Below are 241,480 nucleotides of genomic sequence, written 5' to 3' on the forward strand. Positions count from 1 at the left end.
GGACGTCCGTCTTGTCACACAACAACATCCCGGTTTGCCTATGCTTACACCCTTACTCACCCTCACCATTACCATCACCCTACCACCACCACCACCTCCACCTCCCCTTGCCATCCATCTCCACACTGTCTCCTTCCCTGCTCATTGCTACTGTATGACACTGAAAGATGATCTGCAGAGAATACAGCGCGGTTATTTGCTAATTCTGTCAAAGAAGCAAGCCAATTTAACTTTTGTAAAGAATCATATTTACTTATTTATTATGGTGAGTGCATAACACATTTTCACCTTGGCAGGATATAGAAAATTTCTGACCTCAAAATGTAAAGATTTGATTCACTTTCACTGAATTTTTTAGCCATGCTAGCTGTGTGGTTCTACATGTGGCAATGTTGGTCCGCCGGTCAGTCCACCACTTTGGTCAGATGATGTATCCTAATGCCTTTGGTGGTCCCCTGGCTTTTCCACTAGCGCCACCATGATGTTGACATTTGTACTTAAGAGTGAAATATCTCAACAAATAACGGATGGATTGCCATGAAATTTGCTCATTTGCAAACGTTAGCATGCTAAAAACGCAAAACTAAGAACTAGCATGCTGATGTTAGCATTTAGCTCAAAGCACCGCTGTGTCTAAGTACAGTGTACACAGAGCTGCAAGCATGGCTGTTAACTCTTAGTTCTTCAGAGTTGATGTCATGTAGAATGAGCTTGAGTCCCAAGTGCACGAACAGAAATTCCTCTTCTCATTGCATGGCCTGTACTTCTTAGTCTGCTTCTTGAATAGTAAAAGGCTGAAACTCAGATTAATGAAAAAGCCCAGCGAAGCATCTTAGTTTCATCCAGGCAGTGGATAGAGAACTACGTAATAACCCTGCAGTTAACCAGACAGTTAGCTGCTGTTGCATGGAAGAGTCATAAAGTGTTCTTTTACAGCAAACCTATAACCGCTGCAGACATAAAGGCAATCACGGCTGAGCAATGAGCATGAACTGAATTGCTTGTTTAATGATAACCTGGTAAAGTCTAGCTTCTGCTGCAGTAAAGCCCCTTCCTGATAATTAACCCTGGTCTGCACGCTTTTCTATCTATGTTTGAGGCATGAGAGAGCACACCGTGGCTCCCACTGAAGCCCGGGGCCACTGGCTTTATGAGGACTGTAAATCAAAGTGGCACAGATGTGTAATTTTTTAGCAAGTCACAAAGTTTTTTATTTATTTATTGGAGAACTGTGGGGATGAATTCTTTAGGTGGTGTACCTGCTGCTGGTGAGTTACAATGACTAAAATATAAACTTCTCTGTCCATCACTAATGGCGCTGATGATATAATTCCCCTTGTTATTAAGGGTGGCATCCCAGCTGCTGTGTGAAATCACAATTAGCAATATGTATTACCTCCAATATGATAATCTCATGAAATATCAGCCTTCTAATGACCATATTTATATCACAGAGGGTATGCAGTTAATTCGTAAACTGTAAAAATGAACTCCCCTGATACCGGGAATGGGCATGAAAACACAGATCTGATGAAAATAATATAAAGAAATGAGCTTTTACTGTCAAACTGTCAGCAGGGCCATTAACTGTGTTTTTATACAGGGGAATAGAAAAAAAATAGGTTTGTACATGGGTGTGGACATGATTGGATTATGTATGACCCTTTACAATGCTGATCTCCCTGATGCACATCCTGGATCTAAAGGTCATCTGGAAGCGGCTCATAAAAGCCTGTGAAGAAACCATGAGTCTGTGATCCCGGGCTGAGCCTCGTACCCCACCTACAGAGGGAGAAGATACAATTGGCTCATCATAAAGCTGTCAAGCGCCCAGTTATCCGCATTGGTGAACACAGTCACATTTCACTGCCACAAACACGCGCTTGGCTTTAATACATCCAACATGCTCTGGAGGAAATACAGCAGCCTAACCAGGGACCAACTTTTCTTTTTGCCTTGAGACAGCGGCAAGAATGTTTTTGCTATAAACGTGTGTAATTGTGTCTTTCAACAGAAGGCTTTCTTTGAATAGATGATAAGAAGCATGTACTTGCTGTTGGAATTGTTTTTTTTCTCTTTCATCCTACATATCTGTTCATTGAGTAATAAAGATCATGTTCAGCATCTGTTGCAAAAATGTCTTGTCATGAAATGTTGGATTTTAGTGGAGTCATAAAATGAAAAAGAGCTTTTTCTCAGTTGGATTGTTTTCAGTGCAATTTCAATGTAAATCCTTTTTAAAAAGTTGATTTGCATTGTAAACACTTGAAATAATCCACTCAGTTATGACTGTCTTTCTTATGTTTTGAGAAAAAAATGTTTGTAGACTCATTACTGGAGAACTTGAAATGCTAAGATGGATATTTTTGCTCCATAGGATGCTCAGTCAAGCTTTGTTTCTTTGCAACGCTTCAGTGGGGTTTGGAAAATCCCTGTTACATAAACAGTGCATAATGGCACACACAGACACAAAATCTGCCAGTACAATATATAATCTATAGTCTTTGATGTTTTTAAAAACTAAGATGAGAAAATCAACCATAGACAAAAATACCCTGGGTATTATGAGTGCTGTATTTCTAGAGGAACGGAAATTAGCTGAGGTGTGGGATTTTGATTAATATTCTCAGTCACTAATGACTCAGCACCAGAGCGCTATTGGTTGATAAAAGTTAGATAACTGTGAGAGGCATTATCTGGATATTTGGAGAAACATTCAATCATTATGATTTGATCTAGCAGCGTCTTCCCTTTTTATGACACTAATTTATCTAGCAGTGAAAGTATGAAAGTAATAGTTTGACAAAAGTGAGACAAAATGTGAAGCCATGGCCTGGAGTTAATTAGCTTAGTTTAGCACAAAGACTGGATGCAAGGGGAAACAGCTAGTCTGGCTCTCTCCAAGGTAAAAGAAAAATGTGCTTGCACATCTGTGATCAAATCTTTATTTTATTGACATTCGTTAACGACATGCAGTCCCCAAAAAACAACAATAAAGGTTTATGTGTTTAAGTCCTTCAGACCAGTTGAGATTCAGATAATCTTGCTAAGTTGTATCGCTTTCCATATTTCTTCACACGCTAACGCGATCCATATTATTATCTGGTGTACCGCCTTATTATGTCAAAGTGTTGATTTAGCCTGCAAGAAAGGATGTAACGGTACACAGCAAATGTGGAGTGATTTCTTTATACTAGCCAATACTTGCGCCACATGTTGCCCCTTTAAAAGGTGTTATTTGATATATTATACAGAAAGTGCTTTTGACATCCATTTACACTTTTCCCCCCTCTGCCACTTCATGTGAAGGGTAATCTCCACAGACAGCTGTTCAAATCACACAAATCTCCCACTGTTTATATGTTGTGAATGGTATCTATTTTGATTGATTGAACAAGGCTTCCAGTGTTGCTATGAGCTTTCTGTTTAATAGTTGCCAGATTTCCCCCGCTCGCTACAATGGGCAGGGAAATCAATGAATCAATAAATAAAAACAACAGTTTTTTTCCTGAATATTCCTACTGAAAACATGTATGTCCAGTTAATTTGTGCCTAGAGAAGACAGTTTGTCTTCCTGCTGTCCTTCCAGCTCATCAAGAGCTGCTGCTGACAGGGCATCTGGACGCTTCAGTGGCACCTATGCATTGTTCATGTCTCACTTTTGATGGTGATTAACACCACTTATCCACGCTCACTGAGAAAAAAGAAATGAGAAGATTGCTGCCATATCTGGACAGTAAATATAAAGCTGCAGCCAGTAAGCTTAGCATAAAAACAGTTTAAAAATCTATCAAACAAATTAGTCAAATATAACAAAATCCTAAGTGTAAAAAGTTGTGGTTTTATTGTGGGTATATGTGTCAGACTATTTCTTGGCTGGGAGCAGTGACTACCTGAGGTCTCATTTTACACTTGCACTGATTAAACAATCAAAGAAAGATATAATGTGTTAATTAGTGAGCTTTAGAGGTAGGCAGATTCTGATACTATACCTTTGAACAAGGCCAAGCTATCTGTCCACTAGCTAAGCATCACATTTACTGTACAGAATCAACAGTGGGAACATTCATCTCATGGTCAAACCCTCTGCAAGAGAGAACAAAAAAAATCCCAAAATGTCACACCATTCTATTAAAGAAGCAGATCACTAACAGGCTAAATTCAAGATCAATGTTGAAAGAGAACAATAGCACACTTTTTCCAGTAGGATGTGGATTGCATTACAATAGAGGTTGGCACACAAAGTGGACCTGGTCCAGTTATCTCTCTACATTTTTGGGATTTACACATTTTATTAAAATAGTGTCCCTCGTATATTTCTGGAACCTATTAAAAGCTAACTTTATATGTAACTTTACAGACCTGTTTTAAAGTGGGCTTCAGTCCATCAGTCTGTCTCCAACTTGACTTAAAGTCACACATCTGACTCAATTTATCATGTTTCATTGTGCAGCTTTGAGCTCATGCTGTTATCCATCCTGGTTACTTACACTAGGGATGATTGATTGCCACGCTCATAGACCTCGTGTAAGGACTTCCAGTAAAACCATTTCAAAGATTTTGAAGGATTACATGACTGGAAACATGCGTATCATGCAGGGTATGTACAGTAATAATAATAATGGAGCAAGCCAATCAAACTGCCATTGCTCAGACAGTTGCTGCTCCACACAGGCAGTGTGCTTCCTGCAACCAGCAAGAACCTATGTTAATTTAAAATAAGATGAATGACGCTCTGATTCCTTATGTATCACAAAGTTTACCACATTTATTTTCATGAAAAGTCACGCTTATACATACAGATTGAGTCAATGGGCGTTGTGGGCGTTGGATCCTGTAATGGCATGCTAAAATCAGAGTAATCAGTCCTTTTCATTCACTTATTAATGGAAGCTCCCACCAACTTCCAGTCACGTCTACCTCTCTCTGCTGCCCTACATTCTGTACTCTAACAGCTGCTGTATGTCTGCACTCTGGCAATCAAAAGTGTGTATGGTCTTGAGAAGCTTTGATTTGAGCCCTGTTATTATTCGTCACCTTGTTTCACTTTTAAGATGCACTCGCGTGACTCAAGATGTAGAAATCCCATCACAAAACTCATTAATGTTCCTTTGTTTTTAATAGATACATCGAGCAATGGTCAGATCTACTGACAGACCTCTTATATGAAGACTACCTGCTTCTGTGTGCATGTTCCAATCTTCCTGTTTAAAAAAATACACGTAGCTGAGGTAGAAAATTTCAATTCAATTTATTTAAAATGTTTTAATTAAACTGAGCCAGTCTTAACTGTAAGCTTTATCAAAGAGGAAAGTACCTGCTCTTAAATGTGGAGATGATGTCTGCCTCCCGAACACAAACTGGAACCTGGTTCCACAGCAGAGGAGCTTGATAGCTGAAGGTTCTGGCTCGCATTATACTTTTTGGAGACTCTAAGAACCACAGGTAAGAAGCTAAAACAGAAGAAATATGATCTCTTTTCCTGGTTCTTACCAGTACACATGCCACCGCAGCATTCTGGATCAGCTAGAGAGTCTTAAAGGATAATTTCTGTACTGGGCTCTATTTTCACATATTTTGGTGTCAAAGTTATAAGTAGGTAGAAAAAGTTTCCTTTGGGGCAAATTCCACAAAAAGTGCTTCTTTGTGCAACCGACAGGCTCAGACTTTTATATGAGGTGTCTAACAACATCATGGAAAGGAGCCACAGGAGTGACTCCCGGTGGCACCCTTTGTTTTTAACAATAAACTATGTGCAAGAAGAAAAGTAGCCCAACAATTTGTCTTTGGTTTTCTGTTTTAAATATTTTACGTTTAGGAGGACCCAAAAAACACAATTTTTAAATAAAGACTTGCACTGACAGAATGAATCTTCAATTATTTGCTGTACAGCCAACACATCGGAGCTGACCCCTAAGGTGAGACCCTGTGGGTTTTCTATTTCTTCAAGGGTCATTTTACAACACAAAGTTGTATAACAACATTTACAGTTGTAGTCCCTTTATGCTACATACAGTGAGGAAAATAAGTATTTGAACACCCTGCTGTTTTGCAAGTTCTCCCACTTAGAAATCATGGAGGGCTCTGAAATTGTCATCATAGGTGCATGTCCACTGTGAGAGACATAATCTAAAAAAAATAAATAAATCCTGAAGTCACAATGTATGATTTTTTAACTATTTATTTGTATGATACAGCTGCAAATAAGTATTTGAACACCTGAGAAAATCAGTGTTAATATTTGGTACAGTAGCCTTTGTTTGCAATTACAGAGGTCAAACGTTTAGTTTTTCACCAGGTTTGCACACACTGCAGGAGGGATTTTGGCCCACTCCTCCACACAGATCTACTCTAGATCAGTCAGGTTTCTGGGCTGTCGCTGAGAAACACGACGTTTGAGCTCCCTCCAAAGATTCTCTATTGGGTTTAGGTCTGGAGACTGGCTAGGCCACGCCAGAACCTTGACATGCTTCTTACAGAGCCACTCCTTGGTTATCCTGGCTGTGTGCTTCGGGTCATTGTCATGTTGGAAGACCCAGCCTCGACCCATCTTCAATGCTCTAACTGAGGGAAGGAGGTTGTTCCCCAAAATCTCGCAATCCATGGCCCCGGTCATCCTCTCCTTAATACAGTGCAGTCGCCCTGTCCCATGTGCAGAAAAACACCCCCAAAGCATGATGCTACCACCCCCATGCTTCACAGTAGGGATGGTGTTCTTGGGATGGTACTCATCATTCTTCTTCCTCCAAACACGGTTAGTGGAATTATGACCAAAAAGTTCTATTTTGGTCTCATCTGACCACATGACTTTCTCCCATGACTCCTCTGGATCATCCAAATGGTCATTGGCAAACTGAAGACGGGCCTGGACATGTGCTGGTTTAAGCAGGGGAACCTTCCGTGCCATGCGTGATTTCAAACCATGACGTCTTAGTGTATTACCAACAGTAACCTTGGAAACGGTGGTCCCAGCTCTTTTCAGCTCATTGACCAGCTCCTCCCGTGTAGTTCTGGGCTGATTTCTCACCTTTCTTAGGATCATTGAGACCCCACGAGGTGAGATCTTGCATGGAGCCCCAGTCCGAGGGAGATTGACAGTCATGTTTAGCTTCTTCCATTTTCTAATGATTGCTCCAACAGTGGACCTTTTTTCACCAAGCTGCTTGGCAATTTCCCCGTAGCCCTTTCCAGCCTTGTGGAGGTGTACAATTTTGTCTCTAGTGTCTTTGGACAGCTCTTTGGTCTTGGCCATGTTAGTAGTTGGATTCTTACTGATTGTATGGGGTGGACAGGTGTCTTTATGCAGCTAACGACCTCAAACAGGTGCACCTAATTTAGGACAATAAATGGAGTGGAGGTGGACATTTTGAAGGCAGACTAACAGGTCTTTGAGAGTCAGAATTCTAGCTGATAGACAGGTGTTCAAATACTTATTTGCAGTTGTATCATACAAATAAATAGTTAAAAAATCATACATTGTGATTTCTGGATTTTTTTTTTAGATTATGTCTCTCACAGTGGACATGCACCTACGATGACAATTTCAGAGCCCTCCATGATTTCTAAGTGGGAGAACTTGCAAAATAGCAGGGTGTTCAAATACTTATTTTCCTCACTGTATGTGTCACTTGTGTCACAGAAAGACAACATTCATCAGAAGTGGCGCTCACCTTTGAGTTCCTATTGTTTTTCAAAAACTCTCAATACTGCATTGCATCCTTTTATGGATTATCTGTTGCCGTTTTTGTAGGTTGTGCTTTTTATTCTTCCAGCCATTGAGCAGTTATCACTGCTCATGACAATTACCCAGGTGTCATAGTGTTTATTCCCAGCCTGCTGCAGTTGCTGCTTCCTCCAATTACACCCATAAAAATGTGTTCACCTGGCCTCGCACTAGACCGGCAAAACATCATCATTTTGTCTTTATGGGCTGTTGACATTTTGATTGAACAAAGGCCACACTTGTTTTAGATCATATCTTAAACCATAAGTCATTTTAGGACCCTCTGGTCCACATTAAATCACCTTTGTGGATCATAAATCAACAAAACTCAGCTGCAAAATTGACATTTATTTACATTCAAATGTGGACTTAAACCACTACTATGGTCAGTGTGACTGTGCAAATGCAAAAAATCACCCTGGAGGAAAATACAGCTCTCCTTTTATTGCGGTCCTTTAAGGCCATGCATCATCAGGTGTTTCTGGAAGGGAATGCAGCGAGCGCCATAGCAGACGTGACAGAGTTTTGTGCTTTTATTACACTTTATGGCCGAGATTGATCTCGCTGTTTCTGTGTAATCAACATCCCACCTGAAGACCCATTACTTCGACTGAATGACAACAGACGGCAGACTCCCATTGTATTTATCTCTGTTGAAAAGACAGTCGAGAATGAAACGCCATGCATTTACCTGACAGAAATGAGTCTTTTTTTCTGTCTCCTGCATCTAAAATTGCAGCCTGATGACTTGTGCTATCTGTACACTTCAATGATTGTCTCAGTGTAATAATAATAAAATAAAAAAAAAGAGGTTCTTCGCAGGTAGCAACACAATTGCTACACGTTTCAACCTTGATGGAAGATGGAACGAGGCTTAATGGTTCTGGTATGGCGAGCCCATTACCTGAGTAGCATGTCCTGTCGGGAGTCTCCTAATGCCTTACACATCAAATCCAGGAAAGGAGAGGCTGCAAAGTGCTTCATCTGGACTAGGATTTAGTGATTATGTTCAGGGAATACAGGATACAGAAAATATTTCATGCATGTCATCCTCTTTAGGAAGCCAAAAAGAACACTAAATCCAGTTGTGTTACTTAGAAACATTTTTATTTAATGAAAGTATCTTTTCTCTGAGGGGTCAAGTAGGAAATAGACTTTACATATACTTTACATGTCAGTTGTTTGACTGAAACCCGTGATTTAAAATAAAAACAAAACAAAACAAAAAAACACCCCACCATCTACACAAACAAAACGGGATGACGGTCACTGTAAAAAGGAATATCTTGATGTTTTGGTGGTTGTAGTGGTTAAGGGTATCATTTACTGGGCAGATATTCAAACAGACAGCTGCTCTCCTTAATTTCTATAGGCTAGATGTGGAGGAAGGAACATATTTCACTGTTTGAAACTCTTTTCAATGACACAAAAACAGACTCAGTGCTGTGGCCTCCACTCTAGATAACGCGGCAGACATGAACGGTGAATATAAGTAACATTGGTACAACATAATATGCGCCATTAGAGGCAACTGAGCGTGATGGTGGTTCGGAACTGTTTGCTCTCCACAGAAATGCTGTAAAGTTTGATGTTAGTAAAGTGCACACAGCACAGTCATATTCACCACCCAGGTTGCTTTAAAGCAAAGGCCACAAAAGGGAAGAGGTGCTGGGGAGCTGCTCTCTCTGCTCACTGCTGGGTTTAGACAAACAAACATTTAGTTCAGGGGTGTGTGTGTGTGTGTGGGGGGGGGTCATTTGGGTAAATTTGAGACTTGCCTCATGCAGGTTTAAAGGGTCTGTTCACCAAAATGACCAAAAAAAAAAAAAGAAGCACTTACCTCCTGTGGTATCTAGTCATGCAGATATTTTGTCTCCATACTTTCTACTGATGAATTTAGTTTCTAAACCTCTGAGCAGTGTTTTAATTGGATCTGTTAGTCAAATTATCTCACCAGTACACACACATTTACCAAAGCAGCTGTTTTCGGTCTAAACGCCTAAAATCCTAAGTGGCTCGAAACACAAGACAGTGTGTTTATTAGCATCTAACCGAGATCGCAATCTTTCTCGAACCTTAACCAAAGTGCTGCTGTCGCCACAGACAGGACTCAGGATGCAAAAACCCGGTCACTGTTCTCATAGTCCTGCACTCTGTATGCCCGCCATCTCTCCTGACGTCCAACTGTGACTCCGGTGTCGTAAATAAATGCAGTGCTTGATTTACTCATATACACATTGCCTCTGACCATTATCCAGGGAGCGATTACAGCATTCACTGTCAGCACATCATCATTTAGAAATTATATATATACACGGGACTTTCTGGGACGGGGTGGGGATTTAGACTAAAGGCTGGGAAACATGATCCATTAAAAGCACTATTGTTTTCATGTTAGACAACTTGTGAAAATGCTACAATACTCAATAATATGCTGTACTTAACAGACAATAGAGTGAGTGCATGTTATATCTAAAAACATTACATTATATAAAATAATTTCCCTATTATTTGAACCTATAAAAGGCCATTGTTCTGGGGTGGAGGCAGAAGCCTGGGCAGAAAAAAATGCATAGTTATGTAACAATAAAAGTAAATCTTTGTTATGTGGGAAAACTTGGGCGTAACAGGGTAAAAGCTCCAGTGTATATAAGCAGAGGCTGAGTGAGAGAGTCTGTCCTTCTGAACTGCACAATATCAATAGTAGAATTCGGTTGACACGGGGAAGGTGAGCTTACACTTAATGAAACACATGAAAGTGAACATAAACTGGGAGTTAAGTTGGATGCGTTTGAGGGTGATGGTGCACCAAGGGGCTGGTTATTAGAGAGACTGGGAAGCATTATGTTATCAAAAGTACAAACACCATTAAAAGGAAGAAAGGACTCGACATTCAAATGTCTAGATCTGCTGGTTGCATTTATGACCCTAAAAAACCCAAAAACTGTTGAGGCCAAAAGAACAATAAAACTGGAAGTCCAGAGTAAAATATTTAGCTGCACGCCGTGGCAAACCTACTCTAAACTCTTTGGCATATACGACCAGCAGAATTTCCAGTTTGCAGTTTCATTTATCTTTTTCTGATCAATATAAAAATTGAAATAGAAAAAAGTCAGAACAAAAAGAGTATCAAATTTCATGTCTCCTACAATTTGTTTTTGTAAAATAAAATGTTAACATCAAAGTGTTTTATGCCAAAAAGGCCATATATCAATGCTACAAAAAAAGCTAAGCCTTTATTTACACAGCAACAAGCCATTTCTGTACAGGACATTCATTTTTATTACAGCACACACTCATGGCTCATACACCCAAAACACACACCGACTCCAAAGCAGAAAAATAGGATTTTTAGGTACCACTTATAGGGGCGACTGGGGCTGATTCTTTAGTTGTTGCCCTTTTCCGGTGACTGAGTCCCTTCATTTTCCATGTCACATAAAGTCATTGAGCTCTGCCTCCAAGGCAGCGGCCATCTCGTCCGCCTCTGAGCTGCTGCCGCCTTCTTCCCCATTGGAATCTTTAGAAGACTCGTCGGCAGATTCCTCCACCTCCTCCTTATTCTGGTCACCGTCCTCCTCCTTGGCTTCATCATGCTTACGTTTGTGGCCCCTAGAGAAATAAAAGATGATTTTGACAGAGAACTGTAAACCGTCAACCTGTGGGACTTCTCTGCTCCGCTGCTGCTGATTTACATCATCAACAAGAATATCTTATTTCTTCTTATTTAAAACAGAAGACAAAATGCTGCATGTGGTTTTTGCTTTGTTACAAAATAGAACCAAACCAGAGACTACATTCCTTTACTTGATCAGTTACTTCAAAGAATTAGGGAAGTGATGAGACACTCGGCTCACGAGACGAGCCACGTTATTGGGTTCACGAGATTGAGCTAAGACGGGAACACTATTTTTAAGAAATCTTCAGTGCTGAATTAAATGAAAGTATTGAGCATTCAATACTTAATTTCTTAATAATTTTTTCTGTACCAATTTATGGTGGAAATGTTTTTATTTATATAAAGGGAAACAAAATTTAGGAGACATTAGAGCTGAACGATTTTGAAAAAAAAAAAAAAAAAAAAAAAAAAATCTAATTGCATTTTTTCCAGATATTGCGATTACGATTAGCCAGTCCATTTTTGACGGAACTTGCATTGTCAAGCAGCACAGAGCAGAATAACCGGGCAGGAAGTCAGACACAGAATACCGGACATGAAGTATGTTCCGCTTTATTTGGTTAAGTTTAGGTAACAAAACTATCACAAAAGTAACAAAGCAGCACAGTGATGAGGGAATCAGAGCAACTGGGGAGCCAGGTATACGGAAATGGAGGAGGCATGATTACAGACAGAGGGGGGAGAGGGGTAAAGATGGTTAGAAAGTGCAAAGAGGACGAGATAAGAAGGGTAACGCCTTTGGGAAAACAAAGTGGATTGGGGAGAAAAAAACCCACAATTACAAACAAAATGAAAACGCTGTGTCTCCAAATTAACCAACTAATTACAAAATCAAATATAACCTTCCAATAAAAAAAGACCCTGTGTAATAAAAGTGCCACAGGCATCTTGGATGGCTAATTTGTTGCACGTGGGGCATCGTTTCTTTGACACCAGTGGCAGTACGATAGCGAGACCCCCAAAAAATAGTTTACCTTGACAAATACGGTGACAAAGCTCTCAAAGGTTAAAACGTTAAAGGAATAGTAAACATTTTGGGAAATACGGATATTTGTTTTCTTTCAGAGAGTGGCATCAAAAAAGGTTTAGACCACTCTCATGTCTGTGTGTTCAGCATGGAGCCACTGGCAGGACGCGGTTAGCCTAGCTTAGCATAAAGACTAGAGGCAGGGAGAAAAAGACAGCCAGGTTCTCCCCAGAAGAAAAAAAATAATAAACACCTACCAACACCTCTAAAGCTGTGGTGATGAAAACATTTATCTATTTTAGTCTTGTTTACTGGAAACACATTTTAATACAAGGTGTGAACAGAAAGAGGATTCCAAAATAGTCAAGGAAAAGAAAAAAGGAAAGCACATGTTCCTAAGTGGCTAAAGAATTCTATGATGTGGCTGTAAACATCGCTCCTTCCACTCCACACCAGCTATGACATCCTATGCACAGTGGCTTATTAGCATGATGCTAATGAGGTGCGTAGGGGTTTGTACGGTTATTGTGGAAAACTGACACTGTGCTGAGAGGGCCCCCCCCCTCATTAGACCACACCGCTTTCAGACAGCCTCGCTAACCTCCCACAACCGCAGGGCCCTGCTTGTGTGTTCATTAAAGGTCAGATGTCGGCTAAAATCAGCGGAAAGGCTCTGTGACATGACTGCTATAGAGGACCCCTGCAGACTGCGTGGTGTGTGTGTGTGTGTGTGGTGGGGGGGAAAGTTGACATGAAGTTTCGGGGCTCAGTGGTCAGAGGGTAATGTGAGGGTGAGCGATAATGGCGAGAGATGAGATGGGCGAAGAATGATTATTTATCTGGCAACAATGTGAGAAAGTTAGGCAATCCCTACTGTCACACCATCAGCGATAATGTTTCTGCCACCTGGGCTGGTTGGTGACACTGAGTCACTGCAGTAAAAACTTGGCGTGTGTGATATTACACCCGTACCCCTCTCCCATTTCCAAATATTAACAGTTGAGACAGCGGGGGGGTGGAAAGGGATGAGTTCCTCCGTTGTTTTCTGCTTCGCATCATTACATCCAATCTAAATCCCTGTCTATTAATCTAACCCCCCCCGCAGACACACACGCTGCAGACAATCCCACCACGTTCACTCATGTCAGCTCCAAAACAGGCTTCAGATGTAATTTGCTTTTATTAGATTTTTGCTGGTTTCACATGCTATTAAACTGCACTGCCACAAAGATAGCGTCCTGCAGTCAACAACTTCACTTACATTTTAACAAACACACTACAGATGGAGGAATCTTTAACGAACAGCCTTGTCCTCACTTATGCTTGATTTATACTCCTTCGTCGGGTCTACGCGTGTAACCATGTATTTATACTTACGCCGGTGTCTCCGTTTTTTCTATAATTAACACTAGTCGGCGGTAGCGCTACAGCGTCCGCTGTGTTGACTTTTGCCGGCCGAGAAGGCTACCTTCCGGTTTAGCGCTCCGCTAACGTGAATGGGGGTAAAATTGTAAACGTGGGGCTGTTAGAGACTTTTCAAATGTTAACGACCGAATGGATCACATTCTGATAGTGAAACGAGTCATTTCGCTCGGGTTGTGATGGTCAAATATATTGATCCACCGTGCTACAGTCGCTGGTTTGGCCGCTAGTAAAATTTTCTCCAAAGCACGGGGCACTTCCTGTCGGCTTGGAGGCATTGCGAGGCTACCCAGCTGCCTTTTCACAGTTCTTACGGCCCGCGTCGCCTCGACGTGTAGTTACGTTTTTGAGGAGGTGCACGTCCAGCTACGGTGTAGGGTACGTGGCTATGCCGTCAATTCGACGCAGTATAAATTACACTTTAAAGGGAATGTGTGTATTTTTTTTAAGGGGTTGTAACCTCACATGAAATTTAACCATTCACCGGCTTTCTTGGTTATCTCTGTATGCCGCTTCCTCTGTGAAGAAATCAGTTTGGATTTTTCGCAAAATCCATTGGTTCCAGACAAAAACTCCTAAGAATAAAATACAATAGAAAGGTTTTATGTGCTGAAGCCCGTCAGGCCAAATGAGAATCACATCAAGGTTGGGCGAAAACATTGTCAACATCAGAAAGGTGTTTGAGTCATGGAGAGAGCTCCGCTTTGTTTTGGAAAGAAAAACTGATCCAGAGTTGGCTTTCATCCTATTGGACAGGTAAACTAACATTACTGCTAAAGTGGGGCAACAATGTCATTTATAATATTCAGTCTAGCTCACTAACCATTTTCGTTATCATCCAATAAATTTAAGCTATGCTGACATTGCTGAGCCTCTCCATTTAAAGATACACAATGATGACGTATCGTGTCGGCTAAATGCAGTCACTGTAGCGTCATCATGGGACGAGCATGGATTTGTTTAATGTCAAGCTGATAAAACTATTTCTGTAATGCTGCAGTGGGAGTTTTCCGTGAGTGTCCATCATCATGTGTGACGCCATCTCTCGTAATGTCTCTATTTTGGCCGATGCAGAGTCTGAGACTCGCTAATAGGTTCTGGCACACGCTTGGAAGCATAGTGGTTGCAATCTGAAACCTCAATGCTAGAGGCCACTGAAAACTACATATTTATCATTTAAAAAATTACATTTTCATTAGTGACGCAAACAACTCGTTAACGACAGTAAAACACGTTAACTGTAAGTACGCGGAATAAAACTTTTTTGTAAAATGCCAATTTATCAATACATCTGTTCAACAAGTAGAAACATGTAGAAAGCGGTATTTTAATCTGTTCTGTCTTCTATGTTTTATACAAGCACAGCTGACGGTAGCTTGGCAGTTAGCCAAATGTTACAAACTAACTGTTCAGCTTAGTTTGCCATGAGAGAGACGACAGGAGGAAGGACTGAAGCCATATTGCAATAGAGCGGTCTTCTTCTGAAACAGTGAAAAACAGCCAAACCTTTGATGACATGTTTGTTTGGCTCTAGCTGCCTGCACCGCGTCTGCGTGGCTCTATCCAGGCGCAGCAATATCAGCTACGCATGTTAAAGCATTAATTGATTCTTATCGGCTAAATTATAAACCAAAACTTTATTTTCTGATATGATTCTGACAATGAAAATATGCCCAATATCGGCCGATAATTTATTGGATCGAAAATTATTATGCATCCATAATTTTGATTTAGGTTTTAAATAGTAATGGTTATGGCTTTCTGCATAAACTTGATGCTTGAAGCTGATGTCACACGGGTGTTTGCAGCTATATGGCCATCAAAGTATATTTTTGGCTTCAATAAGAAAGCAATGTTTTGCAGAATTACTTTGTTAATTGATTTCTGCATAACAGTTTTTCAGATATTTCAGTCAGTCAGACTGACTGACACTGCCATCCCTAGAACCAGCATAGCTAAAAATGGTTTATAAAGTAACAACACATGAACACATTATTGATCTGATGAAAATCCTATTTGAATGTTCTCATAAAGTCTGTATGCATGAAGCTCTGAGTGTTCAGGCACTTTTTCTTATGCAAACATATAATCAACATCATAACTGCACCGGAACTTTAAGTAGTCATTACCATCTCACCTTCATAAAGGCCTGAGGGGATTGTGGGTGTGATGAATTTGCCCTTCATGGCAGTCAGTGTAGGCCAATACTTGACTCTCGCATAAAAAGAATGCAGTCCTATTGTTTTAAGTGGCTCCCCTGGAAAAGTCGAGGGCTGAGCCAAATACCTAAGGTGGGCCACAAACTAAGTGGGGATGGATGTACTGTAGGGATCTTTCCACAGGTATGAGAGTTTACCATCTTGAAAGGCAAAATATGTGAAAGATAAGCCTTCCAGAAGCAGGTTTGCTCATTCATTTAAAGTTCCCCTGTTATTTTCTTTCATATCTTTGACACAGCTTGAGTGCTGGGATAATAGGATCTTATGAAATACATTTATTTAAATGTCCTCATTACTGGAGCACTTATTGGCGGTGAAGGACAATCTCCTTTCTAGTTGTATTTTTCAGTGACAGAGATTATATAATACAGAAACAGTGGCTGAATGAACTGAGCCAAGAGGGAGGCTGGCCTTAATCCCTGAGAGAGCACTTTAAGTCAAACTGCTGTCAACGACACAAGTTGCACGGAGAGCCCGACCTGTCAGGTAGTAATCATCAGGTGGAGATCTAGTTCTTTATACAACTATCAGGACCTTGATTTGAGTCAACAGATTTATTGGTGAGTTCTCGCATTTCAAGCTCCCTCCAGATGGTTTGCAAAATTAAACCTATGCATGGAACTTAAAAAAACTAAAGAAATGACACAAATATCAGTTCTGAAAGTGCAAAAGGTAATAATGTGTCTCTTATTACAGACACAGATGCAGAGGCCATTACTTTGACATGTGATTATCTCTGTGTACTATGGGAGAATGATTGCATTAAGGGTGTCATGAGGACATGCTACAGAGTGCCTGCTGGTGAACAAACAGCCTGCAGCTACAGACGCCTCAACACATCATTAGAGATACATCAGAGATGAGATCAGAAATGACTAATTAAGCCAGGAAAATCTGACCCAAGTCGAGATACAATTTTTTACAAGACGGCGTATTTAGCATTCTAAAGGGCTACATTCAGGAAAGACTTTACAGATCGGGTCAGACTACAGTTTAATGTTGAGATGCAGAGTAACTTTCACCACCGATAAAGAAGTAAGCTGTAACTGAAGTCCAAGGCTGAGAACTCTACCCAAGACATCCCAATTTAGGGTTACTAAGGAAGGAGGCAGAGAAAAGTAAAGATAGGAGGAAGCCCTGTTAAAAGCAGCGACTTCAAATGCCTATGACAATTCTGCTTCCAGCAAGAAGGAAGGAGGGGTTGAGGGAAAGAGAGAGTGAGAAGGCAAATGGAGGAAACTGAGTGTGAAAGAGGAGGAAACAGAGCACAGAAAGGTAATGAACTAAATAATGAGCTAAACTTTTTGGACTCGCAAAGCTTCCTGCGGTGTAGCAGGGTCAACATCCACAGGTCTCATCCCAAGAGATCTTACTTAAACCAAGACCTGTATAACTGTCCATGACTCCGATCAATGTAGTATCCTTCCGCACTCCATCATTTCCCATCCATAATGGTCAATTAGTTACAGTAGCAGCTACTGTCTTTGCAGTAGCCAACTTGAAATTGTTGTGGGACCAATCTTAATGACTTAATGCTTTGAAAAAGTAGCCTAAAAAGGGCAGAAAGGACACTGCAATGCTGGACATCACTTTCTGTATAATCCCAGCCCCCCCCCCCCCCCCCCCCCCCCCCCCCCAAAATCCCATATCATTTACAGCAGATGTTTAGATTCATATTCTCCCATCCCTTGTGCACTCAACAGCTCCATATGCAGTGAGCTGATAAGCAGTGGAGTTAAACATTTTACACAGACATCATCTTTCCCTGCCCCCCATTATCTTACTTTGAAAAATGACGAACAGGAACGGGGGACGTGTCGCTTATGCTTAAAAAATAAAATAATGCGACTTTCAACAGTGTTGCAAAGAAATGAGAAACAGAAATGGATGGCAACGACAAGCACTCAACACAGTGACTAAGTTGTTTTTTTGAGGCCACATGCTTTTATGTCCCACTTGTGACAAATACATGTTGACAAACAGTTTAGGCAGGACACTCATAATGATGCTCAGTGTGCAGAACTGTAGTTAACTGATCTTTTACACAGCTCTGGCTATGTGAAAAAGCTGGTTAACTGTTGCTTCGCCTCACCTCGAGTCAACACCTGCCTTCAGTGGGGGAGAAGTAAGACACACTGTATGTCTAGTAGAGCCCGACCGATATTTTGATAGTGAAGATTTTTAAAATCTGATATATCGGCAAATATTCTTTCTCTTTTTTTCTCAAAATTAAAAAAAGATTTGTTGTGTAGTTATTAAACCTCACCAATATAGCATGACATAACACAGCTTAAAAATAATGTTAATTATTGTTATTAATAGTACTTTGAACAAAAGTACAGCTAATTACAGTGTTTTGTGGCTTTCCACAAAGAAATTATATATATATATATATATATATATATATATATATATATATATATATATGCACACCAATTCATCAGTCGGGCTCTAATGTCCAGCTACTTAAAGGATAAGGTCAGAAATGTTAATGAAGGTCCTAAGCCAAACACAAATCAAACCGTTTGAAGTTAACATGTTTGGGTTCGAAGCCCTGTGTGGTTCCCCAAAATAAAGGATCACATATTTTGGCCACATGGTGGCTAGAACTTTTTAGACTACAAATTACTTCCTGCTTTTGTGCAATGTGTGTTGCAGTGATTTGTAATATGGTTGTTGTACACTACTAGATTCACTGTCCCCCAGACTAAAGCTTGATTTATTTATTTTCCTGCAGAGGGTCTACGTGCGTAGCTATGCTGTAGGCTACACACGTAGCCATGCATTTATAGTTGTGTGCCGGTCTCTCAGTCATTCTGCAATTACACCCCCAAACGCTAGTTGGCGGTAGCGCGACAGCGTCCACTGTGTTGACTTCTGCCGGCCGCTAAATATTCTAGCGGGAATGGGGGTAAAATTATATACCATGCTGCTGGTATAGCCTTTTCAAATGTTACCGACCGAATGGATCACATTCTGATAGTGAAATGAATCATTTCGCTTGGGTTGTGACGGTCAAATATATTGATCCCCCGTGTCACCGCTGGTTTGGCTGCTAGTAAAAGTTACTTCAAAGTACGGGGCACTTCCTGTCTGCTCGGAGGCATTGCGAGGCTACCCAGCCGACCAATCACAGTGCTTATGGTCCGCGTCGCCTTGACATGTAGTTACATTTTTGAGGTGATGCACGTCAGGCGACAGTGTAAGTGACTGCGTAGGCTATGGGGCTACGCAGAAGCTATGTCGTTTCGACGCAGAAGAATAAATTACACTTAAAGCTTGTCATTGTGTGTATGTTACTAGAGACTTGTCTGCATTGTGGCCTTGACATAAATACTGAATGTGAATGTAAAATTGATGTATAAAACTGTTAACAGTTTAAATATTAACACACAACAACCTTTAACATAAAATAAAGGTCATCAGACCATTGACTATACACACAGGGAAAACCTGTTACTGCTAACAGTAACATCCCAGAGCACTGAGTGTGACAAAGGTGTGATGCAACGTGTCAACTGTGTGATTCACTGCCAGTGTCATTTATATCCCCCCAGTCACCCATGTCTGCATCAAACCACCCCCATCTCCGGCTCAGCCACAGGCAGCAGATTCAGATTAAAGCCTCTAGGCATCCTTTCATATAAGTTATTTCTTTTCTTTGTCTGCTTACTGGCAGCACCAGTTTTGACAAGGCTGTAGGGATCTTTCCACAGGACCTCGAGACGGATTTGGACTCTGAGCTCTGCAGCGGGTTCAAAGCGTGCAATAAAGTATCCGCTTCCTTACTTTTTATAGGTTGGCAAGGTGGGACATTGGTTAAAGACATCATCCCATAAAGGATAGGCCCTAGGTTTGATCGTGACAGTGAATGCACTAACAACCATAAGATGTCCAACTGTCCTTGAGAAGGTACAGAAAAACTCTTAAAAGGGAAACTGTTTTGATTTAGAATGCTGAGGACTGGGATAGTTGTGACATTTAAGGGAAGTTCTCTTTGGATCAGTTCCAAAGCTGCTTTATTCATTTAAAAGCTCACAGCGTCTCTGCTCATAAAATATTTGGGATATTTTTTGCTTTGGGGTTTTCTGTCTCTACACTCTACCAGAGCTATGCAAACAACCCTGCCGCCTGCTTTACCGCTCACATCTCACAAATATTAAAGCCCACTCAAGCGAACTGACAATGACAGGGGACACATGCAAGCTAGGCTGAAGAATGATATTCAAAATAGTAGAGTTAAAAATGTAATGCCTCTATCCAAAGCTCAGACGATGTTTTGCATGAGCTGGGATAGAAACTCTAACCCAGGCAGTGTGAATGTCACACAAAATAATGAATGTGTCATCAGTAAAAACAGCACACTTCACTAGATTCAAATGTTCTTTCATTGGTGTTCATATGTTCAGTCCAGCCACTTGGAAAAGTGCAAAGTAATAGTTAATCTATCTAGAATCAGAATCAGCTTTATTGGCAAGTAGTGTTTTACACGTATGAGGAATTTGTTTTGGTGATAAGATGCTACATGCAGACAAACTAAAATTAATGTAAAAATATATAAATATGGAATAAACAGATGCAAGTTATAAAACCAAATAAAAAAATACAGGGAGGTGTCAAGAATTAAATCACCAAAACAATGTTGTCCGTTTGGAATATATTGTCTAACTGGAATGTTAAAATTGGCATCCAAACCATTCAGCACTGTACTTCAAAAAAGTTGGGGGACAATCAGCAGCAGAGCTTAAGATATCCTGCCTTTTGGAAAGCTTGGAGAGTCCACCTCATTTCCCACAGCCTGTTCGAACCATTTCAGTCTGGTTTCCGTTCACAACACAGCACAGTCACAGCAATCCTCAAAGTCACAAACAACCTTCTCCTCTCCTCAGACTCTGGTAATCTCAACATTCTCATCCTCCTGGACCTTCTTGCAGCTTTTGAAACCATCAACCACACCATTCACTCCCGCCTTGAGTCCTCCCTCAAAATCACTGGTACCGCCCTCTCCTGGCTCACTACAACAGACAACAGTTCAACAACATCAACAACTGCACCTTCTCTAGTGCCCCCCTGTCCCAAAGCGTCCCCCAGGGTACGTTGTTTGGTCCTCTCCTGGTCATCCTGTATATCCTTCCTTGGTAACCTCATTTGCTGTCATGGTCTCCACTTCCACTGCTATGCCGATGATGTCCAGCTCTACATCTCCACTAAATCCATCACTACTACAACTCACTCCACTCGGACCAACTGCTTCACTGAAATAAAATCATGGGTGCAAGCCAACTTTCTAAAACTCAACTGTGACAATTCAGACTTTATCATCATCGGTCCCAAATTACTCACCAAAAACACTCACAACTTCTGTCTCATTATTAACAACACCACTCTGTCTCCCTCCCTACACATCAGCAAACTTTGAGTCATTTTCGACAGCAACCTCTGCTTTGAACACCACTTCAACCAAATCACCAGAACTGCCCTTTTCCACCTGAAAAAGTTTGTCTCCATCCATCACTGTCCTCCTCTGCTGCTGAAACTCTCATTCACTACTTCATCACATCCAGAATTCCCTACTGCAGTAGCATTTTATATGGCACATCATCCAAAGTCCTAAATTAAACTAGAGCACATCCAGAACTCTGCTGCTTGTCTGCTACACCTGGCAGTAATGCAAAATCATGATTAGTAAGTGTCAGAAACTGTACTGACAGAGTTGATGAGGAAGTCATTTCGACAAACCATCCGTTTCCTTGTTTCCAGTCTGTATGCTGAGCTGCCCCAAATTGTCGATTTTTCTACAATTATTCTAAGAATGCTATGTGGGGAAACATACTGAAACAGAGCTAATCAGATTGCATTTGATTATACTGCATCAACATGTGTAGCTTACTCCCTGAAAAAAAAAATCCCAAAAATATTACTATGCATTACGGCATTTTAAGATGACAAAGACCCTTTGTTCCAAACCAGAGCATGAGCCAAAAATGTAGCTTTAAAATACAGAAGAAAAAAATAGTATACTTCTTGTCTCGTTAAGGTTTCCCTTGAGTTTATACAGTGGGGTAATTATTTATGATGTTGACTTACAACTTTAATAGTGAAATTTGCTCCACTCTGTCTGAAGCAGGATACCTGCTAAGGCACAAAGCTAGGCTGGATGTTGTTTGATTGGACATGAAACAAAATCTTAACTAAGAGTTGAAGTAGGAAGTGATGTGGAGATGCCAAAAGGAAGGATCTTGAATAAGGTTTACATTACTGTGACATTACATAAAGTGAGGTGTATACACTGTACATTGAACATTGGCAACTAAGATATCGGCGTTCAAAAATAATAAACATAAAATAATGGTTGTAAAAATGTTAATTTCACCATTAAGGTTTTACAACAAGACGGCAGAACAGCTTTAAAACCACGACTACTTTGATACTCCCACCTTGGCACCATCCAGATTCTCCTCATCAGTCCATGCAGTGGGTGGAGAGCACTAAGCAGTGACTGAGCTTAAAGCACTTCTTACCAAGCTGACTGATTGCACCACAGTGACAAGGTGGCTCTTAATGAGGTGCTCTTCGCTTTACACCTTCACTGTTGGCAGCCATCTACTGATCAAAATTATAGTCATCTATTTCTCAATTCACATTCAGGGGCTCAATCAGTGGTGGTTAAAGCGCGGAAGCATATGTGTTTTGATGAAGTTGTGAAAACAACTTTAAGGGTTAGATTTTAACTTTGGAGGAGATATCAACGTCGGCAAAAATGATCAAGGTCATGTCCATATATCGTACAATAAGTCGATAATGTAATTATCGTGACAGGCCTACAGTCCACATTTTCTCACAAAATAACCTTTCAACTGAATATGGTCACATTTTTATGATAGAAAATGGTCCTATAAAACCAGCACACAACTACTTTGGAAACTGGAGAGTGATGGCACTCTTAACCTGGTATAATGAATATATAACATTTATGGAAAGTCCTCACAAGCAGAGTGAAAGCTATGGAGAAAAACACACAGTATAAACTTTCCTGTGTGAGGAAAAATAGCTTATCCATGTTTGTCTGGGTGGTTATAAACAATGGCTATTAACAGGCCAGCCTTCCCATGAGATGCATCTCTTTTCTTCATAGTGAGATCAATCCAAACAGAGCATAAATAGCAAAACTGCTTGCATCACCAGCTTAGAGCCACGAGCCAGGAGGAAAAAACTGGGTCAGATTACTTGCAGTTTTAGTTTTTCCTACTTCCTCCTCTTTTCATATATATGAAAAGCCTGAGTAAGCATCCCTATTCCTCACAGCCTGTGCTCTCTCTCGCACTGCTGAGCTGTATTTATCGGGGACAGGGAGCACGGGGATCACTGTGAGAAACACATACTGTTGGATTCAGTGTGCTCACAAGGGGCAGCCGGGCAAAGCAGACTGCTGTCAATGTCTTTCAAACCTGTTACATCCTTAATCCTCCTTTCCTGCATGTGGCGTCTTTCAGAGCATTTTTGGGATTCAGCAGTCAGGCTTCATTATCGGACTAACAGGACAGCTGGAAATCACCAGGCAGAATGTCCCGTGGGCCAGACTGATGGACTGATTGAGTCCATGAGGCGAGACAAGGCTTTCAAGTTATCCCTCACAACACATTCACATTGTGTTGTACAACTGTACTTATGAGTACCTTGACAACTTTAGTTTTGTGGCTCCATGACGCTGAGTAAACAAGTATAGATGAAAACCACTGTCAAATACTGACTTATGGTCGAACTATGAAATGTGGCACTAATATGGTCAACTATGTTAATAGCCTGTCACTTATTGCTGTGTTTCATGTGACTAACATCTCTGGGATCTGTTGGGAAAACATAATGGCGGAGCATAAGGAACAATGTCTCACGCAGAAAAGCAGCCTGGGACTATGTTCAGCTTTAATTTGAGCAGTTTACCCAGAAGCCAATCTCTCTCTTTTTGCAGGAATTCCCTGATCACTCTCAGTTACATGCATTTACACCTCCATGCTGCTGCCCAGTAGCTGCCCAGCCACAGTCTTATCTATATTTGCCTTATTGTAAAGCACTTTGTAACTGTGAAGTTTATCATTATTATCTCTTATATTATCTGCTGGCCGCAGGAGAAGCTCCACTGGAGCAGTTGGGGATTAAGAGTCTTGCTCAAGGGCATCTGAGTGGAAATAATGAAGGAAGGGCAAGTGCTGCTCTTGCACTTTTGTGACTCAGGAATATCCATAAATTCTGTAGAGTCCTCTGGGGATGTATGTATGTTTCATCTTTTCATAACACAGATGTGTTTTCTCCTCCTACTATTGATGTTACATGTTAAAGAGCCCGCAAATTGTGAATATCTGAACCTTAGTCTTCACCTGTCAACAATTATGACAAAAACAATTTGACCCCTTCGCTACTAACAAAACAGCACTAACGATACAATTGATTTTGGCTTCCAACAATCATAAAAACCAGTTAATCGAATTAAAACGATTATTGTGCGCACGCTGTTTCGCAATGACACTCATTTTGTCTTGTGTTATAAATCCAGTCTGTCAGTTGTTTTCCAACTACTGGAAAAGTGAAGGTGGTTAACCCTAGCTTACTTCTCTTCAGACTGTGATCTGGAACTGAGCAGGATGTTTGATGGCTGCTAGTTCAAGTTCGTTTGTTGACAAGACACAAACATGTAACTATACTTAAAGGAAAAAAGGAAACAGATATATTTAGGCAGCCTGAACATGATTTGGCTGGAGCATTAAAGTGCGTAGTTCAACCCCCATCTAACTCTATACTAATAACAGGAGCATCAGAAATGAAAATAGCAGCAGCAGAGGTCAGTCATAAAGCTGTAATAATGTAATAATGCTATGTAATGTTAGCTACATTTATATCAAGTAACATTAAATAACTGCATTTCATTACTACCTACTTAGTTGGATTGTTACAAATACTTTGCTATAATTTAATTACCAAGTAGTCACACACTGAGAAAAATCGCATCGTAGCCCTCATAATCATAATGCCTAGAAATTCCCACCCTTGAGGTGATGCATTGTGATGCATCGAGATATCTAATCGAATCATTGACATGATAATTGTAATCAAATCGTGAGACCAGTGAAGACGCACACCCCTACTTAAAGCCCAGACTCACTCTTATCCAGGCTATGATGTTTACTTCTCAAGATCAAGATGACAGGGTAATAACTGCTACAACTTGCTAGTCACCATTATTAGCTTAAGCAATAAGCCTATGGCATTTTACACTACAGAAATTAGCCTAGCGGCAAGCGGACTTCTCCTCTACTCATAGCTTTACAATTTACATATTATTTATGCTTGTACTAAACCGGGTGTGTTCAATGTTGCATCATCTGACCCGTGATTGTAAAACTTATAGTGACCATGGGCCTCATGACAGAAACTTCTGAGATAAATCTCAGTTTAGGATGACATTTAGGATTTTTGGTATTACTGAAACATTTCCTAAAAGCATTTAGGAAAACATCCTATCTGATCTTAGGATAGGAATTTAGCTATTATAGAAGCGTCCTAACTGAAGAATTTCTCAAATTAGGATGGTATAGACCTTGTTCTTAATTTCAAAATAACTTGTCAAAAATGTCAGAACCACTGTTGTTACATCTGTATGGCAATTACAGTGAAGATGGGGAACAACATGAACACCGAAATACTATGATTGAAAGGCTACTCAAACCGTGTGATGAAAGCCAGTTAGGACATTTTTCAATAATGAGGCCCCAGGTTACATTGCTGTCCCCATCTCTCTCCTCTGCTCTCTGTCAGGTATGTATGTCTGACGACAGACATACAAAGCTTTGTTTCCAAACCTCAATAGAAGCTTCAAATGTAAAGAACTAATGATATTTAATACAGCCCTAGACACAAACTCAACAGGATTACTGAAACGTGGCCATTAAAGATATGTACTGAGCAGGACATTATACTTTTCATAAGATGATTATGTTAACTAAGATGTGTAATGTGTAATCACAATTGCTAAATTATCTAGAACACTTTTGTACGGCAATTTTATTGCCAACATATATAGAGATAGAGATATATCTGTGATAAGTTGCTGGATGAAATAGGACACTCAGATTTACTGGCAGGGCTTTAAAAGGTAAAAATATATGTATTTGCAAGAGTTGTAGGTTTCTACCACTCAGCACCCGACATTCCCATACAATCCTGCAACAATAAATGTCTAGGGTAACCACTGTGCACACTCGCACTCCTTACCTCCTTAACTAATCTGACAGCTGACCTTATAGAGACTTCAACAAACTGTAACTCACCTTTCCAGCAGCAGTTGGTCTGAATACAAACTCTGGACAGCATGAAACAGAGGCTTTGTTCACTGAAACAACTGTGCTGGCTACAGCTGCCAAAGACTGTTTGTACCTGACAAATCCCATAATAACAGAGGCTGGTCCAACAGATGCAGCTCTGACTGCATGTCACACAGGAAAAAAAAAACATGGAGACAATGCAGCCAGCTGCTTTTAGATGTTATTGCAGATGGAAAAACAGTTTTAAGTGAGAAGCTAAATTCAATTAGGCTGTTTGTTTCACCCTCAACCTGAATGTCAGACACCTGCATAAATTCCAGCTGTAATGGTAGACGTTTATTTAACGTGCAGCAAGTGCCAGCGAGCCCTGCAGCAGAGGACAGACATGAAAGCTCTGCCTTCACAGAGAAGAAAAGAGAAGAAAAGAAAAGAAAAGCAGCTCTGGTACAACAACTAAACTATGTCTACCTACGAGTTGAAGACTACAGCTTTCATAAATGCAAATAGAATAATTTGAGCTCATACTGGAGAGACACAGCACCACTACAGCAGTCTTCAGGGTATCAGCCGATCCTTAAAAACAATTACCCACAACAGGGCCCTTGGGCGCAGACGTTCTAATTGGAAAGCTCATGGAATCTAACTTACAATACAGACATGGAGATAACAGCCTTATTCATTTACAACCCCATCATCATCTTCTTCAGTAGAAAATGAGTACCAAACACAAGATACTCTAAAGTAAACTAACATCACAATGAAGCTCTCAGTGTTTAATAGCATTTCCTTTACATTTAACCATGTTAACAAGGTTTGTGTGCGCCGCAGTAATCTGTAAACAGTAATCTAAAAGAACCAACAGTGTTCAGCATTAAACTATATTTAACGAAGAAATGTTCACCGCAGCATCAAGCATACAATCCCTGACTGACACATGAAAAACAAAAATAAATGTAGTGACTTTTAACATGTATGTATGACTTGTAATGCAAAACTGTTTCTCAGTGTTGCCAGTACAAAAGGTAAATCCCGTACAGTTCACAGAGGAATAGTTTATGTCACAGCAAAGTTACCATGGACAACAATTAGGCAAAAATAAATAAATAAAAGTATTGAAAAGTATTTGGAAAAACAATGCAATCACAACTCCAACGCACAAGTAAATGAAACTACGTCCCATTGTGTTTTTTTCCTACTTTGACACAAACCTCAGCTGCAATCTGGAGTCTGAAGATGTATGTTGAAGACAATGGAGGGACACAATAAAGTCTGCACTTTTGAACCTCTGTTTTGAAAAGTAAAAAAACTCTGCTTGCAAACCATGATGAAATTTGTTAATCAATTACAAAAAATATAAATATATCATGCTTTCCTTAATAATGGCAGTCTGACTACTGTATTATTCATGCACTAACACCTCTTAAAATCCCATTTGGTTGTCTTGGTACAGTAGATAACATGAGTGGGTCAATGTTTTGTTTGTTCTTATGCACGCTTACAAGGACACACGAGCATGTGGTACACATTCCTGCCAACGTTTTTACACTATTCAGCGGATGGACAGGTGGCAGTAATATGCCAAGAAAAGTAGCTCTCTGTCCTCGGAGAGAGCAGAGAGGGAGGGTGGAAGTACGTTTTTTTTTCTCTCTGGCCCTGATTGGTGCCTGCCTTCAGCAACCTCCATCAAAATAATAGGGAAGCCCGTATTTAGCTTAAGAAGCAAAACCCAGGGAAAAAAGAGCTAAGATTATGACAACTACATATCTACACAAGATAAAATTGTGAATTAAGACATTTGGTACTGTCTTTGGTCTGCCTTCTTCACGAATGATGAGTGTATGCTGTGTACAGGCCAAAACACATTCAGCAGCCACAGAAAAGATGCATATCAGCCAATGTGCATTTAGCTCCAACGATAGGTGACAGAAGTGCTCACTGTTTATCAGCATGCACTGTCAATTTAAATAGAGCAGTCATTGTTGGAAGAAGTTCTAACTGCCCTTTTGAAAATCGCATCTCTTACTCATTTGTCACAAAACACAAGAGACTAGATGTGTGGCTCATTGCACATTTTATTCAAAGGCTTTTGTAAATCAACTCAGTATGAAAAAAGTAATACTGTGCCAAGGCGGCAAATAATCGGAATATTCAGAACATTGGACTTCTTTTTAGCTTTTATACTGTAGATAGATAATTGGTGTTACACTGCTTATAAAGCCCACAAATAACCTGAGCAAGACAGGAATAATTAAGACTAGCAATAATTACATAACAGGCCCTGTGAAGGAATTGAGATTTCACACTGAATGATTAAAAGCAGTTGAACAAGGACAGCCATTCCATGAGAACATGTAGTCCATATACAAGGCTTTCTGTTAATCCCTAGTACACGGGCAGGGTGCCAGACCAGATAGCCAGCTCCACACAGAACTATTATAGCCTGGAGAATGAGTATAAAAAAGTACTGGGGTGGGAGAAAAGAGCAAGACAGAGAGTGAGAGGGAAAAAAAGCGAGAGAGTCCAATTCACTGAACGCCAGGATGGGCTATATTTTTATTTTTCTCCTTTCATCTCGGTCAAAGCACGCACTGAACAAAAGGCAGCAAATGCTGATGAGACCAACCAGCCCGACCACGTTGTTTCTGTTCTGCTGTTTGAAGAGGAGGAAGATAAGCAGTGGGATTTAAATAATCAGGTTCTACAGGATTTTCTCCCAACGCAACTGCAGAGCGTTTTAAGATCAAGATGAAGTTTCTTTTCCCATTAATCAATTTAATTTGATGAGATCATCATAAATATATGCTCTCGCCCAAGTCCATTTCTGAATGTTTACTTAAAAATGAAGTGGAGTGAAAAAATGTAAATACTGCATATCATGTTATGTAACCATGCCATTACCAAGCAAGGCTGAGGTGTTTTCAGAAGGTAGAGCAGCTTTAAAAACACCATGAATGCATCAGCAGCAATCACGGTGTGTGTGCTTATGTCTGTATGTGTGTCTCACTTGTGTAGTCAACAGTCCTTTGTCAAATAGACTCTCAAACATTAAATCTTGCACCGAATGCGGACAGCTCATTTAATCTTATTTTTCTAAGTACCACTTATGTACAGGCCACAACAAAATCAGCTGAAGACGTATTGGCTAAGCGGTGAGGGGGCAGTTGCATTGCAATTTGATGAGGTGATGAATGTCAAGTGTGGTAATTTACTGTAGCTGCACAAACTGTTTATTGAGAAAAGTTGGCACTGGAGAACTTCCACCGTGTGAAAGCATCTATTATTTAATTAGGGAGATTAGAGTTCTGGTGGGTGGTCAGGGTTCACCGCAAACAAACAAGCTGACAGTTTACAGTCAGTGAGATACTAGGAGTGCACTTCAGTGATAAAGGTTTTCATTGTGTACTGATTGCTTCGATATGTTATATGTAAGTGTAGTTTGTGAAGTATAATATGATTTATATACATACTGTCTAACAACAGTTCTATCATCTACACAGAAACATGTTTCCACTAACTTGACTTAAAGTCAACCATCATTTCAGATGTCCCAAATTGACTTCTGATTAACATTTAGTTCCATTTAGCATAATTCCATGGAACTGCAATAAAAGAAATGGAGACAAAACTGCCCCGTAGGACTGATGGCACTACGGCAATAGCTCTGTCATTAAAAGTTGGAAAAGGCTTTGAAGTTGCCAGTCTAACACAGCCCATTATACTGATTATATCTTATTGTGAATATACTGTATATTGGCCCTGCTCGAGACACAACACACACAAAAAAGGAATCAACTGCTTTTGTAACATTAAAATGTCTTGGGTGTTATATGTATGGTCTGTTGCAACCGTACATCACATTGAAACAATTCATTATACGGTATTGCCTGTGTAAAATCTAGAACTGTAGTTCTCTTTCAAACATTTGCTTCAACTATGAGCCAGCAAGCTAACACCTTAGTCACCAGCACGGACACTGTCCATCAGTTACTTTGCTAATTTTTCACCATAGAGCAGGATATGACAACGGTATCTACACTGCTTTACCACTGGGGCAGGATAGCCACTGGGCTATCTTTTCAATCACGGACACTCATGTTATGACAGAACAGGGGTCAAGTTTTGAGACTGTAGCTGATGTACATGTCCATTTCAACCTACCTGAGATAGTTGTAAATTTACTATTTGTCCAGAAATCACAAGACATCCACAGAATAAAAATCCAAACTGTCCTGTAAACAGAAAGCTCTGTCCAGTTAGATTTGTTAAATCTTTTGCCTCTTTTTTTCCATGAGGTTCTTTTGCATAAAGCATCACAGAATGATGAGGCTAGCAGACATGAGCATGCTGCATCCAGCTTACTGACACAACATTTGATGATTTCTGGAAATGATGATGATAAACCTTTTCAAAGAGTTCTAGGTGCCACATGAAGTGGCCAGTTTCAGACGAGACAATGTTGTCATCAGTCCAAAGATTCACCAAGGTGGAGGTGTGTAGTCTGAATGTCCTGAGCTGTCAGAGTATGTAAACGTGAAAATCTGCACTTTATCAAAGAAAGAAAGTAAAGTAAGTAAAGTAAATTAGTGTCAGCGTGCATATGGGGAGGCAAAAGGTTTTCGGTTTGTCTTGGGGGCTATTAATTTGCTTTTAGCTCATGACCATCAGAAAGAGAGAGGGCCCAACATCAGAAAACAAACCATGAACAGATTCACCTTGATAGCGTGATACAAAGGACAAATAACTGATTTCTGCAGTAATCTGTGTGGATTTTCTTGACGCTCCTGACAAACTGCCCAATGTTACAAGCAATTTTACTCTAATGAATCTTGCGTGCCAAAGACAACAGGCTGTACTTGCTGCTGGAAATAGAACCTTCCCAGGATATTTAGTAATGGTGACAGCGTGAGAGAGCTGACAAATTAATGGTTATTCCAGTTAGCACATACAGAACAGAAAAATTCATCAAGGTGTGCTGCATAATACAACCTGTAACATATCCTTGCCATCCCACGTGTGCACCATGGTACACCAGTTGCAATGAGATATGGACTCTTCTTATACAACTTAAAGAGCTGTAGGAGGCTTGAGTGTGACCACCAATCACACTTTTAGAAGAGCCTATAACTGTGTCCAGACAAGATCAACATCTGTACTGCCTCAAATGGGTTTCTGCAGTGTTCATCAAATTAAATTTAACACGTTTTAGGAGCTTTTTAATTCCATCCAGAGTACAATGTAATACCCTTTTCACAGTCATACCAGACATTATGACAGAAAATCCACAGGGGCACTAAGGCAATACAGTTATGAAGTACACATAGGGCTGTACATACAGATTATTTTCAAGTCGATTAATCTAACGATTATTTTTTCAATTAGTCGATTAATCTAATAACTAATTTTGTTTATTCATTAAAATACCAATTTATCCAAAATAAATATCAAAAATATGTCTAATCAATAAATCTACATTTTATTCAATCATCCTGATAAAGCACATTAGAATAATGACAATAGCAGCAAATCTTAAAATGAATAAAATTTCCACGTCACTGATGTGTTGTGATAATAACAATAACAGACATTAATTAGGCTACTTTACTTAAAACTTTCTGACATGGATTCATTTCAATATTAAGTAATGATTCAATATCACGATGCATCATCTCAAGGGTGGGATTTTCTACGCACCTCATTACGATTATGAGGGCTACGATGCGGTTGTAAAAGAATGGGATAAAGATATATTTTCCACACTGTGTGACTACTCGGTACTTGTAAGTATTTGTGACAATCCAAACAAGTAGGTAGTAATGAAATGCAGATATTTAATGTTACTTCATATAAATTTAGCTAACACTGCATAGCATTATTTTATTATTATTTATTTTTATTATTAGTATAGATTCAGATGGGGGGTTGGACTGTCTAGTGTAGTTAAGTTCGTGTTTGTGTCTTGTCTTGTAAGTTGATTATTGTGATCTTGTATTGAGCACACTGGGCCTTGAGAAACGGCATTTCGTTCATTTGTGTACTCAAGACATCTATGGGTAACCCCTTATATAAGGACACTGATGTGAAAGCTTTGGTAATTCATCCAAACCTAATATAACAACGTATAACAAAATCAGCACAAACAGTACATATAGTAGCACTGCTCAAAATCTATGTAAGTGCCAGAGGCCAAATACATCCTATATTATGCTGTATTCCCTTCAGTTTAATAACGGTGACCCATTAAGTTGAACCCATTTTTAAAATTTGCCTCAGGCACTGAGAAAAAGTGGACATGCACCATTATGTGAAACATTTCCCAAGGGCGTCCCTTACTCGTAAATACCATGTTACTTAAGAACACCCTTCATGTCTACTTGGAGAAGTGCAAGCTGACAAAGCACACACTGTAAAAAGACATTTACAGGAGTGGCTGGTGCATACTGTAAGGTCACTCAGAACTGTGGTCTCTGCAGAAAACTTTCCCTTTTCTTAGCTTTTCTTTTTCTTTTATGAAGCTGAAACTCTGATTCAGATTCAAGAGAGAATGAAATATTAATATTGAGTGTAAAACAATAACCATTCAATTACAACCCAATAAGGGGAGATAGAGGGTAGTAAAATAATATGCAGTTGTCAGCTGTGTCACATTACTGTTTAAATTCTTAAAGACTTATTTCATTATATGGGTTATCAGTGAATGTGCATTTCATACTAGGTCTGAATGTGCCAAGTGGACATTCAAATATTGTTGGAATTTCCCACCAGGGCTGTCGCAATATCCACTAAATTGAAATACCGCGGAGGGTGGCAAGCACTGCAACAACCACAATGTTCATACTTTAAGGAGTGTTAAATTAATAAATTAGCGCTTTAAAAGTCCCACAACTGTAACGAGTTCTGCAAGGCAAGGACTATACTTTCCGTGTCCGCGGGTACGCGAGGGTCCGCGTGATGGAAAAATCGTCAGAGGGGGTACGCATGGGGTCGGACGTCTGCATGCCTCCCATTTTTTGCGGCCGGTCTGCATGGCGACCTTTTTATATACAGTCTATGGTGGTGACTAGCGCTACCAGGGCAACAACCGAGCTACTGCACATGTATGGAACGTGTCTGCCAAACTGACTGCAGAAGGTAGTATAAACAGAAGTAGTCCGCGTCTGCGGGGTCTGCATCTGTCCGTGTCCGCTCCCGAGTATATTCGAGGCTTAATGGTTCAAGGACGGATCGCCATAGGCTGTACACAGACACAGACGCTTTTAGTATCCTATTTGGCACTAAATTACTTCTTTGATGAAAAATGCGATAATACTTCACCGCGACAGTCCTATTTCCCAGTTACACTTAATATCATTGTTTAAGTGTATCACCTTAAAAATGAATTGTGTGGTCAGAGATGTAAAGCTATGTGATGCTATCGTTAGCATAAACGGCTGCAGTGCAGAGCTGTCAGAAGTGACTTACCAGCAGTTTTGTTATTAGTGTGGCTGTTTGTGTTAAATATAATGGCATTTTTGAATGTAATGATTATTTTTAAATGAGAAGTGGTAATACTGGTAAGAAAATTAGATCATTAATACATTAGTTGGTAAACTTGCTGGTACCAGGTACCCAAATGTGAGTTTGCTGCTGTTCTTAGTTTTATAACACTGTAATTGGTACATCTTGGGTATTTGACATGTAAGACAGAGTGAGCAGTTTGAAGATAAAAAATGTGATGGGCATTGTTCACATTTTTCGAACATTTTACAGAATGTACTATTATTAAAAACAAATCTACTACCCCATCAGCATTTAGTGGTTAATATCACTTAATCAAAAGACATTTGAGATTAAAGGTTGGTACCCCACAGTCTTGTAAGTATTTAAATGTGTTTTTATGTTGTGTTATGTTGCTTTTACATTTTGTCGTGAAGCCTTTTATGTTTTATGTAAAGCACTTGCCTTGTAGTTGAAATGAGCTACAGGCTACAAATAAACTTGTCTTGCGTTACGAACATATCATTTATAATACTGTGTAGACCAACAATACAGGTCAGGAGTTAATTCATACAAAATAATAGCAATTTTAGCTTCCAACCAAAAGGAATTGTTTGTAGCTTTAATTCAAAACTTTATTAATGATTGGGTCAATTTCAATACAGAAGGATTTCAGAGAATATTTTAGGCCAAATTATCTTTATAAATCCCAAAGGGGAATCTGAGGCATTGCAGCAGTAAAAAATAGAGAATGAGAGTATTATTGCAATCTTGGTTGTAGTATGGAGGAGGGGGCTCGTCCAACAGCCTGCAGATCTTCGACTCTGCTGTTAATGATTTCATAAAATCATCCACAATAAAAGCCTCTTCTCAACATCTGCTTATCCATAGCCTTGGCCCCACTGGAATAACTGGCCAACAGCCCTTCTAGGCTTTCCCAAAAACTTTACATGAGGAGGATGGTAAACAGCAAGGGGGTTGAGTTGGCAATCAGGACTATTAATCTTTAAAATGTAAGTAGAGCATCATCAGTTTTTATCCTTCACCGGAGTCAAAAATCAATTCAAAAGCTTTTTACTACAGTTCAGCTATCAGTGGCTACCAGCGAGAGGGCAGAGAGGTAGGGAAGCGTGTGGAAAAAAAATTGCATGAGCTTCTTGGTAGTTTCCTCTCTGAGCGTTTTGCTGCTCTGTGTTTCCTTCATGTTTAAATCGACTTTCACACTGTTGCACATCTTTGATATCACACTGTGGTTGCAGTCAAAAAGAGGATCTGACTTCATGCTCTGCCGCCCTGCTGTAAATCTATCCTTTGATTAACGAGAGGGCACAATTTAAACACTGGCTTCTCTTTAGGAAGACCAGTTCTCAGCCTTAGCTGAGAGACTTCTGTCTATGGATAAGCACTGTCCTATATTACCTACCTGAATGCTGCTTTAATATATGGAGCTAATTTATTGCCAAAAAATGTTATGGTTTGCAAATACAAAACATAGCTTCTCATATCTTGTAAACAAATGGGAGAGATGTGGCAAGTCAACATGAAGGTTATATTTGCCAGAATATATCCGAGCATTGCAAATGTTAGCATGTAGCAGAGTACTGTTTTGAGTGTACTGTGTTTTTCTTCCTCCTTTCGGGAGTAAGAATATTTTAGTTTAGTTTGACACAACTTGCATATAGTGTGTCTCTTGTCCTGGTCCTTTCCCCCTTCAACTTCATTTAAGCCAAATTGCTTCCACATGCTCGCTTTTAATGCAGAGGGCGCAGGTCGGATTTCTCGCTCAGGCATCTTGTGGATTTCTTTGCCACAGACTGTCCGTCCAGGTGATGCACCTCCACACTGCAGAATTCTGCCTTTTGCGTTCAATCAACATTACGTTATCAATTAACCTTTAGAAAATCGATTTTTGACATTTGTGAATTGATTCAGAATCGCACCATCTGCGTCTCAATGCATCTAAGAATCAATCCCCCCCGCCCCAACCCCTACTACCTACCTGAGACTAAGCTAAATCAAGTGGGTGGTACCATACTGATCCCGGTCACACACATGCTTGTTTTTTTTTTTGTTTTTTTTAAACTATTAACATTAAATCAAATTCAACATAAAAGATAATGTGTTTACACAGTTAACAAACAGCTACATGTCAAATCAAATATAACATCAGCCACTGTTTACATTTATAGTTCACAGGTCCTCTTAGAGTGTAGCTCAGGTAAATTCCTGTTTAAGCTTTTTTTGAGACCGAGAACAAAAAAACTTTTTTCACACTTGTACACACTTTTATAAGAGCCTATCACTCATTATTCATTATTTAGTTTATTATAATTCCTAATTTAAAGTATTCATTTTTCTCAGTGTATGTGTGCAGTCATGTTTGCAGATGTAGGTATTGTAATGAACTAATATCATGTATCAAAAAGTTTATTCATTTCCATTTCAGTAATGTCAGTAAACGCACACTGGCTTTGTAGTCACTGTACATGTGCTGACCAGGACTAGAAAGGCAGCACACATTACACCGATTTTAAAGTCTCTGCACTAGCTACCCGTCTGTTTCTGAATTGATTTTAAGATCCTTTTTATTGGTTTACCTCTTACCTATCTTGGTCCTACCTATTTATCAGATTTGCTTTTGGCCTGTAAATCCTCACAAACCCTCAGGTCTTCTAGTAAGTGTTTTAGTGATCGCTGTAGCCTAAAATGCCTGATTTTGCGGCAGATTTTCTTTTATTTTGAGATGAAATTGTGTGAGTAAGTGAAAATTGATTTTTTTTTTTACTTTAGAATTATAGTTGAATCATTAAACAGTCCCTACAGGATTATGTGGCCCTATCCCTGCATATTTAAACCAACTTACCTTGATTATTTCATCGTTGTAACTGACTGGGATGCAGCAGCCTGTGTTACAGATTTGTCTCGTCTGACGTCCTCCATGTGTTTCTGCTACTCTCCGCGTATGTTTTGAGGTGGAAAAGTTTGTTCATAGATGATTTCGACCACAATACTGCACATTAACAGTTTACCACAGCCTTAGTAAAATTTTAGTAAAGACCGGGATCAATAGTGGAAGATTCGATGGGCGGAGCCTGATTCGACTGTCAATCTCATAGTCGAAGCTTCGCATTGAAACAAGGATCATGCCATTTTGGCGATATGGGGGTGCTCAACGTCTGATTTTACATAGAACTACCAGTTTTCTCCCAATAAGTTAATATACAGCCTATTACAATACACATTTCAACGTTTATTCCTGTAAATAAACATGTAAAAAGAATAAACCTTTCAATAAATGTTTTTAAAAGTGCGTAAATAAATCCACAATTGTAACCCTAACCCTGGGTCTTCTGTGCGCATGTGTAGGCGTAGCGTGTGTGTGTGCAGTGGCGGAAGTGGAACACTTGCTGAAGAGACCGAGCCCCAGCTTCACCGGTGTTATGCTGAATTGTCCGACCTCGCGGGACTTTTGGATAATTTATCACCGTTGATGAACCACACAAAGAATATTTTATCGTTTTTAAATAGCCGGCTACTTCAAATAGACCCGCGATGAACCTTGACGTGCATGCAAAACTCACACAAGACCGGTGAATGACAGGCGCACAGGCGCGCATGCGCACCAGAGAGCGAGCGAGCGAGCAAGAGAGAAAAGGGTCTTCAGTGTAAATTGAATGAATAGAGGACTGCAGCTCTGCAGCAGCTTCTCAAGATTAAAGCGGAGCTACCGTGTACATATGAAAAATTCTATATTGACTAAGAATCATATTTTCATTTAATCTCAGTAAGAATTAATTATTAAATGCCTTTTCTCTAATAAGAAAGTGCTGGTGTAAACATACCGAAGGACATGGCAAGGCTCCACTTTTCCCAAACTGACACAATATAGGTCCGTCTATCCACAAATGTTGTAAAAGCAGCTTCACAAATAAGAAATACAGCACGTTTGATCATGCATGAAGTGCAGAAAACAGGAAATGAGGTAACCTCGGATTCAAAAGACATCCAGCAAAGACGAAACACAATTTGAGTTTCATACTTTTCTCTCTGACAACTGAATGGAAAACTTTACAACCCATTTGCCTCCGCCATCACCTCCACTCTGGCGATGTTATAACAACATGCTCACTCAAGCTGACACGTTTCACACTTATATTTTCTCTGAAAAAAATACACTCCAGAGATACACAGTGCAGGAAAGATGAGTGATGGAGCATCTGAGTGAATGTGTTTCACCTAGAGAGGAGACAGGAAATTAAAAGTGAGGAGAACTGATAACAGAAAATGTGTTTGAGCAGTGAATGGGTCTAATTGCTGTAAAAGTCATGACAGAGACTGTGTGATGTAATATGTCACAACAAAAAGAGAAAGTAATGGATGGGAAAAGTTAATGGTGAGAGATGAAAAGACAGTAATTATACTAAAGGGTACTGAGAGAGTGCCGACCTCCACCAAGGCCAATAGCCTGGTCAGCCAAAACTATTAGAATGACAGTATGTCAAAATATGGCTGTGCCTAGCTGAAGCCTCATCACCTTGGCCGAGCATTTAGTATGTACTTCGTGCAGGTTGGAAAATAAAGAATTCTGCATTAATCCTGAAAAATTACAGCCCTGATTGCGAATTTCCAACATCACTGCTGCATCTGTTTCTACAGTGACGTTTGAGGTGGCGGTTATGTTTTATTGTAGGTTTAGTCGCGGCACCCCATTCACTTTACTTACGAGATTAAACAAAAAAAGCAAAAAATTGGAGTATCACTTGGATCTGCCGACTCTGGCAGCCACTACAAGTGTCAGTCTGTCGACACATTCAGTTGTGATAATGTTGGTGGTTAGAGTGTAGAGTTGAAGTTAATCCCTGAGCCATGCATCACATGGCACCAAAGGTTTCACTCACTAATCCTCAACTGAAAGCCTCTGTTTGCCGTTTGGCTTCAGTTCCACAATCAATCAGCAGTATGCAATCTCAGAACTTCCCCCTAATAAACGGAGTATAGTGCTCCCCAACCCCTCGTAACGGGACAAATTGGGGCAACTACATTAAAGCTATTGTAGTAAATACAAAGGCGTACATAATCAACAAGTGATCAGTGATCTAGTGTTGGGACATTGACTTCTGGGGCGCTGCACCTGTGGCAACCTGCAACAGCAGTCTCATTTGTTTGAATGAGGCTGCTGTTGAATGTTTGATTGTTTTATTTGTCGTTCCGAGTCTGGTGTTTGGGATTAAGTTGGTCCTGCCGTCTGTGACATTGTCATTTGACTACCATGGATGTTGCGAGCTCAAAATGAGATTTGGCCTGTGATGGGACGCACTGCTCCCATTCTTGGCTGCTTTTTCTGATGGTTCTGGTGACGAGTGACAATGGCAACAGTGATGTTAGCGCTAACTGTGTGCTGTCCTATGTGTGTATGTCTATATTGTATGAATTCCATTACTATTTATTTTTGATTGCTGTTGTAAGCCAAATTGCCCATTCGGGACATTAACGCCTGTTGTTGCAATGGCTTGCTCTGGCTCAAACCCCGAATATGATTTGAGGATGATGGTTTATAAGTTGTGCAGTGAAAGCCATTAAACATTCTGTGTAGGTATAAAACATTTCCCCAGTGCATTGTAAGAAGTACATTCCCCTCTTTTCCCATTGTGCTGCTTCTTGATAAAAACAAATTTTATATTGCAAAATGAACTGCCTGGTAATCAACACAATCCATGAAGTGTACATAATATGCAACTGAGATCGGCTTCATTGGTGTAATGGATAATAATGGAATCTGAGCACACTGCATTAGTGAGCTGTTATCCATAACAGAATACTTAGGACGATTTAAAACTAGAGTTACTTTTTTCTTCCTGTCCAAGACACTGGACCCCAAATCTGCCACTGAATCCCCAATTGTTCACAATGAACATACAGCACAAGCAAAAAATATGTAGAATGCTTTGGGTAAAAAACTGTGCCTGCCAATGAAAGAACATAATGCAACTGCATCATGGCTTCAAATGGAAATATGTTAGCGTACCAGTGTGTCCAAGAAAACAAGGATTTTAAAAGGCAAAAAGAAACAAGACACAAGCTGAGTTTGAGGAGGGAAAATGCTTAAAACAAATAAAAAAAATCTGATCCAGCTTTCATTACATGCCTACATGAAGCATTCAGTGCTGCAGTTCCTACCAGGGAGGAATATCGATTATTCATATTACTTTAAGACTAACTTAATTTAAGAAGCCTCCTATTTGAAGGCTGATATTTTACAACCCAAGACTTCCACTGCCTGATCTACGAGACATATGATAAGAGATAAAAAACAATTATGTCTGCAATGTAAAAACATTTTAAAGGCAAAAATCAAACCACTTCCGCCTGACAAGTGCAACTTCAAATGTGACTGCGCTACCTCAACCAGCAGTGTTTCCCATTAACTAACGAGACCATGGTGGCCGACCATAGTTTCAAAATGAACCGAAAATATTTTTACACATCTCATAATAACATTTCAGACTCTAACGTTGTGTTTTGTGGGCGCTGCTGTAAGCTCGCACGCTCAGACACTTTGGCCTCCGACTTTTGAGGAAACTGTGAAGTCTTCATGTTAGGCGATACGAGAACCACATACAACATTATTTATCAAATTGGGTCGGACTCTGGTCGGACTTACTGAATTTAATGGGAGGATACGCATGTGAAAACGCCCGGTTTTCAAAATTAAAGTGTCCAAACAGTATGGAAATAAGATTAATTGTATTATATTCACAGAAACATATTACATGTTTCCAATAAAAGTAAAAAAAAAACAACAACAGAATGTCAGGGAAATTACTTATTCTATTTTCTATTCTTTGATTTAGGGTTTTTGGAAAAACATTAAATAAATTACAAAGTTCTTCATAGATGGCCTTTCATTTGCACCAAATTAATGCATTTAACTTTAAAATGAAAAAAAAATTTATTTTGGGGGGGAGATGGCAAAAAGAGGGACTGATGCACCTGAGGGTGAAGGACAAGCAAGTAATGCTGAAAATGTTTATCAGCCAGCAGCAGCTAATGTTACGGGGGGGAAGGAGGTAAAAATCATACATCTGCCTCGTGCGGTGGCAATAAAAGTGTCTATGTTCATCTTTTCTCTCCATGCCCTTATAAATGCATAATCTGTAAGTTCTGTGTATTAAATGTTATTGTGATCGAGTTATTTTTCAAAATAAAATGCTATTAAATAGGCTATATGTCTGGTTATTATTTCATTAAAATTAAATGAAATTAAAATGACGAATAATAGATTATGACATGATTTTTACCACCCTGTCTGTCACAATGACAACAAGAAAGTGTAACGCAACCTCTGCCCTGATGTATCTACTCAAGATGCATCCACACATGACCCACAAACATTAGGATTAGGACGTCATTAGGAGACTTTCATGTGAAATATGGTTAGAGATGGGGCCCCCAAACAGGCTCAGGAAACAAAAAGAAAGAACCTTGATTCCAAAAACAAAAAAGGAAAGTATCTATTAAACCTTTTGACTTTTTGATATGCAGCTTAATGCTTCTTGAACAACTACAAGATAAAGAACAGAGTGGTTCTAAAGCCAACTAGTAGGGTATAGGTTTCAAGAGTTCTTAAAGCACCATACTTTCTCAGTAGTGCCAAAAACCTAATATAACACTTAGAAATAAAAGTGTAGGTCAGCATCAGATTGCACAAATAATTAAATCTTTGACTGTTCAGCTTCCCCATCGCTCTCCCATGCTCTGTGAGAAATACATCAAGGACAAAAATGCCTTGATGGAGACAATAAGGCAGAAAATTGATTCACCAAAATAAAGGACTTTTAATTGGCAAACTAACAAACCAAAATAAAAGTCCAGCAGACTTGGAATCAGCCCAATGCAGATTTTTGCTAAAGAACAAAAAACTGTCCGGAAAAATGACTAAACCTTTTCACGATGTGCAGGTCAATAAATTATCCGTTTGTTGAGGTTCTTGAGCTAATTATTGTGATTTGCCTCAAACAGTGGTTACCAACACTGGTCCCTGGGTCCCACAACCCTAACCTGGCACTGTGGATGTACAGTAAATTCATCCATGCTTAGTAGGATGCATCTCAACTTGGGAAAAAGAAACATTATAAATAAGCAGGACATCATTATTCGCATGCAGTTAGTTGCCTAAATTCTTCCTAAATTTAGATACAATAAATCGTGTGAATGTGGATATGGGTGCATTTCAAGAGCTACCTTTAGTGTTTGTAAATAGATTACAGTGGAAAGCTTGAAGAGAACAGAAATAAGAGCAATGTTTTCTCTTTTTTTCTTTCGACAGAAACAAGTAAGGCAGGAGCAGATCCTGAATGAACAAAACAGAAACATTCACATCACTACCGTATCTTAGCAACAGATGTATGTCTATTTTGTGCCAAATACAAGAAAGTGGTGAAGCCAGGGACAGAGACTGACAGAACGGCAACTATTAAGCCAGCTCGCGAAGGAGAGGAGGTCCCGCAGAGTCACGTCTAAATCAGGAAGCCGCTATACAACGTCTTCTATAAATCTTAAATTGCCTCTAATGGCCTACTGGGTAACAATACAGTCACATTCTTTTCTCTGTCAGACAGGAGAATTACATTAACACAGTCTGGCAGACAGTTAGAGGAGGATGTCAGACTTTCTTTTTTTTCCTTCTTTATATAACTGTGGTACAGGGCTTATAACCTGTGTTAACCCAGAATTATACACTGTACTTCCAACTGTGAGAAAATTCAAGGTAGGCTCTCACTAGTTAGATATACAGTATTAAACTTCTCATCTTTGACATTTGATGAAAATTTTGATGTAGTAGTGACGATAACTGTTTGGAAATTTACAAAACGTGTAAATAGCTATATGTGACATAGATTATGCTGCAAGCACAGATTGAGATATTTTAATTTCTGGTTTTGTGACATTTTATTAAAAAACATTTTGTTGTTGTTTTTTGCTGGTGTTAAAGGGGCATCCATCAATTTTACACATTCAGTTTGTAATGAGCAATTCCTCTCTAGACCAATAGAGTAGCCTTGGTGGTGTGGGGTTTGAAAGAAGTGGGCATATAGGAAATGGGGGTATTAAGAAAGACCCATAACCCATATAGGAGACAAAATGCAGGACATCTTGGCATGTGCTACTTCGATTTTGACCATTCTATTTTAACTCTGTATCTAATGAATAAATTGTTTATATTCTATATATTATTTTTAATTTGAGAAAATTCCTTTTAGCAAACATCGTGGTTCAAAACACATTGTATAATTGTACAACATAGCTTGCAAGCATGTCTTTCCTGCTTTTAAATCTTTAACTTTTATGTTGCAGTTCTTTTATTTATACGGGGTTCCCAAAGAAAAACGCGGGTTAGAGAAAAGTCAAGGTAGTGGACAGAAGTGGCCGGTTGCAAATGATGTGCTTTATTGGTCAATTAGTGCATGTTGCTGATTTAAACCCATTTCTTAAGAGTCAGAACTTCAACTGATTCGGAAATTCAGAAGAACAATTTCTTGGTTATTTTTACAAGTCACATCTGAAAGAAAATAGAGAGGGAAGTACAAACCAGTAAGGCAAGGTCGGTGCAGAGGAGTGCAGCATTCAAGCATGTTAAATGTAATCTTAACCTGTAAGTACAACACACAACCAGAAAGCGCTGTCAGGGCATCGTCGTGGTTTAAGATAGAGTCATGACCAGGTAAGTTGTGATATTACTTGACTATGTCACTACTAGCTTTCTGTGGAAGGACCCCAATTACCTACCTGCCAATTTGAGTCCACAATTCTGTCTTCCTTGCACTCTTCCCTGTTGTGTTTCCAGCTGTCTAATCATGTGACTCTCCTCTGCAACACTGCCCTGACTGGACATCTAAATATGCAGCGGTATTTCAGGCTTGACTCATTAGCAGCAACCAAAGGAGTCAGACCAGGTGACAGACAGACTGACATGTCCAAAAGAGGGAAGAAAATCATCAAGCTGCTGCCTGCTGAGGGCCTGGGTAGTCATGGATACTGAGGCACAACCAAGACCACACACCCCAAACAAGTTATGTCCTTTTTTAAGCTCTGACAATCAGAGCAGTGAGGCTCACAGACAGGAAACGCAAGTCTAGAAAAAATGCTTCAGTGGTCCAACATTAGGACTATTATCTGAAGAAGTCAGACGGCAGGCTGCAATTTTTTTGTCTGCCCAATTGAAGTGTGATGGCTCTTATTCTCCATCTGTCCAGTAAAACTTCGGAAGTTACAGTTGAAAATATCTTTTTATTTTTTAAAGCTGATTTTTGGACATGTCAAACTCAGGTGTAACTAATAAAACTCAAGAATCACAACACTGAGAGAGCATCGACGGGGAAGAAACTGGAGATGCTGGTCAAATCCACAATATAAAGAAGCCTGTCTTGCTCTTGAATTCACTTTCAGTGTAGCAAGGGAGCCTTGTGTCTTTATGAGGAAAGATTTTGGTAGCTTAAGGAAAGATTGACTTTTTTTTTACACCAGAAACTAATGAGAAATGGATATAAAAAAACAGAACATGCAGTTGCATGCAACATATTCCTAATGTTATTTCAACTTGACTGCTTTTCTCCAGCGTTGCTACTGGTTGGCAAAACTAATTCAGTTAAAAAGGCTGTGAAAGTTTATCACCTTCCAAAGCTGAGCAATGTGAGTGTGTGTCACCTGTTCAGGGGTGGAAATTAACTTTTTGGCTCACCCGCCAATGGGACTGGCCAAACATATTTTTTACTGGCCCAAAAAAATAACTTGCCTTTTTATGTCACGTAAACAGTACTTTTAACGGAGATAATAAGGTATTCTGTCGAATATAATCTTAAAGACGACACCAGACGACACCAAATTTGAAGCAAAATAAATGTATTGCTATAAAATGTACTTAAGACATAACAGTAAATTGTTTTATAAACTTACAAGATGCTTATTTATCATTCAACTTAAATCTCATCACTGCTCACTCTTAATCATGCTTTATCATTCAACTTAAACCTCCTCGTAAATTTATTTTATTTTATGCTCTGCTTCAGTCTCATTCTTCCCGGGGGAAACGGGAGGGTTGACAGGTATGCACGTTATAGTGGTAACTAGCTAGCTAAATGCTAAAAACACTCCAGGTACCCCGAGCACGACTTGATGGCTCCCGACTTAAATTGCCCACCCCCTTACATATGTACGCCAATCAGACACAGAAATTAACATAAACAACCACTAATGAACGCCCCTAATCCGTCTGTTACATGATTTTAGATCCCTTGGTACAGTGGGGACAAATTTAAGTGCGACACACGACAAAAACCAACGCTGCCTTCCAAGATTTGGCCGCCAAACGCAAGATTTGGCGCTTGGCGGGTGTTAATTTCTACCCCTGCACCTGTTCAATTAATTTCTGTGATCTCTCTCTCTCTTTCTATGTACCCATATACCTGATGAAGGCTGAACAGACAGGTAAATTAAATATACCAGCGGTAAGCAAAACACTGTGTGGCAGTATATCATTATACTAAATAAGAGGACATTTAAAAAAAATAAAAACATTTTACAGATGACCAACCCACTCTGTTTACTACAGATACAACACAACTGCATCTTGGCGATGCAGACAACGCTAAACTGAGAGCACTGATAAGGATCTGTCCTCTATAGGGCCACAACAGTAGCTTTATAGAGGACAAAGCCTGACAAATAAGGATTCTAAACATGCAAAAAACAATTATTTAAGTATGAAACTCACACTGTATTAGAGAGATACATTACTGAACATTTCACATTACATGCCAAGGATGTACAAAAGACAACAAAATAATCTATCAGGAGAGATTGAATCTAACAGCGCGGCTCAACTCAGGCCTGTCGTTCAGCAATAAGAGACTCTCATATGTTCACAACTATTCGACCGCCTGCTGTCTGTTTGAAATTTGTCTCCATGGCGACGAACCAGACCGTCTGGCTTCGGCACGGCTGCACAGATGAATTGGTATGTTATGATAATAGTCATTGGAGAAGTAAGACCTGAAAATACACAGTGCATCTGCAAGGACTGTGAATGGATTTAGATTCTTGCCAACTGCAATTGAAGTTAAGGATCCTTCTCACCCGGAGGTGTTTCTGCAAGATGTAGTGGATCAACAGTGAAAGAAGAGAGTGCCAAGACTGAGGACAGGATAGGACTGATAAAGAAAACATGCAATGGTAAATATTTCCGCTAGAGAGAGATAGAGAGTTATACGATATCCATGTACCACATTTTACCTTTGAAGGGCTGCTGAAGATAGATAGAAGATAGAAAGGTGGATTATTGAATGTTAAGGTTTTCTTCCAGCATGTGGGTCAGAAATCTACTCGCATCAAGTCCAAAAAATAGTTTTATTCATTAGTGGGTATCAAATAACAACAAGACTAAATTTGATTGCCATGATTAATTAATTTAGAAATAATAAAGAGTGAGAACAACACAGTGTCAGAAAAGCGAAGCAGCAAACATTTGCATATAAAAAATAGTAGGACAAATGGGTATTGATAGGATTTTATCAATACTACTACTCATCAATACTCCTTATCGGTTTGGTTCTTTGTCGATACTCTTATTGGTTGTCTTTCATTACTAAATAAATGCTTTTTTAAAAAAAAAAAGAACATTTAAAATATTCAGAACAGGATCAGCATTGAATATTTTAAATATAGCTAAATGTTTTTCTAAAGCAGCAACAGTTAAGTTAAAAACAGCAAAGTCGTTATACAAACTCAATATCTCCCTGGAAACAAATCTGAAACACTGAGTGAAGTTTAGAAAGAATGAAGAACTCAGACATCAGTCAGTATCAGTCCTTCCTCCTGTCCACCTCCTCTTCCCTCTGCTGCTGTGATTCACTGCCTCCAGGTATTGCCGGCAGAGAGAGGAGCACACGGTTTTTCTCTGCAGCGGAGTTTACAGGAATGTGCCAGATTTTAAGATACGTGGCAAACTAAGCTGAACAGTTAGGCTGCACGTTTTTAGCTTGATTGTAATTCTCCATTAGCGGAGCTAGCACGCTGTGTGTGTAAAATAGCGGCGGAGGATGAGAGACTGCAGACAGAACAGATTAAAATATTGCTTTCTACATGCCAATGCTTGCTGAACAGGTATATTGATAAATTATTGGCTTTTTACTTACAAAAATGTTATTGCGCATACAGTAACGAGTGTAGTTGACGCCAACTTGAGTCATCTCCACTGTGGCTTTCCTGATCTGCTGTCCACTGACTTTACTCTGTGTGTGTGTGTGTGTGTGTGTGTGTGTGTGTGTGTGTGTGTGTGTGTGTGTGTGTGTGTGTGTGTGTGTGTGTGTGTGTGTGTGTGTGTGTGTGTGTGTGTGCGCGCGTGGAGAAGCTCAGCCCCGACACAGAGCACAGGGGAAAGGCAGCAGCGTGATAATAAATTACAACAAAGAGATTCTTTCCTGACTGGGAAGTCAGTTTCTAGATTTAATCGCCTGATGTGGACAATCCTTTTGGTTGAACCCTGTTTTGCTTTCTGTTCTGTGTCTCACCTTGGCACACTACTGGGCAGACTGGTCTCACTGGATGGTGTCTGGATCCTCTGCTCCATGCTCAGCGCCTGAGGCCCGGGCCCTCCTCCTGCTATCTGTCCAGGCTGCTCCTCCTCCTCTTCATCCTCCACCTCCTCATTGCCTGGCTTCTCCTTCCCTCTGCCCTCACTTTCGTTGTCGCTCTCCTCGCCTAAGATGTCGTCCACCTATTTTAAACAGAAATTTAAAAAAAAAAGGAGCTTTTGAGATATCGTTTTAAGTTTCGGACAGGGCAAGGTCACCGCATTTTTACCAACAAAGTATATCACGCACCAAAACAATCGGCCAGTTCCACTCTCTACTTTCAGTTTTGCTTGTAGTTTACGTCAACATTTTTTAGCATGCATTCACATATGGCAAATTTATCCCAGTCACTGAACCCCAACTAGCTTTGGACTTTCATTATTTTCTATAAGACATCCACTAAATCAAAGCCAAACTATAATGGAAAAAACCTGAACTGTACTATATATATATATATATATATATATATATATATATATATATATATATATATATATATATATATATATATATATATATATATATATAATATATATATATATATATATATATATATATATATATATATATATATATATATATATATATATATTACCTACAAGTAAAAGTTACGTTCTAAAATTTGCCTTAAGCTACTTCCGTTATAGACAAACTATACCTTTACGTAGAAACTGAAATGTTCTGTTTAATGAATAATGTCTGCTTAAAGTGTAATGCAGAGGAGCCATGTGTATAAGCCCGTTCCCTTGATGCACAGCAGATTCCAATTATCTGTCTAATTATTTCTGGGAAGTGGTTTTCCTTCTAGAAATAATTGGGTTTTATGCTATACTGTAATCCTGGAAGGTGATTAAACTTGAGGACAATAGTTTAAGAGTGTCATTTAAGCAACTACAGACCGAAAATAAATCTAATTATATATTCAGTAATATGCTTAATAGGACTGAGTTAAATGGCAAAATTTATACCACTATCGTGTCTTTATGGTAAATATGAAGCTACAGCCAGCAGCTGGCTAGCTTAGCACAAGCCTAGCGGATTTGTTACCTTTGGACCAAGCTGGCTAGCTGTTTCCCCGTTTGCAGTATTTATGCTAAGATAAGTTAACTGGCTGCTGGCGATTGTTTTGTGTTTACTGTACAGAAATGAGAGTGGTATCAATCTCCTGAACCAACTCTCAGCAAGAAAGGCAATAAGTGTTTTTGCTAGTGTTCTTTTAAATTTGGATATTAAAGATTAGTCACAATCAGGCAGCAGATTTTGGAGGCCAATGCTAAAAACTTTTAAAAACCTTTACTTACAATAATTCTTTGTTCTACATTAATGTAACATACGTCTATTATAGCAATTTCTTATTACGCCCAGAAGACATATATGTCCACACTAATATAAGTGATCACCTAAATTCAGCCAAGCTGGTTAATCAGTCAAGCTCCAAAAGTAACTTTTGCCAATTTTGTTTTTTTTGCCAATTAATGCCACAATGCAGTATGTAGGTAGATATGTCCAAAACAGCAAGACCACAAACTACAGGCTGAAAAAATAAAATAACTAGAATAAATGATGAGTCACAAAGGAAGTCTTTGTTGCAGAGCTAGGGTAATAGATAATGCAATAAACAGGGGTTGATTGATTTTGCCCACCCCCTGCAGATGAAATAATGTTTGAGGTACGGTAAAACTCATCACCTCATGCGGAAACAATCCAGAGCCAAATATAACAAGACCACCAAGCTCATCAATCTTATATTACTTGAGCAGCTCATCATTTATAATGTCCCAAGGTTACTGATCATTTAGTGCAGGTTAGCCAATTGCCAGCCATCAGGTCAGTGAAAATCTGAGGTTTATATTGCCACAGCAAATATGCGGCCTATGGTCCACAGGCTAATTAGCAGCATGTAGCTGAGGGAAAACTGGGATTAATGGAGGGAGACATTCTCTTGGGTCCATAGGCAGGATTATTACTGACATCGTGCCAGGCTCATTAAAGCTGTGTTGTTGGTTATTTGGACAGCCATGGAGTGCCTTGGTAAAGGTAGAAGGTAACAGTGCCTGAGGCTCGTCTGGAAATTAAAAAAGGAAAACCTCTGAACATGTCAGTGTTGGTTGTCCTCATCTTACATTTTCTGAATCAAATTTTGAATGACAATGACCCTGCAGGGCACCAACAATTTACAGAGTAAGATACAGATAAGACCGCAAAAAAGGGTTTTGTTTGTTACCTACCTGTCAGCAACAAACAATTTAAGATTTCATCATCTTAACAGAGATGATTTTTTCGCACTAAAATGTTTCTCTTCTCGTGGCATTTTCTCCATCACCATCTCCCTGAGCGCTAACAGAGAACACTATATTCGACCTCGCCTTTATGGCAGTTGCTAAGGATTAAAAGGGATTGTATGTTTCTGTCAGTACAGTGAAAATATAAAGAGAGATGGACATAGACAAATAAAAGGGGGACATAAGTTTGCTTTCTGACAGCAGATTGGACTACAGGAGAAGTGTTTATTGAAAGACCGTAACAATGCTCAACAGATATTAAAAAAATGGGCCCTATTTTCACATATGTTGGTGTAGAAACAACAAGCACGTACAAAAAGTTTTGGAATCCATGCAGAAGAAGGCTTCAGCTTGCAGCCATAGTGGCAACATATTCTTTCGGGCAATTACGCCTGTCAAAATTACATCCAGAAAAAGTGGGTTTTTTTGGCCACATACAGGCTCAGACTGTTATAACAGGTGTCTGACAGCATCATGGAAAGTGACACCTTTGTTTTTAACAAGAAACTGACTCAAGGACAATTCTCGCTCTGAAATCTCGTAAGAGGTGAGATGTTGCAGGAAACGCCGGTGTTAACGACGAAGAAGGTTATTTCTGTGCAAAGACTTTATTTCCTAATGTTACTCTAACAACAATTTCCTCAACGCTTACTCACCTTTCCACCGTCGTCTCCCTGCAACATGAAGCTTAGACACGGTTGATACATACATACCGCAATGCCCAGAAGTGAGGAGTACAGAACAATAGTTTCAGTTGTTAAGAATACTCTCCGACAGAACGTCTGAGCAAACAGGGCTTTGTGGAAGGCAGGAAGTGATTTTCATTTCTTCCACACCTTTTCCCAGGCAGCACTGACAGATACCACTGAGGCACTGTACTGCACTGTACAGTATAAAGCTTCTGATCACAACCTTTTAAAAGCCAATCTACAGTTCACTATGTCAGGAAGGGTCTTACAACCTTAGCAGAAATAGAAGTATTTACAATCCCCACAGACAGTGTGGCAACCTTCCCTCAGCATCCTTTTCCTGGATGTAATCAAAGGCTAAGTAAAAAACCCACCATGACACCTTTCAAAGCACAGCACGGCACCCCCTCAAAGCTAGTTTAGAGTCAGGCTATTGCTCTGATTATTGCAAGCGGCAAATAGAGTTTAGTACCAGTGTGACTCCAGGGCAGAGAATTTATGTTTGGTTAAATGCTTCAGTTGTTACACTATTGTGTTAAACACCGTTTCTAACTGCCCCAACTACCCTGTGGATGAGATGTAGAGGACAGAAAAGCACATGTGAAATCATTGTTTGATCATGTGCTAAAAGAAAATTTATATAATGGGGCCGACATGAATTGACACATCAAAACACACCTTAAAATCCCAGGGAAAGCAGATTAGCCGTTTCCTGTCCAGCAAAGCTTTCACTTCTGAAATCTAGACATAGATATTTTAACTGCAGAATCAAATCTGGCCTGAGGTGGGACTCACACTGAAAGATTCATGTGCAGCAAAAGAAGCAGACAGTCATTCATTTTAAATGAAAGCCAGCAATTAGGAATAGCTGTTACTGTGGGAGCTGTGAACTGCTGTTGGCCAGAGCAATGAGTTTCAACTAGATCAGAGGCCAACTTCTCTGAAGCTCTGAAGTTCGTTCTGTAACATCTTACTTTGTACTCAATAACTGTTCAACCTTGACAGGTTGGAACCTAAAATATATTATTGATGTTTGTAATTCGATCCGATTTTTGCCATTGAAAATAGCATTAAAAAAGGTCTCTTTCTATCAGTGTCTTACTTTAAGAACAAGAGTATGGGGTTAGGGCTGTAACTAATGATTATTTTATCATGGTTTTATTAATTAGGGCTGTCCCCGACTAAGGATTTACACAGTTGAATCAGAATCGTCATGACCCTTTTCTCTCTCGCCTGTCTTTCACCGGTCTTGTGCAGAGTTTTGCGTGCATTACTGCTGCCGTCAACTGCATGCACGTCACGGTTCCTCGCAGGTCTATTTCAAGTAGCCGGCTATTTAAAAACAATAATAATCTTTATGTGGTGATGAATTATCCGAAGGTCTCGCGAGGTGCGAACAACTCGGCACAACACCGTGAAGCTGAGGATCTGTCTCTTCAGCAAGTGTTCCTCCACTGCCACTGCGCACATACACGCTATGCTTACACATGCTCACTGACGACCCAGGGTTAGGGTTACAATTTTGGATTTATTCACGCTCTTTAAAAACATTTATTGAAAGTTTCATTCTTTTTACAAATTTATGTACAGCATTAAATGTTGAAATGTATATTGTAATAGGTTGTGTATTAAGTTATTGGGAGAAAAGTGGTAATTCTATGTAAAATCAGACGTTGAGCACCCCCATATCGCCAAAATGGCATGATCCTTGTTTAGCTGCAAAGCTTAGACTGTGAGATTGACAATCCAATCTGGCTCTGTCCATCGAAGCATCTTCGACTAATCGGGGTCAGCCCTACAATTAATTTACTGAATATTTTCTTGACTCATTGTTTGTACTATATCATATCAGGAAATAGGGAAAATGCCCAAAACAATTTCTTAGAGTTGAAGACGATGTCTTTAGGTTTCCATTTTTGTTGTTTGTGTTCGGTCGGGAGATGCAGTTACTTTAACGGTAAGAAAATGTAAATTGGTTGATACATTAGAAGACGGGGACACAGCAAATATTTTACAAGCACGGGCCAGATAAAGCAAGGCCCCAGGTTTAGTATAAGTGTAAATAATATGTATTGTTAACCTATGAGAAGAGGTAAAGTCCGCTAGTTGCTAGGCTAATTTCTGCAGAATAAAATGCCATAGGCTTAAGCTAATAATGGTGACCAGCACTTTGTAGCAGTTTTAACTCAGGTTGGCTTGAGCTGAACTACACATGCAACAGTCTGGCTGAGAGGGAGTTTGGCCTTTTATGGAGGGGCGAGGCACGCCGCTGTAAAAGGAAAGGGTGCACTGGATTTACAACACAAAACAAAACGAGTGTCATTGCAAAACAGCGTGTGGCACAATAATCGTTTTATCTTGATTACCTTGTTTTTACAATCAAAATCAAAACCGCGATTAAAATTCGATTAATTGCACAGCCCTGTGTGTGTGTTGTTTACCAACTACTGGAAAAGTTGAGCGTTGTAGGCACATTGCCTGCCCACATAGAGGGTGTACGCTACAATACATCGGCTCAAAACAGCTTCCCTGTATCAGTTGATCTGTATTTTTGACGGTACTGATTTCTAAATAGCCTTGTATACCATAATACTGCCTAAGCCTATATGTTACATTAAGGAAATGGCGCAAGAATAATGTTGGTGGGCAACCATCAAAAAGGGTGGGGTGACAAAAATAAGACTTCAATTTTACTAGATTAACCTAACTTGGAAGAGACAACAGTATATCCGCAAGTAAAAATCAGCAGCAGAATAGGTGAAGCAGTGAACTCACAACAAGACCTGACACATTTCCATGCTGTCAGTCAATCAGTGCTAATCAACCCTTTGCTAAGCCACGCCCCGAACACACAGCTGGCCAATCACAGCACAGTATAGGACTCGCTATAACTGAGGTCCGACACTTTGATGTCTGCGCTCCATTGACTCGTATGTCGTTTACTAGCTTTTTTTGCCATATTTTTCCAAGATACTGTTCCTGGGCCACTTGTAATAAATACAATCTCTAACCAGAGAGGTTGAAAGAAGAAGTACGATTTATTCCCTTTTCAAAATCTAAAACAAATCCAGAAAAATGTCAGCTGTGAATTGTTCCAAATGTAATGTTAGCTAACGCTAGCTAACTTACTACTGAATGTAACGTAATAAAGCCCTACTGTTCTGCTTTGTAATGATTGTAATAGTGAACAGAGACCTACCCAGCTGTACAGGAACAGTGTTGTCCTCTTTCTCAATAGTCAGGTGATATGGTATATATATATGGTGGTTCACTTCTACTTTGTGAGCTTTAGCTTCTATCATTATTTTTTTCATGTCAGTTTGACAGCCTGAATACAACCTTCAAATGCACAATGCAACTGCAAAACTGTCTGCTTCTTTCTGAGCGTTTTTTTTTTACCAGAAATTAGACAATATTTCTCCAGGCAGTGCAGTAATAAACAGTGGCAGTGCCGTGCTAAAAGTACGACAGTTTGTCAGACTTAGTAACAGTAACTAAGGAGGGCATGGCTAAGCAAAGGGTCAATTGTCCTGAGTTATTGTACAAGGAGCTCATGTCTTCACCAGGCTGAGGACTGCACAGGGAGAAATGTACGCAGCCAATTCCCACTGAAGGGGATTCATACAATCTTTATTCCCATGCCAAAATGACTGACTGTTAAAGGTAGTCAGAGGTAGTAATATGGCAGGTTGACGGTTGATTGTTGAAGAGCGTTGACAGGTCATTTGATGTGGGCGCAGAAGAGAATAAGGGCTTTGCATGTATAGAGGAAAGCTTACCTAAGGCCCAGGGGAAAAGGAAATGAATAAATATAAGAGGAGAGATAGACATGGTGCATTTCTAGTAAATCAAAAGGAAAGTTAAGTAAGAAGTAAAAAGATGGTGAGACCGGTGAAGCAGGAGCACAAAGAAGGCTCCAAAGCCCCCCTGCTTATAACTGTATTCACCCGTGTAGTTCAACCAAGGTCGAATGCCATGCAGCTATTGAGTCAAAGGTATATGTAATAATTGCAACAAGAATTCACATCTTAACTCCTCCTCTGCTACATGAAAGAAGCACTCAAAAACAACACGCTTTCCAGAGCAAGAATTCTCCAGCGGCTCTGCAAACAGAAGATACTGGCTTCTTTTGACTACACTGCAGCTGAGGTTAGTCAGGGGTAGTTACATAAGGCTGAACGGAAAACATTACTTTGGAATGGAACAGCCTCAAACATTAAATACTTCAGAGATCATTCAGAGACTTCAGATTTCAAAGGGCTTTATATCAATGATGTACTTTCCTGAATCTGTACGGTTCCAAAAAAAATCTCCTGACAAAATGACACCGGTAGAATGCATGTACTATGTGGTTGCCATATACGGTGCTGAGTTACTCACATTATGAGTTGCTGTGATAAAAGTCACGCAAAGTAGATCAACTTGAGATTTAAATTGTTTTACTATGATTTTCAGTGGGATTTTGATGATGTAGTGGCTTGTCTGGGAGCAGTCAATTGCTGGTCGTGTCTGCATGGCTGTTGACCGTGCCTGACCCTTTAACTGTGAAACTCAATGAAATGCGTGCACATTTTCAGGACCATGGACAGCACCACACACTGATTTTTACGAGGATTTCACCTTTACTCTGGCATTTTGGGCTACTAATTGTTTTCAGCTCTGTCCAAACCCACTGTTGCAAGTGTTCTGGTTCCACACATTGATGGAAAATAAACATCTGACACCCTTGATCAAATGAAACAACACAGTCACATCATAACCTCTACTATAAGGCCTATAAAAAGCATCAGCTGCCATGTTTAATCTCAGTGGACTCCACGCCACACCGATGCAATTATCGCCCTAGCATTTCTACTATTCACAGCCTTCGCATCTTATCAGAGCTTGATCTTTTGTGTTGGTACTGTCTCTGAAATGTCATGTTGACAAGCAGCGCTAGTATCAGGCCAGGTCAGTGCGGTCAGCCGAAAAGGAGCCTTACGCTCGAGTAAACCGGGGACTTCAATTAAATGAAGCCTTTAAATCAACAGAAATGTCTTCATCAGCGAAGTCAAATCCCTCGAACCATGTGTTATATTGTGTTGAAGCTCTCTTGGGACTGCTGCAACTCTTCATGCTAAAGTAGACAATAAAGCAATAAAGGCTTTTGTATGCTGCACTTTGGATTTCTTGACTCTTTAGGTACATATTAGCCATGGCAGGGTACAACACCAGCCAAATAAAAAAAAAAAAAAATCTATCCTAGGGCCCTGCCTGGCTGGCTGGAAAAACATTATCATGTCTGATTGTGAGTTCATAAGATTTCAGGCGAAACTATGACAAGGATTCCCTAATAAGCCTTTATAATCTACAGACTCACGCAAAACCTTGTCCTCCTCAGTAAATCCTAAGGATTATATCTCTCCAAGGATGGGGGAGATCAATACCTGCAGGTGGAGGGAGAGCTGAGATCACAGTGACTGATGACTGTGTTAAATCTCCTATGATCCCAGGCTTAATGATCCTTGTCTCTAAGGGCCCACATGGCGTCACACATGTCAAACCAACACCGACCCGTGTCCAAACCTTCACCTTTTACCTCACTTCTGCGTGGCCTAATAATCATTCACTTCTCATCTCATTCCCATGTACCGTAAACTCATCAGAATTTCATTTCATTGTCAATTTCTACGGCAAGAATCCACTGTCCTACAAAAATAAAGTCAGTTCAAATGTTAATTCCAGCATCCAGCTGATTTCATGGTTACACTCGGCTCTCTTAACTCCTAAAAATGTTTGTTTAAATGACCCATTTACAAACTGAAATGGTGCAAGACCTCAGTACTGGATTTGCTGTGTACACCACAAAAAATAACAATCAAATTGTTATGTATTTACATATTTAAAGAGCCTGACACAGACTATATTAAACACATAAGAACTGACTGATGTATATGACAGCATTCCATTTAGGTGAGCTATATCCAAGGCTGTGGTATTGTGAATACTGGCTCTTTGGCATGGCTTACTGAGACACTTCATGGAACTAAACCCATCATTAACAACATTTCCATCACCAGTGCGTTTCCTGCTGTGACCTCAAAATGTCTGCCGTGAAAAAGGGGTTTTGCTGTAAAGTCTACTCCACCTCCAGAGGACCGGTCACTGTCAGTCTCCACAGCAGATGTGAGGAGAGTCCTGCTGTGAGTGAATATGAGTAAATCAGCTGGGCCTGATAACATCCCTGGCCGTGTACTAAAAACCTGTGCCAATTAGCATTTTCAACATCTCACTGTCTCAGGAGAGGGTTCCCACCTGCTTCAAGACAGCCACTGTCATTCCTGTACCTAAAAAGTCGGCAATGTCTAGTCTGAACGACTATTACCCTGTGGCACTCACCCCCATTCTGATGAAGTGCTTTGAGAAACTGGTTCTTCAGCACATAAAGAACAACATCCCAGCCAGCCTGGACCCTCACCAGTTTGCTTTCAGAACCAACAGATCTACAGAGGATGCCATCTCCAGTGCCACGACTCCACACGAATCCACTCAGACCTCACACACCTTGAGAACAACAACACCTACATCAGAATGCTGTTTGTGGATTTCAGGTCAGCATTCAACACGATCTCCCCGATGAAACTGATCAGTAAACTCAGCACTCTGGGTTTAAATACAACACTCTGCAACGGGATATTCGACTTCCTCATAAACAGACCCCAGTCAGCTCTAGTGCTCAACACCGGAGCCCCCCCAGCGCTGTGTGCTCAGCCCCCTCCTGTTCACGCTGTACACCCACAACTGCCTCCCCCGACATGGAGAGAACTCTGTTGTGAAGTTTGTGGATGACACCACCATCATGGGCCGGATTTCAAACAATGATGAGACTTCATATCAGGAGGAAACTGATAATCTTGCAGAGTGGTGCACAGAGAACAACCTACTGCTCAACGTCAGCAAAACGAAGGAGCTGATTGTTGATTTTAGGAAAAAGGTTTCTGGTTCCTGGGAATCAGCATCACAGAGAACCTGACATGGTCGTCTCACATCTGCACGCTGGTGAACAAAGCTCAGAAACAACTATATTTCTTGACAAAGTTTAAGAAGGCCAAATTCCCACACCAAGTTCTTGTCGGCTTTTACAGAGGAGCAATAGAAAGCATCCTGACTGGAAACATCACAAACTGGCATGGGATGTGCACGGCCCAGGACTGGAGGGCTCTGCAGTGGGTGATTAAAACTGCTCAGACGATCATTGGTACCCATCTCCCGAGCATCATTGATATCGGTGAGGTGAGGTGTCTATGCAGAGCCCAAAGGATACTAAAGGACAGTACCCACCCGGGCCACAGCCTGTTCACCCTGCTGCCTTCTGGGAATAGAGAGTTTTCAGCTGACTTTTAAACTCAAATTCATCCTCAGCAGTGATCTAATGCTAATTTAATATAGTTAATTTCTGTTTACCATTTTCATAATAACTTCTTTATTAATGTATATTGTCTGCTACGTAGCAGAAGGGAGTTAAAAACTAAATTTCCCTCTACAATGTGTTGCATTGTGACAAAATCAATCTACCTACCTACCTACCTACGTTCCTTTTATCAGAACAATTCTTGCCATTATTCAAAATGCTTTCTCTATTAATGAACGCAAATGCAGAGAAAATGTAAACGTTTTTTACTACTTTGTGCGAGGGTATGCACTTCCAATCCCATTGGCTATAATCTCCACAGTCTGAAGCTATCAGCTGTTTTAAGTTAATTGTCTTGCTTTGCCTGCCTGTATAGTGGAGTCTCAACGTCTCCCTGAAGATGGGGCACAGTTGTCAGATTTCTTCAATGTAACCTCTGTACAGCTGAGGTATGGTTAAGAATTGGCCACTAAAACAGGTTAAGTCCACTGAAGGTATGGTTAAATATTAAATATGCCAGTTTGACCCATTGCATGCCATGATGTGCTGACCAAATAACCATGACAGCAAAACATCTGAGTAATTATGTGCTGAAGTACTTTGGATTAAACACCATAGAAGGTAAAATGGACAAAGGTGAGGCTGTGTGGTAACTGATAGAGATTTGATTTAATATCTAACAAAAGTATTGGTATGATAGTCCATATGGTGCATTGCAGTGTTAATGAAAGTTAAGTGAATCACAAAGAATCCAGCCAGTCCCATCCATCACACAGCCACCAGGGGAACGGCAGTTTAAAGAAAGGTCACCCAGTCGGTACATTGCTGTGATTCTGGGCAACTCTGCACATGTTGCTCCACGTAAACTGACACATACCACCATGTAACTACTGGTGACATTTAAATGTGAGGCTGTCTACCTGACTCAGATGTGTACCTTGCTCCAGCCAATTAAGACTGGTTCTTTTCCTTTGCCCTGTAGATTTAGTGTTTAAGAACGTCACAGGCTGCCCTTTAGCTAAAGCAGTCCGAGGAGGATGACATTTGAAATACAGTGTACCTACAGAGGACCCTTCCTTCGAGTCAATTTCTTTACTCTTCTACAGTACAAAAGATGTTGCACAAGGATTTAGTTATGTTTGCAAAAGGTATACGGTTCTACTTCCAAATTATAATAGCATGACAGAAATTCCTGAGCCTTGGTAGTGGTCTCTCTCAAATCAGTTCTATTTTCACACAGACTTCTCCACTCATCTTTATTTAAATATTCACTGGATATATGGATGTACATAAAACTTAACCTGTTTGGGCCTGCTGCTGTAAAATGCTACGGTCAGCCCCAAAGATTTGTGGCACATTTTGAAGTAGTTTCAACTTGATTTGTTTGGTATACTGTGAGCATGAATATTTAGTGATTATTAAAATGTTTCATCGCAGTTCCGTCCTCAGTTTGAGTGCATTTAAAATTGTTGTCTTGGACACTATTTGTCCACGGGTATTTTATTTGATCACATTTTAGACGCTTTAAGCAGTACATGAATGCTGTGTTTTTGTTTTCTTGCAAATTAAGTAGAAAACTGAGTTAAATGTTGGCTAGCATAGCTATAAGCTACTAGCATTAGTTGCCATGTGACTAAGCATTTTCCATCTCTAGCAGTTATGGCTTTACATAGATGTTGGTGTAATTGTTAGTTTAAGTGTTTTCAGAGCAGTTTTGCAGCTGTAAAAGTTGTAAAAGTCTCTCTTTGACTGTGGCACTTGCTTATGTGGATGCATGCCATGTTTTGGCCTAGGGAAGAGGGAAATAGACAGAGCATGGGCCGGGCGAGATAACTGTCCATAATTTGGTCCGTTTCTGGTCTCAGATTTGTCAGTATCAGTTGAGGTCATTCAGGTCAGGTCTTAAATGCGGGAGTTCATTCAGGTAGGTTCTTTCAGGGCCATGCATAATTCTAGTAACAATTGATACATTAAAAATGAGGGCCTGAAATTATGCCTGACATTTTCATTTTGAATATATTACAACATTGAAAGTATTTTTAAGCTTAAAAAAAAAAAAAAATGGCCTGAATCAGTAGAGGGGTCAGTGCCTTTTATACAACCAGATGGAACAAAAAACGATGAAGTCTTCTCCGCTCACCAGTGAACTTAACTCAGCTTTATGCTCAAGCATTCTAAATGTCACATTTACAAAATAATCATGGCTTTTTGGGAACAATGCCCGGTGTGAGCATTGAACACCTCATTATCCAACTCGATCTTTAACAATGATAGTGCTACATTAGCAAGATATTGGCATTTAAATAGGATTGTAAATTAATGTTAGGTCCATGCTGCCATAACAATTTCTTTGCACAATGGTGCTGATCAACAAAAACACAAAAGCACAGTTCTTTGCAACTAAAAGGGAAGGCCTCTGTGGTTGTAATATGAGATACATGAAAATCTAGTAGCTTTGGCAACCTCCTCCTATCCTGAGAGTGATGACAGAAGAAAACAGATCAAATCAGGTCTCTGTAAGGGTTCACAGAAGATGAATAATGACCACATTAGCGGCATCTAGTCATCATGACTTGGCACATCTTCGTTAGAGGCCAACCCTTACACAGTTAGGAAACCTCCATTATTTCAAATGTGGGGGGAAAAAATCCATTTGAGATCCATTACTCCTAGGGTTGTTCATCAATGAGTAGCTTGAGCAGCTCTTGCACTAACACATAAAATGTATCCATATGGTCAACAATGAATAAGAGCCGTCCATTTCCAAAGTCAAAACATATTGTTAACCTTTTCAAATATCACTTTGTCCTTTTAAAATGCCCATATTCTCCTTTAAAAGGGGTCAGAAAAAAAAACCTTTTTCAGGCTTTTTGTATGAAGTCATACAAAAGGCCTGACCCAACCACTGACATAATGTACTATTTCCAGATTAATAATAGAAACACAATTTCCAGTTTGCTTCCTGCAGCTGAAAATGTGTCCTGCTTTTGCCATAGCTGCTGCACATGAGCTGAACTTAGGATGATCTCCCATCGAGAAAGAGAGGATCATTTGGTTACCAAATAAGTTGAACTCTTTTGTGTCATTTATCAAAAAGAAATGCATGTTAAAAATATATTTTTAAAGAAAAAGCTCTGTCCAATAGCACAGTTATTCACCACTGTATGGAAGCTGGTCCTGGAAGCTACTGTACTGAAGTGGAGATTAACATTTGTGGCTCTGTCCTGCTCTTTTATTCAATGTTCAAATCTGCTGAACTTTGACCCGAACAGCGCTGACCTTTGTGGGCGCAGCCAATTGCTATTGACCACCAGATTATTTCCAGTACTGTACAATAGCAAATTGTCGGCATATCTGGATCAAGATGCAGCTACCAGGTTTGTTTCAAAACCATTGTTTGAGTCTCTGAAAAGTAGCGATCTACTGCGAGCAACATTAGACATTTTGTTACAGCATTAAGAAGTTAAAATTATTGTTTTAAGACGAGTAAGCTGGAAACATGGATAAAACATCAAATGGAGGCCTCACTTTAAACCAACTCATAAAGCTAAAGTTGGCTTAATTGACACTTTGCTAAGCCACGCCCCCCTTAGTTACTGTTGCTTGGTCCATTTTTTTAAAACCTGTCCTGCCCAGCAGCCTGGTATAGAGTATGAGGAGCTGGAAACCATATTGTGCTTGGGGAGGAGAAAAACAACAAACAAAAGAAAACAACAAACAAAAAAAACAAAGAGACAATCAGCTGAAGAGCAGCTATGAACAGCTGACATAAGAAAACAACAGAGAGGCAAATGAAAACGCGAAACAGTCAAACAAAATAAATAAACTAAATAAAAAAATATGGGAGAAAAAAAGTCGACTCCCAGACGCACCGCGACACGAACACGGAAGACTCCGACCAACAAAGCCCCGCCCCACCCGGTCATCCAAATGGCAATCGACAACGCAATACAGACAAAAAAGGCAAAACTCGTGGAAGAGCAGGGCTCAGACTGACCGCATGTCATGGTTTGTGAAGGGTAGTATGGCGGAGTAAAGATGAGGTACGTAGTAACTAAGGTGCCGTTAAAATTGGAGGGTAGTTGCGACGCGGGCACTCCACAACTAGCAGGTAGTGGAGCCTCCCAACATGCCCCTCTCACACCCCAAGCACTCTGTGTCTAATGTGTAATTAAAATTGAGGGGTGGGCCAGCGGGGGAGGAAGAAGGGCGAGGCCGCAATAAAGCAGCCCCACCCACCAAACGCCCTGTAGCCTGCCTGCCCGCCCAGAGTCCTACGTGTGAATGTAGTGAGACATGATGGAAGGGGGTAAGGTGAAAGAGGTCATAGAGAGGCTAGAATGGTCCTCCCCTCTATTCACTATTACAATAATTAAAAAGCCAAGGCATTAGGGCCATATAACATTACATTCAGTAATGTTAGTAAGTTAAAGTTTGGTAGTGTTATCTAACTAACATTACATTAGGAACAATCCACAGCCTACATTTCTGGATTTGTTTTAGGTTTTGGAAAAGGAATAAATCCTGCTACTCCTTTCACCCTCTCTGAGTAGTGATTGTAATTATTACAAGTGCCTATCGAACAGCGTTTGACCATAAAGGCTGGAAACAAAGCCTTTTGCATACGAGTCAATGAAGCGCAGCCATGAAAGTGTCAGACCTCACTTAGAGCGAGTCTTCCCAGTCCACCTATTACTGCGCTGTAATTGGCCTTAGCGAACAGTCAGTTCTCAATATTTTAAGCCAATATGTGTAGAATCACAAAATTGTGAGATTGCGCCCTACAGTGGTCAAACCAAATCAGAGACCGTGGCGTACAGCATGCTCACCTACCCCCAAAGATGCCAGCTTGAGTATCAGACAATTATCATTCTTTATTTTTATAAGTTAGCATGATTACAAAATAGATCGTGTCTTAACTTCATCCTCAAACAACAAATGGATTTTATCACACAGCATCTTGAAAGATAAGAGATTTGGATATAAAGAAATGTTGAAATGTTAAATAGCTGTTGGCTTGGGTAATACTGTAGGTCAGCAATGTTTAGATGATATGGGATGCATCTTTTTCAAACACATAAGTTTGAGAGAAAAATGAAAAATAAGCCTATTTCCAAGAATGCATGGCACAGCAGTTCTCACACTGAGCTGTCGCCTGCAGCTACAGAGTTACTTAAGTTCAAAAATCAATTGAGTTAATAACTGACAGCGGACTATTTTGTATCCAAGTAACAGGAGTCGGTTAGTCATTGCAGCATGACCATTCACAATGACAGCCAGATCATTCAATAAAATTTAACTAGCCCCAACAAAGTCTAATTTCCTTTCAGGATTTATAACTTGGGTTCTATCAAAAGGTTTAGGAAGAGAAAGCGACAAAGCCACTTTGTTATTTACCCTTACACATTACAATGTGTTTCTGATTTGTGCAGGATTATGATGTCTATAATATATAGTAAATCAGACTCAAAATCACATACAGTACTTAATATATACAGTACAGAATATTGCATACTTTGCTTTTAGGTAATTTTAAGGGGAAAATAAAAGAACTTTAGTGGCAACAAATACAGCTTTCCCTGGAGATATCCCCATTATATGAAAAAGAGACAAAATAATTGGCACTGGCTAACACGTGACCTCAACTCTACCATAACTGGTCACATGTCATGACCCACGTGAACAAGCCACAAAGCCCTTTCTTCGGAATAATCACATGCTGAGAGGCTCTAGACAGATCTCCAGGATCCACTTTGCACATTTCCCCCTGCTGAAGCATTAGCAGAATTCAGACCATTAAAGTGTATTATCCAGGCAGGAGCTCCCAGACATTAGTAATCACTTCAACCTGCCTTGCAATGGAGGCAAAAAATATCAAAGGCAGAAAGTAGACAGACATGATAGCATATGTCATGTTTTTAATCAGAATAGAGGTCTCAATGTACATTATTTCTGTCATTAACATTTGACAAAACCAGTCTATTAGACTGCATCACTAATTGTACTAAATTGCAATTTCAAATTTATACCTGTACACCCTCTCATATTCGCAAGACAAAGCAGGGAGATCTGATCTATAGAAACCAAGCCCTACTAACATATCCATGTGTGTACTGACAAATGAAAGCATTAACCGTGTGGCAAACTGCACTCAGGCACAGGATGGAAGCAGACCTGAAACATCACCACAAAAACCTCAGGAGAAAACCTTTACCGCCTCACCGCACAAATATCCATAACACTGATCTTATAAAGATGTTGCTGTACAGCACATGACTGCAAACCTTGGTCAACAACACGATGCAACTGCTTATCAATTAAAGCCTTAAAAAAGGTAGTAGTAATGGTTCCCCCCTTCCTTACCTCTTTGTCCATGCTGTCTAGATCCTCCTTGCAAAGTGTGTACAGAGGCATAGATTCTGACATGCTCGGCTGTCGTTTCCGACGAGACGGCCCTGGCTGCTCGTTGTCTTGGCTGGGCCCTGCCACACCGTCCTGCTGACCCTTTGAAGTTCCCCTGAGGTACAAAAAAAAAAAATAATAAAAAACCATACAACACTTCGACTTAGAAAACTTTCCAAACTGTCCTCAGAGAGGCAATTTGGGGTGCAGCAGAACAACAACATATCGACACAACACAAGAAAACAAACACATCAACGAACAGAAGCTACAATAATCTAAGATCGTCTAGCCGTCATGATGAAATGACAAATAAATGTCGTACTAGTCCAACGGGCATTTAAAGTGCATGTCAATAACTGAGCTTTAAACTGCTGTCTCAGTGTATTCCACATGCTCTAGACTCTCCTTGTCTACCGTCTCTTATGTAATTGGGTTACTGCCATCAATATAAATGAGCTTTTTGCACGGTTGGTTTTAATCTAGGGGTATCTATATCGCTGACCAGAAGGGAGTGGCTGGAACTCCACTGAAAGTGGATGGGATGTATCCCTACAGACCATGTCAGCCTTTTCAGGAACAGGGTATGGCGATATAGACATTTTTGGAATGTCCATACCAACATGCAATACAATAACATGGGGTGCTCTGAATCTGAAAAACAAATTAAGAATTTTGTTGTTAACAGTTTTCTGAGGAAGTAAATGGGCTGTTGTCCCTTCTTAAAAACAGCATCAGCACATTGGTCCCAGGAGAGTTTGTGATCTATACTAAGACCAAGGTACTCTAGATAATCTGTCACCACCTCAATCTCCTCTCCTCTGATCCTGGATAAAGTGAGTGGTGGAGCATCACATCTAAAATCTAAAATCAGTTCTTTCTCTGATATGTTAAGACTTAAATGTGAGGCTTCACACCAATCGAAAAGTCTTTCAGAGCTAGCTGTTCGACAAATTTAATTATATGGTGTCCAGGGTATCTGCTATGACAACAATTGGTTTATAAAATATATAGAAAGGGTGACAGCACACTGCTCCATGGCGTGCCAATAGAGTTAAAGCGCACATCTGACAAGAGATCTTCCCATGGGGAAGTCCAAAATCCATGTGATTGTTGTTGGGTCCAGTCCACGCTGTACTTTCAGCCTATCCGCCAGGATTACTGGATTAATTGTATTGATCCTGGCTGATCGACTGAAAGTACATTATGTCCGAAATCACATGAGGGCCATTTTGTGCCAAGCATATCAATTAATACATTTACCTGATTAAACAGACAGCTCTGTCATTAAGTGAGTCAATAAAGACACATCTGAAAATTAATACTTCCTAACATACTCTTACAAAGAACTTTATAATGACTCGTTTTCTGTTTTGTTTTTCATAACAAAAAAAAGCCTGGGTGGGAAATTAACTTTTTAAAATGTGAACATCTACCAGCCACTGACAGACAGATGCTCACATTCACAAGCCATTCAATAGTAAATCATTATTTTCTGTCTGAAATCTACCAGCCACTGTCATTAATTTGCCAGCATTTGGCTGGTGCCAATTTCACACCCTGTAGTCAGCTGTAATGTTTGCTTTGAAATACATTCTTCTGTTAACAGTAAATCTTCACAGGAATTGCATTCATTTGCAAACACTGTACATAATAGGCAAATCTTTCACAAAAAAGACAATTTGCGGATGTAGAGTAATGGGGCAAAAGAGGTTGAGACTGGAAACCAACGATGACAAGTGCAATGGTTTCTTCTCTATAATAAGGGCACATTAGATGTAAATCTCATGCAAGTGGGAAGAGGAACTTTTCTTACTTCCACTTGGCAGTGCTTAATTGAACAGATCTTCTTTGATGATTAAATCCAAGCTGTGCATGCAACTTCCAGAAAACTCCACAGTGTCTCTAATCTGTGATTTATATGGGCCAATTTTATGCTTGTGATTATTAATTAGGAGTATCATCAAAGACTTATTCAATTTACAACATTTTTAATCATGGTGATGGTCCAGTAAAGAGATGCATAATGTTAGCTTTATGCTTAGGCTTTAAGCCTCTCTGTGGCTCACCAATGACAAACAAATGCACACAGAGAGGACACCCTCCTTATTAGCATCTGGGACTGACAGAAGAATGACAAATGGAGCGGAAGATCAGAGGTGACTTTGAGGGACAGTGAAGCTTCAAACTGTAGGTGGAAATTAAACAAGGACATGCCTGGAAAATCAAATATTTCTATGTCTGTATGAGTATAAAACATTTCTGTTGGAACCCACATGCACGGCAGAAGTCTATACATGCGGCCTGCGTGGAACACAAAAATCCCGTAACAATCAGGAAAAGCGCCCAAAACTGTCTGTCTGTTTGTAGGTATTGGCCAAGTCCCACGGAGGTACAGAAAAATCACCATGATGTCAATAAATCCTATAAAGGGCGGCGATAAGGAGGTGTTTCCCTTTTTAAGCTCTGAACTTTGTTTTTCCACTATGTGTTGGACTAATTCGCTGGTTGGGGGAAAAATACGCGTTGAAGGTTGTGTTAGGCAGTTCAATGCACTGTTGCCCGCCTACGATGAGGTCGTACACTACATCAGCTCGATATAGCATCTCCATATAAGTTTCATAGAAAGAGGAGCATCTGTATTTTTGATGGTACTGAAAGTCACACAGTCAGAAATTCTAAAAACCCTGGTAAACTGTAATAATAATTATTATATAATAATATTATTTGTAGAGCACTTTTCAAAAACAAGTTACAAAGTGCTTTAACATGTGTAAAGACAATAATACCAAACAATACATGATAAAAGCAAGAAAACATTGAAAAGACTAAAATACATCTTTAAGATAAATATAAAATAAGTAAAATACAATAAAAGGGATAAAATAAAGTCAAATAAGATCGGGAAAGGCTCTCCTATAAAAGTATGTTTTAAGAAGGGACTTAAAAGAGTTCACTGACTCAGCCGACCTGATTTCCTCGGGCAGGCTGTTCCAGAGCCTCGGGGCCCTGACAGCAAACGCTCTGTCCCCTTTAGTTTTCAGTCGAGACTCTGGAACAGACAACAGACCTCTGCCCGAGGATCTCAACTGTAATACCGTGAAACCGCCCTAGACTTTTAGCATATTTCTGATGGTTTTGCAAACAGTGCAACAGTAAACACAAAAAAAGTGCCTTATCTTCAATATCAAGATGAAGCATAATATTATAATTAAATTAACTTACACACAATATCTAGTTTTATATCACTGCATCTAGATTTTATCATAATATTGCACTGCTCATTATGTTCTCACCTGACACAAGACTGGTCTCTGTGATCAGAGAGCATTAAAGACCCTGACGCCTGGGGGTAAGGTAGCGGCCGTGACAGCTGAGGCCCCCTGCGGATCAGCTTCCCTGTGACGGGGTCGTAGGTCCGAACCTCAGGGGCTGGAGGTGGAGGCCTGTACTGGATGGCAGCTGGGTTGAAAATAGGCTTCTGCAGGGAGCCCACATGATCAGGGATCGCCGCTGGACTGTTGCTCCTTCAACAGACAAGAAAAAGATCTCCGGTTTGGAATCATCTTTAGAAAAGAGTTATTGCAAAGACTGCAGTCAATATGTTAGCAATATCTGTAGGTGGCCTGGAAGAACATTGCTCCTTCACCTTGGCGTCTTGGAATAGTCCTCCTTTAGCGGGTAGAGCTGCTCCTCCACCCTCTCCCAGCGCTCCAGACAGCTCCACAGCCAGTCGGGGTTGACAACATGGAGGTGGTTGCAGCCTTGTGCCTGACGAACCTTCTCGGTGCCTGGGCGACAGGAATGAAGGGGGACAAGGTCAAATGGAGGATAGCTTTTGACCTGACAATTAAAAGCTGCTAGCAAAAACACACACATACACACACACACACACACACACACACACACACTCTCTCTCTCTGGGTCTTCTGAATAAGTCAGATCAATCATCTGACTTTCCTGGAAGAGAAAATAAAAAGTCATTGATTGGTTAATAATATTAGATAAAAAGGAAAGATGTCTTTCTGAGTCACCGTCCTTTTACTCACCAACTCAATAGTTTTCTTAGAAATCCAAAAAGCCATGTTTCGTTTGGTTAAATCCAGACAGAGTAGTGTTTCTGCTTGAATAAGCCTTATTGATGTTTGAAACATGAAAGTCTAGCAGCTCATTAACCTCAAGGATATTTAAACCACGCGTGGCTAACAATCACATGCTTGTTCACATGTTGACTAGAACTGTTTGTGCACATTTTCCTGTTCAGTTGGTGTACAGTATCCAGCATCTGCTTTGTGTTGTTGTTGTGCTGCTTGCCATGAACTGGAAAACTGATCAGAGGGAGGTTCTTTAAAGTATTTTTCATTAACTTGGACAGCAAAGCTAATTAAATGAGCTGGAAAACAAGAAACATTTTTCAGTTTACCCTTGATGCATGTTCACTGAGACACAGAGGATCGTGGCTCAGAGCATACAGCCATGCTAGCACCTCGGTGAGGCTGTATTTAGTAGGGCCCTATAAAATAAAATATAAAAGTTTAGTTTTTTGTCCGTGGTTTGTTTTGTTTTTTCTGAATTTTTTTATTATTATTATTTATTTTTTTTACAATTAAAGCAGATCTTGTCACCAGAAAGAGTGTGTAATCATGGTGGATGAATAAAATTATAACAATTCAATAAGAAAATATTGCATATTGAATCAATGAATGTGATGTATAATGCCAATATGCATGTAGAAATATTTAAATGCATGTACAATTATTACAATTCACAATAAATGCATTACAATAGTAAGTTATGAAAATCCTATAATACTAATTAATAGGTGTCAATTTACAATGATTGCATTGTTGCAGTACATTTATTGTGAATGTCTCCTTCCAAACAGGTTTTACTCTACAGCTACTACTCTCACGTGGGCAACGCTCCTCCTTGTTTACAAAGCTTGACCGGACTTTAACTTTATTTTTTCTGAAGGTATATCTGACTCCGCCCACACAGCCACAGAATTGACAATTCAAAATCCAATGGCAATCCGTCTAGTTTTTAAGATATTGGATCAAAGTGTTTGACCGACAGACGGACATTACCATCCATAGAGCCAAATATGTTAAAACAATTTTTTTAAAAGTGCTTTATCATAAAAAAAATAAAGAACACCTTTTCTATCATCAGTCTACCTGTGAATGAAGCTTCAAGACCTCCTGCTTTTAAAAGCGCAAAAGTTAAAAAGCCTTATTATATCTGTAACCACTCACTGAATGAACAGCCTGTGAAAGATGATAGTAAAGAAAACATATAAAAAGGTATGTATTTTTGTGAAATGCACAAGATGAATAGCTGTTACATGTGCTTACAACACAATGGGCCTATCCAGCAGCTCTTTCCAGACTGAGTGGCCTTCTGCTCGTGTAGCCCTTACACCATCTTTGGCTGATTTTTCTCTCCTGATGAGTGATTGCCAAGTGCTGCTCTCTGCTTTGGCAGGTTCCCAAGGCAACAGTGCCACTTCCTGTGCTTGTTTTCAGAAGGTAAACTGGATTGGTAGCTATACGGGAGAGAATTCACTTTTGGTGCCCTTCAGCTAAAACTGTATTTTCTGAGCAAGGTACACGCTGCTTTGACATTTAAGCAGAAGAGTCCTTTGTTGTATCGTTTGTCTCTCATGAACTACCAGAAAATGGACGAAGGTGTGACACACGTCTCTGCCGACTGCAGGAACACTTCATGACAGTAATGTGATACGGGTGCTTAGTAAACTACTGGCCTGATAGACACTCAAAGCAAAACATTATTTTCAACTTCAGCATAATTTAAGCCTTACAAGTGCAAAACTAGCCTCCATATGAAAACACACACACACACACACACACACACACACACACACACACACACAGCCTCCAGCAGCATGGGTTTCTAATGTCAGAATACAGTGAACTGTGTTTCTGTCAGTCAAGCAGGCCTAATTACAGGGAATGAGTCACTAGTGCGCAGGAGAACTCCAAAGGAGGTTACGGAGTACAGGAGGTCCAGATCCACAATTGGTTGGTCGGACAGGAACCCGAAAACAATGTGATCCCAGATTTACACACAGACACTGCAGACTGTGTTCAGTAAGGTATAATCCTTAAGCTTGCATATGTTATGTACTGGTCATTTTGAAGCTCACACTTAACGATGAACTTCATACTGCTTATATTGTCTTTGTTGTTTCACTGTTTCATTTTTATTTATTTGACCGATTTTCATTTTAGTTTATATATTTGTTATTAGCTAGTTGGTTGTTAGATTTGTTCCGGAGAGGCATGAAAGAATTTCAGGACATACTGTACTGTGTATGATTGTGTGACAAAAACTTTTTTTTTTGTCACATCTTGCTATAATATTTTTTCTGTAATATGCCTGCATGTATTTTTTATCTCACTGATTTCAGCCTCGCTGATTATTGTTCGCTCTCTTCATATATCGGATCAGAGCTGTAATAAGTTACTGCTAATGCAAACAAAACATTTCCTACTGCTGCTTCAGAGGTGCTAGGAATTTAACCAATGTCTCCACAGCGGGGTACACCCTTGTTGCCATATGTTAACCGGAGCTCATTATACTGGCACACGGCCTCCTGGAATGGCTGACCTCGCTGATACATTAATTGTAATGCCATTTATGACATTTACAGTACTGCCAATTATCTCTGCTCAGCCAAAGTTTCACAAGATTCACAAAATTCACAAATCTGCCAACATTTCAGTAAGCCCGGCATTTAAACAAGCCTTGCATGACCCTTCTTAAATTCTAGCCTCATTTGCAAACCATGGCTTGCATCAGTTACGAAAGGTTCCAGCACATGACCACTAAAAACTACCTCAACCGTCATCAGCAAAAGGCAGATCAGAAAAAGAACTAAAGTATTTCACTTTCAGTCCTCAAAATCCAAGGCTCTAAATTAAAAACTATTTTTGAGAATTATGCAACTTTAGACAGAACAATTAATTGTCAAATTTGACACTGCTACGCTAAGGCTACAGTTGTATGCTTGGTCAACAGCATACATACATTTCTACATACCAGCTCTTGCTGCGATGAGGTGTGTTGTCCGACTCGGATCTTGGGAATTAAGAACCAGATTCTTCCCAATTTTGGCCCCCAGTGCTTTAGCATGGTAGTGCTCACGGGTCCTCTCCATGGGGTAGTTGGTCGGGTACAGGCCACTGAAAACTAACGTCGTGCCCTCCAGTGTTTTGCTTTTCAGCTCTGGGACAATTTTGCGGATGTCCGGCGTTTCAGAGGCCTCCTTCCTCAGGTAGGCCTCGTAACGTGCGTAGTACTCTGCGTGGATCCTTTCCAGCACTTCCTCCAGGTAGATCAGGTGATCGTCCTGGTCGTTATCAGCTTCTTCTTCCTCGTCCTCGTCCTCCATGCTCTGGTCCAGCAGCTCCTCCCCCATGGTGACCCCGGATTGCTCGCTATTCTGGGACTCTGTTTCTGGCTCTCTCCTATCGGAGCAGCCATTTCCCAGCTCGGGGTCCGGGGGAAGAACTCCTGAAGGTTCTGTTGTATCCGAGCTGGTTTCCCCTTCCCTTGCCCCATCACCATCACCAAGCTCTTGTGTGACTCCTCCCTGACCAGATTTCTTTGCCTGACAAGACTTGCCTTCACTTTCGCTCTCTGATGAGGGAGGCTTTTCTGTAATAGAGTCACTGTCACTGTCACTGGAAAGGTCAAAGTCTAAGTTATTGGACTCGTGGTGCGGCGCTGAGGAGTTTGCGCTGTCCTGTGCCTCTCGTGTGACCAGTGTCCTGTTGCTATCACCTTCCTTAACATTTGTTCTGTCACCGACCTGAGTTTCCCTCGACCCCACCCCAGACTCTGCCTCAGTCTCTGACCCTTTACCTTGCCCTGATTCGTCCTCTGCAACCTCCGCGGGGTGAGTCCGTTCATTTGTTGGTACTCCCTGAGAAGACTGAGGTGTTGTGGACTCTTCCTTTCCAGAAATGTTGTTGTTGTCTTTTCCTGCCCTTTTCCTGGGGCCGTTATTTTGCTCATCGGCACCAAGTGTCCCCGCTGGTTCTGTGCTCTCTGCTGGTCGACTTGACGGGCCTCCTGATGGAACAGGACAAGGCAATCACACAATATTCAAGGATACATGCATCAAAAGGTGTCAATCAGGTCAATTTAGATCAGATTTTCCCATCCTGACAACCAAAAAGCAAAGTGTTATCAAAACAACAACAATTATGAAATAAATATGAGTGAACATGAGCAAATTCTGGAAAACATGAAGCTGAAAATTATTTAAGAAAGTATTCAAACTCAACTCTTTATTATAAAATGTTATTTTATCCTTATTTGCATAATACCAGAGGTTTTATAGGATTACATGATTTATTTCAAAGTGCCCTCTATCAAAAGTCTTGATTAGGGCTGAAACGATTCATTGATTAAATCGATTAATTTGATTACTAAAATGCATTGACGCAAAATTCTTTGCATTGCTTACGCTGTGTCAACACGACGGGATTATGATGGCGCTGTTTGCAAATTGGAGGGATTATTTCAAGCTAAAGAAAAGAACAACTCTGTAATGTCACAGCCTGTCCACCGTAAAACAAAACTTATGTCGCCTAAAGTTACCGCAACAGCACGACGGCATCTGGTCTGAAAGCACCCGGTGTTCTGCCAGCGGACCACAGACAAGGCATCAGTAACAGCAACTTTAGCATTTAACTGAAATAATGATTGATTGTTGAGTTGAAGGCTAGCCAAAGTAAGCCGCAGTCCTTAGCTGAAAATGCGTTTGTTGTTCTCCTGGTTGGGCCGTGAGTTTGGGTTGTAGCGTCATACTCGTGAGTTAACTGGGTGTCGGGGAGCTGCACCTTTGTATAACTTGTACAGCACTCGGGTGAGGTTTGTGTTGGTAAAGCAGTTGTCTGGTTGTTGGTCTGTTGATCTGATGTTAGCTGTATGACACACTATGAATTTCCGAATTGGCCATGAATTTCTGCTGCCGCCAATCAAAAGTACTACTTAAATGATGAATCAATGAAATAATCTGTAGAAGCTTCGAGTACTAAAATGATCGTTAGCTGCAGCCCTAGTCTTTATTATTACCAGAAGTCTTTTTTAAATTTTTATTAATTATTATTATCATCATCATCATCATCATTAATATTAATGCCTATGGTGTTTGCATGGTCAAAAGTTTCTGTGCTTCCTCACAACATCTGCGGAACCAAAGAATGATTCCTATTTATTCCTATTTATTCCTATTTAGTTAGCATCAAAGGGAAGAGATCACCAATTGCTGATTCATTTATATATTTCACACAATTTATTCATATGATTATTTGTTTCATTATGTCTTTTTTATTTATGTATTTTTTGATTTGACAATTGGAACTGGAAACTTGCAAAGATGATGTTTAGTAATAATACTTTTAGGTAAAAGGTGGAGGACATTAAAGACAATGCATGTAACTTTTCTTTTTACACTCCTTTTGTGTATTCATTTAGATGTTTGACTTCTCCGATAACCTTTTACTACATTCTGTCATTTTCGGGGTTTAAACAAACTAATCTTCACCAGCTCTGACCATTAGTTGTCACATAAAACACATTTTCAAAATACAATGACACATTCAGGTAACATTCAGAACCCACATTTCAAAAACCCTTTCCACCATGCAAACTACTTAGCAGTAAGCATTCTTGAAGGTGTGTGACCCTGTGATTATAAACCTCTTAGCGATAACCTTCCCAACATTCCACGCTGGTAAATTCTACCCGGGGGATAACCCAGATTTTATCTCAGAAATGGCTGCTCTGGCTGTCCGCGTTGGCAAAGACCTCTTGGTGTAGAATCACAGTCCTCTGGATAGACTGAGTCACTCCAGCGCAAGTGACTATTTGAGCGTGAAATAATATTGTCATGTGATGACCTGTCAACAACACAGAACAACCCACAAGACAGTTATACTGACACAGTCAAACAAACAGGAATGATGTTTTTTGGAGGCAAAGCATCCTGTCGCTTTTGAATTAAACAGAAAGATGTCACTTCTGCTAACATACCCCTCCATCAGTGATTGCTTGTTCAAAGAAACGCACTGTATCACTTGGAACCACTGGGCTGAATGGACAGGAAAGGGGCAGCTAAATAATCTGAGGCGGCATGGCACGCTAGAGCAGGCGCAGGCCAGTGAACAAGTCTTCAGAATACAAATGCAGTAAATTAAACTGTGGGCAAAACTTTTAACAAGTGTTTAGTACAAGGTCAAAAACACTGGGACTTTCATTGGTTGCAGTATCTCAATATCAGGACTGGCTGACAACCTACAGGACAGCGACTCTGTGTATATACTGATAGAGTGTATGATATTTAACCTCACAATGATTCAGATGCTGTTAGTTAAGGATGATGGCATGCCAAATACTTTCCACCCTCTGTAGTCAAAAATAAACTGGCGTGTTTTAAAGTGTACTTAATTCTGCTTTGATCAATATTTTGATATTAATGTGTAATATGACAGTGATCGCTTGCAGTGATAAACCCACTAAGAGTAATCACCAGACCCCGCAGTTCCCTTCAGCTCTACGAAGCATTTTAAGGCCTTTCAGCTCATCGTTTTGTTTTTTACGGCCCTAAAATTTGCTTTTTTTAAATCACTCACTCAGGTATTATATTTCAATATAGTGTTAAAAGATTCTTGTGCTCCCCCAAAAGGCAGTTTTAAGTTAAGCTAGAGTCCAGTTTGGGGTTGGGTTTAACAAGTATAGGCCTTTTCCAATGGGCATGTTAATAAACTGGTACATTCATTTAGAATTGCAATCAAACATCTGCGTCATAAGGCGCTTTCACACTGCCCAATTTCCTGGGATTATTACGCCAACATGCCGGCTGGCTGCGCTGTGCGAAAGGTACCGAGCCGAAGAGGGGGGTCCGATTTGATCCGCCTCTGAGCCGGGAACGTTGGTAGTAACAGTGCTGGAACAATGTCTGTGTGAAAAGCCGCAGCCGGCATGCCGGAACAGGAGTGACGTTTCAACGCTGTTGTGTTACAAGTCGTGATCTTTTTTAACAGTCTAATGAAGCAAATCCACCATTTCGCACAGCTTGATTACATACAAAGTCAATGCAAAAATGGGAAAAGGAATTCGTTCCGGGCGGTGTCGAAAGACATTCGCTGGTTTGCTCGATTTAAAATTTTTCAACTTGAGCGAGAAATTCGCATGACGCTATGTTGTGAAACCCCATCAGCGGTGAGCTTCAGAGTGCTGTTTGGAGAGAACCACGCAGAGCAGGGGGTTGATTTATCTTCACTTGAGCTTCAGCTAGCTTCTGTGCATTTCCGGTTCCACTGCTGTTGTTAGTGTTGGTGAGCACCCAGAGCTCTGCTGGACTACTACTTCATATTTTAATTTTATTTTTTAAAAACGGACAAAACTGGACATTGCTTGGAGAAAGAAAAGAGGATTTTTAACTACCTGGTGAGTTCAGAAAATATGTCTGTAACTTTCTTCCAGCTATCGTTGTACTTTACTGTGAACAAGTTAGCATAGCCCTAATCAATCCGAATGTTATTCAGAAAACAAACGAAAAAAGTTGTTGTCCTGCTGACAGACCTGACAAAGCATGAATTCTATAATATGTTTTAAAAATTAGCATCATGTTGTAGTTGTTTCGGCATGAGTTTGATCAGTTTATTGCAATTAAATCACAGTAAAATGTTTACTTTGGGTTCATTCAGCTGTAGTAATCGCGGTTTGTGTTTATTTAGTTATCGCAATGTGTGTGAACGCTTGGCAGTTGTTTAGCGATAAAACCCCTGCGAGGATTAAATTCACCACAATATTTCGTTCAGTATGAATGAGCGAATGCGGCATATTGGCTGGACATTCTTTCCACGTTTATTGCGGAATCTTTGTGTGAAAGCGGCTATTGCGAGATAAACCCGCAACTGTGTGTGCTTTTACAAAGCTTTCCTGCTTTCCGGGTTACCTCGACCGAATCCGCTTACGCCATGTCTGCCTGAGCTCATCCGGTCAATTTTCAAAATAAAATAACCTGTGCGGATTTCTGATCGTAAAAACAACAATAAACACACTGTTAAAACAGATAAAAAAGAAACCATTTAACTACGTAGCCTACTCAATCATAGCAGAAGCACAAAAGCAAGCACTGATAAACAAATCAACAAAATCGGGCAGGCAAAACGCTCTTATTCTGAAATGCTCCCTGTGGATATGGAGCCTGAAGATGACAGAACAAAACGCGGTCAGAGAGAGCTGTTTTCACACAGACATCGTTCCGCCTCGGTTACTACTAACATTCCCAACATTCTTTCCTTATTTATTGCGGGATCTCTGTGTGAAAGCGGCTACAGGTGTCAGGTTACAAAAAATTAATCCTCACCTGCCAGCCAATCTCACAACTGACGAGATATTTGAAAACAATATTTCTGTAGGTTTCTATTTACACACACACACACACTGTACATGAGACAATAACCGAGGCCCTGTCAGGATCTGGCTGTGCCATCCCCTCAGATCCCAGTGTGTTCGGTTTTTCCCTTCATTGTGTTTCTTGTCTGTCACCTGTCTGTCTTCCCTGTGTCTGTATATATCCTATCATCAGGTAGGCCTACCTACAGACCACAAAAAAAACTAAGTTCACCACAGTGTGTTACAAAAAGCGCTATTTCAAAACCCACTGTTCAACCACCAATTAATGCGTCCTTATCTCAGTTCAAATCTCTTATGAGTCCACCTCTCATCAAAAATTACTCAGTTTGAGATTCTATTCAAAAGTTGGCCAACAAAAATAAAGCAAAGTGACGCCGATCGCCCCAATACGTTTAACTTACTACACGTGTCTTTCTGTTGTGCATTTTTCCAGTCTGTCAAAGCGGCGGATTTCACCCACCAACACCACCAAGTTACCAGCGGGTGGCGGCTGCTACTTTCATTCACTGTGTGACCCTAAAGTTTCTGTAGTGTCAGCTTCTGCCAAGCTTAAGGTCATTGTACAACAACAAGTCAAGATACGGCAGTCCTTAAACAACGGCTCTGCTCAGATCGTCTGCATATGGCACGTTTTTTGCTTTGTTCGCCTGACATGTTTGTTTTTTTTGACTCCTGTGTTTTTTTTCTCACTTTTGCCTCAGGTCGTGAAGTGAGGAGCTTCACTCAGCATTCTCTGGGGTTTTTTGCCGCCTGCCCATGGAGACCGCCAGCGTGGATTTCGTCACTGCATATTTTTGAAACTGTCAAATAAACTCGCTGTGGTTTTCTTTGTCATCTGACTCGGTGTCTGCACTTGAATCCCCAGTCAACCCTCCTTAACAGGCCCAGTGTTTCCCCACATATACTGTAGACTTTACTTGGGTGGGCTGCCCTGGAATATTTAGCGGCCCATTTTAGCATTATCCAGAGAAACCTGTTGAGAACGAGTACGAGAATCTCGGGTGGAAAAATCCAAACGAGTTCTGCATCTTTTCACCAACTTTATAAAACATACTGCTGATGGAGAAAGTCAGCAGAGGAGCCACTTACAGGTAGCGGCGGGGCAAGCCCGTGTGTTTGCAGTAAGAGACCAGAGAGGTGTAGCTGTGTGTAAATGTGGGGAAAAGTGAAGTATAGGGAAACGCAAGGTGAACAGATTCAAGTAGTGAGTAAACAAGAACACCTCAGCAATTTAAACTTCTAAAACTGCATTTTACTGTTTGCACAGACTTCAATTAACAATCAAGTGTCAAAGCTGAGTGTCAGTGAGATACAGTAAATTATGTGGCTCTATTTCCAACGAAGTAAAGTACTGTGTAGAATTCAGAACCTATCACAGCAGCACAAGATCAGTGAATCCATTGGACTGACTCACTTGTTAACTTCAGCAAAAAAGTGTCTCTCATGGGGGAAAGAGCACTGGAAGCTACTCACTGGACAGCGCATTCTTGGTCGTCCAACTGACCCTCAATGTTACATTTACTGTCAGCAGCTTTGTGGATATGTTGGTCTTTCTAAGGGTGCATTGTGTTCTCAAAAATGTGCAGGCACCGTACCTTTCCTTGCCATCTGAGCTTCCCGTGATCCAGGGGGAGCGTTGATGTCCCCTGTGCCCTGGAAGTAGATGTATTTCTTCACAGTGATGAGGTTAGGCGCAAACTTCCACACGTCCTCTCGGTCATCGATAATGCAGACCATGGAGTCACCACACGGGAAAAGATTCCTGTCAGGAAAGTCATGCACAAGACACTGACAAAAACTGCAGAGCTTTCTGACAGATGTCCAGACTTCTCCAGATAAACAGTGCGAGCCTTTGGCCCTGCTGATGTTTTAGTGACAGATGTGTTTTGCCATGAATCACAATAAGGGGCAATTACAATTTCTTACATCACCCGTCCAATTTTGTTTTGTATTTGCATGGAGATGTCACAGTCAACCACTGACAATACAGACCGACTGCCCATGGTACAAACGTCTACAGAAGCAAATACACTGTCCCATGATCACCTTGAAAGAAACTCAAATTAACTTACTGTAAGTTTAATCTACAAAAAGGTAATTGTCTCCATTTGCTTTAAAACAAAACAGAGTAAAATGATGCCTAGAAAGAGTGGACGGGACCAGGTTCACCACAGATTAAACTGACTGATTCAGCTGTCACCTTTAGCAGAAGGCAATTCCCACCTAAGATTCCCCGTCTTGGAGAAAGGGTCGATGCATTCATCTCTCGAAAGGATCCGATGAGAGAAAAGCTTCTTTTCGGGATCCAGAAAGCCTACAAGAAGGAAGATAAAACATGCATATTCTAATGCCTCTTCAGCTGTGTCTGAAACCATAAACTTCCTCTCCAAGGCCACGCAGCAGGTATTTCACTTTTGTTGAAAACTTACAAGGTTTAAGTTGACACCATTTCTATGACACAGGAATAAATAAATAAAAGTAAAATAGTTTTTTTTTTATGGTTTTAAGACATTTTCACCGCCTTTTCTCCAGTATTTTCTCATAGAATCAAGTAGTAGTATGACAATATCTATCGTTTATATAATTGTGTCGCAAATTCCACACGTTACCGTAATATTTTGTTGAGGTAACGGTGCTTTGCACCGGGGTGAAGTTAGTTTTACATTGGAAATCGATATCAAATGTCCAATGGAAAACTAATATCCAACTTGAAACTAACTTCACCGCGGTCCGCTCTTCCACACCACGGAAGAAATTTGCATTAAAAATAATGGACGAGCCACACAACACTATCCAGCAGTGGCAGCCATGTGTGCCTCAGTCAGGTAGCGTTAAATGACTTGCCCATGGACATATAGTGATGGCCAAACGAAGCGTTCTGAAGCATTATTCAGTACTCAAAGGTTCATTTATAAAGTGCAAGACACCGCCATCTGCTGGTGAAGGCAATGTAAAGCAACAAAAAGCTGACAACCACAAAATTCTAATATGTTAATGCAGAACCCAGAAGAAAATTTATTGCACTCATAGGTTGCTCTTTTACAGCAGGAGCTGCACAAAACTGCAATTTCAGCTTTAATTTTAGTGTTGTAGCTACCACCTGTTTCTCATATTTTCACCCTAAAATTCACAAGGAGAAATAGGTCAGTGAGACAAAGCAATTAGCAGCAGGAATCATAATTGAGACTCGATGGCAACACCTTTCTCGGTCTCATTACTGGCAATTTTTTTCTCTTAATAAAAAAAAGAGCTGCTCTGAAAAAGTATTCCATATTGAACGTACTTAGGTATCGAAATTCGGTATGACCCAGAATACTAGGACATCACTACGGACATACAGCTTACTTTATAGTTCACCAAGACATGCTGCTGTTATGATGTTAGCTGTAGCAGCAGGATAGCTGAGAGGGTCGCTGTCTGGAGCTGCTGTCTGGGACCGTCTCGTCCTCTCATGTTAGCTTTGCAGCTGCAAGTAGCGTCAGTTTGCTAATCCAAAACCTAGCTCACATTAGTTACATTACTTGCTGTGTTGTTCACTCTATCATGGTATTTGTCATGGTGTTGGATTTCTCTTTTTCTATATATCGTTGTTGGAAAATGAAATGACTTTTATCGGGATATCGATTTTTTGGTCATATCGCACAGTTCTAGAATCAAGTGTTGAAAACCTCAGGCTTTCTTACTACATCTGAAAAGATATATATGGTTTGGTGAAACCTTGGGTAGATATAGAGACCTACCCTACCCATTAACATGGCAAGACCACATACCAGGCCAGCGTCTCCTTTAACCACAACAGAAGCTGTAATAGCTGGAGCAGGGCTCTGAAACATGCTGACCCCCCTGCATAAGGGCCAGTAGTAAAATCCAATTCACAATGCATTAAACATTCATCATACGGAGGCAGAACTGGGCCGGGGCTGCTTCAATTATATACAGTACAATGAAAGATTGCAGCCTGAATACCAAAAAGACAGCACATAAACACACTCCCTATATTTCAATTTAATCCAGCCTTGGATCACAAAATTCTTTTCATTTAGGAGGAAACCAACAGCATCAGCCAACCGCTGCTAGAAGGGGGCTGGAAATGGAAGAATTGTCTAGTGAACCTGCAAATTCGGCAGGTAAAATATTGATGCAAAAACTTAGCTGGCTTAACATGAATTTTACAACGTTGCACCCCTGCTGCTCGCAAATGACACACAGAGACGTTAGATTCACACCAGTGAACCAACATAACATCAGCTGGAACACAAAAGACAAGCTGACGCTTCCCTCTTATGGACACAAACAGGCAGTACAGGTAGATGTTCAAGAGTTTCCCTACACTGTCAAACCCTAGCTACTTTACTGTTGCATTTTAATATTAATGGAACTATATGGATTCATGTAGTCGGTGCCTATGATGTAGGGAAAGAGTGATGAAATGTAAAACCCATTACCAGCAATGGTGTGCGCATAAAGGCGGCTACCAAATGTGAAGACATGTAATTCATAGAGTTTGGCAATTTTCTCCAGGAATTCCTTGCAGTGTGGGCGTAGTCGTGTGTGGAGCATAGGCTCTCCTCGCCCCAGCTGGAAGTGGAAAATGCCCTGGAGGAAATAACAAGTGTTAACTATGACACAATCTGTACAAAACAACACCAACACCAACACAGATTTAGGCCTTAACATCATCTTTTAAAGTAAAATTTTGAAGAAGAACTTCTCTTAAATACTAGGAAAACAGTCAGAAGCTCATTCAACTCATTTCTTCGGGCTTTGGTGACAGACAGTGAATGTAAACCTAATATGTTTGTTTGCAAGGAACCTCCACATATTCCAGGCCTAGTGTGTGTAATGTGGCATTTATTCTTTATGCATGAAATCAGGTTTCAGGTGAGGACAGTAGAGAAAAGCGATAAGTCGGAGTAATACCTTATTGGACATTCGCTGGCAGTGCTGTTCAGTGGTGTGGATCAGCGTCTGGTCCAGGTCCACCATCAGAACCAGCTTTTTGTTCCGGTACAGTCTCAGCTGGTCTTCCCTGCCTAGCTGTTCTGCTTGCTGTTGGACAGAATGAAGATGTTGTTGGAATGACCTCAGTGCTTTTTTCAGGTTCAATTATTTATTAATACATTATTTACTACGAGGATTTCACATATGGGATTAAGTTTACATCTTTTGATTCTTTTAATCTTTGTGATTAACTATTTCCCCCTATGTGTGCACGTGTTTGTGTATCCTTGGTAGTGAAGTTGTAATTAATTTGATTGAATTTAACTAGTCCAGGAATGCAATTTTGTATATTGGTCAGATGTATTGACCCTGATTTTTGAGGGGAGAAAGATACTGACCAACCATCACCAAAATACAGTACAGTATTTGATCATATATTCACTGCATAATCTAAACTGGTTGTCTGTGGAAACCTAGACCTATGCATGACTATGATATTATCATTATGTGTTCAAATGCTTTTAAATAATTTTTTTCCACCACTAAATACTATTTAACATTTTTTTTGCATGAAAATTTGCACAAAACTAGTCCATGGATAATATCTTTCAAGGATTGGAGGCACTGTGCTTCCAAGTGCAACACACACACACACACACACACACACACGTCTTATAATGGAATGAATGAAGTATATCTGCTCTATTAGCCCCGGTCTTCCACGTATCTCCATCATATGACTCACCTCTGAGCTGACCATCAGCTCGGGGACACTGTGCACCATGGAGACGGTTGCTGTGGAGATGGGAGTTTGCTGGTTCCCATTCGTGCCCTGCAGCCTGGGGGGGGGGGGGGGGGGGGGAGGGAGTGGGAGTCATGCATTTTGTGTCTGTGTATCACGTAGGTATGACCAAATTCAGGTACGACTGAGAAGAAAAGCGGCTTTTCTCAAACATGCAAATTCAAATGTGTGAGACTTTGCAGCGGATTTGATTTGTGCAAACGTTTGCCGTGAGCACAGAAAATACTCCAGTTAGCAAGGGATTCGGCTGATTGTTGGCAGTACTAAGCTCCTCCTGACTCACTTTTTTGATCTGTAAATACATGTTATCATACGGCATGCAAAATTATTCCCTGCGGTTGGATATTTCACATCATGTTTCTCACTTCCCATGTGCCTTTTAAAAAATACCTTTCCTAACAGCCAGGCTTTTACATCATAACAATAATATACACATTATATAAAATAATAAATACACTGGTAATATGTTTCTTTAAATCAATGAAATCTGCAATAAATTGAGCATGTCTTGGATTCTAAGTGACAGCTGTAAATTTGACATCATAATAAAACTGACATCAGGGAGATTGCAGAGTGTGAGCACTTGATTTATGACCCGAGTTGTACTCAGCTGGCTCTGTATGATCTCTGGTGCCACCTGATGGTATTAAATAATACAGAATCCACCACAACTACTTTGTAAGCTTGCTTAGTAATTCAGTATGTGAGTTTTCAAGGCAGGTATATGACATCTTTAAAAAGGTCAATTTTTAATCAGTTCTACCTACGCGTACCTACTATGTTTTGGGTGTTTTGCAATCAGCTCAGTGCACCCTGAGAGCCAACGTGTGAGCAAAGGTGTCAAACATATCATGTCAAGAATGAAGAGGAAAATAAAAACATAAATTTTTCCATTTATGTGTAAAAGAACGTTTGCATTTCCTTACTGAGTCAGGTCCTGACCACATTCAGCACATAAACCCTTCATTACTATTGGATGGCTGCATTCTTCGATTCTGACGATGACACCCCTGAAAAAAATTGGAAAAGAAACGTTAGTGTGAATACTTACTTTTGGGCAAAGCAGTAACAGTGCATCCATCTTTTAGCAGGATTCTCATTAAAAGGACATTTGCGTTGTGGCATGCAACACCTTGGTGTAAACTAAGTTTCTTGGATGTTAAATGTTATAATAGAGAACAAATAGCTTTGCACAATACACACAGCTGCTTTGCTCTGTTTTTATGACAATTGTTGTTTCCCTGATGTAAATAATCTCCTTCTGCAGACCAAAGTATATATATATGTATGTATATATATATATATATATATATATATATATATATATATATATATATATAGTAAGTATATTTAAATGCAGTCACGTTTCACACATGGTCCAGGTTGACATTATTTCAGATGGGGTACTTTACTGTCACAGCAAGCATTATGGATTTTCAAAGTCAGGAGTAGGAGGAGCACCTAAAGGAAGCACGAGCCCTTCCTCTCTCACAGAGGTGATGGCAAAGTATTTAAACTTCTTATTGCGAGCTGTAAAAGCTGATCAATGATACCAGATTAGTGTTTAAACATTCTGATTTTAAATGAGCGCAAAGTAACGTTATACCAATTATTTTGTATAACGTCACTCCACAGAACAAGTCGGACAATATAAAGACTAAATGCAAAAAAAAAAAAAAAAAAAAATTGAACTTTAGCGCTAATTAAAATACATGCAGTGGGCGGGTAATAAGAGTGTAGGCAATGTTTCGTAAGCAGGCAGAACATCGGCAGGTTAAAATTCACAGGGGGGTGGGGGGCAGCCTCGGACCAGTCGGCTAACTGTAACCTGTCAACCTGCAGGGCTTGTTCACGCTTCGTGCGCGCGAGATACGGCTGCGTCAATTCACACAAAACGAGACACCACTTCACGTGGTTTTGCCTTCAAAATAAAAGCGTAAAAAACGGTTTGCCTATAAGCAAGATTGCAAGTACATCACTGTGAAAATTCACCAAGTCATATAATGGTTGCTAAAAATACTGCTTACAGTTGTTTATCATTTACATAATAACTAAAACGACTGAAAACGCCCAGAAACAGATCATCTAAAAGAATACACTTTTATTTTGAAGGTTTTAGACAGCGCTCTGCTTGTTTATTTTGACTGACTTGACAGTGGTGCGATCAGACGCTGTGAGTGTTGCTTTGAGTGCTGCTAGCAAACAAGCTAACGTAACTTCGCACCTACGTATAGCTGTGTTAGCTCGTTAGCTAGCTAACGTTCCACTGCGGGTGAAGTCAGTAGCTGGCAAAGCGGTACCAAAACTACAGCTTGACACGTTGCCTGTAGACTTTCCAGGCATGTGGCAGGTCGGCAAACATTAGCTAGCTACAACAAGCAGAGTGGCTCACCCGGGAGGTATGACTTGTCCAAGTTGACAGCATAGCTCCTTGACTACTCCAGCACGGTCCGATTTCACCTTCTTCTCTGGCAGCCTGGCACCCTCTGCCCCCTTCTCCTGAGGTATGGGAGCACACAGTGCTAGCACGGAGTCCACGTTAACAAGAGTCCCGGGTTTGACTTTCCACTCCAGAAGCCGTAGAGGGAGAGCCCCGGTCGGCCAAAAGATATCTGCCACCTGCATCACGGGGCCCTCCGCCGCTGCACCGCCGCCGCCGCCACCACCACCGCCTGAATCTGCTGGAGGATCCTCCATCTGCCCTGCACTCCCCAAAAATCCTTTAGTTTTCAGAAACAGTCCACTTAAAACGTGTCCGCTAGACCTCGCAATGTCCCGTGTATCATTAAAACGTATAAACCATTAGCATCAAGGAGAATTAAAACAAATGTGCCGCTGACTTGAACCCAGTGGCTTCCACAGTCAGCTATGTTCGCTCTTCCCGCCCGTAAACAGGAAAGCGCAACACTGCAGCGACACGGGTCGCCACAGCATCCGGTACACCCAGAGCAGACCACGCAGCCTGCTCCATGAAAACACACATGTACCACGTAGGTTTCACAATAAAATCTCTGATAAAATACTAGCGACATATAGTTTATAGAAACATTTAAGAAATACAGCGTTACTATGTACGTTATTTAATTATCCCATTGACTTTGTACAGTGCTTGTTGTTGTAGATGTTACCTTCGTCTGTTCTGCTTAGTATGATACACTAAAAGTGAGCACTTCTACGACCTTTCTTTTGAAGGCCCAACCCAAGTTTCCGGGTTTGTTGTAACCAAATTAGGCTGGTTTGATTTTGCTTATAATTCTGTACACTGACAGTATGTATTTCATTTTTTTTTTTTTTATAAACGCGATTCAAACTTAGTATGTCGCACCCCGTATTAAACCTCATATGACCTCACGCCCGACCTTAACCGCCACAGTGCGCATGGACGGTGTCCTCTCCATCACAGAAATACTATGTGGTGTCTGATAATAATGTCAGATACTATGCACTGCATATTGATCACCTCCAATTGATGAGGAGAAAGCGATCTGCACTGGCAAGTCCTACGAAGACTACATCATATAAACATAAATCCCAACAATATGTACAATAACAAAAGTCTACTCAAGTTGTCCAAGGCCCCTCCTTGTTTTTTCTTTGACCCAACTTTCCATAAAGCTTGAGAGGGGACCACAGAGACTTAGCTGATGTAAGCTGATGTAACAGAGAAATAATAGGCTACTCCACCTCTGTGGCACCATCGGCGCAGGTTTCTTGCCTAGTGCATCATTTAACCTAGTATTTTACGCATTGGCCCTGCGATTTACAATCTACTGCCTATGCTATTGAAGTGAATTTAGGTGGATTAGTATCCGCCAAACTGAAGCAAGTTTAGAAAATATCTGTTCCTATTAAAAAATTACTGATTCTCAAGGTCATATTTTGTTTTATTATTACTTGTGAACTATGTGATAGGCAAGAGTCAATAATTAACTTTATAGGTTGAAGTTGGGGTGTGAAAGGGGGAGGAGAAATGGGTGACAAGTAAATACAATAACAGGACAAGGGTATGCGTCGCACCACACCGTATAATCAATGACGTATCATTTCGGCACCTCCTACCAGAGAGTGCACCATCAAGATACACCTCTGCCCAGTCCGCATGTCCACCGACTGATACAAGACTTCAACTTAACATCTTCTGCTGTGTTGTCAGCAAAAACCTGTACCTTCTAACCTGGGCAGAGACGTTTATTGATCAGTGAAAGTATAGGAGTAAGTAATAAAATAGGAGTCAGATGACTTGCTCTTCCTCGCAACACTGAAAATGATATAATTTACAATTTAAATTGCAATAATTTACAATGTACCAGTCAGAGCTCCTGGTCTGGCATTTATGTATCATATAAAGGCAGAATAATGAAATAGAAGTGTTAATTGACATTACATTAAGTGATTTTGTTGACATTCATTCCAGTCTCCATATCTTCGACTGTCTGACACAGTACAAATACATACCCACAAAATAAAGCTCTCAGTGACCACCGTAGCTAAAGCATTTTGTCTAATGAACAGGATTTCAATAAAGTAGATCTTATCCAGAGCTCTTTAAAGGGCTCTGATCTTACCTAGCTTATTTAAACGATAGCGGAAGTAGACGGGAGTGCACCCTCTCGCGCCTCCGTGCGTACTCCTCGGCCAAACCAATAGTAGGCATGCTGCTCGGTAGCTGCCGATAGAGGAAGGAGGTGGTGCCAGTGGTCGGATATATTAACAGGGAAGACACTTTGGACCTCACTCATCGCTGTGAGCAGAGCTGTTTCGTTACTCCAGTAAACATGACAGGGGGGACCAACAGAGTGGTAAATAAACGATATTTCTAATCGTTTATTTATTTATTTTTTTTTACCTCAGTTTGATAGTAGCGTTAGCTAAAATTAGCTAGTTGGCCAACAGCTAGGCTATGTTCTGTAATTAGCTGGTCATCGTTAGCACCAGATATCAAAGGACTGATGTGAGGTGTTCAATAGTTGAAGCTGTATATTTATGTAAGTGTGAAAGACCAGCTGGACATGTGAGTGTTATTTGATATTTAATAAGAATATATTTTTCAAGGTTGCTAAGCTGTATTTCACTCATTCATATTCCATTAACGTTACCTTCACTGTTGGCAGCTGTAAATGAATTTTAAACAGGTGACAAAATGTGTCAAACAGCTGCTAAGTATTCCTCTTCATTCAGTGTTGTGTCATTCAGTGTTGTGATGGGAAACACTCTTCAGACTTGTTCTGCACAGTGTGTGACAGTGAGTTTGTGTGATATTTCAGTGTTCAGGTCCCTGACATCACAGCTATCTGTACATCAGTTTGTCAACACTGGAGACATTTTGTCCCTCAGAGGCAGACCGCAAAGAAAAACAGAAAAAGTATCCCGCCTGGTGTTATTGGCCTTGATCTCTAGACCCCCACCATCACACACACACGCTCACACACAAACAAACACTTTCTCCTGCTGTTACTCAACACACTATTGAGGCCTGTCTTGAGAATCAAACTTCATATAAGTCTGATCCTCAGTAATATCTGCCTCTGCAGGACTGACAGCCTGGCTTACAGTTGTTATAGGTGGCTATCAACTCAGTCAGTCAGTTTTATCAAACTCTAATTAAAAAGTAAAGGCATTCTTTCGGGATTCCAGTGGGATTACCGTGGGATTGGAGTCAATTACATTTACACTATTTATCACAGAACTGGGCCAACACAGGGAGAAAAGCTAATGGGAGCGGGCACGATGGAAATCATATGTCAGTTTTTTAAAATATAAATATGAAGTATTTTTGTGGGAGACAGGAGGGGATTTTCTCTCTTTTCATGGATACAATGCTGTTGTCACTTGACTCTGTAGGCTTTTCCTTTGTGTTTTTCTCATAGCTGCACTGTTACATCGGTCATCACTGTTTATTTACTATTATTTATGCTCAAGTAGCTACACTATATTGCCAAAAATTTTAGGACACCCCTCTGAATCATTGAATTCAGGTTTTCCAATCACGTTCATGGCCACAGGTGTATAAAATCAAGCACCTAGGCTTGCAGACTGCTTCTAAAAACATTTGTGAAAGAATGGGTCGCGCTCAGGAGCTCAGTGAATTCAAGCATCATACCGTGGAGACGTGTTCTCTGGAGTGACGAATCAAAAAGTGAAAGTGACGACTGGAGCTGAAGCACGACGACACCTCTCGTATTTGAATAGTTTTAGGCTCATATATGAGCAGTGAAAGTTCAAGAAGCCTGCATGTTATGATTAAATCTATAATTATAATCTATAATGTAATGTAGATGTAATTGTGCAAGATGTTACAGTAAAATAATTGATAGTGGTGTAATTTATCCACATTTCATGTGAGTCTCAATGTGATGTGATATTCATTAAATTATTTTACTTTTATTCTCAGGTGGAACTGTTATGTCTTTCTAGTGTACATAAATATTTATCAATTAATCTCTCTCCATATCTCACTCATGTGCCATCACACGGCAAAACTTTAAAAACTGTCAAACTGAGCGAAGCGCTTTCTGAAGCACCAGTGACATTTAAAGCTCCGGAGCTGTGGCATCATCCACCTGTCTCTACTGGAAATGCAACAATTGTTAAAGCTTGCAGGCTTTTTAAATGATTGGATTTAGTATGGTGAACAGGATGTTGTTCTTCACATGGAACTGCATGTCACCAGGACCGAAAGAGCCAGAGTCCACTTGCTGTCCACAGGCTCCTGGTTAACAGTCAGACAGTGTTTAGCAAAAATAGGAGGGAAACCTTTTAGATGAAATCTAGGTAAAAGATGTTTGCTTCAGCTGTGATGTCAGATGAGGTTCTCATACAGTGCCTTTGTTTCCTCTTCAGTTAAGGTTGTGTCTGCATCACATGGCTCTGTTAAGAAGATACCCGCATCCCGGCTCATCACTCCAAACAACCAGACCCTTCAGTTCACTCAGGTACCGAATACCGGCTAGGCCACAATCACTACTTCTGTTCGTGATGATGTGGTTGTCTTGATGAATGGGACTGTTTCCAGGGAAGGTAAGCGCAGAGGCCTGCTATGGAAGACACTTGTTGGCATCTCTGTCGGTACTCCGTTGGCAGTGGGTGTCCAGTATGCTGTGTCCAAACCAAGAGAGAGGAGGAAGATGAGGATTGTGATTGAAGGATTTGTTCGCTTCTTCAGGTTTGTCTTAAACTAGTTATCCACATATTTAAAAGTGAGACTGTAGCTTTTGCACAAGGATTACAGTCACACCATATTCAACGTCATAAACTGTTCAGGTGAAAGTTAATGGTGAATTCAGTGACATTGTGAGAAGGATTACAATTAAATTGCAGTCAGCACTCAGTCTCTATGAACTGTCACTGGGGTAACAGCGCTGAGCTTTTCCTGAGACCTGAGACTTTTGTCTTGTTGCCAGTGGCATTGCAAATGCATAAAAGCCTCCTTAAATTGCACAGCTCGTTGTCTGTGTGGTGGGGACTGTGAAGAATAGGTTCAACAAATCAATCAATCAAACAAAGTGTTGATTACTAACTATATACCTCTGGATACTGAGGTATATAGTTAGTTTTCGGGATGGGCAGTGTGGGTGCGGGGCAGGGCTGTGCTCCGGTTTGTTCTGGGTTTGTGCCTGGAGTTCTCGGCCCTTGATGGATGGGTGGGTTGTTGGTGGCATGCAGCTGAGCTAGTTGATTTTGCCTCGTTGCTGGTTTGGCTGGTGTTGCATGGCGGCTGGGGGGCGCGCTGGGCATGGGCCTTAGTTTTTTCCGGCGGTTGGGGGGACGGTGGACTTTTATTGGCGGGTGCACGGTGACCTGTGCGGCGCGTTTGCTGCCGGGCTGGGACTTGCTGCTGGTGTCTCTCTCCGCTGGCTTTCGCTGTCGTGTTGTTCCGTTTGCTCTCTCTCATTTGCCCGACCTCGCACGCGGGATTCGCGGGGGGCTGCTGGGCATGGGTGTCGCCGTGCTCGCGCAGTGTGCGCGTTGGGCTCGTCACTTGTGCATTGGTGTTGATGACTGCGTGGCATTTGGGCATTGTGGTTGTTTGCTGCGCGGCGGTGGGGTGCTGGATGGGGGAGGCCACTGGTCTATGTTGTGTCTGCGACGCGGTCGGTCCGGGCGCTGCTCTTCCTCTTTTGCGTTCCGTCGGCATTACGTTGTCAACTGGCATTTGGGTCGGGGTCTTCTGCGTTTGCATCGCGGTGCATCTGGGAGTCTTTGTTTTTTTTTTTGATTTGATTTATTCTTTTTCTTTCTTCCACCCCTATTGGCTACTGGGGTTCTTGCCTGCCTGTTACAGTCGTGGCGTCCCACTCTCTCTAACAACTACATTCTTTAACAGGCTTATGCGCACACACATGTACACACACACACATACAGACACATTCACCCACACGCACACAGACACACACAGACACAAACAAACTTAGGTTGTCCCTGGTAGAATTATTCCTGATGCCTTTCTTTCAGTTACTTATTTAAATTAATTATTATTCCAGCTCTCGTGGCTGTGTTGTGTTGCTTATTTAGTGTGTGTGACTGTTTCTTGTTTTCATTGTTCTCTTAGTTGTCTTAATATGTCATTAATATGTCAGCTGTTTATTGCTGCTGTTCGGCTGGTTGTCTTTTACTATTATTATTATTATTTTTGTTTTCTTTGTTTGTGTTTGTTTGTTGTTGTTTTTCTCCTCCCCAAGCCCCCTCTCTGTTCTCTTGCAGGTTTCGTTTATTTCTGCAATTGGTGTTTCCCACAGCTTTTCCCTGTTGTCCCCACCCTCCATCCCCCTTTCCCCCTTCTCTTGCAGGTGTTGTCCTTTCTCTGTGCTGTCTGTTTGTGCCCCCCCATCCCCGTGTCTGCCCCCCTGTCCGGCCCGGTGACAAATCAATACATAATTAAATAAATAATAAAACAGACAAAGGAGTATTTTAATACTCTCTTGTTAAAGTAAAATCTGTCTGGCACAATATGGTATCCAGGTCATTATACTCTATACCAGGCTGCTGGGCAGGACAGGTTTAAAAAAAAAAAAAAAATCAAACAAAGTGTTTCTGAAATAAACAAGTAAATCTTTGTGTTTTACATTCTTTTTAAGCTAAGTTATTAAGGTCGTTGAATATTAACAGTCATTGTGTGTCATGTATTGTCAGGGTTAATGAAAAAAAAGCTTTTAAAACTACATGCATGCAACAGATGTGATATTATTAGTCTAACCTAGGTTCTCTCATACCTTCTCACAACGTCACTGAATTCACTATTAACTATTCATCTGAACCGTTTATGATGTTTTATATGCTATAAACATAGGGGTAGACAGCACCTTCTCTGTTTTATCATTTTATATTTTTGGTTCAGGAGAAATGATGCAAAATACATAATTCGGTTATGGCGGACAGTAAAATGGCTGCCACGTTTTTGCAAATCTCTATCTCTGAAAATGTTCAGGGCCCCAAACTGTAAAGGTGTACCACGTTTCATGCTTTTATATCAATGTGAACAAATCACCTCAAATTTGGCGCTATCATCTGGACTATATATTATTGAAATACTTTTGCTATTTAATTCAAATGATTAAAAGTAAATGTGCCAATAATTATTATAAACTAAAAAACAAACTGTTTATTACAATATTACCATATTACAATAACTTGCTTTATTTCAGATTAAGAATCAGACTTAAGTTATGCTCACAAATACAGGGACTTTGACTCCATGTGCGGCTTTTCATTTTTGTGTCAGAGCTTTTCATTTATCGATTGCTGTCGGGAAGTAAAAAGAATTCCAATAATATAGCAAAAAATGCTTCTCAAATAATTCAGTGCACTCCTATTTAACCTCACTCGTTTGGGGTAAAGCTGTACAAAAGACCGTCTCTCACTGAAATGAAGTCCCAGCAGACAAGCAGGGACAACGTATATCACTGCCCTCTCAGGCGATAATGAGACGAATCGCTGGGATTTTAAAAGAACATGATTCGTCCATCCATCATTAAAGGGTCGAAACCGACTGATAACATTATGAATCGCTCACATTCCTGTTTGTGTCGTGTTACAAGTCAAATCCAAACCCTTTGAAGTCTCTGCGAGCCTCTTATCTGTTTGTCCTCAGATCCGTCTCTGTGGGAATCTTTATCTCTGTGGATTACTGGTGGACCACCAATGTGGCTCTTCGCAGCCTGGATGAGGTAAGTTCCATGTAATGAAAATAGGTTGTTTGGCTGTAGCCGTCACTGTCCTGAATGTGATTGCTGGTCTGTTTTTGACTTACCATGGAGGAAAGATGTGTTTAGGCACCTTAAATATGGCATGGAAACCCCTGTGACTTTGTTTGTGTTTATCTAGAGGGGGAAAAAAGGGCCACGCTCTGCGCATATTGAACTCAAAATCAGTCAAAGTTGAAACGATGGTCAATTGGTAGATTAGTTAATCTGCAGAAAATGTATAGACCATAATTTCAACAATCTTTAAGTATGTTATCTAGCAGAAATGTGAGGATTTGCTGCTGTTCTCTGTTTTATATAATTGCAAATTCAATATCTTTGGGTGTTTTGGAGTGTTGTCAGACAAATCAAGCACTTTGAAGATGTCCCTTTGGCCTCTGGGAAAGCTGATAAAATGCAAACATTACCCCAGCTTTTGTCAGAATTTTACCAGTGTGAGATACCGCACTTTACAGAACACATGAAATCTTAGACAAATTCTCTATAAAATAGTTTGCAATAATTAGGACAAATGTTGATTGGTGTCTGCGGCCTAGGGGTGACATAGGCACATTTTCTTTCCACCTCTGATGTACACTATCGGAAATAAGGTCAAAAATGCATCAAATGGTGGCGGTTACACATGTATTGTTGCTTGCGATTTCCTGTCCCTGTGGGTGTTAACTACTGCGTGAACAATCATGTGTTACTGCTGTCCTCCCCTGCTAGAGCAGCCCATCCTACTTGGCCAAGGTGTCAGCCTGCCACCAGAGGGCAGCAGAGCGCATGGTGGAAGGAGCCGTGAGGAATGGAGGATTATACATCAAACTTGGCCAAGGTCTGTGTTCCTTCAACCACCTCCTGCCCCCCGAGTACATCCGCACCCTGCAAATACTGGAAGACAAGGCCTTGAACAGGAGGTACAAAGAGGTGAGAACTGCCGCACTAACAAGGCACATGGCTCAGTGAAAGAGGAAAATCTCAGGACTGTGTTTGTCTCTGCGGCAGGTGGATGCTCTCTTCCAAGAAGACTTTAATAAAACACCAGAGCAACTTTTTAAAACGTTTGACTATGAACCCATAGCTGCTGCCAGCCTGGCCCAGGTTCACAAAGCAGAACTGTTAGATGGGACTCCAGTCGCTGTGAAGGTGAGCGCCGATTCTGAGACCGCATTTTATTGCCGTTCTGTGCCCGCTTTTTGGCATGGGTTAGTTTCAGCTACAGGTCTCCCAGAAAGTAAAATGTTATATTGAATAGATTTCACAAAGTGGACTGTGCAGAATCAGACCACTCAAGTCCAGGTTTCAAGTTTTTAGTCACACCAGCATGACCGACCAACCATGGAAATGTTGCACTATTTTTCACTTTCAGCAGGGGAGAAATATCTTCTGCAAGCTACATTGGGGAAAAATCCATTCATGAATCCCTTTTGTTAATATTTTTATTTGGGGGGTAGATCAAAATGTTCATCTTAATCCTCAAAAGCGTGTTTTTTCTTCAATCCTGGTCCCTACAGGTGCAGTACATTGACCTCAGGGATCGGTTTGATGGTGATATCAGAACACTGGAGATCCTGCTGGATATTATTAAGTTCATGCACCCCAGCTTTGGATTCAGATGGGTTCTTAAGGTCAGAAAACAGTTGTATTTTTTGGTTAACCTGCAGTTTATGTCTGGGGGGACGATGTTCAGTCTGTTATTGATTTTATTCTGCTTTCTGCAGGACTTGAAGGGTACTTTGGCACAAGAGCTGGACTTTGAGAACGAAGCCAGGAATTCTGAGAGGTGCGCTGAGGAGCTGAAACACTTCCCTTTTGTTGTTGTACCCAAAGTCTTCTGGGAGCAAACTAGTAAGGTGAGGTTATTATTAATGACACTGAATAACTGGACGACCACACTTTCCTTTGCTAAAGCATTTTCATTTTTTCTCTCCATTTGAAAGAGAGTGTTGACAGCAGAGTTTTGCAATGGCTGCAAAATCAACAATGTGGAAGAAATTAAAAGACAAGGATTAAGTTTGAAAGATGTGAGTTAATGCACTCTACACAACAGAGGATATGATAGGGAGAATTGTCATGGAGATGCCACCTAAATTACTTCAAATAATTGCTTTTCAGACTGCAGATAAACTGATCCGAACATTTGCTGAGCAAATATTCTACACCGGTTTCATCCATGCTGACCCTCATCCCGGAAATGGTGGGTACATCGGTGTATGCTATGTTACAGATTAAAAGAGAATATCATTATTAGTGTTCAGCTTCAGTGACTAGATCATTTGCATTTGTATTTTCTCTCACTCTCTATTCGCAACCAGTATTAACTACAACATCACCAGGTACTTCCCACCCCTCCCTTTCCCTGTTTGAACTATAGAGGCATGTATAGGACACAAAGTCTTACTTGTATTTTAGAAACGAGTAAGTTTGGCTTAATATCAGTTTATTGCTAGCTAAACGTGGCTCTAGGGTTAGCGATATCTGTCGGCCTGTCCACCACATTGAACCAGACTGAAAAATCAGCTGTTGGATGGATTGCTACAAACTTTTGTACAGACATTCACGTTTCCTAAAATCTAAGACCTTGCCACCACAGCCAATCAGACTGGCAAATGTTAGCGTGCTAAATAAGATGGTGAACATGGTAACTATTTCACTGGCTAAACATCATGTTAGCATACTGCATTTGGCTGAAAGCACTGCTGTGCCCAAGCCCAGCCTATCATCCAGTAAACTCTTAGTGTAAATAAATAACACTAATAATAATCACTGTTCTATCCAGGTGTCTTTTTTCCATCGTGCACGCTGGGTTGTACAGGAAAATGTATTCAGGTACTGAGTAATGGTACCAGTAGCAGTTAATTTGTGGGAGGAGGCAGTCAACTTTGAGCTATGGTTATGATCATTTTTTGGACTATTTTATAATATGCTTTACAAAACATATGTATAAATACATAAAAGGTTTTAAAAGGTATTTTGCAAGTCTAAATTTCTCTGTGTTGGCAGTTCTAGTGAGACGAGGTCCCGATAACAAGGCAGAGTTGGTACTGTTGGACCACGGCTTGTACGAATACCTCAGTCAACGGTGAGATTTGGCTGAGTCTGTTTAGTAAAAACCTCAATTTTGGCACAATTTTGCCATCACTTCTAACTGCGACCTTTTACCTTAGTGACAGAGTGGCCCTTTGTAAACTGTGGAGGTCCATAATCCTGAGAGACCAAGCAGCAATGGAGAAGTACTCCAATGCACTTGGTGTCAAAGGTGAGGACACGTACCCTTATTTTTGAATATAGAATACAAATAAATGCTGTATTCCCCCTGAGCTGTATGATATATTTGTTTGGGTATTAAAATTGTCCCCTCATGAGAAGGATTTGACAGGAACAAACTAAATTATGTTACATTGTCCATAATGTGTCAAACAGGTCCACCTTGCTGCTGAGTAAGAAAACCAAAATGAAATGTCTTATCTAATTTGCTCTGCAGAGTACTTCCTCTTCTGCGAGATGCTGCTGCAGCGACCCATCAACATGCGAGAGCTGGGTCTGTCCAACATCCTGAGCCGAGAGGAGACAACCTACATGCGTGAAATGGCCAGCCAGCGCTTCGACAGCATCATGCAGGTGCTCAAGTCGATGCCCCGGCCCATGCTGCTCGTCTTCCGGAACATCAACACGGTCCGAAGCATCAACATCACTCTGGGAGCACCCGTGGACCGCTACTTTGTCATGGCCAAGAGGTTAGTGCAGCCGCTGGTTACTCTGTGCTCACTGTTAGGTGAGCGAGATGAAGTTAATGGCAAATAAACATGTCATGTAACTCCTAATATGTAAATCGATACGTTTAATACAATACTGGCCACTTGCCTGGTTACATGTTGAGAGTTTTAACTAAAAAAGGCTTCACACATTTAAGCTACAACACACTCCTGAACTGTTGAATAGGTTGCTTGTTCCAGGATGTTCCATTAAAAGGACAGTTGGGACAGTGAAGTTTACTAAGTAAATAAATATTGTCATCATCATATCTCCTCCAGATGTTCTTCTTATCAGGCAGCGTGGAGAAGGGTGTGGGTAAGGACATTTCTGAAATCCCAGAAATAGACTGAAAGCTCACTAGTTTTCCAGTATTTGCTCTGGAAACTTTGTATCGGACTGTCGAACAGCCAAACCACTCTCACCTCCTTCACTTGCATTTGCTTTGCTCAGCAAATGAAGGCCAGTCCCACAAGTGAGCACTGCAAAACATTTCAGCTACAATGTGGATACCTTGTTGTTAAAATTATGCGGCTGGGAAATAAAATAATAATTATTACGATATAATTTTCTCAATAATAATAATAATTATAATAAGTGTTCAATAAATGTTCAATTAAAATTTGATTTATTTGAATCACAAACAAATTAGCTCTCACTTTTTCTAATATGATATTTATTTTGTTGAGGAAAAGGGACTGAAAAAAGATTTTACTTAAATTTTACTCGCGCATATTTGTTGAAAAAAGATTTCAACATCACTGTTTTGAATGTCCGACTTCAGATTTGTGAAGTGATCCAGTGTTTGGCATCAAGTGTTTGTTCTGACCATAAAGTTTAAAACCCCAATTAACCGTTTGTTTCTTCAACATTCACTCAGGAGCAATAATCAGTCTTGAAAAACTTAAAAGAAATAATGATTTGACATTTATCGTGATAATTATCGGTATTACATATTTTAATAGTGATAACATTTTTGGCCATATTGTCCATCCCTAGCTGAACGTCACAAGCATCTTTAAAATATCAGTTTCATATAGATGATGTCCCTCTTGCTTTTTAGTGCGGTGCGAGGCTGGGGGAAGATTCAGGCTGAGAGGACAGGGATTCTGGCCCGGCTCTGGGTCCTCCGCTGGGTGAGGACAACATGGGAGAGTCTCAAGTTTGAACTGGCTTTGAGGTAAAGACTCATTTAGTTTGCACCAATAATGCAACTTGCGTTTTGTGATCGGAGCCACAAAATATTTAATGATACCACTCCCTTTACAGATGGGAGATGAAGGTAATGAGTCTGATGCGTTCCACCCTGAGCCTGCTGTCGTACTTCGGTGTCATATCTCTGGACGCAGACATGTACGAGTACCTGAGATAGTACACAGACGTCAACACCGTGAAGGAACGGAGAATAAGGACCTATGCCAAGCATAAGTTCATGCAACCCAACAGCAGGGAGCCTTTCACTACTGTAGCAGCTCCACAAGCTACTAGTAATGGTGCTGCTCAAGTGTGCTCATTGTTTCCACACCAAATCATCCTGAACTCTGGTGTCAGAAGTAACTGCGGAATGCAAAGCACCAGACTTACTCCAGAATAGACTCCCAGAACCTAACAGGCTATTTTAATGCTTTTAAATTCATTATTACATAGATTTTTGGCTATTTACATATTTAAATTTAAGATTAGTGTAATTTTAGTACAGCAAATTGTTTTGAAATCCAAATGTAAAGATATTTTAAGCTGCAGTTTATTTAAAAAAACTGGCAACATTACTCAGTTATTCTATCAGCAGCCGCGGCGTCCTGGCCAAGCAACAACATATATCATTGTCTCCCTCATTGTCCTGAAACATTTCATTGTAAAACTGCTGCTTTAATGACAGGTGATTAAATACAGGTACATTAAATACAGTACATTTTTATATTTTTGTTCGGTTTTACTTAGAGAACTATGCGGTTTGGTGATTTTGGTCCCACTTTTGGTCCTGAGTTCAACAATGACTTACACTGCTTATAGGTCAAAAGAGAAGTCCAGTGTGACCAAACCAAATGTTTTTCAATTATTTTAGCAATATGAATAAATTATTCTACCTCCTTTTTCAAGGCATTCGTGTCTTTATTGCAAAAAGGTCAATAAACACACACAAGGCTTGTGTAAATTACTTTTACTCATTTTTTTTAATACAAAATATCCCTAAGAAAAGATGGCTGCCTGCTTTTTTTTGGTCTAACATAAGAAAAACAAATCAGGTCTAAACAAAGATGGCCATAACAAAACATTTTCTTCATTCAATATAAAACCGCATTCATTGGACAAGACGTGGGAATGTGGCTCTCAGAAATGAGCTGTTACTCTGTCGATCTCCAGAAGGTCATCCAGGATCTAGGCATGAAAGGAGGATAAAATGAGAATAAGAAAATTAAAAGCTACATCCTTGTTTCTGTTCGTGTACTTACGATGTCCTGAGTAGTACCAATCTTCTTGGCCAGCTCGCTACGCTCCATTGTACTGAGGTACAAGTACTTATTGAGGAGTTCTCCGTCCAGGATGTTTCTCACAGCGTTCTGCAGGCTTCGTCTGTTACTGTGCAGCATTCTGGACGCAAAGTACAAAAGGGTCAGCTATATCAAGTCATCAAACCTAAATCTGTCACTTAATTGTTGTACCCCTCCTATGTAAATGAAAATACAAGAAGATAGGCAGGTAGATACAAACCTGAAGGCCTTTGGATTTAGACCAGCGTGATGAGGAAGCATGACGTTAAGAGCATTTTGCAACATCAGCAGCCGGCGGTAAGTCTTCTCCTGCATGGGGAGGAGCAGGCCAACTCCTCCGTCTAGGGTTGCTGTGGGAACACAGATTAAAAACTTGTTACTAATGGTAACAATGGCCGCTATTTTGTTTTTCCCCATTTGGTCCTGGGAAGGAATTTGGCCGCTCAGAGACCCTGTAGATGTTCTGTGGATGAATACAGTTGCAAGTATTCATCTGTTACTATCTGAGTTGTGTCTCTGGAACCACGTTAAATTTTTAAGAACCTTTTTCTCTAATTCTGAATTTTCCTGAATCTTTTTGGGATTTCATATTTGTCCAAATACAGTGATATACAAACAGTGATTTTATAGTAGTCTGCTCATAGTGGGAGCACTCTAAAGATACTGTTCAGGCCAAAACATATGAGAAGCAAGAGATTTGTGAGATTTGAACAATGTTTGAAGATGTTGCCCTGGTAACGACTTGTCAATCATAGATAATCTCATACTCTGCTTTATGGTTATCCAACGAAGGTTGAGGTCAAGGGCAACTGGAATTGGTTGAAGATACTAGAAGACGTTTTGTCCCTCATCCAAGAGACTTCAAGAACTGGTCTATTTTCCTCTAAATGGGACCGTAATTTACTAAATAAACATCATATTGTATTGAAGAATACATGAAACTAGCACTTGAGACCATAAACTACATCAGGAAAGTGTTTACTGAGGTAATAAATCAGCTGAGAAATGGGGTCATTTTAACATTATTTCTAATGGAGCCAGACTTCTTTTTGCAACCAGAAGAGTCGCCCTCTGCTGGCTGTTTGAAAGAATGCAGGTTTAAGGAACTTCCGCATTGGCTTCTAGTCTCAGACCGGTTTTGTAGGTCAGCGGTACTCAAAGTGAAGAAGAATCCCCAGGGGTCCTTGAGAGGGTTCCAGGGGGTCCCCAGCAAAAAGAGGAATCATTTATTTTCACTATAATTCCATCCATTAGTAACACAATGACAGAATGTATGACTATTTTGATCATGAGTTTCATATATTTTCTGTAATAAAACATCTAAAAACCCAATATCCTATCAGATGGTCGATCCTGACACAAAATCTTCCTTGACGTGAAAAAGTTTGAGAACCACTGTTGTAGGTAAAAGTTACAGCCGTTGTGTGTTGAGTCTACTGAACTCAGACCACAGACGGAAGAATATTTGTAGAGCCAAATGGTCTCAATCTGCCCAAACCGGCAACACTGGCGTGTGTTTGTTTGAAATATGATCCTCCAACAACTCCAAAAAATCTCATTCATTTTTCCTCGTGTGTGTGAATGCATTGTTTTTTTGTCTTTAGGTGTCCTGTCCAAACACTTTACTGACATGAGAGAAAGAATGTTCACTTTCAACTATAGACAAGACTACTATTTTCTACGTCCCAAGGTCACTAGATTCTAATAAAGCTGCTAGCTGTGACGTGAGCCAGGAGTCCTGGCAGCTTACCAAACCACGTGATGTGCTTGTTGTCCCAGGTCAGAGCCTTTTTGCTGCCGGTGTCCAGGGATCCTCTGCACGGCATCCGCCAGAAAGTGTTAATGTGAGCGCCGGCGTTGAAGTCGGCTCGCCTCAGCAAGCGCATTCCTCCAAAGCTCTCTTTAGCTGCAAACACAGACCACTCATTATATGGCTGGATGTGCATTTGGTACGGAGTAACATTACATTTGAATACACCGTTCCAACAATATCACATACCTTCAGGTAAATACATATATACACAGAGGTTCTTGTCTCGATCTGACACTAAAAGGAAAAGAAAAGAAAGGTTAATGAGAACAAGAGGGCCTTTTTGGGGCAAATTTAATTGAATTTAAATCCAAAGAGCATTACAAACATTACCCAAGAATCCAAGCTGGTTGTTATCCACCATGAATTCGATGCTGTACACCTCCAGGGGCTTAGCATCCTGTTGCCAAAACAATAAGAAATCTGTTAAATCCCAACAAAGGCCTCAACACTCCCTGAATTATCTCCAGCTGCCAGAGCTGCGCTCTTCAAGATCAACATGACGGAATCCAAACACGCTATCAACACTCATCTTCAATAAACACTACAGCCCAAAGGTTGTAGTTAAATACAGCACTTGGGCCTGAAGGAAATGTTCCCATCAACAATCAGTCCCTTCTATAATTACGATAGCGTAAATTGCTAAAAACTAAATGAGACAGAACAGCCTCAGCGGTGTTCCTTCCTCACCCTGCTGACGAGTGACAGCGTCTTGCTCTCCTCCTGGTAGCGCAGCAGCGAGACGCTCTTCATCAGATCGGCAGCCAAGATGAAATTCTTGATGCTGAACATCTGGTGGATGTAGAGCTGAGTGTCGATGAAGGCCATGCCTGTCAGGTCGTTGTCCTTCAGCACCCACAGGAAGATCTGCAGGAGGGCGGAGGAAGTAGCACTCGTTGTTTTTGCATATTTACAGGACATTAACTTTTTGTCAAATCTATAGAAGGTGTCTCTTCGTATCAATGTACTGAATGAATTTTAATGTTTAGGTTCATTTCAGTTCTAGCATCTTTTTTTCTAAGCTCCATCTGTGTGAATTCCCAGAGTTGAGATGCGAGTGTGGCTGAGACCTTCTGTCCGATGGCGGACACCAGGTATCCGTGGCAGTGACACAGAGCTGTCACCGGCCCCTTCTGTTCCTTCTCGTACAGCACTTTGAACTTGTTCTTGGTGAGGGGCTGGCCTGGCTCTGGCACCACTTCAATCACATCCAGGAGCAGAATCTGAACGCAGGAATCATTTCATCATCATTTCTTCTTTTCATCGTTTTGAACAAATTAAGAATGCGCCGTACTGCTGTGTGCTGCTCACCCGGCCCCTGCAGGTGACCTCCTCCCCCTGCATCAAGCAGGTCCCTGCTGCGATGTAGCCCTTCAGTCCGGACACTGTCTCCTGACTCCTCAGTGCCACCGTCTTCATGCAGGTCACGTGTTCCCACTCCTCCAGGTCGATCCTTGAGGAGACAGAGACGGGTCAGAGAGAAGTCAGGGTACGTTCACACACCATTTCGGCTTTTTACCACCATACTTTGGTGCTCCTCAGATTATGCATTACGAGTTTTTTTTAAGAACCACTGGAAAAGTAAATTTTTCCTCTATAAGATGGGGCACTGAAAGAGTGAATTGTGATATATGGAGAGACAAATTGATGATCTTTGCTTGATTCAAAGCTTGAATATCACATTTACAGGTACTGCGTGAGGCTGCAAAATGCTCTGACTCTGTTGTTTCATGTTGAACATAAAGAATGTTAGCCCTAGTTTATCAGCATTCAGGCCATTAGAGAATACTGTAAAGCTTTATAATTTTTTCCCCCACACGCAGACAAAGATTAGGCTATATTAAGTAGTACTAGTTCCAGTGGTTTCTGTGTAGTATTGGTTTCGACTCGTGGGTATGTATATATAACTCCAGTAGTGCTGTAAAGTGCAACAGTTAAAATGTATTAGGAAAAAAAAAAGATTGATATAATCATTCCCAAAATTCACAACATGGTTTCATCTAACAAAATATTCTGCTTCAGTCCATTTGGGCAGTCTTGCAGCATAAATGACATTGATATGACGAGTTATATTCATTGAAGACAGTTGATTTAATAAAAAAAAAAAAGACTCATTTAATCCGACTTTATTCTAATTGAGGATTTTGTTTGAGGCCTTATTTATTTTTAGGGTGATGGAAGGACTATTGTTTTTTAATCTGGCTCTTGATGGGTTTTTTTGGAGGAATTATCAAAAAGCTTCATATTACATCTCTGTAAAAAGCAAGTTAGCCTAGCACTGAACCATCTCTCCACATGTTAATAACAAAGCTAAATGTGTTTTGACAGTAAGGACAGTGATAAATACTGTCACACAATCAGTGCCCCACCATATAATGCTGAACCACTACAAGCCAGACTTATTTATGTGCTTCATCTCTGCAAAGAACGGCACTCACAGTGGTAAGTAATGATAATGTAGAGCAACTAAATGACCCAGGACTTGGATAAATGACCTGACTTTTCAAACTGACCCTCACTGAAATGAGGGAAAGCAGCCATGTGAGACTAAACTAATTGTTTACAACTTGGATTAATGACCCACTATTTTTAATTAAATCCCTCAATTCTCTGGAAGCAGCACAAAGCCTCCATTGCAACAAGCTGCTGCAGAGAAAACAAGAAAACAAAACAGCCACGAGTTTGTGTGGCCCTCTATTTCATAGATACTCTGTGTCTATTAAAAAAGGCTTTCTTATTGATTTTGCAAACAGTATTCTTGTTTTTCAAAAAGGTACGATAAATAGAGAAAACAGCTTTTACCGTGTGTTGGGAATGGTCTCCCAGCTGACCGGAGAGATGAGCTGGATGGAGAACTTCTCCTGCTGAGGATTGATGTAACGTTCATCTGCAGGGTGACGGAGGAGAAACAGTGATATATCCACACATTTTTGTTAAGGAGGAAAATAAACAGCCAGATAGGATACACACTGGTGCAAAGCTGATCTTTAGTGAATGTATTTTCATAATATAGTAAAGTACCAGACATGCCTCTCAACAAGTCAGATGTAACGCAAGAACATCATGTGTCTGATGATTGAAAGTGTGTGAAAAGTAGTTAACACGTTAGCACATAAGTCTAAACAGTGGTAGACAATGGTTGGTGGAAATAATGCTTAAAATAGTTAACTAAAAGTACTTCACAAACTGTTGAAATAGCTAGCTAAAAGTGATTTTTTTTTAATAGTTAAAAATAGCTAAAAGAAACAGAAATGGTTGAAATAACAGCTAAATGTAATGTGTTGAAAGAGTTAGCTTAACATAATTAGTAAACTGTTGAAATAGCTAGCTAAAAGTGATTCATACACATAAAATAGCTAAAAGGAAGGTTGAAATAACTAAAATAAATTCATGAATAGATGAACGACTTATCTAAAAGACACAAGCTGTTGAAATAGTAGCTTAAAAGTGATTAATAAATGGTTAAAAACATCTAAAAAGAAATGGACAAAGGGGTGAAATAATAGCTCAATGTATTTTCTGAATAGCGTAAAGAGATAGGTAAACATAATTAGTAAACGGTTGAATTAGCTAGCTTAAAGTAATTCATAAACACAAACGGTTGAAATAATAACTAAAAATGATTTATAAATAGACTAAAGACTTATCTTAAGTAGTTGAAATAGTGGTAAAATGATTCAGAAATAGTTGAAAAATAGCTAACCCTAACCCAAATTATAGAAGTAACAACGCAAACATGACATTGAGGATTCAATTGTATGAAAAAATATTGTAAACATTATTGTATAAGCAAGTGTTAAAATTCATCTGGAACATGGCAGGTGGTGATGAAGGACAGAACAAGACACACATTAGATTATAAGGTTGGGACCCAGTGATGTAAAACACTAGGCGTGTGTGTACATATCTGACCTCGCTCTATGGTTTCGTACTCCTTCTCCTCTCCTGTCATCCTGGGGATGCGTGTGCAGGGCTCTTTCACACTGGTGCACACAGCATACACCTAAGAGGGGGAAAAGCCAAAATCACACAGAAAAACTTTACATCAAAGGCTAATCCCTTTCAAAGTCACCCTCATTGATTTTTTTCCCTCTCACAGTAAGAAAACTTTAAGGCCAGAGGGCTTTCATCTCGAACTTTTCAAAGCGGCTCGATCGATACGCTTTTATTTTGCATCGCACCTCCTCTTGCTTTGGCAGGGAACGCGTTTCAGCCTCAATTTGTGTCACGTCGCTGCTCTGCTGCCTCTGGTGCTGTGTGGGCTGACTGAGGGGAGCCTTACCTTGGATTCGACGTGGTAGGAGACGTAGTGGACGGTGCATCTCAGTGGGATTTTTCGGACTGGCCAAGGGGCGTCGTAGGACAGATAGGTGGGCAGGACACTGATCCTCAGCTCGCCCTGTGGGAAAACACACACACACACACACATACACGCACTGAAAACTGTACAAGGGACTAGAAATCAGACCAAAAGAAACATTTTAAGCATTAAAAGCAGGTTTGCATGAACAAAATGAGTGAACAGTGATGACAATAAAATCTTTACAATCACAATGACAACCATATATTAGTTATAATACCATTTTTGCCTTGTTTGAGTGGCTGTCAAAAGCTTTAGATAATAGAGTCGCAAAGTGGGAGGAGCCATTTCCAGTGCCCCTGGTTCTGGAAGTCCCATTCATTTTAGGTGACTGAAGGTTGTGGCTTAAATGAATGCATTGGTGGATGTATTCAGACACCATTGTGCTACACTACTGTGTAGTGTTTTGAATTTGCTAACACTATTTGGGCCTCTGACTGGCCATTTCTTCAAAGCGATGTCATCTTACTGTCAACAATTGAAACCAAAGTTCTGAACATGAACCCACTTACTTGTTACTTTATCTGGGAGACTTCTGTCTTTGAGGAACATTGAGGATATGATAATAAAAAAAATCCGGACTGAGGAAAAAAAACAACGAATCCTCCCACTTCACCACTTTATTTCATCTTTTTGCACCGTTTGGAGTTCAGTTTATATGGATTTATAATTTTATGTAATAAAAGACTAAAAGAATAATAAGAATAACTTGTGTGGAATCTCATCCAAATTCTTCTTTAACAAATCTAAGTTGTGTTTCTGTTTCATTTCAGTGGGGAGCTGACCGACAAATACCTGTTTGTTAAAGTAGAGGAAACCTTTGGGGCAGTTGATGTTATGGAAGGGTGAGAAAGACTCGATGGGGCCATCGATGCTCATGGGGTGCAGCCTCATGGCTCCACGCGAAGTGACCAGCATCCAGTGAGGAGACGGACCACAGATAAACACCTGTGACGACAAGGAAACGTGGAAAGTGATTTGGCTGATCAAAGAGTCTGTGGTTGGATGTAAAAAAATGCTGGTGCTGCAATATGAAGTTCTAAAATCAGTTTCCTAAAATGGTTTGCTTACCCCGGAGTACCCAGAGATGTCCTCAAAGTATCTGAATCTGGCAATCCGGCTTTTCACAGCTGAACTCTCCTCCATGGCACCGCTCTCTGCCTTCTTATCTTTCTTGAGCTTTGACTTCTTTTCTCTGAAGTTAATGTTGTGGGGCACCTGCGCAGATTAAAGGCACACAGTAAGGATTTCCCTTCAAATCAGATTCGACTCGATTTAGTCCGTCTTTATGGGCGTTTTCTCTTACTTTTTTGAAGCGCACTTTCAGGTTGTTTTGTGGCTGCTGCTGATCATACGGGAACGCTTCATAGATCAAAAGCTCCTGCTCCACGTGGACCTAGAAAACAAAAACACCTGTTGTCATTTAAGTTAACACACATATCAATGAACTCAGCATGGAGGGCCTGGAGTGTGAAAACTCACCAGTATATATGGTCTGCTGTGGTTGTAGCCAAGTGAAACCAAAGCCACCTCTTTGACTAGTGGGATATCTCCTTGACGCGTTACTTCTTCTTTTTTACCCTCCCCCTGTGCTGCTGATTGGCCAGAAGAGCTGTCCACCAGCACTCTCTGACCAACTGGGAAGTTCTTCACCAGGAACACCAATCGCCAGTCTGGCAGCTGGTAAATCTGTAAGAAAAAAACAAAACAAGGACTGTGAAAAAAGGAAGCACAGGTTTCTATCATATATATCCTTGTGATGCCGGATATAGCGCATACCTCCATAACACCATTCTCCCTGATGATCATGCACCAGTGGCTGGGTTCTGCTTTGCCCGAGCTTCCCTCACTTCCAAAAGGCGCCGGTCCCCCAGAGCTGCGGCCGATATCCTCCTTTGATGTCGCCGCACTGGCGTTTGAGTCTCCATACAGCATTTCCTCCTCATCATCCACTGCGTTACTGCGCACGCACACACACACGGATTAAACATCAATCAGTCCATAAACAAATGGGTCGACTGCTTGTCTGGTAGGGGCTGGAATCACCAGAGGCCTCACGATACGATATTATCACGATATTTATGTTGCGATTCAATTTTATTGCGATTTTAAATATATTGAGATATATTGCAATTTATTACCTTTTTCCAACTTCCAATTAGGTCCCTAAAGTCAAACTTTGTCAACATCTGTTTATCTAAAAAGATACATTTCTCTGTTTGTTCATATCACCTTTTCAGTCCTCTATATGGTCCTGTTAAGTTTTCTAGTGGACTAAAAGAGCAATAGATTTTATTATTCTCCCATCTGCAATTTATATAATAAACTATCAATACTTGGCGTCCGTGTATCGATACAGTATTGCCATGGCAAATATCACAATACTATGCTGTATCGATTTTTTCCCCCACCCCTATTGTCTGGAGGTGCTGCTCTTACCTGAGGTCCTGGATGACAGTCTCGGCTTCAGACTGGCTCCTGATGATGGTGTCCTCCTTGACAGAGCAGCTCACTTTGTTCTCTGTGGTGAACATTCCACTTACGTCTCGGTACGCGCACAGTGCGATCACGCGCGATTGCTATTGAATGAGAGGCGGTTTTAAACAAGTTCACTGTCGTTACCATCTGAGTGAATTGTGTCTAGTTTCTAAATGAGGAAGTGTCATGGTGCTGCGCGTTTGCATGTTGCCATTTATTGAAGCACGGGACTGGAGAGTGACACTGCTGGGCACTCTAGCCCAAGAGCTTCGAACAAAAAGCCTCTAAAAGGACCGATGAGCATGATATACTCACAGCGGGGATCTGTGGTTTCTGCAGGGCCAGCCGGTGTGTCTTCCCCATGTATGAGTCTGTCTTCAGCACGAACATTGTGACCACTCCCTCCGCAGTCATGATCACCACGTATGGGTCCGCCACAGAGCAATGCACTATGGGGGAGCCCAGGTCCACAGGGATGAAGTGGAGCTGCGTCACTGAAAGCAGCATTGAGAGAGAACATGTCAGTGAAACAGGTTGGCATTGTGTTTAATACCTTCAGTTTGCCTTAATTAAACATGCACTCTCCTTTACCCCTACTGCTGTTTGCTACTGCAGCAACCACGTGGAAAAATCTAATTCAGTCAGGCCAACTTTCATCAAAGAAACTGATATTTGCTCTGCAGTAAGTTATGTTTGATGGTATGGCTCTGTTCTGGGACATCCCTGCCCTTCCACAAGCCAGCAGGGAGAACAGCAGCAGATCACTTTATAAATCGGTTTCACTGTTTTTTAACTTTTATCCTATTTTACCTCCTTCAAGCAGCCGAATACCCATGGGGGAGACTTGGATGATGTACTTGTTGTCGCCGATGTTTCCTGCAAACACAGTGGGTCCCTGGGTAGCAAAACCACTGGTGTCCAGCTCCATGATCTCCTGACCTGTCTGAAGGATCTACACAAACACAGCCGAGTCGCATTAGATAATATCCAAATAATATAACGGATAGGTTTTGTTCCTTTAACAACATGTGTATTGTTTATTTTACCATGGTTGAATCCTCTCTGCTCAGAATGAGAAAGCCGTGCTTCTTCATATCGTCCTCCAGCGAAGGCTCCGTCTTCTCCTCCTCCTCTTTCTCCATCTCCTCCCTTTCCTTTTCTCCCTCTTCACCATCCTCGCCGGTCTCCGTCTCCGCCCCGTCCTCTGAACCGTCGCTTTTTACAGCCTGGGAAAAGGAGCGGGAAACATCTTGCCGTGACAAAACAGGCGCCACACCATAAACATTCGATGAGAGTGAAAACCCCAAGCTGTTGTGCAGAAACACACAGTACCTTTTTGTCCTCCTTGACTTCACTTGAGATGACTGTCCACATGTCGTGGCAACCTGGCAACTCAAATGTAGTGACTACTTGGGGTCGGATGCTTCTCTGATGGAAACAATTCAAAGTAAGCAAGTAAAGGTCAGAGACACTATTAGTATACATTTATAGGCTCTCCAGATTATATATATATATATATATATATATATATATATATATATATACACACACACACACACACACACACATCTCACAACATGATGGTCTTACAAATCACAAAAGTATGAAACAGCTGGGAGCGTAGCAGCTTGTATCTGGGGTGTTTACAGGCTACTCCGTCGATCTCTGAGGCAGCCCTGGTAGACCCAGACTTCACTTTAGCGCCATCACTGGACCTGCGGCAGACGGCCCTCACGACCACAGGTTTTAGGATGGCGCGGTAACATTTATCAGGCATGCACCTCACCAGGTACGCATGCATTAAAATGACACATAACATCAGCGGGGGGATTTACCTGGAGTACAGACAGCGCACCATTCTTGCCGTAGCCGGAGCACACCACAACCTCCAGGTCAGGCTCAGGGTTGCTCTGGAACTGTGGGTGAGATGGAAACACAGATAAGTGATAGGTGACATCTACAGAAACAAATCTACAGAGACGAAATGTTTTAATGCGTGTACCTCTTCAGACAAGAAGGCAGGTTCCCCCATGGAGGCGTTTGCACAAGGTCCAATGTTGAGTATGCTATCACACACCTGTATGAAAACACATAAAAGGCCCCCCTCAGTCACTTTCCACAAAACATCTGCATTTACATAAAAGGCAGTTAAGCTTTTAGTATTTTTCTTCTTTTACCTCAAAGGAATAGGTGGCCAGCTGGGTGCCAGACTGGGCCTCACTTCCGTACACTTCTATCTCATCCACCTCATCTGACAAAACAAAGAGGGTTGATTGAAAACACTGATTGGCAGATCACACACACACGCACACGCACACACACACACACACACACACACACACACACACGTTTCATGTTTCGTTTCATGTTTCACGTTTCACATGTCAAAACTAATATTTGAACATACCCGTCCAGTTGGTGGAAGACTCTACTCTCTTCTTCTTGCTTGGTGGTTCTTCCTGGAATTCATTGGCAATGATTTTGTTTACATTTTGAGGACAAGCTGCCAAATAAAACGAGAATCCTTCCAAGTGCAGAGCGCTGTCTACGTTTACTTTAGGAAGACTGACAAGCATATAATCGAAACAAATTGCTGGAGCTACATAGAGTGAGTGAAAATAAAGACGGCGTTTCGGTGGTGCTTCACAACACAAGGCTATATTGAAATTCCCATTTTATGCGTTCACAAACTCACCTGTTTTTCTTTCTCCTTCTCTTTCTCCTTGTCTTTGTCCTGTTTTTCTTTGCCCTCCTCTGGTGGCGTCTCCTGAAGCTTCTCGGTGTACTTCAGCAGCAGAGAGTTTCCCAGGCGGGAGCCCAGGAAAACGTAGCCAGGCTCCATGGTCACCATCTGAAGGTGGAAAGCCCAGAGTGTGAGGTGCCAGATTACCTATTCTAAATCCTCTCAAAGCTGACAGATTTAGTAAATATTCAGTATTTACTTGATACCCTTAAAGGTCAAACGGATATAAGAAGCTACCTCTGGGTTTTGGGTGAAGTCTGATGATTTATTTCCTGAGGTTTGAACGCCCTGCTAATGCAGCAGCTTTGATCTTAAGGTCCTGGTATTAGCTTTCAAAATCTGTGTCAGTCAAACCCTTTTCCCTCCAGCCTTTTGTGTTTGTCCACAAAAACACAGAGAGCATTTGTTGAAGATAGAGACTTCCTGTCTCTTCACACCACTGATGCCCACGGCCAGAACTTACACAGGTTGTCAGGACGCTGGCGGCAGCTTTGTCAAAGTGGAAAGCCCGGACGCTTCTCATGCCATCAGTTATGAGGGTCAACACATAACTGCAAGACAACAACAGACAGTGAAGAATCATAAACTGCCTCCATTGGTCGTGTCCATTCCGGTGGTAATTACAATGACTTACATTTCTCCTCCTTTCAAAGAGATGACCATCTTGTCATAGGCAATAAAGTCAGACTGGGAGCAGTCTAATGTGATCTTCACTTCATCCTGGACACCTGGGCAAACAAAAACACGTTATATATCAAATAGTATGTAGAGCAAATCAAAGATATGTTTTCAGATGATATTGCTTACGCAGAGGGAAGGCTGTGGTCCCAGCTGTCAGAGAATTGAGGGAGACTCCATATGGTGGAACGCTCTGGTTCAGATACAGCAACGAATTGACAGCAAACACCACCACACCACCTGAAACGATTTGATATGTGATTAAAGAAGCTCCGACAGCAAACACCTTAACAACACATGGTGCAAATTCACATCTGACACTCCCAACAGACATGATCTTTATGGTGAACCGGAAAACCACACCGATCATCAGTAGTGACATTTCACGGAGCTCACCGATTGGCTTGGGAACAGCCATGACCTGCGTACAGTCAAAAGGCAGGTTACTGAGAGACCAGATGACGGGATGAACCTTCTGCATTATGTTGAGGGAGATGGCAACGATGCTACAAGTGTCCTGACGCACAGCGACGCGTCTGGCAGGAGGACCAGAAAGCGGAAGTTAGCAAAAGCAGACATTCATTCAAATCTGGCACACTCAGAAACAAGATGTAAAAAAAAGCCCTGGTCATATTTATTAAACAAAGGTGGCACTTGCAATAACCTTAATTTACACTTGGCCAGCATTGCTACTGGTTGGATAAAACCAAAACAGTGATTGTCATAATAATGTAGTGGACTGACCCAGGCCATGTCTGGTTGGGCTCAAACAGGATGAGCAACGTGGGCTCATAGTAGCCATGGAGGAACTTCATGTCGATGATGTTGAGCAGCTTCTCGTCCAGCTCCCGGACATCAATGATGTAGCTGGGTAGGAAGCTGGATTTAGGTCTGTAGATGAGACACAGTGATAGGCCGCAATTAGAGAATTACATGGACACGTGTGTAGTAATCATAAAAACGAATTTGATTCATCTATGGAGTGTCAACTGCGGGATAAAAGTGGAGATTTTAATCAAATGGCAGCTGATCCCATTTTTTTTGTTCTTTTAACCATAAATATACATGTGTGGAAACTTCAATATCAACAGTTACAATTAAAATGGGTGGAAGGTGGGTGGAATTCCCACATTTGGTACCAACAAAGCCAAGATTAGGTTTTAGCCCCCCTGGGGAATCGACATGTAAGCATTTATGGCGCTCTGAGGGTTTTGGGATAAGACATTAAGGAGCAGAATGTAAAGTGGACTGCAGGCGTACCCTTCTCCAACGCCACCCTCCTGTTCATCAGTTAGAGTGTCCTTCCTGAACGGCAAGACCACAAGCTGGGTGCCATAAACGAGCATTACGGCACAGCGATTCTCTGGGTCTACACGGACAATGGGAATATGTACATTCTGTACAAAACCATCCTGAAAATGTAGAAAGAGTGAAAATTAGTTTCAATTTCTTAGCGTGTGCATGTCAACATTTACTCCAACTTAGACAGCGTTTTCACATATTTACTGTGTACATGTTTTACATACTCTGAGCTCTGGCTCCTCAAAGTAATGAAGAGACAGCGTCTTGAGGTCGTGTGTCCCGGGGTCATACTCCACTACAGACAACTGGTAAGAGAGCAAACACACCCACAGGTCAGTTGGAAACTTTGTTTTGCGGCAGTTCAAAATTCGGTTAAGCAGTGCACAGCTTAGACAATGGATACCTTGGCGTCTTTGAAACTGAGAAGGAGTGCATCTTTGCTGGCTCCCACAAGCTGCACACTGGCCATGGACATAACATTGCCAAAGAGAGAAAAGGATGCCACCTGCTCCAGTTTCTCCTTACGAGATTTGGAATCTGTACGAGGAAAAAGTGAAGTCCCATTTAAGTTTATATCATTAAATAACGGTAAAATGTGTACTTTGTTTATGGCGCCTAAACATACCTGAGGATTTGTCAGCCTTTGATGTACTCTGAAATAAAGACATACATGTTACACACATCAAAAAAAGCCTTTTATGCTTGTATTTAAAAACATGACACAATTAGATTAAAAAGTGGAGACATAGTAACCTCCACATCGTGGATAATCCTGTAGACAAACAGCTGAGATGTTCCAGCAACGACCAAATTCTTCTCCTTGCTGGATATAAAGTTGCAGTAGACAGAGAACTCCACTGCAGTGGGGGTGTGTGCTTGTCTGTACACAGCATACATCTTGAAATGGTGCACTGAGCATCTGAAAAGTGACAACATTCAGGCCAAGATCTCTTAACATCACTTTGAGAGCCACTGTTTAAAGAAGATTCATACACTAACATGGACTCTCCAGGTCTTCCTCAAAAGTACACTGGAGTGGCTCGTGGCTTGCAGTGTGGAACAATACTGACCTGAGATTTAACTTATTATTATTTCATGAATAGTGCGGTGAAGAACCTACATGCCAAATCAAACATAGCACAAAAAGTTGTAACGTTACTTCGTTCTATAGCAACTCATCGTTACTGGAATATAGGGTACATTTTCAGATTTTGTAATTGGGTTTTGCTTAACTTAATCATTCCAGTAAAGGTTTTAATGTCTACTGCCTTCACATACTGTAACGTTATACATACATACGCAGCATCTATATACATATTTAGCTGTTGCGCTGCTTTATGAATTCATGCCACTGATGTAAAAAGAAGCTTCCATGATACATGCTAGCTAGCTTATAATTTACCAAAGCTAGCGTCAAGCTGTGGCAACTACTTCGCTGGTCATTTACCTTTACCTCTGACAGCTAACATCGACTTAATGGGACACGAGAGCAGCACTAGCCATTGAGTCATGTTGTTATGACTAGTGTGTCTCCACCAACAGTTAGCATCAGATAACGAATGTATGGGAAAGCCGGTAACGTTAGCAGTGTTAGCAACACGCTAATGTTGCTGTTTGTAGCTAGCGCATTAGCTAGCATGGCACGGCCATGACTACAGGTTTCTTTTGCATGTTTTAGCAAATCGTGAATTAAACTTGTCAACGTACCTACATCAAACACGCTATCAGAGTCTGTAGCTTTATTGATCCTTCTTCTGTGTATATTTAGGGTGTCATATTTTGTGGGTTACTAACTGAAGCTAGCAGTTAGTTGTCGTTGTGTTGTGGACGGGCCAGTCTTCTTTGCCTTTTCCTTTTACGACAGACTTGCTGCCCCGAGCCTCATTACTGCCCCCACAGTTCAAAATCTTGATACAAGCTCAATTCCACAAGTAGAACATGTTTATTCGTCTATGGTTTATTCCCTCAGTATCTTTAAAATCAGAAGGCTACATCAAGGCAGTCTCAGGTCACAAATTATTTTACTATCTGAGGTTAACTCCATTATTCAAAGTCTGCATAACTGAGGGTGCCGATCCACCAGGTTCCTGTGAGCTCAGGAGTCCCTGATAAAATGCGAGGTAGTTTAATCTCAGGTTATTTGCTACAATTTAGCAGGACAAAATACACAGAAATTACTCTTTAAATGATTAATTAATAGTCTCTTCTGTTACAATCCCTGCATTTCTACATATGGAAAACAACTTAGTGTGATAATAAGTGTAACTGTTGTCGAAAGCAACATTTTAGGCACTGACATCAACTTTGTGCAAAAATGTCACTCAGCTTCCCTTGAGGTTTTCTATTGATATAAAATACATAGTAGAGGAGCTGGAAATTCACATGTGTAACCTTAATTCAAACCTATTTAGAGCTTGTTTTGGTGTGGAAAAATGTCAGATTAATAACATCGTAACAGTAGCGAAATGCTCTACACAGCAGCCAAGACATTTTGGGGAAAATACAACTGAGAACAGCCCAGAGCCCCAGATCAAATTTAGCAGGAGGTGGAGAAGGTTGTCTGCCAATCAGAGGGTTGGTAGTTCAAACCCCTAATTGCTCTCAGTGTGTGAATGATTAGTTGCAATTTCTGATGAGCAGCTGCATGGTAGCCTCTGCCATCAGTTTTTGAGGCCATTTACCACAAATCTCACCAACAGCAAAAAAATATATCACCAAGATGGTTTCTCATTTCAAGCTTTATTTTTCTTAAAAATAATAATGATCTTTCTTAATGTTTTCTAAAACAAAACAAAAGACATGCATTTATTTGCAATTAACAATAAAGTACTTTGGTAAACACATTCCCAGACTGTAGTCAGACATCAGAAAACATACAGATTTGTGATAAAAGCACTTCATTGATGAAAAACCAAAAATGGACAAATTCTGTAGCCTGTCTTCAGCGCACTAAATAAGGAATAGGGAATCAAGCCCCATCATGTTTTGCACATGGTACACAAGTATTAAGTCATTATTTTGTTTTATTAAAATAACAATCCACATTCTTTAAAAGTGCACATATATGTGCAAGGCTTGACATTTACAATGTAGTATATATAGCTTAAAACATGTCTAAGACTAAAACTTATCTAAGTTTTACACGAAAACTAAATCAAAACTAATTACATTTTGATAAAGGATCCTTATTTTCAGCCTAGGCTTAATTAGCTTTTTGTGGACATGGTGATTACTTATTCAGTTACATTTTCTTCATGGTAGAGCAGTGGACCTGGAACTGCTCTTTTAACTACACTTAAGAGATTTTCTATTATAGTGTTACAGGAGTTCTTTCAGTGATTTGCATATGAAGAACAAAAGAAAAACTTGCAGAACCTGTACACTAGAGTTACTTTTGGGGTAACTCCAATAACTGAACTCAAAAGAAAACAAAGATAGGCTATATTTTCGGGTCAAATCAGTGAGTCAGTTATGGTAATTACATTTAGACAACAGTGTATTTAGCACTGCCGCTGGACTAAAGAATTACATATAAAAAAAGTCAGTTATATTCACAATATGCAGTTACCCATATTTAGGAAAATCAAAAACTGTGTGTGGCAGATCATTTATGGTTGATTTTAAAATCATCAAAACAACACATTTTGGAAGCTTCCGAGTTTAAGTGAGGCGTATAAACACTGGAGTGTGTGAGCAATCTCAACAATTGCCAAATTGAGTATAACAAGTAATTTTCATGCATTAACTGCTGAGTCAGACCTATTTAAAGACACCTCACACAGAGAATTATTGTGCCGAAAGGGCATGTTTTGAGTTATTTAATTAAGATGGGGGTTGACTAGAGATGAAGAGTTGACTACACTGATGAACTAAAAGTGGAGCAAAATCAGTCCACAGCAAAGTACTTGATGAAATTTGGATCATGAAAGACAAAATACCAACTGTACCTTCTAACACATTAGCCCTTTATAATTTAAATGCACTTTTTTAAATTAAGGCAGACACATTAAAGCAAAAGCAGTCCTTTTCTCCCAATTTTATGGTTATCATCTGACGCCTAATCCGTCCTAACGGTGGATTCTCTGGCATGTAATGAGATATTCAGGGAAAGCCTGCGTATCGTTGAAGATGACAAACATCGACGGCTTGGTGATGTCGTCAGTCACACTGTCATATCGGAGGGGAATGGCGCCGGTCTCCTTTAGAGGGGCCGCCTTCATCGAATGGCAGCCTTTAGTGAAGTCTCCTGTTAGAACCTTTGACACAAAAACAAACTTGTATCCGTCTGCGTTTGGGGGTGAATACTGATCCTGGACAGACAGCGCAGAGTTGACAGCAAAATACACCCCTTGACCATAGACGGTAGCTGCGTGAAGAAACCAAGATGTCAGAAATTGATGCCCAAGATGAGGAAAAACTGGGCCAGACAAGAAAACAGTAGTTTCAAAAACATACCATTCTTTCCACAGAAGCTTCTGTTGAATCCATGAACACAGATCTCTTTCACACTCGTCTCACTTGTGCCATGGTAGAGAGTTCGTTCAACTTCCGGATACAAGGCACGCTGTAGTATGCTCGCCTTCTTCAACTTGTACTGATTGTACAGTAGTCGATTCATGAGCTTCTCCACCTGGGGAAAATCTTAGTATTATTACAGACACCCTAAATCATTTGATGCAACACATGTGGCTCATTTGTTTTACCTGTATGATTCTGATTTTGCTGTGGTATTCCTGAATGGTCTCATAGAAATTCTTCACCACAGTCTGAAATTCATCAGATTCCTCATCGACTTTGGTTGCTTCAGGCAGGTTTGACAGCAGAGAGAAGTCCTCCTCTATTAACAAAGGATTTAGGATTTATCATTTAATTGAGATTTTAGATTATTTATCAACATAGATATGGAGCCCAAAAACTGGCAAAAGGCAGTGAAAGATGATCATGGGTCACAAACATACTGGAACACATCAATAGTTTTAACTGTTATTTAAATAAGTACAATGGAGTACAAAACACAAATGGCCATTTTTACTATTCCACATAATCATCCACCATCCATTACTGTCAGCATACTGCTGTAGGATCAGTGCATTAACCATAGTAAAAGTAGCTGAAGCCTTTTAGCCAGCAGGCTAACACGAACACATTTAGCTAGCTAACGGAATGTTGAAGCTTTAAGTTTAGATTAACCGCACACATTTACAAAATGTCATGGATAACACAATAAAGTCCCAGGACTTTTCTAGACCTGGTCCTTGATGAAGACACCAGACATCCACTTGAAAATGAAGTTATGTTGTGTAAGTGATGTTAGGACGCATGGTGTCTGTGTTAGCAAGCTAACTTTTTAAGTGTTAGGTTGCTGGCTAAATGGTGCATTCAGTTATATTTTTGACTTGTCCTTTACTACTTTTAGTATTTATAGTAGTATATTATTTTTGGTGGTTTTGGGGCTCCATACACAGAAGCATCACTCTGCAGTAAACAAACTATAAATTCCCCTTCACCTGACACATCCTCAACCAAATCCTCTAAATTGAGCAACTTCCTGGAGATTTTCACAGATTTCCCTGAAGGTATGTGGTATTCTTCCATCTTCTCAAAGTTTATGGTGTGGGGCTGATTGTCTATCAAGATATCAACCTTTTTCAGCTTCATTCTCCAAGCATGCTCGATGAATATTGTAGCATCGGGTGAATAAGGAGTCGTGTCTGAGGAGGCTGGGTTGTGATGTACCCACTGGACAGCTCTCAGGATTTCCTGGTCGGGCACATAATTGGAGATTTTCTCCAGCAGCAGCTTCACATCACATAGTGCTCCGGTCACAAAATCCTTGAAGCCGGAAACAGAAATTATGGTTCCCTGAATCTGAATCTCCACTGCGTGCTTCCGCTTGATCATCTCCAGACACTTCCTGTGGTATTCGGACATGTTCTTTACACTCCTGTGCTCCAGTTTCTCCTCCACCTGTCTCTGGCTGACCTTTTTCCCAAAGGCTATGTCCACCCGAATCAGGTCACAGTTATAACCTGCGAACACTACTAACTGTATGGTGTTGGCCGCCTTGATCGTGTCCTCTAAGGAAATATTTTTGCCCTTCCCCAGCTTGTCCACGTGGGCGCTCTTGTCAGTACTACTAGCAGAAGCTTCATGTTGGCTCATTTCCCTTGACAACTCCAATGCTTTTTGCAGCTGTTCCTCCTCCTCCTGCAGGGACCAATGACTTGACTCCATAGAGTACTGGATGGCTAGGGACATTTGGGCCTCTTCTTCAAGGTTGCTGGAAAGGCCCAGAGCTCCATCATTCAGGAGTAACCCACTCGTAGCATTCCTTTCAGCTGAGGGCTGGAAAGCATCAACATCTATCACATTAGAGTCCTGGTCTGTCAGGCTGGTTGGTTCCTCTGCTGTATAAAGGTCCACGTTATCCATGTCATCAAGCTGATTTGAAGTGGACACACCCTCCTCGAGTCCTTCATCAATAGCTGAGACGATTCTCTTTGCCTCATCTAAAAGACCTACAGAGAGGTACACAGATTGTTTGAGACTGAAATTATAAGAATAATTTGTCAGAAAGAGACAAATTATTGAAGAGATCGATATTACCTCTGTCTGCCGCTCCATTGTGATCAGTATGCAATGAATCTGATTTTAACTCTTGTGCAGAACCATCCAAAGACACTTTCTGGAAGTTTCTGTGGGACATCATCGTCCATGCGGTTTCAAAAATGTCCTGAAATAGTAAATACAAACTTTCGGTGTGAAGGTATGTGCCACAGAGAAACCTGAATTACTTGATATTTTCACGCTGATTAGCAAATTCTGACTTAATGCTACAATAACTATAACGGTATATTTTTGGAATATTAAAAAATGACCACATTAATGAGTGGTTTTGCATCATTTAGTCCATGAACTACTTAGTTTTAGGGTTAATTCTACCTTCCCATAAGAATTAAAGGAAAAGGAAGAAAAAGATTACATTTTGGTCTTAATTTTGGTTTTTGTGCTGATCTCTGGTGCACTTCTGCAAGGTACTGTTGTTATTTTCAAAGTGTTTCTACTTTCATGGTTTCTCCATGATCTTAGCTACATTTGTGAACATAAACATTGTTTTTTTTCCCCCCACTGAGCTGAGGATGACAACAAAGCAGAAGTAAGAAAAGTTAGTACAGCAAAGCTAACACATTCTGCTGGCAAGACCTGTTCAGAAACACAGTAATCATCAGGGTTTCACTTCTCCCCTGTGTAAGCTGGTAAACGCGGCCTCAGGCTGTACTGTGAGGCTTCAATGTAGACAGCACATCAAGGTGAAAGACAACTGGTATAACTGGCCAACTGAGTGTGGAGGAATGAAGTTGCACAGCATAGTTTCAAAAACACAGAGGAAAGCCAAATACAACAAAACCTTTGCTTTGTTCCAACATTACGTTACCTGGTGTGGCAGGGGTTGCCAGGGCACCAGCTTTGGGATGATAAGGACTTGAAACTTAGTCTCCATCTCCTTCAGGATGCTCTTGCACTCCGTATCATCTAGGAAGCGGGTCACACCTGGAGCGTTTACGGTGATGGTCCTGGTGCAGATGGAGGACACTATACCCTGCAACACCTCCTTAGCCATTTGACAAGAAATTGCAAGGCCATGGATCTATCAGGTACATTCACAAAGAATGACAAAAGGTGAAACAATCTCAAGAGTCCAGCAATTTCAAAAACAGTGTTCAAACTGCACCGGAAACGACTGAAACAGAAGCCAATGACATTTACACCACTGCAGTCAAACATGTCTGCTCCTACACGTACCTTTAACCCACAAACTTCCTCTGCTTCTAGTGGAAAGATAGACACTTCGTCCATGTCAGCCAATAGTTGATGACAATGTGTCTGGATGTATTTCAACACGCCTGGCTCCATAGAGATGACGGTCTCCCTTTCAATGGGTGTAGCAAGGAACTGCAGGATTGCAGTCTGCTTCTCACTCTCCATTCCTTTCAGAGTCAACACATCAGCATTCCTTCCTTGTTCTGACACCTTTACAGAGGAGAAACCCAGAGCCTGCACAAACTCAGACCACTCTCTGCAGTTTAACATGCCCTCATATTCTCTATCCAGCGGTATGCTGAAGTGACACAGCTGGGACTTCAAAAAGTTACACGCCTGGTTAGCCGAGTTCTGGGATAGGGAGGTTACCGCAACATTACAGTCTGATACGGTGTACATGGCAGGTGACTCGGTTTGACCCATGATTTGCAGTAGCCGTTTTTTTACATCTTTTCTTTCAAGGAACTGAGCCTTTTCTGGCTCCAGGGTGAAGTGAGTCTCAGCCATTTTGCCAAAATAGTCCAAGATTGTGTGTTTTATCTGCTCAAACGTTTGTCTGTCAGTCCCTGCAATGTGCACACCATTGTCTTTGATTTGGATGGTGACATCTGGGTGAGCCTTTTCACTATCCTGTTGAAAGGTGCTAAGCTGAAACAAAGCAAGTTTTGCTGGGTCAGCGATAGGAATATGGTCTGACAGTGTATCTTCTTCCTCCATTTGATCCTCGATGGCATCTCCTGATGCCTCTTCTACTGCTTCTTGGGCAGCAAGAGGCTCAGAGGACGTCTGAGAGGAGGATTGGCTGTTTGCAATAGCCACCACGGGAGGACTGGTCTGCATCTGATTATCACTCAGATCCTCTGAGTTTCTCTCAGTCATTTCTTGGCTTCCAATCCCAGAGGCTTGTGATGTTAATCTTTCTGTAGGTTGAAGAAAGTCAAAGTATGGCATCACTGCAAGATCAGCACCTTCCAGTTTGTGTGGGAGCTCCAGGACAGGGTTCACAGCTGTTACAATAAATACAGACATTTTGTTTATTAGAGAAAGGGTGAAACACGAAAAGAGTTTTAAAAGGCTGTATAATACAAAACTTACATTCATAATTAACAAAGGACACCTTTGCTGTGCTCTCTGAAAGCAGTGTGACCGACTTCACCTTCTGATTCCCACCTCCGTTGCTCTCAAAGTACAAAGTGAGCAGGTCTGGAGTGGTGCCAGGGTGCAGGTTCTCCACTAAGATGGAGTCAGTTTGCTCGATCTGTTCAAGAGTGACCGTGGACCCATTGAGCATCTTCTTGGAGATTTTAGCACTAAGGTTTTGGAAATCTACAAAACAAGACGAATATACTGAACACCATAAAAGCAAAATAAATATATTTTTAAATCTGTATGTTTTTAAGAAAAAGAAAATATGTAAGTTTAATAATATACCTTTCGAGAAGGGTTGGCTGAGGTGAATGAGGATAAAATCCCCCCCCTGTGAGGGATACAGAGTGAAGTCACGCACCCCCATCATGTTCTCCACGTAGAGCTCTATCATATCAATGTTGGTGTTGGGGTTGAGCCCCTGCAGCAGCAGTCTACATCGGTCCTTTGAGGCAGGCTTTCTCACAGTCAGCTCCACATTATGCAGAACGTGGTGCCCTTTAGACAGCACTTGGGATGCAGCTGTCAAAATGATGGGAGGTAGAATTAGCATACAGTATATTAATGACAAATGAATGCCCTTGAATTAGAATTTTTTTTTTGAGCCCAGTAATGCTTTGTTTCTACTTCACTGCTTCTGGAGGTGGGAAGGAGTGATGTCTAAAAGCTTTTAACCGATAGGGGGTCTGGATAATTGCGTGTTTCATGAAACTGCCTAATGCCATTTCTCCATCAAGCTTATGTAAATCTGAGGACAGCAAGTAGCCAGTTTTACAGTAGTATAACAAAACGGTTTGAAGGGTTGAATTAAGTTATGTCAGAATAAGATACTGTAACCATCCTTCCTCTAACAAGAGCATACTACATAATGGTACTGTTGAAATTTTCTGTTCCTATAGCTGTTACTTGATATGTTTTTTAAAAAGCTGGATAAAAGAACATGAAATATTTTGAAAGCAGTTATTGTGACAGCTAACAAATAAATATTTACAGGTGCATCTAAAAAAAATTACAATATTGTGGAAAAGTTAGCTGAGAGATTAAAGGCTCAGTAGCCTTTTGCAGGTGTTTTGAGTAAATTAGCTGATTAGAGCTCTTCTCAGGTTTATATTTCTGCATTATAAATTCTTTATTTTAAAATTCTAATATTTTGAGTTACTGGATTTTTGATTTCCATGATCTGTAAGCAATAAGAGTCAAGATTAAAACAAAAAAAGGCTTTAAATATTTCACTTTATGTGAAATGAATATAGAATATATCAAATTTTCACTTTTTAAATTTAATTACAGGGGAAAAATAGCTTTTCCATAACATTCTGTTATTTTGAGATGCACCTGTATGTCCAAATTTGACATCCAAACAAAATGTCGCTACTTGCCCTCTGCCTCTTCAAACTCCAGTATGGCACGGTCACCCTTCTTCTCCACAGAGACGAGTGGACCTCCCCCGGAGCGGCGCTTATTCTCAAAGTACAGAAAGAGCAGCTCCTCATCCACTCCTGGAGGCAGCGCCAGCACCTCCACCCTCCTCTCCTCCGGGCTTTCAACAGGCATCCTGAAAATACAACAACATACCACACCAGTTAAAGTGGCTCAAATAATTAAGTTCACACCTTCCTGACTCTATGTGAAAGCTTTTTTACCGGCTCTTCTGGGGTCAATGCCTGTGCCTGATGATGGGTAAGGCTGAAACTGGGACTGAGCAATAATTCTAATTATCCTTTAACGCCGCTCTATATACTGCAGGTTATTTTCTAAGGAAAAAATTTCAAACATTTGCTTGTTACAGCTTTTCTGTAAGTCTGACAATTATACCAGAATATCACAGCCTGAGATCTTCAATACTTTATTTACATTATATATGAATATCTGAACATATTGGCAACAAGCTAATGCTGTAATAATTACTAATGATCAATTTTGTGCACATTGCCCAACCACAAAACAGTTCAGGTACACTATTTAATTTAAGTGATCGATAAAACAATTTAAACAGTCTTTCACACCAGAGAACCAAGTTTTCTGGGCTATTCTTAGGTTGCCACATTATTGCATGTTTGGGTATTGATTGTTTTGTTAGTTTACAGTATTCATAACTGCAGCCCATCAATCAAGTAACAAAACAACAGCATTTATTTTCATTTTTAAGCTAATTTTAGGACTTATGGACGTTTAAGTGGAAAGACTTTAGCTTACCGTGATTATGGCCTGACGTTATTGAACTGTGTAAAGCTACCTGACAGGAAGCTCGGCCTACAGCAACAACATTTCAAGAGCAAAACGTAATGGCGTTGCATGAGCTACAAGAAGCAAGGCTTAAAACTACTGTTCCACTGTGTTGTTGTTGATGTTTTTTTTTTTTTTTACGGCTATCAAACCTTAAGTTCATGTCACGTTAAGTGTCTACTCTGTCGTTTGTCCAACTAGAAAGTGAAACAAGGCGCCACAGTTGCCATGTTTGATTAGCCACTGGAGCTGTAAGTTTATCGCCAACGCTTTTCATTCTGGCGACGGAATGAGAAAATACAGTTTCACGGACGACAAACACGTTTATGGAGAAGTACTTACCTGCGCTACAAGGTAAACATTAGCTCATAAAACCCTAAGGTCCTAACGAGTTGAACAGGAGGCGCTGGACACTTCCTTGTTGTGCTGCTTGTTGGACAGCGGGTGGCGTCATCAGCTGCATGTGTTAAAGGGGAACATCCATCAGGGTGACGTAGTAATATTTACAGTGTCAAGGAGTAATTCAGTATAAAGCAATTATATTATAATACTTACATCTTACTCAAGAAAAAGATCCCACCAAAATTGTATTTAGTAGGTTTATTTGTTCTGTATTTCTTTATTATCCTTTTTATTTCTTTATTCTGCTGATCAGGATCATGTCAAACCATCAGACAGCCTTATGGTCAAAGTGTTTTGTGCTGCTGTTTCCAGGAGTCAAGAACTTATTATATTATACAAAATAGATCATGCTGATTGCCTTCAACTGTCTGCCATGGAAAGAAAGTATTTTACTTAAGCGCTCAATGTCTACTGCAATACACTTCATATATATTGTACTTGTTAATCCACCCACCAACGTTATAGTTACTAGGTTCTTTGAATATGTGATTAAGAATTTACATACAAAACTGCTGATCAACTTGCAAAACACAATGCACTGTTAAAGACTGTATATAATGGTTATACTTATACACACAATGCATGCCATCCAATAGACCTGCAATGTCTTACAGCCCTTTATTATATGCTTGATCAGTTTCCCATACTGAATATTAACTTCCCTTGAGTTTGTACTGTATATTATACAGAATATGAGTGCATTCTGAGACTGAATGACACCCAACATGTATAAGCTGTATTGAAATTGCTCCAATGGCATTATACTGTGTGTGAAATGGAATTTAATGGGATTCCAACAAGTTCAGATCTATTTTACATCTCATAAACTCTAAATGTTTTCATTATAAGCAGCATATGTATGACTGATTGGCGTGCCGTGCTGAGTATCTTTAAATAGTTAGAGTAGCTATATAGCCTATACAGTCAGAGTGAAATGAACTCTTTAAAGAATCACGTAACTCATCATAACTCAAAAAGCATAAATGCCATCATTATGTGCTGTACAGTGTGCAGTACAGAGCATTTTGAATTTCTGTTCGAAGTGTGTCCTTACAGTGCGTCCCTCTTACACATTGACTGAGATATAAATAACATTGTAGCTAAGCAGACAGTTCATTCTATATCTAATAACCTTACCATGTCATTATCATGAGCTTATACATGGATCATCAGTAGGCCAAAGTGAGAATTTTGAAAGTGTTCATGTCATCATTATGAGTTTTGACATTTGTGCTGTTTATAATAGACACAATTTTACTATGGATTAAAAACAATAATAGTATAAAGTTTACAAATAAGAAGTAAAAATTAGTGTGATTGCTGATTAAGCAACCACACTTACAAAGCAGCACTCACATAGCCAATTCTTCAGGGCTAACAACTGTTTCTTAGGCTTTTATTTATTTTCACAATTTAAAAATCAAACAACACAGTTTACCATTCATTATGTTACATTCTGGTGGCATTACATAATGTGTTTAAGCTTATTGTATATTAATTGGACAGAAGCAGAAATAACATCAGGTTGTAAGTTAGTAGGTTAGTAGTGTGTAAAAGCAGACACATGACACGTGTTTCTGATTCCATCCTTAAAAAGAAGACACTTTAAATGATGGAAATGAGGTGAATATTTATAAAAGGTAAAACACAATGTTCCTGATGGCAGAGACCACTGAAATAAGTTAAAAGTTGTTGCCATGATGCATACAATCGCGATATTTAACTGAAATGAAATTGATTTTCGAAAATCAAGGACATCTTTAAATGATCCACATTATCCTTTGTCTAATAATAATAATAATAATAATAATAATAATAATTTACATTACCCTCTCCTTGAGAAAACTATCATGCATTTAACTTTTCACAATTGTTGTAGACTGACGTATTTCACTGTAGTGTGTTTATGTCAATCCATATACAAGTTACTAGTCATCTGAATTACAGCTTACCCACGCAACATTTGCATAAAATGTATTATTTAGAATTAATTAACCTCACTTTCCTTTTCACACATTCCAGCAAACAGCCCAGTTGTGTTTTACTGTATTGTGTCCACTGACAATGAATGATGTCTATCTGTTATCCATCTCTCCCACACATGTCAGTATCAATGACCTGAAATGCCAAAACTAGGAAAAACGCACAATATAAAAATGAGATTTTTCTGAAGGTGCTGCTTTAACAGCTTGAATGTATGTAACTATTCAACAATTAAGATATCAACTGGATGGAAAAAGTAATATAGATGTGTGATTAATGATGTAAATGTGTCAGTTTACATCATCACAACAGTCTTACAATGGACAAACCAAGTGATGTTAACGCTGAGAGCCTACATATCCTTGTCCACTAGGTGACAGTGTCCCCTGCAGAAATGTACACCTCTCTCGACTACTGTGACAACAGTATGCATGCAAGGTGCCTCACAAATTTGAATTGAGCTAATATTGCGGTTTCTCTTCTTATCAGCCTACGCTCACACGGAGAGGGAAAAGCTCATGAAGACACTGACCGGGCAAATGTCCCAACATGTTTCAAGGCACATGGAGCAAATCATAGCCTATTAGATAAGCACCACTAAGCTCAATTCCTGAATAATCTGATACAACACAACATGTTTGTTTTGTTGGTGAAAATTATAATGTGAGGGCAGGATAAGAGCGTCTGAGTCATAAAGCATTCAGTATTCACACATCTACAACAAGTTCAGCGAGTGCAGCTAATAATTTCAAGCCTGGACAAATCGTAGCTGTTTTTCATCAAAATTACAGAGCCAAATATGTTGACGTACTTACCCCAAGTGTCCAACATGTTGTTCTGTGGCATATACAAACAAATCTCACTGACAAACACTTAAAATGGTTGTACTTTATGTATCATGCATACGATTAATTAAAATTGACACTGTACACAACAATAAACCTTTTGCTGATATATATATATATATATATATATATATATATATAAATAATGGTAATAATTACAATACAGAACAATTTGGTGGCAAAATTGAGTCTAAAAAATTCCAATTAAAAGGCACTTAACACCTACTTTTCATATCTCACAGAGTACATCATTGATTTTATTAATAAGGCACCCCTGTATAGGCTGTATCATATGTTAGTTTTCCATTATGAATGTCTACAACTTAATAATGAACCTTGTGTTTGTGTAACATCTCGATCTTTTTTTTTTTTTTTTACCAAAGACTTAATTTCTGCTTCACTATATCACTCTTAATGCACACCCTGCTGCACGTCTCTAGTACATCCCTTTAAGACTGACGTTCCAACAAATAACCCCATCATCAACCCCTCATCACTCTTTAAAGCAGTGGTTTTCAATTTTCTTCACATCAAGGACCCCTAAACTTACACAAATTAGACCACGGACCCCCATTTGATAACATTTTGTCCCAGCGTCCACCATCAGATAGGATATTTAATTTTAGATGTTTGAAAGTGTATGAAACCCATGACCCAATTAGTCATACATTCTGTCTTTGTGTTACTAGGTTGTTGGAATTATATGGAAATATAATCACTTTTTTGCTGAGGACCCCCTGGAAACCCACAAGGACCCAACTTTGAGAACCTTTGGTTTAAAGGATGTGAAGTACTCTGTAATCCTAGATTTCTTTAACAGTTTTGATGCTACCTTTGACACAGCTTTCAACACTGTGCTGATAGCTGCAGCTGCAGTTTGCATGCTCTACTGTAGTTGTTGTGGAAGCTACCAGGTCATGGGTCGTTAGGGCCATACTAAAGACACTGGGATTATGCCTCTGTACTTCAAAATGTATTGAATTTACCAACCTGGAGGGAGTTTGAATTCTACCATTTAAAACAAGGGTCTGTATGCTGTATCTGTAGCAGGTGTGTTTACCATGTTCACCATGTGTTATTAGTTAGCATGTTAATATTTGCTCTTTAGCACAAAGCACAAACTACAACAGAGGCCGATGGGAATATCCTAGATGTTGCTGGTATTTGGTTATAACTAATATAGGACAAATAAAATGTTTGGCATGATGGAGTTGATGAAAAGAGACTACCACAGTTCATCTTAAGGAGGACATGAATGCGTGTACCAAATTTCATTGCAATGCGCTCAATAATTTTTATTAGATATTTCACCCAAAACCACAAATGTCAATCTGCTGGTGGCATTAGAGGAAAGTCAGGGGATCAGGAAAGTTATTGGGATTCATCCTCTGGCAAATATGAATGTCTGTACAAATGTTTATGACAAATTCAAATAATTTCAGAATGTGGTCAAAACTTTCTAAGCGGTGCGTTGGGGGGCCCTACCTTTATAGTTTATAAGTGATATTTACAGTATAGTCAATGGTCTGTACAGTCAAAAATCTAAACCAAAGTTCATGTTTTGATACATTTGCAATGTATCAACATTCGGTTAGATTTGGTATGGTTTCACACTGTAATTCTGCAACCACCCTAAAGGACTTTACATGACAGGACCATGTCCTGTGGTCATCATCTATGTGGGCTGTGTCTCCCTATACTTGACATTGATTGGTTTATTAAACAGTTCAGGAAGACAAGAATGAATGAATGAAAAATGAACATGTTATTATTATGGCACCAACTATACTGAAGGCAAGTTCAAATTCGCAATTAAACGGGAGGTTTCACACCTGCAATTTGGACCAAACTGAAAAGCCCGAAAGTCCGGACCAAACCAGGTAGCTAGGTGTGAAAGCCCCCTTAGTTTGTTTGAGATGAGCAGATAGGTTATATCTGTTTCTATGAGACGCTCTTCTAACATAAATGACAATGATGAACTCCCTTGCTATATATTTCCATCAACAGGGTAAGTGTCTTTCATTCAAAGGCTGCTAAGGTTCATTTGGTGGTACTCCCATTGCACACGTGGGCTTGGTATCATCTGCCTTTAAACATTTGGATTTTGTGCTTGTCTGCCAGGAGCAGGGTGATATTATATTCGTAATCTCCGTCATGGACCCCTGTGTGTCGGAAAGCTCCGGCCAAATTGTTCTCCTCCCAGTAGTGGTGCCAGTTTCCGTATTGGTCTCCACCGAATCCAAATACACTGACCTGGAGCAGACCAGGAACAAAAGCACAGTAAAACATCACCCACACAAGCTTTATACACTTATCTCTGGAGTTTGTTCAATTTTCACATAAGTTCAGATCCACATATTGGTATTTCCTTATTTTTCAAAACACATTACAGGATTCTGGAAAATTAAATATAATAAAAACATCAAGCGCGTTGTCCTTGTAAGGGTATTCCACTTTACTGAGGAATTTCAGTAGTCATGCATGTGCTTAATACAGTGGTTCAACTAACCTCGTCACATATGTGGATAGCGAGCATTAAGCTGAGGAAGCCAGTGGAAGGATATCGTCCATGACCCTGAAGCCAAGACTCATAGACGTATTTGAAAAATGTTGGACTGTAAATCAACACCTGCAAAAGAGTCATAGGAATTTCTGCACCTTTGCAATTTACTGAGACAGAAGAAATTGCTTACATCATTAAATAGTTACATAAATAACTGTATTAAAAAAGAGATATCAGGAAGAAAGATATATAGATATACTGTATATATCTGTGTATGTATATATATATATACACACACACACAATAAAAAGTATAGTTTACTTTGGAGAGCTTTGGTCTGAGGTTGTTTTTAATAGTTTTGGCTGTGCTCTATAGTTCGAATGAAGGGATATCTACAGCAGCGAAGAGATCGAAAAGTAGCAGATGTTATGCCACTCTTGTTTGCATAGCATAATGCTGATTGTAAGTATAAGTAACTGCTATGCTGCTGTTCTTCTGGCTTATGGAATCTAAAACCGGTATGTCACTCCTGTTATCTGGCAAATACCACTTTACACCAGCGTTTACAGACGGTGTACCACTCTCATATTTTTTAGATGCCAATTCTGGGTGGTATGTCACTTTGACTAGTGGTATGTTATGCACACTGCACATTAAAACAATATGTCACTGGCCAATACCACTTCCTACCTCCATATGATGACTACTGGCGTGTGCTGCTGCTGTGGTAACAGTATGACTAATGCATGGCATCACTGCTGTTCTGACATATACCACTTCTTAGCATTCAATTAAATGAGACATTTTGGCATAATGCCCACTGGAACATAGCTAGTTGTTTATGGTCAAACTTTGTCCAAGGCTACGTTTGCTAGCTGTACAAGGCTAAGATATAGCTACAGCTAGCCATGCCAGGTGAAAAGTGACACTTGTTAGTAGCAGACAATGGCATGTTATTTTGCTGTGGCACAGTGGTAACATACCATAACCAGCAGTGGAATATTCCAGTAAAGAGTGATCATAAGCTGCCGGACATGATATGTGTCAGTGAAAAGCAGTGATATACTGTTTTGATGTGCCATATGCAGGTCAAACGGCAACATACTGTAGAATTTGTCAAACTGAAAAACCCAGTAGTGGAAGAAGTACTCAGATCATTTACTTAAGTAAAAGTAGAAACACCACAGTCTAAAAATAGTCCATTACAAGTAAAGGTCCTGCATTATGTACAAATATTGATGGCAACCCATCGATCAGTCTGGAACAAAGAGGTGGAGGAAATGTTTTAATAAAAGGATTCAGCAGGTAATTTCTGGCAGTGTGGAGAGGCCTTTGAAACACCGTTTTGACCATCATGTTAAGAAAAAAAATGCACAGGAAATTTAACTGAACACATAAATTAATAAATAAATTTGGCCAATATTAATAATTTTTTTTATAGTTTTCATCCAAGCTTTGTTTTTTTTTTAAAGAGAAAACATCATGCAAACAAAAGTAAGTCCATGCTGCCTAAAAAATATGGAAAAACAATTACAACCTTTGTATAACTCACCTTATCTTTGTTTGCTTTTATCCTGGACATAACCGATATATATGTGCTGTAACACAAGAAAATACAATGGGCTTAACATTTCGTCTTTAATTGCCTTAGAGTTCCCTGAAATGCTGTTTTTGATTAACAGCTCAATGCTTGTTTGTCTACAGTCACTGGTATTACATCCATAACCTCAGCAGGAGGATCCATGAACTTAATCTCATTTAACTGACATGTCTAAAAATAAATGCCCAAGAGTTTTCTATCCTTATAACAACTGTCTGGGGATAGCTGATTAACTATCACGGGCAGATTTCAAAGTGCATCATTTTACATCGTTCTTCACATGAGAGCATACAGTGTTAAGTTAAAATATAAAAATGGGCAAGGCTCCTTTATTTAAAAAGGTGTGTGCAGCTCCTGCAAGCTGCATCTGAAAATTACAGCATTTTCATATGCAGACTGAATGTGGACACGGTAAATTTGCATTTATACTATTTTCATGAATAAAAGGAGGTTGAAAAAAAACACACTGAGCTGAAGTGTAAATTCAAAGTTGATGTAAATTCTACACCATACCTGTACAGACTTTGTTGAAAACATAAAGGGATGGCATACTAATGACTGAAATGAAAAGTAAATGATCATATAGTAAGACACTCCTGACAAATGTTCCCAGTTAAAGTCAAGTTTATCAAGGCTATTGTCTCTGCAGCAACGAGTCTCATTACAATTCAGAGATTTTACAGACAGGTCTAATGCTTTTTGGAAATGTGTGCTGTACATTATTACAACCCTACCAGTTCTTATAGGTTTTGTGGTGAATGAATATGAAAATGGTCTCTCATGCTTCTGGTGCATTATATTATAATACACTACATTACACAACCTAATGTTAAAATCATCCTTTAACACACACACACACACACACACACACACACACACACAGAGAAGTGTTTATATGTTACCATTCAAAGCCAGGAGTGTGAATGTGGACCAATAACAGTCTGCCCTGTGTCCCTTCACATACTGCAGTCCTGTCCTTTTATAGAGCTTCATTTTGTTTAACAAGAAATGTAACAAAATAATTCACAACACTCAGTTAAGATCTAATGGCTCTTGGACTAATGCTGACATTACTCCCAGTGAAGTGAAATTTAATGATGCAGAATGATTGCTTTGGCCGAGTTGGAAGACAACTGCACATTTATAGGAAACATTTGTTTGGATTTGTTCGGCCTTCTACCATCTAACATGTTGGCGTGTTTGAGTTATTGGCAGTGGCTTCATTTTTCCCCCCCCCTGGATATCCAGTAATCAAGCTAATGATTAGGGGTCATTCAGAATGAAGCAGCTGAAGGTGAAATTTACTGAAAGATTAAAACTGAGTGATTATCCTTGTTATGGCAATCTGATGAGTAGGAAAACCGAGTGAGTGAGATTGTTATGACAGTCTGGTATTTGGAGAGTGTAAATGAATCTGGGAGTGAAACACATACATGATAATGCATTCACGCCTTTTAACTTTCTGTGGCGTTAATTAGCAGAGTTTCAAGAGCGGGACCACACATCAAGCACGTCATTGCCAGCATTTCCATTAATACCCACATGTCCTAACTCCTCCCCTTCGCTCTTGTATCCTGCATCCCTCCCTCCCACCCCTTTCTCTGTCCTGCCTCCTGATCTCCTTTTTCCCCTCCATAGATTTATGAGGGGGTCCATCGTGTCCGGGTGCTACGGCGGATTTCCCTATCGTAGCTTCCCCACAACGCTTCGAATGTCTCTTTGGCAACCGCCGTCGTACATCTTTCTGTTTCGATCATCATTAAATCATTTAATCATATCTGTTGACTAGTGAAAGGACAGTTAAAATTTTCACATTTCCAAATGAGAATGCGTCACATTTATATTTTTTCATTTATAAGTTTTGCCCAATGATGACACTCTGGGAAAAACAACTATAGAAATGTATTAGAGAGTCTCTTGTTTTGGACAGAGAATTTGTATTACTTGGTAGAATGCCAACAGAAATTCAGTCCAAGAATCACACACCCACACACACACACACACACTTAAGGATTGCTGCTTTGAAACATATTAACTAAATTATGGCTACAAAAGTCATGCTTGTCCGAAAAATTCTTGTCCGAAGCTGAAACTGAATATAATGAAAAAAATTGCAGAACACAGAACAAGTACATTCACATTTTTTCCATTTATTTCCTTTTTTTAACCATTGCATAAATTAAATAGTCAAAATGTGCTTTTTACTCAGTGTTTCCCACAGGATTTGGAGAGACTATGGGTGGGTCCAAGGGTGGGTCCAAGGTCCGGTAAAGTAAATTACATGTGTCCATTTACTTTTTATGGACACTCCAAATGTAGGTGCAGCTAGCTTAATCGACTTCTCGCAAACAGGTGACAGAAACACTCAAAGCAGTTATTTTCTAAGAAGTCAGCCACAGCTGGAGTGGATGTACTAGGAGACAATTCAGCAGAACAGTGTCTGCAAATGTAGATTTTTGCTTCTTTCTCTGACACTTTAAAATGCTTCCACACTGTTGACATGTCAACATAATTGTTTGGTAAAATTTATTAGGTCTTTAGACGTATTAGGCCGAACACCGAAAATGCTTTTTTTGCTGTTTTCGGACCATTAATTTCGGTGGCCAAACATTCGTTGCATCCCTATTTTAATGTATGGTTTGATGTTTAATGTAACAGTAACACATGCCTCCTCTATTTTAAACCTACATTTACTGATGTTTTGGTTAATTGATGACTGTGTGACAACCTGTTACACACGCTGACATACGTTACAAAGTTGTGGCTAAGTACATGGCTATGTAAGCAAACAGTTTAAATATACACAACCAGTAGACACAGAGCAAGATTAGCTTTCATTTGGAGTCGTGTTTCTGGCCACTTGGTGAATGTAAATCCAGTATTTTCCTGACAAACATCTGGCTCTTTAGCTGCTAAATGCTACACTATGTTAACCAGCTACTTGCTAACTTGGTGTCCGTGGTGCTGGGAAGCTAGCGTACGGTGGGTTTATCAGAAGTTTTGTGCAGAAAACAGCTGTGGCTGGAGATGAGGTTGATGAGAGCATTGGAAGTGGACCAACATGGTACAGCTGTAGGCTGTAAAACCAACACAATAAGCTGAAAGATGCTAAAAATCTCTGTAGAGGTGAAGGGAGCTGCAGTCGGGTGAGAATTCTTTGTGTATTTGTCACTACGTGTGACAGTGTTCACATTACACATTTGATCCATTCTTTATATAAAAATACTGATGAGTGCAGCTTTAAGTTTCGATAAGTACACTTACTGGGTAATAGTACCCGTGGTCAGAGCACTAATGAGCCACTGCAGATCCAGGGTCTTGAAAGGGATCAGCACCAGACTGGTGAAGTTGTCCAGGTCTATGGCACTTTCTGGGTACATGATATGATGTGTTGTTCTGGTGCCCACATCCTCTTCAAAACCAGAGGTGGGAGCCTGGTTCATTCTGCAAGGACAAAAAAACAGAGATTTTGGTTCTGGGTATTTTTGTAATTTTTTCTAGCTGCTTTGCCATCTTTATCTTTTCCAGGACAGCTCAAATTGAGGTGTATTTCAGCCACATATCAGAAAAATGGGAAACATTTGGCTTTTTGTTGTACTAATATCCATAATCTACAAACAGGTTGGTTTTCCTGAATCCCCCAAGTTAGCCAAGCCACATGGCACAGAGACATGAAAAACTAGATATGATCACTATTTTAAGAAAAATAACAACATGTAAGTCTAAATAAAAAGATAAACAAAAAGCACCATTTGTCCCACTGCCCCATGTTTTGGACATCCAAACAGCAATTCAGAACAATCCAGTTTCCATTTAGAGCTCAACAATTACCGCTTGGCAAACTGGGCAAGGCGTCGTTATTATGTCCAACAATACTCACTCAAACTGGAGCAGTAATTGGCGGGAACATAGTTTGACAATGGCAGTTGGTTTCAGTCAATAGAAGGAAGGAAGAAAAATCATGAAGCTGACCCCGCTTTGACTAGCATCACCTGTTTGGGTGCTCCGGTCTGAGCAATATCATCTTCCTCATTACTGACTCTGAGATGACAGCTATATAACAACTTGACATATTCAGCCTGTCTGTCAGGACTCATAATGACCCCTTGCAGGAAGCTTTTTTTGTGTCTAGACTATCTTACAGTTGTAGCCTCTTAGGTTAAAATGACCATTTGTAAATAACTCGCTACCTTAAAGGCAGTCATGGGGAAATAAAACCAAATTGAAATCAAACATATATGGATATAGTCAGGGATGGGTAGTATTTAAAATACACATTTCAAATACAAAATAGGATTTTGTAATTTGTATTTGATGGGGTTGATGAAAATAGCTTCATATTTTGTTTCAAAATACTGTAATGTCTTGTATTCTGCAGTTTAAAAACACTGTAAAATACATGTCCATGTGATGACATCATAAAAATGCTGCCTCTAAATGGTGCCAACTCAGTAATTTGCACAGACGCAGAACAGAAAATTGATCCAGACCCAAAGAAGGTCAACGTGAGAAAGGTGTAGGTTGCAAGCTTTCCATCGATATTTTTGCATAAATTGCTACCATTCTTAACAGTTCCTGTTAATTGTTAACCAATTTAAGTAAAGTTTTAGCTAACCATCTGACCCGAGTAGCAGCCCTCACAGTTAACCTTGCTACTTTTATAATAAATAAATAAATAAATAAATGATGTAAACTTGTTAAATACACATGTGTACCTCATTGTCACTTACAACATTGTGCTGCAGCGTCATTAAACCGCAGGTTGTCAACCCTTCCACCACTCGTCTTTGTTGTAGCTCAGATGATGCAAAGCAGGCCCTTCAATGCCAAACACCAACTAATCTAAATTTGGATACAGTTTTGAGTCATTAGCAAACTTTTAGTTAAACATAAAACCGCTGGCTACTTTAAATATTAGAGGATTGTAACAGCTCCTAAATTTCTGTGCAGAAGGCGCACATGGTATGTGCTTATTTTATTGTGAACTGATAAAATTTTGTGTTAATGTTATATTTCATACTGACAGTAATTGTGTTTTTCATTATTTTATTTGTTTTTCACGGTGTTTGCTGTTCAAAAGAAGATGATTTGAGAATAGGAACAACTAAATACTGGTCGAACATCAGTCGGAGCATGGCTTATCTGTATCAGAAGAAAAGCTTGGGACGAGTTATACCCTGGAAACAAAGCAGTGAGACCAAACCAGAACAGTTAAGCTGAGGCCATAAAACCAAAACACTGTGCTGAAAGCCGCCATAATGCCCTGAAGAGCTGAGGAGAATTACAGAGTCGTGAGATAATTTTATGCGGGTTCACAATTACGACCCATTTTATGTGTATGTCGTCATTTATCCCACTATTGATATAACAATATTGGTTATAGCAGATTTAAAACTGTATGCATAAAAATGCTTAAGCCTCATTTTCAGTTGTTTATTGTTAAATGTATATTTGGCTTCCACAGTTTTCTTTTAACCTTTCATAGTCAAGTAAAAAAATATCTAATTCAGTACATGATGAAAGGTTGGTACGTGATCTATATTAAGACCTTAAAACTAAAATCATATTTATTATTTATAAAATTAAATAAGCTTGTAAAACAGGAGCGACATATATATTAGTGATGTGCGATACCACTTAATTCCTATACGATCCAATACCAAGTAATACCCAGGCTGGTATTGCCAATACCGATACCAATACCACTACTTTTTACATATTTTATTTCTAGTTTAATGTGACCTCCCCCCTCCCGTTTCTGTATTTATGAGAGAAATAAGGAGTAGGCTGTAGCCTTACCAATTCAAAATAATAGCTGCATAATGACAAGACATCAAACTACTGTCGTATTCTTTAATTATAATAAAAATATCTTGCTCAGAACTGCTGCTTCATAATATCATCCTATTATTGTGACAGACTTAATCTCAGCAGTTTAGCAAAGTTTGCAGTGTTGCTAAAGTATTATACTGTCTTTGCACACACATCACACAGAGCAACATTATTACCTTCACAGCTAAAATACAGCCAGACGTGACAGCTTTTACAGTTAGCCAGAGTCAGTATTCATTGCAGGGAAATGTAAAGGGCTGCAGTGGCTCACTTCAAAGAAGCTCCGTCACAGAGCCACAGCGCAAGCATGACTTTGACAGGCGGAAGGAAAAGTAGTTCCTATCAACCGAGTAGCCTATAATTAGACCATCCTGGTGACAGTAAGATACTTCTGATAAAACACACACTCACTCCAAATGACTGAGTTTAGATCTCGATCCTTTTATATGAGTACTGATCAGAAATTGGTATCAGAAATATCAATACTTTAGGATCGATCCGCACATCACTGATATATATGTGATGCACAGCTGTCTAAACTAAAGCAATGCAACAACTGTGAAATGGTAGGAAGGCCAGTCAGTCCCAGAGGAGAGAAGTGTGTCACCAGTAATAAAGCTGCAGCACCAGATGTGTCTGTGGTCATTATGAACACAGCACTGATTATTATGATATTGCATCATCAGCTGTAGCATTCTGGGGGAAAAGGAGCTGTACTTTACAGAATAACGATGTGTCATTTCATGCGAACACATCTACAAAACTCACAGCCCAGACTGTTTGGTCCATTTTACATCAGAAATGGAGAAGAGGGGAAGGAGACAGTAACACGTTAACATGTAATGTGTACTGTTTCCGTCGAACCAAACCAGGTTCATGGCACTGACAGAGCTAAAACTGCAATGTATGGAAGGAGAGAAATATTGGCACGAGGTTTAATGGTGCAATCTCTCTGTAGAAGAGAACAGTTTTTGACAGCACTACATTGGTGGATTTCTCCTGTAATAGTACACTACAGTTTTTGAGAATTTAAGAATTGCTCAGTAAATGGATCCCTGCTGTTCAGAGCAGATGAAAAGTATGTCAGTGAGGGCAGAGGACCACCATGCCACATATTAAATACTATAATGCAAAGAATCCATCACTTCTGCGGCACATTGTAACACCACATTACTTTCCCTGAGCACTTATGCAGGTAAGCAGGTATGTTTCCTTAGACTGGGCTTGATGGAACTTTGCGTACTGTTCTTCTCAACTCATACAAAAAAGAAAACTACAATATACTGCCTTATCTTCTTCTACGGTCTTTGTATTTTCAAAAAATTACTATATGAATATATCCCATTTGTTATCTTAGACAGAAGCTCAAAAGACAAGGCACATTTTTTTGTTGGACAGAACAAAATCATCCATTTTGTATAATATGAATGTGAACAATCAAGTTTTCGTGCTACTGAAAAGTTCCTCAAACATGTTTGATATTTACGACTTGAAATCCTGTAGTGTGAAAGAAACAGAAAGGAAAATTGAGCAGAAACCTGCAAAAGCCAATGAGAGCCAGGAAGACCGGAAGAGTCACCAACAGGATGTTGCGTACAGCACGAATAGGAATTTTTGTCTCCCAGGCTGGGTGGACAGTAGAAAAGGAGGACAAGCTTGTTGAATTATGGCAACAGTGTGAGTTCCCAAGTCCCTGGAATCGCCACTCAAATGGTTAAGCATAAACGCCAAGTGTGTGGTCCTGCATCTTGCCTAAATCATCTGGCGTGTGATTTTTTACGTTTAAAATATAAAAAGTTGGTTAAAACTGTTGTTATGTGTGTGATCTCCCGTGTTTTTAAAATCATTTAAGATTTGAAAATCCTCTAGTGTGCACCAGGCATAACTTGTTAAGTGGATTCAGTGGGATGATCGTTCACTTAATCTTGTGGGGGCGTGTGGTGTCAACTGCTCTAAGGAGGCGAATATTTCAGATTGGTTTAATCAATATTCAGCTTCTGCTCTTACTCCCTCTGGCACTGAAATGTGTACCAGATGGACTTAAAACTAACTGGAGCAGATGTATTGAATCTTTGAAAAGTCCATCGCACCAACAAGATGGTTTGCTCAAGCACGCACAGGAATGCAAGGTTTTCCCCACTGGAATATACAAATAGCCAGGTAAAACAAAAAACAGCAATGTGAGATGAAGAATGCCATTAAGACATTTAAGTGGAAAGACTCTTTTGTGCATGTCAAACATTAGCTCGTGAAGATTTTGACGTGGCTCTCTGTAATAATAGATTTGGGGAATTATAAGGCTCAGAGGGTCTGTACACCCTCCCAGAGAATGCATAAAACCAGGACAGATGACTCATTCTCAGTGGAGGAGTGAAATTCAGAGTGGAGGTCTTTTCACTGATGACAGATATCTTAACCAGTGATTTATAGGAGGACTATATTGAGCCTAGTATAAAAAGGACCAGTACTTTGAGCATCAATCAACTTCGCTCAACTTAAGTGACTCTTAAAAGCTCAAATATACAAGTCAGGTTGAAATGTGCAAAGGGCTGCAGTATCGATTTAAGTTAAAGCTTTTCACTGAAAAGCCACAGTTTTATTTTCTGACATGACTAAACCAAAGATATACTTTAGACATCAGTGTGTGAATACTACCAAGACTCTGCATCAGATCAGAAGGACTGCACCAAAAACATTCCCTTCAGATAAGAAAAAAAGAACACGCATTATTGAAACATCATCGAGGCAGGTATTTTAATGGTTTATTAGATTTCAGATCACTGAATTATTGCTCACTCAAGTGTCATTCTTGTGTAATAGGCTGGTGCGGGCCTAATATTGCAGCACACCTGCCAGTGTGGATTATGGGCTACTCTTGGGATGTTTGTGCAGTGCTTGATGTACGACACTGAAAGGCCTCAGTTCTTAGTTATTTATAGATAATACAAAACAGTGCACAAATTATGAGGAAGCCCCTGAAAGAGATGTGAGCTCCCCTGAAAAAAACAAAAGTTCAAATTTGGGAGGTTTCCAAAAACTATTATCTCATAACATTTCTAAGTAAATGTTTAAGAAATAATTCACTGTGTGTGTAGCTTTGCTTTGTCAGTGATGGATATGACTGTGGACTGCTTTCGTGTGGAATTGTTTTGTGCACCTTTGCGTAAGTGGTGTGTGGATTTGGTGTCAGGTAGATCAGTGAGTTGCAGCGACTGGGCTGCGAATGGTAGCAGCCCACGCAGTGTTGGCTACCAGCCTGCAACCCACTCATTCCTGCTGCCACCTCCTGCCAATCGGAGCAACTAACTGAAGCTACAATTGTGAGGTTCTTGTAGTTTACTTGAGCATTACTACTGACCACACACCTCTGGTAAGCCTCTGGAAACACCCTTTGGTAACAATTAGATGTGGACAAACAGGTTCAAATCTTTCACTAAGTGGTGAGTTAAATTTCAGTAGGGTGACCAGATTTCCCGAAAAATTCTCGACAGTCCTGAATTACGAGCAGTTGTCCCTACTCCTCTCCTTAAAAATTAGACTAAACCTGAGTTTTGATTAGTTATAGCCTGATAAAACATTAAACAGCCTATCAATTGTTGTGAAAAATGATTTCATGTATAACATATCACGGGTTGGTGATGGCGCAATGGATAAGACTATGCCTTTGGTGTGAGAGACCTGGGTTCAATCCCCCACTGTGACCCATCCACCATTGTGTCCCTGAGCAAGACACTTAACCCCTCATTGCTCCAGAGGAGTGCAACCTCTGACAATGTATAACAAAAATCGCTTTGGATAAAAGCGTCAGCTAAATGTAAATGTATTTCACATTTGTGAAATTTACGTAAATGTATTTAACAGTAATCCACAGATGGGCACTGTTCTACTCTCCAGCAGGGACTGCAGGGTATCGTGGACTCGTTGTTATAGCCACAACTCCACACAAACTCTTTTTGTGTTATATTATAGATGAAGATTTGACGCGTGTTGCACAGACAATGTGTCAGTCGCTGCACTGATAAAATTAATTTAACAAAATAAATTTTATGTAACAACAGCAAACTGTTACATACAACACAGTCATTCTGTTTTTTTCCCTAATGACAGAAAGTTAACTTCATAACCAAAAAGTAGTAATTGACCCTTAAGCCACGCCCCCCTTTAGTTACTTTTGCTGAGTCCGACAAACTGTTGGAACTGTTGGACTTTTACCACTGTTTATTACTGCGTTCCCTGGAGAAATATTGTCTAATTTTTGGAAAAAAAATGTTTCAGAAATAAGCAGACAGTTTTGCATTTGCATTATACATCTGAAGGTTGTATTCAGGCTGTCAAACTGACATGAAAAAAATAAAGAGAGAAGCTAAAGCTTACCGATCACAGAGTAAAAGTAAACCACCATATCACCTGACTATTCAGAAAGAGGACAACGATATTAAGGATTAATACTGTTCCTGTATAGTTGGGTAGGTCTCTATTCACTATTACAATCATTAAAAAACAGAACAGCAGAGCTTTATACCGTTACATTCAGTAGTAAGTTAGCTAGCGTTAGCTAACTAAAATGACATTAGGAACAATGTAGCTTGCATTGTTCTAGATTTATTTTAGGTTTTGGAAAGGGAATAAATCTTACTACTTCTTTCAACCTCTCTGGGTAGCAACTGTAACTATTACAAGTGCCCCAGGAACAGTGTTTGACCATATCTTGAAAAAAATACGCCAAAAGCTGGCCCGCGCACCCCTAACTCCCCTGTCCCGAATTTCACCTGTTCTCATATGGTCACACTATTCGTGACTTATATCACTTGCACCACCCCGAAAGCCACTGGAACATTCTGCTACTAGGGATGGCAACACGCTAGTTGGCTTAACATGTTGTAACCGGAGTTGGCTGATGTTAGCAAAACAGTGTTTTGTGCGTGGGTGCAGGTAAAGAGGTGGATGGTTCTAGAATGCTGAAACACTGTTAATTGGTCCATGGCATTTAGATTAAACTGCCTATCAAGCCAGTCGGGCCGGCCAATGTAGGTTAGCCTTAGCAGATAGAATGTAGATATAAAGTCTGGTTTAGCAGCCGAGCATCTGCTCTGAGAATGGGAATGTAATCTTCCTACATAGCTTGCTAGCTACCTAGCTACATCAATGAAAAAAGTGACAGAAAATCGTCACAAAACTGTTACGTCCCACCCTTTGGTGGCAACATGGGACGAACAACATCCCAACACTGACCCAAACTCAACACAAATAAACACCTTTAAAACAACCAAATCAAGTGAATTTATTAACATAACTAGACAATAAATTAAGGACACCAAAAACACAATACAAAAATGCCCCAGCTGGGAAGCAGCAAGGCTAGCAGTACCAAATCAAGAAGGGTCCCCTCCTGACACTTGCACAGCAGCTTTTAAAGCCCGCCTTCAAAGGCCAGGTGGACCTTATTCGGTAATTAGCTGGAGCACTCCCAGAACAGAACTGAAAGACAGAAAACATGGACACAGCACAGGGAAATACATACAGCCGTAACACACAAGTGTTGATAACATTGACGAAGCAGTAGGTTACACGTTGTTTTAAGTCAATTTACAGAAACAAGAACTTTTAATCTCTATAATTTCCTTGATCATTTCAAAATTTTAGATTCTTACTCCTAGTAACCGCTACCAGAGCTTCCATGTCAACTGAAAATGGACTGGCGGCCGGATGGATACGTCACTCTATACTGACGGTTAGGACAAAACAAAACAATGCACCCCACACCATCAAGAAATCATCTGACATGAACACAAATGTCACGCGGAATAACTAAAGTCCAACTAAATGGCAATGCAGTCTGATTATCAGGATATTGATTAATGGGTAAAGGTTTCAAGATTTTGTCTCTGTTGGCTAACTAACTGATAAGAGCTCCTGGGTATGCCTGTCTTTTTTTCCCCTTCCTCTTGAAAAGTGAGAAAAGTGAGACTGTGAGGCTGATAAATGATTAATGGCATCTTTAATGTCACGGCTGTTTGCCTGCCAGCAAGCTGTTGGACATTATTTGTCTAATTATTATTCAATTGTCCTCAAAGTGCTCGAAGCCAGGAACCACAGAATTCCATAATCCCACACTCCAAGGTGCAGTCAGACTGCACAGCATGCGATAGCCAACTAACACGTTAAAGGTCAGTGGTATTTCAGTACTGTGTCATTTCTTCACAAGCTCAATAGTTTGCTGCTCTTACTGCGACTAACCTTTGTAAGGCTGAATGTGGGTAAATTTTCAAAATGCCTATGTGCCCAGCTGACTAGTAATCGTGATGAAGAATGAACACTGTGTACATTTTTATCTGGTAAGTGAAGCGGGGAGGCCAGAATGAGGCAACAGCACCGCATGAGATGAAGGCACAGAGTCTCAGGTGTGGTTTTAAAGCTTGAAGCTTTGTAATTGACAGGGCGAATACTAAACCTGCACTCAATGTGGCACTCAAGGTTGTTTTGAGAACGTTGTGGTACAGTGGTGCCTGTAGCTGTAGCTGGCTTGCAGTTGTCTTGGAACCACAGCTGACATTATCCACCCGGCTTCTACCACCAACCCAGGTCTGTAGACCAAGAGAAAGGTCGCATTGTAGATAAACAGAATTAGTAATGCCAGTTTAAGCTAAATCTAGATTTAAAGTTGGGCATTGGGGGCTAAGGTGTAGCTTCAGAGCCTTATCACATAGCTACGCTACTCACATTTAGGCTACAAGAATTCCTATTGGCTGCTTGGGTTTTTTCCTAAAAGTTTCACATGCTGTTGGAGATGACTGATGACAGTAAAGACAACAGTAAGCAGGCAGAACAAAGTCACAGTTATCTTTTCCTTTTCAGTAACACACACCTAACACAGCCAGCAATTGTCACTGTCACAGTGTATGAATAAATGTGAAAACAGGGATTACACAAGAATAGTCTCCAGGTGAGACAAAGCAACATTCCCATTATCTTTATCACAAAGTTAACAAAAGAATGTAAGCAATATGCCCAGAAAACATACGATAAATATCTCTAGTGTTGCAGTGTTGCGATCCAATCGTTTAATAGTAATGCCTAGTTACATTTGACACAATAGACTATAAAAATAAACCTAAAAAAAAATTGAAGGTGCAAGCAGTATCACCTGAAAATAATGTGCATTTAAAAGTGGCAATCATTTGAATTCATGTCACAACATGAACAATTGATGGATGCTCTTAAGTTGCTCTTGAGTTAGCATTTGTTCAGGGGTAATCAAGCCCATGAACTCCATTGTTCTTGTGTCAGTATAACAAACAGGTTCACTGAGCAAAGGACAGGATTGATAACAGAGTGGATAGGGCACACATGAAAATTAAGTCTTAATGAGAAATTTTAGTGATGAAGAATCTTTGAAGCTTTGAGCACTATTCCTGTGGTGGTATAATAATAAAAGACAATTATAACAAGCTTTTCAATGCTTGAGCTCTGTTCCAAGCTTTGGGGGACTGATTACAAAACACTAAGTGCAACATATATGTCCTTAGTCAGAGGATGTTGTTGGGTAAGAGGCACTTGTAAAGAGGGTTCTAGACATCCATAAGCCCCCAGGAAAATATCCATATGGTGATAAAAGTCTAACAGAGAAAATAAATCTTGTAAACATGTTAATAGAGCATCATTACTAGTTGCAGCCATTTAAAAAAAAAAGGGGGGGGGGGGGGGGGGTTGTTCACAAATGTGATGTGCCTACCTATTACATCTACTGGCTTTAAGATCCATCTTAATGAAGTTATTTGCAAGGGCTTACATCATCGTGCAGAATATAAGCTTGACTGATCCTCAATTCAGCAGAGTAAATATGAATGATGAGACAATCACACATCCAAGACAGCCTACTTCTTTTCAAATAAAATATGCGTGTGCCCATAGAGCATACAGAAGTACTAAGGGGATGTGATTGCATATGATCAGATATTCTGTGTTCAAAAGAGATGTGAGTGATTATACAAAATATGAATCCTTATTTGTCTGGATTTGGAGAGACCAACATTTGATAAAAATTTATTCTGGACACAGTGTTGTGCTCAAGCATGTTGCCCAAGTTTTGTGAAATATGTATTCCACACCTTGGCTTTACACTGCTTGTTCCGGTGTAGCCAGTATGACCTTTTGTCTCAGCACCATGGCTTCCAACCAATCATGACTCCCAGTGTTTTGCTCAGGCTTGAATAAATAAAAAGGAAACGGCATGTTTGCATAGCATGCATCTGCATGAAACTGTTATGCTAATAGCAAAGTAATAACTCTTGGCGCTGTCCCTGTCATGCGATAATAAAATTGGTAGACAATGCCATGCTGCTGTCACAGAGGGGGCAAGCAAAGAAGATAAGTAGTAGTAATGTGGCTTTGTACAGAGGCAACATGCCGCAGCAGGTTGACAAAGCCACGCTGTGATAAATTAAGAGCCATGCAAGAATACTGCGTGAAATTTGCTTTTGGATATTTAGGCGGCACTCTGGTTACCCTCTTGATAAGATCTTTGTTTCAGTAACATCATCATGAACATCAATCTTAACATTCCTCACAGAAAATTGGTTAGTCTAGTGACTGTCTCAGCCCCCTCTTAAGCACCCGCACCTTTATCCTTTATATCTCACACTCTTAATAAAGTTGGCACCTGATTTTGATTTATGATGTGATGTCCCTATTTACAATATACAGTAGTGCATTATATTTTCTCCACCATTTGAGCGCACAAATTCTGTGTGAAATGTATGCACTACGCTCTAGTGTCCCCTAACAATCACACAATGCAACAGTCTGCATTTCTATATTGTGCAAAATCTACAGTCGTGCAACACACATTGTCAGTGATGACGCAAAATGATGATGATTAATAAGTGTCTGAAATCTCATTTTACTTGCACACACTATACAGTGAAATAATTCATTTGCATTTGTTATAGGAAGTAACAAATGAGTGAATGAAGAGTATAAACAGAGAAGAAAGTTATGACTTTCACTTTAACACATTTCAGTCTAGTTTTGGTTAGTGAAAATTAAGTTACCGTGGTTACAGGTGTTGTTCTCTATCGCAATGGTTAGCGGAAAAGGCTTGGTGTTTATACCACACTTTAACATTGCTCTGTGGTGACTTTCCAAACTAAATCCCAAACAGAGTTGCACGCTCACTGGTAACCCAGCATTACTGCAGCTAATGTGCTCTCCACGGAAATACTTTTCACCATTTGGATTTTGCTAGCTACTCATTCTTACCGATAACAACACAAAAGTTAGCTGACTTAAAGTAATGATAATGCATTGCAGCCCTCGATAATTTTACGTTAGCTTACCTTTTTGTTTATTTAAATGTCAGTATGCTGCCTGCATGTTTTCATGGTTCATCACAACAATTTTGTTGCCACTTCTTGTTTAGTTTTAACTGGGATTGCAGATGAATATAGTCTATTACTCTGTTCCTTTCCTTCCAAGACCCTGTAATGTTAGCTAACATTACAGTCACTAACATACAGTAATGCATGCAGGATGCTTAATTACTAGTGCAATAGGCCAAACAAATCAATATCTGAAGAAAATATTTTTTGGGTGGTTATAGTTTTGTTATACCCCTCACATTGAAGTTACACTTTCCATTACACTTAATTGTTTATGATGCAAGACAAGCATCTCTCAGGCCAGTTTTGTTTATTGTTTTGTCCAAATTTTTCTTGCTTATCTCTATTGTGTGTCGGAGCTACAGGAGAGATGAAGTGTGATTCTAACTATCTCTGTCTTCAACTCCATAAAGTTAGCTGTATTTTCAGATTGACTAGATAAAAGCATAAATTGTTTTGTCTAAAAAGGTACTCTTATCAGCAATCAAATACAAACTAAAAATGGGTATGGTGTGAACTTTTTAGTTTCCCTAAGATAAAATGTTAAAAAAAAGTTCTTTTAGCAATCATATGCATCATTCTATCAATTAGAAGAACAAAAACACAATTCAAATCTAATTTTAATAACTATAATGACTTATTAGTTCTTCAAACAACACATCATTAAAAATTAATTATTCAAAAGCCACAGAATTTTTTTGTCTGTGAAAGGCAGATGCAAAGGCTCTTTTTATGACTCAGATCTATTTTACCACTTCAATCTGCTGAGCAAACAAGAGGCTTTAGCCGATAGGCCGAAGCTGTTCAATATTCATAATAGTCTATAAAAGAGGCTTTAGAGGATCTGGACGAATTGTATTGTGGATATTTGAAAGGCATTGGTTTTCAGTCCCTTTTCACACTCACAGTTCTGTGTTCCCATATAATTTCTGAGCTGATGTCCTATCAATGTCATTCGTTTGAAACATTTAGTTTAATGAGTTATTTTCCGTGGCTCACAATAAGTATCTTCTACAACCATTTATATCACCCCACCGCCTCCTTAAGAAAGTCATTTCTGTGCAGAAACAATCTTCAGGATACTGGGTGAATTGAATTTGTAGTAGTAGAGAATGCAATGCCAGATTTTAATATTAATTAAAAATTGTTTGTAATAGTCTGAGAACAATTCAAGGGAATACCACTTCACTCTTTAGGGACTTGCATATTTCGCTTTCAGCTCAATCTACAGATCAGTATTTATTCAGTATGCAAAAAGCCTGCAAAAAGACACCCAAGACTTGAATGTGTGACTTGTCCAGCCTGGAGATACTGCTAAGAAAGAAAAGGTTTGTTTACCCTCTGACATCCAAATTAGTTTAATTTTATCATAAAGCTAACTGTTTTGCAGCAGAAAGCTCACTCACAACCCCTCAGAGAAAATCTCCTTGTCGTGTTCCATCTTTTCTAGTTCATTCTCTGCAGAGCTGCAATTGGTGTAACAGATTACAGAGAGCGACAAACTCCTCTCTTGTTTGCTATTGCCCTAAGGCATAGGTTAAACATTTTAATACTCAGACTGTATTGTTTTAACTTACTGCTTTGTTAAGATAATTTTCTCTTTTTTTTTTTGAGAAAAAACAACAATGTGTTAAGTGAAATCTCCAACCACAACTCTCAGCTGAGTGCATTATCGGACGTGGAAGAAATAACAGAGAGAGATGGTGACACTACACAGCGAGCAAAATTAAAGCCTTTTTTCAGTGTTCGTCTGCCACTGAATTCACTAATTACAAAACATTGTTGTATGCAGTATAATAAGCTGGATATGTTGCAGCTGATTTGATTGCGTATTTGTTTTAGTACTGATCAGTGCTACAGGATGTGAGAAAATAAAAGCACACCAGTTTAAAACTTATTTATAAACTAAATGAAAACCAGTTGTGGTTAGTCTATTCAGTTAAAGCTCAGTACCAAGTGGTCTAGGGGTTAAGATGCATGCATTATGATCACAGCGTCCCGTTGTCCTCCCTCATTTCCTGTCACCATTCTACCGTCCCACCTTTGAATAAAGTAAGTACTTCTTCCACTACAGCATTTATTATAAATACAGTATTATACAATACATATTATAATTACAGTATATTAAAAAGTGATTTAATCCAAAAATAAAACCTTCATCTAGGGCTGGGCGAAAAGTTTATCACAATAAAAACATTTCATTCTATTCGATATCGATAATTATTGCGATAAATGTGAAAATCATTTTTCTTTTCCAGTTTAAAGGCAGATTTTTTTGAATCAGCAAATTTATCCAAAATGAAAATAATCATTGGTTGCATTTACAGTTCATAACCAGTTGTGTCTTTTTTTTATATAATTATTTCATAAAGTTAAATAATGACTTGTGAAAATGAGGTAACATCTAAGGTTTTAGACCGTCAGGATGAGGAAATTTATTTGGAAGGTGAACGGTAAAATGATGACCCTAACTGTAAGTTGTAAATTGCATCAGTTTACAGTCCACTAAACTTCAGTTTTGATCTATTACTCTACTATGTCAGCAGGTAGTTGGTATCCACGGACATGAGGGCAGAGCCATAGCCAGATGGTATAAAACAATACTGGTTCAAAGCTTCTCCTCACTGACTGAAATATAATTTTACATAATTCTTAGTGGACAAATGCAAAAGTTTTCAAAAAGGTATAGTTGTATTATTAATTTAAATTTATTAGTTATTAGTTATATTATATACCTATATACTCACAAACTAAGTGGTTTTGATAATCTGGCTAAATTGTTGCCTTCTTTACTACATATTTGATCATCTTTCCTGCCTTCTCCGAGTTTGTTGTAACAATGATACAGTATTTTCATGCTCTTATCATTTACTTTGGTGGGAACTGTCATCATAAACAAAATTTAGCCAAAGCTACAAAAATCAGACCCAATTTGTACAACACCCCCCCCAAACAAATAAATAAAGCAGCAGGAGACTATTGCCAGTGACAAAAATAAATGTCATAGCAAATGTCAAAAGTGTGTAGCTGTGTTATTCTCATAATCACACCACAAATTGAAGCGCTAACTGACCTTATGACGAAATTGCTGGAGTCGATGAGGGCACCGTAGTGGGACCCCTTCAGGTTCCCAGAGTTCCCCACCACAGCGCAGGTCCTGCAGCGCTCAGGGCTGGCATCCATGTAGAGCACTTCATCAGGGATGACTTGGAACAGCTCCTCCACCACTTCACTAAAGTTGGCCGGCTGCCTCTCTGACTGCAACCACTGGTGACACAGCAGAGACAGGCTTCAGAGAGAGCAACAGCTCCCGGGCCACTTTAAGTAGAAGTGATTGAACAAGGGCAGCGGAGCTCGAGACACCGAGCACATTTCTGAAATAACCTCAGGGGCGGCTTAGCTTCGTCTGCAGGGGCTCTTTTGGCTTGGCCTTCTTTTGGTGGCTTTGAACTCGTGGAGAGACGGCAAATAAATGCATGAATGTGTGTGCACTATATACTGTTACATATTGTGCTGTGGCAGCTGGAAATAGAATGTTCTGCAACAGTCTCTCATGAGTTTAAATGCAGAGCTTTAGTGACTTTTGGTCTAATATAATATTGTGGAGGCTTTTCCACCTTGCCAATACAGTTCTGGGAAAACCATTCAACATTTTTGAATTTTATTTGACATTGAATATAAGCAATAAGGTATTATTTACTGAAATGTAGCTTTTAATGAAAATACTAACTCTACTACAGTATAAACACTCAAAAAAATAAAATTATACAACATAGATATTATGATATATTTTCTGTCTAAATACTCTACCTTACAGAGATTTCATTTAGCCCTGTAACATGTAAGCTTCAACATCTCATTGGAACAAAGAGTCCGGGTACACCTGAAAAGGTCAAGCCCTTGCCTTGCAGCAGCAGTGCCCGAACCATCTGGCCGGGCTACCGTTGATATGTGACACTTGCCTCATCAAGCTCCCTGTGAGAAGCGTTTCCTGAAATGAGTAGTGACAGAAGGCAACCTTGCAGTAATTTTTCTATTCTTGCCTCTAATTGGACATGGTGTGAGGTGAATGTGGGACTACCTTAGGCAGTGAATGCCTTCCAAACTAAAATAAGATCGCTGTGTGACATTTTGTGAGTAGGCTTTTCTAATTTAGAGAGCTATACTCTAATAATGGGATTTACAGAAAGTACAGTATATATTGGTAGAATCAAATTAAGGCTGGCATGTAATTAGTTATATAGCTGACATGAATTCTAAATTACAAGAAAGTTGATTTAAATATACAAACATATCTCAAATATATAACATTTTAACAATACATTTTAATTCTAGGTTCATTTCTTGTTTAGTGTGTTTTATGATCCTGTGGAAAATGTGCAGTACGTGGAATTAAATCCATTAAGATATTGTGCAGTGGAGCTCAAATGCAGTTTGACATGAGGAAATGTTTCAGCTACAATAACAGTAAATACCAGGTTTGTGTATCAGTCACTCCGAATCCAAGGGTTTTTCCCCCTCTAGCAGCCATTTAACACTGACACTCAGCAATCAGCAGTACAGGTAAAAAAATAAATCACGGAAGGGGCAGAGATAGCAATTCCTTCACTGACTGCACTGTCAGTTAGTAAAATTAATCTAGTGCTGGATATTTGACAGATATACATTTTTCAACTTGCAAAGGCTGAAAATGCATTAACATATTAGCTCGAATTGGAATGGAAGATCAATTTACAGTCTGTTTTCATTAAGTACTGCCAGTATGACCAGGGTACATTACATATTGTTCAACTTTTAAAAGGCGCGCTCCAGCAATTTATTATACTACTTCCATAAAGTTGGGGGACTTGTGAGAGATAGATTGAAAAAGAAAAAAAGGAGAATGGTCCAGATTTGAGCATCAAAGTCAGAAGATATCCTCAGAAATATCCTGACTTTTAGTCTCTAGTATTGATCAAGCTCCAAATACACTGAATTCTCCACTTCCCATTAGATAACATAATAGCATCTTCTGTTAGACCCTCCTTGTAAATACCCATGTCCTTCAAACTCCACATCCCGAGTTTGTAACACAGGCTAAAACTTTCATAATGACATTGTGGGGGTTATTTTCCTGACTGGCTCCCTCCAGAGCAGGTTTTCACAGGCTGAGCAGTACTAACTGTGACAATAATTTGATCTACACCCCACTTACTTCTTCACTCCGGTTGGCTTGCAGGTATCAATAATTTTCTAGTAACCAGACAGTGGAACCACACACCTGTGACAGAGGTGTCATTTATAAATTAATGCAGAAGTATTAAACTCTAAGAATAGCAACAGTGTGGCTTAGTTAAAGAGCTTAATACACTGATATTGTAGTAAAAAAAAAAAGTAAAATTTGCTGTCTCCCTGAGAGAGACGAGAAGATAGACACCACTGCACTCTACAGATGAAGCTAAAGCCAGCAGACACACAAGATTCTAAGGCCTAAACACACAAGATGTATAGTTTTAATTAGCGGCCAGAGGTGCGGTAAGTTTGTGCTGATAGCTGCCAGCCATTCAGAATTTAAGCATTTTCCATGACCATGGTATAAATAACAAAGATAATATAGCCCAACACAATATCCAACTCTAGTCATGTGAAACCCAGAAAAAACTGCAAAATGTTCATGCATATTCTTTGGTGGAGGAAACATTGATGAGGCAAGTGGAGAAGTGGGAATGCCAAATAAAAGCAGAACGCTTTATGCACTATTGAACATCAATGAAAAAAAGTATTGAAGACTAGAGTTTTTCCTCAATAGCTGTACACTTGAGATTAACTGTAGTCAAAGCACATATTCATCAACAGAAGTGGCATGTTTGCAGCATTTTCTTCTGGGGGAACAATTTAGATTGCAAAGAGTGAAGGGATATTAGCATACACTGAAGTTATGACACAAAATATCTCTCTTCAGCTATAGATATAGTGGGAAAGATGGTGAGAGTAAACAAGAATTTCCATATCCACCATATCACTTGTTAAATGTGAACAAATTGTGCGTGGGAGTTTGCTTCACAACTTGATCCTGGTGAAGATCCCTTGGATTTGAACCAATCAATGTGGCAAAAACAAACACTTCTTGGGAGAATTACAGCAGTGTGTGATCTCTGTTCTTTATTTATGATCTTTCTTTTCAGCAGCTCATCTCCTCTCAGAAGCTGATTGTGCATGTTCCCCTCCCCGCCTCAATTGTCTGTGGGATAGCACTACAAATCCCCTAAACACGTCCCCTGAATCTTACCTGCCACCATTTAAAGGTTTCATCAGAGAGGATGCTGTTATCCCTGGTCATCAGGGGGTGGATGGACTGATTGAAGCGCTCAGCAAACCAGGGGTCCTCCTCCAGCTCCGTCATGCACTGTCGGCAGCCGCATAGCCCTTTGGAGAAAAAGTTGTCAGACAGGCGAAAAGCGTACTTGAAGTAGTAGAGTGAGGGGTCCCGGAGAGTGTAACTGAACAGGAACGTTGTAAATGTAATGACGCAAAACAGCAGAGCAAAATGCCTAATATTCCTTTGCCTGGGCATGATGTCACAGTCAGAATCAGTTGGCTGGAAAGTTTGCGTCCAAGAGCAACGAAGATAAATCCAAAGTGTGATTCCGTTGGCTTTATGGCTCTTTGTTATCAGATCCAGTACACATTGACAGTTTTATGGCACAGATGTCGACTTTGTGAGGTCAGTGACTGACGCGTCATCCATTCATCCACCTAGAAGGCAAATAAGAAAAGACATTTGTGACAAACTTCCCGGGAAAACCGGTACAAAAGGAACAGTCTCCAATACTGTTTAACATTAAGTACACAAGGGAGTGTCAATTCTCACCTCTCAGCATTCATGTAATTACACAGTACAAATTGTTCCAAGATGAAACTTTAGTGCACTAAAACTCTAGTTTCAGTGCATATTACACAGGATGCGTCGCAGTCTCTCAGCTCCATCAATTATCAAAAATGTCTCGATTGATTGTGAAAGTGATTACTAGAACAAAACACCAATCCTCCCATTCCACTCTTAGGATTGTATCAATAACTGGAAACAGCTTTTGTTAACTGAGACAAAATGAAATTCAGAATGCACTAAATACTGACGAACTTGCATAATACCACCATGAGTCACTGATCTAGTGTCATGTTCACAAAAAAGTGTACATTAGGGAAACATTCGGCAGTTATTTTGCTTTCTTTGATGGTCCTACCCAAGCGGCCACTTAAAATGCATCCAATTCAAATGTCCAAACTGGGATTTTTTTTTCTTTTTACGTCAGTGAGTTATATAAACCCAGTGATTTCTTTAAGACACACACACGACAGGGCTATATCTGACAAAAAGAGTTGGGAATCACTGGTATAAACCATGTCCCAGCTACTATAGAGCCCATACAGTTAGTCAGGGACCTGCTGGTGACAAAATACCCATAATAAAAAGGGAGTAGATGAATGTTTTTTCAGACCTCGGCTTTTCAAGACTGACAAAGCAGGCAGACCCCCTGGGGTTTCTTTTTCAAAAGGCCACCTCTGCCTTTAAACAGGGCCTGGTTTTCATTCTGATGTGCAGCTGTGTTTAGGAATCTTCTATATTTAGCTCACAGCAGATCCACGTTGGAGATAAAGCACTATCATCACTACACAGGGTGGGAAAAATTAACCCTAGAAAACACGCTGCCTGCCCTTTCCTCTTAACAATTTCTGAGTGAGCCCTCCATATAGAAGATTTGTGGGAAACGCCATTACAACGGGAGAAAGGCTGCGGGTCTTTCCTGATTAGAAATTGATCAGGTCATTCAAATGCCACCCTGGAGGAAAGCAAAGAGGATTGGGGGTAAGACTGGCTGAGAAAGACTAGGCTGCGACACAGCTTGCCTGTTGATTTCATTCTCACTATCAGAGCAGAAAAACAAACTGTACAGCCGTTTATCAGCAGCACTGACACAGACCAATGCACAGGAAGGCTTATAAGTGACGCTGTCTGCTGAGTGGAACTCTGTAATTCACAGCAGACTGCGGATTTGCATACAGCCCGAGGTTAGTTATTGTCTAAGGCAGCAAGTTTGACACGGATACCTGGGGACACATAAAATGGACACCTTAATGAATAGGGCTCCTATAAAGCAGCCTGTTGACTCCACTCAGTTTGAAGCCCTTTGGCATTAACGGTCCAGGTAGATGTGAGAGCAAGCAGATAATATTCTCAAACAGGTGGCAACTCCCCACTTCTGACAACACGCCGGCCATCATCACAATTCCCTGACCTTGTCCAACTGAAGGCTGGCAACCCTGCACTGATCAAAGTTCGCTTAGCTGAGACAGCAAAGCGTCTGTTCACACTTCAGAGGGGGGAGGGAGAAAGTGAGGGGGTGGAAAGCAGCAGTGTGTGAGCTGTGATTTTCACCCTAATCTTCAGTTTTGAGAAGTCATCAACTTTGCAGGGTGTAGTTACAGTAAAGTGTTTTCAGTTTGTGTTGTGTGGAAATTGTTTTTCTCCCCGGCTTACTCCTTCTACTTGTGAGCAATTTGAGAACTCAAAATTCTGCAGTTTTGAAGGCTCCCTTGTATTATACAGTTGAGAAAGGTAATTCTGCTGACCTGAGAGAGTATGCTGGCTGAGCTGAACCAAGTCCCCCAGTGGGAGTTAACTCTAAGAAGTAACCACTTGACTTGCAGATGTGCACCTCGTTGTTATATATGTATGTGAAGGCTGTTTAACATCTCAGCGTCTTGTCTGACTAAGCACCCAAACAATTTTTACTTGAAAGTCACAATGGCAATCTTACTAGGTCAGACCTAGTAACACTTCCAATATGGCACAAGTCTGAACTGTCAAACATGCACTTATAGAATAGAAAATGCATGGCTCGTTCGCCATTTCAAAGACTCTAAACTTATGTCCCAATTATTGTCCATAACTAAAATCAGTAATGAACCACAAAGCAGGCAAATGAGCCCATTTTAAGTTGAGAATAATCTTCTTATGTTAGCTAAGCCTATCCCTTGTGTTGAAGGGCAAAGGAGATTTTAAAAACAAGTTAAATTGTCATTAATGGGTGAATTTATGAATATCAGAATGCTTTACATACAGCACATTTATTAATTTGTCAGTGTAAATTACACTGTACATTTCCAGCTACACTGTGGCTTGTCATTGACAATTTTCTCTCTGATCGCCTGCCGTTCACCGGTCTTGCGCAGAGTCTTGCGTGCGTGCCGTGCAGCCGACAACTACATGTACGTCGCGGTTCCTCACAGGTCTATTTCAAGTAGCCTACTATTTAAAAACAATTCTTTGTGAGGTTCATCAGTGGTGATAAATGATCTGAAAGTCCCGTGAGGTGCGGACAACTCTGCACAACACCGGTGAAGCTGGGGCTCCGTCTCTTCAGCAAGTGTTCCTCTTCCGCCAACACACACATACATGATACACCTACACATGCGCACTGTCGCCCCAGGGTTAGGGTTACAATTTTGGATTTATTCACGCACTTTAAAAAACATTTATTTAAAGCTTCTTTCTTTTCACATTTTTATTTACAGCATTAAACGTTGACATTTATATTGTAATATAATACTTGTAGTTCTATGTAAAATCAGACGTTGAGCACCCCCATATCAAAATGGCATGATCCTCTTATTTCGCTGCGAAGCTTCGACCGTGAGACAGTCGAATCAGGCTCCGCCCATTGAAGCATCGAAACCTTGACTATTCGGGGTCAGTCCTAGTTGGAAGTGTTGTGTTTCAGATGATGAAAAACAATCCAGGAATTCCAGTTTGAGTAACAGATCTGTGAAGTTTCAGGTTGTCACTACACAGCAGTGAGGAAGAATTTTACTCTGAAAGTTATTTAATTTGATCTTCCATCGTGTTGTATTTATCTTTTCATAAAACAGTACAATACTGTGTTCTCCTTGGAAAGTCACCTATAGACAGACACCTATGTCTGATTGACAAAAAGCCATTGCTTTAACAGATGAAGCCAGCAATGTTACATCTTCCATGTCTGGGCTTTAGAAACCCTTAATGTAAAAACAAAGTAGCCCAACAGCCCAATTTCTTAACATGAAAATTATGCCAAAAAGCTAGGAATACATTTTTTTTAATCTCTGCTATCATTGATATCTGAAACTGCACCAGATAGGATGGATAAGAAGAGATATTAAAAGGCAACACAGAAGAAATCCAGAGGGATTTTCAGTGAAATTTCCACTCCATAACTAATAATATCACACAGATTTTACATTTGATGGGATCACATCTATGAGTCCTTATGCTTTAGTCTCTGGCTTTGGTGGAGTGTATTTCATTTTCACAGATATTGACTTTCAGTCAGTGATTTTTTTTATTTAAAAAAAGGGGAGGCATGGTTGTGTGTCTTGCTCAAGAACATAAAGAGGATCCTATGGTCACTGACAGATTGAAAGGTGTGGGCAAGGTTTAAAATGGAAAAATGGTTCTGGTTCAGTTCAAAGATATGAACATAATACTGGGTCAGGCATTAATTAAATGGAAGGCGGATGGTTTGAAAAAAAAACATACAATATAAGTATGCTCTTTAAATTGTGAAGCTAAACCATGTTCACAGTTTCACTTTGATTTTTTGTGCTTCAAATGAGAGTGAATATGTATCCCAGAGAGCTAGAAACAGTGTGTGATCCCTGGTTTTATAAAACTTTCAAAATCCAGAGGACAAAATAGAAGATACAGTGGTCAAATTTCAAATGCAGCTGTTTGTTTAGCTCCTGACATTTTGAAGGTGAGAAGTTTTCTTTTTTGCCTGACAGCAATGTGTTATTTATACATTTTTCAACTGGCATAGTGTGCTTTTCCATCCATTAATGTTTACACATCCTGATTTGTGTATATGACCAGCATCAGGGAGAACAAACTACATTTTATCATCATCAAAAACTATTTGCTCTTGTTCTGATTCAGATTAAGGCTGGATACCGCTGTAGGTGAACTCACATGGTAATATGTAGAAGGATGAGGCTATTTCTTTAAAATACTTTTATCATTGTCAACAAATCCCATTAGAAGACTGAAAATGCACAGTGGTAATTTGAGCTAAATGCTGACGCTGGCCTGGCAACATGTTCATAATGAAAACGCTAACAGGCTGAGGTTAAAGCAGGTTGCACTGGGTGACATGTTCCTAAAAATCTTTAGCTCACAGTAGTATTTTCTTTAAGTCTTGAGAAAGCACTAAGATCTCAATTGTATATCTTTTTGAAATCACTTCAATCTGAATTGTTGTTCCTAAAAACCCCCCTTAGAAGCAAAGATGAGATGTGGAGAGATTGAGGTTTTGAGACTTTGAGATTACAATAGGAGAAATTGAAGAGATCTCATCGTTGTATCTTTTTAAGTTCATTAATGTCTTGCTTATTGCTCCTAAACCCCAGGAGCACTGGGGAGATGTTAGTGAGCTTGGTTGTATTGCATAACAGTCTATGCTTGAAGAACCTTGCTGGATATGCAGTAGAAATACCATATCCACAATTAAAGTCCTCCTTAATTGTACTCGAGTAAAGGTATGAAGTATTCCATAGTGAATGTACTTAAGTATCAAAAGTAAAAGTGCTTATTCTGTATGTTGTATCTCAGTTCTTGCGTGCATTGGGTCCTTAATGAATTAATCTCTAAATGTCAGGTCAAAGTATTGGGTGTTCCAGTTATGCTGGCTGTGACTACCTTAAGAAACTGGAAAACATGACATTTGAAAGTGCATTATTTTTAATGTCAAAATTTAGTTATTTTTCTCAGTAACAGATAATCAACAATAAATACAATAAGTACCTCAACATTTGACTTAAATACTTGAGTAAAATAATCCCTAAGTGGGGTCAATAAGACAAAACTGAGACATATCTGATTCCACATTCTGGAGACTGAAATTAGACTTATTTAAGATCAGTTAGAGATCTCTTGTTTTGAGAAGAGTAAGACAGAGATTAATTATTTGCTCCTGAGGTCACTATGAGAAAACTTAGACATACTTCTACTACCTGGCTCATCTCCACACCTGGCTTCAATCAACTCATCAACTCTATGCTCAAATACTCCTGCCCCTCATCACCAGTTTGTTCTGTCTACTCTGTGGGAATGTCTTAAATTATGTAAAGTGACACACAAAATTCAGGTGGTAGGTGACAATTCAAAATATTAATATAGGCATGATTTAGTCTTCCCTCCTCTTTTGTTTGGGGAAGTAAATATGTACTGTTTGTTGGCAACCATTCATGTCAATGATAAATGCATTTATTTTAATTCATTTATACCCCTGGACTTTAAAAGCTTCTGTCTATAAACAAGTTTAAAAAAGTCATACTATTACAAGGATTGAGTCTTAATTTAATGAGAATAAAGTAATTTTAGACATTTCTACCTGCCCTATATTCTACTGAGCATTAGTCTACATTACAGCTCTGCTGAATTGGTAGTATCGCCTTTACCCTCTGACAGACACAAATCCGTTTTGGGACTGTACTTTGTAAGCCCAGCAATCTTCCAATCAGTATTTGTTCATTAAAATCTTTTACTTTAATCTCTCCCTACATGTCTGTGTCCGCTCCCGAGTCTGCCTACAAACCAAACCTAACAAAAATGTACAAGGGAACATGAATGTGTGCACCAGATTTCAAGAATTTTGCAAAATGACACGATGAGGGTACATCACATCATTTAATGGATGGCCATAGCATAAGTTAAACATGCTGTCTCATTGGCTGTTGGTGGAGTCTGATGAAATGATGTGTCTCCCTTTTGCATGGCAACATATGTGGAGAAAGAAATGCTTTTGTCATTTTTGTTGTGTGAATTACTGCAGTGATTGCTACGCTACATAGCAGCAAATGTTCAACACTAATCTTTCCGACTGCTTCTTTTATGTCCTTGTTGCTGTTATTAACATAACTCTAAGAGACCTTTTACTCATTTGCCCTGGCTCAGCAGCCGATTATATCTCTAATTTTATTATTGCAAAATTGTATTCTCCACCAGCTTTGACATCTCTCATTGCATTTCCACTGATTACTGCAGACTGGTATTAATCACGTCCTTCACACCCATCCATGTACCTGTAGTTGCTGGGAGCAATAAAGTTTCCCTAGTGTGTTAATTCCCTGTGAGGCTGCCTTATTCACTTCAGGCTGGTGTCACTGAATACAAGCACACACCACTGCAGTTTGAAGTGAACCTTCACACTATGATTCTGAGCAATTGCAGCAGTTCTGACTTACAATTTAAAACCCCTTAACATAGCGTTCTCCATGTTTCCCCCTTAAGTAGCTTTCATTTTGGAAATATCATCACATTCCACCCTGTCTGAGAGTATCAGAGTATATTCTATATTATCTTGTTCCACCTTTTCAATAGAGCTATAAGATGCCTACACTGCCCTATAAACTCAGGACTGTTTTTAATGGGTGCACCATTCTGTCAAGTGAAATAATAAATATTCATTCAGTCTGACGTGTTTGGATAGTTTGGACAATGTTTTCATGCACCATACAAGTTTGTAATGACCGGCCGACAGCAACGTTTAATTAATGCTGTTAAGGTAGAATCCATGTACTATCTGAAAACTTATACATAGATGTGTATGATAAATAATTCAAAAATGCATTTACAATTACAAAATGTCAAGGAAATGAAGCTCTGGGCAGAGTGATTAATCAGCTGTATATCAAAGTCATGATTTGTGTCTTAGATCATAACTTACATAGCCTGATTAACAATGTAACAGACAGAGCCTGTGACTGCAGTTCAGCACTACAAATACTTGGAATCATCCTGGATGACAAACTTACCCTACATGCCAATACTGATTTTAATCATAAAAGGCAAACCAAAGGCTGTTTTTCTTAAGGAAGCTCACACAAAGCTGACAAGTCTCTACTGAAAGCGTTCTATGCTTCTTATGTTAAGTCACATTTAATATTTGCTATAAAATTGTGAATGTGTGCCGCAAATTGAAATGATCTTTGTGACAAAAAGCTCAGGTCATCTTACTGAACTCCCGGCTCCACTTAAATAGTGAGTCTAATTTGCTTTCATCATGGCGGAGGTTTTACCTTCCCTGAGGTGCAACAAACACATACGTGAGGTATTTTATTCCTTCAGCTATTGGCTTTTTAAACAAAAGGTGATTTGGGCTGTTACTGGCTGTGGGCGTGATAAAGTGCCGCTTTTCTATCTCTTCTTTCTTTCTTCTCTCTATTTATGTATTTATTTATTAATTAATCTAATGGTTCTGGTGACAAGTGATGTTGGCACTAGCTTGTATACTTGTGTTTATTTGTGTATACCAATAAATAATATCTATATAATATCTTTAATGCTTTGCTATAGAAAACTAGGCAAGTTTGCTTAGATGTTTTCTAAGTATATTTTATATTGTATCTGATTCTGTAAAATATCAGTCCAAAAAGATCTTTTTCTTAAATTGTTTAGCCCTACTCTGTGCTGCATATTCGTTGGACAGGCACAACAGGAAAAACAATATACATACAGCTTACATATGGTAATGAAACCAACAAATGTATATAACACACACAATTCGAGGGGCACAGTTTGTACAAACCAATTGCTCTTCCCAGCTCAAAATCAGCTGGCGGATGATAGGAAAATCCCCTGATGTAATAAAACCAAAGTCAGGTAAAGGTAGCTGCAGCTCCAGCCTCCCCTGGAAATTGGTTTTGATGTTTACTCTCAAATGGAAAATCTTCAACTATTTTGCATGCAGTCAACTGTTTTATTTTCCTGCACTTTCACTGATAACAAGGTGGACAGAATGTAAAGCAGGTCCGATTATTGATGTGTGTTGTCAAGCACGTTCTCTGTCCAAAATGGTGTCTATCACATTAATCATTAACAAAGCAGAAAACGTGGGATGCTTCCGTCCGATTAAATGAGATGGGCAGTCCATTTGCACATTTGTCAACACAGAATACCCGTTCCATGTGATGCTGGTTTTTCCACCCTATATTTTTACCTCTATTTTTTGATGAGGCCATTTTGCATGCAGACAAATGTTTTTCCTGCACTTCCACTGATAGCTAGATGCAGCCAGGAAGAGAATGTAAAACAGGACTTAGTATTAATGTGTTTTGTCAACAAAGTCCTCCATCCAAAAGGCAATGTCTGTCCCATTAATCATCCGCACTGGGGAAGACGTGGGAAGCCTCGAATGAAATGAACTAGCCTATTTGCATTTTTGTCAACATAAATATGTCTACCATGATGCTGATGATTCTTTATGTTCAGTGTATTTGATCATAGAAGGTTTTTTTTAACAGCAGTTTTACACCAGAGGGATACATTTTCCGCTTTATATACAGTAGATGTGAAAACATGAGCCACAAGAGGAGATCAGGGGACAATGCAACATGTATACAGAAGGCTGACTGCACATGGCAACAAAATAGCTTTGTGGAAGAATCCTTCAAGGATTTCAGAGATTTAGCACACAACTAGGAAACATGTTTCAAACAGAACCGTTTCCAAGTGCAAGCGGTCCTATTCAACTGCACGGCAGGAGGATGCTCTCTTTGTTTAATTTCTGACAATCTTTATTCAGACATCAGGAGCGATGGCAGATCTCACTGTCACTACAGGACATCAACAAGGCAGATTTTTATTTTTTTTGCTGTACAGAAGGATTTCTATCGGTGTCAGTCAGATTCACTGAGCAGTTCAGTCTGTCTGATCTTGCTCCAGATCCACTTCTGCATTTGGAAAAAATCCACTCCTGTCAAGGAGAACATGAAAACCACACTTTCCTCTCCAGAGCGCGACAGCATTGGTTGTTTGTTGAAACTTAAAAGAACCTATGTTAATGTTCAGTACCATGGCACAGCAAGAAGTGGTGTGATGTCCTTACAGTGGAACAAAAAAGAAGCGGGTGGAGGTCTGGGTGGATGGTAGAAAGAGTTTAACTTCAACTCAGAAGACAACGATTTGTTTTGTCACCTAGCAACACTCAATAATGATAAACCATGAGCATGTTTTTTTCCTTAAAACTTCAACCAAAGAGTTTTTGTTGCCTAAACGCACCCAAAGCCTAACCTCAGGGATGGCTCAGCAGAATAAAGTTAGGGTTCTAGGGATGTCTGTATCAGTCTGTGAGCCGGTCGGTCCACCACCTTGATACATGATGATGTTCTGCCAGCTGAACAGCTTTTAATGGGAGGATAAGGAGGAATTGAGTTTGCATTAATGGTGACAGCAGTTTGACATGGCAAGTTGGAGTACATTCAAAAATGGTTAGGCTTCTCTTTAAAATATGTACAAGTAGTAGCCTGTATCAAGTAAAGGCCAGAAGATTTCAGTTTTGGTCGAACTCGCCAACAATGAATGAAGTCCAGCGGTATGTGTGGCCCCAGGAAAAAGCTCTTGAGCCAAAAATGCAAATGCAACAACAGTCGCAGAACTCGTACGGGTCTCTGCTGCTAACTAATCTCTGCTATGAAAATTTCACACACAGAGGAGGGAGGGATGTGGGAGACAGTGTAGAGGCTTTTGTAGGAGGAAATGTTTTCTTTCTGTGTTATAAATAGTCCTTGCTCCCACTAATGGACTTAATAAATATATATAAATATATACTACATGTCTTGAGGAATCACGTTCAAATAATTATTTATATATAATAATAATAATAATTATTTAATAATTTGTGCCCTCCTTTTTATATTCCCATTCAACTACATCAAGGGACCTCAGCAACTTTTTAAAAAGTTTCACAACTTTATACATTCAAGAGTGCAGGGAACAGATGGCTTTTTTTGGCAAACTTTTCAGTTACAGTGTGTGGGATTAAGACAGGCTGCTTTAAATAACCTGGACCTCCTCAGGAAGAACAGCCAGCTCTGCCCTGTCTAATCTATTGCCACAGTGTTATCGGACGACTGCAGGTTGTTAATAGCGTGAACCCCCCCCCCAAGTTGTCGAGACAGGGCCGCCATGTGGACTATTGGATGGATTTCTGGCTGTGTCAGAAGTCCACCAACAGCTAGTTTGTTTTAGTGCCAGCATGATGACAGTAGTCGGGGTCAGTAAGTGGTGGAATCTGTCCGTGTCAGTCAGTAATAAAAATAGTTAGGGTCTAATGAACACCGCAACCAATATCAGACATGTTAATCGACCACTTCAAATCAAAGCAAAGTCTTACATCTAATCCCCCTCTATAGAGGCAGGAGTTAACAATCTGCTATTATTGCAGTGTAATGTATGTAAAGGATTTCAGTTTTTTTAATCACTTTTTGACCAAGACATATGACCAGACCATTTGTCAAATGCCATTAAAATTAAGGTTACAATCTAAAAAAAAGTTATAATCTAGAAAACTCAACAACATTTTGTCCATTTAGTCGTCTTCCTTAGGCCGTGTTGTTATCGGCTGCTCCAACAATAGACTTGATGAAATAAAAAATCCACCCACTTGACTGAGAATAGACGTCTCAGAACCACATCTGTTTCTGGCCAATCTGCTGCCAACCTGATGATTTTGTCCACAAGAACAAATAAAATACTTGGAACAAATGTGTAGCAATAATACAATATCACTTAACATGTAAATACACAATTTTAACCAAAAACTCTCCAACTGGTAGATGGGTTTAAATCAGCATCAAAAAAATAACACCTGTAAATCAATATGCCCTGCTCTATAAATGAATTGGTGATTCTTACAGTATGTGTTGTCCACAGCCGTTTATACTTTAAGTTAAAAAAATTTGTCCTTCAGTTGATTAAATCCCTGCAGCCTTCTGAAGGCAGCAGGACTTGTTAACAAATCTGCAGCCTCCGATTTCAGCCCGGTGCCGCTACGCACGGCTGTTTAACGTGTTTACCTGGAATAAATCATGTGCACATGACACCAGGCTGCTACAAAATAACCACACAGTATGACTCTGTATTCTGCAGGTTTTGTGCCAAAGAGCATCACAGCCTCCTTTCCAACCTAAAAAAATAATAATGTAGTATTCAGCAGTTGATATGCATTACCATGCAAATGCTGCTGGATTACATTTAAGATATGATGTAGTCATTTACAACGTGAAGTACAGAAGAATTAGCGTCAAATGAATGCGATTATGTAAACTGCTTTACCAAACTACTTAAAAAAAATTTTGTTTCTATTTCACTTTTAAAAAACCCCCACACCATCTGACTCTGGCTGCATATTTCTGAGTGTTCTGAGCTGAGTGTTCACATCATCCTGCACCTTCTAGGCAGCAGTATGGTTGTCTGGAGAAGACGTTTTTTTTCTGTCTGTTGAGTTGTTGTTGTCATGCGTCACTGTGATTGGCACAGCTGTTTCAGAACTTTGAGACCAGTGGTGTGATTGGTTGAGACTGTATTTATTAATCTAGAAGATTGCTTAGAATTTAAGGTATTGCTTCTCTCGCAGACGATAGAGCTTTATTTATTTTCACATATTCAGTTATCAATAACCAATAACCTCATGACATCAACAATTGTTGATAAAAGGTGCGGATACAAGGTACAAGATGTTTCTCCAAGCTACACAAGCTCCCACATCATCACTACAGCCTAATTTTGTGCTTACACATATGAAATGTACAAAGCTTCTTCAGGTATTTGGTACTCAAACGCAAACCCCTGACACATCTGAAATGGACACAATAAAAATGATGATTCTGCCTGCAGTATTCTGGCCTCTCTGAAAATACCCCCCCCCACACACACACAAAAAAAACATGCATAGTTAGGGCAACACCCGTTGAGGATGACTGACAGATGAGCTTCACTGGTCCAGATTTGAAAAGTCACAGATCACACGTTTTCACTGCTCTGATTGGTTGTAGGTCCAGACGCAGGTCCGTCAGGCGCAATGCACTAGGCTCATGAAACTCAGATCAAACTGTCAAACTAGGCAGTGCTCATCAAATATGACTCAAGATACTGTTTACTGCCTTGCTAATTTCCCATTTAAGTGTACTGTTTAGCTGCAATTTGAGAACGTTTGTGACCTGGCCACCATTTTTCTCCTGCTTGAAAACAGACTAAGCTCCTTCACAACTTTGTACGTGGCCCTCAGTGCTACTGCACGTGTTTCATCTCCTCTGATTGGTTGTTGGTCTGTCCAGATGTGTCCAGAGGCATTTGGTGTCTGCCAGTTGATGACGCCCCTTGGAAATCTACAGCAATGGTACAAAACACACAAAAGAGGCAGAAGAATGCAGGACCACTCACTGGGTCTGCTGTGGGTTTGCATGGTCTTCGGTGCATGCTGAAGCTGGGCTGCAGAATGATCCTTTAAATACTAGCCCTTAGACTAAAGACTAAAGATGCAAATGAGCCCAGCCGCAGTTAATCTAATTTGCATAAATTGCAGCAAAATAAGACATGATGCTGCAACACATGTTGCTCATGTCACATCACAACAAAGAAACTGCTCCTGAACTTTGAATATTGGTTGAATAAAGATATGCAGAACGATAAAAAAATAGCATTGCTGCCCTTTTGTCTTGTTTGCTGCTGAACTAACTGCATGATTTTCTTTTGCTTACGTGCTTAATTTGATGTTCTTTACTGCTTTCACTATGTAAAAAGTATTTTCATTATCAAACAATTCAGACATTATCTCTCTCTCTCTCTCTCTCTCTCTCTCTCTCTCTCTCTCACTATTTCAACCTATTATTTTCTCTCTCCATGTGCGTCCGATACAACAGTGCTGCAGATTTTACACCACCTTTCATATTTTCTGCCTCTGAACACCACAGTTTGCAGTGGCGCTTTTCTTGCATTTTATCTGGCGCAAAACCTGTGTGCTCCTTTAGTAAATAAGGATGAATGCAATTTGATTATTAAGTGTGTCAACAAAAGGGCTGCAATCCTTTGTTAATATGTATGTACACTAAGACGGAGTTGTGACATGAGCTGTCTGCTATTTACAGTGCATGCTGTAACATCACTGCTTCAGTGATATTCTAAAGACACCAAATCAAATATTTGTGGAGGAAGTCACTTGATTTCTATAAAGTGACTTGTTACTCAAACATGTCCTCATTTATCAGGAGGCGTGATGCCCCCACAGAGACAAATGCAGAGGAATCCCACCTGACAGCAGACTTTAGGAAGCCATTCAACCATTTAATTACCAGTCCACTGGATTGTTTTCAACTGTTTGACATTTTACTACCTGGATGGCTATTTTAAATCTACACAGACATTTCCTAAAGTTATCCTTGTTCTCATCAATGGTAAATCCTGTTACTGAGGTTTCATCAGAGTCTGCCTTAAAGGTAGGCCGACGTTAAGCTCAAATCGGAGATAAGAAGACAAATGAGAGATAACAGGACGGCGCCATAAGGTGGCCCCTGGAATAGTACCGACCGTGGCCTGTGGGCAAGATAGTCTGTAATGCAGGACACCGCAGGGGCATCTACCTGCATTGCCCACGGCTTATTCCCCTATATGGCAGCAGTGTGCTGTTAAAGGCACAGGGAGAAAAAGAAATGGTCCTTACAGTGCTATCACAGTCATCTAAATGGGAGGAAGAACAGCGGAGCAGCTAGGTGATGGTGTAATACACCAGGGTATGAGCCTGAAGGGGGTTTAGAGAGAGCTTGCAATGGACCAAGAAAAATGCACCACTGCTCTACAGTCACTGTGTGGATTTAATATATACAAATAATCAATGATAACCTGATAAAGGAAAGACCCTGACTGCAACATTATCATTTAGACTTGATTATCTTAATTAGAGTAAGCATTCCATTCTAATCACAACCAGATTCCTCCCTGGTGTGTGAATGTATAACGACATCAATGCGACTTTATTCTTTTTTTTAATGTTGAAATGTTTTTCAACATAAACTCTCTACACATACATCTGCTCACATAAATATCAGATACAAATACTAAAGGAATTTTCTTTTACAGCATGGTGCGGTCAAGGAAAAACAAAAAAGAGGAAGTCCTGTGAAAGCTGTTTTTTTTAGTTCTTCTTAGTCCTTTAAGACATTTCCATCAATTACATGAACCCATTAGAAAGCCACGTCAGTGGATTAGAAATTACAATGATCACACTGATTCCCACTAATCCAATGCTGTGTTTTGGTATATCTGCTGAAGGACATGATAGAGATGGCACACTCAAAATGTTTTATATCTCTGTTTACAAAGCAGTTTACATTACAAAGCTCAGTTTCCTGCACCTTTTATTTTGTTCCAATACACTGATTCCTTCAGTTCCATTTTTGTAACATAATGTGTAGTCACTTTCATGGGTTCTGGTTTTGTTTCTCCACCTGCTTTGGGGACGAGTTCCTGGGAATTATGGCACTGATCAGTAGGATAGTGACTGCAATTTCCAGGTAATTGCCTGCACTGCTGTCTATCATGACTTGTCAAGCAAATGTGTTGTCACATCACAAGGATGGCTACAACACGTCTGGCAGAAATGGAGCCGTGTTCAGGGAATAAATAGAAAAATAAAGGATCCTCTGCCACTAACCAGGTTCTGCTGACCCCAGTAGTGCTGTCAATCAAAACAAATCAATTAAAAACAAATCGTTGCAGATCTAAATGAGATCATTTTAATCAACATTTAATATCTTATGCTGTTTCATTTCCAGGGTGTAGATAAAGGTTGTGAACACTAAAGGCTAAGTTTGGTATTTTTTAGGGCTGGGCACGTTAACGCAGTTTAAAAAAATATATATATTATTTTGTTTGCTCACTGGCTCTGAATACACATGCAGTCAAACCATGGGTCACAGGAGGGGTGGGATGTTGATCAGCCTGCAAATCAGTCACCCAAACAAGCAGTGGAGGGAGGCTTCAGCAGACTACTTGGATGCATGGGAGAAGTAACAAAGCGCTCTGCGAGTAACCACGGCAACGGCTTCTGTGCGCTACACAGCTGTAGTCTATTTAACTTAAGTTAAATTATAGGCTAACGTTACATAACTTTACCTGATAGGCCTTCATCTAGTTTTTATTATCTTATTTAGAAAACAGTAATAGATTCTGGAAACTCACAAACGGCGAGGATCAGTCTCTCTTCCAATGATTTGTGCTGCACGTTGCGTACAAAATGTTCAAGACAATTGAACTTCAACAGCTGGCGGACGTGTGAGTGAGCGAGTACAACCGCGATAGTTTCACGGGAACGCACCTGCTTGTCGGTACACCTTGTGCTCCACCACTTCACCTTGCTACTGAACATAGACTGTTTCTGCTGCTCCCTGATAAAAGAAAAATGTTTCTGCTGTTACCTGTTCAGAAAAAAAACAAGAAAACTGGACTCTGATGGTAACTTGCTTTAATGCCCTGGCAGTGGCAAATAGTTTTGGTTTAATATTTGATTTGATTACATTAATGTTCAAGTTGAGATTTACAAGAAATATTTTATTGCTACTGTGTAAAGTTGTTATTGCACTTTTGTGTAAATAACAGTACATTTAAATTAAAAGTGCGCAATACACTACTTTAGAATTCATTATTAAATTTTTCGCATAACAATGTGATTAATCGCGATTAATCACAAGAAAATCATGAGATTAATTGCGATTACAAATTTTAATTGTTGCCCAGCACTAGTATTTTTCAATCTGAACCATGTTTTTGTGTCTGTGTGAGTAATTGGGAAAACATTTGGTCAGTGGCAAAAACAAGCACTTTCTGCCCGCAAGGATTACGTTACATCCCAGTTTTTGTGCAGTCAACTGAAGCGCGCTCCCTCAATACTACACCAATTTAAAAAAAAAACATTGTACTAATTAGCCTTACAGACGCAAAAAAATGGAAATCCTTTTTCTCACCGTCAAAGCTCTTCATGGTCAGGCACCATCTTATCTTGAAGAGCTCATACCTTACTAACCCACCAGAGCACTGCGCTCCCAGAATGCAGGGTTACTTGTGGTTCCTAGAGTCTCCAAAAGTAGACTAGGAGCCAGAGCGTTCAGCTATCAAGCTCCTCTCCTGTGGAACCAGGTTCCAGTTTGGGTTCAGGAGGCAGACACCATCTCCACATTTAAGAGTAGGCTTAAGACTTTCCTCTTTGATAAAGCTTATTGTTAGGGCTGGATCAGGTGAGTCCGGATCCAACCCTTAGTTATGCTGCTATAGGCCTAGACTGCCGGGGGATTTCCCATGATGCACTGAGCTCCTCTCTCCTCCTCTTTCTGTCCCTCTGTGTGCAACCTCATCGCAACATTTCATGTTACTAACTTGATTTCTTCCCTTTCCCGTAGTCTTGTGCTGTACCTCTGTGTGTATATTGTATAGGCTGCCTCTCTCTCTCTCTCTCGCTCCCCCTCCCTCCCTCCCTCTCTCTCACCCCCAACCAGTCGAGGGAGATGGCCGCCCACCCTGAGCCATGGTTCTGCTTGAGGTTTCTGCCTCTTAAAAGGAAGTTTTTCCTTACCTCTGTCACCTAGGGCTTCTGTAAATAACATCACAGAGTACGGTCTCGACCTGCTCTTTTCTGAAAAGCGCTGTGAGATAACTGTTGTTGTGATTTGGCGTTATATAAATAAAATTGAATTGAATTGAAAATAGGGTTATGGTTGAAAGAAGAAAGAAATCTACTATTTGTCTAGAAACACAAGTGGTTTAACCTTCTCAGCCAATGAAATACTGATCTGAATTGAATCTTTATATTTTTTGGAGGCATACTTTTATTAGATAGATGATAGTATGGAGGCAGACAGGAAACGAGGGGAAAGAAGAGTTTGACAGCAAAGGTCCCTGACTAGATTTTAACCTAGAAGATGTTGCAGGTATGTCATTTACACCTTAAAAGGTGCCCTGTGGCGTTTTCTTGTAAACAAATGTTTTCTGACACACGTCAGAAAACATTGCATTGTTTACAACTATTTTTACTAGCTTGCAGTCGTTTTCTTCACTGTCTTTGTGTGGACATTGCAGCATTGCTATCTGTAGATCGGTGGAACAGTGTGGAACCATTGGCAGGAATATGTGTCGGGTGCTGTTAATGGCTTCATGTTCAATAAAATGCTATGGAACCCCAACCCCATTAATGGACAGTGTAGCTTTGTCGTCGATAAGTAACTGATTTGAGTGAAAACACAGCCTACATTCAAAAACCTAAAGAGCGCTTATGTGACACCAATTCTGATACTAAGGACATCTTATCATACAGATGAAGAATGATCAGCAAGTGCCACAAAATTATTTGCCAGCGAGCCACTTCAGCCCATGTGGAGTGGATTAGTATTTCTGTCTACACTTTTCTCCTTTCACCTAACTTTCTTGAAAGCCCCACTCAGAGTACTTTACATAAATGTCAAACCAAAAGTTAAAAAAAAAATCTATTTCATTCTGTAGCACAAGAAAATGTGCAAACAGAACACTTTTCATGGCTGAGCCATGGGAGTGTACGTGGAGGATACAGGATACATTTTCACCCTTTTGATTTCTCCAGAGCTCTTTTTTGCCAGACACACGTCTCATAAAATGTGGGATCAGGACTTTGCTGATAACTAAAAGGCCAGACATCTAAATGTTGCATGTGTTGAAGACCAGTGTGCTTTTTACACATTTCTGCCTTATACACTCATTTCTCTTATTACACAAATGTCCCATGACTTTGGCTAACAAAATTATTCATGATGAATAGCGAGTATTTTCGTGTTACTTGGCTTTGTCTAAGTAATATTTAAATGTCTTCTTTCTATAAATGGCTTGGATTCTCTTTTTTTTTCTTGTCCTCTAAAACATCAAAGTTCTCAGTACGAGCGACAGAGCTTTATGGTGATACAGTGTACTTTTACTCAGGCTGTTTGTATTGTATGCTGATTAAAGCTCACAATGCAGATGTTAATAATTGTGAAATATACTGAATGAATCAAATTCAAACTGTTAACAATAAATGGCATTGTTAGACATTGTTAATGATAAACTCTCTAAATAGCTCCAGACTACGTCGACATCAAAATTCATTTGTCAATACCAAACAGCCGACAGGCAGGCAGACAGTAAAATCAATGCTATCCGAACATGATAACCAAAGTAAAAGTCAACAAAAAAACAAACAAGGAAATTATTAAATAAATCACATGTTTGTCTGTTATTTATAATAACTATACCACAGCTTTTGTAATTTCTATGTCTTATAAAATGGACAAATAAGCACATTTCCAGAGTAATAATTACCTTCTTGTGCACCAGATTATGTGGACATGTCACACAATTTAGCTGTGGCAGCAGCATGAAAATGGTCAGAGAAACAACCAGCATGTGGTCACGGTTCTATTTCTGTACTCATAGGCTTACATAAAAACAAACAAACAAAAAAAAACATGATCTGAACTGGAACTTGAAATGTCTGTCATGTTCTTCATTACATTAGCGACAATTGAACAACTACAGCCAGAATGTTGCAGTTGACTGCATGTGACAGCTTTATTATGCTTTTGCCTTCAGCCCCAGAAGTAAAACAATATTCCTGTGAACAGTGGGGGACGGTAACCAAGTATATTTACTTTAGTACTAAGTACAAATGTGAGGTACTTGTTCAGTTGTTCTGATATATTGTTGCTTAACTACATTTATTTACTAGTTATTTTACAGATTTTTCACACAAAACATATGAAGAGTTAAAATATGATGTTTAGTTATAAAGTAAACTTCCCAACAGTGTATACAAGCTGAAACGATAAGTCAATTAATCAAGTAGTTGATTGAAGTCATTTTTCATGTAAAAAGAAAAATAAGTCAAATGTAGGTTAAGTGTGTAAGTTTTAGTGGCATTTAGTGGTCAGGTTTGCAAATTGCAACCAGCGACTCACGGTGCATTCACGAGCTCCTTGGATGGTCCCATTTCCCGAATTGTGCAGTCGTTCTTCCGACTTCAGTGTGTGTTCATGTGCTCCTAAGTTGGAATGTGGAATCAACATGGACGCTACTACAAAGATGTGTTGGATAAGCATTATCAGAGCGTATAAACAACACACAGACATCTAGTCAGTCCGTCCAGGATTTCAAGGGCCTCTTTATTTATTGTTGCGGCCTAAAATGCCTCATTTAGCAGCAGCTTTTGTAAAAAAAATTGCAATGAAGGTGCAATGCTTTGAGGTGTTTTTTGCATGAAGTTACTGTGGAAACATAGCGGTGCAACATGCGGACATCCATGTAAGAGGAGCCACAGTGTATGTAGATGGCTCATTCTAAGGTAATAAAAACACAACTGTTTATTATGTAGGCTCTTTATACACCACTGAAAACATAGTTATGGATAAAATATTGACTTTATATTATATGTGACGACGTGGGAGTGAGAACGGGTTATTGACCAAGATGTCGACCTTTTAACAGACAGCAATATGTTTATATGGTAAAGGTACAGCTATAGTGGCAGGATCATACTGTATCTTTGAAACACCAGAGTGAGTGAGTGTGATTTTCAGCCAAGGACTTGAGTTTGGGGGAAAATTAATTTTGCCTCCTGCGTCGCGTGTTCTCGATAAATGTAACACAGAATGGGAGGCCGTCCTTCTTTTGATTCGTCACTCTTTGCCTTGCCTGCAGGGGGTGCTATTTTACATAAATCTTACATAATCTACCTTTGAGCTAACACGGGGAATTTCTGGGGATTTCTTTCAGCAACACAGAATCAGAGGCAGGTCTTATCCTCTCGAGAAGACAGTTTTAATATTTAGCAGGAAATGTATTTTTCCATTTTCTTTAAGCAATCTCTGTTTGGCAAGCCATAGCTTCCTGGAGCTCATGTATTCTGAGTTAACGTATCCCTCAGTTCACGCTAAACAAGTAGGGTGCTTTTAGGGCGCTTCAAAGGCTTTTTGGAGGGCTGTGAAGGTTCCAACAGGATCCCTCTGAGTCTGCTCTCCAGTTTTTTGAAGAATAGTTTACCTCTCTGCTTACCTTTCCACTCGCATTAGCTTTTAATACAGCTCCAAAAGGCACTGGATTTTTTTTAGTTGTGCATGCTGGTGTATAGCAGTCTCACATGAAATGTGTACCTCCTCTGTGTTTTAGGCACTTGTCAGAAATCCTGTCCTCCTAAAATATTAACCACAATGATGTCTACTGTGATTTTGTATAATAAAATCAGCCTGATTTTGTATTCTATAAAGTTGAATAAACTGGGTTCTGCAGATTAAACACGGCGTTAATTTGACTTGCTAATTTGACACAATGCTGCCACCAGTATACACAACACAACACTTTAAACCACTCTGATGTGCGGCCATGCACATTCGAGTGGTTCCCACACCACTGATCAATAAGTAGTCAAAGGCAACACGGAGCCTTTGACAGGCTTTGATCACGGTACAATATTAGGGGTTCATGCCTCATGTGTGTGAAAACAAAGGATCAAAACAGTGTTGTCTCCTTGTGCTGTTAACACTGGCCTTGTGGGCAGCCGCGACAGGAATATTTGAGAGATTCTGATGGATGTAAACACTGCTCATTAGTTATACAGTCTGCATTAATGAGAAAATGTAGAAGTAATTTATTTTTTGGCCATGTAAATTAATCAATTAGTATGATTTTAGTTTAGGTGCCATTTTAAGCCTTCTCTGAAATCAGACATAAAGAGGTTTAGTCTTGATTAACATTTCTTGCTCTTGCCTCAACATCCGACCCCTCGGTGCTGATTAGACTAATTGGCAACACTTGATATGTATGTTTTTAATTGTGCTCTTATGCATTTAATAAAATCGTAATGTTTGCTGTACTAGCTTAGGAAGCTGTCTGTCATAAGCGGTCTATTTTTTTTATCTTGTACATAGGACATTCTATATTGTTCCCACAGTTTACTGAATTGATTGTGTGTGTGTGTGTGTGTATGTGTGACACACACACACACACACACACACACACACACACACACAGTTTAGTTTATTTTAAATCAGCCCTGCATATATATGTATATGTGAGTCTTAGGAAATTACTTAGCATTTTCTATATATATATGACACGTCTTAAAAGATTTACGTCTTAAGTAGGAATCAGTTGGTTTGGGGCTGAGTACAAAAGGCATGCTGGGAAAGTATTGAGAGACTAACACATTGTTGGTTTTAGTCTTTTCAAGGGAATTGTTGACAATAACAAAGATTTTGAGTAATGCCAGCCTTATCCTCTAACTCACATTACATGTTTTAATAGCCCCAGTTGTCAGAATGTTGTTGCTGAATGTATCTGTGAAATTGGAGTTGGAATTGTTTTGTCAAACTACTAAGAGTGCAGTTTGATGCTTATAACGTAGGTGGTTGTACGAATTTGAACAAATGACCAATGCTCTTGTTTTTCTGGTGAGGACGGCATCGTTTTGGTCTAGTAAGTACAGTGTTTTGATTGGAAAGATTACAGTCAGCAACTTCAGAGTCATACACAGAAAAGAGATTAATCGAATGTGGGGATTTTAGATTTAACAAACATGGTCAGAGCAGAAGGTGCTGATAGATAAACTCTTATTTATCCACAATCATATGAATGGCAAACATGCAGCACTTTTCAGCACCATTTATGCTGTAATAAAATAAACGAATGGCATTCTTTTCATCCCTATACATCCTCTGCATGTCGATGCAGGACTGATTCCATCACTGTCAATATATTCATTGTCACAGTTATTATTATGTATCATGAAACAGATACTCACCCTCAGGTCAAATGGGAGAGCATTCGCAGTTAGGAGAAGCTCGACTGACTAGTGATTTTCATTTTGCTTACTTTCATCACATTCCCTCTGGTTGGATAACTACAAAATCTCCACTTTTCATGCACTCAGAAGGCAATGGCAATTAAATTTTTTAAAATTTAAACGTGTATGTAGTGAAGTGAAATTGTCATGGAGGATACAGGAGATCCCTAGTCACTGAAGATAAGGAAAAATTCAATACCGATGGACTTTAAGCTTATTACTAGCCCCTATGAGATGGCTAGGCCTAACCTGGCAAAAAGATTGTATGCGTTTACCTGGATGATGAGAAAGTTAGGTGTGATTCACATCTTTACTGGCTCCAACAGAGAAGAAACTTTAATTCTTTTTTTCCCCCCAAGAACTAAGGTCATTTGATTAACTACAGGTGAGGATCTGTCTGTTTCGTTTCCTTCACTCTTCTTTTCTGCAGCTCAGCTCTGATAGCAGCGTCTGTGACACGAGCTTCACAGACACATTTGGCTGTTTGATCAATGAAAATGAAAACTACACAGTTTGAAAGGCACACAGGCCCTAGTTTGTGCTTCCATTTGTAAGAAATGAGATGAGGTCTGCCACGCTGTGAAGCTCAGTGGGTGAGTCCAGCACAACAGTGAATCAAAGGTGGCGTAACGCAGCCGGCTGCAAATTCAACTCTTCACTCACTGGATGCAAGTTTTACAGAGGAAAGTATATTTCTTCTAACAGTATTATCCGCATGTTAACATCTTGCCTTTATACCGCCTACTGTGCATTAGCATGGAAATTGTTAAGAGTACATGTTGTACAGTTGTTGTTGTTTGTAGGACTTAAGTTAAAATAATGAAAGTACTTAAATCAAATGTCCTACATTCATTAATCTCAGGAAAAACAGACTATCAGGACAGCTGTACACATGCATACGTTAAGATTACATTATGAGAAACAAATAGCAAGTCAACAACTATGCTAACACAGCCAATTAAATGTAAGTTACTACTTACTAGTCCAACCGCAAGAAGGCCAGCTTGGCATCTGTCCTGCATCTTTTCAGCTCTTTTATCTCACGGCAACGAGAAAAAGCCAAAAACGATATTTACTCTCATCCGGTCTCTTACTCAGTCACTCTCTCTTTTTCTCCTCCTTGCTTCCCCCCGACAACGTCTTCTTCTGTCTCTTTGTAGCCTCTACCATGAAATACTGAGAATACTGAGCTAGCTTGGAATAGCTAGTCTTGTTGGTGTGTGTGATGTGGTGCCATAAAGCATTACGCCGTTGGGCGAAAGGTTTCCAGGCCGGGATTGCAGTGGTACATAGTTATACCAAGTGCCCCGGGCCCAGAGTGGCAATGACAGAGACGCCATTCTCCCTTTTAATGGCGTAAACTTTTGGTCCAGGACCCCCTGAAGGCTTGTCAACACAAGTGGCTTTTCAGCTGCGTTTTTCTGTTGTCCGTCTCACATGGTTCTGACGGAACAGATGCGCTTGTAGACAGCTGTCTACACAAAGGCTGCGTAATGGCTTGCGTGCCAAATGTGCGAAAACAAAACATCAAGTGTACTTTCTTTTCACTTCCGATTTAAGTGCTTAACTATAGTGATTGAGTGCTGCAAAAACACGGGTGATCTACACTCAATACTGTGCCTGAATGCATTCAGTGAAGACACTGAAGCTACTTTTACTATTTTAACTTTAGCTATGCACACTTTGTAGACACTGTGTAACAGACTGATCCAGCCATGTATTTACCACTTTGAATATTCATTAGGTATCCGGGTAATAAGAAATAATTTTCATCTTTTTCATCCAGATACCCCACAGTGCCCCATGTAATTTACTTCTATATCTTTCGTCACCTCTTTCTTCATTTTATCTACATTTGTTACTGGTATTTTGTCGCTCATAATATAAACCATTGGCCATAGATGCTTTTAATTAAAACTAGGGCTCCACACATCTTAAATATGGTATTTTTTAAAAGGCTGAGATTAGGGAGAGGGACATAAGAAGATTTCCAAGTCCGTTAACACAGCCTGAAACACAATGAAAAGTGTAATCACAGCCTGGAGGTAATAAAGGAGCAGGATCTTGCCAAGATCAAGAGGGTCCTCTGAGATGAATCAGTGTGCAGAAAGAAGCCAACAGCAACAGAAACAACTGCAGTACGTACTGTGCGCTTGAGTCTTCCCGCTCTGTAACTGTAACAGCTCATTTGCATGTTTGCAAGGTTTCTGGGCTGTGCGGTCAGGTGGCAAGTCAGACACCACTTTCCCCTAAAAATAACACCCAGTTCATCTTAATTATGCAGGAAGATGCACTCAGTGTCTCCAATTGATGTGGAAAGGCTTAGGGTGGGACGAAACTGGAATTTTGAGGTCTTTTCGTTCTTATTTTCCAAAAGATTTGATAAGGAGCCAATATGGCGATTCAAATTATGATTATTTTCTATCTTAAAATATTTTTATTGTACTGCTTTTATTCTATAACAATCCAGGCTTGTATTAGTTGTCTACATAGTATTACACAAAATACATCTTGCACCAGTGATAATGGCAAATTTATCTTGTTTCTACATGAATACATTTAGATACAATAATATTTAAATATAGTAATCACATTGAAATTGGTGTTTGAATATTTATTGACAACTGCTGCTAAGTCTCATCTGAAAATGTTTTGCTATGAGACGGACAACAACTAATAATACTGTTGACAGCTCTGTGCTATAGTCAGTCAGACACTTCACAGCTGTGGACTCAAATAATATGATGTGCTTCAAGCAATATTTTTTAATTTTCTTAACCAGAGTGAGATGAGAAGTTCAACACCTTTAAACTTTCACTTGTTACAGGTTGTTGAGGCAATGGTAACTTGTTTAAATACATTAAGTCCCAATTAAAACTGGGGCTTTTGCATTTTGAAAATTTCCCTCTCTCAAATCCATATTTTGAAATAAATACAGTGTTAAGCCTTAGGGCTTGTATTCTTCCATGAAGCTGCTCTAGGTTAGGCACTGTTTTTAAAAAAATGAAAAATTAAGAACACACAATGCCACAGACACCATTCACTCTACACAGTTCAGTAGTGTTGCAAAGAGGAGATAAGTGAATGATTCTGATTCAGTGTGTCATTTGTAGACATTTCAATGTCTCCTAATGACAACTTGGGACGCACTTATGGAAAAGTGAATGAATAAATGGGTGGGCAAACAACTGAATGATTACATGCTACTTATAGACATTCTAAAAACGCATGCATTGCAAAATGATTGGGGGGTGAGTAAACTCAGGTCACCAGTAATCAATCAAAAACTGTAAATGACTCAGGTATTCTTTAAGTGCACTGGTGCTGCATCATGCTACAAGGCTGGATGGGGGCCCTGGTCAGGACAGAGGGGAAGATAAATGGTTCCAATACCAAGATTTTTCTTGTGGAAAATATCTGCTGCCATCTAGAACAAAAACACAATGCTTAAGTCAAAGAGTTCCATCTTTCAGCTTGACAGCAAACCAAAGCACACAGCCGAATCAACCACCAGCTGCGACAGGATCTTAAACATTTCTACAAATTCTGTGGATTGATCCAAAGAGAAGTGTGCACAGAGAAACTCCTTTCAGTCACAGGAATGGGGGTTAAATTCGAGATTCACTTGGTAGAAACGTATCCAAAAAGGTCACGGTTGTTATCAAAGCAAAAGTACAGTGTTCACTATTACATAGCCAGCAGTTGTCATTTTCCATTTTTAATACATTGTCAGAAATTAGCTGGCTTTCACTTTTACCTTTTGCTCATTACTTCAGTATATCCAAATGAAAATAGAAGAAATCAAGTTTGATTTAATAGGTTTTCATTTCAGCCTTCAAGGCAATAAAAAATGGAAAATTAGACAGAGCCTGTAGACTTCTGATATCCATGTTATATCCACACAGACACCAGCCAGATGTACTTCCAATACTGATTACAGAATTACTGAAGACAGTAATTATTCATAACCATTACAGAAGCCAACTAGCATGTGTGTGTGGTGCTCCGATGAAGACCAGCGCCCATTCTGATGTGTTTTAAGGACTTTCTTTGGAAGTTTTGGCAAAGCTAGACTGTGCACAGAAACACTGTTAAATGCATACAGTAATTTGACAATTTTAAGTACTTCTGAGTTGCAAACAACTGCCTTAGTGTGAACATATATATAAGATAAGTGTATGTAAGGTAATATTAAAGCTGCAAGCAGCGATGGACGGGCCTTCAAACGTGTAGCACGTTGGGGTGTGACGAGGTTGCGCCATATATTCCGCAGCTCTTCTGGTGCGGCTCTGAATTGTCACACGCTGCGAACATTGCACGGAGGACTTAAACATCACTTCCTGTGTCCCCAATGTTGCAATAGAGAGCACCCAGTATCTATACGTTATGTCTGAGTCCGTCAAGTGTGAAACACATTGTGAAAATTGATTTAAATTGCACGATGAGCGTCAGACAGAGCTTACTTCCAGTTGCCAATTGGTGGTGCTATGATTTTAACTGAATATTGGCACGTACATGTGCCAGACTCTTGTCAGCCATGTAAAGTTTGGTGCAGATGTAAAGTTACAACAACTTCCTGTTTCATGGCTAATCATCAATTTTTGACGCCACGCCAACTCCAACTGTGTCATGTTTTACAACATGGCTTCATCAGTTTTGAAGTTATGGCCAACCTGCTAGGAGTAGCCAATCATAGCGCAATACGTGTCATTTTCTGTTGCCAGCAGGTGACGCTATGACTTTGAGTGAACGTTGGCATGTGGATGCGTTCAGGGTTGGATAATTATTATACATCAAATTTGGTGCAGATATGAGCATGTATACTGAAGTTATAACAACTTTCTCTTTCATTGTGAATCATCGTTTTTTTGACAGCACGCCACAGGCAAACTGGTCGACTGGTAATAACCATTTGTAAAACTTTTAATCGTCAATGGGTTTAGACTGCACAGCGAAGGTTTGACGTTGATCAGACAAATTCCCTAGGAGGAGTTCGTTAAAGTACATAGTGTGTAAATCGCCAAAAATTACCATTAAATCCAAAATGGCTGACTTCCTGTTGGGTTTAGGCAATGGCCAAGAGGATTTTTTGTACATCTGGACATGATACATGTGTCAAAAGCCATTTTGCCACGCCCATGCGCGAAACCCATAAAATACAAAAATGTTTGCCCCGCCTAATTTATGTGCAAAGTTTGGTGAGTTTTCAAGCATGTTTAGTTTGCAGAAGAAAGAAAGAAAGAATGAATTCCTTCAGTTCCAATAGGGACCTCACACATTTCGTGCTCGGGGCCTAAATATGCCAAGGTTTCCCCTGCATGCTGGTTTATTCAGGACGTAGTCAGCCTAGACTTGCATATAGACTGGAGGATAGGGGAAACAGCTAGCAGGACTCTTCCCAAAGTTATCATTACTTTGAATTACTTATAAGGTTATTAATTAACAGTGGTGAATTTGCATACATACTCAAGTACTGTATTTAAGTAATATTTTGAGGTTCTTCTACTTTATTTTTCCATTTTCTTCTACTTTATGCGTTTACTCCACTACAATCCACAGACAAATATTGTACTTTTCACTCCACTACTAGCTGCTAGTTACTTTACAGATTCAGATATATAATAATGCAAAATAAAATCAACAAATGAATTATGTGGTATTAATATTTGTTAAGAAGACTTTTATCCTAGGGAGAATCCACAAATTACCCAGCAGTATATAAAGTATTTGAAATTTGCCCCACCAGCTGCAACATTAAAATGATATACAATAAACATTCTGGGCTATTCTGCATAATGAGTATATTGGTATATTTTGATGCTTCTATTTTTTCAAAAGTTTTAAAAGCATTTTATTTGTAACAGGGTATTTCTACACTGTGGTGCCACTTCTACTGAAGTAAAAGAGTACATCTTCCACCACTGCTAAGTAACACAGTATATTTGTTTTTTAATGCCCACAGCAATGTGAACATTAATGACATAAATGTTTTGGAGCTACTTCTTGATGAACAGTTTATACATCCGCTCAACACTTCTGTGCAGCATCTCCAGCTTTAGTGTGGGTGGCCAGATATGTTTTGTGAGCAAAGGTTTGGTTTTGGTACTCTGTAGAGGCACGATAGTACAAAACCCTGCAACCTCATGGTGACAACAAAACTTCAGGGAGCCCAGCTGTGGCACCGTTTAAAGCTACATTTACGATACCTCAGCTTTATTACTTTTTTTTGACACAGCATTAAAGGCAATTTTTCAGTCAACTCCTGTTTGTATTAAAATAAGAAGCTCATTATGTGTCTAAATCTCAAATTTGGCTTGTCTCAGGTACTCTAAGCTGCAAAGAGGAGTATTTACATTTCCCCTGCTCATTATTCATGGACTGACCTCCAGAGCAAAATTAAGCTACACTCTGTAGCTCCGTGGGTCCAGCCAAGGAGAAGTCTTTTTCACAGAACAGAGCAGCTGTTTTCCATAGTATGTTTAATTAATGAACTGTTATTAACGATGGTAGCAGTGGAGCATTAGGGAAAGTAATGATTCTACTGTCAGTAATTACAGCAGTGATAGGCCTGTTTATTATGGTTAGTCTGGATAAAAGAGTAATCTGCTATTTTTGTTATTCTTTGTGGCCTGTCTGTTATTCAGTATATTGTTCATATTTGCAACTTAGTTATTACTTATTGATGTTTCTGCTGAATTTCTGATTAAACACGAGCAGTATATGCTGATGGTATCTTTGGGTAATGTATTGCATACTGTACAGTACATATACCAATCAAACATATGACCACTGACAGGTAAGGTGAATAACACAGATTATTTCGTTACCATGGTACCTGCCAGTGGGTGGGATATATTAGGCAGCAAGTGAACATTTTGTCCTCATAGATGATTTGTTAGAAGCAAGAATATGGCCAAGCGTAAGGATATCATTGAATCTGACAAGGGCCAAATTGTGATGGCTAGACGACTCGGTAAGAGCATCTCCAAAACAGTCCAAGTCCAAGTCCAAGGAAAGAAAAACAGTGAACCAGTGACAGGGCCATGGGCGGCCAAGGCTCTTTGATGAATGTGGGGAGGCTGGCCTGTGTGGTCCGATGCTGGTTCTTAACACATGGACCTAAACAGTTCCTGGAAAAATAAACTGCAAAACCAACAAATCACACAGATCCAGATCATCCTCTGCTATCCTGTACAAACTTAACATATTCAGCCGAGGGCTGCTAACACCACACAAAGCATTTTAAAGCAATTCTCTCTACTCTAACCTTAAAGATATAGTACATTGTCTAAATCCGCTTTACATTTCAAATCCCCGCTGTGATCAGAGAACAAAGGGATGACACATTTGGAAATTAGTGTGAACTTTAGAGGCCGAAGCAGAAAGACAAAACAACCCTATTGACTTTGTGATGCAAAAAGACAAAAGGTCTTTGTCCCCCAGAGCACAGCGATGCAAGGCACGTTTTATCAGAGGTTTGTTTGTGTCATACGCAGGGTACACCTGTCTGGCCTTCTGAAAGGACAAAACATTATGATTCCTAAAGATTATGGGGGGTCATGGGTGAATTTTCTCCAATAACGGAGACATAACTCTCAATCATGTACATGCAGAGGAATCTGACAGTATTCAGGTTACTCTGTGACTTCCCGGCATGAGTTTCCAATTCATTGTGAAAAGCAGCTGCACTATCTCTTGATTAAATCTCTGCTCTTTCTCCACCATTTCCAGCTCAACTGCAATGAATGAAAGACTTAACGTGGATTCTGTTTCAGGGCAAAAAGCTTTTGCTTAAATCCATTTTAACATTCATCTTTCTCCATTAACAGCAAAACAGACTTAATCACGATTGTCCAATCATCCTTAATTTTCCCCCACAAAACACAGGGAAACCAACCTGCACAGGCTGTGTGGAATGTTGATGTGTTGTCACCTCACAGCCCCTGCGGTATTAGGATTCTGAAACAAAGAGGTGTGATGTATGATGATGTGTGTATCAAAATATTACACTAATTTTTTTGTACCTTTTTTTCATGCCAGCTTCAAAAGGCTTGTTTAGCTATGTAGCATGAAATAGCCTTTTACTGCTGCTTTGCAGTTCCGCCATTTTAGCAAAGTTGGCGGCACACTTCAGTGTCTTTTCCTCTTCTGTCCTACTTCTCCCTCTCTCTCTCTTTCTCTATCTGTCTTCTTTTAAGAGGCCATACCCACATAATGCCAAGGCTGACGGTTTTGCCGGGAGCACCTGGTGAGTTAAAGGCTAGGCCAGGTGGTACACAGCTTTGACTGCCAATTAGAGCGGTGACCATGTGAGGGCTGCCCGAGATAACTTCTAATTAACAATGGACCTCCGAGGCATAACAATTAGCCTTTCCTTCAAACAAACCCACAGAAAGGACGCATGACAAGCCAGCTGACAAAATAATTTTTCTTTTTATAATAATTTAATCTTTTCATTTGCCAAATAATACCCCACTGAAGACAAGCAAAGCAACAAAAAACAAAAAACATGCAGGAAGTAAAGCTAATCCTGAGCAAAGCCTTGCAGAGTGAGAGCTGATGTACAGCATACATATTGTCCAGGCGAGTCTCTATTTGAGTAAAGAATGAAGGCAAGGTCGTAGACGCTGCAGTCCTGTCAACATGAATACAAGGAGAATAAAAGGTACAGAAGATGCTTCACATTGATGGTGACACTTAGGTAAACTGCGCAGAGGAAGTGGTACACACTCTTAGCCTAACTGATTGTACCTGAAAACGATTAGGACAGCGAGGGGACAATCTCTGGCTCAGTTTGACAACAAAATGATGAAAGCCAACGATGGCGCGTTTGTCTATCAAAATGGCTTTTTTTTTTCTAAAGAGGAAGACTCCTGAGGATGTTGTGATATAGAGATATATAGTTATGAAGCTGAGGTAGCCATCAGAAGGAAGAAACATCTGCTCCACAGCACAGTAGGGTTTTACATAATGCATCCATCCCTCTTGAAATGCACCAGCTGTGGATTCCCTTCTTCTGCTCCTCCAAAGGCACCTGCCAATAAGCATTATCAAACAAGCAGTTGCAGATAAAAGCCACGCAGTAATTTGACAAGCCTAATTGCAGGAGTGATGCGTGGTCTCCAGACTCGACATCGCTGATTGTGCTGGGGAAAGATTAAGACAGCAATCACAGGATGCCTTTCTTTGTTGCGGAGGCAGTCATGTTTAAATAGTCAATTATCATCAGCGATAACCTCGCAAGAGGGTAAAAATGTAGCCAAGATCCAGTAAGATGTTGTTTCGGAAATGCTCACATACGGTAAATGCCATGCATTCTCCATGTGTGCCCAGAGCATAAGAAGACTGCTCATGCTTGAAAAAAAAGGACAAAGAAAATAGAATGGTGCTGAGGTGTTTCTTGGAAAATAGCCAGGACTGTTAAGTGGAAACAGAGGGCAAATAAAAAAGGCAGGGAGAAGTCCAAGGGGAATAGTTTGAAGGAATAAGACTGTCTGTGACCGAGCCGAGAGACCGGAACAAAAGACACTAACTATTAGTGAAATATACTTGTACATGCTGCAGACACATGCAGACCACCACCCAAGGGATAGGAAAACATTTCTGCGGTTGCTGCTGCAGTCTTGGTCCCAGACCTTGCTCTTAAAAGGGTCTGATTGGGTCTGTGGTGAGCCACGGGGATTCCTCTGTCTGGAGCTGGGAGTCTGAATGCCAGAGCTGAATAACTGATTACAGTAAAGCCTGCGCGGGCTTAACTTGGCCTTCACGCCACGGCAGCTAAAGACTGCAGGAAATACCTCGCAGGAGAGATCTCAAATCTGCAAGTTGGATCGTTAGAGAAACTTGCACAAACTTTGAATGAGATGTTAGGCGCCCTTGTGGAACGATACGTTTCTGTTCGGCGTGGCGGGCTTTGAAGTGGAAAGAGCAGCACAACTGCGACTGCAGTTTCATCAGACTTTTCCTTGCAGCACACCTTCATCTGGCTGGCAGCTGGTGAGAGTTGCCATGATTCACAGTGACTTACTGCTTCTTCCGTGTTCTATTGTTAAAAGGAGCCCATAAAGGACTTCTGTTCAGAGGAATCACACAGATGCTTTAAATTATAATGTACAGAGAAAGCCTGCACTGAAGACTGACTGATGTGCATATTATCAGGATGATACACATTTCTCTCAAAATAGCTCCTCTACCTTTTATAAAATAACAAATGGCAATTGCTTACGGCAACTACAATTTCCAGATGTAAATGGGTTCCTTGATAATGGATGCCACCACCGCACCCCATCTCCATCTCTGCCAACCTACTCTCTAAATACTGCAGCGAAGTCCCCCAAGGTCACGCCATCCAATCTGGTTGGAGATGTGATGAGGAACCTCAGCTAATGTATTCTACTTGCTTATTTATAATGGCAAGGAGAGGTTTCAGTAGAAAATTAACCAGTGCGTCGCAGACACCTTCATTAGTAAATGAGGTGACATCTCATAAAAAATACACACCAAAGGGGATCATTTCAAAACTCATAACCCATAAACCTGGGGTTTACTCACACTGGGATATTACACTGGCAGTGAAACACAGAGTGATTAATGTTTACAACAAATTAAAAGGATTTCTGTCAGAGGCAATTGTTGTTTTACTTAATGAGGCTGCTTCCAGGACACCAAACACGCTGAGTGTAATGTGCACAGATATCTCTCCTCTGCACATCTGCTGTATATTCAACAGTTGCTCAAGCTCAGTCCACAGCTGAACAAAGTGGATAGTGGTATATAGTATTTTTGAAGACAGAAAGCTGAGCAGTGCAAGAGTTAGAGAGCAGCCCCCGCCACAGAATCTAGAGCCAAGATATTAAAATCAGTGCTCAAAAAGAAGAAGTTGCTGTTTCTCAATGTGACACTACGGTAAGGGGTGGTGTCTGATTAACAAAGGTTTTAAAAATATATAGAGAAATATGCACAAACATGCTCATTTCAGGCCTGAAAAGGTATGATGAGGTATGAATTGTGAAAATGAATTACAACACTGATAACTATTAAATCTGCAGGTGTGATTTAAACATCAAAACCAATTTCTAAGATAACAAAAGAGTGCTGCTGCTTTAGCCACTAAGTATTCATATTTGTGCAGATTTCTTTGCACTTACAGTGTTAAGTTACAAGTTACAGTGCAACACCTGGTCAGCAGCACTTTAAGACTTTAAGCCTCCGTGTGCGCTCCTCTGTTTAAGGCACTGAGATTAAAAGCTATAATTAGAAAATAAGGTGACACCAGCGTGAGCTATATGGTTAAAAGCATGCGTTGCGTTTTGATACTCACTAAAAGTGAAGCCCGGGCTGCGAGTGGAGTCTCGTTATTTCCGTGCGGAATGTGGCAGCAGCTCCACGGAGACCGAAACGCGAGCAAATCAGCCCAGTCACAGCTTGAAGGATCCAATTTAAGGGGAAAACAAGCTCCAAACTGGCAACCTCACACCGATGCCTTTTTGAATATGAACACACCGGGAGGAGGTTTACTTCTCTCCTGGAACAAGCGCACCTCCATGCGTTTTGGGTTTTTTTTTTTCTTTCTGCGAAGGAAAGGAGGATGGGAACAGTTTTCTCGCGTTACTCGCTCCCAGGCAATGAGAGGCATGCATCTTAATTCCTGAGCGCTGACCATGAGGTGCACAACGCTGCTACGCCCCTCAGCATCCTCACTCGCACACTCACACATCAGGATTTTTCGGCGTGCGTGACCAGGTCCTGCTGTTAGCCTCCAGCATAATGCTGCAGGAAGGAACAATAACCTCCTTAATCTCCATTCACGGCCCATCTTAATATCTCACATCGGCATCCAATGTAATTGCAATGGTCTTACATTATTTAACACACATAGTAAGTGACTATTACAGGGTTTGTATGATAAAAGGGTGCAACTTTATAGTGAGTTACAACATGTTTGAGCCATAAAATGTCTATTTGCAGCTTCCCTCTGCATACAGGATCACTACAGCTCCAGCAAACAAATAGGATAATAGGTGAGTGTTAGTTTAACTGCAGTGAGTCTAAGCAGGGAGCCAGAGTTCACACAGATTAATAGCCTCAGGCCTGCAGTTACCTGTTGATCAGATGTATGCCCCTGGCTAGGTGACTGCTTACCTTTCCCACCTGACACCACTAAAAGACATTTAGTTATAGAATGGGGCTGCTTAATGAAGACAAGCAAAATTTACACCAAATCCTCAGCAAGGGTTTGATTAAAAATGTCCGTAACTTATTATTTCTGTCCACCTTTATTTACCAATTTAAAATGTATGCTAAATGGTATTTCAAGGCCCGTGGATACCTGAAAGACTCTTAAACTGTTTTTGGCCAACAAAGTGAGTTGTGACTGTGAAGAAATTCATTGTTCCTGTGTCCTTACAAAGCTTGAGTCTGTGTGATTGAAGTTTACTTTTAAGAAACACAACAGATACAGTTCCTTCAAAAAAACAAACAATCCTGCAGCTGAAGATATTTTCTGAGTGCACACAGGAACAACATGGATTAGCCCTTGTTAGTAATTTAAATAAATTACCATAAAAAGGGTACTTAAAAATGAAAATGTAAATAGCAATACATTAAGCTGAAAGAAAGTGAATGGTTTATTAACCAAGGCCAAGACTGTATCTTGCTTTAGTGTTAGTTTGCATTGCAGGGAGCTTCACGTACATGCATTGCAGCACGCCCTGAGGCTCTGGATCCCAGAGGCCCCTGAAAACCACTGTTTGCATGCAGATTCAGTTCATCATTTGATAGAACATTTCCTCCCTGGTTGAGATTTGCACGCTGTCTTAGGTTCAACAGATGGGCGGGCACTTGGCTGGATGGGGACTTGACAGGCCAGCTGAACATACAGGATGGAATGATGGCTGCTGGCAGTGTGTGCGCGTGTGTGTAGGGGGCTGGTGGGGATTGAAGTGTGTGAGGAGGTGCAGACAACATGGTTAAATTGGGACTAGGGCAATGGAAATAGAGCTCGATTTAGAGTGATGCACTGTAAAATCATGTTTTTTCTTGCTTTTGGCAACATCTGTGGTGACGGTGGATATGGTGGCATTTGTTGCTATGGTAATTTGCACCAAATGTAGCCACTGGCTCATAATATTGGGTTTAAAATATGAAATGCACTCATTATGGTTTCTTGCATTTCCTCTACCTTCAATTCTCTTTATCTGTGACAAAATAAAATAACAAGGGGTAATAGCTATCTGCAGTTGTTAAGTCATCACAGAGCTGATTAGACTCAGATTTAAATGACTATTCAATTTGCAAATAACAGCTCACCGAGTCCTTCCCTAGACTATGCCCCACGGCACACATGCTGTGTACAGTGACAAATGAGGCAGATTTAGCACTTGAAATTCTGGGTCCTTGATTTCAGACAATTGGATGAAAAGTAAGAACCATAAAAAGGGTCTTAAATATGCACTTGGTTACATACATGATGCTAAAAGACTGGGGCTAAATCTGTATGTCCCTGGAGAACAATGAACACCCTCCCCAGTGAATGATCCATGCAGAGGAGCATTGTTCTTGTATTCTTGTAGTGTTGCTAGTTAGTTGTACAAGAAAGAAAAATGGAAGATTAGCTCGCATACTTGTTCATGTTTACAGAAACAGTATGTTCTTACTTTGAACATTACATGAGAAAAGGCAAGGATGAGAACCAACCAGTGTGTTGTCAAAGTTACCCCATTTCTGCTTTGGCTGGGGTTGCTGGGTTGTAAATCTCCCCATATCCAAAAGAACAGGATAGGGATGCTAATGTTAGGTTAGCCTGCAATGTAATCCTTTCCATTTCCATTAAGTACTCAAGTAAGCTGTGCACAATACCAGGACCGTGGGACTGAGTGGCTCACCTAGATGGAATACAGTCATTTTTCATTTTTAATCAGTTACACTTGCACTTATATCCATCTTACCTGTTTGCTTTTGTTTAAATGGTGAGTATGAGCCTACTCTTAAAACTTGACAGGCCAACCATTCCTAGTTACAGCTGGTAAGCTATGATTGGACAATCACTGTTCAAGGAAGGTGTTGCGCAAACGGTCAGTTAAGCCTTTATGTTTATTGAAAAGTTGCTTTGAATGTTACTTTTCCAGAAGTTTTTGGAATTTAGATTAACGGGTTCATTCTTCGATTGACAGCCTAGCCTGATTTATTTTTCAGTGGCATGCCTTTGTCCCCAGGTCATGAAATCTTAATGTAGGGGATAATGTCAGCTTGTAATTACAAAAAAGGGGCAAGATTGGATTTGTGCACTTTCTGCAGCACTGCCAATGTTACTCTAAAGGCCCAATACAGGCCAATCAATACTGTGAACATTAACAATTCTCTCCAAATGCTAGCCTGGAGATGTTCAATTAACAATGAATGGAAGATAGATTTTGTGGTCTCAAACTATGTAAGGATTTGTAACTTTAAAATTAGATTTATTTTTTATTGTGTCCATCTGTTGTGATTTAGGGAGCGTGTTTACCAGAGAAACAGTATAGTGCGCAGTCAGCATTTTCATCTTTTTATTTTGCCATTAGACATCATATAGATTAGAAGCCAAGACAATATTTTTACTCTTGTCTCAAGTCACTGCTGCCGACCAAAGTGTCCCAAGGCCCAGGAATACATCAAATCTGTAATGTACTGGTACTGCAAAAAGTTCGGTGTACTGAAATCTTGTGTGACCAATCTTTAGGAAAACTGGGGATATAATAAAGGGTTTAAAGTATTCAATTACTTTGATACTGCGTGTTTGATGTTGATACATTGATCATTTACGTATCCGGTGTTGAACTTTTAGCTCATTGAACATCCTCACAGTGGAGGAAATCTCCTCTGTTTTCACTATGAGAGAATGACAAGAGATGGAAAATGATCATTTCCGCTGAAATAACATTACTTCTAAAAAACACCAAAATAAAAGACTCTCACAAGAATGTGTTTTTGTTGTTATTGTTGTTTTGTTTTGTTACACAGAGAGTGTGATGCATGCTGGGCTTCAGCTGCAGTATCTGTGTGCCAAATAGCAATATCTCCCAGCATGAGGCGTACAGCCCTCTGGCAATATCCTTCTCCAGTAGAGCCAAGGTCACTTGGCTAACTACAGTATCTCATCTCACAATGCAAAAGGATTATCAGTTTGTTGGGTTACTCTCTGGTGGGGAAGCTTCTTCACTATCGTTTGTCCTCAACAGATCCTCCATTATGAAGGGCCGACGACTCCAAGGTTGCATGCCCTTCGTTATTCCGTGTGTGAAGTGCTGCTCTAGTTCTCACTGTTTTCCAGATGCACACCTAATTACACCTGTGGAAAAATGGACTGGGATGCTTGTCGGCTCCTCTCCAAAGACAAGCCTTTCACCTCCTCCCACTCATCCTTTTTCTCCTTCACTTCTCCAACAGTGTATATTCAACTATAGGATTTATATTTATTGCTTTCTCTCAGTAGCTTATGCTCAAGTATCTCTTTCAGTATAGTCAAATAAAACTATCACTCTTTGAGCTGAGATGATAAAAATGGTCTCTAAGGAGAGAAATCTACATGGCAACCTTTTTCAGAGTATTGTGGAGGCAAGAAAGCTTTGTTGTCATGACAGTGCTACATTACATCAGCGATTGGTAGGGGGGAAAACTCTCAGATTATCAAGCCAAACTTTTCGAGTCAGCCTCACAGTGGCAAACTACTCAAGATTTGTGGATACTGTAACAAATGAATTAAAGTTTGTGTCATATAATTAATTGCATTATTGGCGTGTTGCTGTTTTATGGCCCTGCAGCCATGGGCAATTAGGATTAGATGGTGCGAGATATGGAGAATTGAGTGTTGCAGCCCTGAATGCTGCCTCTACCAATTCAGCAGCAGCAGCTCCACATGAGACTGAAGACCCCAGGAGTATTTTACAGAGGGGATTATCAATTCACCGCTGCCAGGAGAAAAACTATCTCTCCACTGGGAGATGCCGTTATTTCAAATCTTTGTCCAATTATATTATGCTTGCAGGGGCAGCAGGTGTGTGTGTGTGTGTGTGTGTGTGTGTGTGTGTGTGTGTGTGTGTGTGTGTGTGTGTGTGTGTGTGCGCGTACATGCAAAACATGCAGGTTGATTGGGCAGGCTCGAGAGAAGGACACTAAGTATTGGGGATATAATCAAAAGTAGTAAGTGTTTGCAGTCAGTAAAAATACTTGGAGAGCTACATGGCTTTTTAGGAGAGCAAGGTCTCTAAGGGCGGTGTCGGAATCTGTCTTGTTGATGGAAAATCATAATCAAAAGCATTTAGAACTCTGGGGTGAAGACAAAAATGCAGCCTGTGGAGTCTATCTAAAATAACACTTGTGTCTTTGAGTCTTCTTGTGAAAATTGATTCAGCGATGCGCTCGATATGTGAAAGGGCCTCAGCATTGGATCACAGCGTGGGCATCACATGGGTTATTGGCATGGTGTGACACTTGCCATGTCTTAGCCTCACTGGGTCCAAATTGATCGTTCACTGTTGTTTATTATAGTGGAGAGCAGAGTTCATGGAAAGTTTTGCAGAGACTGATTTGAAAGCAATGCTGAAATGAAGCAAGAATAAAAGTCAAAAGAGAGGCTGTTATGCCTTCCTCGCAGTGGGGCTTAAAATGTGATGTTTTACCTTCAGCAAAGAGCTGAATTAAAGACCATGGCTTCATTAAAATCAAATAGGTTTATCCCCTTGGGAACCTGAATTTTCTCTAAACTTCATAGTAATCTGCCTATCAGATTATGACATAATTGTGTGAGAAGGGGACATTTTTCCACTGATGGTGGTGCTACAGAAAAGCTCATGGAGTTTCAAAGATGAAAAGGGATGATCCTCAGAGGAACACCTGATTTTGAAGAGTCTACAGCGATGCTGTGTGAGGCTGTCATTAAGAGCAGTGGTGCTTTGAGCTAAATGCTAACATGCTCACAATGACTATGATAGCACGCTGATGTAGCATTTGCTAATTAGCGCCAAAAACACTACAAAGCACAACTGAGATCTTCAGATATTTAGTCATAATTCAAATTGTTGGACTAAGTAACTTTTTGACTTGATGGCACAAGACAAAAAGTCAGGGGATCACCAAAGCAATAACAATTCATCCCAAGGTTAACATGTAGTATGTGTGTACCAACCCTGCTGGTGGCTCTACAGAGAATGACTATGGAGTCCCCCAAGGGTCATGGCAAGAATATTTTTGACTACTTTTGCATTACCTCGTAATACTTGTTCTATTCCTTTTGAGCCATAGCTTTGTCTTTTTCCACTCAGCTGCTCCCAGTGCAATGCCCCAGTATGAATCAGCTTATTGGATTTTACTTTGAAGTGGGCATTACCTATGCTGATATAGTGCTACTACAGCTCAATAGGCATGGTTATGTAATTAATCAAACCGGACCACGTACCACGGCGGGTGCTGTGATCGCCCAGGAACGAGAGCTGGGATATGGGCCATGCTGGTCCAGCTTGGACTGTCTTGAGAAATCAGACTGCTGTGCTCACGTCTTTACAGAAACCTGCCCCATAAACATCCCGGATCAAGCACTTGGCGGACGGTTGTGTTCCCGAGCTGTCAGTGCAAGTCCTGGAAAGATGAGAGGAAGCTCAAACGCAGTCAAAGTGGACACTGTTTCTCAAATGTCTGACTTTTATGTTTTTATATGAAAACCATCTTATCATCACTATCTTGTAGCTGCTGTTTACATTCTCCAAGAGGCAAATTCCAAAAATGCACTGCAGAATTAGCTACTTCCTGGTGTATTCTGTGTTTGTTTATATGTTACAATATTCTTATATACATTGAATTACCTGTTATATGCGTTACATAAGGGACTACAAACTTTAATTTCACTGTACAACCTTGTGTTGTAGCCTATAATGATAAATAAACTACCTAATTCCCATCGCAATACGTATAACCTGATTAGTGAAAGTAAACTTTAAATGAAATCTTCGATTAAGAGGTCTCTTGAGAAGAAAGCAGTAGGTAGGCTAATGTGCAGGAGGTCTGTCAGTCTCATCCCCAGAGCCCCATGGAGCAGTTCATTGAATTTTACATTGAATTGGGCATAGCTTATTCTGTTATAGTACTGCTCCATTGGCATGGTTATGTAATTGGTGAAAGTAAACTTAAACAGTGCTTGAAGTGGGCCAGTACTCACCGGTACTTCTACATTTTACTCTTTGGTGCACTGTGACTTTTTCTTGCTCATAAACTTTACATAACCTTGCCTATTGAGCACTTCTCACAAGACCCATCTCTCTCTAGTCTGTCTTGCCAACCTAGCTGGGCAGTGGATCTCGTGGTCTGTCTGTGTCTTGTTTACTTGCCAGCGCTGTGTGCGGGTGACTTTGAGCCTGATAAAAGTGAGGGTAAAATTTAACTATAGGTGTTCGGTATAAACATGTGTTCATATGCGTGTGCACAAATTGAAACTCAATGTTTTCCAGCAACAACCTCTGTGGGGACCAGTCCAGACTCAATTTCAGTCTCATTTTAAAACAAGACAATGATTATCTAGTCTCTCAGTCAAGGTTATAACTCTAGACTACCGCATGATGGAAATCAATGTACTGACAGTGACTATTGATTAGTTCAAGTTTAAGTTTGTTTTATTGTCATTCATCCACATACAGAGTATAAAAATGAACAAGATGCCGTTTCTCACGGTCCAAGGTCCTAAAAACAAAGTCATAATAATTCAGCTTACAAGACAAGACACCATACAACACAGTAACTGTTAGATGAGTCAGAGCTGATCTGTTACTGTAAGGCGGAGTGAGCATGGTCAACACAAGTCACTCCCGACATGTCACATATAGACGCTTGGTCACGGCCCTTTGCCGTTGCTTTTTAACGCCCTGGGTACCCCTTAGCGTCAAGTTAGCAACGCTTAGCAACAATAAATATGCAACATTGGGTCAGACTTTCAACATAAAACACTGGCGTTGCGAAACATCACCATTTTGAAACGGCATGTTATTAAATTTGTGAAACGTTGCAATTTGGTTAGGTTTAGGCACCCAAAGTACTTGGTTGAGGTTAGGAAAAGATCATGGTTTGGGTTAAAAATAACTACGTAGGTCAGTTAACACGTAAGTTAACTTGCATCACTTAAATAAAAATATTTCACGTTAACTTTTTTTTTCACACGAGACACCAACCCTGGTCTCCTGGTTGAAAGTCCGGGTCCCAGCCCTCCATGCACCCCAACCACCTCTTTTCTGTTAAATATCATATACCTGCCTTTACCGTCAAAAACTGATGCTACAGGGCTATCCCCAATGCGTTGAACTATGATGGTATAGGGATCTCCAGTATGTTACAAACTGACACTGATGGGTCTTGACCATGCGTGCATATGTGAAGAGTCGGGGAGTGAGAACGGGTTGGCATGGAGTGACTGGCGCATTATAAAGTGTAGTGCAACCGGTATTTTGATAGGCTGGGCTATAGGCCAGGCCGACACCTTATATATCTACTACATACAGTGAGGAAAATAATTATTTGAACACCCTGCTATTTTGCAAGTTCTTCCACTTAGAAATCATGGAGGGGTCTGAAATTGTCATCGTAGGTGCATGTCCACTGTGAGAGACATAATCTAAAAAAAAAAAAATCCAGAAATCACAATGTATGATTTTTTAACTATTTATTTGTGTGATACAGCTGCAAATAAGTATTTGAACACCTGAGAAAATCAGTGTTAATATTTGGTACAGTAGCCTTTGTTTGCAATTACAGAGGTCAAACGTTTCACTGCAGGAGGGATTTTGGGCCACTCCTCCACACAGATCTTCTCTAGATCAGTCAGGTTTCTGGGCTGTCGCTGAGAAACACGGAGTTTGAGCTCCCTCTAAAGATTCTCTATTGGGTTTAGGTCTGGAGACTGGCTAGGCCACGCCAGAACCTTGACATGCTTCTTACAGAGCCACTCCTTGGTTATCCTGGCTGTGTGCTTCGGGTCATTGTCATGTTGGAAGACCCAGCCTCGACCCATCTTCAATGCTCTAACTGAGGGAAGGAGGTTGTTCCCCAAAATCTCGCAATCCATGGCCCCGGTCATCCTCTCCTTAATACAGTGCAGTCGCCCTGTCCCATGTGCAGAAAACACCCCAAAGCATGATGCTACCACCCCCATGCTTCACAGTAGGGATGGTGTTCTTGGGATGGTACTCATCATTCTTCTTCCTCCAAACACGGTTAGTGGAATTATGACCAAAAAGTTCTATTTTGGTCTCATCTGACCACATGACTTTCTCCCATGACTCCTCTGGATCATCCAAATGGTCATTGGCAAACTGAAGACGGGCCTGGACATGTGCTGGTTTAAGCAGGGGAACCTTCCGTGCCATGCATGATTTCAAACCATGACGTCTTAGAGTATTACCAACAGTAACCTTGGAAACGGTGGTCCCAGCTCTTTTCAGGTCATTGACCAGCTCCTCCCGTGTAGTTCTGGGCTGATTTCTCACCTTTCTTAGGATCATTGAGACCCCACGAGGTGAGATCTTGCATGGAGCCCCAGTCCGAGGGAGATTGACAGTCATGTTTAGCTTCTTCCATTTTCTAATGATTGCTCCAACAGTGGACCCTTTTTTACCAAGCTGCTTGGCAATTTCCCCGTAGCCCTTTCCAGCTTTGTGGAGGTGTACAATTTTGTCTCTAGTGTCTTTGGACAGCTCTTTGGTCTTGGCCATGTTAGTAGTTGGATTCTTACTGATTGTATGGGGTGGACAGGTGTCTTTATGCAGCTAACGACCTCAAACAGGTGCATCTAATTTAGGATAATAAATGGAGTGGAGGTGGACATTTTGAAGGCAGACTAACAGGTCTTTGAGAGTCAGAATTCTAGCGGATAGACAGGTGTTCAAATACTTATACTTGCAGCTGTATCATACAAATAAATAGTTAAAAAATCATACATTGTGATTTCTGGATTTTTTTTTTAGATTATGTCTCTCACAGTGGACATGCACCTACGATGACAATTTCAGACCCCTCCATGATTTCTAAGTGGGAGAACTTGCAAAATAGCAGGGTGTTCAAATACTTATTTTCCTCACTGTATATATATTTACTATCTACTTAAAGAATAGCAGCATCAGAAATAAGCCTACATAACAGCAGAAGTAGCCTAATAACAGTTTGTTAACGTTGTGGCAGTGCCATAGCAGCATGAACATTTATATTGAGTGGATAGTAGTGCATATAGCTACATAAATAGTCTGACATTTGGGAAACAGTGTCCATCCTCATTGACTGCATTTGAGCACCAATCATCACTGATATTAACACAGAGTCTGCCTCCTCTCTTCTCGCCACAGCCTTGCGCTCTGACAGTGCGCCCAGCGAGCTTGATCTGGGATGTTGATGGGGCAGGCCTCTGTAAAGATGTGGGCACAACAGTCTCTCATTTCTCGTTGCTTGGCAGCCTGAATCCCATTTCATCCAGACCGGACATTAACCAGGAGCAGCCTATCCCCGCTCTTCTTCCTGGGCGATCACAGCACCCGCTGTCGTGCCTGGTCCAGTTTGATTAATTACATAACCATGCATATTGAGCAGTAGTACTATCTCAGCATAGGTTATGCCTGGTCCAAAGTAAAATAAAATGAACTAATTTATACTGGGGCATTGCTCTGGGAGCAGCTGAGTGGAGATAGATATAGCTATGACTCAAAAGGTACGGGAAAAGAAAAGTATTTTGAGGGAATGCAAAAATAGTCCTCAAAAATATTTTCACCCTGACCCTTATGGGTCTCCGTAGGTGTCAAATACAGCGTTCTGTTTAGTTGCACGTGGTTGCATCTTAACCATCAATTCATTTCTCCAGTTCTACAAAAACTCACTATAATTATATATACTATACAATGACATACTACATATCCAGTGTTCAGATGAATTAAAGAACAATAAAAAGTTTAAAATTAAAACCTTTGTGCATGGGGGCAAGTAGGCACTTCATGTGACAGTTTGGCACCAGTCAATGGCGCCCAACCTCCTCCCTCCTACCATCACTCTGCATTGTTTAACTCACACTAATGTTTCATGGCAAGCTGTAAATTTGATTTCAATATGCTTTGTGCACAGGCAGTGCCATAGATACCACTGAAGATGCTGACGTCATGCCTTTGATAAAGTTTCTGATAATTTAGAGGTATTAAAAGGGAACTTGAGCGATTTGACACATCAAAGTCTGTTTTGGGGTGTTGGGAAGTACTACTGCATAATGCGAAAAAAAAAAAATTGTGGAAAGCTTTTTGTGGCTCCATAGGGAGCTGCCTGAAGTCTGATGAAATAAAATAAGTGATGTCACTTGCGTCTGTTGGGGCTGAAGAGTAAGTTTGAAAATAAAATAAAAAATCTGGTGGTGTAGAGTTAGAAAGAAGTGAGCTATGTAGCCTGCTGCTCATCTCTGCAGGAGGCAAAGGCTCCAGGCTCCATTAGCTGAACTGTCAGTGGTTGAGTTGCATTGTGTCGGTGTCTCTGGTTCTGTGGCATCGATTTTGATCCTTTTTGTTTTTTTAACTGTCCATTGTGAGTCTGACAGTTTTAGAGGAATGCAATATTTGTCTGTGGAGTACTCTTATAATGACACAAGGAGGAGTTTACATTCCACAATTACATACATATTTCACATGTTGGTTTTATTAAAACCTTCTATCTTTTTAGACTAAACATCTAAAAATCTGTATCTATTTTTAGGCAAAAAACAAACTCTGAAACAACGTTCAGACCATAATTGGGAGGTAAGAGTTACAGAAAAGTTTATGCCCCTTAACAGTTATATACAGTATATACTGTAAATTGTAAAAAAAAAAAAAAAAAAAAAAAAATTAATGTTCAAATGAATCAGTCAATTTAAACTGAAAAGACTCTACTGAATCAGCAATGTCACTGACTGAATCAGTAGCTTTTAGCATCAAAGCTCCCCTCACAAGTGACTGAGAGCACCGCCGTCAGCTCAGTAAAAGCCTGTATTCTGATAACTCAGTCATAAATAATAGGCAATAGAGCTAATCACCTTATGTGCAGAGCTTGAATAGGTCTATACTGAACTGAATGTAACAGCTTGAACCAGCAACAGACTGAAGGTACTACTGAACTGAAGACGGCCAGAATCAGCGCTGAACACTTACTGACATATAATGCACTTCAGTCAGTGCATAAGTGAAAAAATGAACAAACTACATAATGAGTGACCATGGATCTTTGAACTGCACTGAACAAAATGATTAGTAGTTTCCACCACTAAACGTAAATTAATCTAAAATCTTGGCTACCAGTGGATTATTTTACCTGATGGTGGCATAAGTGACATTATCTGGGTTCCATTATTATAAATAGCAACTCTAAAGACGATCTGGCCAATATTTGTGGGGACTTGCTACAGTCCAAAGTGATGGACTCTACCTACAGATGGACTGTAGGCTTGACAGACTGTGACATCACCATCACCATCTTGTGTGACATACTTTATTTTTACATTTGTAGGACAAAATGCAAATATCTCTTAAGTTAACTGTCATAGTTAAATGTTTAGGCCTGATTTATTTATGATTATAGACAAACATTATCTTAGTCGGGGTGGTGTAGTGGGGGTGAGCTGCCTCCTGGAAGCTCAACCCCCACTGCTATTTTGACAGTAGACAGAATGTCGAAAGCAAGCTTAAATAGAACAAAACAAAACACAAAGGGACACACACACACACACACACACACACACACACACACCCACACACCTGAAGATCAAACATACCAAAACAACCATGTGGGGATTTTGGGACTAGATGCCCCTACAACCTCCAACCCCCCCCCCAGCCGAGTCTCATCTTCCTCCTGTTTTTTTTTTGTTGTTTGTCACCCCCCCCCAAAGCCTGTTTTCCTTTCAGACTCTCCACTTCTTAGACGGAGTGCAGCAGTGTTGCTGAGGTACTAACAGGCTCTTTTGCTAGATTGCGAAGAACTTCAAAGTGTGTTTGACATGTACACTTGGGAGGTCCGCACTGGGAGCGTGTGGGCTTCACACTGAGACCTGAGGATGGGTCTTAAAAAGCACTGAGTGTATCTACACTATTAACATTCAAAAGAGCTCACACTTTGCTCTTAAATGGCTCCTTTGAATTAAATATGTGGCATCTCTGTCACAGCATCTCCAGTAATGTACTGTAGCTTATACAGCAGTGTCTGACTGACAAGGAGTGTTAAGACAAAGGTTGCATGGCCTACATATCAATTGAAAAACTCATTCTGGCATTTCATTTGGCATTTGGCACACTGGAGGCACCTTTTTGTCCCGGCTGCCATGTTTGTGTCCTATTTAATTTGAAGTGTGTCTTCTTTCGGGATAGGCATTGAGAGAGCAAAGCTTTAATTTTTACAGACAGCGACTGTTTTAAGGGGAAGGCCTTTTCAGTATTTAATTTAGTACTTCTTCCCTGGAACATGACAAGACTGCATAAAAAAAGCTTTCAGTCCTCTCAGTGCACTTGAAAACTTTTCATTTCATCATGATTCGCCAGGGTTTTTCTGGCTTGTCTTTATATCTTTGCAGCCCCCTCACTGACGAATCACAACACTCAATTTATGACAACACTCAAGAGGCCTTTAAAATATGAAAAGTGCAGAGAAATGGATTAAAACTGGAGGAAACATGAATGATTAATGAATTCACTAAACACAGAGATGTTAGTTGAGTAACAATAAATCAAGTAATCGTATCTCAATTTTAATATTATTCATTCCACATGTAAACAACAAAGACAGATCTCTGATCGTCTCATGATTGCGCCTGAAGTTGAATCAGTATGTTGAGGAAAGAAGTTTTTTATTCACTATTTATAACACAAAACGAAAGCAATCAAGCTTGTGGTGGGATTGAAAATATGACAATTTAATCCAGTTATTTTCTTGTCAAATATAAAGTGTGTCCTCATCAGTACAAGTAAAATATGAAAATAAGAACCCAGTTTTTGGCCCTTGCACTTGGATGAATGCGATGGATCGTTGTCCTGCATGAAGATTATGGCCTTCTTGAAAACTGAGGGCTTCTTCCTGTGCCACTGCTTGCAGAAAGTATCTTCCAGAGACTGGCAGTAGGTTTGTGAAAAGGTCCAACTATCTCATCCTTACTGATAGCAGCCCATAACAGTACTCCTCCTTCACCTTCACCTTGTAGGTAGGTAACTTTAGAAAAATAGCCTATACAAATGGCTAATCTGTCATTTATTTGTAACAGTTGTCATATTATTAGTTTGCAGCCCTTTATCAAGATTTTATAAGCTTTTATCAAAGACTAACATAGGCTACTATCACAGCTAAGCTAACAGTAGCGCTCACCAGTGAGGACATCCACTGCTGATTGTGACTGGTGGTTCATTGTAATCAGTTTGTGTTTGGTGGTAGTGTACAAGGATTTATTAGTGCTTTTTTGCTGAAAACAGCTGCCTGCTACAGCTGGAAATGAGGCTGATGAGACGGAAACCAGAAAGGTTGGGAGCTGACCAAAAACCAGAACATTGAGCTGAGCAACTTCTCTGTAGAGCTGAGGGGAACTGCACAGTTCCATTTTGGGGTATGAGCTAGTATAATCAAGTTAATGTTACACAATAATAAGAAAGAGCTCTTATTGTGATATGTCTCTATTGATATGTACTGGAGTACATATTTAAGACTTCTAACCAATAAACAAAAACATTTTAGGCTTTGTGATTCTGTTGACTGTTTCCTGTCTATAGTATTTGGAGCTCAGCTTATTTTGGATTGATGGCAAAGGGAGCTGGACGTTTCAGGACCTAAGTGAGATTTGAAACACAAGTTAAGTTTAAAATAGGCCAGCAGTTTTGAAAAATGAAACATAGTAGGCAAAATGTGGACTCACAGTAATTAATAATTAGTCACACTAACTGTATCTACTACATACTACTTATGATACTTACTGTATCATATGTAATCTTGTTATTGTATAATATATTAGTAATCTGCTGGACAGAATAGGGAATATGTGTGCACTCATCGCAAATCTAAAAGAAAACCAAGAACAGGAGACAACTTTATACAAATTCATCATAGCAGTAACAATAACTGATGCCATGTGTCATACATCATTAAACATCAGCAGCAAATGAGTTGATGATCACACCTAATGGAGAACTTAAGTTGGGGAACAAACTTATATAGACATGTTGGGTGGGTTTATATAAGCATTAAATTAATGATTATATAAATTTACTTAATACTTATTACCATAAATAGCAGTTCTGTTTCTCTGTCTTAACATATTCAAATTGCCCGCCAAGAACTTCCTAGAACTATACGTGAATCACGTGGCGATCAAGCATTTTGAACTTCCATTGACGCCACTCTCATTGGTGGACAGGTGGACTGTCAAAAAATCTATAAAGGTTTTACAGGCCATCCTGTCTGTCTCTCTCTGTCTCTGCCCTCTGTATGCCTGTCATTTGGGTGCCTATGACGGAGTGCTGAGTGTGTGTTCCCAGGACTGGGCTTACTGGCCAATCACAACCAAGTTAGTTAAGTCATAGGCTTGTATCCCACTCCGTTGCTACTACTGCAGCAGCTGTAAAACAGTGGATAATTAGTTTTGAGCTTCACATCCCTTGCAAAATGACTTTAACTATCAGAATTTGTCCCATAACATTTGGAAGTTAATAATTAATTACATGGCTCCCCCTCCCTCCCCAAACCATAACTGACTGACATTATACATAATCAACTGTCACCTTCCAGACTCAAGCAGTCAGTGTTTCGTAAGTGTTAGATGTAAATGTAAAAATCAAATAACTGAAGAGAAACATTTCAGCACAGAATGAAATGTGTGGCTGTTACGAATGTCTTTTGTGAGCATGTCCCTGGTAGCGGAACACTGTCTGAACTCTTTTCTGCCTTATCCACTAGTCATTATTTCTCATGTTGAAAACCTGATTCTGGAGGACAAACACCGCAGGAAAAATAGTCATTAGACTATTCCACTTGATCCTCTTTTCATCCTTTAAATACAAACATAACAAGAAAAAGTATTTGAGAAAAGCATTTAATAGTGGCACTACTGCGGGTATTTGGAGCAACATTTGGAGACAATGAAGTGATGACAAACAGTTTGCTTATGCAGGATTAAAATCCTTTAGTCGAACGTTTGAAACTGCTGAAAGAATGTCGTTTTGGTTTGTATTTTATTCACAGATTTATACTCTTCTTGTTGAAACTTGTAGCGTCTGAAATTTTTGTGAGATCTATTGTACCATTGTTTGAAAGGTTTTGGGGGAACTACACACATATTGAGACATCCTTGTCAAGAAGTTGTCTGCAAAAGTGAAAATATGAAAAAGTGCAGACATGCTGTGGTAAGCGTATTGACTCATTTCCATTTCCGGTGCTTGTGTGTTGGTAGCATGTTTTGCTGCTGTAACTGAAAACAAATGTTTTAGATTTGTAATTATCCACTACACACTAACTCTTACAGTAGTTCCGCTTAAGCACTCACAGTTCTTTCTATCTTTTAGGGACTCTCGCCAAATCTCATAGTTGATAACAAGAGTTTTGGAAGCTAACGCTACCATATGTTAGCTCAGCAGCTAACGATGGCTTCTCTCTCTCCCTCTCTCTCTTGCTCTGTATATCAGTTACTCCTCTGTCTCCTTTAGCAGTAATGGTACGTGCGACAAGTGTAGTTTATTTGTAGCCATGGAGGTGAGGTTCAGTGATTTAGAAGTTCGGCTCCGCTGTCAGTCAGTCACCCAAACACCCGTCCCAGCAAGGGTGTTTGGGTGACTGACTGAAAGAGGAATAGCTGGAAGCATAAGCCCAGCATAAGTGTATAAAAGTAAAGCTGATGATACACGGAGCAACTTTTAGAGCAATGGTGCTGGGCAATGTTGCTGTCAATGGTAATGAGTAAAGTTTACTACCGTAATCCCCTTCTCCCACCACCCCGCCACCCTCCCTGCACCACCGCTATCCGTTCAAAACATAGTCGGACTTGCCACCAACAAGATTGCCCAGCAACATTGCTCAAAAAGTTGCCCCGTGTATCATCAGTTTAAAATTGTAGGAAACAGCAAGAGTGTTATTTACGTTGGAGGTAATGACACCTGATTACGCCAATCAGTTATCATTTGGATTAATGTTGAGTCAGTGTGTACATATTTAAAAACAATGTCGGACTACGTAGATTTCTCTGGACCCCTGCCAAATCTGGCCAGTGATGACATGTGATCATTTCGCTGCTGGTTATCGAGGTGGTGTCTAGCAAACGGCGTGGGCTTTGTTGATCATTAACAGACTTTATTAGTGGACCAAATCCATGACAATCCAGAGTTGAGACCAAGAGGCGCCCATAGTGCCCATAGTGATGGCGTCTGCCCCCCTGACCAAAGGTAAACAGAAGAGAAGCTATGCATAAAAACTTTATAAAAATTAAAACCACACCTGCAACAGTGCAAAAATAGGTTAATTAAAAGTGGAATCAGGGCTCTCTCATCTAAAGGTGTACTAAGTATGATATGAGTAAAACTCATATCAGATTATAATATTGATTTATTTTGTCTTACTGAAACCTGGCTGGGTGATGGAGAATATGTTAGCACCACCAATATGTCCACCCCTCCCAGTCATATTAATACTCAAATTCCTCGAGGCACAGGCCGAGGAAGTGGAGTTGCAGCTGTCTTCGACTCAAGCCTACTAATCAGCTCTAAACCTAAAATAAATTATGACTCATTTGAAAGCCTTGTTCTTAGTCTTTCATATCCAACTTGGAAAACACTGCAGCCAATTTGATTTGTTATAGTGCACCAAGTACCTGGTCCGTACTCTTTATCTGAATTTGCAGAGTTTTTTTCAAATTTGATCCTTAAAAGTTATTATTGTAGGTGATTTTAAAATTCATGTGGACGTTGAGAATGCCTTAGTACTGTGTTTATTTCACTATTAGATTCGCCCCCTGCTGGCTGTTCAATAGAATGCAAGTTTAAGGGACTTCCGCGTTCGCATCAGATTGCTGACAGGAAGGTGGTTGGTTAGAATACAGCTGGGTTGTCCAGGTTACAGCTGCTACTCAGTGTAGAGGGTAAGCGCATGACGTCACAGAACGCAGTTACGCTCACTATGTGGCAGAAAGACGAGCAGCAGTGTTTGCTTGAATCAGCTAAAACGCAAACAACACATCTAAAATGGGAAAGAGCTGGACCGCTGGTTCTTTGGTAAGCAGTAAGGATCACTGTCGAGTCTGACTGCCTTTAATTTGAGCAAATAATCACTTGTTTCACTCCCGGTTTGCTAAATGCAGCCATGGTAACAGATGTTTTGCCACTCGGTCCAGTGTGTTCCAGAAGGGGAAGTGACATCAACCCATACCCTCTATTGACTGCTGTACAGCTGTAAAACCAGATATATGTTTAGTCTGCTTTGCTTCCCTCGATCTTTACCAACTAACTTCAATAATTTCTTCATCTAAACCATCAACCTGCCTCTTACACCCAATCCAAACTGTGCTGCTTAAATAAGGTTTACCCTTAGTCAGCACTTCTTTAGATATGATCTATCTGTCTTTATAACAGGCTATGTACCACAGTACTTTAAAGTAGCAGTAATTAAACCTCTTCTCAAAAAGCCCACTCTTGATCCAGGGGTTTTAGCGAACTATAGACCTATATCTAACCTTCCATTTCTCTCTAAGATCCTTGAGAAAGCAGTTGCCAAATAACTGAGTTTCTACATAACAATAGTTTATTTGATGATTTTCAGTCAGGATTTAGAGTGCAACATAGCACAGAGACAGCACTGGTGAAAATTACTAATCACCTTCTAATTGCATCAGACAAAGGACTTCTCTACTGGTTTTATTAGATCTTAGTGCTGCATTTAATACCATTTATCATCATATCCTTTTACACAGACTGGAACATTTAATTGGCATTAAACAGGGTACCCGCGGGGTCTTAAAAGTATTTTAAAAAGTCTTAAATTTCATATTACAAAAATAAGGCCTTAAAAGTATTACATTTCATTTACAGTATTAATTTTGTTTACCATGGTAGATTTTTTCTTGTCCATTCGTAGGATTAAATTAATGCTGTAACGTCATACATAAACACTGTGTGTGTGAGACTTCATAATATACTCCGTTTGGTGTGAGGTTATACGGCAGTACAGGTAATGTTCCTGTTCACGTCAGTGTTTAGCTTTATGCTCTGGACTGTGGAGTGTTCGCGGTGCAACAGCTCTGGCATCCAGCTCTGGCGCGTATCAGTCAGTTGTCAGGAAGAAAACAACTTCTCTGACATGCTACTAACAAGCTAATGCTAGCTTGTCGTGTGAGAATGGGCAAGTGTCTGAAATTCAGAAAGAGATATGGACAAGTTGGCGGTTGAGGCTGAGAGCAGTGCTGCTGAGGTTAGCATAACAAGCGGATTGGAGTGCGAGCCAGTCGCTAATGGAACAGCATAGCTGGAGGACCCGCTGCAGGTTACTGGTCAGTTAATGTTACAACAGCAACGGAGAGGCAGGTTTGTATAAGATGAGGACCGTGGGGATACTGGGGACATGTCTCCATCACTTTCTTTTCAAGCATTTGTTAAATATGTTCTGAAAATGGCTTGCAACAAGCATTGTTAAAAAAGAAATGACACAATAAGAAAACATGCAATGCAATAGAAAAAACAAATGTGCATTGTCCAAAAAAAGTTTCTTAAGCTAAAAAAAACAAGCTGCTGAGTGCTGCATTATATATATTGTCACCTGAATCACTTTATATAAATAAAGACAATTCTACCATAAATTGGTGCAGAAAATGTCTCCAGAATGGAGGAAATTAAGTGTTTAGTGCTCAAAATTTTCTAGGGGATGACCCCCACACCACCCATTTTTATATTTCAGCGTTGAATATTTCATCAAATAGTTTTAAAATGTCTTCTTGTCTTGTTCTCGTGAACCCAATATTGTAAATCGTGCATGTGAGCTAAGTGTATCGTCACACCCCTAATCTGAACCCTTATGTCCCCACCACTTTTCAACACAAAGTGATGTCCTTGATTCGTTATAGCCTATCAAAGTACAAACACACCACAAAAAGCTGTAGTGTGTTTAATGTGAATGTATTGCCATTTGCCATCTGCTAGTTCCCTAGTGAATCATGTTAAGCCTGTTGCAAAGAATCTTGGTGTCTGGTTTTATAGTAATTTAAATTTTGAGCAGCACACCACAAAGCTAGTGCAATCATGTTTTTACCAGCTTAGAAATATATCTAAAATACAATCTATGTTGACTTTTAAGGACACCGAGACCATTTTACACGCCTTTATCTCATCACGCCTGGATTATTGCAACAGCCTTTTCACTTGTTTAACCCAAAAATCTATTGATCGACTCCAGACTGTCCAGAACTCAGCTGCCAGGCTTTTAACCAGAACAAAGAAATATGACCACATTACCCCTATTTTTGCTTCATTACACTGGCTCCCAGTATGTTTTAGAATTGACTTTAAAATTCTATTGATCACTTTTAAAGCTCTTCAGGGCCTCTCACCTTGTTATATTTCTGACCTTTTAGTCCCATACACACCAGCACGTACCTTGAGATCCTCGGGCAGAGGTCTGCTGTCTGTTCCAGAGTCTTGACTAAAAACTAAAGGGGACAAATTGTTTGCTCTCAGGGCCCCGAGGCTCTGGAACAGCCTGCCCGAGGAAATCAGGTTGGCTGAGTCTTTTAAGTCCCTTCTTAAAACATACTTTTATAAGAGAGCCTTTCCTGATTTTATTTGATTCTATTTTTATTTGATTTATTTTTTAATATATTTTATATTTATTTTAAATGTGTATTCTAGTCTCACAAGTGTTTTCTTGTTTTTAGCATATAAATTGTTTTTGTGTTTTCTGGTTTTTACACTTGTGAATGTACTTTGTAACTGTTTTTTGAAAAGTGCTCTATAAATAAAGATTATTTATTATTATTATTATTATTATTAATTATTATTATAATAAAATATTCTATTAAATTCACATAACTTTGTAAATAATTTTCTCGGGCTTAAAATTCATACAGATTTTCCATTTTACAGCAGTGAAGTTGGTATTAAATTTCATCTTAGGTGGTATTAAAAAGGTCTTAAAAAGTCTTAAATTTAACTTTGAGAATCCCGGGTACCCTGATTAAAAGAACCGCTCTAAGCTGGTTTAAGTCCTATTTATCATATCGATCTCAGTTTATACATGTTAATGATGAATCCTACATAGATGCCAAAGTTAGTCACATAGTTCCACAAGGATCTGTGCTGGGACCAATCCTGTTCACTTTATATATGCTTCCTTTAGGCAATATTACTATAATAATAATAATAATAATAATAATAATAATAATAATAATAATAATAATATTATCCATAAACTTTCATTGTTATGCAGATGATACTCAATTATATCTATCAGTCAAGCCAGATGAAACTAATCAGTTAGCTAAACTGCCAACTACCTTCATGATGTTAAAACCTGCATGACCTGTAATTTCCTATTGTCAGATAAATATGAAGACATTGTACTAGGGCCCAATCACATCACAGACGCATTATCTAAAGATATAGTTACTCTGGATGGCATCGCCCTGGCCTCCAGCACCACTGTGAGGAATCTATGAGTTATCTTTGAGCAGGACATGTCCTTTAAATCTCACATTAAACAAACTTCAAGGACCACTTTTTTTCACCTACGTAACATTGCAAAAATCAGGAACATCCTGTCTCAAAATGATGCATGGACAGACAAACTAGTCCATGCAATTGTTACTTCTAGGTTTACTGCAGTTCCTTATTAACCTTACTACTCCACCAGAGCACTGCACTCCCAGAATGCAGTGTTACTTGTGGTTCCTAGAGTTTTCAAAAGTAGAATGGGAGCCAGAGCCTTCAGCTGTCAAGCAGCTCTTTTGTGGAACCAGGTTCCAGTTTGAGTTCAGAAGGCAGACACCATCTCCACATTTAAGAGTAGGCTTAAGTATGTACTCTGTATGCAGCCCCATCCTCATCATTAATGCATGTTACTCCCTCAACTTCTAACCTTTCCCGTAGTCTTGTGCTTTCTCGTACCTCTTCTCTCTCCTCCCATCACTTTCTGCAGGTCTTTCTGGCTCTGGAGCTGTGGAGTCTGGATCTGTGGTTCCTGCTCAACACCCGCTGCTGCATTTGTTATTACTGGTCCTATTATTATAATTCACATTGCTATAAATGTCTGTACCACTATTACCTTTACTGTCTGTATTTCTGTGTGGATATTGTGTTGGCTGCTCCCCCTACCCCCCTAGCCCCTCTCCCTCTTTCTTGCTCTCTTTCTCTCTCAACCCCAATGAGCCGAGGCAGATGGCCGCACAGCCTGACCCATAATTCTGGTTGAGGCTTCTTAAAAGGAAGTTTTTCCTTGCCTGTTTCGCCAAGTGCTTGCATGTGGTGGGAATTGTTGGGTCTAAATAATAGCACAAAGAGTACAGTCTAGACCTGCTCTATGTAAAGAGCTCTATGAGATGACTGTTATTGTGAATTGGCGCTATATAAATAAAATTAAATGGAAGTAGTCAGGGAGGATGGCCTGCCTGATCTCGGCTTACCTTCCTGCAGGAGATTTGCATAGGAGCTAATGATGTGTGCATCACCCTGGGTGACTCATGCTGTCCTAATAGCATTACAGAGGGGATTGGGCTAACTGATGGCTGCTGATCATAATGTGTTTGGACCAGTGTGTCAACTTGACCACCTCCCACCTAACACATTCCATCACTATATGAAGAGCTTACTCAGAACTACCGTTTACTTTAGAAACATTTTCCTATAAAGCTGCAGTAGGGAATAAAAAAAAAAAACCAAAACCCCCACTGTAATATTTCCTAGACCTGTCACTATATCCTGACAAAGTCTGGTTCCTCTGGCTCCTCCTACTGCCATTTGCAAGAATGCACCGCTCCCAGGTCAAAACAACCAATCAAAGCCAGGAAGAGTGTAAAACAATTCCCTACTGGAGCTTTAAGATTAGCTTTGCGTAACATAATTTAAAGGATAAAACTGGGATTAAACACATAATTGAGCCACATGAGCACTGAATTGTCCTTTATTTCAATGAACATCGGAACTGTAGTTTATTTTCAGCCAACTCTACATACGCTATCCTGCAGCAGTAAAAACTCTCTTGTGCCCCAATTGTGTATTAATCCACAGCTGAATATAGTCCCTAACAACTGTATTTGAACTGTATTCTGTCCTCGTGTCTGGGTCATTCCAGCATACTGTAGCTGCTTTTGCTGAGGTTTCCCAAAGCAGTTTTTCAGGTGTGCTGTCCCAAGTACTTAGTGCAATCTTAGGCAGGATGGGCAAGTACATATACGATTTTCACATAATCGGGACGCACTGAATGAAACAAACCAAGGTTTTTGCACAGTGGCTGCTTTCTTTCCTGAATCTCCATGGCGGAAACCATTAAAACACGCAAACCCCTCATTTAAATATTGCCACCTTCTTTGTGTTTGCACCTGTTGTCATCTACGCAATAATACTTATTACCATTAGTTTATTACCCATAACAGGTACTACAATTACCAACGCGTTCACATCTCAGTGCGTCATTACCACCGCTTTCACACAGTGTGACAAAGCGTAACTATTTGACGCTAAAGATACCCTTCAGCATCCGTATGAAACGCCAAAGTTTGCTACGTTGCAGCAACACCTGCTAGCACATCAGATACTGACATATTTTACAGATCATGAATAACACCTTTTAAAAACATATCAAGGTTTGTGATTAGGCCTTTATACAAGCAACAGCAGTGATGTACTGTGACATCAACAGTGTCGACATGCTGTGATCTCTCATGTTGATTTGAATGTCAATACGTTTTGTGAGATTTAAAGAATGAGATGGGTCTATAATATTATCAGAGGTGGGAGAGAGCCAACCCTAATTAAGGTTGCCCAGGAGAATTACTTTGGAGTCATTAAGGTTAAGTAGAACATCACATGAGAGGAAATAGTTTATTTTGTGGTGGATGGTGGACTATAAGATCCAACAACTGTGTTTGTTGATTTTAACTAGGTTTCTGATATGACTATAATGTTCATGTCTGTTGTATCAACCCACAGTCTTAGCATGTCCAATTTTGGTACGAGACTTATAACTTAAATTTAAAGTCACATGGGGAAGACGTGTTTTGTAGTGAGTCAGGCCCAGAATTTGGCTGTACATTCCCAGATAACAGCAGAAGGAGTAACACAATAGACTTGGTATTCCCTGTGTGCTTTTCATCACAATCACTGGCTGACGAGTATGAGGAGACTCCATATCGCACAGTAAGGTGGTTATTTAAGGTGTTCACAGTAAGCATGTACAATGTGTAGCTCACTTGTGTTTGAGGCTTGTGAAGTGTATACTGCTGAGCAGGATGGATTAGCTGGTGAAAACTGCATGCATCCTTAGCTGGAGAGTGAAATGTTAGAAATTTACTCACCCAGAATGTGTAGGATGTAACGATGCACTCAACTCATGATTCGATTCATGGTTTTAGGTTCACTAAGTAAATCAGTGTACTCAGCAGGTGGTATTGCCAAGTGTATCTGAGTTTCACAGTGTCCCCATCATCACAGATGTCCGAGTTATCCAGTGAGTCGATTTCACAGGCATTTTGTCAGAAGCAACGGCTAGTTGCCTCTCGAGATAGCGTGCAATCATATCATGACTGCTGTTCCAGCGCATTGCAACGTCCATGTTTAGCTTGTGTTTGTTTATGTCCTGGTTAAGTAATGTTAGTACTTACTGTTTGGATGCAAACACAGCAGTGGAAGAAGGTTACCACCTGCCTGATCTGACGCAGCTGACAGATGACATGGGGAATGCCCTTCGTTCTGTCTGAACAGCCAACCAACTGAATGCAACCTATTTTAATATTCACACATTTACATCTAATTTGAACTGATTTACGATGCATCGTTACATACCTGGCTATCAGTGATCCACACATCAGATCTGTATTGCTGTCTTGCAGGGGGAGCTAGTGTCAGGGTCTGTGTGGTGAGCAGGTTGGTGGACCCAAATGCAGGACACTGAGCAGAGTAGGTACGGTACAAAAGGTTTATTTAACATAAGGCGAGCACACTTACAGGCGGAGTGGCTGATAAACAAAGTCCAAAAAATAAGGTATCCAAACAGAAATCCAAAGAAACAGGGTGACAAGACGAGCACGGCAGGCAAAACAGGACAACACACTGTAATGACCAGACAAACAATAAACAGAAACACCAGGTATATATACAAAGGGACTAACGAGCAGTGCAGGAGCAACACAGGTGACGGACATGAGGCTGACGAGACACAGGCAGGCAGAGAGATAACCGGGGGAACAGAAGGGACACTTGACAGGCGGACATGGGGCACAATAAATAGCCAACACAGACAGAACACAGTTAAAAACTACCAGACAAACGCCGATCAACTATAACACAGGGATCATAACAGACAGAATCTAAATGAGAACACAGAACAAGAACACAGAATACAGAGCAGACTAAACTAAACTAATGCAGACAAGGAACTAGAAGTAAATACTAAAACATAACTAAAGCACAGGACTGGGAACAAAGACATGGAACCAAAACACAGACTAAATAACAGATACTGAACCGACAAAACAATAAACTCAGAGAAACTCAGGACAGGATCGTGACAGCTAGGCCTAAGCAAAGTCCAAGGTGTTGGTGTGCTGCTACCACCCAGGTGTGAAGGGGATGAACCAGTCCCAGAACCAAACTCTGTTACAGCAGCAACGTGAGTACCCTGCAAACCAGCTCAGTTAGCCAGCGGGTATGACAAAAAGTTTGCCAGCAAACTTCACATACTAAGAGAAGTAACAAAGTAGCTTAGTGCAGAGCAGCTAACTCTGAGGCGAACAGACTGGGTCCTCCATCTGCACAATCTGAACACAACACAGCAAAAGACTGCCACAGAACCACAATTCTTCCCTGCCTCTCCACACATAATAAAATACAGAGACAGGGTTTTGACTGGAAGGGTGATTTATTAAACATGAAATATAAGGGGGTGTTTTGAACTGACTGACTGGGACCTGTTTTTTGTGAGGACCCCTATACACTTACAGATGTACTTACTGCTTACATTTTATTTTGTGAGGACACTGTCACTCCCATCAAGCAAATAACTATTCACCCAAACAATAAAAAAATGGATTACAAAGGACATGAAAATCTGCCTGGTCCAGAAGAAAAAAGCTTTTCTGCAAGGAGTCAAGCTCAGGGTTAGAGAGCTGGAGAAGGAGTTCAGGAGGAAGGCCAAGCTGGCTAAGATACACTATAAGTACAAGGGGAAACAGAAAATAACCTGTGGAAATGCAAGGGAGGCGTGGCAGGGCTTAAACACCATGATGGGGAGACCCCCCAAACCTGCAGTGGTTGGCTGCTCAGATCCCACCTCCTTTGCAGAGCAGTTAAACAGTTTCTTCACCTGGTTCAACAGTGGAAGCACTCTAATCACCTGGACCTCTCCAACCCCCAGCTTATCCCTCCAAGCCACAGTCAACCAACACAAGGCTGCTGACAGCCTCAGAGGCAGGGTGCTCAAAGAATGCTCCACTGAGCTAGGTGGAGTTTTCACAAGGCTGTTCCAGCACCTCCTGGACTCTGCATGCGTCACCAACTAGTAGAAGGAATCCACCATAAGGGCCTGTGTCCACCAAAGCGTTTTTTACTGAGGCTGGCATCTTTTTTTCAATTTTTTTCAATGGGAGCGCCACGTTTTTGCAACATGGTAAAAACGGCAGCAGCATGACGAGATGCTGAACGTCTTTTCCACGTTGGGCGTTGGGAGTGTTTTTTTCAGGTCGCCAAGAGTTGAAAAAATGTTCAACTTTGAGAAAAACGCACTGTCACTTTTTACCCAGCAGTCCAATCACAGTGCAGGAGGGACAAACACCACACCAAGTCATCTCAGCTCTTGTACGAAACGATGTGCCTCCTCGTCGAGTTATTTCCTCACCCACAAAATCTCATGGACCCACATACGGCAAGTCCGTCCCCTCACTCTACATGTTTCAGCCTTCTCTTCTGCAAAGGCCACAGCAAGTAGGCCTACCGTACTATGTGGTGACATTTTTATATTCAGTAAAATTAGGTAGCCTACTTGCAGCACATCACCTCCACAGATATTATGTATCATAGCAACCAAAGTGTCTCAGCTGGAAAAAATGCTCCGCCTCCATAGCGCACCCTAGCGCTCCCAACTAGGCGTTTTCACAAGAACAGGTGGCATTTTCAGCTGGTAAAAGGGTCAGGCCAATTTTAAAATACAAAAAACTAAAATATTTACTGCCGTTGTTCAAACATTAAGAATGCGGTGTACACATAAAATTAGTGTTATTTTTTCAAATTAAATGATTTTAGTGTTTTTCATCTACATAAACTGTCTGTGACCTTACAAAATGCCATGTGGTGTGACCATAATTTATGTTAATTTAATTTCTTTAACATGCTTAACAGTTTTTACAAGTTCTCAGTAATATAAAGGTTTTAGATAAAATGTATTTGCTTTTCTTTTGAGTTTTTGTAAATAATGATCTCGTATTTTTGTTCTATAATGTCATAATCCCCTTCTTAAATGTAGTTAATTGATTAATTTTTAACTCTGTAAATTGCATAAAACTGATAAAAATGTTTAAAAAACACCATTCACTTCAACAGGGTTAGGGGGGTTAGGGTTAGCCCTGTATCAGTAATTAATATTGCAGTCACAGGAATGAGATATTTTATTTTTATTTAATACAGTTATTGTTATTATTGGTCGCACCACATGATGAGTGGACGCTCCAAATGACATGAAGACCGCATATCATTAAAAAATATATATTTAAAGAGATCAATAAACAAATAATTCTATACCAAAAATATATTTTAACCAGATATTATTAAAATGTAACAGAATTTTCATGAACAAAATCATTTCATAAACATTTTTTTGATGAAAATCCCATTACAAACATTTATTTTAGTGCAGTACACATCCACAGCTTTGTTTTGAACAAACATATAACTTGACAAAAGATTTTATCTAATTTCCTTAACTGCAGGCATGTGGTGTTAACTGCAAGTATGTTTTTTCTCGTTTATTGGGTGTGTCAGAGGTGTTAACCAATCAGCGGCCACATTTTGTTAGGGCTAAAGTTGGCTTCAAACTGAAAATAACTCTACATTTACTTGATTTCATAGGGGAATCAAACGCGGTTCTCCTGTGTGAAAGTCCTTGGTTTGACACAGCCAAACGGCATGGATCGTAAAGCAGCATAATAAATCCACCTAAACACCCATTTGTCTTGTGAGGACGGGCTGCTACACCAACATGTTCACAAAAAAATGCATTTCCTCCTAGGAAATGGAAACACACACAAGAGCAACATGTTGCTTCATTTAGTTTTCATTTTAAACTTTCTTTAAGAGACAACATTTGTTGCTTCTTTTAGCGACTGCTTCAATGCTTCAAAATGAACATGCTGTCCATGGCGAGCAGTTTTTTTCTTTACTTGGCAGTGGCCATTGGTAAAACAATTATAAATAATTAAATATAAATATAAAATATAATATATAATAATATTGCATAGTTACCAAAGTGAAATTACAAGCTATAAATAAATAATTTGTTTGCTTTTTTTTCATGATATTGTACAAGGACTAAAAACAATCTGTTGTTTCTGAAATATAAGAAAAAGTGTGTCAAGTTGTAGAAAAATCTATTCCAAATTATACTACAATAAAAGTACTTATATGTAAATGTCATTAATTGAATGTAAAAGGACAAAAACTAAATTGCCTATCATGGAAAACACTCTGAAATGGTCACACAACATGATATTTTCTAATTTAGTAAAACTTTACAGGCACAGAAAAGGCACACAAAAGGAATATTTATAATCAAAACAAATATTGGTAGAAATAACTTTTTTTTTTTCTTAGGTCATACCACATGATATCCAAAAATGGCAACTACATACCAGCTGTTACAATTATTAATTTATCCAGATTTGTTACAAACCTACTTACTGTTTCAATGGGTCCTTGGCAAATTGATATATTTTACTTGTCTTTATACTTGTCTTCTAATGGATTTCAACATAAAAGTCCCAAAGTGGTTGTTTGTTGATGGTCACACCACATGATATTTCATAAAATGGACATCATCGGACAAAGTTTACTTGTGTATTATTATGGAAATATAAATACAGATGCTTTGTGATTCTGTAGAGGACTACACTAACACTTTGGAAATCATGCCAAATAGGGCAAAACACAATTGTGAATAGATTAAAAGTAATTTCAAAGGAGTTTTTAAAACAGCAGTCATGGCCGGACGGTCGCACCACATGACATTTTGACACTTTAATTATAAGAAAAATTACAAAAAACTAATGTTTTTTTAAAGTTAAAGTGAGTACATATATGGCAGAGGTTCTGTTTATGTTATGTTTTTATGCTTTCAACCTTTTTTTTTAAATGAAAAAAAATCCAGTTGGACAGAAAATGTAGGCGTCACGTCATTGACACAAAAAACGCTTTGGTGGACACAGACCCTAATTCCACTTCCCAAAAAGACACCTGCCATGGCCCAGGTGGCAAACCTGACTAGCACTGACTCTCTCACATAATAAACCACTGCAGTAAGATAATCGGCTCACCACAAACCCCCTTATGTGAACTGTACCACTGCTCTGTGATCAGGAAGGCCACCCTGATCTTTGTTTGCAACACGCCTGTCCAGTCCTGATCAATCCAATCCATTCAGAAAACAAGCGTTTTAAAAGTTTGCTTGTTACAGTACACAACAGTACAATATTAAATAATAGTAATTATATTAATTAGTATAACATTTCATGTAATTATTGATGCTATTTAAACCCTAATTTCTAACACATGTTAGCATGCTGATGTTAGCTTCAAAGTGCCAATGTGTAGCCTATAACCCTACAGAATCTTCTATAATACATTTTCTGTTGTAAATCAGTCAAGCTAATCTGAGCCACTTCAGGACAGTTTAGGTCAATACATACAATTATCATTTTGTTAATTGTTTGTTAATATAAGAAGATTGGAATATAAATATATCATGGCCCTAGCCATATTGTTAGATTGACAAGTTATCTCTGGGAAATGCAGAGCAAAAATGCCACAACAGTCAATGCAAAGATGCTGCTAAGATGCAAAAGATAATAAAAAATCCACTTCAGCACTTTCATTTCTTACCAGAGCTGAGCTGCTGCTTAAGAGCAGCTTTCTTACTATGTAAAATGTTGCATGCTTTACTTTGTAACTAACCTTGAAAGTGTCTTTTTGTAAACACTGCTACAGTAATTAGAGCACGATTTGGGAGGATTCAAGGCACTTCCTCCTTAGATACTTCCATCATGGACATGCCCATTAGAGGTAATTGGATTATTTCTACTCTGTTTATCTCTTAATTCCCCACATCTGTAGTTGGGAGGAAGTAGATCGGATGAAGGAGAAGCACGGGAGCTCACCAAGGGTTGATGGGGGTATTCTCACAGCGGGATTTCACTCCTGTCTGTCAGTCTCCAGGGAACCAGCACCAGCAACATGTGAAAGTAGAGTCAAGCAGAGGAAAGACAAGAGCTAATCCATTCTTTACTATACACAGCAAAGCAAGAACAATGCTCTGCTTTAATGTGACTAGTTGATCTCTTTGTCATAACACAAATGCTTCCTGACAGTCATTACCCTCCGATCCAGCCAGAGATTCAAATTTTTGTGTGAGGTAGCAGATCAATAAAGTGTATACTGTGAGAGAAAGTAATCCAAAACTACTGATCAATTTTTATGTATGTATTTTAGTGCCATTCTTGATGGGATACAGAATGTGTTTTATTCTTTTTTACTGTGTTGGCATATTTCAGCCACAAGTGTGAAAAGCAATCCCCATGAACTGTTTAATGTTGTCACGCTGCTTGATTTCCTTTTTTTACTGGAAAAAGACTGTGAAGCAAGACGTTGGCTTGCAAATAAATTGTGACTACCAGAGTCCTCGAAAAATAGATTTACACACTCCGCAGGCGTGATGTTCACCTTTCTAATTTTCCACACTTTTTCACTATTTCATGTCAATGCTGTTTATACATTCTTTGACTCTCATTAGTTGAAATTTCCTCCAGTGCTTCAATGCTGCTGATTAATTATGCATTTAGACACAACTGCATAAGCTGCCTCTACATCACAATAATGAATTAATGATCTGCATTTGCAAGATTGTCATGTGCGACCTATATTTTCCCTGTGATTGTTCTTTCTGTTTGAAGCTTGCAAGAATAATTATGCTCTAAAGTCTGTACTTACATTAAAATCGATCCTCGGTGTGATGTGGGACATTGCTAGGAAGGAATATTGTGCTTCAGGGCTTGTCATTACTTTTTCATTACTTAGCCTGATGTCACTGTCACTTATAATAAAGATCCAGATCTGTGCACATCACAGACTGATCCGGTGACCTTTTTCTCAAAAAGTGCGCAGTGTGTGACAAATTCAATACTCCATGATTTCTGCATGCAATGCTGATCTGCCTATTTGGAATACTGAAATTAAAGGAGATTGCAAGGTTATACACACAAAAAAGAAGTGAGAGAGGCTTCTTACATCTGCCACATCTTTTGCTTTCAACCTTGGCAGACCTTGAAGTGCTATCCATGCATGACTGGCAGCAAGAAAATAGTCTTTGGTTTAGGATGACAGTCTCAAAGAGATGTGAAAGTGGGTGGTATGTCTTCTACGAGCTCCCTTTTTGCATAGCGAAGTAAAGCCTTGTGAGTCACAATGAAAGCCCAGGACATGAATTGTTCATTCAAGGGTGCACAGAAATCAGTTTTTATGCAGTTTTCTATTTACAAACATGCAAACAAAAGTGATTTTTTATTACTAAGACAGTATAAATTACAGCCCAGGGCCGTGTGCTGCACCTTAGTGAGAGCACAACTCAAGGGAGGGAGAACTCAATCCAACACTGTAATGTCCTTCTCACTTATTATAAATAGCATCTTCATCGGTTCACCAGTCAACTGATTGTATGAATTATATTCCCAGGAGTAATAAAGTCATTTGCATCGCCCTGGTTTACACAGCAGTGAAGAGGGACGTCCTTTTTTCCCACCCTTTCTGTTGCTGCAGTGAACTGCCTCAGCACCCTTCAGTCCCGGTTCCATCCTTAGGCACCACAGCTGTCCCTATCCCCACTCCTACTTCCTCAATGGACTAATTCAACATCTAGGGTTGACATTTGGCTACTGTGGTCTGTCTCCTAACCCATCCCGCTACCCACCCAACATGATGAAATCTCATTAGCTATCAAAACACTTGATAAACAATGTGAAACTTAATCCCGTCCGATCCAACGTGTGGCTTTGGCTGTGCTTTTATGTTTGCTCCTGAAATGGGTTTCAGAGATGGAGAGCGCCAAGGTGCATCACCGACTGTCTTTGAGTTTGAACTCCAGAGTGATTCAATGTCAGTGCTGGAAGAAATGTATGACTGGAGGCACAGGTGAGCTAGATGACGAGAACTGTCAGCATATCCAATTTGATGTATGGTATTTGTCGGTGTGAAAGAAATATATAATTCACAGTACATGAGCAGATGATTGTATTGTTTTTTTCTCTGATGTAAATGAGATTCACTGTCTACTCATTTTTCTTTCAGTGTGTGGACGTTTATTTATCTACATTTCAGAGCATATATCTAAAATTACAAATCATAATGAAGAAAGTAAACCCAGATGTCAGAATGAAATCGCCCTGCTTCATGTTTATTAATTATAGGCAATATATCCTCGAGCTGGGAGGGGGGAAAAACACAATTTGCTGCACCACAGGACAAGAAATTCATCCTTGGGTGCTGTGGATTCAGGCTTGTTTGTGGATTCAACGTGTGTCTTTCGTTTTTTGCAGTGAGAAAACCGGGAGGGAGGAGGATCTGAGATTCAATTTGTGGACAAGATGGAAAGCCAAAACAGATGTCAGGAGTGAAAAATAGTTTCAATTGACAAGTGAAAGAAGTTTGCAGCATTGGGCTGTGATGGTTCTGGCAGATGGCTTTCTGTCCTTGCCACTGTGTTACAGCTGACATGGAAGGCCTTAGCTGGTGAAATCCTGCATCTCAAGATTGTTTTCTGCGAGATTGTTTTTTTTTTTTGGGGTTCTTGAAATTCCTACAGCACAACAGGTTGGAGGGACAAGAGGAATAATTGATGTGTAGCATGTGCATAATTTATTTCCCAGCCATCATGATCAAAGCAGGGCTGTTTTCTACTGCTCTGTTAGGGGACAAACGGCCTACCTGTAATTGCAGATTCTGTGATTGACACAGTAGCTGTAATCCACGTCAAGAATCAACGCCTGGAATTCACAGATATTCAAGGATATTGCATAATCAGTGCTTGTTCAGCAGGAAATGAATAGCGAGACTTTTTCAGTTGAGAGGAACCAAATAGGCCTTGAAAGATTTCCATAAATGAAACAAACATTCTTAGGCATTCAGTCCCCCTCCCCCTCCAGATTTTTTATTTTTCACCATCAAGGTTTGTTTATTTTTAATCTGCTGTGTTGTCCATCACTTTTAAAATCCCCCCTCTCCGAGTGGAGGTGGGACATGTTTACCAGATTTAGTAACTCATTCGCTCACCTGAGAATACAGCTGAGTGGCAGGAAGCATTAGCCGCCAGCTGCAACTAATACGTAAAGATGAAGCAGGGAGAGCGCCTTTTAAAGACAAAACCAATTACTTGAGCAATTTTCAAGTCAGACAATGGACACAGGTCATTTCATATAATTTCACGCCGATTCTCTTGGAAATATACCATATAATATAGTATATAGCCACTTTGGGTGAAGGCACACACCAACCACAGAGACTAGAGGAGAGACCAAGACAAAGAGAGCAGAAAGCATGCACTAGCATAACATGAGCCAGTTTTAATGGATTCTCTTGCATCAATGAATGCAGCACATGGTGGCCGGACCCCCACTCATGTTCTTTTTTTTTGTGTCTGAGCTGACTACAGCGTGTGACTAGATGTGTGCTTGGTAACCAGTTCACAACTGACAGCTGTGCTGTTTTTCTGGTATTTAGAATTAGGATACATTTCTATTGGGTCTCTGGTAGAGTTTTACAAACACGTATTTACTGTGGAAATTAAATAAATAACACAAGAGGGTAGAGGGACTAGGGCCCCCACTGGGACTTTTCATAGTATCACATGTTTCTTCTGCCACAGTGGATTGTTTCCTCTATTTTGATACAGCTTTTTAACATGTCAGTTTAAAAATGTATAACATTCTGTATCTTTTAATATGCTGTTGATTCCCTGTGGTTGTTAATAAGGAATTCTCTGGGATGTTTACAGAATTCTCAATCAACCACCCCTCTTTCTTTATATATCATGGATTGAGAGAGCATATTGTTTTTTGGATATTAAACAATATACCATTACTTCCAGCTGCATTGATTGAGCTAATTCTTGTGGCAACATTGAGCAGCAGACCAAGCTAACAACACCGCATCTGAAATTATTTTTTTATAGCAAACACAACCTATTTACTCATCAATCCAACACATTAGCTTTCGTTTCTGAGTCTTTTTGGCTCTGTATTGGTTTCCCTCAACTCCTGAGAAACATATCTGGCCCTTTAGTAGCTAAACACTCAAACAATGTTTATCAGCCAGGCGCTGACTGTGTCTTTCTGCTGTTTGGTGCTGGGCAGGTAGAGTACTGTGGGTTTATCATAGCTGTTTCATTGACAGCAAATACAAAACAATGAGCTGGAAGAGGCTAAATGCTCTGTGGAGCTGAGCGGAACTTTGGAATCAGGGGATTGTTCTTCGTGGGCAGGTAAATTGCCTTTTTGTGTCACATTTACATTTGTTTCAGGTCTTTTTATAGATAGAGATAATAAGGTTGAATACAAACTTAAAGAAGAGGCTAGAGGGAAATTTGAAGCAAAATTATATTATTGCTATTAAATGCACTTAATACATAACAATAAATTGTTTTCTGAACTTACAAGATGCTTATTAATCATTCAACTTAAATCTGCTAAAAACACTCCCATCACAACTTTGTTAGCTCCTAACATTAGCCGCTTTCACACTGCGTAATTTTCCGGGAGTATTGTGCCAATATGCTGGCTCGCTGTGTTGTATGAAAGGTACGGAGCTGGAGAGGGGATCCGATTTATTGCCTCTGAGCCGGAAACATTGGTAGCAACAGACATGGAACGATGTTTGTGTGAAAAGCCACAGCCGGCATGCCGATGTTGTATTGACATGTAACAGTCTTGTCTTTTTCTGCGCCGCTGTTTCCGGTAAAGTCAGACCACTATGTGAAAGCACACACAGTTGCAGGATTATGCCGCAAATGTTTGTTCAGTATGAATGAGTGAATGCAGCATATTGGGGGATATTCTCTCTCTGTATGAATATCTACGGATCTCTGTATGAAAGCAACTAACGTTCCTCTCACTTTCTGTCCCGACTCCTATTCCCTAACGCTCACACCCTCACAAATCTACGCCTATCAAACACAAGTAACATGAAACAAACATAAAAAACAACCAATGAACCCCGCCCTAATCCACGTGTTATACAGCGTGGAATACAGCGGGGACCAATTTAAGTGAGACACACAACAAACAGGAACGGCAGGCAGTGGTTAGTTACCATCAAATAGGTATTACATGGCGATATTGTACCGAATACATTTACCTGCCAATGTGACGGTAGCCTTCCAACATTTATTGCTAGTCCACAAGGACCCGGGTATTTTTATAACTGGAGTTTTTCCTCCATCGTTTAAAAAAAAATCTCCGTTCACATGAAAACGCAAACACACGCTATCAAGCACTGTCAAGAGCATGCCAAACCACCTGGTGGCAATATGACCCTAACCGTAAAGCCACATTGGCCAATCAGAGTCTAATAAAATTGTAAACAAAGCAGGCAGTGGCGCACAATCTGGCATCAAACACAGCAGATAACGGCGCACACCCCGGTTTTACTGTCTACACGACAACACTGCAACTGGCGTTTCTGAAAGTCCTCACCCTGGCAAGGGTTTTCAAAAATGTTCGGTTTCAGTGACCTGATACTGCGTTTCCGTGTGGACAAACAGCCGAACCGCGTAAAAAAAGTCACCGTTATTAAAATACCCGTGTTCACAGGGCCTCAGTCGCCAAACGGAAAATCTGCTTCAAAACTTCTAATGTCCACCTGTGCGTCCAGGAGATATAGGACCACATTAGCATTAGCATTATGAATCGTGTTTCTGGTCACCCAATGGATGTATGTACAATGTTTAGCTCTGTTTATTCTCCAGCCACTCCTGAGAAATAACTCTGGCTCTTTAACTGCAACATTTTCTAATTTCTTCACCCACTTCTCACTAACTTTGTCTTTTCCGTTTGGTGCTGACCAGGTAGCGTACAGTGGGTTTAATAGAGATTTTGGCTAAAAAGCTTCCTACATCCACAGGAAATGGGATTGATGAGTGTGGAGGTTGTGGGCCAGAAAACCAAATACTGACACAAAAGAGGCCAAAAAGCTCCATAAAGCAGATGAACTATAACAATTATATAAAATATTGGTTTGTGCAACCTTAATGTCTCATTACATTAATACATGTTTCTGGCACATGAATCACGTTGCATTAATACTACAACCAATGTTATTGGGCTTTGCCCTTCACTGTCTTAAGTGATAGTCACAATGTAGATGGCCCCATTCTGGCAAAGCTAGTCGTGGATCATTAATCATCTATCAGAAGGAACTTGGCTGGTATATATGGTTAAAAAAACAGTCAAAGCCAATGTGGTCCAAAGTGGCTAAAGGGTGAAACAAACCTTTTTATTTCATCAGAGCATACAGTATTCTAAAGAGTATATAATGTGCTCTATTGGACTGAGGGTAATTGTATCATGTGAGGATCCTGGATCTGTTATGATATGACATGCTGTGCAGCTGCTTTTCATAATTTGTGGCAAATGCTTTCTTTGAAAAAGTATAAACCCAAAAATGATTTGGTACTTACCTTTAGAGGACCAAATGTTTAATTAAACACTTCACAGTCTGGAGGATTTCACAATTTTGAGAATTTGCCTTCAGGACTAATTTGCAACAGAGATGACTTGATGTTTCCTTCAGCCATTATTGAGCTTTGTTAAAAAGGGCAAAGGGAGTTGGACTAGAAAACATGCTGCGCTTTTAAACCATTTTTCAATTTGGTGGGATGTGTGTACATATTTGGCCCATTCGCCTCTGTTCCAGGCTCCATGAGCTATCAGCTACAATGCTAGCATGATTTTTGTGTTGATTTTCATCAGAAAAAAAGGCTGACCACATGGAAAGAAGTCCACCCTCCAGGAGCAAATAAATTCATGTCATGTCAGAGTGAGTTCAATGAAAAATGAAGACTCTCCACTAAAGTGGAAAGTCACCCTTAAAACACTATTTGATATATAATGTGGATAGTACACGACTTTTAATTCTAAGAGCATGGTTATAAATAATAGGCGACAGCAAGGCAGGAGTGCTTTAAGTGTCCCTTGAGCTTGGAATTAAACTTGCTTTCTTAATAACCTGATGATTAACACATTCATAAGGGCTGGCTGCGGGCTCCTTGCAGACACGGAACATTCATAAATACTGATTTATGACTCGTGCCAGCCTCATCACAAATGAAATTATCGTTTGTGACAGACCATGGAACAATGTGTCAAAACTGTTTGGCTAAATGAAAGAGTAAAGGTCTTCCTGTCACTTAACATTTCCAGCAGAAAGACATGACTTGAATTTAAGTTTGTTTTTTAGATGAGTAATGCTCCCGTTCTTTATCACCTGCTCATCTTCTCATCCTTCTCTCTGGTCTTAGACGGATCAAAGAGTTGCTTCATGATCCCAAGTCTGTGTGTTTGCATGTGCGTTCTTCGGTCCAAAGAGAAACATTTAGATTTCCCCTCAATCTCCCTCTTTGTGTCCTGATGGTGAAATTAAGCAACACTGTGTTCAGTTTTGTGCGGAAATGTTTTTTTGAATGCTGATCGATCATCAAAGGGAGGAAAGAAAAATATTCTGTGGCGCTTTTAATTTATCTGCATTCAAGATGCAGGATTTCAATGATTTTTATTGCATAATATGTGATCCTACAGCAAATCACACGTTTATGTCAATGTCACCGCAGTCAGTCACAGGACCTGCAATTCTGAACAGAGAATTAAAAGTAGCCCTTGACATCCTAAAATTCTGAATTAATTATTTTTCTATAAAGCCATTTATGTAACGGTCGTGGCTCTGACCTTGCTGCAAGTGTCTTCTCTGCAAAGAAGTGGCCACCTCTGCAGCATGGTTATTAAAATCTTGGCTCTTGGCTGTTTGCCATTTCCGCCTCAATAACCTTTGCACAGTATGAATGTTAAATGTACAGATGACACAGTATGCAGTGACCATGCTGAGTTTAATGTCTTTGTTATTGTTCTTGTCCACATGTGAGCCACTTCGGGAGCTTGCCCAGTTCTGTGTTGCACTGGATATCGGCCACATTTAAAACATGATATGAGAGTCTCAAGAAGACACTAATTCTGATTCTGAACACTCAAATGCACATAAAGTATTCAAATGCCATTAGATTATCACTCAGGCATTCATGTAAAAGATTTTTTTGTTGTAGTTGGTTCAGGTGGAGCTCATTTTGAACTATTTTGTATCAGACTACAATTAATGATTAATTTCTTTATGGATAAATCTGCTGATTATTTTCTTATTTAATCAAGTGATTGTTTGGTTTGTAAAAATTGTGAAAACTGCGAGAAATGCTGTCACAATGCTGTCCAAAGTGACACCTTCACAATGTTTGTTTTGTCCAACCACCATTCCAAACCTCAACATTTTTAACAATGAATTAAAACTATTAAAATTATTTAAAGGAAAAGCAGCAACACCTCACTTTTGTGAAGCTGGAACCATGAAATATTTTTTGAGTGAAAAATGACAATTATCAAAATAGTTAATTTTTTTAACAAGTTGTACCTTCATAAAAATGAACCATACACCTGCTTTCTCAGGCCCTTGGAACAGCCACTGTTCTGCATCCTATGTTAAGAAATCAGGTTGGATTTTCTGCATGTACACACAGCAACATGCCCCAGCTAAAAAAATGGAGTCTGCTAACACCAAAGAAACGGCTCCCAGCATAACACAGACTGCAAACCAAACTCCGCATCAGAATAAAAAACAACAATGTGCTGAGCACAAATGAGACACAGTCAACATTGCATTGAAATATCAACTGAAATAATGTGACCAAGATCACCAAGTTATTCACCAAAGACAAAGACACCAAAGTCTTCCCGTAGTCGACATGAATGTCTGACCAAATGTCATGACAAACCAGACAATAGTTGTTGAGATATTTTATATTTCTTAACACCACAAACGTCAACCTCACGTTGGAGCTACAGGAAAGATCAGGGGATCACGAAAAGTCATCAGGACACATCATCTAAGCATCAAGAATAGCTGTAAAATAATAATAATAAAAAGACATTCTAAAAGGCTTATCAGAATGACAGACCAACACTGCCATCCCTAGTAGAGAATGCACCACTGTGGCAAAAATTTTAAAAAGCAGGAGCTTCCTGAAGGCTCCTTTTATTTTAGCTGATATCAGTCCAATTTTTGCAATTAATCAGATGACCACATACTAATTACCATGTACTGAACCTGGAGACTTTGGGGCCCCTCAGGGTTTGGGCCCCACAGGGAAGTAACCTGCTTTGATAATCCAGTCTTGTCAGCAACAAATAGCAGCGGTGAAAAATATATGCTTACAAGCAGCTGGACACATCTCCCTGGAAATTAATAATGGGGAAACATTTCAAAGTAAACAAATATTTTATATTTAGGTTTAGGTTTTTAAGTGTGTAAAGTAATAGTCTGTATGCACCTCTGTTTGCATGGTCACTTGCCTTGAATTGCCCCTTTAGGGACAAATAAAGTACTTTGAATTGAACAGAATATCAGCTGGTGCACATGCTTAGTTAGTTCATTGTGAGTGAGTGGGTCTGAGTGTGGATGGAGGCTACAAAGAAACACTAAAGAATGGAGGATGGAGGAAGTGGAAACACCACACAAAGCAGCAGGTGCTACAGTATACGGATGCATCGTAAATATATTCTTGTGTCGTGTTGAGATAAAAAAAAAAGTCTCCCTGTTTCATGAATATGATTAGCCTTACAAGCAACTCTCGGTTAAATGTGATCAAATTAGTCAAGTGTTCAATCAGAAGGATGAAACCAGCCCTGCAAACACTCACAGCTGTGATGTTTGTATTAAACGCCTACATAAATCGCAAGTTCCCTTGATTGTTTCTTAATAAAACAGGATGGAGGAGGAGGGAATGGCCTGTCAAATAAGTTTCAAGTCTTTTTTCCCGTTTCTTCTTGTCATCTCCTTGACTACAAAAGAAAAAAAAATTAAACATCAGTGTGATGACTTCCTGACTGCCATTTAATTAAATGCATCCATGGTTTAACCGCAGCCTCACACTTTAAATGGCAATTGTAAAAGTTCCAGTGCTTTGTAATTCTCAGACAACACGATCAGCGACGCCGCAGACTACTTTAATTAGAAAGTTAACTCCTTACATGCCACAGATAGGCCACATTAGGGGGCCACTCAAAATTAAATTTTCATCTTCCCACCCTCAAATGTTTTAACACTGTTACAAGAACTAAGTTGAAAATTTGGATGTATTCTAATATTATATACTGGTAGCTCAACACTGACAAAGTTTTACAATATTCAACACTTTCCGATTTTATCATGTAATATTAACTTAGTTAGAATAATGCAAAAATCCTCAAAAAGAAGACCAATAGCTGCTAACAGTTCAATCAACAGTGAAGTATCCGTAAACCCCCAGCTTTGGCAACAGCTAAACCAGATAGACCTTAATTACGGAAGTGTTGTGTCAGGAAGTGGCATAAGTGGGCTGCTTTGGCTCAGGGTAGAGCGGTTGTCCACTAACCTAAAGGTTGGGAACCCCAAATTGCTCCTGGTGGCTGTGCCATCAGTGTGGGAAAGTGTGTGAATGGGTTCATTTCTGTTTCTGATGAGCAGTTGGGTCTCTGCTGATAGGTGGGTGAATGTTATGTAGTGTAAAGCGTTTGAGTAGTCAAAGAGACTAGAAAGGCACTATACAAACACAGACCATTTACCATGTATGACAGTTCTTACGGAACTGGGAAAACAGAAAATGTTCAGACTGTAGATCACCGAGCCTGGTGACAGCTGCAAAAGAGGCCATCTCGTTAAGTGACCTCTCTTGAAGTGTCCTTCTTTACTGTATCAGAAAATAACTGGTATTTGGTTCTAAAAATGAGAGTAATTAAGTATAACATGACACACAGTTACAACATGGTGGTGCAGTGGTTAGCACTCTCGCCTCATAGCAGGAAGGTCAGTGGATTTTTTTGAGTTGCATGTTCTCCCCATTTTCTGTGTGTGTTCTCTTCATGTTCTCCTGCTTTCTCTTATAGTCCATAGACATGCATAGGTTAATTGGTGACTCTTAATTGCCCTTAAATGTGAACGTGTGTGAATTGTTTGTCTCTATGAGTTAGCCCTGTGATGAACTAGTGAAACTGTCCAGGGTTGGACAGCCCCCTCGCGACCCTGCACAGCGTTAACTATACCACTGACTATGGCTGCTATAGTGCTAGCACAAAGATGTTATTCTGATTACATGTTATTTAAACCAAATAATAACACAAATCACAATATGAAAAAGAACAGTTAAATGATAACAATACTTACTTAAGGATTAATTTACTTTGGTAGAGAAATAATGTTATTTAAATTAAACAACATTTCATCTTGATAAAAGCACATATAAAAACATTGAGCTAATAGTAAATATTAAATTATATGAATAAAACTTTCCACAGTTACTATGCATCATAAAAGGAACAGAATGAGGAGGAGGGACATGGAAAATGTTTTTAAAAATTGGCCATTGCATTGAGTGGTATCCTAGACCACATGTTTATATAGACATCAAGCTTCCTTTGCCTAAATGAATACTAGAATAGATTGTAACAAAGCAGCAGAAGACAATGCTATCACTTTCATTTGTGAAATTTATCATGTACTGTGATGAAACCATTTATTAAGTGACATTGATGATGCCATCTTCAAAAAATAAAAGAAGAGTGCAAGAGAGGTGATGAGAGAAACTTATGAACATCTTAACAAATCTATTGTAACTTAATGGTACTTATGTAAGTAAATGGGGACAGCATCCCCTACAGGACTTTGAACCCTAAAAGGTGCACACAGTTTTCCTGAAGCCATGTTGCCTCCTTTCTAAGAGTCAGAATCAGGGAATCTGCTTCAAACATCTCCTGAAGTCTCATTTGGAGAATGATGCTCCAGTGCACATATCCACTCCAGAGAGTATACTGTCATGATTGCTTGACATTTGGAATGTAAAAACCCCCTGTAAAATGTCATAAATCTTATATGTGCATCCAAGCTCATCTGTGAAAAGCTACAGATTATTAAAGATGCAAGAAGAAATTCCCAGAAAGGGATAATGTCACCCTTGGAAACATTTAATGATTAACTGTCTTTTTCAGAATGCTTTTTAGAAAATCCTGCAGAATATGTGGGAACAATTGCAGTCACAGTCACAGTATAGTCATAAAAATCTAGGTAGTGGTTGGACGGGTTCAATTTACCCGAGGGAGAGTGATGCTATCCTGTGAGCCTGTCACTTAGTTTCTTTTATGTGTGTAGGTGTGGGTGGGAGGCACCCACATAAAATGGTCCGTGGTGTTGTGCGCACTAAGCACCACGAGAGGGCACTGCAAGCAATGCCATGAAATGTTCCGGTAAGAGGGGTTTGCCTCAATGTGCTTGTTGGATGTATTTTACAAGGAAGACGCAAAGAGAGCAGCACAGTAGTTGTATATTGCTGTGTGTCGCCTGTAGAAGTAAGTTTATCTGCCGACTAACACTGCGCCGACAGCTAACGTTGCTTCTGCACACAGATAAACAAAAGTTGCTCTGTTCACTTCGTTCGTGCTGTTTGAGGGAGAACAGTTTCACGGGAGTCGCGAGGTAATATATTTTTTATATAATTTGACTAAAAACCTTTCACTTCTACTAGGATTATTACAGTAACTTAATAAAAAAAACTTAGTTTGCCTTAAAGTAATTACAACAACATTGGTAAAACAGGTTTATTACTTATTCCCCCGAATTATAGCCTACTTATCAGCCCTTTTTAAAACGATCGTAAAGAGTGAAGAAGAAATGTCCCTATATAGATTTCAGACAAAGGTATGAAATGTTAATGTGAAAGGAAAATGCTGCTCTGTCATGGTTATTATTGGCCGAGAGAATGAACACACACGCATCTTTTTAGATTTATGATTAGTCATATAGTCAATCAAAATCCAATCAGATTCACAATGCAATATATAAAATCATTATCACAATATTGCACACACACACACACACACACACACACACACACCTGTCTATAGATTTGTCTCACTGTTACCCCTGCCTTGGCTACCCTAGTCCTTTCTCCCAGTACTGTTTCCATCTCAGATTATTTCCCATACTTTTTTGAACCTGGTATCTTATTTCCTCTCCGTGCAGCTCTTGGTGTGCAGCAGTCTCTGTGAGCGTCTCCCTCTTATTTTCTCGTAGCAGTCGGCCTTGGCAGTGGCTGCAGCCCTACAGCAGGTCAGTCATAGTTAGCCAGTCCCAAATACTGTCAGCAATCTTTACATCTTGTCATGATCACATATTTGTTTCATCAGCTAATATATCTCTTATGTTTGTTAAAATATCTGTAGTCACAGATCACCTCCAGTAGTATCAGCAGCAACAAAAGCAGCAGCATATGGTGTATTTATTAGCTTCAGGTTGTATTTACATTTTAGCCTTTTTAATAATTGAAGTTGCAGCTATATTACATAGTTTATCCAAAACTTATTTTCTAATAATTGTTTTGTTTTTCTAGTACTACATATAAACAAAGCTTGGTGTCTATACCAAGACCCCAGGCCCAACTAATGAAATAAAACATACGTCATAAAACAAACAAAAAAAAAAACATAAAAAGCAACAGCGTAGACTAAATCCTAGGCCTTTGTAGCGCCACAACAAGCTCAGGGAGTGACATATTTTCTACCTGTGCTAACTTGTTCCAGCCCTGGAAATTTCCCAAATTGCACAAGGCAATAAGCCTTTTGTTTTTTTCAGTAATGTGACTGACTGGACACATGTCTGACTTTCTTCTGACTAACATAACAGAAATTACTTTGCCGACTATTGCATATTATTACCAATCATTAGCATATTGTTTATTTATTAGCATATGGTTGTGTTTGACTTTGAGCCATTTTAATAATTGAAGCCGCAGTTTCAACAAACAAATCACAAATTTTCTAAATATTTGTTTTTTTTATGCTTATACTCAGCTATCAGCAAGTCTTTACAGAGTACTATATAAACTTAGCTGTGTAAAAACCAAGCCCTTAGGCCCACCCAATGAGAAAAACATACTACATAAACTTGCCATGAAAAGAAACTCCTTAGACCATTAGGCCTGTATTGCGCCACAACAATCTGGAACTTGAACTGCTCAGAGAGTGACGTATATTCTACCCATGCAAACTTGTTCCAGCACTATAAAAGTTATTCAAATGCTTTTGGCAATGACAATGCTATCACAGTTATGTGACTGACGTGACCTACGTCACAGACACATGACACCTTTACAAATTGTTGTTAATTTCCTTGTCGACAAACAGGGCTGTAATCAGGGTTTTAGAAATGAATGAATTTCTCAGTTTCTTTGGTACATTTCTCCAATCTTAACATTTGCAAAAAGCAAGTGCATTTCTCGAAACAGGTAGTACAAACAGCACAAAACAGTAGTTTCCCTGCAAAAGCTATCTCTCAAAAGTAAATTTTACGGTCAGTGAGCATGTCAGTGCCATCAGAATGACAAGTCCTTGTGTCATTGTTTACGTACAACATAGTCAAAATGTTTAGTCATGTTGTCAATAACAGTATAGTCTGTAAAGATGATGGAGCAACTTTTAGAGCAATGTTGTTGGGCAATGTTGCCGTCAATGGTAATGAGTAAAGATTCTGTGTTTGACTACTTTTAACAATTTTTATTGTCTTTTGTCTGTTTTTTATCATCCTCTTCAACAAGTTGTTGTGAAGATATTCGGGGGAATCCAATCACACATTTACCAACGGCTATCTCAAAGGTTGCGAAAGAGCCCATGAATGGATTCCCCTGAGTGAGACCTGGCCATCAGCTCCCATACTGCCTTTTCTTCAGCACTGATAACCACAGGTCCAATGAGGCCCACAACTCTGCTGCTCCTATACTCATAGGATCTGCAGTTACATTGGGTTAGAAGCAGGGGCATTTCCAGTCTCTTGAAACATTGGGGGCTTAGCCCAGCCCAGAAATCTTTCATGTTTTTACCCCCCGCCCCCCGTTGCCGCCTACCCAAAGTACGTCTGTACAGCAACAGTAAATTACCTCTACACAGTAACTCTAACATCTGTCTCATTTTCTGATAATAATTAACACTGATAAAATTAACTATTATGTATTGCTTAGATTATAAGCTCTCAGCAATCTAGTCATCAGTGACGCTGCATTGGTGTTTTGCAGGTGAGCCTCGTAGGTCGGTTGATTAATCAGTGATGATCCTAGTCAGACAAACACACTGAGCCATGAAACCTTTTGTTGGTTCAGCTACCAGAATTACGGTGTTTCTGCCGTTGTTCTACGTCATTAAACCATGGTTATGCTGCGCAATAATGCGCAGTAGACGCTGGTGCCAACAGGAAGTAACCCTGTAGTAGTATTTTATTGGTCCAAAACTGGCTCCTCTCCATTCAAATCAGTGGGGTGGCTTCGTCCAGTAATATACTGTCTATGGTCTGAAGCGGCTTTGATTTGGATCACACTACCCGCCCTTCTCTGCTTCTGATTGGCTAGTAGTCCTTACCTGGGAACTGCGCATGTGCAACTCCCAACAAAGATTTTGTACAAGTAAGATGCATCACTCTGTAGCTCAAGAGCGGAGCGTACAACACACAGGGTGAAAAGAGGAGCTGCAGCAATGTGCAGTATGAGAAAAATGTGGTGTTTTTTGAAAATTAAACCATGTAAACCTGTTCTGGTACAACCCCTAATTAAGATTTGAACCTGACAATAAGCATAATACCACCTCTTTATAAATATAATAGAATGTAATGCAGTAGCTTATTTCTTTTTTTTTTTTTACCTTAATTTACTTTTTAAAAATATATTTATATTCAGTTTTATATTGAATTGCAGGTTTTCTTATTGTGCAAATAAACATTTCTCATAGCAAGATGTCTATGAAGATTCTCAGTCATCCAGGTCATAGTTACCCCACTGAGGTTAAATAGCTGAGTTTCCCTGCCAGTCAGTCAGAACTGAAGAAGTCCTTTGGATGAGGGACGAAACGTCTTCCAGTATCTTCAACCAAGTCCAGTTGCCCTTCATTTTAACCCTCGTTGGATTTCTCATAGCACTTTATTTGTTAATTAACATTATTTGGTGCAAGCTATTTTTCAGTGGCCATGGCTCTCCCTTATTCCTCTTCAAGTGCCTGCTCTATGCAGGGTAGGCTATGCAGCTGATGTTGAAGCTACTGCAGCTCCAGTACCAAACATATCGGTTATTTTCGCGCATTTCGCGATTTTATTATGTAACACCGGCCCTAAAGGTTCGTCGGCTTTTTAATATATAACGTTAGATTTTGTTGAGACCAACAAAGACAGTTAACGATGAATCAGTTATTAATTACGTTAACGTTTACTTACAGCTCAAACGAACAATTTGAAGCAAATCAATTAACCCTTTTACATAGGCCTAATGGTAGTTACAAGTCATTTATACTACTACTGGACATTTGACAGCTGATATAAAATTGTCTGTTTTAAGACAAAACATTTAAAGACCGTCTCCCTTGTTCCATTTTTCCCACTTATGTGACATAATAGTGTTGTCAACATTAAAATACTGAGGCATCTTTTAGAGGACCATCTCAAAAAATTAGAATACTGTGGAAAAGTTCCTTGTGAGCTTCAGAACCAGACTGAGAGATTACAGGCTTCAGAAACCTTTGCAGGTGTTTTGAGTTAATTAGCTGATTAGAGAGCTCTTCTCCAGTTGACATTTCTGTATAATTTATAATATAATATAGAAATGTATTTTTATTCTAAAATGTTTATTTTTTTGAGATACTGGAGTTTTTATTTCCATGAGCTGTAAACCGTAATCAAGATGAAAACAAAAAAAGGGTTTGAAATGCTTCACTTTGTGTAATGAATCTATAATATATCAGAGATATATACAGAGATTCACTTTTTGAATTTAATTACGTTAGAAAATGAACTTCACCACAATATTCTATTTATTAAAGACTCATCTGTATTGATTACTTTATATTTTTAATCACCTGAAGCATTTATTACACATTTTCCTCCTAGAGTCACACTGTGGATCCGATGTCCCACCTGGTGCCAGAGAGCTGCAGAGACCTGGAAGCCTTGTTATTGTCGTGGAAGTCTGTATCTGTTGGCGTGGTCTGACGTGGAAAGGCGTTCTCTCTTTCTGTTTACTTTGAGTTTTAAATATTGTCCATATTTGTGTTATAGGTCCATTTAAAAAAAAGTCTTTGTCTCATCTGTGATGTGGCACTGAATCTGTGTAAATGTAACAGTCAAAATATCTCTGTTCTCTGTGGTATCCAGACTTCAGGGACTATGTGTCTCTGTGGGATGATAAGATTGACCCTAAAGCTGGATAAATAACAGGCTCACAGAGCTCTCCTCACTCAATCGAGCATACATGTACACGGCGTATGTGTTTTGCTGTGAGTCCTTCTGCAGAAGACTTGAATAAAAGACAAGTGTTTGCCTGAGCTGTTTATTTAAACACACAATTCCCACCACAACAGTTAAGCAGCTTCTTCCAAAGTGCCATAAAGCTTCTGAACTGTGAGATCGCCTCAGCATGATAACCTCTCTGGCATGTCACAGTAATTATGGGTGGCAATGTGAAATACACTGTTTCCTAATATGTGTGATATGTGATACGGTTTGCTGCTGGACACCTGTTGACTACTCAAGTCAGATCTTATTGAATGTTTATTATAAGGATCTTATTTTATATTCCTTATTGAATTGTACTGCCTTTTTTGGCAAATTCTAATCTACCAAACAAACTCACACACCTAATTTCTCGCTTTAACTAAACCATCGCCTTACTTACAGCCCAGCTACCTGTCTGCAGGCATAACGCTCATTATATGCTGGTAAAAAAGGTAGATGTAAATCTCTGCAGGTAGCCTACAACATCTGTTCTGTTGAATAATGCATCCACCTCTTAAGCTCCCTATCAGAAACGTTGCTGATCAAACGCAGTTATCACCTCAGATTGTTTGCTGAATCACAAGGAATGCTACATCTACTGAGTGTAATAACTTATTGATTTCAATAAACGTCCTTCAATATGTACTTCGAATCAATCATCCCCACTGATGAACCCCACAAAGAATATATTATATTGTTTATAAACAGTACACTCAGAGGTGCACGGCTCTCCTCTGCGGTCAAGCAGAACTCTGCAGCAGCTCCCCCCTCTGCCCTCTGTCTTTAAAACCTTTGTGTCCCTCCGGTTCAGGTCCAGCCACTTATAATAGTATCTGACTGAACAGTGACTCTGTTACAGTACGTAGCCAAATCTAACATTGCCCGTTTGTAAAGTTTACCGTTAACATAACGTCAGCTAACACAGAGCTGAGCCAGAGATGTTTGGCTGAGCCTTTAATGTTACTTTACAACTTCACACATGTTACTTTACAACTTTACACTTCACCCTAATGGGCGATAAATAACATAATACATGATGATACAATGGTTTCACTTTCTTTTGTCAGGGTCCGACGAGCTGACATTCAATTTTATAAAGTTCAGGGCAGAGAATGAGTGGCTATTCACGGGGGACAGAAACGCATATAGCCAGGGATATGAGTAATTTAACACGGCCATTACATGAGCAGACAAGTTTGTTGTTTGAAAGTAGGCCCTTACTTTCATTGCAAAGGGATCTAATGGATGAATGTGTGTCTTTCAGGGAAATTATCAAAATCATGGGACTGGAGGGGAAAGTGACTCAGCAGCAGTGTAAAAAGAAGTGGGAAAATCTAAAGAAAAAGTACAAGGTAACTGCACTTTCACATGTTTTGTAATGCTTATATTGTAGGGGTAATAATATTTAATGACTGTCTAGAATGTAAACCCATGTAAATAATGTTAATTTCCCCCTTCATAACTATTACAATTTACAAAGGACTTAACCCTGCCAAAAACTTGGTCAGGGACAGATGCAGGAGAGGTCACTGCTGCCTCATGGATTTTCTATGCAGCCATGCATGAAGCCATTGGCCAGAGACCCTCAGTCAGGCCAGTCTATGTGTTCTCATCTGGACACAGTAGTGTAGAGAGAGCCCAGACACCCGTCAGTGAGGTTGTGGTTGAAGAAAATTCTCCAACAGTCTCCTTCACAGATACAGAGACAGCAGACCTCCAAGCAGGAAACTCCATAGACCCCCAGAGTGATCAACCAGGTACATCACCAGGGTGGGTGGTGATGGTGCACAGATAAGATGCCTGCCTTTGGTGTGGGAGACCTGGGATTGATTCCCACTGTGAGACATCGACCAATGTGTCCCTGAGCAACACACTTGCTCAGCGTTGCTTGCTAATTGTTGCTTTGGATAAAAGCGTCAGCTAAATGTATCAATGTATTTATTGGTACATCAACGGATGTCAGACCAGGAAAGAGGAAAAGTGAGAATGTAGATTATCTTAAGAAAACACAGAAGGAAGAAAATGAAAGGGATAATGCTTGGCTCCAAAAGTCTCAGCAGCAAATGGACAGGATGTTAGATTTATTTGGAAAGCTGGTTGAAGTATTAACTTCCTGCATCTTGTTCTGTTTTGTTGTTTGCTGTTCCTGTATAAGTGCTCAACTGTGTTAACACCATTGAGTGATGGAATTTATATTTAATGTTTCAGAGGACTTTGGCTGTATTTTTTGGTTTGCACAAGACATTTGGAAATTGTAATTCTGTATATATGCAATTTATTATTATAATTATTAATACATTATTTAATTAAATTATACATTTGTTTTATCTTTGTTTCATCATCTTTATCAACTGTTCACAACTGATAAGTAAAAATGAAATGTTAAAATGAATCACAGCAAGATTTTTTTGTTTACTTTGTTTAATCATGTATTAATGTACATTGAAAAAAAATTGATGACAATTTCTGTTTATCAGTAAAAGTCTGGTATGTGTCACAAATGAAGAGAAACATTAATCATTTAGAAAAATCACTTTTTTACTGAAACAAAGTACTTCAAGACAAGTTTATAACAAAATCAATGAGCTGACAATGCAGAACAATACCGCCAGGTACAAGCGTAGGCTTATAAATGTATAAACATTTTCAGGACAGATAAATTTGGTATTTACAAATGCTAGGTAATTGACAAAATATTTCATTTTACAAAATATATACACAGAACTGTAAGTAAACAATGTCAAGCAAAATAGGTAGGTACATGTTCATGTGCAATGTCAGACAAATGGAATAATTAGGGTCTTAACTTTCTACACTCGTGACAACAATATGTGTGTTGAGGTATGAGGTACTTTGAATTAAGTTGTGTAGTCATATTCCAAAAGGTGCCCTTGAACATTAAGGGGTGCTGATACATGTGCAGCGAGCCTTGCCCGGAGTTGGTTGCCACTTGTCTCCTGTCCAGAATCTGCTGTTGGTGGTTGTGGTGATGCATCATCAGCTGGCTCTGGTTCCAGGACATCACCATGGGTAAGGCAGACATTGCGCAAGAATGCACAGGCAGTAACCACCTCTGTGCAGAAGCCAACTGTTACTTCTAAGGCTTTGAAGAGTGTTGCCCTCCAGCGTGCCTTCATCATACCAAAGGCTCATTCAATAATAACGTGCACGTGAATGGCTATGATTGAAGCGTTCCTCGACCCTTCCTTGAAGTGGCAGTTTGTAGGGTGTGATGATGGTTATGGGGGACTGTATGCAGGGATATCCCCCATCACCTAGAAGAAAAAAACAGGTCACAGATGGCTTGCATTTGGATAGAATAGAATTAAAATAGTCCTCTTTGTTACCATTTGGGGGGCTTGATAAGAATATGGCATCCATCTATTGCCCCTACAGCCTTGTCAAATGCTGTATGCCGAGCAAGGCGTCCAAATTGCAGGCCAACTTCTTCAAGTTCATCATGACGTGGATAGCAAGTCACTTTACCTGCTATGTCCATAATCTTCTGAGCAATTCTGTGCAATATTAGGACTTCCAAATAAGATCCCCAGCCGTGGTCCTGGTGCCTGTGCAGAATATCCATCAAGCCATCCATTGATTTTCTTGAAAGGCGTTAGTCGGGTCGAAGGTCTCTCAACATCAAAATACACCAGAAGGACAGGCATGGTGTGATTCAGCCTGGCATACCTGATCAGTCTGCCAAACTTCAAAAGACAAAAAACAATTTGAATGACAGATTTAGGAAAACAGATCACACCATGAAAAAGTATTTATTCATTTTATAATTTAATTTATTAGAGGGAGTTTATCTATTGTCATTGTAATTTTGGACACTCACTTGTGGGGGTGGTGATGTAAAATATACTGAGTTATACTGAGAGCTGTTCTTGATATTTTGTCCACACTCACTGACCAAATTGACAAAATATTAGGAACAGCTCTCAGTATAATGCAGTATAGTTTGCATCACTTCATAGTTTAGGTTATATCACAATTTATCTTAGCCAAAAACTGTTTTAATAGGAATAACATTAACAGAAAGGTTGGTAGCTAAGAGTAAACAAAGATATTGATTTTTTCATTCTAAGGATCGTGACATGGTACAGCTATTATTAGCAGCACACACATTAGCCAAATGAACGGTACTTTGAAATGTAAAATAAAGTTCATTTACCTGTTGGTCGGGCATCAGCATACATGTTTGGATCTGGTGTAGAAGACTTCTTCTCTTGCGGTTCCTAATTCTTCTCATAAGGAACTGGTGGTGAGTTGTTATCAACTTTAGCAGGAATACTGCGAATACCGCAACTACCGCCGGCGCCATGTTTACTCTCCTGATCACAACAGAAGTGACGTAGATAGTGACGTGTGCAAAACTGTCCCAATTCTGCTCTTCACAGCTTCGGGCCCTTGCGCACTTACTCCACTAAGTGCTCTTTCAACAAGTGTTCACTTCGAGGAAGACCTTAGGGTGTAGTGTGGACATTGGGACAGGGCCTAACTCTGTTAACTTAGCATCGTTAGCAGCTTGGGGATGCGCCTATTTGGCTAATTAGTGTAACGAGCTAAGCTAACAAGCTATACTCACCCCCCTTTATTTAGGATACAAAATACAAACAAATCAGGCATCTTATCACATCTATCCTTACACTGACATCCTCACATGGACATCAAATGATAAAGCAAATAATACAGTAAATAAATAAATAACAGCTAAAACAAACAAACAAAAACATTTTTATTTATACATACATACATACATACATACACACACATGCACACAACAATAATAAATAAATAAAATAAAGGTAGGGCTATCTCGAATTAACCTGAATCTGCTTAATAATGAAACCAATTTTAGTGCTTTCTTGTTTTTTACAAGTTTCAGTGACTTATTCAAACCTTTTATCATATTCTTCTAATGGTTCAAGCAGGGTTTAGTCTTAAAGAACCTACATTTATGTATAAAGGATTTCCCCAATAGCATCACAACGTTAAGGACAAAATCCAAATCCTTGTTTCCCACAAACAAACCAAACTAACTCTACTGTCAATGGTGAAGACACAATCTCCTTGGACTGCAAAAATTCACAATAAAACAGGTGTTCCAAGCTCTCAACTTCCCTTTCACAGAAAACACAGTTATTTACATCAAAATTAAACCTCACTCTCAAAAAATCGCTAGTTGGGTATATCTCATTTAAAATTTTGAAGTTCACTTCTTTTACCTTGGGAGGAAGTGGAAATGAAATATAATTTTTTCTTATTTTTTTAACCTCTTGAACTCTGAATTCCCTGAAGACATATGTCCTTCTTACTGGGTTGGGATAACATTCCTTAAGCAGAAGGTTTCTAATAACTCTGTTGGTACATTTATCAACACAAAAGTCAATTCCATCAAAACAAAGCTTCCTCAGCTCAGGAGGAGCGTTTGAGTACAGAAGACTTTCTTTAATCAGTAATCTGAAAGGGATTGGTATGGCTTTGATCACTCTATTGTAGTGTTTGACCGAACGGTGAAGTTGAAATTTTGTGCAAAACTCTTCATGCCCTAACACATTTCCATTGTCATTCATAAAATCAGCAACTGCCCAAACCCCTTTAGACCTCCATTCCTCAATGTACAAAGATTTTCTATTAACCAAAATGCATCTGTTATTCCACACTGGTGTGTTGTGGGGCGTAAAATTGTGTTTATATATTAACTTCCAGTAAAGAAGGACTTGCTGATGGAAAGCAGAGAGTTTAACAGGTCCTGCAATCATAATCACACCGGAGAAAAAAATCTATTCCCCCATCTTTTGAAAAACGGCATTGGAGTTAATTAATTAGTCTAATTAGTCTAACTATTTTCAAGGAAGGAGTTTGACCATTTCAATTTCAAAACACTATTCATAATATCAAAATCAATCACATTCATACCGCTATCTTCATAACTTTTAACCACGTCAGTTTTCCTTATATAATGCCATCTATTTCTCCATATGAAATTAAAATTTATTTTATTCACTGTTTTGATCATACTTGCTGATATGGGTAAAGAAAAGGCCGGGTAAATGAGTCTGGACAAACATTTTAGAGAGTAGAACCCTTCCAAAGATTGTGATATCTCTCTGCAGCCACCTATTTAGAATTAACTTACATTTATCTATCTGATTTCACATATTCATATTGTCAATTGTTGTTCTCTCTTTGGAGATAACAATTCCCAAGTATTTAACCTCTTTCTTAACTTGTTGAAACATATCGCCACGCCTCCAGATCTGTTCGACCCGTGACTAAATAAAATTCTGTCTCCCCATATAGTCCAAAAAGATGCATCCACGTCCGAAGAATGAGTCTCTTGCAAAAACAAAGCCTTTCTCTTTATGATGTCCTTCAAGCCCCTGACATTTAACGAACCAAAAGAAATCTTGCTATTAACCATTAACACAAACTGAATAAAACAATAAACAGATTTTTAAACCACTTACTACTCAGTAACTCGGTGAACTGTAAGTTTAGGTAGAGCTCCCTCGTCCCATCTCGCGTTTTCCACTATATCACAACCATTATAATCTCACTTGCCATCTTCAATCCGACGACCTTCGATGTATCCATAGGGGCCTCTAAAGAACGCTAGCTTTCCAGCCTGCCTGGCCTGCTCAATTTTGGCCACAACTTTCTTCTTTCCTCCCAATCCTCCCGTGGTAACACTTCAGCAAAACGAATGCCTTTATCCTTGCAGACTGGAGAGTCCTTGGTCCGTCGCCAAATTTCTTCCTTCATTTGTCTTTTGGCAAACAGAATGATGACATGTCTGTTCTTATTATCTATGTTTTTCCCAACTCTGTGCATGATGTCCACTGCTTTATCCATTTTTGACTCCATATCTGGGACAATCTTAGCAAGGATTTGAATGACTTGCGCTGTGATGTTTTCATCCTTCTTTTCTTCCAAACCTTTGAGCCGGAGACACCATCTCATTCTGTATCTTTCTTGTTCTCTAACTCTCTCTCTGAGTTCACTGTTCTCTTTGCACAAAATGTCATTCTGTTTCTCCAGGAGTTTTACTTTAGTTTTGCACTCTTTCATCTCTTCGGAATTGAACTGGACCTGCTTTGGATAAGCTAGCGATCATAACACTGCTTTGTTTTGTCTGTTCACGTAACTCCATTAGCTGCTCATCCACTCTCTTCTCATGACTTAAAATAGCCTCCAATATTGTCTTATTAGAGACACATTCACTCTCACCTTCGCTTGTTGACTTGCACTTCTTTTCCACAGGCTTCTTACTTGGTGTAGACGGTGTCGAATCGTCTCCGCGGTCCCTCTTATTCAGCAGGGTAACATCCATTGCGTAGTCGTGTTCCACTTCTCGACTCCCTTCTTTTCTTTCGACGTTCGGCAAAGATTTCTGTCCTTTGGGGTCCAAGTTTAATTTGGCAGGTTTGATAAACTTTTGTGTATTCATTTTGAAGAGTGGATAATCCAAATTTGAACTTAACTTTGAGACAAGTTTTGACGAGCTCCAAGAAACGTGACTGCTCAACCCGCCATCTTGCTCCGCCTGCTAACAAGCTATACGCCGACAGCGATACTGTTAAATATTGTTAACACATAAATAAAATACAGGAATTTCACTCACCAACTGGAACACGGACTTCCTGGAGGCTCTCTCTCCAATAAGTCACACAGCCTGCCATTATTCATCCGGTATCTACATGTAGAAATGTCCAAACAGCTCCAGCAGGCTGAGCCTCAGCTCGGTGTAGCTGAGTGAGGCTAACAGACGGCCGACCGAGTACTAGCAGTGACAGAGGCTAGAGGCGCA

At 39.9% G+C, this 241,480-nt stretch overlaps 5 protein-coding genes across 14 annotated transcripts; 1 reads left to right on the forward strand and 4 right to left on the reverse strand.

Moving 5' to 3' along the window:
- Positions 1–10,933: 10,933 nt before the first annotated feature.
- On the reverse strand, positions 10,934–85,480 carry ctdp1 (CTD (carboxy-terminal domain, RNA polymerase II, polypeptide A) phosphatase, subunit 1). Of its 2 annotated transcripts, none has more exons than XM_038725195.1 (13): positions 84,780–85,480; positions 83,314–83,397; positions 82,331–82,424; positions 81,565–81,693; positions 81,090–81,240; positions 78,868–78,958; positions 78,240–78,406; positions 71,251–72,285; positions 67,838–67,979; positions 67,485–67,715; positions 64,152–64,305; positions 47,365–47,570; positions 10,934–11,335 (listed from the first exon to the last, which is right to left on the reverse strand). In XM_038725195.1, the coding sequence occupies exons 1-13, from the start codon at positions 85,082–85,084 to the stop codon at positions 11,158–11,160; spliced, it is 2,967 nt and encodes a 988-aa protein (XP_038581123.1). In that variant the 5' UTR covers positions 85,085–85,480; the 3' UTR covers positions 10,934–11,157. The 2 variants fall into 2 exon arrangements, with proteins under 2 accessions (XP_038581123.1, XP_038581124.1); XM_038725196.1 differs by lacking the exon at positions 10,934–11,335 and adding an exon at positions 46,227–46,751 and having other exon boundaries at positions 84,780–85,479.
- A 1,566-nt stretch (positions 85,481–87,046) lies between these two features.
- Positions 87,047–98,416, forward strand: adck5 (aarF domain containing kinase 5). 7 transcript variants are annotated; one of them, XR_005445104.1, is made up of 16 exons: positions 87,047–87,186; positions 89,228–89,319; positions 89,400–89,549; positions 92,475–92,550; positions 93,295–93,495; positions 93,574–93,714; positions 94,083–94,196; positions 94,290–94,421; positions 94,509–94,592; positions 94,684–94,765; positions 95,572–95,650; positions 95,736–95,827; positions 96,053–96,305; positions 96,603–96,639; positions 97,385–97,501; positions 97,591–98,416. XR_005445104.1 is itself a non-coding variant. In XM_038725197.1 (15 exons), the coding sequence occupies exons 1-15, from the start codon at positions 87,163–87,165 to the stop codon at positions 97,691–97,693; spliced, it is 1,740 nt and encodes a 579-aa protein (XP_038581125.1). In that variant the 5' UTR covers positions 87,048–87,162; the 3' UTR covers positions 97,694–98,416. The 7 variants fall into 7 exon arrangements, 6 of the variants coding, with proteins under 6 accessions (XP_038581125.1, XP_038581129.1, XP_038581127.1 ...); XM_038725197.1 differs by lacking the exon at positions 96,603–96,639 and having other exon boundaries at positions 87,048–87,186; XM_038725199.1 differs by lacking the exons at positions 87,047–87,186; positions 96,603–96,639 and adding an exon at positions 87,240–87,372.
- A 49-nt stretch (positions 98,417–98,465) lies between these two features.
- Positions 98,466–114,046, reverse strand: cpsf1 (cleavage and polyadenylation specific factor 1). Of its 2 annotated transcripts, none has more exons than XM_038725193.1 (38): positions 113,892–114,046; positions 112,938–113,103; positions 112,810–112,837; positions 112,588–112,721; positions 112,409–112,489; positions 112,143–112,294; positions 111,627–111,773; positions 111,279–111,418; positions 111,012–111,122; positions 110,839–110,932; positions 110,668–110,755; positions 110,157–110,312; positions 109,869–109,920; positions 109,639–109,712; positions 109,464–109,538; positions 109,297–109,377; positions 108,794–108,889; positions 108,508–108,687; positions 108,272–108,413; positions 107,777–107,955; positions 107,423–107,562; positions 106,763–106,943; positions 106,466–106,672; positions 106,290–106,379; positions 106,055–106,201; positions 105,779–105,931; positions 104,906–105,022; positions 104,536–104,626; positions 103,426–103,510; positions 101,935–102,076; positions 101,694–101,846; positions 101,314–101,490; positions 100,957–101,023; positions 100,813–100,860; positions 100,564–100,719; positions 99,034–99,163; positions 98,775–98,913; positions 98,466–98,700 (listed from the first exon to the last, which is right to left on the reverse strand). In XM_038725193.1, the coding sequence occupies exons 2-38, from the start codon at positions 113,079–113,081 to the stop codon at positions 98,653–98,655; spliced, it is 4,425 nt and encodes a 1,474-aa protein (XP_038581121.1). In that variant the 5' UTR covers positions 113,082–113,103; positions 113,892–114,046; the 3' UTR covers positions 98,466–98,652. The 2 variants fall into 2 exon arrangements, with proteins under 2 accessions (XP_038581121.1, XP_038581122.1); XM_038725194.1 differs by having other exon boundaries at positions 113,896–114,043.
- Positions 114,047–115,189: 1,143 nt separating this feature from the next.
- parp10 (poly(ADP-ribose) polymerase family member 10) lies at positions 115,190–123,859 on the reverse strand. Of its 2 annotated transcripts, XM_038724699.1 has the most exons (11): positions 123,720–123,859; positions 122,531–122,706; positions 121,437–121,673; positions 121,101–121,331; positions 119,988–121,012; positions 119,620–119,832; positions 118,791–118,917; positions 117,692–118,702; positions 116,888–117,021; positions 116,640–116,814; positions 115,190–116,550 (listed from the first exon to the last, which is right to left on the reverse strand). In XM_038724699.1, the coding sequence occupies exons 2-11, from the start codon at positions 122,703–122,705 to the stop codon at positions 116,252–116,254; spliced, it is 3,627 nt and encodes a 1,208-aa protein (XP_038580627.1). In that variant the 5' UTR covers position 122,706; positions 123,720–123,859; the 3' UTR covers positions 115,190–116,251. The 2 variants fall into 2 exon arrangements, with proteins under 2 accessions (XP_038580627.1, XP_038580628.1); XM_038724700.1 differs by lacking the exons at positions 115,190–116,550; positions 116,640–116,814; positions 116,888–117,021 and adding an exon at positions 117,156–117,622 and having other exon boundaries at positions 117,671–118,702.
- Positions 123,860–125,153: 1,294 nt separating this feature from the next.
- LOC119908028 (CMP-N-acetylneuraminate-beta-galactosamide-alpha-2,3-sialyltransferase 1-like) lies at positions 125,154–186,839 on the reverse strand. Its single transcript, XM_038725766.1, has 7 exons — positions 185,919–186,839; positions 152,188–152,654; positions 148,993–149,186; positions 133,975–134,154; positions 130,663–130,708; positions 129,117–129,236; positions 125,154–128,860 (listed from the first exon to the last, which is right to left on the reverse strand). The coding sequence occupies exons 2-7, from the start codon at positions 152,470–152,472 to the stop codon at positions 128,687–128,689; spliced, it is 999 nt and encodes a 332-aa protein (XP_038581694.1). The 5' UTR covers positions 152,473–152,654; positions 185,919–186,839; the 3' UTR covers positions 125,154–128,686.
- Between the last annotated feature and the right edge of the window lie 54,641 nt (positions 186,840–241,480).

This window comes from Micropterus salmoides, unplaced genomic scaffold (genome assembly GCF_014851395.1).
Source record: "Micropterus salmoides isolate LMB-PRFRI ecotype aquatic unplaced genomic scaffold, ASM1485139v1 Ms_hic_scaffold_17, whole genome shotgun sequence".
NCBI lineage: Eukaryota > Metazoa > Chordata > Actinopteri > Centrarchiformes > Centrarchidae > Micropterus > Micropterus salmoides.

Coding starts and splice junctions, on each gene's coding strand:
- ctdp1 (XM_038725195.1), bottom strand. CDS start 85,084: ATGGAGGATCCTCCAGCAGATTCAGGCGGTGGTGGTGGCGGCGGCGGC. Junction 83,398..84,779: donor GGACAAGTCATACCTCCCGG/GTGAGCCACTCT, acceptor AATTTTTTTCAG/GGGTGTCATCGTCAGAATCG. Junction 81,694..82,330: donor AGCTGATGGTCAGCTCAGAG/GTGAGTCATATG, acceptor TCTGTCCAACAG/CAAGCAGAACAGCTAGGCAG.
- adck5 (XM_038725197.1), top strand. CDS start 87,163: ATGACAGGGGGGACCAACAGAGTG. Junction 94,197..94,289: donor GATTCAGATGGGTTCTTAAG/GTCAGAAAACAG, acceptor TGCTTTCTGCAG/GACTTGAAGGGTACTTTGGC. Junction 95,651..95,735: donor TACGAATACCTCAGTCAACG/GTGAGATTTGGC, acceptor CTTTTACCTTAG/TGACAGAGTGGCCCTTTGTA.
- cpsf1 (XM_038725193.1), bottom strand. CDS start 113,081: ATGTATGCTGTGTACAGACAAGCACACACCCCCACTGCAGTGGAGTTC. Junction 112,838..112,937: donor GGATTATCCACGATGTGGAG/GTTACTATGTCT, acceptor TCTTTATTTCAG/AGTACATCAAAGGCTGACAA. Junction 101,024..101,313: donor CGCTGTCACTCGTCAGCAGG/GTGAGGAAGGAA, acceptor TTTTGGCAACAG/GATGCTAAGCCCCTGGAGGT.
- parp10 (XM_038724699.1), bottom strand. CDS start 122,705: ATGCCTGTTGAAAGCCCGGAGGAGAGGAGGGTGGAGGTGCTGGCGCTG. Junction 121,674..122,530: donor GGAGTTTGAAGAGGCAGAGG/GCAAGTAGCGAC, acceptor TCATTTTGACAG/CTGCATCCCAAGTGCTGTCT. Junction 118,918..119,619: donor GGCAACCCCTGCCACACCAG/GTAACGTAATGT, acceptor TTACTATTTCAG/GACATTTTTGAAACCGCATG.
- LOC119908028 (XM_038725766.1), bottom strand. CDS start 152,472: ATGCCCAGGCAAAGGAATATTAGGCATTTTGCTCTGCTGTTTTGCGTC. Junction 130,709..133,974: donor ACCACGGGTACTATTACCCA/GTAAGTGTACTT, acceptor CTTGTGTTACAG/CACATATATATCGGTTATGT. Junction 129,237..130,662: donor TAAAAGCAAACAAAGATAAG/GTGAGTTATACA, acceptor ACTCTTTTGCAG/GTGTTGATTTACAGTCCAAC.